This window comes from Lissotriton vulgaris, chromosome 5 (assembly GCF_964263255.1).
Source record: "Lissotriton vulgaris chromosome 5, aLisVul1.2, whole genome shotgun sequence".
In the NCBI taxonomy this organism is placed as follows: Eukaryota; Metazoa; Chordata; class Amphibia; order Caudata; family Salamandridae; genus Lissotriton; species Lissotriton vulgaris.
Genome location: NC_141693.1, coordinates 1,539,771,660 through 1,540,060,017, shown reverse-complemented (window position 1 = coordinate 1,540,060,017; position 288,358 = coordinate 1,539,771,660). Strand labels below are relative to the sequence as shown.

The window sequence follows — 288,358 nt, the reverse complement described above, 5'->3', positions numbered from 1 at the left end:
AATGCAGTCCAACAACTTATATTCTGACAAACACAACGCAAACAATGACTAGCATCACAGTTCAGCTTACGGCACAACTTACTTGTAGGGACACCCTTAGCTTCACCATCCGTACACCTGTCCACTTTTCAAACAGTTAGCACCTCACGAAAAATATCCAAGTATGTGAATGCACAAAGGTACATGGCCACATCTTGCTTGGGAAGCCCTGAGAGTAGTACCAACAGCATGTGTTGGAAACTGGCACACTACTGCCTCCTACCTAGCTACTGTACCTGCCACACCTTCTTGTGTTAGTCACACAGAGCACACATCAACCACACAATGACACAAAACTGTGTGTTGCTTGACAAGTATGTGCATGATCCAAGAAAAGTAGACAGTCAAATCTGTGCATTGTGAAGTCAGACATTCCTCACTGTGAGATGCTCAGCACTCTCACACATTGACATGTGTACCCATTGGAGAGTCCTTCCCTATACTGTTCTGTGTACATGCCCAGCAAAATCACAGGTGAAATGTGTGAGAGAAAATGGCAATGTTTCTAATCATATTCAACAACATGGCATGTGTAGTCAGCAGTGGGGTTAAGGTTACATAGGCATTGAGTGTACAATTGTGTGCCATGATTCATGTGTCCAATGTGCACTGTTGAGACCTGGCCATTGGCCATTCACACTGCATAAAGTGTCCATAGGTGCTGTCAAGGTGATCTGACACCCAAATCACGGTCACTGGCTGAAATGCATGGCAGTCATCCAATTGCGGTAGTGATAGTGATGTGAGTATGGTTAAATGGTGGTTGGCATGCACCGCCACCCATTTCACGGTCATTCATAGCAATGTATGGCACACCAATCGTGGTAGCGACTGCCTAGCCACTGCAGTGTGTCACAGCCAATGCCCAATACACAATGGCGGTAGTGATAGGCATAAACACTTGGTCAAATGGTGGTAGCCTTGCACCGAAACCCAAATCACGGTCATTCATAGCAATGTATGGCACACAAATCAAAGTAGTGACTGCCTGGCCCCTGCGGTGTGTCACCGCCATAGACCATGCCCTTTCAGCCAATGGGAACTGCAATCGTGGTAGACTAATGCAATTTTGAAAATTGCGGTAGGCCTGCTCTGCCACTGCGGAGCAGGTCATTAGATGCATTTGAAAAAAAGGCTGACCTTGAACACCAATTGCAGCAGCTTAGAACCACGGAAAATGCTCCATGGGGCTATACATGTGTGGGCGAGAGCCCCACATTTTCACAGCTTCCAGAGCCTGCTTCCTGAAACCCCTCACCACCACCTGCTGCTGCTGCTCCTGTCTTCAGAGCCTGCTGCCCGCCACCCCTCACCACCACCTGCTGCTGCTCCTGTCTCCAGAGTCTGCTGCCTGCCAACTCTCACCACCACCTACTGCTGCTGCTGCTCCTGTCTCCAGAGCCTGCTGCCTGCCACCCCTCACCACCAACTGCTGCTACTGCTTCTGTCTCCTGGTAATAGTAATGGTGAGGACTGAGAAGATCTTGGCCAGTCCCTTCACCACCAAGTATCTGGAGGCCTTGGTGGACGAGGTACTCACACAGTATTCAAGGCTATATGGAGCTCCAAATGTCATGGTAAGTGTTTCAGAGTAGAAGTGAGAGTACAGGGGAGAACACATGATGTCCATCTGCTGCAGTATGTGCATGAGGGTGTGGGGTTGTGTTATGCACTGCCTAGAATGCTTTCTCCAGTGGAAAGGGGTGTGTATTCTACTTCACACGTTTCCCTGCCTGCACATCAAGATTGGAGAGACAGGTATTGTCTTGCCAGCCATGCAGTGATGCAGCAAATTGGTAATGCTGGAGTCAGGACACTAATTGCTTGTGTGTATGGATGTGGGGGACCCTGATATCATTCAGCGGCTCATCTGTGGCCTTAGCAAGGGTTTACGTCTAGAGGGTAGTGATGGAATTGTGTCTGACTCACAATTTGCATTGGCCATGGCTCAGAACTATGCGCAGGACTTTAATACCAGAGGTTGACACTACTGGGGGTCATTCACCTATGACACAGCAGATTGTCGTACTTTGTGCACAGCCCCTTCTATTTCCACCAGCATGTGTACAGACTGGCATGCGTAGACACTGTTCCCGCTCTTATATTGTCTCTTCATGTGACATCTCTGATGCCCCACGTTGGGCCTCAGTGTGATCTCACATGGCCTGCACAGTCACTGCCCAATCTGACTAGGACACATCACTAAATGTACAGAGTGTAACATGTGTGTGGTTTGCTGCACTCTCCATCAAAGAGCCATCCCAGCCCTGTAGAGTGCACACAACACGCCTTGTAAGAAGGGTGTGGGATTGTAAGATCATGTCCGTCGATGTGACCTCCATGACACAGTGACCCATTAACAGGGATAGGACATTGTTGGTTGTTCAGTGTTGGACACAGTGAGTTAGCCCTTAAACGTATATTGATATGTGATGTATGTCTTGCTCACCCTCAGACTGTATAGTAGATGTGGGCAGCCTACACATGGCTTCAATGCTGGCATCCTAAATGTGTCGGAGATGGCCAGGTACTGTATCCACCCTCATGCCTGCATGCATTTTCGTATGATTCCCCCATGCAAATGTGCCATATGAGATGCAGTATTGTCTCAGCTTGACATGACGGTGAAGTTGGGCTGACTTAGTATCATGCACCTGTACTGAGAAATAGTGGTACAGAGCACTGTCACTGATTTGTTCCCCTCTTTTCTCCCATGCCTGCAGGTCAAACTCCACTAGCGTAAGGCTGTGTGGAGGGCCATTGCTCGCAAGGTGCGGGCTCTGGGTGTCTCCAACCGACGGCACACACCCAGTCACATGAAATGGGATGACATCTGCCGGCAGATCAAGAACGCCACAAAGATGACGCTGGGGCTGCTCCCTCAGACTGGGAGGTTGGCAGGCAGGAGCATGACACCACTAATGGCCTGCATCTTAGCTGTGACACAGCCTGAGCTGGATGCACATTTCAAGGAGCATCAGCAGCAAGATTGGGGTGAGTAGTCTGGGAATGGTGACTCTGGTTTTGAGTGGCTGCATGTGTTCCGAACCTGGACTTCAGACTTAGAACTCGGACTTAGAACTCGCGGTTGTTCCCCGTTTTCAGCGTTGCAGAGCAGGCGGCCGCTCTTTTCAAGTACGTGCCGCTACGTTGTGGAACTCTCTTCCCCCTGCCATACGCGCTCTTCGGGATTTGCTTTCCTTTCGTCGTGCCTTAAAAACCTATTTGTTTCCTTGAATTTCCTTTGCTTTGTTTTGGCCAGTTGTGTTGTGTTGCTACTTGTCGGGCGCCAGGATGCTCCTTCGCTGGAGCATCTGCGCGCCTAATAAATGAACTTAACATAACATAACATAACATAACATAACATAACATAACATAACATAACAGCACTGGTCTCTGTGTTGTAATATAATGTAGCCTCTATTTGTAAAGTGCACTTTAACCCAGCAGGTATCCAGGTGCTGAGAGATGTTAAGAGACGTAGGACCTGTAGCCACAGATCTAGAAGGAGACCATGATGTACTAAGAGCAGGAGAAAGACTGATGTTATGCTCTAGGATAGAGCCAGACCTTAATTTTCTTTCTGAACGGCCCTAGGTCCTCCATCTGTCACAACTCCATGGGGAGGCTATTCCAGAGCTGTGTTGTTGGTAGTGTGCTGTAGTGGCTTGTAGGTGGTCTCTGTGTTGTGTGCAGCTGTCATGCATGTGCTCTACCTGTACCTTCACATGTCATTAGAGTAATGACCCTTGACATTTCATTATGAGTTGTAGCTTTCTAGCATTGTCTGCATTGGGCTAGTCAGGGACATCCCATGGAAGGGAACAGCAGTGTGCATCATCTGAGTGTGTGGTCCTCAATGTGTGGATTGCCTTACATCAGATTTGTGAGGACTAGAAGTCTGACACCAATGTGCAACTGTAGTTGTGCCACAAAGAATGACTTGGTGGATGGCATGAGCTATGAGCTCATGGCCATTGTGTACTGTTATGTTGGATTCTATATCTGTGTTGTCCACTTCTGCTCCCTCCAGATGTGACAGTGGCAGCATGTTTGGCTGTAATTCTTTACCCTGAGTGTGTGTGTGATATTTGTGTATGCCCCAAGGTAGTGTGATTGTTTGTCAGTGAATTGAGTGGACATTATTGGCACCCTTCTATTTTGTTTGACACTGGTGTTGTGTGCTGCAGGTGTGAGGTTGGGGGGGGATATGTTTGAAGGATTGCTTGACAGTCATGGAGTGTGTCCATGGGCCCAGTGTGTTGTGCTGCTGACATACATCTGTCAAGTAGTTGGATGCAGATGTGTGGCTGCTCACTGTTTGACTTCAGAGACTTCCTTTCATCCCTGTGCCTATACATGGTTTGCCTTGCTGTCTCCCTTGTTGCACAGAGGTGACTGTGGTTAAATGTAACTCTCTGTGCTGGCCATGCATGATTTGATGTGCTAAGGGTGTTCAGTTGCATGTGATGTACACATCCTTAATGGTTGTCCCCTTGGCCTTCCATTTGTGTGAACCTCACTATAGCTTTCCTATTTGTCATCCTCCATTGCTGCTGACATCTGGTCTGAGTATGTTGTGTATGTATGTGTGGTGTATTTGTGTGTGACTTGACAGGCTTTGTGTCCAGTTGGATGGCTGTTCATATTTTCTTTGGATGTTCTTTTTGTGCTTGGACTCTGATTTCTGGCCATGTGTCTAGTGTGGGTGTGGTGTGTGGGTTGCCCTGGCCCTGAGCTTCTGTGCTGTGTGTTCCTCTCCAGCTCCTTCTGTTGAGACTATCTCCCTGGTTGTTTGGTGTGTAGTGCAGGGTGTGGGTTCAACTGGCTTGTTCTTGTGCATGGGGGTGCACAGGGGGGGCAAATAGCATGCCCCTTAATGGTTGGGTGGATAGCCTGGTGTGTGGAGGTTGGAAGTGTGGCCCGTTGTTCTTGGGCACTGGTTGTGCCTGGCGCTGGCCCTGCCTTCTGCATTGTGAGCATGTTTTCCCTGGTCTTCACCTCTGCAGTGACGACTGGGACATTGCATCAATATCGCGGTTGGTGGGTGACCTGGATGCGGAGGGGTGATTTGTAGGCAGGTAGGACATATGTCTGTACACTTGTGGATGTGTTCCTGTTCTCACCAGGGTGTCTTGTGTGGACTGGAACCCTATATATGCCCAGGTATTGTGTGTCGTTGTTGTGTGCGGAGATGTGCTATTGAGTACAAGCAGCAGCATCCTCAACAGTGCATGAGTTGCTGGTAGTGTATCAGGTACAGCACCCGGAAGATGTGTAGAGCTGGATCCATTGTGGTCGGGATGGGTTGTTGTGGACCAGGACTCTGGTTATGCGCTTCGCTGTCGTGCTTCCGCCGTCTCTGTTTGGGCAGTTTCTCCGCTGCAGTGCGACTGGCTATTTGGGGCTTCCTGAGTGATTTGTATGGCAGACAGGACGTAATTCTGCACGGCAGTGGGTCTCCATTGGCTCCCTCTGCCACAGTGGCAGGTGCTTTATGATGGTGGTTCACGTTGCATCCCTGCGGACGGGAAATAGGCTATGTTTAGCCATTCTAATATGGCAGGCGTGAGGACTGCTGCTCGCGTGCGGAAAATGGAATTCTTTGTCACTGCCAGCGCCACTGTGGTGCCTCCACCCGCCATCATAATGGGCCCCTATGTCTCTTCTACAGATAATTCTCAAAGCATTCGAACAATTACAGAGTAGCTTCTAAAATCATCTTTCAAATAAAGTAAGTATTCAGCAAAAAGCATTTTCAAAATTGCCTAAAACACCCATCCAAACCCCAACTTCATCCTAAACCCCCACCCAACACTATATACAATTGAAAAAAATAACTAAAAATATGTTTTATTCTACCACTAGAAACATCAGCAACAAAACTGAATTCAACTAACAAGGAAAGAACATCTACATTGAAAACAAGCTTAAAATTGACATCATGAGTATATTAAAAACAATGCGTATGTATTAATTTAAAAACCTGTACATTATTCATTTCATTCATTTTATATACATTTTTCATAGCATTAGAAACATCACAATGACAGAGGCGCCCAATTTATCAGTTCACAGAAAGGAAAGATTTTGCTATGTTACATCGTGTATGTCTATACCCAGGAAAAGCAAATTGGACTGAAAGTAAATTGGAAATCCAGCTAGTACTATTCAAATAAATGTTAAGGGAAGGCAACAACTGGAGAAACAACTCTTTTGTATACAAGGGAGCATAACCACTCCTAAATGTTACTGAAATAGAGGCTAGGAGTGCCCTAGGCAACATTAGAAAAGCTAGCACTAGCTCACAGAAACCTACCACTCAAATACTTAAAGAATTGTTGCCCAATGTACCCCAATATGCTAATGGCCGAATGCCCTCTATTTCTTCATTAAAAAGAACTATAGCTCGAACAAAGAAAGCCACAACCACCACCACAACTGCTGCTAAATCATTTGAAGAGATAGAAATTCCCCCAGAACTGTCTATAAATCATAACAAAGAACCCTTTGTTCTTTATGACAACAAATTTAAAGAGAAAACAATATTTATGTTTGTATCCGCAGTCAGTCAGAAACATGGATGATGGATGGGACTTTTAAAATTTGTCCCAAACCATTCTTTCAATTGTATACGATCATGCACTATATCAAAACACTAACATCTACGCCTTACTAGCTAATAAAGAAAATTCCACATATATGTGGAAATACTAAGTAAAATTAAACAAGAAACAAATAGCTATTTAGACCTGGCCATATTCAAATAAGGGGGTCATTAGGATAGCGGGCGCATCACCACCGCTCGTATGGTGGCGGTGATCTGCCCACTAAAAACCACCAACTGCATGGAAATTTCCCCCTGCCACATTACCATGGAGGGGGACCCCGGCGGACGGAAAGACCGTCTGACGTTTTCCACCCGGTCGAAGAGTTGACCGGGCAGAAAAGATGTTAACATGGCGGCAGTGTCTGGGAGACACCGCCACCCATATTAGCATATCTGCGAGGACATGCCTTTCCCGCCATGGAAAGGTAGGCTTTTCTCGCAATTGGGGGCCCGTAACAGGATTCTGGGGTGTGGTGGTGTGCACCAGCTGTTCCATGCACAAAATGGCAGGCATCGCATGGTGCCTGCCACTTTGTGAATGGAACTGCACGACACGCCTTTTTGGCATTGTGGCGGGCAGTGCTGAGAGCACCACCAGCCGCAATGTCAAGAATGCAGGATGCACCCGCCAGTGTGGCGGGCGCATCCTAATATCACCAACAGGACCCCCGCATAAATGGCGGGCGGTTCCATTCCACGAAAAGATGGCGGGCGGACAAAGTCTGCCCACCATCCTAATGATGCCCTAAGTCTTGACCCTGTGCCTCATGGGAACAGCACAGCTGGGTGTATTTTGCTTTCTTGCCCTAAGTGAAGGGGGTATGCCCATACATGGGTCCCGGGATCACTGTGCCCCTGGATTCAAGCTATCCTAGCTGATGAGCGGTGATATCCCGAAACCACTTCTAGGATGCTTGTTCCCACTCTAGTTAGCATTAAATCAGGGTAGGTGCTGGACTTTAAACTTAATTAATGTACTATTCTCACTCCAGGTAACATTGAATCAGGGTAAGTGCTTGACACTAACCTTAATTAGTTTACTATTCCCAATCCAGTTAGTATTAAATCAGGGTAGGCGGTAGACAATAAAGTTAATTTACTATTCCCACTCCAGTTAGTATTAATTCAGGGTAGGTGTTGGACACTAAACACTAATTAATGTACTATTCCCACTCCAGTTACATTAATTCAGGGTAGGTGCTGGACACTGAACTTGATTAATATACTATTCCCACTCCAGTTACCATTAAGTCAGGGTAGGTGCTGGACACTAAATTTAATCAATTTACTATTACCACTCCAGTTACTATTAAGTGAGGTGAGGTGCTAGACACTAAACGTAACTAAATTAATATTTCCACTCCAGTTAGCATTTAATCAGGGTAGGTGCTGGACACTAAACTTAATAAATGTACAATTTCCACTCCAGTTAAAATTAATTTATGGTAGGTGCTGGACACCAAACTTAATAAATGTACTATTTCCACTCCAGTTTCCATTAATTATTTGTAGGTGCTGGGCACTAAACTTAATTAATTTAGTATTCCCACTCCAATTAGTATTAATTCAGGGTAGGTACTCAACAGGAAACTTAATTGATTTACTATTCCCACTACAGTTAGCATTAATTCAGGGTAGGTGCTGGACACAAAACATATTTAATTTACTATTCCCACTCCAGTTAGCATTAATTCAGGGTAGGTGCTGGAAACTAAACTTAATTAATTTAGAATTCTCACTTCAGTTACCATGAATTCTTGGTAGGTGCTGGACACTAAACTTAATTAATTTACTATTCCCACTCCAGTTAGTATTATTTCAGGGTAGGTGCTGGACACTAAACTTATTTAATGTACTAATCCCACTCCAGTTAGCATTATTTCAAGGTAGGTGCTGGACACTAAACATAGTTAATTTACTTTACCTACTCAAATTACTATAAAGTCAAATATTTTGACAGACACTAAACATATCTACTTTTTTTCCCGAATACAAATAATATAATATCCCTAACTATACCCTACATTAAAATGTAATTATTTAATAAGTCTTATACTAATTAAGTACACTAGATATTATAATTATTTTGAATATTTCAATGTTATAAAATTAATATATTTATTTTAAATATGTTTTTAAAATAATAATATATTTCTCTAAATATTATAATTTACATATAAGTAATATGGTATCTGTATACTATACCGAATACTTAATATTAAAATACTATATTTTTTAAATATTTAATACATTTATGTGTTGTATTAAATATTACAAAACAATACATATTTATATATATATTTCTATCATGTTTTCATTAAACAATGTAACACTAAGGGGTCCATTAGGATGGCGGGCGGGCTTTGGCCGCCCGCCACCCTAATGGAGAAGTGGACTGCCCGCTAAGAGTGCGGGGGTCCCGACATAGGTATTAGGATGCGCCCGCCATGCAGGCGGGCGCATCCTGTATGTTTACCATTGCAGCGGGCGGAGCAGAATTCTCCGCCCGCCGCAATGGTAAAAGTGCATGTTGTGATTTTCAAAGGGCAACATGACAGGCACCGCGCGGTGCTTGCCATGTTGCACTTTGAAATGCGGGGGGGTACCATAGGTACCCCCTATGTGCACCCCCCCAAGCCACGGACTCCCAGGGGGCCCGCAACGGGCCCCTGCAGGGAGTCTTTGCATGCCTTTCTGTGGCGGCATTGCCGCCACGGAAAGGCATTGACCACAGCCCATTGTAATATGGAGGGTGGTGTCTAACAGACACCGCCTCCATGTTACTGGTTTTCCGCCCCAGACGCAAGGCGGACGGGGCAGAAAACATGCGGGCGGTGTTTGTCACCGCTGCGGTCCCTCCCGCCATACTAATATGGCGGGGGGGAATTGGGCTGATGATGTCGGGCGGATTTCCTCCGCCAGGGTGGCGGTGGCCACCGCTACCCTGGCGGAGGCAATCCGCCCGACATCCTAATGGGCCCCTTAGTATTGTACATTATTAATATTAAGTTATTCAACGTATTAATATTGAATTAATAATAATAATCGACTTTTCAATATTATTTATTTAAAAATATAGACTTCAAACATATATTAATTGGTAAATATATATTTTTTTGTAATTATAATTAAAAACAATATTTAAATACATTTTGTAAAATACTCCCTAAACGTATTCCCTATAAACACAACTTTGATTCCTAAAACAGTAATTTTAAAATTCACAAAAAAAAATTCTAAATTGAAATACAAATTTTGATTGTATGAAATATTTAAATAAAATATTTTAAAACACTCCCCACCTTATCCCCTATAAACCCAACATCTCGCTCCTAAAACAATATTTTTTCATTTCAAAAATATATTTTTTAAATTATCATTTTATATTTTGAATTTATAAAAAATTATATTCAATTATTTTAAAACACTCCCTACCCGTATCCCCTATAAAACCAACATCCCTCTCCTAAAATCATATTTTCTAAATACAAAATATATTTTCAAAATTATAATTTTAAATTTCGTATTTATTAAAAATGTAATACAATTGTTATAAAACAATCCCCACCCTTATCCCCTATAAACCCAACATCCTGTTCCTAAATAATACTATACAAATTTTATTTTTTATAACATTAACTAATTACTATTATACACTAAAACAAACTTTAAATAGATTAAAATATAGTATAATAATGATATTTTAACATAACAATATTTTTACAGTCGACATTACAAACTTCTATATGTTTAACATCGATATACATAACATTGATATTTAATACTATTGATATGCTAAACTCGATATTTATGTATATTGATATTAACACAGAGATATTATTTATACTTACCATCATGTTACTCTAGACAAAGCCCTACCTATGCCAATCACTACCGCCCTACCTCGTCAAGGGAACGGTACATCCTAAGCTTCTAAGTGAGCCTCCCTACAGAACTGACCACAAGGGAATTACCATGTGGCCTTCAGTACCAGCTACGAATCATTAGTTTCCACAAAAGTGACTACTGCACCACTAGTACCTGAGGAAATCCCTGTGGATATCATAATTGCCCTTTGAATTGCCTTCATATGAGTGATAAAAACTTCAATGAAAGCAAAGGGGTACTGCTTTAGTGTGTTACATGCCAGGAGGGTGTGGGAACTCTAATACAGCCTTAAATCTGGGAAGGGTATACAGATCTACCTCCACATTGCCATCCTCCCATGTTACTTCATCATGTCAGGATTTGAGTAGCAGCCTAGTCTGCGTCCAGAAGTCAGATGATCTGCTGTCATAAGCAAAAGTAGGAATCCTATCATTTGATTGGCAGTATCCCAGTATCTTTCCAATCATTTTACTGGTAACCAGGAGTGGAATGAAGGACTTGGCAAATGATTGCTACTTAGTTCACACACAATCTCGAAATAGTGCCCAAAGTGCAGCATTCTCTAGAAGCTGGAGAGCACCAATAATTACCTTTTTTTGCAAATGCTTCCATAAGCATAAACAGTTCTTATGTTTATGTGATCCAATATATGCCTTCATTACCATGTTCTTGAATTTTATAAATTTTCCTTTCCATCATTAATGTGTTCCTTATATTTTACTGCACACTTAATTGCTTTGTGTCTGAAGGTGTCCTGCCTTTCATATCACATGCCCTCAGATCACAACCTTCTATTCTAGCTATCCCTTTCTTAACTTTGCGCATCTTTACAAGTGTAGATTCCAAGTCTGTGTTTTTCTTCTCTAATGTCCAGTATGTTGTATCAGATTACTGTGAATTACATCAATAGTTACCTAATCCAGGGTGAATAGGAACTCCCTTTGCTGGGTCCTAAACGCTCAGCCTGTGCCCTTGTTTCTCCTCTGTCTTGCCCTTAAAGAACCGAGGAATGATTCCATATAGTGCGGTCTATTTTCATAATTTTCAGTCAATATACATTGGTCACTCATTTTGAAATAATGATGAATAAATCTCTGCTTTGCAACATGGTGTTTCTCTCGTCTGAACTCCTGGAAATGTGTTCTATTTTTGGTGGCAGTGTACGGGGGGTTAAGTAAACATTAATATACATCTTTGTAAGTATGTATTGGTATTTATATAACACAAACTTATCTAAAAAGCAACAAAGCGCTATACAGTACATGGCGGTTTGGGAGATGATCCAATAAAATGTGTACATCATTGGGAATACACAAACACATGCCACACATTACATTTCATATTGTTTATACACAGGAACCTTGATTGATTTGCCCGGAATTCCTCATTGTTACAAGTGTGAAATACACAATTAGAACCTGGGCAGCAAGGTTTCAAAGTCAGCAGCTTTATCCACTAGGCCCCAACTACTCTCTATGTATACTTTAATAGAATTCACAGTTTCTTTTTTGTTCATTTTTCTGCAGTAATACATATTTCCTAATTGACTAGAAACTAGTGTGTCTAGATCACATTGCTAGTCTTCAGGTTGATTTGTGATCCACGTGTGCTCTTTTTAGTTTTCCTTCTATAACCAATAGTTAAAACCTCATACTGTTGTGGCCTGTGCCCTAATTCTTGTTTTAGCTAGACAGTGTCCATTTTTGCTCAGGTGCAATGCTTTCTGTGTATTTCTTTTAATTACAGTTGAAAAGGTGCTTCTGACTCAGATTTTTCGCTTTTTTGATCACCTGATTTTTGACCTTTTACTGCGGGAAAACCTCTTAACCTGGGACTCACCCACAGTAAAATGGACTGCTTGGGCCCGATTCCGATCCTAGATTTTTTTTTCCATGCAAATAGGATTTGTATTTTTTCCATACAAATTGTACAAGTCTCATCCAACCTGTGTAGTACGATTCGTACGGGAAAAATACATACAGATCGGCCCGATCCTTACAAATCGGATCGGGAAAAGATGTACGACACGGACTTGTAAAAAAGACCATACAAATTGTAAAAAGGCTGTCCAGCCCATCAAGTACGATTCGTACCGGGTTGTCAGCATACGATTTGTATGGAAAATGGCCTGTATACGGGGAATGAATTGTACCAGGCAACGAAGCGAACCCCTATACGCCTCGTACCCTGGTATGACTCGTTCTGGGGGTACGACTCATACAGGGGTACGGGTCCTATAGGGGTATGAGGCGTACAGGGGTCCCCCCACATGCGAGGTGTGTGTATGGTGCGTACCCCAAAATCGCGTATGTACGCACCGTACCCCAAAATCGCCTGTGTACGCACCGTACCCCAGAATCGCGTATGTACGCACCGTACCCTAAAATCGCCCGTGTACGCACCGTACCCCGAAATTGCCCGTGTACGCACCGTACCCCGAAATCGCCTGTGTACGCACCGTTCCTCAACATCGCGCATTTACGCATCATACATACGCGATTTTGGGGTACGATGCGTACACAGGCGATTTTGAGGTACGATGCGTACACAGGCAATTTTGGGGTACGGTGCTTGTATGGTGCGTACATGACCAGTACCCCTTCATCGCGTATGTACGCACCGTACCCCACTTTCCGTGTCATCCGTACGCACTGTACATACGCACTGTACCCCTGTATTCATGGGATGTACGACGGGTACATGGGGGGGTCTGTCTCGTACTGTTTTTGGGGCGTACAAGACTTTTCCAGCACTTTTTGGCTCTTGTAAAAAAAGAGCCGTACCGAGTGCCATTTGTACAAATCGTACTTGCCAGGTTGTAAACTGCTGCCGGGAATACATGGGAACGTCGCGTACAGAGCAATACGAATCGGAATCGCTTGTATATACGAGTTGTATGGTCTTTTTTACAATTTGTATGGAGTGCGTCTATTTGTACGGATCGTACTTCCTAGGTTGTAGGGGCCTCCTTACAAGTACGAGTTGTATGGAGAAAACGCTCCATACCACGGTTAGTACAGCGTTTTTCCAGGATCGGAATCGGCCCCCTTGTGTTTTCCACCATTGAAAGGTTGAGCCCCCTAACTCTTTTCAGGACCTTTGCATCTGATTGCCTCCAGGACTGGTGGATGAAGAGCTTTGCTTCCACGCAAGGAGAAGAGAGGCTGAGAAGGAGAGCAAGGTGAAAGTCTGGCGCAGGGAGCCAGTGAAATCAACTCCCAGACGAACTCGCCCTCTTGGAGGCCATGAAGGCAGAGGAAAATGCTCCAGATGACTAGGGCTGGCCACCAGGAGCAAAAAGAGAGGAAGGGCATTGAGATTGGCACACTGGGACCTCAGATACGGCCCCCATATCTGGGGCCTCAAGAAGAAGAGGAAGTCGGGAAGCACCTTTGTGTTCCACGTGAAACTGTCCAGCATGAGAGGGGAGGAGGGGGAGCAGTGCTGTGCTTTTCCAGGTGGCCGCTGGCCCAGCTGCCCAGTGCGCATCTTTCAGCAGGAGTGGGCCTACCAGAAGAGAACAGGCTAGCTCCTGAAGCAGCACACAAGTGTGCTGGCCACCCGGGAAGCTGGCGAGAGCAGCTGGAGTGGGCTCCCCGACCTGCTTTTCATAATCCTACTTGTTTGTGGGGTGCCGTGTACATGGGGCACCCAGACAAAAGGTGAAACACGATGCAAGGCTACCCAGAATTCCAGTGTAACTTTCTCCAGAGCAGCAGGCGAGCTGCTTCTCAAGTACACACACTCCAGATGGAGCGCCCCAAAAAGTCTTGCAGGGCCTGGCCTATACTATGAAAACACTGCTTGTTTGTGCCGTGTGATGACCGAGGAGGATGGGGTCACCAATAAAGTGAAGCAATGGTGTGGGGGGAGCTACAGGAGCAGTGCATACTCTTTCCAAAGAGATGGAAATGCCTCAGCCCAAGTAATGTAATGTAATGATGTCTTGTAAAGCGCATGTATCACCCCACCATGGGGTATCTCAGCGCTGTAGACCGCATGGGAACCCGTCCTGGCTTTTCCTGTGAGATGGTCCCTGCTGGGTATCTCCAAGGTGAAACCAGGCATCCCCGGCGTATGTGGGGGGCCGTTGTGGAGATAAGGCAAGCTAATGCCCAGAGTTGCCGAGTGTGATCCCTGGTTAGAGTAGGCACCGAGGCAAGAATTATCGAGTCCGCTGACCCTGGTCCACGACCCTGCCGCGTCAGGAATTGAACCCTGGTCCCGGGCCGTCCTCTGCTTCCGGGTCTGCCGCCTCTAACCAGTGAGCCACACCACTCCACTCCACACCAAGGGGCCGATCAGGATCGCGGACGGACTTGCGTCCGTCCGCGACCCCAGAGCAGGAGGGAACCTCCGCATGGCATGCGGAGTTCCCTCCTGTGCAATTAGGATGTGACCGCCACCCTGGCGGTCACATCCTCTATTTTTAACATTGCGGCGGGTGCAGCTTCAAGCTGCACCCGCGGCAATGTTAAAAATGCACGCATTGCTTTTGCATGCAGAAAGAGGCAGGCACCGTGCGGTGCCTGCCGCTTTCTGCATGCAAATGCAGGGGGGTACCATAGGTACCCCCCATGTGCACCCCCCACCCCCCCCTTCACCTAGGGGGCCCGCAACGGGCCCCCGCAGTGAAGTTCCGTATGCTTTTCCACGGCGGGAAACGCGCCGCGGAAAAGCATAATTCACTGCCCATCCTAATATGGTGGACGGTGTCTGAGAGACACCGTCACCATATTAGAGCTTTTCCGCCGCGGTTGTAAGCCAACCGCGGCGGAAAAGCTGCGGACGGAAACCAGGACCCACCAGCCATCCTAATGTGGCGGTGGGTCCTTGGTCAGTCCGCTGCGGTTTTTCCGCATCCTCGGGGCCGGCGGTGGCTTCCGCCGGCCCCGAGGATGCGGAAAAACCGCAATCCTGATCGGCCCCCAAGTCTCTGGTGACTTTGAGAACATAAACCTGTTAGAATAAAAAGTGTTTGTACTTCTACATTGCCCTATGTAAGTTAGCATTTCCTGCACTATTTTCTTTGCAGGTGCCATTTTAAGCTGTTTGAAACTGATCTTGTTTAATTCTGAGAAATGCTCCCCTTAGAGTTTCATTTCTCATACTTCTGCCTCAGTAATAAATACACTGTCTTATTAACACATACCTTTCTCACTAGACAGTGGCCCTCTCCCTCTGGTCTGGTGGCAGGCTCCTGATGGAGCGACCTTGGACTCATGTTTCTTTTTGTAATGAGTACTGAAACCTTTTTTCTGTTTTTTACTGTTTAGTTGCAGCTGCCTGGAAAATCCACTGTGGGTGTGTTCTTGCCCGGCAATGAAACGTACATAATGTCTTCATGCTTCTTGACTTCCGTCCTCTCTATAGCACTCCTAGCGACTGTGCAGATGGGGCTCCACTCTGAGTGCACATAATAAACAGTTATTGGTTTGTATGAAAAACTTTATTAGAAGGGTCTTAGGACATGATTAAAAACTCAGGCAGGATATGGTGAAGGTAAAATGTGTACTTCAACATCCCTGGAATATAGGTCAACTAGTTTCAGCCTTCTATGGGGATTGTGAGTCTTTCTTTAGGACTGACATGAAATGGCTACAAAAGTAAAAGTAGCCACAGAAGAGAAACATTTGCACATGTATTAAAGTGTGCTGTGAGTGTGGTGAGTGTACTGTACTTACGGACCCATTATAGGTAGATATTTTAACACTTAGTTATGCAGACATACTGACCCTGCCAGGGGAACCGGTGAGATCCTGACCAAGCACAATGCAGGTTTGATAGGAGGGAACTAATCCTTGACAAATGTGTGACTATAGGACGTTACCCTGGCAGGATCGGTATGTCCACATCTTCTAATAAAGTTTATTAAAGTGTTTCATAAGGGCACTTCATAGAGACATTTTCATCATTTTTCCACATCACATAAAGCACTCACTTCAAATCAAAAAAAATTGGAGGTGGGCGGAATTTGCGTAGTCGCGCTATGCAAAGCTCAGCAAAATGGTAAAAAATATCTGCGAGCACGCTAAAGTTCAGCGAACAAGCGGAATTGCTTGTTTCGCCCGTTCTGGATGCTTTTCTCCTGTTTGCAAATGCTGTTTGCATAATTGGGGAGAAATATCTTGCGAACACACATTTTGAAAGCACAAACAAGCAAAATATTCAGCCAATCCGCGGATCGCTAAATTTTTGGCAAGTCTGCATTATTCACAGAATGTGAAATAATCTAAATTTGGCAGATTCTGCAAGCGGAACGGAATTTACCACCCAGGCCTACACAAATCCCGCTCCACTGTAATCAGACGTTGTAGCACAGATGGGTTGCATTTGCAAGCCCAGCTGGGACGCCAATGATAAAGCATACCACCAACTAGGTTGGTGGGTGAGGGGTCTTTTTATACATCCACTAGATGTCTGTGCTCCTGTACAAGTTAATGAGTCACCTGAAGTGACCATATTTCTTTGTGGGCTTGTCCATGTTGTTTATTCTAATTAATTTGGGGAAGAGGACATAGCCTAACTTGTTTTTTTCCTCAGTCTCTTGTTGTTTATGATATAAGAAACAAAGTAGGAAGTCAATGCTTGGTTCTCTCCAAACTTGTCAGAAGGAAGCTAGTCAGAGGCGGCTCAAGATGGAGAGAGATACACGGAAAAGGAGAATGCAATCATTGACACAGAAAGCTGTAGCATATGATAAAGAAAAACAGGAGACAGGAATAGAATGTAAAACTAGAACGTTTCAGTTGCAAATTGATAAGTCTTATTTGGCCAAAGAGGAAAATGACTCATTTGTTGCGGAGTTGTTAGCTAGTTGACCCTCGCCTCCCTATGCCCCGCAGAGGATATACCACAATGTTCCTTTGCAGTCACAGCAGCCTTTTTCGTCTGCTTCAATTGTTCCCATAACTACGGCTGTTGTTTCTACAGCTTTGGCTATGGCACCTCCCGCTCCTGCTTTGTCTTCACCATCTTTGATGACTGTGACTTCTAGTACTTCTACTGTTCCAACCCCTGTGTCTTCTGCTCTTTCTCCTCCGGTACACAGAAGTTAACTACTGTTATACCTCCTATCTCTGCAGCTTCTCCTTCTATGGTTCTCAAGCCTCCAACACTTTTGGATGCTGACACATCAGTAAGAGGGTTTGAGGACAGGGATTGGGCAAAAATTAGAGAACTAATGGGTCCATTGGTGCATTCTGGAATACATGAGGATGAGAAAGATGTATTAGCGAGACAGGCTATGAAGTGGGCCAGTAATCTGGTTTATGGTACTGAGGATATTTGGCAAGCCGTGGGTGACTTTGAGCCCTTTTTACAGAAGCATGTTCTTCAACACATGTCCACTAAATTGATTGGTCTTTGGCACACACACATTAAGATGGAGGCCCCAAAAGTGTTGTTTGATATTAAGGGTTGTGTTTCTGTAGCTGATTTAGATCCAGGTCAGGTGCCTGCAAATATTGCTACTATTGTTTCTTGCTGAGGTTGATTGTATGATGAGAGTCCCACTACAATCACTCAGTTCCCTTTGCGTGAAGTCCCCCATTTATCATCCAGAGATACCTGAGTAAACGGATCAGCTCGGTAATGTCACTAGAGCAGGCGTAGCTGCTCCTTTCCAAAGAGCAATTTATCTATACTCCGTGGAAAAGGAGTGATGTTTTACCCTTTAAGACTACTCTGCCCGACCATAGGAGAAATCCTACAGCTTATTATGAGGAATTAAAAGAGGCTGCTTCTTCTACTGGTATGACTCTTGCTGATATTGAAATATTCTTAGGTCTTCTTGTTTCTGTTAATATTTGGAGACAGGTGCATACTCAAAATCATGTTGCAAAGTTGTGCGGTACATGGGATGTTATTAAAGGATGGGATCAGGAAAGGAAGCCAGGTGATAACTCCTGTGCTGAGATACTTGCTTTGCCGGTCGTATTATTACATACATTCACACACTTATTCCACCTAAGAAGGTCAGTTGTGACTGATTGACGGCTTGTTGACCTAAGAAGGATGAGAGTTTGTCTGATTTCTTTACTCGATTAGAAGATACGTTTTTTGATTACAGTAGGCAGGATATGTCCATGGAGGGAGGAATCCATTTGATGGTTGATAGATTTGTTTCTAATCTTCTTCCTGGTGTAATGAATTATTTGCAGGTGTCTGAAAGTACATGGTCAATGTCTTTCCCCTCTGTTATTTTGAATATGACCGAATATTATGAGCATCTATATCAGGAGGAAAAGGATAAAACAGATAAGAAACATAGAGATCTAAAGACGAAGGTATTGTTGCAGCAGGCGTTAAGGGGAAACAATAGGGGGTGAGTAGGTCCTTCTAGGCAACTTCCACGTACTAGGCATCCTTCAACTACACCTTTGGGCCAAAATCAGTGTACGTATTGCAAGGAGGAAGGCTATTGGCATAGCCAGTGCCCTGTGCTTTTACAGAAGATTACATCCCCTAGAGGACGAGGTTCTGGTGGAAGAGGCCGGTGGATGGATAGAAATAAGACTGCTGCGGCTTCTCAGGGCCACTCTGATAATAATTATTTTGATGACCCGAGAGATAAACAGTATTATCATGATGCTAGAACAGCCAGGGACAGTGTGAGGGTGAGGGACCAGTTCTGATACCTGTAGATCAGCGTGGTCCTTATGTCACAGCGGATTTGCAGGGTTCGACTAATGAATTTTTGGCAGATATAGGTGTGACAAAGAGTTCTGTTTCTCAACATATGGTCCCCGGGGAGGCTCTGTCTGGCTACAATAATGTTTCGGTAGGTTTTTGAGGTATACCGGTAGTAAGCCCCATTTCTCGACCCCTTGCACTGACTATTTGTCCTTTTACTGTAGAATCCCCATTTTTGTTGACATCTAAGTGTGGTGAAAATTTGATGGGTTTGGATTTGTTGAAGAAATTGCATAGTACTATTTATTGATCCCCTGCATGTGTTTATATTACTATGGGTCCAGATGTCAGTATTCAACAGTGTTTGTCTCAGGATGCGCCCCTCCCCTCTAAATTTGCTGAGGTACCACCCACACTGTGGCCACAGGTGGTACAGATGTAGGTTTGGTGCATGTACCACCAGTTTCTTTTCAAGTTAAAGATAATGCTATTTTACCCCGCATTCCTCAGTACAAGATACTGCAGGCAGGAGAGCAGGCTTGCTGCAGGTTATTCAGGGTTTGATATGAAAGGAAATAGTTGAAGAAATGTCTGCAATATTTGTAGTTGTCCTATTCTTCTGGTTCTCAAAGGACACCCTCGGGTTCCTCTAAGACCCTCAACCATGTTTACAATTTTGTGATTGATTTGCGCAAGGTTAATAAAATTGTATTTCTGCAGTTTCCGGTGGTTCCTGATATCACTACACTTTTAAGAATGATTTCTCCTACTGCTAAGTTCTTTTCTGTCAATAATCTGAAAAGTGCATGTTTTAGTATTCCTATTAATCCAGAGAGTAGGTATTTGTTTGGGTTTACACTAGCCGGCAAAAGCTTTTAGCTCTGTTACACTCCTCTAGGCTATACTGAGAGTCCTAGTATTTATAGTCAAGCATTAAAGAGTCAGTTGGATTCATTATTGCTTCCTTTAGGTAATTTATTAGTGCAGTATTTTGATGGTCTGTTAATAGGTTCCAATACAGAACAAGGTTGAAAAGACAGTACAGTTAAATTGTTGTTGCACTTGACCCATCATGGACATAAGGTCTCTCTTCCTAAATTTCAGTATTGTCGACAGGAGGTCACCTATTTAGGTCACCTACTGTTGAAGGATGGTAAGTGATTTACTCTCAAGCGTATTAGACCTATTGGTAAAACTTCCATGCCACACCCTCAAAAAGATGCACTCGCTTTTATAGCTATTACTTCTTACTGTCACCAGTGGATCCCACACTACTCACTACTAATGAAACCTTTGCTCGCATTAACGACAAAAGCAGTGCATGAGACTTTGCCTTGGATGCCCGAATATCAGTAGTCTTTTGAACAAATAAAATCCGCAATTTGTTCAGCTCCGGTGCTTGGTAAGCCGAACTCTAACAAACCAGTTGTTCTCTATGTTCGTGAAATGGCTGCTTGCGCACTCTCTGTCCTAACACAGAAATTTGGGGATAAACTGAGGCCTTGTGCTTATTCTTCTGCTGTGCTTGACCTTGTCTCATGAGCTTTCACAAGCTATCTGAGAGGGGTCGCTGCTGTGGCCCCTTAAATCAGACAGTCAGCTTGACTCGTACTTGATACTGACCACAGAGTTATGGTACACCATGCTGTGGATACACTTTTGAATGAGACAAAGACACAACACCTCACCAATGCACATCTTTCTGGCTAAGAATTGACATTGTTTGCCAAACACATTACGATCAAGAGATGTGGCACTCTGAATACAGCCACATTACTACCCCTCCCTTCTGAGAATGATGCAGTTGACAAACATGATTGTATCTTCTGGACAGAAGAAGAGACGAAAGGACCGGTAGACATGAGTGATGTTCCCTTATCTGCCTCTCAAGGTGAACTATATATCGATTGCTCCTGTTTTAAATTATGAGATGGCACCACCACTGCAGCTTATGCCATCACTACATTGCATACCGTGGTAGAGACATCATTGGTCCCTTATCAGTCAGCTCAAGCTGATGAGCTTGCTGCCCCTGTTCTAGCTTGTGAATTGAGTGAAGAGTTGGTTGTCAATATTTATACTGACAGCCAGCACACATTTGGGGGTCACGCACAATTTTGGGCAACTTTGTGCTGAGTGAGGGTTTTATTCCTCCCATGGTAGCAAGATTCAGCATGGGCACCTTAGATTGCGGCTTCTGTCTTCCTTAAAGCTTCCCAAGAAGTTGGCAATAATTAGGTGTAGTGCACATGAAAAGGGTACTGATGATGTGGGTAGAGGAAATACCTTTGCAGATCAGTCAGCTAAGGAGATGACCCAAAGTAAGATAAAATGCATGTTTGTTGCAGGCCCCGCTAGGTGGGTTCCTGAGAATGTCATGTTTGATAATAACCTTGGGAGTGTAAAGGAGATACAAAGTGAAGCGACAATAGAGGAATTGGCAAAATGGCAGGAGAGCACAGCATGGTTGAATGAGGAAGGGTGTTGGATTGATAATTTTGGAGAGAAGAAATGGATGTTGCCGGATGCACATGTGCTTCCAGTGGTTACTATGGCACATGGTCCACCTCACATTAGAGTGAAAGGCATTTGCAAATTGTTAGCCCCTGCATGGCATAATGACAACATTTCTAAGACGCTGCACTTTTGGTGAAATACTGCATGGTCTACATGATACATCATTCAGGGAAGGGTACCCCTACACCACCTGGTAGTTTTGCACTACCTACTTTTCCTTTTGAAGACCTCCAAATGAACTATGTCGAGTTAGAAAAATGCAATCATCTCAAGTACGTTTTGGTGCTGCATGTGAATTCAGTTGAGGCTTACTTCACTAAATAAAATACAGCCGTTATGACTGGAAGGTACCCCTTAAGGAGTTCTTCCCTTGTTTTGGCTTGCCCCAAGTTATTTGGAGTGACAATGGAAGTTATTTTAATGAGAAAGTGATTACATTGATTTGTGAAGGTTTACATGTAAAGCAGAATGTCATGCTGCCAATTATCCACAATCAGGGGGTCTGGTTGAAAAGTGCAATGGTACTCTCAAACTGAAATTGGCAACAATTCAGGAAACAACAGGGTTGAAATGGCCAGATGTTTGCTCTTCTATCACCAAGAATTACAACTCATTCTAGGACAGGATTGTCACCCTCTAAGGTTGTGTTCGGACAGCCATCGAATGTCTGGGCTGTCCCCGTAGGTATTCTGGTATTTAATATTCTGTGTTGCTTGATTACCTTGGCTAGTTAACAGAAGTTTACGTTCTATTCACCAACTGGTGTGGGAGTCCCCCCTTCTACACCAGAAGGACCCAGCCACGACATTCACCCTTGTGACTATGGGGTCCATTATGATGTCAGGAAGATTGCTACCACCCGACTGGCAGTGGTGTTATGCCTGACATCATTCCCCACCCGCCCTCCAATTACCCCTGCCATATTACAATGGCGGGGTTACAGCGGCGGGCAGAAAGACCGTCCACTACATTTCCGCTCTCAGGCAATCATTCCGATTGCCTGCCGGGCAGACCTCCGGCCTTATATGGTGGCGGTGTCTGGAATACACTGTCATCCATTACAGGCGGAGAAGGCCTTTACATGGCATTGATGCCGCCATGGCAGGCGCATCTAATGGGCACAGCGGGACCTACGCTATCTGGCGGTTGGTCACATTCTCTGTTATGAGCCCCTAACTGTTGCTCCGCAACTTTCAGAGGTACAAAAGTATGGAGCAGCGCTGGAAAGGTCCTGAGCAAGTTCTTTTGGTGACTGGACGGCTGTTAAGGTTGCTCGTCAGAAGAACTGGGTACATGCTACCCATTGTCAGAGGATTCCTTTGCCATATGATCAGTGAGTCAAAGAAGGTGTGAGCGACACAGAGTGTGAACAGGTGCCCAGGTTTGTTCATTTCAGTGATGCCTAGTTGACCTGGACGCAGACGGATAAAGAGAACAAGGATGTGTTAACTGAGGCTGTTCCCCCAGAAATACGAGCTATCCAATAACCTTTGTTTGTTGATCACACAGTGCCTGGGGCTACAGGGTACAATTTGCACCCTCAGCTGAGGGATACTGAGCCCAAGGAGAAGAAAGATTACGGACGGACTGCATAAGATAGCTAGTGCTGAGTTACAGTACCAATGGCATTAACCAAATTTAGTGAAGAATTTTGTGCTTACTTTGCTTTAGTTGTTTTGAATATTAGTTAGGGACAGTTAAAGTATACTTTGAAGGTATACCATCTGGATCAACGTGGGACATATTAAAAGAGCTTAGGACAGAGAAACTCCACAGGCGGTGCACAAGAGCGCCAACTTATTGATGGACAATAGCAGCCTTTACCAGTCAGGCTCAGACGGAAACTGGGAACTTGTATATTTCCTCTGGATTTTCACCTTTCTTCTATATTGCATTATGCATCCCTGTGGTAGAAAACCTGCTGACAAAGCGCAGCCACTGTTTCTTATTACACAGTATAATGTGATATGGTCACGAAAAAACAAAATCATGTGTGTTGCTCTTTTGAATCTGTTAATAATATTATGTGGGGTGTCATGGGTTTTGGACAAGGAGCAAGTAAGAAGTATAAGGTTGTCTCCCTGAAAAGAAGCAAATGAGCAGCTCAGATTAATGAATTTTTATAGGCGCTTGAGAGGTTCTTTGGAGAGGGGACTGCTTGTTATCCTACTGAATCCGTCACTAGTTTGTGGACTGCATACCCATTGTCACTGTCAATTATACTTACACTTGACCACCCCAGTTTACAGACGTGAGAGGAGTATTTGGTTTTGTTTATGCAGGACCATGTCTATATTATAGAAATTCTAAGGGAGTGGGTTATCCAGGTTGTGATAACAATACATATTGTGATAATTTCTATATGGAAAAACAAAATGTCACATTGGTGGGTAGGTATTACAATGAAGTGATAGTACACAAGAGGCTGGTTACTATCCTGCTTTTTGCCCCATTGTGAATAATATTGAACACTTCGCTGTATATAAATTGTTCAGGAATTGTGATATACAAAAATACGATTCCCTTAGTAAATGCTAGTGACCCAAGTACCTTCGGAATGAACTCCAGGTATGCAGCAGTTGAATAAGAGACCAATTTATGCACACCCAGGGTTTTTCTTTTTGTCTAATGGAACATATTCTAATGTTCCCAATGGTAGAGATGATGTAGCTCTTGAAATGGTATTGCCTTTGGGTGTGCCTTGTAAATATGAAAAACCTAGTATACAGTGGGTTAAACAGACACTGACTAAAGAATTCTGTGAGGGAGTAACCGATATATAGGTCAATAATTATAGCAATGGGATCACATAGGTTAATCCTTCTTTCATATTTACATTTGGTGGTGCTGTTATGGCCAAGGATGAGAAAGCCAGAGAATATTTTAGATGCAAGTTGCAAATGTTATCCAACACTACAGTGGCAGCTTTGCATGACATCACCACTCAATTGGAGAGCATGCAAACATTTTCGGAACACCCCAGATATGCAGTAGATTTTATTTTAGCTTAGAGTAGTGGAGTATGTGCGGTTGTAGGTGATCAGTGTGTAGTCAGGATCAAGAATATGGAAAAGAATATCACCAAACACATATTAGACATCCTTGAAAACATCAAGAGAATGGAAATTGGGAATTGGAGCTGGTCTCTATTTGGTAGCTGTGGCTGGATTCTCGAAAAAGCGATTTATCTTATTGTGGTATTGGTCCTTTGCTGTATTCTCATTCAGTGTCTTCCCTTTTGTTTTTCTTATCATACCACACTCCTCGTGCCCAAAAAGAACATATCAATCCATGATACCAATGCCGAAATATTGATACAAAAGGATATTCAGGATCTTATGAATATCGACGATGACATTTTTGAGAATTCCTTCCTCCTTACGGTTTCCCTTATGGTTCTTTGTTTTATTGTTGCTGTTAGAAAATGTTTTAGCTCATGATATATGGAGGGTCTGTTAGAATTAAAATGTTTGTACCTCTGCATTGCCCTATGTAAGTTAGCATTTACTGTGCCATTTTCTTTGCAGGCGTCATTTAAAGCTGTTTGACACTGATCTTGTTAATTCAGAGAAAGCTCCCCCTAGAGTTTTGTTTCTTTTACATCTGTTCTGCCTCAGTAATAATACACTTATCAGTACTGTTCTTATTAGCACATATCTTTCTCACTAGCTAGATGACCTCTTCCCTTGTCTGGTGGGAGGCTCCAGAAGGAGTGACCTTGGACTCATATTTCTTTTTGTGAGATATGAGTAGTGAAACAATTTTTCAGTTTTTTACTGTTTAGCTGCAGCTGCCTGAAAAATTCCACTGTGGGTGTGTAATTACCCGGCTATGAAACGTACATACTGTATCTTTATGCTTGTTGACTTTAGTCCTCTCTGTAGCACTCCTAGCGACTGTGCAGATGGGGCTCCACCCAGAGTGCACATAATAACCAGTTACTGGTTTTTATTCTCTACTGACCGACTCTTCATTTGGTACAGAATGGAATACTGGGAGGAGGTCATACCCTCAAGGGTTTTTAATTTTTTTGTATGCCTTCCTGACGCTGGAGCTTTTGTTTTACTACTAGGATGGACGAAGAGAATGGCTACCCCCAATTGTGCCCTAGAAACAATTAATATGAGTTTTTATATTGGAGACATCCTCTGAGGTGTTAAATGGTAATTGCACAGGTGTGCATTTACATTAATGTTGCCCCTTGGGGACTTGGTTTCACATGCAGTATGTTATGCTAAATGTGATTTTTGACTATATGTTGCTAGCATCCTTTATGAGTGCCTGATTATTTCCCTTCTGTCCCTCTCCCACAGAAAGACTGTGGTCCAGGCCATTATCACCTCCAGGCTGGACTATGCTAATGTCCTCTATCTGGGTCTCCCAGAATGCCTCCTCAGTAAACTCCAAGTCGTGCAGAACTTGGCCGCCAGAGCCATCCTTATGTTGGGCCCTAGAGTCCACATCTCGCCCCACCTCAAGAAGCTACACTGGCTTCCCATCCACCGTAGAATCCAGTTCAAAGCCCTGTCAATTGCCTTTAGGGCCTTACATGGTATTGGGGCCACCTATATTAGGAGACGAGTGTGCTACTACACACCTGGTAGAGCCCTCAGATCATCTCACCAACATCGGATGAGTGTGCCTAAATTCGATCGCGCCCGCCTAGGAGGGCGCTCCTTTCAAGTCCGGGTTGCTCACCTTTGGAATGAACTCCCTATAGCTATCAGACAAGCCCCAGACATTCTGCACTTCAGGAAACTACTGAAGACATGGCTGTTTCAGCAGTAATTCTAGCTCCGCTCCGTGCGAACGCCTCCTTCTATCGCTCTGTTTCCGCTAGCGCCGGACATTCTTCTGAGTAGCTGTGCGCTCCACAAATATGGTAAATAAATAAATAAATAAAATTATTATTGCATAGTCATGTAATTGTAAATGTGATGCCGTATAGGTACTGTGATTGAATTGCATTATTCATGCTAACAGGTATGATAAGTACACATCACCTAAGTCATTTATTCTGGCTAATGCATAAGTTGAATAACGAGACTGTCAGCCACTGTGAATAGAGTTTCATACTTTATTTTAAGCCTTAGGTGCTCTTGGTCTGGGTTATATGGAAATATTGCATGTATTCCCATAGTGGAAGTTATGGTCAACCCTTGGCATTTAGGAACAATGAGAGTGGTGATACAAAACTACCCTCCTGTGTGTGTGGGGGGGGGGGGGTGTTTACACATTGTCATCAAGAAGTATTTCCATCAGCTTATGTATATTTGTAGACTTTTGCATAGTATTGAGTTGTGTGTGTGTAATAAATGTACTTTTCATTTTTTCTAAAGAAAAGTTCAGACTGGACAGTCATTTATAGAGTGTTATTATTGTTTATGTGTGAATGGTGACTGCTAGCTTACCAAACCTCCCTTGAGTAGTCTTTTGACTGCTCTGCAACACTACCCTATGAGAGTCAAGCACTACAATGGGCTGTTTGGTTCTCAGTGAAGGACAAATGCAGACCCATTACTTGTGCAGGCCAAACAACTAATGCCTCATTTTCCAAAATTACATTTGTATGTTGCTTCATTTTACCTGCAGGAAACATGACTGTCTTGAGTTTTAGTGCAGCATTTGAGGGAAAGTTGGGGAAGGTCCATTAACCATTACCATTTTCCATGCAGTAGATGCTTCTCAAGTCCTCTCATACTTTTTAATTTAAAGGTTTTGCTGTACTTGTTTTTTGACATAATCATGTCCTCTTTTTTTCCTGAGAGTGGTCTAAGCTGTTTTTCATTCGAGATGCCAGTGTAGTGCAGCGTATCAGTCTCCATGTCAGCGACTGACAGCCCCAGACCTCCAACCCTCACACTGGTGCTTCTTGTTCCTTGCTACTACCTTCAACTTTACTGTGGCTTGGGTCTTTGGGCATAGCAATGTACTGTGTCTGTGGAATTATGCATCTCTAGGCACCATAGGTTGCAATTCCCAGTCTCAGTCTGGGAAAGGAGTGTCTACTCTTCTCTACGTCCTCCACTTCCTCCATTCTGCCTTTCAGCGTTGATTATCCGCAAAGGGCTTGTACCCATTGTGCTTACTGTACCTGCCTACTAATGTTCCCATTGAAGAATAATAGTCGTGACACAGTAGTGAAGGCAGTTATCTTGGAAGTTGTTTATAAAACAGGCATTATCATTTGTTTTAACTTTGCAAATAACACAATGTAATTTTTTTAATGGATTATTGAAATCAAAGCTCAACATTGGTCCTGCTACACTAAGCATTTTGCACAGAACTACCAACACATTATTGAATTGTTATTATTAAGGTAAGATCATCTCATCACAATGTCCATTTGCGTAATGTTTCCAATGATGGGTATCAATAATGAAAATATAAATGACATTTTTGCTCCTTGATGATATCAATACACTCATTTCATTTTATCTTTAATATGTTTCTTATTAAGTAAATAACTTTTTGTATTGAGATCAGGCCTTAGGAGGATAATGCGAACTTTGGGAAAAAATATACAAGCCATTAAGCCCGAATTTGAAGCAAGGATCGCAAAGACCTCCACGGCTACCATGTATTTTCCATCTGTGCTGAGATACGCTGGGATAAAGGAGAGCCACACACTTACAAACACAAGCAGACTAAAAGTAATGTACTTGGCTTCATTGAAGCTGTCTGGTAATTTCCTGGCGAGGAAAGCCACTAGGAAGCTTACAGATGCCAGGAGACCCATGTATCCCAACATGCAGTAGAAAAGTGCTACTGATCCATCAAAACACTGTATGATTAGTTTCTTTGATGTTGCAGTGTTAATTCCAGAATAAGGAGTCCATGTGAATATCCATACTGCACATATGATTAGCTGAACAGTGAAACAACAGAGAACAATGTAGAAAGGTGTCCTGGGGCCAGCCCAGTTTCTCCACCAGCTGGTAGGGTTGGTGGCATTAAAAACAACAATAACTGTTATTGTTTTAGCTAAAATACAGGACACACTGAGTGAGAACAGAAGCCCAAATGCCATCTTCCGAAACATGCATGTCCATTTCATGGGTCGTCCGATAAACATGTAGGAACAGAGGAAACAGGACATGAGAGAAACAAGAAGAAGGTAACTTAGATCCCGGTTGTTGGCTTTTACAATAGGAGTGTCCTGATGTCTGAGAAAGATCCCTAGAATTAAAATGTTTAACAAAGACAACATCGTTGAAATAGAAGCAAGAGCTGCACCCAGGGGCTCACCAAAAGTCAAGAACTCAATAGATCTGGGAACACAGGAATTTCTTCTGTCGTTGGACCATTGATCTTCTTGACAATTTATACAAACTGTAGCATCTATGCATAAAGAGAGACATTTGGTTTAATATTTTTTTCATAAGTGCATGTATTTCACTTTTAAATATCCTCTGTATAATCTACATCCCTCAAAAAGGCAAACATTAAAATGGGATCTTTGTTCGACAGCTAGAAAGCACCAATCATGCCACTAGCGGTGAGACCTGCACAATCAGAGCAGGGTGTGTGGTATGAGGAAAAGTTACATAAAACATCTGAGTGCTGTTGAGTATGAAGCTCGGGATCTGTCAGGTTAAATGTAATGAGTCAGAGATAAAGTGTAAGCCACAGTACAAGATGCATTTAAGCACTATACATTAGTTGAAACGTGGGTTGAAGTCATGAATGGTTATGTACTCCATCCCTCCCCTCGCCCCTAAGTCCACCAGCAAAACAGCTACAGGTTGGGAAGTATCTGCTAAAAGTAAGTATGACTACAAAATCTTAGCTCTAGGTGTCCTAAATGGTTTTGCTTTGACAAAACTTTAGATTTTTTAGCCATAAAAGAATGAATGTACTGGCATATGCCTCTCCCTCCAAAGCCAAAAGCAAAACTGCTGAGATGCCCGTGCTTCAGGTAAGTATGGCTTCCAAAATTATTGGGCCAGATGCATTAAACATCTAAAATAGCTCCCAAAATCACAGGCTATCTGTCTGCTAGATCATTTTATAAATCAAGACAATTATGCAGCTAATGATAATGTGCAGAATTAATGTGTAAACTAAAATGGAAAACAAAATGGGTTTAAATACGAAAATTGTAGTATGTAACCATATTTACTCTGGCAAGGCCTAAATAGTTAAAAGCAACTTTACCTGACAAGCTGACATGAATAAAGAATGCTGAAGTCATATAGAAATGTTTATTTTCTGACCTTCCTATAGAAATGTTTCTCATAATGAATATTAGTTGCATACATGTTTCAATTTAATTCTGCAAGTTTCTATTTACACAATGTTCATTGATAATACATTAAATTCGCTTGTTATTGAGAAAGATCAATATGAAAAGTTCCTCATGGGAAAGCAGTTCTCAACAAGAGAAAGAATCGCAAAGTAGACTAGATGAAAACACTAGATGATAAGAAATAGTTACAGCATTAATAACCGTTTTGTGGAATTCTTGTGTTCCTGTGAGAAGACAAAGAGTGATCCTGTTCCCATGAGAGCATCGAAATATGATAAGTTGGTGGAAGAAGAAAAACTCAAACTGCAACATTGATAAAACAGATGTTTGCTCTTTGAGTTCTGGCAATGCCCGCACACAAAATCATTCTGTCTACAGAATTCAACTGTTATATATTAGAACATCCGATACTGGCAGTATTACGAGAATGAGAGTACTAGACATCAGAATACTACTAATAAATTAATTAGTAGCAGCTACTGTTAGCTTCGGATAAGTAACTCTGGATGATGATTAAGTCCATCTCTGACACCTCAAACAGACAACAGGATGATATTGGCTATGGGTCTCCTATTGTATCGTATCGTATCGTATCGTGGTATATTTGTAGAGCGCAGGCCTGTCACCCCAAGGGCATCCTGGCGCTTCGAACGATGAAACCAACAATTTCAGCGACTTAGCCTGTCCTGGGGAAAAGGTAGGTTTTTAACGCCTTCCTAAAGGCTGAGAGATCCTCAAGACTCCTTAGAGATATCGGCAGGGAGTTCCAGAGTTTGGCCGCCGCTACTCTGAGCGATCGGCCGCCCATCCTCACTCTCTGGAAACGCGGTACTACAAGTAACCTGGATAAAGAGGAGCGTAAGGCTCGGGTGGGAGGTACCAGGCGAACATTTTCTGCAAGGGGACCGGGCCCAGGCCATGGATATCCCTGAACACAATGCAAGCTGCTTTGTAGCAAACGCGTAGATGGATCGGCAGCCAGTGAAGTTCCTGTAGCGCTGCCGTGGATGAGCTGTGGTAGGGGCGGGAGAGGGCGAGTTCGGCAGCCATGTTTTGCACCCTTTGTAGCTTGCCCAGTAGTGTTATCGGGGCCTCCAGAAGTAGTGCGTTACAATAGTCTAGTCGACTTAAGATGGTACTCCGCACTACTTCGGGTCTGGTTTGCTCAGGGAGGAGGGGCAGAACTTTGCGCAGCATGCGGATTAGCATCATGCACGTTGAGGTGGTCTTATTTACGTGCAGATCTAGCTGCAAGTTGGGCCCGAAGATGACACCCAAGTTGCGCGCCGATTGTGCAGCTGACACCGTCTCTGAGAATGACGAAGGCCAGAAGTCGTCTGAGAGATCCCGGGGAACTCGGTCGTTGGAACAGTACAGGACCTCTGTCTTAGTCCCATTAAACTGCAGCGAGTTCAATCGGAGCCATTCCGCTGTAGCCTGCATGCATCGGTGGAAGGTTTCCAATGGGACTGCATTTTGTCCCTCCAGTGAAAAGACCAGCTGGGTGTCATCCGCATAATTAAATGTTATTTAACAGACCTAACAGACGTGAATCTTGTCGAATTTCTGTTTCTTCTCCTTCTCCAATGTCTTCCTCGTGGCCTTCTCACAGTAATGACATAGTTAGCTCTGGTGCTCTAACTACACTCAGAAGGAGGATCTGAAATGATTGGTTTCTTATATCTCCTTTAATTTGCATATTTCTTTAAATGAGGAGCAGTCTTCAACAAGTAGTGACTATTTCCAATTTAACAAACCATTTTTCCCATATTTCTTGTGAATTTGTAGAGGGAATGAAAGGATTTAGAAAATCATGCTGTCCCTAGATTCATTGGGAGACTTTACCATTAGGTTGTCTGAAGAGCATAAAGTAGGTTGGGTATTGTGATTAGACACATGATGTGCCCCAATCTGAAAATATACATTTACTCAGTTTAGGAGAATTGAGCTACCAAGGTTAAAAAACAGTTCAACAGTGAGGCTACACTTGGGCATGATATAAACAGTTGTAAAGAGAATATGATGGCCTGCATGGATATAATTTTCCCTGATGTAAAGGACGTGGAATGTGGAACCTTGGCTACGGTCATCCCACAATTACTCATATGTGCTCCTGTTATAGAATTCACATCTTTAGGTTTGTAATTAAGCTATGTCCATTTTAGGCTGGTGTGCTGTATGTTGCTTTGATGCGAGCAAGGCTTCTGAGAGATGCAATCTGATGAAATCATTAACATAGAAATAGATGACAGAATAACTCGTTTACTCCACTTGTATCTGGAGCAAAGAGAGAGACTCAATGTTGCAGCACTGTGATATGAGCATGTGCTGATGAAAAATGAAGCATCAAGGGGTTGTCCACCCACTCATACTATGAATGAATAGTAGAGGTGTGCAGTATTAAAGGTGGCAATGCTCTAGAGTTCATTGGAAGTACCTCTTCATCTGTGTTTGTAAAAGGATTGGTATTGCTCTATGGGCAGGTATTTTAAGTGAGACACAAGGAAGTATGCAGAAATTAAGTGGTTTCAGCTGTCACTTTACTTTTTATTCTACATGGTTTAGGAAAGGGTTAGTTTGTGTTTGCGCTATCAGAAGTATATACATTTGTGGGGGTGAATGGTGTATATCAATAACTGTGCCAAGACAGGCTTCTGACAACTCTTTCTAACTGCACAGTATATACAAAGCATATATTAAGAGAGGAATGATTGTACTTTCTTAAATACAAAAACTTATACCAGCTTACTTAAGGCAGCACATTTATTTTGGTGTATCAAATGCTCAAGGGAAGAATGAAAACATGTGTCACTGTAGTGGTTGAGGAAGAACTTCACTTTTAATATGTTAACATATTTGTAATAGTTTCTACTTTAATAGCAGGTTGCCATCTTGGTGTCTTCCAGATAGGTCTGACTATGTGTCTGAAAGTTTGCTGAGTGTAATGGCAGTGCTGTGTTGCACGAGATATTCATATTTGTTTTGATTATGTAGGGCTAAGCTGTGATATGTTGGTATAGTATGAAACTCAGTTGCTGCTTTGTGATAGTTGAGTGAAGCGAGTGGCGGGATGGGTCGTTTACTGCTTCAAGAGCCTATTTACACTGGAAGTATTGTTCTTTGATTTAATTTCTCTAACTTGAGTTGATATTTAAAAGTGGGGTGTCATCTACCTTTTATACATGCCGTTGTTGATTTATCCTAAATAAATGACCTTCTGTATTAGTCCATTCCTCCGTAATGGGTTCCTCATTAAATGTGTTTTTTACAAAAAGAGGGAAAGTAAATGAGTATTTCCATTCCTATTCATTTCCCAAACAAAAACAAAATACATTATTATCAATTAGAAAGAATTATCCTGGTTGGTATGATCATAAATGGTTTATTATGAAAATGATCAGCTTGGTTTGGGAACAATAAGTATTTCATTTATCATCATCAGGAAACTGTCAATTACCATCAACTAAGTTATTCAATAGACCTAATTTAGTGAAAATGTTGAGACCTTGACATCTGAAATGAAATAATCACACTACAGACAACAGAAGTCTAACAGAGTTGGCTAAAGAATAAAATACATTTAATGTATCACTCTTGGATAAAAGGATTAGGTTGCTAATTGAAACTGTTACAAATTTAATGGTGTTGAATGAGCCCTCTAGAAGAAACCAGTAACATAAATTCAGATTGAAAAATGCTTCTCAAACATAAGGCGATAAGCAAAAGACACCCATGAAAAAGTTCATGAAAAAGTCTAAATTAAAGCTCAATGAAAATACTGATTGTTGAAGATGCAATCAGTCAAATGTAGACTTCATTTGTAGGATTGTTACATACGTAAAGCTAGATAAAAGGGAAAAGGTGCTTATATAATACATATAGTCACATACCTAGAAACTACAACCAAGTATTGTCTAAAAGCATCACAGTTAAAGATAGTAGGGTAAAAGGCAATTTCGGATTTAAAAAATTTGATTTATGAAAGAACTACTATAATCTCTTCACAAAAGACAATACCTGGCACCAATGGTATGGAACCTGAATATGCCAGACATTAAATATTGGTTGTATCATGTATAGAGGATTTTAGTAATACATGTATAATGCTGAAGTAATCTTGTCCTCCTCTTCTTGTATCTAACTTATGTGTATTTCACATTTTTAGGTTGTAAAATTTAACTTCAAGATCAGGTGTATTGAGATGTTTACAATATAATGGAAGGGAATTTTCATTGCTAAATATTAAATGTTACAATTATGTTTCATTGGAACTCACTCATTACTTGTTTTTCTGTGACACATCTTTGAATTATTCCAAATCATATCTGCATTCTGCATCTGTGATTTAATTTAAGAATTTCATTTAAATAAAGGAAGCATGATCAGATAATGAAAAAGTTATGAATCTTAGCAGTCTGTGCGAAACTGTGTAGAAGTAAAACCATTTCTCACCAGTTTCATTTGTGATCTCACCATTAGCACATGGAACACATTCAAAACAACAGGCCGGTTGACCTTGAATGGCAGACTTTCGAAACCCAGGAGTACAGCTTGCACTACAGACTGACTGTGGAACCTAAAACATAATTGATAGATAACAATAAGTTCTAGAACTTGCCACATTTGGCACACAGGATTTCCCTTTGGGTGACAAGACAGCTATATTGCAAAATAGGAAAGAAACGTATATTAATGATGGCTTTACAGGCAGTAATTCACTATCAACAAACATCGAATACAGAATAACCCAAATTGTCTGTTTGATAAATGAAGTAATTTGAATTCTGTCATCACTAGTTGTAATTATTTTCAAACTGAAAACTATACTTAATGACTCTGGTCATAATCTGCATAGATATACAATTGTTAGTATAATTATATATGCAAACTTCCTATTAGTTCTCAGATACAGTCAGCTTTAGCTGTCTCATGACCAGAACTGCTGCTTCCAGTGCCTGTATTGAGTGTGGTTTGGGTCAGCCTTTTGATCATGAGTGGGTGGCTTTGCTGTCCGTCTCACATCTTTGTTCTGAATCTATGCCTTAAATCAAGGTGATTTGTTAAATTCCCTATTACATTTGCTCAAAAGCTGTGCTCAGAGAGGTAGTTTGGTAAAGATGATAAATAAAACCACAAGAAATCACTGAAAAAACACAAAGGTTAAAGTCTCATTATAGTTAGGTAAGGTGTCAAGATCTTACTTTATGGTTAAAAAGAAGGAAATTCACTGGAAAAAACAGAGGTTAAAGTGGTGGTACAGTTAGGTTTCATAATTATAATTTCCTTTACATTGAAACAACATCATAAGTTCAGAGGAAAAATCAAACTGTAAATTAATGTTATAGTTAGGCCTAGTAATGATATACAAACTGTGGATTTAAAACAAAAAAAAATAATTATCAGCTATAGTTTACTAAGTTACTATAACTTTACTATTGCCATGCACTGATTACGACATTACGTATTATATTAGTATTGACATTTTTTAAATGATATATTTGATGATATCACTGAGGATCCTTATCTGGACTTTAGTTCGACTCACATTCACTACCCGACAGCACTACTATTGCTGAGCATTACAGAATACACATCAGCACAGCTTTTTTCTCCAGAGACCTATTGTCTTTGCTAGTGCTTGTTCATGAGTGTAACACCACATATCCAATTAAAAATTAAGATTTGTTCTCCTAAAAAGATATACACACAATTTTTCATATGAGTAAATTTAACAGGAAGGAAATTAGTCAGTGATTTATTACTGGGGGAGACTAGAGCAAATTGGTTTCAAATATGAGAAGCGGAAGGGATCACCAGAAAATTGGTGGTGCAATAAAAAACAATTTCTCAGCAGGAAAAATTAAGTTCCTTAGAGTAAAAACACCCATTGAAGTCCAATTGTTCTATTGTAAGACAGGTTCAAAAGAACTAAACAGAAAATAAAGCTGTGCATGTAGAACTGTCGTGATTTATAATAACGTTTTTAGAGGTTTTCTTCTGGAAAAGGGCTATTATTTCAGCTTGCCGGGAATACTCTAAGTAATTGAGTGCATTTCAGATAATCTGAAAATTAAACCAAACCTAAAAAAAAATCTCAGAATTTTCAGTACTTATGTTTGAAATAGGGCTTATTATTGGGAACCAGTGTTCATTAGGCTACATACAAAATGCAAAATGGACAACACTACATGAACTGGCTGTTTGTTTTCAAACCAATATTGTGTGGATGACCAAATCATACCTGTGCCAGCCTTGATTTAAAATTTAGAACTTGTGATTCTAGAGTCACAAATGAAGAGTGAGTTACAGTTGGTGGATGACGAAGACATAATACTTTAATTGATTCAAACAACAAGCAAAAGATGCTTTCAGTTTATTGAGAATAGGCAGATGATTAGGGATTAAACAAATTTGCAATTTCAGTAATATTCACTAAACTAGTCATCTTTTCTCCACTTACAAAGGAAGAGTAAATTGCAGGCTGGCCGAGGTCAAGCGCAGGACAACTTTAGGTAGCAAGGGAGAACTGATTGCCTCTAAGTACATCAATTAGTAAACGGTATTGTGAAGAAAAGTGTAGCACAATTTCACTATGCTTTAGACTTGATTGTCTACAAATAACATGGAAGCAATTGAGAAGGAAAATTAAAGTCACCTTATTCAAATAGAAAAACACATTGTCAAATTATTTCAGAATGCCTACATTTCATATTGGTCTATTCCTTAAGCCTGGAACTAAGAACCAAAGGGGATGAAGGATGGAGCATTTGAGCAAATCAAACACTTACCCCGAGACAACTGATCTGGGTTTAATCCATCTTCATTCTTTAGCTAACTCCACCACCCCAGTTCAGACATGGCCACATGCAAATCAGTCTGACCCTGTGCCTCATGGGAACAGTCCAGTCCGAACTGCCAAGCCATGTCTTCCCTGGACTGGAAACAAGCATTGTGGGAGCGGTTTCGGATTGATAATCCTCATCAGCCAGCTATCATGAATACAATGGCAGAGTGAGCAAGGGACCCACGTCTGGGAATACCCTGCCAACTTAGGGCGAACAAAGCAATACCAAAGGGGATGATGGACGGAGCATTTGAGCAAATCAAACACTCCCCCCCAGTCAACTGATCTGGGTTTAATCCATCATCATTCTTTAGCTCACTCCACTTCCCCAGTTCAGAAATGGCCATATGCAAATCAGTCTAACCCTGTGCCTCATGGGAAAAGTCCAGCCCGAATGCAAAGCCATGTCTTCCCTGGACCGGAAACAAGCATCCTGGGACCGGTTTTGGGTTTATAACCCTCATCAGCCAGGCTATCTTGAATCCAGTGGCAGAATGAGCAAGGGACCCACGTCTGGGCATACCCTGCCAACTTAGGGCGAACAAAGCGATACCAAAGGGGATGATGGACGGAGCGTTTGAGCAAATCAAAAACTCACCCCCAGTCAACTGATCTGGGTTTAATCCATAACCATTCTTTAGCTCACTCCACCACCCCAATTCAGACATTGCCATATGCAAATCAGTCTGACTCTGTGCCTCATGGGAGCAGTCCAGCAGAACTGCCAAGCCATGTCTTCACTGGACCGGAAACAAACATCCTGTTTAATAGCATTTAATAACAGTAAAGTGAAATTGCATGGGTAAAATGTATAGAAAGGTAAATAAAATGCTGCAACAATTTTCATGTGTTTTCTCTCTTGTTACACAATTTAGGGGCCGATTCTGATCTCGGTCGGAAAGCTCTCCAACGGAGCCGGATCCAGGGTGTTTTTTAACTGATCCTGACTCCTGCAATCCGACGGAGCGAGTACTATGCGGCCATATGCTGTCGGACTCGCTTCGGTCGGACTCCCATAGAAGTCAATGGGAACCGGTCATACGACGCGTATATGGGCTCCCATTAACTGAATGGGTGCGTCTCGTGCAAGGGCACCCCTACAGTGGGTATGCCTTGGTGCCATCCGCACCATACATGCCTGAGTTGGGGAGACCCATGGGTCTCCCCCTGTGTCCCAGTCCTAATGGCTGGGAGTGATGGGGGGGTCTGACGCCGACCCCCGAAGTCTAACTCTGGGAGCTATTCTGAGCCGGACGCTCCGAATCGAGCATCGTACTAGCTCGGTCGTGAAACGTCTCCATTGCATGCCATCGTTTGCTTGTGACCGAGTCGTAAGGAGCGGTTTGTACCTGGAAACGATTTGGACAGAGATTTCACGCTTGTTCGCATCGTACTTCGTCGTCCAAACCCTTGTACGACTCGGACAGAAATTCAGCCTCCGAATCGGATCCGCTAATGCCGCACCCGATTCGGTGCCCTTCCAACCTAGATCGGAATTGGCCCCTTAATGTGAGGACAATTTATGACAATACCTTTGCAGGTCAATAAAAAAAACTGAATTTTTGTCTTCCTTGGAGAGAAAGGAATATTTATGACTACTAAAGAGCTTTGCTGTTTTACTGTCATAGCAGCAGACTCAGAACACACTGGCTGATAAGAAATGCCAACTGACCTTGCTAGCTGGTATGGGCGGTCTGCCCTTAGAATTTGGGTATTGAACAAATTCTAGGTATCGTCTCATGTCAGAAGACCTTTTACTCTAATCATTATAAGCTAGGATGTTTTAATAAGGCATGTCATATAACAGTGAGACATTGGTTTTGCTCAAATTTAGCCTGTGTTCCTTCAGAATTTCCACATTTCACACCACACCACACATATAATGAGTGCCTTTCTCAGTTAAGGACCACCTGGGAAATTGTAATCATACATCCATCCCCAAACTAAAAGAGCCCCCTTGAATATCAAGGTTGAGCCTGCCTGGATAGAGATAGTATCTATGTGAGGACTCAATGATAAAGTATGCCCTTAGAAAGAATAGTGGGTGAGAGTCCTTTTACCAAGTAGAAGGGACGTCCCAGTGGGTTGGGTGAAAGCTAAAATATTTGTATTGCATGTGTTCTCTCTGTGGAGAGAACCTAGGAACATCTGTGCACTCCATCTTCATTACTACATTAGTTTTCATTTCTAACAACATTGGCAAACACTGTTCATCTTGCTGCTGAATAAACACAATTATCCCCAGAAATGTAATTAGTTACACATTCATTCTTTCCCCCATAATTTGAAGCGCTTGATGGACTATCTCCATATGCTTTGTGTATCCACTGGGTTACATTGTCATGGAAAAATAATATGATATTATCACATATTTTTTAAAAATAAACTTCACTTTTCAGGCACTAAATGGACCGTAGGGATATGTTGTCACTTAGTCGGTTTCCAGAAGATATCTGCACTGAGGTCTAATACTTACAGTTTGAAAGTGGCTAAAGTGTGAGCTATATTCCCGGTCAGGCCAAAAACATTATTTTAATATATAAAGGGATGTATAATGCTTAAATAATCTGTACAGTTTAAATTGTCAACAATTCTTATCTAATGTTCAATCCATGAGGTATGTTAATTAATTTGGAAACAATCAATTAATTTTGCATGGGTCCATAATGGATTGCTTTTTTAAGATAACACCAAAATGTGAAATTAGGCAATAATACATGAATGAGAGAGTCAGATTCTGTTTTTTAGCTTCATGTGAAGGAGGAATGTAATTTCACGTGTGGTACCGAGTCTGACTCGTGCATACCTATTTGAAAAGAAGGAATTACAACTACTTACTCCTGAATCCACTGAATACCAAAGCAATGCCTCTGGATTTATAGAAATGTGTTGACCTGGCTCCCGTTGATAATCAAAACTTCCAACTGTCAAAAATGTGTCCACTCCATCTGGAAACATCTGCCAGTTCACAATATCATATAGAGCTGCAGGATCTCCATTCTCATCGAATAATATTTCCTCTCCAGAACTAGTGAAAAAATGTACCTTTCTAAGGTAGTGAAGTACCTACAGATTTAGAATTTTAGGAAACATAAAATACCGTTAGAGATCAGTCAAATGCCATCTTTCATATTGACCTGTGTGGTATGTAAACACATGTTTATCTGAAATGTGACTTACTTTCTAAGGCACTGTCAGTCAGTCATTAAAACTTTATTTGAGTTATTACAACCATAAAAGTATACACTATATATTTATAAACTTTATAAAAACACGAGTTAAAATTTAAAAAATTGCAATTCAGTCATTTCCCGGAGGATAACCCTGGCAACATTATTTCTAACAGTATCCTCCTGAGATGTTAAAAACACATGAGGAAACATATTTGACTAGACCTTCCAAACATAATACATACATGAGAGTACAGTCTCGATAACATATGCTTATAACTCTGTACTGGAGGAGCTCCCTAACTCGAATCATGTATTTCCCCAAGGCGCAGGCTATATCCAGGTTTCCTATCCCCACCAGGAGCTCTGCAGCTTGCTTCCTATTCGTAATCCTGTAATTTTTGAATAACGGGCCTAAAATCTCCTTACGTATATCAAGGGTCCTCCTACAGTCTAATAAAACATGAGTAATGTCACAGGTGGAGCCCAACGTACATGTGCAATTGCCATTACTATTAATCATGAGGTTTTTAACCCTGGTATTTACATAACAGGGGTTTACACCCATTCTCAGTTTTAAAACCTCTCTTCTTAATTTCTGATTCGGCAACCTATCTAAGTACGGGTAGGGATGATCTTCTGAATTCCATACTTGGATCATATGGGACACTGATATTTTTTGCCGAAGGTACTCGTGATCACATGTACGGGACACATCCGCTCCCAATGACCGTAGTTCTTTTTTGCCTATATTGGTGTGTCCTAACTGGGCATCTAGTTCTATTCCTAACTTCCCATAAGCTTCCTTTAATGAGAGTCTGACTTCTTTAGCCCATGATAGCTCACTGGAGGTAATTTCCTCTCTACACCACTGTGATATTTTTCTGGGCACCTCCCCTATCTCTAGACACTGCCAAAACCGTATTAGTGCCATCCTGGTTGTAATTGCCCAGGAAGTGACTCCCATCTCCAATCTTGCTGCCTGTACCATAGCTGATTTAGGTAACGAGAATAAGCTTTTCAGGATCATACCCTCCTCTTTATCCCAACCTTTTTTCCCACTGAGGAGGAGAACCTCTGATCCATATAGGAATTGCGCGGGGACCATTGCCAGATAGGCCATAATAACCGGCCCATCTGACAAATCTCCGTAAAAGCTATTAAACCTTTTTAAGCCCTTTATAGAAGCTGCTGCCCTAATTTTTAAAGCTTCCAGATGGGTGGTCCAATTCAGGTTACTCGTGAACCATACACCCAAATATCTATATTCCGATACTCTCTCAAGAAGTTCCGTACCCAAATGCCAAGGGAACCGGGTCTTACTTTTGCCGAAACATAGGATTTTAGTATTTTCCATATTTACTACCAATTTTTTATTTAGGCAGTATTTATGGAACATATCTAGTTTCCTCTGAAAACCTATCTCCGTCTGGTCCATGATCACCAGATCGTCTGCATAAAGCAGACAGGATATATGGTTACCCCCTAACTTTGGACTCGCCCCTCTAACCTCTTTTAGGATCTGGGGTAGGTCCGCTATAAACAAAGAAAAGAGCAATGGGGCTAATACGCACCCCTGCCTAAGGCCATTTCCAATCTGGATCCTACCAGATAATCCACCCTCCACATCCAGGACTACCTGGGCCCAGTTGTCTGTATGCAAGGCCTGGATAAGGGCTAACAGGTCTGCATATAATGTATAGCCTTTCAAGGTAGACCATAGTTGCTCCCTGCTTACAAGATCAAATGCTGCGCGGAAGTCCACAAAGCAGCAAAACAGGCACTGGAACTTCATGGGGCACTTATTCACCAGAAGTACTTTTAATTTGTGTAAGACAGTTCACGCCTGATCCATGCCTTTTGCAAATAACTAAGGGGCATATTACCAAGCAATAGCGATAATTATCGCTATTGCTTGGTTAGAGACAAAAATGTACCGCTGAGCTGCGGCGATTTTTACCGCAAATAAACCTTGGTATTACCAAGGTTTATCGCAAATGCGATAAAAATCGCCGCAATGCATGAATATCGCTGAAAAGTCAGCGATATTCAGACATTACCGAGCTAATGCTCTTAGCCATGTTATCCACCTCCCATTGGATAACATGGCTAAGAACTGCTCAGGGCAGCTGTTAGATTTTGGAGATATTCGCGCTTAGCGCGAATATCTCCAAAAGTTGGTAATAGGAGATAGCGATGTTAGCGACTGTTTTCAGTCGCTAACATCTTGGCACGCTCACTTTGCATATCATTAGTGATAAATATCACTGACACGCAAAGTGGGGCCCAGGATGGTCGCTATCTCCTGCTAGCTGTCGCTAACTGATTTTAGCGACAGCTAGGTAATAGGGAGATAATTTTATCTCCGCTTTCTTGGCTTTTAAAGCCAAAAAAGCGGAGATAAACCCCCTTGATAATATGCCCCTTACACTTTTTCATTTTTGTACAAGTCATATCAGTAATTCAGAGGAAACATAACAAGAAACAGACTTGAGCTTCAGGATTAAAAATGGCAACACTGAGGAAAAGCATAGTCTTAAATTTTTTTTACAACAACGAAAAAACAATGTGATATTTAAAGAACACAGGGCAAGCTGTACACATTTCTAGACATAAAATCTCTTGACCCATATTTGAATACCAACCTCGTGTTAGCCACCATAATACCAACAGATATCTGGCCATTATTTACTCATGATCTAGGCCCACCTCAAGTAATATTAACATTCTTTGCAGGGTGTACCCTCAAATTCACTGAATGTACCTGAGCTCAGCCCTTTGGTTGCTATGGCATAGAGCACTGAGGCTTAGAGCAATTTATAGTATTTATGCCGAACCAAAACAGTAATAAAGTCAAAACAATGAATAAAAAAAAAATCAAATTAGTAAACCAGACTAAGATTTCATTAACATAAATATGTCAAAACAGCACAACTCTGATAGAGGAAATTGGAGATTTGATTTTTTTAAATTTTAAATAGAAATATTGCCAGAAAGCACAAAATGCAATGATAGTCTATGGGAGCGGTAGACCAGGATCGAAATAGCGATTTGAGGCTGACAGCAATGGAGCCCTGGTTGCATACAATAAGTAGATTGGTCCAGGTGAAAAGAATGTAATCAAAAAGGTCAACTTCGTCACTTTTTTAACAATGTTTAAGTCCCAAAAAGTCATTTAAGACCTTTTTTGAGAGGGGAAATACTCCCTGATCAGGACACCTCTGAAATTGTAGCTGGTGCAGTGGAACCGAAAGCCAAGATACTGGAAGCAGGTTGGTCCTGCTGGAGCTCAGGAATGTTGGAGCATGGGAGATTTCTCTCTAATAATTTTTAACACAATCTCAATGCAGTATGGTACTATGGGGCATATTTACATGCAAATCAGCAGAGATGCGCCAGAACAGATGCGCAATGCAATCCTCTCCTTCCGCCATCACAGATGCGCCGCATTTACAATGAAGCGCACCATGGTGCTAGGAAGGGAAGATGCGTGACGAATCTTGTGGCGTATGGGTGACGCGTTGCTGGAGTCGCGTCGCAAGCTTGATGCAACTCCCTCAATGCACAGGGGCAACCCATACTCAACATGGTGCGTCACTCCTTACACCTGCTTCAGGCAGGCGTAAGGATTTGACGCAGCAGCGTCGTAAAACTGACTCCGTGAAATCCTGTAGAGTCAGTTTTACGGGGCTTTCCTGCGAGGGAACACCCACCCTGCGACAGAACGCCCACATGAAACCTGACACAGGTTTCATGTGGCGCAGGGCTTTACAACATGACGCATCTGCCTAGATGCGTCAGGTTGTTAATAAGTCACAACGTGGCGCATTGTTTACGCTACTGCTGCGTCACAAAAGTGACGCAACAGCGGCGTAAAAGTGTCACAAGGGGCTTGTAAATCTGCCCCTTAGTTGTTATAGGAAGCTGAAATACAATTAGACACATTGGAACAGCCAGTCAGTAACTTTTTCTGGCAGTTCCAACAGTGATTTTAGAGCTCTGAAGGAAAAGTTTTCAAAAGTTGTAAAACTTCCTTCTGGTCCCCACAGATCCACAGGAGTACCTTTCTAAGGCACCTGGACCACATGGGTGGGAGAAACTTAGAGACTCTTAGGGTGCCAGACTGAGGTCAACAGCAAAGTCCAGTCTAGGTCCAGTTGCCACTAGTCTGTGGATAATTCTGGACAAAGGCTTCTTGCACATTGTTGTGTCACGGAATAGTTGTGTGTCTGGTAGACTTCAGCCATGGGCAGGGTGTTGTGCTGTGTGGCCTTAACATGGATCAGTCATGACAGATAATCAGGGTTACATGCACTGTTGGGGTCTATGTAGCGAGTTGCCGCAATGTGATGGCAGTGTGGTGCGCAACAGGTAGTTTTGGACCTCTTTTGTTCTGCATTGATTGCATTGCTTTGTCCTGTTGCTGCCACTAACCTGACGCTGCATATCTCTCTCATGCAGATTCACCATTCGTCATGGAGGGACAGCAGCCGGACACCAGTGGGGGTGAGACTAGCACTACAGCTGCACAGGAGCCCAGTGACGCAGATACTGTCCAGGCTTTGTCCAGGCTTTGTCATCCACAGTGATGTCTTTAACAGGCACATACTCCCATTCCTGCTCCAGTGCCTTTGTCCACACCCCAGTTAGTGGCCACGTCTGGTGATAGTGACCACGGTTCACATGTGTCACGATACAGCACACGAAGCACCCAGCAGAAACAACCCTAGCTGGCCCGCCCGCAGACACTTTAACCACAGGAGAGTAATGCCAGCCCAGAATGCAAAGTCAAAAGCCCATCAGGGAAAAGCAAGGCCCAAAAAGCTAAGACGCAGACCTCAGGCTCACATGCCTCAGAGGCATCCCCAGCCAAGAACTCTCCTGTCCCTAAAGCTTCGCGCAAAGCAAGGCATGCAGTTTCTGTGCCCACTGAGGAGTTGGTGCATGGCAAGGGTACATGTAGGAAGGGGCACTTTTCCCTACAACCTCTACTCCCATTCCAAGCCCAGTGAAGTAGGGGTAGGAGGTCACTGTAGGGGATACACTTGAAAAACAGGGGAAGGAGGGCACTGTAGGGGGTACACCTGGCAAACAGGGGAAAGAGGGCACTGTAGGGGGTACACCTGGCAAACAGGGGATGGAGGGCCAGAGGCAAAACCAGACAAAGCCTTCCACAGGATCCAGCACATCACAAGAGGGAGTGCCAGTGGTTGCACCTGATGCGGCTCTGTTGGTGTGTGTGCCTGTTGTGTCCATAAAAGTTTCCATTGACCGCAGTCCACCTGACAGCCAAGTGTGAGTGCTAGTCCCCCTCACAGACCTGTCTCTCTCACAGGTGGGCCTGTTCTGTCCATTGCTAACCCCCTGACTGTGTTGTTGCCCAAGGAAGGGTATAGTCGTACACACTCCCTTTGCAGATTATCATGTACTTGCTCTGCACTTTTCCATGCCCACTGGCCTTCATGTTCTGGCCTTGCCTGTGCAGATTCTCAAGTACTAGCTCTGCACTTTGCCAGGCCCACTGGCCTTCCTGTTCTGCCCTTGCCTGTGCAGATTCTCACGTACTCGCTCTGCACTTTGCCATGCCCACTGGCCTTCCTGTTGTGCCCTTGCCTGTGCAGATTCTCATGTACTCATTTTGCCATCCTGTTCTGCCCTTGTCTCCTCCATGGTGGTGGGCACACTTTGAAGGCTGTGTGCGTCGCTCTGCGGCGGACGGGAATTGGCCTATGGTTAGCGATACTAATATGGCAGACACGAGTTCCGCTGCTTGCGGGTAAGAAAAAGCATTTTTCCGCACCGCCTCCGCGGAGTTGCCACCACCCGACATCCTAATGGACCCCATAGTTTTTTAATATATATAAATCATTAATATTGTTTTCAAAAAACATAGATGTTTAAAATATTGCTTTTTTAATTAGTATTATTTATTTTAGTTAATATTTTAAATGCATTTGATTGTTTTCTGTATAAGTATTGTTTATCGTTTTTATTATATGTGTAAAATGTTTAATAGTTATGCATTTTATTTTAATAAAATTTTGCATGTTTTAGTTCTGTAGCGGGTTGTGGGTTTATAGGGGAATAGGGTGAAAAGTAATTTAATTATAATAAATTAACGAATATTTTTTATTTGTTTAATTTATATTTTATAGCGGGTTGTGGGGTAAAGGGTGGGAAGTAATTTATTTTTTTATCAATTAATTATTATTTGTTAATTTATATTAATTATTTAATTGAAAATTAATTATAGAAATTGTGTTATTAATTTTAGGTGGAGGTTGTGGGGTTTTTAGGGTTAAAGATGGGGAAGTAATCATGTTTAATTCGTTAATAACTAGTTGTTAATTTATATTAACTAATCAATTGATAATTAACTATGGTAATTTTGTGATTCATTTTAGGTGTGGGTTGTGCGGTTTATAAAGGTAAAGGGTGGGAAGTAATTTTTTTAATTAATTAAAAATTAGTTGATCATTAATAATATTGAATTTATATATATATATTATTAGGGTATTTGTTTATATTTTTTTGTGTGTATGTTTTATTGTTATAAGGTACAGTGTGGGGAGTAAGCACATTTGACTTACTTTATAATAAGGTGTTCGAAATATTATTAGTTATTTAAATGAAATAAGTTTTAACTGTGTACTTCTTTTTTTACAGTTTAATTTTAGCTGTGGGATGTGGGGATTATATGGGTACAGTGTGGGAAGGTAAATAATTTTTATGAGTTTTCGTTTGTTTTTTAATTAATAATATTTCTTTAATTGATAAACAATTGTTAGTTGAGGAATACATTTTTTATTTATTTATATGTGGGTTGTGAATGGTGTGGTGTTATAGGGTATGAAATAAAAAAGTACATGTATGTAATAATTTATGTTTTTGTTTCTAAATAATTTTTAACTAAAGATTTTTTTTGTTTGGAAATTGTTTTCTATTTTATTTAATATAATATGTGTAGGTATTTGTTATATGAATTTAACATTCTAATACATTTTTAAAATTGTAATATTAAATATATTTTTATTTGAATTGTTATCATATTTATGTATTTTTCAATTAATTGTGTTATTGAAATATTTTTATTGTTAACATTTTGTTTGTTTTTAATTTTTTAACTGACTGGAGTGATAATATTAATTGTTACTCCTCTGCAATCCAACACTTTCCCTACTGTTGCGCTCACTGGAGTGGGAATGGTAATTTTCACCTCTCGGTTATCCAACACTTGCCTAATTTTACAGTTATTGGAATGGGAATAGTAAATGTTATCCAGATGCTATTCAACACTTTCTCTACAGTTGCACTCACTAGAGTGGGACTAGTAATTTTTACCCCTCTGCTATTCTGTACACGCAGGAGGTCAGCCATCTGATACTTGGAGTTCGGTCTAGTTGTTCTCTACCGATATGCATCATGATTTCCATATATTTTGTTATTGTTATTGTTATTTTTGATTTGTAGCGCGCTCAATCACCTACAGGCCTCTAAGCGCTCGGGAATCGATGGTAAAAACAACAACTTTGACAGTCCAGAGGGCATCCACTAGCCTACGTGGCTCACAGGGCTCTCCTGAACAACAGCGTTTTCAGCCCCTTTCTGAAACGTAGGAGGTTTCCTTCCTTTCGTAGTGGCTCAGGTAGTGTGTTCCATAAATGCGGAACCAATACCGAAAAGGCTCTACCACCCTTGGTGGCAAGTTTGTACCGAGGGCACACTAATAGCTGAGAGTCTGAGGACCTAAGAGCTCTCTTTGGGCTATACATTGCCAGGCGATCTTTGATGTACGCAGGTGCCATGCCATAAATGGCTTTATGGGCGATGCACAGATTTTTAAATTCCACTCGCTCCTTAATGGGGAGCCAGTGGAGGCTTTGTAGCAGGGGGGATGCTTTAGTGTGTCTTGGCTGTCTGAAGATAAGACGAGCGGCATCATTCATCACCACCTGTAGCCTGTTTATCAAGGTTTTTGGTAGGCCAAGGTAGAGGGCATTTCCATAATCTATGCGTGAAATCACAGTAGCTGTGACGATGGAACGTAGCATAGATTGGGAAATGATAGGCACTAATTTCCGTAGCTGTCGGATAATATTAGTACAGCTGCCCACCACTGAAGAGATTTGGCTGACCATAGAGAGGTCACAGTCCAATTTAATCCCTAGGCTCTTCACGTTCAGACTGGGTTTTGGGGCTGGACCTAACTCTGCGGGCCAGTAGAGGTCACACCATGGTGAGGTGGTAGATGAAATAACCAGGACCTCAGTCTTATCTGGGTTGATTTTTAGGAGGTTACCTGTCATCCACTGGACCGTGTGTCTCAAGATATTCTGAGTGTGGAGTTGGGCGGTGTTTGTATTGTTAACACTCAGCAGCAGCTGCGTGTCGTCTGCGTAGTTATATACCGTGCAGCCCATACTCGCCAGGGAGGCAATCAGAGGCTGCAGATATAGGTTAAACAGCAGTGGGGATAGGGCCGAGCCCTGAGGTACCCCACATTCTATTTCTCCCACTGCGGAGATTTCTTCTCCAAGTTGTATTCTTTGTGTCCTTCCTGACAGAAAGGACTGCAACCACTCGAAAGCCCGGCCAGTGATGCCAAAGTCACTCAGCCTTTCCAGTAGCAGCGCATGACTGACGGTATCGAACGCCGCTGAAAGGTCTAATAAAATCAGGGCGCTCAGTTTTTTACCGTCAGCCAAGCCTCTCAATTCATCCAGCACCGAGAGCATCACCAACTCGGTGCTGTGGTGTGCTCGGAACCCTGCTTGTCGTTCGTGAAGCAGGGAATGGGTCTCCAAGTACATGGACAAAGATTTTAGTACATGTTGCTCCAGTACTTTAGAGAGGAATGGTAGCTGAGAGATCGGCCTATAATTTTTTTGTATTGCGGGGTCTACGCCAGGTTTTTTCAACAGCGGTCTTACACGCGCTTCCTTAAGTGCTGCTGGTAGTTGTCCTGATTCCAGGGATCTGTTTAGGAGATGGATGACTTGCTCCTCCAATAGTGGACGGGCTGCCTGAAAAACTTTAGGTGGACAAGGGTCCGCTGGGGATCCAGATTTGATTCTGGCCATCAACTGCTGCAGGCTCAGGATGTCAATCTCTGGGAACAGTGTGATGGCACAGTCAGTTTGATGTTGGGGGATTATAGGTGTAGCCATTCCATTAAGCGGCCCATTTTTTATGTCCTGGATGATGGTTCTTACTTTCTCCAAGAAATAATCCTGAAAGGAATTGCAGTTTATGGGAGACTGAACGCTGTCTGGTTTTTTGGTCAACTCCGACAGGATCTTAAAAGTCTCTTTCTGCACGTTGACTGCCTTACTTAGACGGGATTCGTAGTACTCGGCTTTGGCAAGGATGATGTGTTTTTTGTATGCGTTCAAGGAGGCACGGTAGAGGTTCCTGGCTGAGTCCTGTTTGGTTTTCCTCCAGCTTCTTTCTAGGGCTCTAAGTTTCTTTTTATGGTCCCTCAGTGCTGGCGTGAACCAAGGGGCATCCTTACCTGGGCCTTTTAGCGCCTTTATTTTTATTGGCGCTATCTGATCAATAGCAAGTGTCAGGGAACGCGTTAAATCCGCGTATTGCTGATCTAGGCTATGATCTAAGTTCGAGGGGCAGTCTCTGGGCAGGAATACCTCGGTCAGGGTCCTCAAATCGACCTCTGCCCATTTGCGGGTTTTCCTAGCCTCCAATGTTGGTTTGATTATTTGGCCCTTAATACGTAGCTCACAGGAAATTAGGTGGTGATCAGACCAGATACATGGGGCAACTTCTTTCAGCGTTAGTGAGGGGTCTGTAGTCCATACCAGGTCAAGGGTATGACCTTTGGTGTGCGTGGGGACATTCACGATTTGTTTAAAATTTAGCGCAGACATCAAAGTGTCCAAGTGGCGCATAGGAGCGTCCCAGTGGGGTTTATCCCAGTGCAAGTTGAAGTCTCCTGTGACTAAAATTTTCGAGTAGCGAGTTCAAAGGTCAGATATGATGGGGGCGAATAGGTCCTGGAAGGTTGGGGTTGCGTTGGGAGGGCGATAGACCGCTAGCACCACCCAGCATGAGCTGTTTACTGTGACTTTCACCCCAAGCAGATCAGCAAGGTCGACTGTCTCTGATAGTAGAATTTCTACTGACAGCATCTTTTTAAAAATCACAGCTACCCTTCCTCCCCATGTGTTTCCTGGGCGGTTTTGCCATAAAGCATCATAGCCGCTGGGGAGAGCGGCCAAGATGTCTGGCATTGAGCTCTCACTCATCCATGTCTCTGTTAAGGTCAGAATATCAGTGTCGTTATTTTGCAACAGGTTATAGACCTCGACGTGGTGGCAGTGGAGTGATCTGGTATTTAGACATGCTATTTTCAGGGTGGAGAATACATCTTGATGTATAATGTTTAATGGTTTGTAAATAGCATGTGTTCTTAGTATCTTCATGGTGTTGTTATCAAGGCAAGCCTTACCCTTATCCAGATTACGTAGGTCTTCCGAGGTGTAGGAGCGCATTTGTCCAGAGGACCCTGCCCCCGAGCCCGTCCGCGCGCGGACGGGCGCAGACGGGCTGGACTCTGGCGCGACTCCGGCGACGCTCCGGCGAGACCGCCGCGCGTGCCCGCTGCGCGTCAGCATGGCTGTCTTAAATACTGTTCTAGCGTCCTTCTGACGACTAGAGCAGCCAATCCTAGCCCTCACCAAAGATGTCTGCCGTCCAGGCAGTGTGGTGCCCTTCCCTGATCGAAATGCTCCGCTCTAAACGCGGTAATGTGGCGAAAACGGGTGCAGGTATGCGGTCACAATGATTTTTAAAAACAGGGTACAATGCCTAAATAATACAGCAAAAAAACTGACAAAACGGGGGTTTTTTAAATTGCAGTATTTCGCTCTCAATCAGTACACAAGTCATATACATTTAGCGGAAACACCTCTGATCTGTCCAAGAGGCTATTACCAAGTAGTTGGCCGCCTAATTTGCCTGTCTTAAATACTGTTCTAGCGTCCTTCTGACGATATTTTGTGGTTCTTGCTAGGGTATCAGTCAAAGTTTTGTGCTTAAAATACCACTGATGAAATAGGTCTAGAGAACTTGTGAAAACCATATATGTGATGGTGGGTCCTATTCTCATTCATATTATTTGTGTAGTTATTTTATACCCTTTTGGGCATACTTACTTCCTGGTTATTTTTGTATCCCTTGGATATTGGCCGTTTGCCTATTAAAAAGAGGACAAGTGGGGTTAACTCTCATCCTATTGATGCCAGTTGGAGACTTTATTGGTTGGAAGATAAGCAGAATCCCAAACAGAGACATTCCAGTGTGGGTGGGTTTATAGGAGGCATATGTATACCAACTAGTGGGTTTTCATTGTTTGCTTTATTATCAATAGCGTATGCCAGAAGGGATTCCTTCAACAACCCGGTTAGGGGTGTGACTATATCCTCGTCCAGTGTGGTCCTCCACTTATCTCCTCCATTCTTCCCAGGAATGGTTACTTCACATATGTTTTTGTTTCTTCAATATCATTGGTTGGGACCAGTTCCGGGGCAGATTGGCTGGGCCATCTCCACTCACTTTTGTGGATGCTCAGGTCAGTGGGTTCCTGACACACTCACTCTGCAAAATTCAAGATGGAAAATTCCTTTCTAGCTTGCGCAGAGCCTGGGTGCCCACCAGGTGTGTGGCCAGTGAAACAAGCAGCCCCCTCCTCAGTGTCTAATTTAAACCATTTCTGGGGATAGAATCCTTCCCAGTGGGTTTAATGCCAACGAGGCTAGGCGGACAGAGGCTGTTTATTCAGGTCTACCCTTCGATTTACTTGTGAAAGGGCAAAGCCCCTTAATGAAGTCCTGTGTACAACCTACCTAGTCTTCCTGCAAGAGAAAGTAAAACACCACCCCATACCCAGGACATTTTCTCTTCTCTGGTTGCAGTTTTCACCCCTCTTTGCACTTCATTCAGGACAATCACATGCTAGGCAGTGGCTGTAGAACTAGTGTAAATTAGCCTGCAGCAGCTTCAGGCAAGGTGAAGGTCTCTTTCTGAAAGTTACATTTCCCATATATTTAGTACAAATCTGACTCTACCATTTGTTATGTTATGCTATTGGGTTCTTTTATAGCGCATGACTCACCCAGGGGCATCTCAGCGCTTTACCAAAGGAAATCCAGGGATGGGAACAGAACGTGTTGTGCCATGGCCAAGTTAAAATAAGAATGTTTTTAATTGTTTCCTGAAGCTCATGTAGGTACTAGATTGTCGCATAACAATCGGTAAAGAGTTCCAATATTTGGGGGCGATGTATGAGAAGGCCCTGCCGCCTATTCGGGTTAGCCTGATACGCGGAGTCTTCAGGAGGGCTAGGTCATTAGATCTTAGGTTCATGTACCTGTTTAAAAAGTTTATTATAAAGATATGATGGCCCCTCACCTCTAAGTGCTTTGAAGGAGAGGCAGCATACCTTAAAAACAGCTCTCTTTTGAACAGGGAGCCAGTGTAACTGCCTGAGCAGAGGAAGCGAGGGGGATCCAGACGGCGCATTCAAAACCATTCTGGCAGCGGTGTTCTGTATAACTTGTAGTTTTGCCAGAGTGGTGTTGCCTATTTCCGCTAACAACACATTGCCGTAGTCTAGCCTGCTCCCTAACATAGCCTGTACCACAGTACGGCGATGTTCTAAAGGAAGATAGGGAATGATTCTACGTAAAAGGCGTAGATTATGGTAGCATGTCCTTGCTATGTTATTAACATTATCTTTCATGTTTAGCAAGGCATCCAGCTGGATTCCCAGGCTTTTCACTGAGGGGGAGGGTGTAGGCACTTCTGCCAACTGGGGGGGCCACCATTCTGATGTCCAAATTCGACTATCCTTCCCTAAGAGCATAAGCTCTGTCTTCCCAGGATTCAGTTGTAGGCACTGTTCTTTTATCCAATTAGCAATCGGCAGCATACCAACCGAGAAACAAAGTTTCTCGTCCCTTATGTTTTTATGTATGGGAAAAAGTAGCTGCGTGTCATCGGCATATGAGACTATCTCAAAGCCGAAGGATTGAACAATTTTTTCCAAAGGGGGCTACGTACATGTTAAAAAGAGTAGGGCTCAAGCAGGAGCCCTGTGGTACCCCCTTGTCTAGCAGGAATTTGTTTTTTGAAACAAATGGTCCAAGTAAGGTAGTCTGCCATCTGTCTTTTAGGAAGTTAGTCAGCCACTGAAAAGCTTTTGCCCGGATGCCACAGTCAGTCAGTCTCTCCGCTAGCCGTCAATGAGATATCGTATCAAACGCCGTGGAGAGATCTAAAAGAATCAGGATCGCAGATCCCCCGGCATCGAGGGTACACCTCAGAGAGTCAGTGGCCGCCAGAATCACTGTTTCTGTACTGAAACCAGTACAAAATCTCATTTGATGTGAGTAATTGGGTTGTTGATTGACTGGGCTGTTATCCTTTGTCAAACAACGGCCACAATCCCTGGCAAGGTGAACCACTAAAAGTCACTAAATTAAACTGTGCTTAACCCACAAAGAGCAGCAGGCTTAACTTAGATCTAATACGTAAAGTATTTATGCAGCACAAAAACTGTTATAAAGTGAAAACACTAAACATTGAAAAATCCCTCATCAATTTACAAAAATAGAGTACATTTAAATACATTATGTATGTTTAAAGGTAAAAGTACAAAAATATGGCTGAATGAGAAGGGGCAGGAGTTGGATACAAGAAGGGGTTTGGGCCCAATACGCGGTTATCTTCGGACTTCTGTAAAAATGTTCTGAGAAAATAAAATTCAGTTGGGCGTGGCTGCGGGCGATGTCCAAGGAGGGAGCGTCATCGTCAGGGAGCCACTGGACGAAGTTGCAGTGAAGATTTATACATTCACACTTCATCCTGTTTTTGGAAGTCTAAAATCACCGCCTTGATGAGGCAGGGGTATGTAGCCAGCGAGAGTTCCAGGAGGCTAGATACTCCTTCGGCAAAGGACAGCTGTACATGATCTGCAGCTGTGGAAAATAACGCAGTGGGTGGCACCAGTAGGTCACGCCAACCGGCAAAGCACCTCACGCAGATCAATGAGCAGGTTGATCCCAATTTTCCCTAGGTTGTAAGAGCAGTTTTAACCCCAAATTGTGAAAATCGCAAGTTTTGAATTTTGGCTATCTGGGCACATTTACCACTATCACCAAGGGTAGAGGACTGGGGAGGCACCACTGGGGTGGTTAGGATTCTCTCATGGTCGGTCCAAAATGTGGACTCAAAATAGTGAGCATCTGTTATGTCCATGTGGCTCTGAGCACGAGGCCAGCCAACGAGCCCTTAGAGTCACTCTGGTAATCTTGGGTTCTGGTGATAAAGCGGGGCCCAGAAGCAGGGCAGGCCTCTGAGGCTGTACGGAAGGCTCCAGGCAGCAAAACAGTCTTATGGTGTGCACAGCAAGTCACAGCAGCAGACAGTCTTCTGCAAGTCCTTCCTTAGGCCCATAAAGTGAACTAAAGGGTGGTTCTGAGAGCCCTAATATTAAACAGGGAGAATTCTTTGATGTGGTAAACGTTTCTAGAGATTTCTCTTTGAAGTGCTTGGAATTTACTGACTCCCCTGCCCTGGTTCCAAGCAGGCTGCAGAGATAATGCAGCGGTGACCGGCCCTTTGTGTGAAAGGAGAGCACATCCTATTCAGTTGCAAGCGGGGCTGTGCTGAGCTCCACCCGCCCATCCTACTACCAGATGGTCAATTCAGGCACACCTTATCCCTATATATTGTGACTGTCGGTAGAAATTCACAAAATCTAACTGCCAACTATCCCCAGTCATGTGACCCAGAGGAGGCTGCTGGAACCAAATGCCAAAGGGGAGGAAAATCCTACTTTCTAAAATTGGCATTTTCAAAATTGTAATTTCCCATTAAAGAGAATATTTAAATACAATTTCATAGATACTAAACAAGAAATGCTTCTGTCCCCAATTAAAGGTTAGTACGTTTTAAATGTAGTAAGGCAGCACAAAGTTATGCTATGGTAGCAGTGGGCCTCACAGTAGTATTCCTATTGTACTACCGGTGTCCTGGTAGGGGGAAATTAATATAGGAGTTTTTCACTACCAGTACATGTAAAACTTAAAAGTACATGTGCCACCTTTTAATTACAATGGACACTGCCCTGTGGGGCAGGAAATTTAAGACTTTGCATGGGAATTATGTTACCTAGGCAAATTGGCAGTTTGAAACTACATTCAGGTTGCAATGGCATGTGACATACAACATGTTTTATGAGTGTACTTAAGTCGGTGGCACATTATGTGTGACAGGCCCACTAGCAGCATTTAATTTACAAGCCTTGAGTATATGGTATACTACTCTACAAGGGATATTGAGTATTCCAATCAGTTGTAAGCCAATTTTACCTTGTTTAGGTGGAGAGCACCAGCACATTCGCACTGGTTAACAATGGTAAAGTGCAAAGAGTCCTAAGGCCAATAAAATGAATTTAGAATCAGATAGAAGGAAACTAAGGAAATTACCCTGCAGAGTGGGCTCGAGCCAACAAATGGATTTTATTCATAAATGTAGTTTCTAGCATCCTATATGTTGGACTTGGCCCTTTTGGCAGGTTCACCCCAACTTTTTGCATTTGCCTAGCATGTTTCTGTAACCTGGTGTTGGTCATTTTAGGCCTCTGTGCACTTTTTTACTGTGGTCCAGTGTAAAGTGCGTGCACTCTCTGTGTATATGTGGTGAGAGTGGCCTACCCTCCCATAGAAATGCATGGGGAATATGTGTGACCATGGTAGTTCCTGGTGTATGGGGAGTGCAGGGTCGAGTTTGGTATGTGCGAACTCGTGAGATTAAATGCTGTGCGATGATGTGCGCAGATTTATTGTGTCTAGTGTGGAAATGCCACATCTAGAAGTTGGCATATCTGTGCAGTAAATGTGAATTGACTGTCTGGCTTGTGATTGGCTGGAGCTGGCTGGTGTGCCTGGCTCCAGGAGCCAGGATGGGTCTGCCCCGGTGGTGAATGGAGAGATCTGCATGTTGATGGGAGGGAGAGTGCACTTGGGACCTGAATAGAGCTGGGCCTTCCCACCACAATGCTGGCTCCACCCCCTGTGGTGTGTCTGATGTCCCTTACCCATTCTGTGGATAGGCAAAGGGGCTGAGCAAAATAAAGTGCTCAGGAACCAGTTGCATCTGGTTCGCCCCTTGCCTGAACCTTTGGAAACAAAGGAAATGGTGTATAAAAGAGGGGCTGTGACCCCATGAAAATGTTTTTGCTCCTACTTGAATCTACAAGGGGCGTGCTGCTGCTAGGGCCAAAGGGAAGGCTTGCCTCCCTGGGCCCTGCCCAGCCCCTGGATGCCTGATGGTCTTTGTTGCTGGGACCCTTCTGCCCTCTTCACCTGTGAGGACTGTGCTGCTGTAACCCTTCTGGCTTCACCTGTGAGGAATGTATTGCTGGGACCCTTCTTGCTGTAGGGGACATTTCTGGGGCCTTTGGTGGTTGCTGTGCCCCCAGCGCCTCGTGAGCGCTTTATTTTTCAGTTAGGGGCAGAGCGCTGTTGTTTTCCCTCATGGGAACGTGCTCCTGCCCTTTTATTGCCCGCGCGTGTGTCCACCCCACTTATTTTTAATGTTTAATAGAGCAGGTGCCTACCCTGCATTATGCCCCGTGTGCAGGTGCCCACCTTGTGTCTTCGTTTTGGTATTAAAAATCACGGGTGCCCACCCCGTCTACTGGTGCCATTATTTTACTGCAGGTGCCCACCATGCAGTACTGCGGCCTTTCTAATTTATTAGTATCACGGGAGCCTACGCCGCATTTAATACTGGCGTAATCACTGCTGTCAACCCGGGCCGTAAGTCAGGCAGAGTCCTGCCTATCGTGGGGCGGGACTTCCACCTTCCACAGGAAGCCTGCGCCCACAGAGTTGCTGGGGAGAAGAAGCAGGCTGAGTTTTACGGGGCTCCCATGCGCTGGAGGGAGCCCCGGAAGGAGAGTTGGCCCGGAGCCACGAAGGCTCCACATCCTAAGTCCCGGTCCCGAGATGAGGGTCCGGGTGAAGACTGGCACGGAGAGAGGATGGGGCTCTCATGAGGTGAGAGAGCCCGCAAGCGCCGCCGCTTCTGAAGATAGCACCTCCCCCGACAGAGACGGTGAGTTGGGCCCAGGGGGGGGAGGCGACGGATGTGGTGCCAGTGAGGGCACCAAATCAAGAGCGGCCCTGGGTGCTCAGTGGGCCGCTCCAACAGTGGGAACTGTTTTCTTTAAGAGCCCTGTGTGGCTCAAACCCAGGCCATATTTTTTTAAGGAGCCTAGGTGGCTCCCCCGCCCCCCATTAGTTTCCCCAGCCCATGCATGGCTCCAACGGTGGGCACTTGTTGTTTCAGAGCTAGAGGGCTCCAACGATAGGCATGTCTTGTTTAAGAGCCTAGAGGGCTCCAACATGATGCACAGTTTGTTCCAGAGCCTAGAGGGCTCCAATGTACACCTTATGTGTTCTAGAGGGCTCCAGTGGGCGTTGTATTTGTTCTAGTTCCTAGAGGGCTCCACCCTGCGGCGCAGTCTGTCCTAAGGGCCAGTTAGAGCCCATGCCGCAGTTTTTCTTCTAGAGCTGCCCAGCAAGTAGTCGGCATCTCCACCGTTTAGGTGTTTCATTTTAGGGAAACATGTCTTTTAATCCAGGAGTGAGACACACTCCTGCACCCCTACACTGGCCTGCACATCTGTGCAGCACTTAGTGCCAGCTGCAGCATTTAGGCAATGTTCCTGTCCTCATCTGCCAAGCAAGTAGTTGGCAGCTGCAACGTTTAGGTTTGCACCGGTGGCGCAACCCTGACTGGCGCTGCATGGCAGCGCGCCCTGACATTCTGGACACAGGGCATTTGAGCCCCTTCTTGATGGCCAGTTGGACTGTTAGAGGTATAGGGCGCAAGGCCCTAATGTGATTGATATGTGCTTTAAATGTGGTGCTAGGAAATGTAATGCATCTAGTATATTTTACGCACCCTGTGTTGATACATCTAGAGATGGTTTTACCTATGGAGGTTTGTGTTAGTGAGATTGTACTTCACTGTGATTTACGCTCCTAAATGTGAGTTATACTTAGTAGGTAGGGTCTGATGTGTTTAGACTAGTGAGGAGATTGCCTACTGTATTTACACTGGTTAGGCCTAATGTGATTTATGTGTAATGTGTAATGCCTTTATGCCTGTGATACCTCTAAATGTGTTTTCATGCTTAGGAGGTTGTTTCGCCTAGTATAGTTTATACTAGTGAGTTTAGGTGTCCCGGCGTGATCTATGCCTATGGTGATTAGTATTGCGTAGTGTGTACCTACCTTATACCAGTGGTTACTGGTTGTGTTCTATAGTTGTTATTTGGTGCTACAGTTACTCTAAGTGCTATTTCTACTAAGTGCTATTTCTGACGGTGGCCCATGTGGCCCTGTCCTGTGTATATAATCCCCTGTAAATACTGCCCAGTGCCCGTTGGCACAGTGTAATTGTGTGATTATGATCTAATGTGTTCATGGTAATACAAAGGCTATAGTTATATATAATTTTGTGTGGAGTTCCTTTTTGTGGTGTACCTAGTGTGTTGCTGCTGTATGTGTGTGTTATGCAAATGCTTTACACATTGCCTTCGGGATAAGCCTGACTGCTCGTGGCAAGCTACCAAGGGGGTGAGCAGGGGTTTTCTTGGCGTGTAACTCCCTTGCCCTGACTAGAGTGGTGGTTTCTGCCTGGCTTTGGCGCAAGCCTTAGCCAACCAGAAATCCCATTTCTAACACTATAGATCCAAAGTTAATGCTTAAAATATATGAGCAATACTTTGACTTTTCCTATATACCAGTTACGGCTTGATGAGTGACAATGCCATTTTTGGACTAGTCATTGGGGGAACATATCATTTCTAAGCTGCCATGTGTTCCACTCTTGAATGTCATGCACTCCGGCTTGTGGGCAGCAAGATGCACTTAGGGGTGACTTATTTAATATTTAAAATCAGGTCGCCCTACATGTCAAAGGGGGATTTTTACAGGTCTGTGCAGCAAGGTTCAAGCTGCTGCTACCAGGCAACATTTGGTAGGCCTGAAGCCATGTTTACACTGCCACTGCAGTGGATAGCACAATAGGTGCTGCAATCCACAGGTGGCATTTAACTACCAGGCCCTGTGTACATGCTCAATACAATGAACTAGGCACTTAAAGGCAAGTTAAATCAATTAAACATAAGCCAATGTAACCATGTTTGAAAGAGGAGCAAAGGCACTCTACTTCTGTTAAGCAAGGGTAAAGTGTACAGAGTTCTAAAGCCGGAATAATGGGGTCCATAAAAAGGTGGCACATTTGAGGTGACCAAACAGAGCAGGTAGATTTCCTACAGTCCCCATCACAATGACTGCAAGCATCAATATAATAAATGTAACCTACATTCAGGGAAACAAAAAACATTTTTACAAATACAAGTTCCAGAAGTATCCATCACTAATTTAAGTTACTGTTTGTGAAGCAGAGGGGAACTAGAGCATCAAGTGAACCCTATTCTATTGCACAATATTTTATATTAGTCTGGTTATGTTTCAGTTCCAACATCATTTATACTTTTTGCACTAACAGCAGATGGAGCCAACCAGCCAAGCCAATATGTAAGCTTGGTGGAGGTGTGTTATTATGGACAACACATTAACAACCAAGTATTACATTAATTAATAAGAATGAACAATGTGGCTGAGTATTTTTCAAGGGATGCATGTTTCAAACTTAATTGCACAGATTATGGTGGTTGAATTAATTTTAATGAGAAAATGAACCAGATGTGTGACTGCATATGGTAGCAGATATGTAGCTACCAAGGTGTGCCCAATCAATTTCCCATCATTGTGAAATTCTAGTAGACATTTATAAATGAACCATTATGTTACCCTTCTCAAGAAGATCAATGGAAACATTTGGTAGGCATTACACTTGATGACCTATTGAAGGATAGAATAATGCTCAGAATAAAAATGAATGGGTGATTGATCGTAGAGCAATTGAGTAGAAGTATGAAGAATCAGACTGCTCAAGTGCATACAGAGATGAGCGTATTCAAGATCATTGATGCCTTAATACAGAACAGAGGCTTTTCTATCAAAATCATGAAAATGCTGGTAGGCTGTAGGTTACAAAGAAACTATTTACTTAGGTCAAGAAGCTATTAGGCCCTGTACTGAAAACCCAATCTTTGAAACACAGTCTTACTTGGAATACAATTAGCATGTGGATCTTCATTGCCAACGTTTTTAGCCCTGTGTGCAGGTGCCATAACAACAGAAGAGTCGTTTGAAGAACAACATATGTGAGCTTGTAATAATAAATGAAACAATGCAACAAGCTGTGATACATTAGACTATAGTGCTGAAGAGGAGTAGTCCTAGACATCGGAAGAATATTCAATTTCATGTTATTGATGCACCTTCATTTGAAGGACTCTTGTCAGATCTTTGGGGTATCATGCTTGGGACTGTTGTCTTTGAAGATAAAGTGCCTGGACTATTATATGTGAAGTAGTACCACATATGTGATATTTAGGTAGAACCAAAGCCATAAATCTTAATTGCAAATGAAGAGGTTCTCTTGGGCCGTATATTAGAGTGATACAATAATTGATACACATTTTATACTTTGCCACGCCATCATATTCACTTGAAGAACAAGTATTGCAGAAAAAGCACAACACTAATTACCTTTACTCAGTGGCATTTTGGACTCAGTACAGTGAGCTACAGAATATCATAACAATTGAGGTCATAAATCATTGTGTGTATTTAGATTAAAAAAACATTTAAAGCATAGCATTAAAGCCTGTACAATGTAGTGTTGAACATAGAATACCTCATCACATACAGACACAGATACGGGTAAGCATGTTTAATTGTCCTCCAACTGGTATGGAGTCTTCAGATATAAATCACTATAGCATATAAAAAGAAGTGATTTTTATCCAACCTTCCCCTCCAGATTCCTACAGCCCCCTCGCTGGCAGACTTCAGAAAGAGACTTGAGACCTGGATCTTCAACAGAGACACAGCACCTAGATACCACTAGTGGGTAACAGAGTATACTTTACAAATGCTGACTGATTGATTTTGAGCTTAAGGGGTATAGGGTTACCTACAATTCCCCAGAGTGCATAAGTATTGTAGATAGTTTGAAAGATACACGCTGCAGCTTTGAGCTTAAGGCACTGAATTTTGATATTGCAATGTAAGGAAAACCATGTCAAATTGGTTATTATTGCACCTTGTGAATAGCCTATGTGGATGAACTCACTTTTGGGAGATGGCTAGTTTGAGAGCAGTCTATTTGCCGCTCTAACTCTACTTGGCTAGATAATATATTAATGAACTGCCTGGCTACATGGTACTGTATTCTAAAAATGAATTTATGACTTCGGCTCAAACCTGTCACATCACTGCACTTTAAACATTCTGATATTTTCCTTACAAATACAGTTTGTTTGGTTTGAATATCGTTTTCTTGTTTTAATGATCATTAGAGATACAATGGTGAGGGTTATTGTACTGAAGGTTTAATTTTTGTTAACAAAATGTTGAAAAAAACTATTTTACTTATTTAAGATTAATGATTCCTTCTTGATCCGTACAGGGCTAGCTTGGGTCATGTGACTTTGAATGATTGAATGGTGGGGCATATTACCAACAACTAGCGATAATTATCGATATGTTGGCTTAGCGGCAATATTTTTTTCGCCGAGCTCCGGCAATTTTTATCGCTTAGGAACCTTGCTATTATCAAGGTTTATCTCCTAAGCGATAAAAATCAGCCGAAATTCATGAATATCACTGAAAAGACAACGATATTCATGTGTTACCGAGCTAATGCTCTTAGCCTTGTTATCCACCTACCATTGGATAACATGGCTAAGAACTGCTCAGGGGCAGGTGTTAGCTTTTGGAGATATCTGTTTATATATGTCTCTTTATAAAGTGCACAAAAAAGCGTAAAGTACAAAGTACTCTGAGAAGTTTTATTGTCGCATGGGCTGGCAATAAGGTTGTCCGTCGACTCAAATTGTTTGGGGAACGCTCCCAAACAGAGCATAGTGCTAAGGTGAAATCTTGTTAAAAGAAAATGCATCTGGCTATATGTTGTAAAGGATAGGTAAGATGGCTGTTTGGGCATGAACGGGCAATTAGGGCTGGGTGCCTCCGATTGCAAATGATCCAAATTTGCCCAGACCCTATACTCCTCTTTAATTATACCCTTTGCATTTGAGGGGATACTCAACAGATTGTCAAAGTACTCACCCAACCCATCTCAGATAACCTATCCCTCACAAATCGAAGCCAGGGGATCTTCACAGACTTGTCCAAATTTATACAGTCTTCGATGATCTCCCTGGAAAACGGCAACTCTTCTGAGTCCTAGATTTTGGCCCAAAAGAGAAAAGGGGCAGCAGCACTATTGTTATTGTTATTGTTATTTCCGGTTTATATAGCACCAACTCACCGGCAGGTCTCAAGGCGCTTATGACTGAAAGGCACAACAACTTATTTGTCAGGATGAGGAAAATACCAAAGTGTAGCTAGACTGAGCTCAAAGCCTCCCTGAATAGAATTGCTTTTAGGGTTTTCCTGAAACGAAAGAGGTTACCTTCTTTACGGAGGGGCTCAGGTAGTTTGTTCCAGATTTTAGGTATCAAAACAGAGAAAGATCTCCCACCTTTTGTGGGCAATCTGAACCGGGGGCAAACAAGCAACTGTGCATCTAAAGACCTAAGTCTTCGTTCAGGTTTGTACACCTCCAGCCGTAACTTAATATAGGCAGGTGCTTGCCCATAGATTGCCTTATGGGCTATACATAGGCTTTTAAAATCAGACATTTGCCTAGTGGGCAGCCAATGGAGGCTCTGTAGCATCGGAGAGGCATGGGATCTACTTGGGAGCCTGAAAATAAGTTGTGCAGCGTCATTTAGGACCACCTGCAATCTATTGGTCAAGGTTTTTGGTAGACCTAAACAGAGCGCATTCCCGTAGTCCAGCCTCAAAATTATTGTAGCAGAAACTACTATGCGAAGCATGGACCGGGAAAGAAGGGGGACTAATTTGCGCCGCTGTCTGATTAGACCAGTACAGGTCCCTACTACGGAGGAAATCTGACTGACCATTGACAGTTCGCAGTCAATCTTGATACCCAGGCTTTTCACCATATCAGCTGGTTTAGGGGTGGGACCTACTTCCTGGGGCCAGTACAAGTCGCTCCATGGAGAACATATGGACGAAACCACTAAAACCTCTGTTTTTTCAGGATTAATCTTCAGAAGATTCATGGTCATCCAACTGACTGTGTATCTAAGAACATCCTGCGCATGGTTCTGAGCCTGCACTGTGTTATCTATGCTCAATAACAGCTGGGTGTCGTCAGCATAGTTAAATACACGACAACCCATCTTTGCCAGGGAGTTAATCAATGGTTGCAGGTACAGGTTGAATAGGAGTGGGGATAGTGCGAAGCCTTGAGGGACCCCACACGTCAAATTTCCCACCTCTGATACCTTATCACCCAGCTGAATCCTCTGTGTCCTCCCTAACAAGAAGGATTTCAGCCACCGGTAGGCTGTGTCCCGAATCCCGAAATTGGCCAGTCTATCCAAGAGCAGGGTATGGCAGACAGTATTGAACGCCGCTGATAGGTCTAAAAGTATCAGGGCACTCAGCTTCTTACTGTCAGCCATCCCTCTAAGCTCATCCAGCACCAAGAGCATCACCAACTCGGTGCTGTGATGTGCACGAAACCCTGCCTGAAGCTCATGGAGAAGATGGTGTGACTCCAGGAACGAGGCCAGGGATTTCAGCACATGTTGTTCAAGGATTTTGGACAAGAACAGGAGTTGGGAGATGGGCCTGTAATTCTTCAAAGTCTTAGGATCGGTTCCTGATTTCTTTATTAAAGGCTTCACTCGAGCTTCTTTGAAGCTGGCTGGTAACCGCCCTGTTTCTAGTGAGTTGTTCAGGAGAGAGAGGATATGGTCTTCTAGAATAGGGCGTGCTAGGCGAAAAACACTAGGGGGGCAGTGGTCTGCTGGAGATCCTGATTTAATTTTGCTCAAGAGTTGCTCAAGACGTTCTATGTATTGCATCCCTACATCTTGATGAAAAAATGAGGTGGCAGAGCTGCTTGGAATCATCAACAAGAATTTTATAAACTTATTCTCCACTACTTCTAGTGGACGACTTTTATGATAGCCCTATACGCCCGCCCAATATGATGCATCTGACAAGGCTTTTGCATTGAATAGGGTAGCCAGCTCGGGCACTGGCTTGTGGCCTAGCTTACAGGCGAACGTAAAGAGCCCCTCAACTACTTTACTTGTCTGCTGTGCCCTAGCCATAATCAGGGAATCCCATTTCAAATCCTTGCTAAACATGTTCCCCAAGTATGCAAACTGATCCGTACTTTCAATGGACTTACCCCTGACATTGAAACTTCAGGTTTTAGCCTTTTTAGGGCTGCATACTATTATGTAAGTCTTTGAGAAATTAACCCTCAAACCTAGCGCCGCCATAAAATTAGTAAAGGCATCCAGGGAGGTTTGGAGGCTATTGGCAGTCATGGCCATGAGTACAGTATCGTCCGCATATGAGAGCAGCGGAACTGGCTGACCATTAATGGGGGAAATCAATTGTCTTGCATAGTAAAAATGCTGCCAGACTATTTGCGTAAATAAAAAACAGAAGAGGAACTACAATGCACCCCTGCCGAACTCCTTAGGTTGAGGCAATGGGCTTTGTCCTTTCCCCGTGTGATGCAAATCTTATGGAAACAGATGTATTAGTGTGTATCTTTTTTAGGAGCAGGATAAGTGCACTCTCAAACCCCATTTATGTCATTAGTATCCACAGTTTCCCCATGTTCACAGTATCAAGTATCATGAAGGCAAGGAGGATAGAACCACTCTTTTCCCTCATGTACTTGCCCATGACCCATGATCAAGGACAGATTTAGGCACGGCATTGTTGTTCCTAATTCCCTTTGGAAGCCATACTGTGTCTTAGAAATAATCCCCCTACTAGTTGCCCATGACTCTAGTCGGGCAAGGATTACCCTACCCAGTACTTTGGCGGTAGAGTCAATAAGGGAAATGGGCCTGTAGCAGGCAGGGTCATTTCTGTTACCTTTCTTAAACATGGGTACGACCATATCCCCTTTCCCGGATGCTGGTATTGAACCAATCACCACCAATTTAAAAACGTGTGTTACCAGGGGTGCCCAAAGATTTATATTTAACTTAAAAAAGATCTAACGGAACTCCATATGGGCCTGGAGCTTTAATTCAAATTCCCTTTGCAATTGCCTCCTCCACCTCTGACACTTTAAGTGAGGCACTAAGCTTAACTGCCTACGCCATATCGTCCGGGGGCTCCTCACTAGACATCAGCAGCTCCCTACCATTTTAGTTAAAGATAGGCGCAAAATGTATTTCCCAGGATAAGTGACTCAATTTTTCCCAGTTCCTCAGTTAATTGGGGTCGGTTGATGATGGCCCAGAAGCTTTTGCTATCTCTAAGAGCGCTAGCTCTCTCCAGGTCTTCCCAAGCTTTTCGCCTCAGCTCCTCTTTTCTTTCACTGATTGTGGGTTTAGATAGGCGTCTTTTGTATTGTATTTGTTTTCTGCTACGGGGTGAGTCTGGAGGGTGTTTTTTAATTCAAGATCTTATGGGCTCTGGAACATTCTGTATTAAAACAGTGGCCTAGCTGGGCATGTTAATCTATTTGCTTCGTTAGTGCAGAGCTGTTGAAAGTTCTGCACAATTGTAGATGAGAAGGAATCCTGCTCCAAACAATCCAAGATCAGGTCTAAATTAGCTCTAACTATTTCCTCCTCAAAAATTATTTAATTCATTTTTCCCAGTTTAGTCGAACACATTTATGGCGATTATAATCAGTCGAGTGACCATCCCCCCTGTAGTTCTAGCTATTACTGTAAGTGAAGCAATTAGTGGGTTGTGATCACACGCTGATTCCGGGTCCACATGAAAATCACACACCAGTGAGGAGCACAGCCTGGAAATAAACATAAAGTCGATAGAACTTTCCCTACCCCCACCAACAAAGGTAGAGGGCTTGGCTGAGAAACTGTTAGTCAGGCTGTCCAAGTTATTTTCAATAATTATAGTATTCAGTGCCTCTCCCTGCTGGGTATGAATAAAATGCACCAAAGGCTGATCATCTGTGTCCAGGAGATCACAAACTCCATTTTTACTGTATTCACAGGCTGTACAGTTAAAATCCTCTACCCATAAAACACATAAAGGTTGTCATTTCTCAGAGACGTTAGTGATTTCCTTTTGCAAGGCTTCTATAACATGGCAGTTCTTTGGATCAAAAATATTATAGTACTAGTTTACAAGAAGGACTCTCACCTGTAGCATGTTAACAATCATATTCAATTGAAACCATTCAGAGGATCCTACACAAAAAACTTTTATGGAACCAAATCTGACCCTGAATAAGGTTACCAACCCTCCCTTTGCCCTCCCCGACGACAATGCTATGGCAAGCACATCAAAGGCCTGATAGCCATCCATCTCTATATTTTCTTTGGCCCCCGTCTCGTGAAAACAGATTGCATCAAAACCCCTGATGTATTCCAGCCAAACCTCATCTGTTAGTTACAAGCGAATACCAGCTATATTCAAGGAGATTACCTTAACTGTGGTATAGGGTGAGCCAAATCAGTGTCCGGTGGTATAACTAGTAAGACCAGCGGACTGGGCATGGGTGTTTGAGGCAACCCATCCGCTAGACACCTATTTTCAATGTTTGTATTTGCATCCACCATAAAAGATATCAGGTTATTCATGCGCTCCTTTTCTGACGGACCAGCAGAAGTTATAACATGGTCTTTGTGAGGTTTTATGTTGTCATATACATCCCAGTGTAGGGGACCTTTTATGTCATTATCTGTATACCCGCCAGATTGTATATTTAGTCAATCAATCTCGGTTAGGTCTGTAGTGACTGAGCTATTTTTATGGATAAGTGACTCGAGTAGGACCATTGACCACTACCATCTCAGTATATTTTAGCCTAATATAGTGGTATTTAAGCCTGTTTGTGACTTCATCTTGCTTACTGGCAGGGCTTGCCTATTGGCTTTGGCATGATCTTATGCCTTCTTGCATACTAATTTTGGCTCTTTGCAGGAGTAGAGGCCTATGCTTGAGCAACTCCATATTCTAAACTGTAGCCATCTTCTGAGCCTCTTTAGGGGAGAGGTTATGTTTTAATTCCTAGTTGTTATTCGCTCTTGCTAAACTAGAGAGGACCGGTTCTTATCAGAGGAATGTGCTCACTCGATGCCGTAGTCATAGCAAAATGCTTGGCCAGCTGCTTGTTGTGCTCTCTTGGTACGAGGTGGTACAGGAATCCAGTGAGAACGGGAGGCGGAGTTTGCATTCTATATTAGAGAAAGGGGGTCCGAGAAAGGGTGAGAAGTTGGTCTGGTGGTTTGGCGGTCTGGTGATACATCACTGTGCAGACGTGCAGTCGTGACTGTGGAACAGAGAGTCCTGACCCAACCAGAGACGGACCCTCCTTCAGATGAAAAGATGCCTAAGATTATGGTGAGGTTTTCCTTGTATACCTAACTTTATCTAACTGTGCCTTTTATTATCAGGTTTTATGTATATGTATGTTTTGGTGATTGCCATAAATATTTACTGGGATATTTAGTTATTTTTTCTTCCTTGTCATCCTATTATCATGTAATAAAGAAACCCCGGAGCATATAATTTGTTTGTATTCCTTGTGAGGTAAGTTTGGGACCCTTTTTTACCAAGTACTTACAGAGGGATGGGCGATTCCCCTCTAATGGGTAATTGTTGATACAGGGATGTCTAAATTCTAACTATTCTATCCAATACATTGCTAGGAGGAGCATGCGCTGTGTACCCTCTCGGATGGGGAGATGTTGTGATTTGCTGTGTACCCTATTGGATGGGGAGGTGTTGTGATTTGCTGTGTACCCTCTCGGATGAGGAGGTGTTGTGACTTGTTGTTATTTGCGAGCTCCTCGGCAATGGTCTTATATGTTGTTAGTGTTTATTCCTTTCTTGGGTAAGTATTGTGAAATGTGGTGTCTTTCTGGATCCTGAGAAAGGATGTCATAAGTAATGGCCTGGTGACTGACAGAAGCACCAAATATACAAAAAAGCAGGTCATTACAAGGTCTGAGAGGGCTTCTAACCTATTAGGGGGAAGGGAAGAGGGGCGTGTAGGGGCATCAATAATGAGTCTCGACCGATTTGCGTATGCTTGGGGGTAAAAGCTGCCTGCGAGGGTAAAAGAAACCCAACGGTTGTGCCTTTATCTGTTCAGTGGGTGAGTCTTTCAACTGGTTTAGTACATCATAGACACACTTTGCGTCGCTAAAGTTAAGCATGACACAGTCCCCTCCAATGTTGCTTTTCTTAGTGCCACCAATCAAGCACACCCGCCTAGCCATAATAATATATATTCAAACCAATTAGAATGAAGTAGTGTTTTGTTTTAGCACCAATGAGCCGCTTTATTTATAAGACTCTGGCAGCTTTCTTTTTGATTGGGGAATAACCTCTGGACTCCCGTTAGAATCAATGTATAGGGGGTGCTTTCTGCGGGCAGTTGTAATAGGTCTACAATTCGAATTCAACCCCGGATACCAAGTAAGTAACTATGGGACTGTGTGTCTCTAGAGGGTGCTCTTCTACCATCCCTTAAATTAGAGGTATTTGGGGACGGAACACCCTGACCCAAATGTTGTCTCTGCGTGAGGGGTTTTTCATGGGGAACAGGATTCTCTGTTAACTTCACCAGTGTACTAGTGTTTGTGATTTCTTGTATGCGACCACTGCTTGGGGGGATAACACTAAGAATAAGTGGTGCTTTCCTAAGGGCCGTCCCATTAGATGTAGCCGCCGACCACCTGACTCAATTCCCTTTGGCTATACCCCTTGCTGTTAGGCCCCTTTCAGTTAAAATATGTGGCAAAGTTAATCCTACTGATACTGGTACTAGCGCATTACAAACAAGTTAGTTGCTCCTCAATTTTAGATAGTCTTGCCAAAGTTGGGGCCAGGACCTCCAGGATTAGGTTACTCAGTTTTCCGGTTAAGGTATCAAGTCTATACTGCCCACAACTATCTATCCCTCCATTTGATGACTTAATAACTATTTCTGCAGTATGAATTTGTTTGGGTCTTTTAGCTTTGTTCACCTTACCCACAGTTGCCGCCCTGTCTGTTTCCTTCCTCTTTCCTCCTTTCACTGGTAATTTAGCAGGCTCTGTCGATGTTATGCACGGGCTTTCTTCATCATCCCATAGTTCTCGTGTCTTGCCCAGTGATAGAACAATTACAATGGGAACAATAGGGACTTGAAGCCTATCGTCCAAAGTACTTTCTACTGTACCAATATGGGGGTCCTTGTTTGGAGAGAATGGCTGGTCAACAGGTGGTAGTTCAGGTGGTGGAGCCAGGGAAAGTCTGCATTCCGTGTGCTCTATCTCTTTTGCAGAAATCCATCAAGAGTGGTATCAGTGGATTTTTTGGCTAGAGTGGGCTTTCGCTTTTTGCATGTTATGTTAAACCAATGCCTCCAAGTAGCTGGCAATCAGGAGCTAGTGCAATAACGTTACCTCATATGGGCCTTTGGAATCTTCATGGCTGATAACATCACAAGTCCGCTGCACATAGCCTCTGTTGACTGTGTTGCAGCGCCAAGCGAGTAGGCGGAACCCAGCCCCAGACTGATGCAAACAGGCCCGCCCTTGGCCCGGGACTGGATTTAAAGCACCTCCTGGTGCAGCCTGATGATGCTGGCAGCCGCATAGAGCAAAGCAGGCTGGGCATTGTGGTCCCCCTGGACCAAGGATTCCTGGCAAGAAGTGAAGTGAGTCCCCAGACTCAAGGGGCCACCACCCTGCCCCTGCAGTGGGTCACAGGTTCCATTTAGAAAGTGTGCTGGCTCGGATTCACTGCACCTCAGTCGTCCCTTACCGTGATGTATGCACCAGTGGAAACAATCGGATTCAGCCAGGACTACTGTTTTACGTGCTGCTTAGCCATATCAGTTCACAACAAGGGTCTCAATCCCTGACTTGAGTTCAGTGTCCTTTGAGCGCCCGCATCTATGGGCACCCAAGGGAGTATTATCCCGTCCGGCGTCGTGACCGTCCAAAGGCTCACTCGTCCCAAGGCTCACCAGGAAACTGAGACTCTCTGCCTTCCAAAGCCCAGAGGATCAGGGCACACTGAAAATTAAGGGCTGCCAGACTTCCCTGGGAGCTGCTCGTCACCTGTGTCTCCAGGAGCTCTGCAACAATGGGGAAACAATATGTGCCACGGAGATACGAGTCACGCGTAGCAGCACAGCAGCGCGGCTAAGCCAGATGGAGGAACGCCGCAGCCGCCTGTGTCCTCTGCCTCGTCGCTGCTCACTATACCGTCTCTGCTTCCATTGTCCCTGCAAAGCACTCACCACCAGGGGGCATAGGACACATGATGGTCACGAACAAGGCAACGTCCGTCCACGCTCTACGGGGCATCCGTTGCATCCTCAAGGAGACCAAGCGCACCCCACTGCAACTCGCACAGATATGCCACAGTGGAGGTCCTGGCCACTCACAGATCTCAGCAAGTGGCCCAGTGGCGTTTTCAGGCAGTTTGCCATTCCTGGGTGTCTAGGAAGTCACGGATGAGGGAAAAAGGGCCAAACCATTGAGATTGGGAAGTAGGATCTTGCAGGATAGCAGAGTAGGCTAAGGGATGCGCTACTATGCACTATGCAAATTGCACCTAGCACAGTGCAAAAGTGAGTAGCTTAGCAGGAATTTTTGCTTGCTCGCAGTTCTCAACATCAAGTTACCAACCGTGAGTGAGCAACATCAATATCCTAGCGGGGCTTTTTCCTTGTTCGCGATCAGCAGCATCAAGTGCGAAGTCCCATTTTTCTTATACAGCACCCAAACTCCTCTTTCTTCCCCACAGCCCTAGGTTTGTGAACATTTTTAAAACCTTCCGGGGAAACAAGACCCAGTTCCACCAGGGAGTCTATATGTGTCCGGGTCTCTGTGAGAAATGCGACATCCAGATCCATATCCACTACCATGTTGGAAATCTCACTGGAGGCAAGCCCATCTGCGCCTGTCCACACACCGGCCGCGCCTAGTGCCAGCCATGCTGCTCGACCTAGTCCAGACCAAGGAAGGATAGAATATTCCAGGGAGAGGCTGCTCAGTATCGGTAAGAGGGAAGAGGGAGGAATTCTCAACTACCAGCTGCTACCAAGGCTGATAATAGCCTCCTAAATTGTGGGTTGATGAACTGCATATCACTGATAAAACACAGCAGTGAGATTTCCAGGATGGGGGGCAGAGCCTTTGGCGTGGCGGCCGCACGACTTTGGAATGACTTGCCCCAGACCATCAGACAGGCCAGTTTGCTTAGCTATTCCCAAGGGCGGATAACTAGACCTTTCACTGCCAATTTAGGCTTGCTTAAGTGCCATCTATTCTGAAGTCTAAGCACCAGGATACCCGTAGGGTGACAGTTTCGCGCTATATAAATATACTATACATTACAATACAATACAATCTAGTGCACCTAGTGGTGCTTGTATTTAAATAAATGAATACTCCTGAGTTTAGAAGCAGGCGTTACAGGGAAAACAAACATACATTTGCAATAATAGGAAGCAATATGTTTAGGAAGGAGAAAAAATACTTTTTTAATCATTACCGAACAAACACAAAATGTGCATAAGTAAATGTGTAAACCTTTGACAGATGGATTATTTTTGCTCATGTTGTATTTATATACAACACTTTAACAAACACATACATAGTCAAATCCAGTCATTGCCAAGCTAAAGAAATAGACACTAAGGGGCAGATTTACAAGGCCCTTGTGCCACTTTTGCGTCACTTTTCCCATGTTAAAAATGACGCAAAAGTGTCACAAGGGGCTTGTAAATCTGCCCCTAAATGCTTGATCGTTTGCTACCAGCATGCGTGGAAGAAAGCCATGCAAAGAGAGGCACCTCTGGGTGACTGCAAGCCCCGTCACCCTTGCAGTGACAGGAGCTGGAAACCGCGGGAACAACTTTAAATGGCTTTCTGCAGAGAGCAGTGGTTGCCATCAAGGAAATCATGTTAGCAGAGACAAAATTATCGCTATTTTTCCCTATCTACACACCTACTACCTTGGTAGCTCGAGATGATGTCCCATATGATGTCCCTGACAAAACCTGTTAGTGACACACCTGGTATAGTGGTGGAAAGCCAACCTAAAGGGACATCTGCTTTAGACCCAGTAATTGACAAAATCGGGAAATCTAAGCTAACTAGAGGAACGAGAGAAAGAGAAGAGGGAGATAAAAAAACCAAAAAGACAGAGCCTTTGTCCCCAAAAGTGACCTCAAAACCATGATGAGAGCGCCGATACCCAAGCGTGTTCAAATAAGTAAGTTAGAGTGCATCGCCTGACAGGGAAGATCAGTATTTGCGTGTCCGCATCTATTAGAGAGGCCCTTTCTGTTGCTTAAACTCCTATCATAACCCACTTAAGTAAAATCGAGGAAAAGTTGTCCAAATGATCTTCTGTTTTGCTGGGGGGGGGCAACGTAGTGGCCCTTCTATTTCTGACAAACTAGACTGATACCTAAAACCGTCACATTCACAGCAATGACATATATCTCCATTGGCTAGGAACCCCAGAAACGTTGCTAAGAAGGAAAGTAATCTGCCGATAAATTCTGCAGGTGACAGAGGGCACAGTGATATGAGAGTGAGCCCCGCTAGGTCTCCATATCACACAAAATTCATTGGTAAAACACAGAAGAGGCCCGATACGTGTGCCACCCTTGACAGGTTCCAATCTCAGATATCAACAGCATTCCCGGTTTTGCATCTTCCTCCACGAGCTATTCCATACGTAGTGATATTGGAAAGAGTCCTGCCATTAATGGAAAACAAGACAGAGGGCTATAATCAACTTTGAAACAAAGTGGTGCACTGGGAAAGCAGGAGATTGGAAGGTCCGGGCTGCTGCATGACCAAAGAAATCACATTCGGAGAGTCTCATGAGTAGGCCCATTTGGTGCCTGCCGCCTGTTTCCTGGGTCACATTACTAGGTGTAGTTTTCTTTTTTTTATTCATCCAATAGAGCCACAAAAAAGAGGGATTGGAAGTTGGCACGATGGGTCACCCAAGGCAGGATCACACAGCCCTATTTTCACTGCAAAGCAGGGCCGGACTGGGAACCAGAACCGGTCCTGGCAAAGTGCTCGGCCGGCCCCCTCCGGTAGGAGAGGGGAGGGGGGAGAGAGGGGAGAGGTGCGACCGTGCTATGTGACAGGGCCGGTTTTCGGCCGTTTTTGTTACAGGGCCGTTTTTGCAGCATAACGGCCCTGTAACAAAAACGGCCCCAGGGGCCCAAAACCGGCCCCCAACCATGCAGCCCACCGGGGGATTGCCCGGTGCCCTCAACAGCCAGTCCGGGCCTGCTGCAAAGACACTGCCTCAGCTAACACCCAAAGAACCTCATACTAGTCTATTGTAACTCCAGACAGACTGGGACCAGAGCAGGAAGGCAAGCAACTCCAGACACGTCTATGAAGGGAAAACTCCATAAGGTTCTTGTAAGGGGCCACCAGGTATAAATATAGGGCTGTCAGCCCTACTCTTAAGTTCACTTCTGAACATGGGGAAGGACTCTCATAGTATTTCCCTACTTCCTGTTGTCTGTTGTGTATTTAGGAGAAAAGCCCTGCAGCACCAAGAGGACCACTCTGCTGCTTAAAACATGCAATGTGTCCACAGAAGACTGCCCTGCTGATTGAGACTTGCTTTCCCAATTTGAACTCAGGACTTCCAATGTGACTCTATTGGCTAAATGTGTGGCTTCCTGATCAGAGCAACAGGGACAGAAAAGGCTGTACGAGAAACCAGCCTGAGTGAGTTTGGGATATCTAAGTGGTGTCCCATAGTCCTGCACCCTTGGAATCGGAGCTAAAGTGTTGTGTAATTCCTATATATCCTATTGAGGATCTGGGCATTTGGATAACATAAACTGAGTTTGGTGGCAGACTGGTTCCGAGCAACCCCACCGGATATGTTAGCCTGTTCGCATTAGCTAGCTCACAGTGGCACTAAAATCTCCTCTTATGAGGGAGAGAATAGTTTCTGGCAACAATATACTACTTTCTATTTGGCAGTAATTATGAATATATAGAAGTACATAACAAATATGATAATAAAGTGCATACTCCTATGTTGCCTCCTTAACTAGATGCACCTAAATGTACCTAGCATCGGTTGTAGGTGTTATGCGTTATGGCAAAAATCTCTCTACGGTCTAGTCCACCCCATTACCCGAAAAAGGAGAGAATATGGGACCCCGTCCTGGCCTTGAGTTTGACAGCCCGCGAGGGATGTTAAACCACTGCTAGCTGGAGCCTCTGCATGCAGGAACCTCAGTGTCTCTTGACAGTGCGTCAGCCAGAAAGTCACAGTCTCCTCTCTATTTCTAAGCAAGACATGATATATATATACCCACAGATCTCCCAAGGGGTCCTATCTTGCTGTGTTACTGTATTGGCCTAAAGGATGACGTTGGGCTTGAACTTTAACATAGATATTATACAGGAGATGCTCATCCTGCTGGGAGTCCTGTTGTGCTTCGAAGAAGCCTCATGTATAATGTATGAGCATCGAACCAGGGAAAACCCCACGTTCTGAATGCAGTGTCATATCTAGGTAAAAGGTCAGTCTGTATGAACTGTTATGTATGAAATGTAGGAAAGGATATAGGTGAAAAGTTGCAGTGTTACCTGAGCCTATATAGGGTACCTATATGGAATATACCAAAAGGTACCCAGATAGTGTAAAACCAAAATTGGAGTATTAGAACATTTATTGTCAAAAAGTATTCTGAGACCCAAGAGGAGACTGGGATGTACCTGCTTGCAAATCTGCAAATGGTGCATGACCAGTCTGCCTTACTTTGTGCCAACCCTGTATTGTTCTTCTCCTCAGTAGCAAATCCTGTTAAGCGGTTCCTCCCCACTGTCTGCTGCAGCGCATAGACCCATCCCACTGGAGATTTTCAACGTCCCAAAAAGTAACTAAGTACATAGAAAAATATCTTGACCTCAACTTTGCCAAGCGCCTCCCCGATGATGACTCTAACTTCTCGGACACTGCCTGCAGTCTTGGCTCATAGAACATTTTTCTTCAAATGTATATTGATTCAGATGTAAGTGCTTACCAGGCCCAATCCAGTTTTTGTATCTGACTCATGCTCAATGGCGGTCATCCATACTCTTCGATTTTGACCCATTCACGTGCGACTAGAAGTCCACTTTTTGGCTCTTTGATCTAGTTTTTACTTTCAACTTTGAAAATTGAGGAAACTCTCTTGCCCCCACTACTGGACATTATGAACAGGGCAATGCGGGATGGCATTTTTCCCTCTCAGTGGAAGAGGGCGGTGGTTAATACCCTTTTGAAAAAGCCTACCCTAGACCCGGATGTCCTTAAAAACCTTTGCCCCATTTTGCTGCTTCCAGCTCCTGCAAAGATGCTGGAAACCCATCTCAACCAGCATCTTGCAACATTTCTGGAAACCTCTGGTCTTTTGGATCACTCGCAGCATGGATTTCGGAGGGGTCATAGCACGGAGTCGGCCCTTACCATAGTGCTTGATAACATCCGGACCAGAGTTGACAAGGGCCATACTACCCTCCTCATCCTGTTAGATTTTACAGCTGCTTTCGATACCCTGTCTTCCTCGTTGTTAATATCTCGGCTGAGGAAGATAGGGGTGGAGGGGCCAGCTCTCAGTTTGCTGGCCTCCTTCCTTGACCAGAGGGAACAGAGAGTCAAGTTGGGAGAGTTCCTATCTCCATCCAATCCTGTGCAGTGTAGGGTCCCACAGGGGTCGGCATTAAGTCCGACCCTCTTCAACATCTATGTGACCCCACTTGCCAGGCTTATTTGATTGTTTGGGATGGAGGTAGTCTCCTACGCTGATGACACTCAGATCTTGGTGTCTCTCGCCCAGTCCGTCAGCTCCTCTGCCTCTAATTTTAGACACTGTATGGAGGCAGTTGCCCAATGGAGGATTGACAATTCATTGAGGCTGAATGGCGAGAAGACAGAGATCCTAGTGTTCAGTGGGAAGGAGGACATCTGGTACGGGGAATGGTGGCCTTCATCCCTGGGAGCTTGCCCTGTACCCACGGCCCTGGCTCGGAACCTAGGAGTCATGATTGATACGGCCCTTGCGATGGGTCAACAAGTGAATAGGACAATCTCCACTTGTTGGGGTATTATCAAGATCCTGCGGAAGATCAAACATTATCTGTCGCTGCAAGCTTACAAGCAAATTGTCGTCGCATTATTAACTTACCGGCTCGACTACGGTAATACCTTATACGCAGGAATAAACAAGGGCCTGTTATAGCGAATACAAATTGTGCAGAACACTGCGGCTAAGTTTGTGCTGGACGTGCCCAGGCGCTCGTCAGCCACTGCCGCTAGGAAATCCCTGCATTGGCTTCCGATCGAAGCCAGGATTGCCTTTAAGGTTTTCTGTTTGATTCATGGGGCCTTGACCAGGAATGGGATGGGAGGAATAAGAGACCTGCTGGTTCCGTATGCCCCCTCCAGAAAACGTCATTTCTCCAAAAAGTTCTTGTTATCAGTCCCCCGCGTTCGAAGAGCTAAGTGGGGAGGCAGGGCTTTTTCTAGCCTTGCTCCGAAATTGTGGAACACTGTGCCGTGTGAAATCAATTCCCTGCCATCAATGCAAGCCTTAAGAAGAGCTCTGAAGACATGGCTCTTTGCCAAAGCCTCCCCCTAGTTTTTGGGATCTGCCTTTTTTGTGATTTTTTCTTGATAGGCTCCCTGATGCCTCCGGGCTAAGTAGCGCTATATAAGTTTTCATTCATTTCATTTCATTTCAAAATTCATAACTATGGTTCTACTAATTGGTTTTTGTCATTCTGGTGTCATTATTACTGTTAGTACTGTTTGTGTACACATAAATACTTTACATTTCACCTCAAAGTAATTCTGACTGCTTTTGTGCCAATCTCTCTGAACATTAAGCACAAGTTAATTTAGAGACATTTGTGGTCCACCTTGGCAGGTATTGTGGCTGTTGCTTGAACAGGGGTCAACCCCATTCAACCAACAACCTAATTTCTCACAGGTACAGTACGATTTTCTTCAACTACATATAGCAATGTTTACATTCTTTTGAATACCGTCTGGATTTGATTCCCACCCTGGGCTGAGCTGATGCAAATTAAAGTGACTTTTTATGACTGTTCGTTGCTTTTCTGAATCACTAGTGCTGATTCCATAGTTTGGCAAACTCTTACATTTTTCTCTTTGATCCACAAACCATGAAAACATTTGAGTTGCCATTCTTTGTACACCCTAAAATGTTATTTGTGGATTCACAATTGATGTTCTAGCAGAATAATGAAATAGAAAATGTGTGTACATCTTGCCCAGTTTACACAAATGGGAGTCATCTCTGAATGAGGTTGAGAGGAAGGAAGTGTTATAGAGGTGGTAATGTCCTTAATACATGAAGCAGAGATGCTGACAGGAAAAGTATGGGACCAGCCAGTGAAAAAGAGTAATCTGTGAAAGAGTATGAACGGGAGAACGCAACAAAGGATTGGGTTGGGGATCAATTGATACATAAAGATATTATCACACCTTATGGAAAGGAGGATATGACATGCATTGGCGTTTCTAGAGATTGAGAGAAGGTAAGACATAGAAAAAAGTGGGTACTGGTATTTCCCGCTGACACAAACAAAGGCCTTGTTACTCATATGTATTAGGTCATTCCACAAAGGGAATTTAACATGAACTGAGAGACAATGAAAATATGAAAAATCTGCTTGGCCAACTCCTGAATCAGTCTGGCGATTTGCCAGGCATTTTTTTCTGTGTTTAAAATATTTAATTGAATTTAGATTCAAACAAAAAGACCATGCAAAAAATAACACTGAAGAAACAGGTACCTACAATTATACATCAACGTATTAGGTAAGCCAATAACAATATCCGTTCTAATCATATATAAAAGCCGAAGATAGAAAAAGGTACCCATGCAATCTCAAATAGGATAATATAATAATGCAAGTAAAGTAAAAATTAAACCAAAAAGAGAACACTATGAGATAACATTTGAATTATTACTTACTTAGAGTTACTTAATTGAATAATTCATTTCAAACATTAAACAAGTAAATATGATATCAGTAAAAATTTATAAAAATATTAATCCATATATTTATTAATAGGCTTCCAAAATAAATTAGATTTATAATTATTATGTGAGACACCTAATAATGTTTAACCCCTTTTCTGGTCAATATAATCCAGGACCACCATGCATGCACTGATAGCAATGAAGCATTTTTCCAGTTGATAATAATCGATTTTAAAGCTGTAAAAAATGAAAAAAGGTGGAGGTTTACTATCAATAACAGATAATCTTGTTTTAAGTAATGATGACTTACAAATAAATACAGCAAATTACAGTTTATCTGAGATATGAAATATTTTAGTAATGTCCTCTATACCTCAATACAAAATTGAAGAATAAAATTGCATTCATCAAGCATATGACTTAGCACGCCTGGATTTTTATGACAATGCCAACGGTTAGGAGAATGTAAAAGTGTAGCATTAAATCACTTTGAAGGAGACCAAAAGCAATTACAAATAATAGGTAATTAGTTTAATATAACAAGACAGGCAACCATCCAGAGATAGAATTCATCCTTTTATTCTTCCATTTGTCAAGAGATAATGATAAATTAATAATAATTAAGGTAAACATTAAATGCTTAATAATTCATAAATTCTTGAACTATTCTTTTATGAGATAAAAACTATTTGACCATTAGAATTATAAATTGCAATAATTTTTGTTTTATCTCTCTTAATACGAAGATAATTTGCTTAATATTTACCAGAACGATTAGTATTAAAACTAAATGTAGCTTTGCAATGAGATTTTTGTATGCCAGCTCTCTTGTGATATAGAAATGCTTATACATTGCAATGTATTTATCTAATTCTTTCATTTTGGAATTAAAAAATATATTGCTATGAGCCTTAATGGAAATATTTGTACCTCATATATATGCTTTAAATGCATCCCATTATTAAAAAGTGAATTAGAACCTTTAGAGTTAAATGAAGAATAATCATCCAAAGCAGACAAAAGCTTCAGCGTATGGTTTTCATTGAGGTCAATATGAGTATTCATGCGCCATCAGCCTTAAGATTTGTGGGAGGAGCAAGAATGTAAAAACATGAAATTAGTGTATGGTCAGAAATATCAATATTGTGAATAGTAAGATTAAAAACTGAAGAGAATAATTGACAAGTTAATAGTATATAATCTATACAAGAGTGTGAATTATGAAAATTAGAATAAAAAGAAAATGGCTTCTCTGTGGGATGATGTAGGCACCAACAATCAACTAAATTGGTAGTTCAAAAAAAGGTTCTTAGAGTGAAGAATGCCTTTGGAGGACGATATGTAGTTGAAGAAGTTCTATCCAATAATTGGTCACATATTAGATTTAAATAATCTCCAATAATAAGTGTTACGTATCCCAATTTCTGTTTTTCCGACATGAAAAAGGACCAAAATGTTGGAATGTACACATTAACTACGTTTAAAATGGTATTGTCCATTTTAATTTTAGCAATGATCTAACAACCTTCTGAGTCTGAACACAGGCTTAGAATTTGAAGATTTACTTTCTTTGCAAATAAAATCGTGATTCAATTTTTCTTGTTAAGCGCAGGAGAGGAAATATTATTACCAACCGATTTTGTGTACATATAAGAGCAAACTGAATCATCTATATGTGTCTCCTGAAGTAAACAAGTCTCAGCCTTATGTCTAGCTAAATAATCTACAACCTTTAATATTAAAAGAAACAATATTAAAACCTTTAATATTATCCATGGTAGTATAAGAACAAACTAAGAAAGAAACCAAGGAAATAAAAAGAGGAAACAGTAGCTCTGATATGACTGCAAGGGAAGAGAAGGAAAAAAGCAGACATACACTAACAAGATGACAAAATAAAAACATGACAACATAAAAACATAAACAATACCCATGAATTACACAATCACTTGTGTAAGATTGATACTAAGCAAAGCCCTCACTGAAGAACTAGAAAATGTAGGCAAGCTACCATTAAAGATTTACAACAAGAGAATCAAGTAGCAGTCTCATTTGTTTCCATTGAGAATTGAGAGTGGTAGTCGTTGATCCAAGAAGAGACAAGGATCCTCAAGGCATTGAATAGATTTGGAAAAAATATTCTATCATATTCTGATAATAGATGGATCAAAAAGTCAGTATTTGAAAAAACTGTTTCTTAATTGCTGTCTTCGGTCTGGGAACTCTGTATGTAAGTTAACATTTTCTTTAGCAATGTCTTGGGTAATAAAATATTTACTACCGTTGACCAATAAAAGATGGTATCTCTCTTGCTGCTTTTTCCATCATCACTAAATGATGATGACGTAAAACTTTGAAGATCATTTGACGATGTTTAGTATGGCTAGGAATACAATGGAAAGGATAGGATAACAATACTTTTATTTGATTTATAAAAAAATCATAAAAGGGTGGAACTTACCACCATGCAGTCAACATTTTCGTCTTTATAACAATAGAAAGTAAGCAACAAGTCAAAATTAGAAGTAGTAACGTAAAAGTACACAAACTTTGCAGAGTTGGTCTAAGGAAAAAAGTAAAACTTAAAAGAGCTGTGTAAGTTGGATCGCATTACACTTTTTAACTCAAGAGGGTACTTGTATTATACTAGTGAGTGGAGGAAAGAATATCCATTGAGCAAAATGAAGGAGGGTCCGTGACCAACTATAGCCAAGCCTATTATCCTAAGTCCTCCTTGGTTGGTGCCTTGTTTTCCAGCTCTTGGGCGGTGTAGTCCAGAAATTTTATAGTATTACAGGATAATTGGATTCAAGAGCCACTAAGGCATTTAATAACGGCCGCCCTGCAGGTTCTCACCTGAGCGTCTCTTAAAAGTGGTAGCAGGAGTGTTTTCCTTAGTTCCTGAAGTGCCGGACATATGCATATTAAATGCAGTAGTGACTATGCGCCGTTTCCACAAAGGCGACAGTCGTGTGTTGACCACGACCGCAGCCATTTGGGGGTAAGGTCTTTACTCGAAAAGCATCCCAGCCTTAGCAGGCTTAATTTCCCTGAAGCAGTCTTGCAAATATGGATGGGGTTTCAGATAGATGTATGATGGCAAGACAATCCAAGCGTGGCTTTTGCCAGACACTACAGCTTTGTCCATTAGTAGTGACGCTTGTTTAATTGCTTTGTTGGTTAACTGATTGAAAGCGGTGTAAGTCATAGGTAAAAGCCAGGATTCTTCCAATGATAACGCATGAAGCGCTTGCCTAAGGGACTTGTATGTAGAGTTGGAAAGCCCTGTCTGTTTTTCGACTTCTAGCCAGCACAGATGAGCCAGGGAATGATCTTCTGCATCTCTCATTCACCAGTAAAATTTGGCAAGGGCTCTTTGTCTTGCCGGAAACTGATTTGTGAGACCGTATTCCAAACGTATTTGGGCTTGGGAAATGTGACGCAGAATTGAAAAAAGGTTTTTGAACAGGCTAGATTGGGCGAGATTTAGGACTATGGAGTCCCGGGTTGCCATCAACTCACAGCTATATATGAGCGATGGCAGGAATTTGGCAGCTACAATCTTTAAAATGTGGCCAGTAGAATTTCCCTGTAAATGTTTTTGGATGGTTTTAAAGGCAAATTGGAGTTGTTTGACTTTTGATTTCCCTTGTTCCAAGTGCTGTTTATACTTTAACGTATGGTCCAGTAAAATGCCTAAATATTTGTATTGGTCTACCTGAGTTAGAGTGGTGGAGTTTATCTTCCAGACAAATTTTTGTCTTTTCTTGCGAGAGCCGGAGAAGCATAGATTATTTGTTTTTTTAAGATTTATTGCTAATTGTGCATTCAAGAGATACAACGCAAGTTTGGAAATCATGTGTTGTAGGCCGGGAGGGGTTTGTGACAGGAGCACAATGTCGTCTGCGTATTGGAGACTCATTATGGGTGCAACGGAAAGGAATTCTTTGCGCCTTATCAATGTCAAATTTTTCTGGGAAACTGATATGTAACGAGCCTGGAACAAATTTTATAAATATAGGGGTGATTACGATGACGGTAAAACCGCCACCAGCAGCCTGCCGGTGGTGGTTCTCACCGCCATCTTGAATCACTTCTCTGCCCGCCATATTACATTGGTGGGTGGTGTGCTGGCGGATGCAAACTCCTTCCGCTGCGGGCCCGTCACAGGCAATCATTACGATTGCCTGGCAGATCCAAAAAGCTTCTTTGAAATGGTGGAGGTGCCTAGCAGGCACCGTCCACCAAATTACGATGCTGTATCCACGCCACGATTTCCATGGCGGGGATTTAGGGTTCTGTTGTGGGCCCTCCTTGTGTTGGTGGAGGTGGATGTGCACAGGGTTTCCCTTCACCAGGTGGCAGGCACCATGCATTTTTAGCATTGCTGCAGGTGTTGTGGCCAGCAGCAGCCACTACGAAGTTAACCATGCGAAATGTGATTGCCCCACTGGCAGTCATATCGTAATCAGACATGCATTTTGTTGCATTGTGGCGGGTGCTGCAGCCAGCAGCACCCGCTGTGATGTTAACCATGCACAATACGACCACCAAAGTGCAGTCGTATTGTGATCGGACATTTGGGACCGCAGCCTTACAGGCGGGCGGTCCCAGTAACCGCATCGATGGCAGACAGACATAAGTCCATCCGCCACCGTAAACACCCCCATAGTCTGCAATTACTTCTTTCAACATCCTCTGGCAAATTAAAAATACGCTGGTTACACTGTCTATTTGGATTTTCTAAATCAATCAATAAACTACTCTTCTGCAATATTTTCGTTGTAATAGGTATCAAACAGTCTTTTTTAGATTTGTTGTCCAGAATTTTAATTGTGTTATCAGAAACCTTCATAGATAGACTTGCCATATATTTGCCTATAATTTTATTCCTTACGCAATATTGCCTGTATTGAAACAAACTGCTTGTAATTCCTCTAGTAAAATGGATAAAGAAGAGTCCTCAGACTCAACATTTTTTGATTTGACTGTAGGGGGAGAAATATTTTCTTTGCGTTTTGTTGCAACAACATGTACGTTTCCCTTCCATTTTAATAGAAAAATGCTGAAAAAATGACAAAAATTACAAAGGCAGCTCAAAAGAGAGAAATATAATTAAATAGATTACAAGCCCTGCAAAAAGAGACCATGCAGCACCTATAACCAACTGTGGTGTGATTTAAGCCTCAGGCGTGCCCCTTTCTTCAGTTAACTCCATCCACCTGACAGGAAGCCTCCGCAGCAATTCACCAGCCTGACTGGAGAGAGGCTGTGACAGGAAAACGTGATCCTTCACAATACTCAGCGATGTAAGAGCCCCCAGCGCCAGTCCCACTTTGCCTCCACGGCCTTATTTGGCAGGTAAAGATGCCCAATGTGCACTACAAATCTTCGTTCAAAAACAGGCTGTACCGGAGAATTACTGGGTAGCAGCCATCTTTTTTCGCACAGTCGAGCGATCCCCCTGCCAGGGCTCTTTTTTAAGATCCCATAAGCTTCATATAAGTAAGCTGAAAAGCCAAAACTTGCAACAATAATAAAGTCATATAGATTTAATATGAAAATTGGCTTACTGAAAAAAAGACATAAGATTGAAATAGGGTAAAGGTATTCATAAAAAAATTAAGTCAAATTTATTAATGGTGTCAATTAGATTTCTTCTAAAAGTAGCATAAAGGGAATGTTATATAAATACCCCCTAGTTGATCCTTATAAACATTGGGAGGATAGTAGAAAACCGAAAACTGTGAGATTAAGATGCAAAATGTCTATGCCTAGCCTATAATAAGAAACTGCATGAAAAAATATTCGGGTGTTTATACCTGCAGTGGTTGAATTGTGTTGAAGTCGTGGCTAGATGAATTGGTGACGTTACCATCCCAAAAGCTGTTTATGATCAGGTCATGCAAAGCATGTGCAAATGAATGTACAGCCAGGTATGCATTGTAGGTATACCTGAGATTATTCAAATCAAACAGCACAGGGTTGAGGGTGGCCACATCTTCGTTTCCAGTACAAAGTACTGAAATATTATTTGTCTCATCACCTTGTATTTGGCTGCTGTCTGTGCCTTGCCATTTGCAATTGAATGCCTTCTCCCAAAAGAGTCCAATAAAGATGTCATCTGGAGATGTAGCAGGGTTCAGGTGATGAACAAAATCTTTAAAACCAGGAATGTCTGCAACATGATGTGCAATTGCAATTGTACCATTTAGTGACTCCCAGGTCTCCTTAGTAAACAGATCTGAGGTGATAATTAAGCTGGTGGCACCCACCCAGATCTTTCCTCTGATCCTCAGCTGTGAAACCATCTCAAATATTGGTACCATAACTCCCACATGGGAATAGACCACAATGACATTAGCTGATGATTTTCCAATCAGTTCAGCAATGCTGTGCACTCTTTCTTTAGATGGATGATCAGAGACCCTTTCAATAAAGGCAACGCATCCACCGGTCTTGATGATCTCCTCTTTAAGCAGTTCACTCCCAACTACTCCATAATTATTTTCTGAGGCAAGAATTGCTACCCAAGTCCAGCCAAAATATTTCAGGACGCTGGCAATGGCACTCGCTTCGATCAAGTCGCTTGGAACTGTTCGGAAGAAAGATGGGAAAAGCTGTTTATTGCTCAATATGGGGGCTGTTGATCCATAACTTATCTAGAAAGAAAGAAGAAATACATTAGGAGTATTGTAGTGAGTTATGATAGTAGGGCCTGTGTCCGCATTGTATCAGCAAAGTACTGTATGCCCCATTGTGCCTCTGTCTGACCCCCAGGCTCGCCCAGTTTCGATTTATCCCACTTGCAGCCATTTTGTTGTTTGTTGTGCTTCCTAGCCCGTAGCTCCACCCCGCGCCCGCCTCCCAGCTGACCCTGCCTCCCACAGATAGTTTTTGCTCTGCCCCACCACCCCCTCGCCGTGACTCTCCTGACTAGCCCAGAAGAGGTCGCTCCCCCACACTCCCAAGGCTTTGGTGACTCCGTGACCTGAGAGCGCTTGAAAGCTGTCCTGCAATATCGTAGCGCCTCACAGCTAAGTCATCAGCGCGATCATTCCCCCGCATCCCTGCCGCTGCCTGCATTGCGCGTTTTCCATTTATAGTGCATTGTGCATTGTGCATTTACCATTCTGAGTGTTGCATAATTTAATCTGCGCATTGTTGTGTCCGCATTGTATCAGCAAAGTACTGTATGCCCCATTGTGCCTCTGTCTGTCCCCCAGGCTCGCCCAGTTTCGATTTATCCCACTTGCAGCCATTTTGTTGTTTGTTGTGCTTCCTAGCCCGTAGCTCCACCCCGCGCCCGCCTGCCAGCTGACCCTGCCTCCCACAGATAGTTGTTGCTCTGCCCCACCACCCCCTCGCCGTGACTCTCCTTACTAGCTCAGAAGAGGTCGCTCCCCCACACTCCCAAGACTTTGGTGACTCCGTGACCTGAGAGCGCTTGAAAGCTGTCCTGCAATATCGTAGCGCCTCACAGCTAAGTCATCAGCGCGATCATTCCCCCGCATCACTGCCGCTGCCTGCATTGCGCGTTTTCCATTTATAGTGCATTGTGCATTGTGCGTTTACCATTCTGAGTGTTGCATATTTTAATCAGTGCATTGTTGTGTCCGCATTGTATCAGCAAAGTACTGTATGCCCCATTGTGCCTCTGTCTGTCCCCCAGGCTCGCCCAGTTTCGATTTATCCCACTTGCAGCCATTTTGTTGTTTGTTGTGCTTCCTAGCCGTAGCTCCACCCCGCGCCCGCCTCCCAGCTGACCCTGCCTCGCCCCCCCTTCCACTATCCACATATGACAGATGCATTTGCACGCAGCGGTCGCACCCCATGCACGCTGAAGTTGCCCCAAAGTTAAGCCTGTCTACCCCCGTCTATGCCCGTCCGCGCCTGAACCGCGCCCAGCGCAAGACCTGTCCCCCGCAAACTGCAATCCTCTCACATATCACCCTCCTAGCCCTTAACCCCGGACGCACACCACACTGCTATGAAGCTGCCCCAGGACGTACCCACGGTCCCTTCACCTGCCATTCCTGCAAGTTCGCCTGCATCAAGACCCACACCAAATTCACGAGCCCCAAACACAACTCCGACTCTAACCACCTGAAGTGCATCCTGCTGAACACCCGCTCGGTCCACAGACACGCCACTGAACTCTGGGACCTACTCGACATTGCGTCACCAGACATCGCCTTCCTTACAGAAACATGGATGACCGCATCATCAGCACCCGACATTGCCATAGCCATCCCGGACACCTACAAGATCATCCGAAAAGACCGCACCAACCAAACTGGAGGAGGCATCGCCATCGTCCATAAGAACACCATCAGAATCACAACCAGCTTCGACGATAACCTTGCTTCCACCCAACACCTTCACTTCCAGATCCACACCGACCCCAGGACCACACTTAGAGGCACCCTCATCTACAGACCACCAGGAACCCGTAAACAATTCAACTAAGACATAACTGATTTCATCAGCCCACAAGCCCCCCCCTCCAAGAACTACATTCTACTGGGAGACTTCAACTTCCATCTAGAAAAGAAAAATGACAGCAACACCACCACCCTTCTGGACAACCTAGCTAATCTTGGACTCAAACAACTCGTTAACACCCCCACCCATGTAGCCGGACATACGCTCGAATCCATCTTCACCTCCTGCAAACACATCTCCTTCGATCACACCACAGCTCTCCATTGGACGGACCACAGCTGTGTTCACTTCAGCTACAAAACTACCACGATCCACAACCCCCCACAACCCATTCCCCGAAGAAACTGGAACAAAATCACCACCGACCAACTCATCACATCGCTCAACCAAAACCCCCCCACCCTCTCATCGGACCCAAACGAAGCTGCCACCAAACTCAAACAATGGATTACTCACAGCGCTGACGAATTAGCACCTCTGAGAAAACACCAAACCAAACAGGGTAGTAAAAAGGCCCCTTGGTTCAACGACGACCTTAAAAAATCCAAGAAACGTTGCCGTACTCTCGAGAAAACATGGAGAAAAAACCCAACCACTGACAACCTGGCCTCCTTCAAAGCATCCACCCGCAAACACCACCAATTGATCCGATCCACCAAGAAAGCAGCATTAAAGGATCGACTAGACAACAATGCCCTTAATAGCAAGGAACTTTTCAACATCGTAAAAGAATTTACCAACCCCACAGCAGCCTTAAACGACATTACTCCCTCCCAAGACCTCTGCGATTTGTTATCCTCTTTCTTCTACAACAAAATTGCCGACATACATAACAGCTTTGAGAACAATTCCAAAGAAAAGTCCACTCCACCCGCCTCCGAACCTAAATCGTCCTCTAGCAACCTGAGCACCTGGAACCCAATCACCACTGATGACACCATCCGCCTAATGACCTCCATCCATTCAGGCTCGCCAACAGACCCCTGTCCTCACCATATCTTCAACAAAGCAGATTCCATCATCGCACCCCATCTCCGTGATGTCATCAACTTCTCCTTTAACTCCGCTACCTTCCCAGATAGCTGGAAACACGCCAAACTCAGCGCTCTCCTGAAGAAACCAACAGCAGACCCCTCGGAACTCAAGAACTACCGCCCCATTTCCCTCCTCCCATTCCCTGCCAAAGTCATTGAGAAAGCCGTCCATAGCCAGCTCGCCGCCTTCCTTGAATCCAACAACTCTCTCCACCCATCACAATCCGGCTTCCGAGCCAAACACAGCACCGAAACCGCCCTCATTGCAGCGACAGACGACATCCGATCGCTACTGGACAACGGAGAAACGGTTGCCCTCATCTTACTAGACCTATCCGCCGCCTTCGACACAGTCTGTCATAGCACCCTCATACAACGCCTCAACGACGTCGGAATACAAGGAAAAGCCTTGGACTGGATCATCTCGTTCCTCGCCGGGAGAACCCAGAGAGTCCGACTCCCCCCATTCAAATCAGAGGCCACCGAAGTCATCTGCGGCGTACCACAAGGATCGTCACTCAGTCTTACCCTCTTCAACGTTTACATGAGTCCTCTCGCATCCATCGCGCAACAACACAGCCTCAACATCATCTCCTATGCTGACGACACCCAGCTGATCCTCTCCCTCACCAAAGACCCCAACACCGCCAAAACCAATCTTCATGAAGGCATGAAAGAAGTAGCCGAATGGATGAAAAACAGCCGCCTAAAACTTAACTCAGACAAAACGGAAGTCCTCATCCTAGGGTCATCCCCCTCTGCCTGGGACGACTCATGGTGGCCATCGGCCCTGGGCACAGCACCCATACCCACAGACCACGCACGTAATCTAGGCTTCATCCTAGACTCCTCCCTCTCGATGACCAGACAAGTCAACGCCGTCTCATCCTCCTGCTTCAACGTACTTCGTATGCTCAAGAAAATCTTCCGTTGGATCCCCACCGAAACAAGAAAGACGGTCACCCACGCACTGGTCACTAGCCGACTGGACTATGGAAACACCCTCTACGCCGGAGCCACAGCCAAATTACACAAAAAACTCCAACGCATACAAAATGCATCAACCAGACTCACATTACCGGCAACCTGAAAGACCTCCACTGGCTTCCCGTCAACAAGAGAATAACGTTCCGTCTCCTCACCCACGCACACAAAGCCCTCTACAAAATAGGACCCGAATGCCTCAACACGCGACTGTCCTTCTACACACCCACCCACCAACTAAGATCCTTCAATCAAGCTCTCACCGCAGTTCCGCGCATCCACAAATCCGCCATGGGAGGAAGATCCTTCTCCTACCTGGCGGCTAAGACCTGGAATTCACTCCCTACTAACCTCCGCCTCACACTGAACCACATTTCATTCAGAAAGGAACTTAAAACCTGGCTATTCGACAAATAATACACCCCCTCCCTCAAGCGCCTTGAGACCCTCTGGGTGAGTAGTGCGCTATACAAATTCCTGAACTTGAACTTGAACTATTTTCTGTATTGTGCTTATATTTTATTCCTGCATCAAGTTGCCTTGTTATTGTTATATTTCAACACATCACTGTTTTCTTTACATTCCTTCCTGTCCTCGAGTCTTCCACATTCAATCCATGTTCACATTTTGATGCTCTTGACAGTTGTGTCATGTTTGCGAACTCGTCAGTATGGTTTTGCTGCTGTTGGGGATTTTTAACCAATAAAGATTAATGGAAACGTTTCTTGGTTACAGCATGTCTCTCTTTATTTTGGGCATGAACTGTGAGTCCCCAGTCATGTGATGCACTGCAGCATTCAGCTATTTTAAGTTTATTCTCAAGCAGACACTCGGAGAGGAAAACACTTTCTACTTTCTTTTCTCTGCAGTTTTATTCATCCACTACCACTTTCGCCTTTTCAGATACTGCTAAGTGTCTCGGCCAGACACCGTGGCTCTCAGGGTTTGTGAAAGAGAGTGCTGTGGTCATTATAATCGCCAGTTATTGCTGTTGCTGACAATTTTCTTCAAGCTTTCCCTCCATGTTACCTGCAAGTATAAAAAAAAAAAAAAAAAACATACTGCCTAGCGTTACGTGACTGGCGCATCTAAGCTGCATTATTTTTCATATCTATCACTATATCTAACTCAGATTATTTTTGTCTTTCTTTACATTATACTGTTTCACTTAACTGTTGTGTACGACGTGCAGAAATGAGGGAATCCCCTACCCTCCTAGCTTAAAAATCTGGGGCATCAGTCAAAAAAAATGGAGTAAGTTGTTGAGTTTCTTTCGTAATTATATTGTGGTAATAGATGGAAGCCCGTTCTCTCCAAATGTTAAAACAAAGATGTTTTCTTAAACTCTTATGGCACGTAGGCACGGGAGATTTTTATCATCTTTCACCAGCTACAAGGTACCTCTTCGCAGCTGTATGATGAATTTAGTTAGACCTTGGCTAGGTTCCCACTGTATTTCACAGAGGAACCACCCAGTCATGGAACGGTTCAATTTTTAGGCAAGACATCAATTCGTGTCTGAACATATAGAGAGCTATGTAGCTTCGTTGCACATTTTAGACACCACTTATGATTTTGAATCTCTAATAGATCAGTACCTCTATGATGAGATAATCATGCCCTCCTATAACATGCAGATTCAAGAAAAAATACCTCCTCATAAGAATCCTTTCCTTGCAAAAGTTGTGCTGGTAGCAAAAGGGACTGAAAGATTTGCCAGGTACTTTAAGCTACCTAATGAATAAAAACAAATCTCATTGGAAGTGGCCACCATTAGAATGGGAGACTAATAAAAATGGAGAAAAAAAAACAACTAAATACACTATCAAGGCGAGATGCATTATATATGGTAGTAAACCACATTTCAATAGGAGCATGTGTCCTGCTCTGTTCAAAGAATGTTCCAAATGCAGAAAGCCAGGTCATTTCTCAAATGTTTGAAGATCATAACGCAGCATCAATTCAGTTCAAGAAATTCACCATAAAATGCAAGATCCATCCAATGACAAAAATAGTCTTGTGCTTCTAATTAAAAAGGGTAATTATCATGAGAACCCTATTGTATCAGTCCAAGAAGAATAAAACAGTGACTCTATTGTTTCACTCCAAGAGGATAAAGTCAATCAAACAGTACAAAGAAAGTAATAAATAGGCTTGGGCGTTTTCTGCACTCTGTCCTCCGTGGAGCTTGGAAAGTGCAGAAAACTCACAAAGCAGAGATTTTTCCCCTGCTCGTGCTCACCAACAGTTGCGAGAGCGCGAGCTGCCGTTCGGGAAGAATTTCTACCCAAGCGGCAAGAAGAGCAGCAAAAACGGTAGTTCGCACCACATTCTGCAGCTTCCAGAACTCTGGAGAGTTTTTTGTTACTTCACGGAACTCTGCGAACTCCACCCAGGCATGATAATAAATGACAGCTTTAAACTTAATTACTCAAATCCATGTAAATCACCTAGAATTAAATTGAGGGTATCAAAACAATGGTTTGGGTTGACTCAGGATCACCTTTCACAGTAAGGGCCCATTACAATGTCGGTTGGACCAACATCGAAGTGGTAAAGGGACTGCCCAGGAAGGAGTTGGTGGTCCCGCTTCCCAAATTACACTGCGACCACCTTCACAGCAGTCTGGAAGTATATCTTTCCTATTGCAGCTTTGCTGCAGGCTGCAGCTCAAGTCGCAATTGGAAATATACACATTTACACATTGCAACACTGTGTGGCAGACATGATTGGGGGAAACACAGGTGCCCCTCAAGCCTCCATACCGGAGGGTCATAGAGAAGGTGACCGTGCTATGGGCACGCAAAATCACTTTCACATGCTTTTTCATTGCGGTCGGACCACCATGAAAGGGCAGGTGGAAAGTGAACTTGTAATCCCACAGCTGGGCCGAGGCTGGCTCGGCTGCCATTTGGGGATAAACTTTCTGCCCGTCACCCCAGCAGGCTCCGTGAGCCTGAAGGGAAGAAGAGAAGAATTCCCCCATGAGTTTCCCTCCGAACCTCAGTATTGTAATATGGCGGTCAGACGGAAACCTTTGATGTCAGACAGGAGTCCTCCGAGGAGCTGTTGGATGGCTTTATGACCAGCATCATACTGGGGGATCATTTCTGAGTGACATTTTAAGAAAATGTTGAAGGAGAAATAATGGGAAAAAAATTACCTAACGGCATATGGTTATGGGAACTCAGCCATAATTTTAGATGGAAATTAAGTTTCGTTTATTCCTTCAAGTACTTTTAATTCTTATAGCATTCCAAGAAAAATGTACGTAGCCAAAAGCGGTCAAAATATTTTTCGGATGGAGACACCATGGAAACCTGGGGATTATTCCTAATCCCTCAGCTGAGTTTCTGATCTACTGCATGACTATACATCAAGGTATTGAGGAAGTTTTACTCATAGAATTGGATACAATTTAATAACATTCATGTTAAATATAAGCTCTGAGATGTCTCATCAAATGTCAGGAATTAGTTTAGTAGTTTACTTACTTCAAAACAATAAAGTACCCATCAGTCCATGCACATTTGAACGCACAGAACTAAAGTAACTTAGTGGGGTGTCCTAAAATAGAGGGGACAAAAAGGATTTCCATTTTATATGCAACCCTCATTGACTCCAGTAGTGACATTCTTCATCATTAGATTCAACCTGGCTGCTAAAAGCGAGGATAAGCTTGACCACATTCCATGGAGCTTTTTGTTTACATATTCTTTATTTGTACCCGGGGATTACTATTACTACTAAAAAGACTCTTTCACACCCATGTGTCCCTTTTTTCCCGGGGAAGGTGGGCATAATAAAAATAATTGTATTTATGATAATTATGGGAAGGGGTAAAAAAGGAATACTGTGACCCTCAGCTTGCAAAGTAGTTTACTTAAACAACTAAAAGATGAAGCAGTTATTGAAGCTGTTGATGCTTCTGAATGGGTGTCCCCCGTAGAATATTTTGGAAGAAATCAGGTCCAATGAGGTTTTTTGCACTTTTGAGATCCCTTAAAAAACAGATTGTTGGCAGCAGTCACCCACTTCCAAAAATCCAAGAGTTGTTAGCTCAATTAGAAAGAACCCGATATTTTACCACCTTGGATCTCAAATCTACATGCCATCAAATGGAACTAGAAGAGGACTGTGGGCATTAAATAACATTTACCAAACCTGATGGAGCATTTAGATATATCATGTTATTTTTATTTGGTTAACCTAAAGGAGTTGTTGCTTTTCAAGACAACATTCTCACATTGTCTTCTACCGTAGAAATGTATATTTTCAAATTGACAAAGGTGTTAATAATTTAAAAAGAGAAAGAGATTACTCTACAAATGAAAAGTATTTAGGATAGGCTATTTTTTAAGAATGAATGTTTTCCAAGACTAACTTTCTACACAATATAAAAGCTATGCGTGCTCCAGTTGATAAGGATCAACTGATATCATATTTGGGTCTATGTGAGTTATACCACAGGTTTCTGGATACATTTACTTACATTGCAGCACCCTTAAGAGATCTCTTAATTAGAGGTTTGAAATTCTTGGGGGAGATGAGTCATCATTTAGTTTATTGTAAGGCAAAACCTTCAAGTATGAATTTGTTCCTATTGTCTCCTTATGATCACAAAGCTGAATGCGTCATTTATGTGAATGCCAGTGGTGAGGGTTTAGGAACTGTTCTGACAAGAGTCTGGCAATAAGGAAACAGCTATGGCTTTGAGTCAAGGTCCATATCTGAAAATAAATATGCTGCCATTAAAGATGAGGCTCTTGCTTCTAAACAGAGTAGTGAACATTTAAGACTTGATTATGGGTGCCACAAAGTTTTATGTCCTTACTGAATAGGATAGCACAGGTAAGGCCTCTTCCATGCTAATCCGAATGATGTTGAAGCTTTATGAGTGCTATTAGTATCCCAGTTCTGTATAATATACTAGATTATTGTTCATCTAGACTTTCAAATGCTTCAATTGAATAAGATCCATTGTTAAGAGTGTGTTGTGACGTCTGTGTGAGAAAGGTTTTAACGAAAACAATTGGCAGGAACACAAAAGAGGCAAATATTTGCACAAAGTTATGGAATTTGTTTCAGAAGGTTGGCCATGTGAAAAATCACAATCTTCAGAATTACAAGATTTTTGGAAGGTTGAAGATAGTATTTCCATAAACAGAAATGTACTTTTAAAAGCAGATTGTGTTGTATTCAGAAGAGTCATAACAAAATTCTGGTGGCCATATATGGATGAACAAATTGTTAATTATTTTGAATGTTGAGACATTTGTAGTAACTCAGACAAGACATTCTCAACTTGAAATTTAAAAAGTATCCAGATTCATCTGCCTAGTACACCATGGGACAAATTTGCATTAGTTATGTGTAAATGTCAAACGGACAAGGTGAGGGGTCGAAAAGTGGATAACTTTGGAGCGCTCTATGATTTGAATGCAGGGGAGCCCTTATCTGCTAATTGTTTTCCAGCGCTAAGCCAGCACCTTATTGATAGCAAGTTGACTAACCCAAGGAAGCTTGCTGAGGAGGGGGATCGCTGGGTCACATCTGGGGCAGAACAAGTCCTTTGAAAGGCTTATCTCACACTTGTATTGGTCCAGCTGTGGAAGAGTTCAGATAATCATTGTAGAACTTGTCAAACTTGCCAGGCAAGTGGAAAAAGTGGAAGGAGGCACAAGGCCCCTTTCCAACCTTTCCCTGTAGTCAGTACCCCATTTAAGTGGGTGGGCATTGACATAGTGGGTCCACTGGACCCTATGACAGCCATGGGCAACAGGTTTATCCTGGTCTTGGTGTACCATGCTACCCGGTACCCGGAAGCCATCCCGCTCAGGACAGTGATGGCCCTCATGGTGGAATGTGCACTGATGGGGATTTTCTCTTATGTGGGGTTCCCCAGAGAGGTAGTGTCTGACCGAGGTACACAATTCATTTCTAGTTATATGAAGTCTCTGTGGAAGGAGTGTGGTGTAACCTATACGTTCACCACTCCTTACCACCCACAAGGTAATGGGCTGGTTGAAAGATTCAACCAGACCCCTAAAGGCATGATCTTGGGTCTTGAGGAACCGATGAGGCATAAGTGGGATGTCAACTTTACCATGCCTTCTGTTTGCTTACCGTGAGGTGCCACAAAAGGCCCTAGGGTTCAGTCCCTTTGAACTGTTGTATGGACACCCAGTAAGAGGACCTTTGAGTCTGGTCAAGGAAGGCTGGGAGCAATCTCCCAGGAAACCTCCCGAGATGTATACAGTTACATGCTGGCCTGCAGGAACCAGACTCGGCGATTCAGAGATCTCGCTCAGGTGAATCTGGTAGCCAACCAGGAAGAGATGAAGCAGTGGTACGATCCAAATGCCACTCCGATTGAGCTTCAGCCTGGACAGAAAGTTTGGGTCATGGCCCTAGTAGAGCCTTGTGTGCTCCAGAACAGGTGGACCGGTCCATGTGAGGTGGAGCGCAAGAGTGATGTCACCTACTTAGTGAACTTACGGTCTTCAAGGAACCCTTTGCTGGTCCTACATGTTAACCGCCTGAAGCCCCACTTAGAAAGGTCTGAAGTGGGCATGCTCCTAGCGACAGATGATGAAATGGAGGAAGAGACCGAGCCTTTTCCTGACCTACTGTCTGCAACAGAGCAATATGGATCAGTGGATGGTGTCAGCCTCTCTGCCACACTGACCCCTGATCAGCAGCAAGATTGTTGCCAACTGTCGGGACAATTCTCTGATTTGTTTTCCTTGGTTCCTGGTGCAACTAAGTGGTGCGTCCATGATGTGGACACTGGGGACAGTCCTCCTGTGAAGCAAAAGGCTTACAGAGTAACTAACAAGGTCAAGGCTTACATCAAGGTGGAAGTCTCCAAAATGTTTGCTTTAGGGGTGATTGAGTCCTCAAAGGTCACAAAGGCTGCAGCGCTTGGTGCCACACCTGAACTCTGGTTCTGTGTTGACTACGAGGACTCAATTTAGTCACCAGGACTGACGAGCACCACATCCCCAGAGCTGATGAGCTCATTGATCGGTTAGGGGCTGCACGGTACTTCAGCACGTTTGATTTGACGTCTGGGTACTGGCAGAACGCCTTGACTAATGGGGCAAAAGAGAGGTCAGCATTCTCCACACCAGATGGGCACTACCAATTCTGGGTTATGCCCTTTGGGATGAAGAATGCCACTGCCACCTTTCAGAGGTTGGTCAACCAGGAGTTGGCTGGACGAGAGGATTTCAGTGCTGCCTACCTGGATGATATTGCAGTGTTCAGCACCAGTTGGGAAGAACATCTGCACTACCTCTGGGAAGTGTTGATGGCACTGCGAAAGGCAGGCATCACGATCAAGGCAAGTAAGTGCCAGATCGGGGAGGGTTCCATGGTGTTCTTGGGTCACCAGGTAGGGAGAGGCCAGGTGGCACCCTGCAACCCAAGATTGATATCATCTTGGCATGGGAACCCCCAAAGGCTCAGAGACAGTTGAGAGCCTTTTTAGGATTCATGGGGTACTACAGGAGATTTGTCAAGGGGTATGGCAACATTGTTGCACCCTTGACAGAGCTGACTTCCAGGAAGCAGCCCAAGAAAGTGAACAGGACTGACACCTGTCAGAAGGCTTTTGACGCCCTGAAGACTGCCATGTGCACAGAACTCAACTTCTCAAAGGACTTAATTGTTCAGACAGATGTTTCAGAGCATGGTGTGGGGGCTGTTCTATCACAGATTAATGACGAGAGCATTGACCAATCTGTAGCCTTCATCAGTAGGAGGTTACTTCCACAGGAACAGAAGTGAAGTGCAATTAAGTGTGAGGCATTTGCTGTGGTCTGGCCACTGAAGAGGTTGAGACCATACTTGTTTGGGATTCACTTCCTGGTTCAGACCAACCACAGGCCTCTCAGATGGCTATTGCAGATGAGGGGTGAGAACCCAAAGTTGTTGAGGTGGTCTATTTCCCTACACGGTATGGACTTTATGGTGGAACACCGCCCTGGTACAGAACACGCCAACGCCTTTGGTCTGTCCAGATTTTTCTGCCTTAGTGAAGAGAACTCCCAAGGGAAAGGGTAGTTCTCCCCACATTTCAGCTGGAGGGGACACATGTTAGACCTGGCATCATTGGCGTGAGTCTTCCTTACATTTTTACTGATTGCTTCCTCTGTTTTTTATATATTTGTGCTAGTTATATGCTTTGAGCACTGTGCCATTGCTATTCAGTGCCACAGTGCAAGTGCTCCCTATGTTAAATTGATGTACTAATTTGGGATTCCATTATTGGGTTATTTGATTTACTTGTCAGACCCTCGTACAGTGCAGCATGTGTGCCCTGGGCTTGTAAATCAAATGCTGCTAGTGGGCTTGCAGCACTGGTTGTGCTGCCCCCAAAAGCAGCTTGTAAATTGTGTCTCAGGCCTGCCATTGCAAGGCCTGTGGGTAGTCTGTGACTGCCATGTCGACCTGGCCAGTGCACCCACTTACCAGTCCCTAAACCTTCCCTTTTCTTCATATCAGACACCCCTAAGGTAGGTCCAATGGTGGGTGCATTAGAAGTATAAGGTAGGACATGCCCTGGTGTGTTTAGCATGTCCTAATAGTTAATTACAGCCATTTTCATTTGTCACTATTGCAAGGCTACCTGTTCTCCATAGGCCAGAATGGCCAGTTAGATTAATACATCTTATAAACCTAACTGACTCAGGGATTATGGTAGAAATTCAAATTTAGTATGCCTGAACTCAGAATGATAAAATACATCTTTTAGTAAAGTAGGTTTTAACATTCTGTGTTTGAAAATACTACTTTTATAAAATAGTTATTTTCTTGTCTAACTATCCAAAGCCTGCCTCTGCTAGGTTGTGTATTCCTTGTCTGGAGTTTGAGTGACAGGGATGGGGGATTCCAAGAGACAGAATGAGTCAGCCCAGTGGTAAATAGGGAGATCTGCATCTAGATGGAGGGAGGAGTTGTACCTGGGACCTGAATAGGGCTGGACCTTCCCTCCAAAATGCTGGCTCCACCTCCTGGTGTGCGGCTGATGTCTCTGCCCTGCACTGTGAAAGAAGAGAAGGAATCATGTCAACAAAGTAATCCAGGGCTGTGCTTTCCCTCCACTATGCTGGCTCCACCTCCTATGGAGCGCCTGATGTTTCTGCCCTGCACTGTGTAAGGAAAGAAGGAGTCCTGTAAATAAAGTGCTCAAAAACTGGTTTGGACTAGGCAGAGGCCTCTCTGCCTTCAGAGAACAAAGAGAAAAGTAGAATAAACATTGGGACTCAGACCCAAGAACTTTAGATCACTTCTGGGAACAAGACAAACCTTTTGCCAAGGAGAAGAACCTTGGGAGCTGCAGGAGTTTGGACTGCCCCTCTGCCTGTGTGCTGTTTGTTGGGTTGGCCTACAGTGGTTTCTTCATTGCCAAGTAAAGGCGAAAGAACTTTTTAAGAACTTTCATTGTCTTGCAGAATATTACTCCAAGGGCTTGAATTTGTGCTTGCCTCCTGCTGAAGTGTCAGGGACAAAAGACTTCATCTCCAGCTCCCCTCTGAATTTCCTTGCTGGGAATTCTATCTGCAGAAGCCTATGTGTCGCTGGGAGCTGGAAACGAGACGCAATGAGAATTAGCGTGTTGTCGCTGCAGCTGTAAACGTCGAATTGCAGGAGAAGTGTGCCGCCGCGGCATCTCCCAGGAAGTGTGTCTTCATCAAAGCTGTCTGCTGTCGCATCACCGGAGGAGCATGATGCCATTGAGAGGGTCATGATCGCATCCCCGGAGAAGCATGTTGCAGGGCCTATCGCGGCTCCAAAGAACAGAGTCGTTGCAAAGATGTCTGGACGTCTACGTATCGCCATCGTATCGTCACATCAATGGCGCCATCTTCTTGCATCGCACCAGGATTGTTGCATCGTATTGAGGCACCAACTTGCACATCGCAACCGGGCCGTGGGCCGAGAACCTATGCATCACTCCTGCACCGGTAAGGATCATGACGCATCCCATACTCTGCACAAGCATTGAGGAGCGACACATCATCTCCCCTGGAGCATGGAACCGATGCATCTCCCTCTGTGAACCTTTTGTTTATTTTGCGTTATGCATCCAGGTACTTTGTTAAGAACTTTGTTGCATTTATCACCAACTTTAACTAAGCAACTTTTACCATCTTTTAAGTCAATCTTAAGTACATTATTATGGATTTTTGTCATTTGTGGTCTTGTGTTAAATCTATACAAAGAATACTTATTTTTATAAAACCTGTGTTGTGTCCTTCTGTAGTGTTTTCACTGTATTGCTGTGAATATTAACAAATGCTTAACACACTGCTTCTGAGCTACGCCTGTCTGCTCGTGCCAAGCTACCAAGGTGGTGAGCAGGGGTTATCTAGGAGTGTAATCCCCTTATCCTGACTTAGAAGCAAGAGTCCCTATTTGGACAAAGGTGTATACCATTGCCAACTAGAGATCCCCAGTTCTAACATGAAAAGAGAAAAGTATAAAAACGAGCAAAACATCAGCAAAAACATACGAAAAAGTGGTCACACAGCCAAAAGGAGAAAGGAATAAAAATGAAAGGTTTACAAACAGCAACATGAAATACTCAAACAACACAGCTACTGAAGAATTTAAGAAAAGAGACAAGAGAGGTGCTGAAATAGGTAAGAGAACTACAGAAAGAGGCAAGAGAGGTACAGAAATAGCCGGGAGAGATGCAGAAAGAGGGAACATGGAGTCAGAATGTGGCAAGAGGGGTACAGACAGAGGGAAGAATGGGACAGAAAGAAGCAAGAGAAGTGCACAAAGAAACAACAGAATTGGAGAAAGAGGCAAGAGAACTGCAGAAAGAGGCAAGAGAGTTGCAGAAACAGGCAACTGGGGTGCAAAAAGACAGATGGAAGATTTAGAAAGAGGCAAGAGAAGTATTGAAAGAGGGAGGAGGGGTGTAGAAAGAGCCAAGAGGAGTACAGAAAGAAACAGGTGAGGTGCAGAAAGAGGCAACAGAGGTGCAGAAAGAGCAAAAGAGGTGCAGAAACAAACTAGAGAAGTGCAGAAAGAGGCAAGAGAGATGCTGAAAAGTTAAGAGGGGTAGTATGTTTATAGGTATTTTGTCCTTAACTGTATGACTGCATGGCACTGCCTGAGTAAAAGGATGAATGTAAGAGTAATGGTAGGATCATTGGATGAGTGTATATGTAGTGCCTAACAAAATGGATCACTAAATGGCTACTGCTTAAGTCAATAGTTCAATGCTAGAGCAGTGCCTAGATAATTGAATGAGTGTAGCCATACCGCCTGGGTGATTGCATCAGTGCACGAAAAATACCTGAGAGAAACTATGAGTACAAGCCTAACGCATGGTTTATTGCATGAGTGTATGGGTAGAGCTTGAGATAATGCATGAGTGCACGCATACTGTCTGTATGATTCCTTCACTGCAGTGGTACTACCTGGATAAATGTATGAATGTATAGGGAATACCTCTGAGATAGTATCAGTATTACGGTATTGCTTGGACCATTGCATAAGTGTATCAGTAGAGTCTCAGTGAATACATAAGTGCATAGGTACTGGCTGAATAAATGTTTGAATGGAACAGTAGTGTCTAGGTGATAACATGAATATATGGTTAATGTCTAAGCGATTAAAACTGTGTATGAGTAGTGCCTCCTTGATTGCATAACTGAATAAGAATGCCTAGGTGAATTCATGAGTCAAAGACAGATATGAGCCTCTTTTCATCAGTGCACACCTAATGCATGAGTATATAGATTTATTTCTCACTATTTTCCTAAAAACTAGCATGCCTATGTATGTAAATTTACCTAGTGGCATCATATGTAAAAGAAACATAAAATACATATATGCTAGTGTTTCTAGCTCAACCATCTCCATAAAAATAACACATGTGAGAAAATATGTGCCAGCTGACACATACTTGAGTCATAAGACTACAAAGTCCCTTGACCTTGACAGACTGCACTTTCCGTTTTAAAGAGACACCTAAAATTAAGTGGCATATTTGAAGTGTACATCTCCATAGACCAATACAAGCTGACCTAATCAGTAATCCCTCTACCTACATATTTTAAACCTCACTTTATGGTCTGCACCTTCACTATTCAGCAACTACTCAGAGCCTTGGTCCTAGCCAAACACAAAGCACATAGTTATTCAATGTGTCTGTTAAAAGTCTCACCATATTGCATGCATTTGTCAGTAATTTTTAAAAGTGGCATCACATATCATAGAAAGACACAAATAGATGGGTAGCGGGTAGTGCCTGAGAGAATGGATGACTAGATGTATAGCACCTGAGTGAATAGTTCAGTGCAACATTACTGCCTGTGTGTTTGGATGAGAGCAGCAGTATGGAATGAGTGATTAGATCAGTGCAAGGGAAATACCTTAGACAAGCAATGAGTGCAAGGCTAATGCATGGTTGAAGACAAGAGTATATGAGTAGTGCTTGAAAGAACAAAAAAAGTACATGGGTACTGCCAGCGTGATTCTATGACTGCTGTGCTAGTAACTGGATGATTGTTTGACTGTATGAGAAGCCACTGAGAGTAAGTAAGAGTTTAAGGGTAATGCTTGGGCCATTCTATTAGTGCATCAGTAGTATCAGAGTGAGCAGTTAAGAGCATGGGTAGTGCCTGACTGAATCTTTGAGTGGGATTGTAGGGCCTGGGTGATTGCATGAATCTATGCTTAATGACTGAGGGATTACATGGCATGCATGTGTCTCTCCCTTTTCCTAGTGGCATCATATATAAAAGAAACAACCAGATACAGGTATACCAAAGTGTTATACCTCTTCCATCTGTTTAGACATAACATGTGAGACAATACATGTGCACACAGATACATACCTCACTCATAAAACTAAAATGTCTCTTAAACTTGACAGACTACACTTCTCATTTTAAAGAGACACCTAAAATTAAGTGGTATACTTGAAGTGTATATCTTCATTGACCAATACAAGCTAACCTAATCACTAAACCCTCTGCCAACATGTCTTAAACCTCACTTTTTCAGCTGCAGCTTCACTATTCAGCAACTGTTGTTTGGCATAAGCAGATACGATGCAGCAACTTTTTTAATGTCTCTGTTAAAAGACTCACAATATTCCAGAGAGCATGCATGCGTGTGTCTGTACCTTTTAAAACTATCATCATCATATATCGAAGAAACATACAATATGAAGGGTAGTGCCTGAGAGAATGGATGACTGGATGGCTACTTCCTGGGTGAATAGTTCAGTGCAAGAGTACTGCCTGGATAACTGCATGAGCGGAGCAGTACCAAATGGGTGATTAGAACAGTGCAGGGGAAGTACATTAGACAAGCCATGAGTGCAAGGCAAACTAATGGTTGAGGACAAAAGTGTATGAGTAGTGCTTGAAAGAAAAAAAAAGTGCATGGGTACTGCCTGAGTGATTCCATGACTGCAGTGGTAGTAATTGAATGATTATATGACTGTATGACAAGTACATGAGAGAAAATATGAGTGTAAATGTAATTCTTGGGACATTCTATCAGTCCATCAGAAGTACCCGAGAGAGTAGATGAGAGCATGGGTAGTGCCTGACTAAATCTTTGAATGAGATAGGAGTGACTGTATGATTGCACAAATCTATGGTTAATATCTGAGGGATTACATGGCATGCATGTGTATGTGCCTTTTCCTGGTGGCATTATATGTTAAAAAAACATACAAATACATGTGTACCAGAGTTTTACAACTCTACCATCTATTTAGTCATATCACATGAGAGAATACATAGGCACACATACAGATACCTCAGTCATAAGACAAAAAGTCCCTTAAACTTGAGAGACTGCACTTCCCATTTTAAAGAGAAACCTAATATTATGCAGCATACTTGAAGTGTACATCTTCATAGACACATACTAGCTACCCTAATCACTAATCCCTCTACCAACATGTCTTAAACCTCACTTTTAGGCTGCAGATTCACTATTCAACAGCTGCTCAGAGAGTTGGGCCTAAGCAAATAAAATGCAGCAACATTTTCAATCTATCTTTCAAAAGTCTCACAATATTCCAGAAAGCATTCATGTATGTGTCTGTAACTTTTAAAAGTGGCATAATTTATCAAAGAAACATACAAACAGATGGGTAGTGGGTAGGGCCTAAGAGAATGGATCACTGGATGGGATCACCTGAGTGAATACGTCAGTGCAAGAGTACTGCCTTCGTAATTCCATGGGAGGAGCACTAGTAAATGGGTGATTACATCAGTGCAGGGGAAATACCTTAGACAAACCCTGAGTGCAAGTTTAATGCCTGGTTAAATACAAGAATGCATGAGTAGTGCTTGAAAGAATAATAAAGTGTATGGCATCAAAGTGCATGCCTGAGTGATTCTATGACGGCAGTAATAGTAACTAGATGATTGTATGATGTATGGAAGCACCTGAAAAAAAATATAGTGTAAGGTTAATGCTTGAAACATTCTATGAGTGCATCAGTAGTACCAGAGTGAGTAGATAAGAGTATTTGTAGTGCCTGACTGAATCTTTGACTGGGATAATAGTGCCTGGTTGATTGCACAAATCTATGGTTAATGTATGAGGGATTATATGGCGTGCATATGGATCACTGAAATATTATCGACGGACACATTATCGACTTACCAAAATATCGTAGAAAAATTATCGACGACAAAAATATCGACTTACTATACTTATTACACAAACTACAAAAATATAGAGTAAAAAATATCGAGTACTAACTATATCGAATACATAAATATCGCTTAAATAAATATCGACTACAAATATATCGTTGGACATGAAATTAGCCCTAACACTACAAAAATATCGACTACAAAAATATAGACTACCAAAATATCGTAAGAAAAAAATATCGAGTTCATGTTTTTACACTTTTCTTTCTAAAATACCATCTTTATCATCAATAAAAGTCATTTCTCAATAAAAAATACATTTCACATATAATACCTGTTACTTACATAAAATTACTATTAATCCACATTTGCTATACATTCTATTACATGCATTTTATCATTTTCTACATATTCTTTGCATTTAACTAACATTTTCATTACTTATTTTCACATATAAATATATTTCATTTAAACACGAACCTGCTTTAATGCGGGAATAACCACATACCACCATTCTCACATCAACAAACACTCCAATTAACTAAAAAAAATTCAAACTAGCCTATACTATGCTTCCTTACATCCTACAACCAATCAAATCAAAGCACACATAACACATATACTATAAAAGGGATACATGCATTCTACCATTTGTTGCTGCTACCTCTCTGGAAAGTAGATGCCAACACTCTGAAGATTTTGTTGCAGAATAAACATCTTTAAAGATCCAGCTCACTAGCTAATTAATCAAGTAAGTAACACTGCATTTTTGTAGAAAACTAAATTAGAAGTGCACTATTTTCCTTACATCTCCTAAGTCTTACACTTATTTTATTTTCATCTCTTCCTACTTTTCTGATAGAAACTACTCCAACACAATTCCTATTACATGGTCATATTTCTTCACGTGCAAAATCAGATAGTAAGTATATAATAATTCTCTGTTACACACCAACTGCTGTTTTTAAACACTAATTTACAAGAGTATTTAATTTTTAAAAACATTATATTTACAGATATACTGAAATTGTGCTATTTCTACAGCAAACACGATAAAACTACACTAATTACACATGTAAGTATAGATGTGTTTGTTATAAAACTGCCAATTTCATTAATGCACATTTTGAAACAACATATCTTGCTTTTTACATCTTCCCTATAGATCATTTGAAAGATCCAACATCAACTATACCAAAACACAAGAATACCCTTCTGAAAAATGTAAGTATAATTGTAATTTGGCAAAAAGTGGGCACAAAAAACGCTAACTTTATTCTTAACACCATGTTATATATTTTGAATTGCCTCTACAGATATTCAGAAAACATCATACATCTATTCTACATATCATATGAAAACATCCTACACAAAATATACCAATATACAAGAATAGCCTTGTAAAAAATGTAAGTATACTTGTCATTTCTCTAAAACTGCCGGAAAAAAACACAGACTATGTTCTTAACAACATGTTATCTATTTTATATTTCCTATACAGATATTCTGAATACATCATACAGCTATTCTACCTACAACAAAGAAAACGACATATTTAGAAGTTAGTATACGTTTAAATCTGTTACATTTCCAAACGGTTCAGTATTAAAATTATAATATTTTGCTTTTATTTCTTCTATCTACTCTACAGATCATACCTGTACTAACTTGATGTACTCCAGCAATTACTACTATTCTACTATTTAAACAAGTAAGTATATGTAATGTTTACATCAAATGCACTAGTAAGCAAAAATGACAACTGCTTTTGAGTAGGAAATACGTTTGTAAACATTAACGTTGCTTTTCTATATTTTCATACCAACAGCAAATAAAGACATACATACAAGAACATCATTGAAAAGACATTTCTGCTTCTGTGACTACTACTTTGATTAACTGTAAGTATAAATGCATCAATAATGATGTTAGCACCACAAAAGTAAAAAAATGTGTTCTGATTTTGTTTCTTTCTACTCTTTCCTAGAACAAGTAAATCAAAATGACTGAAGGTGCAGAATTTGTCATGTCTCAGAAAAATAAATTACTATTATGCTACATGGGTTATGTGTATAATCAGGAGAGACAAAGTGGTAGAAAGGTTTTTTGGAAGTGTACCAAATATTACTCCAACAAATGTTATAGGAGGGCCACTACTGAGGAAACTAATGTGCTATTTACTAGAGAACATAATCATCCCCCAAATGTCACAGAAATTGAAATTAGAGATGCTTTAGAAAGTATTAAAAGTGCTAGCACACAAAGTGACAAACCCACCACACAAATCCTTAAAGAAGAACTGGTAAAAATCCCAGCCCATGCTTCAGGTCAACTACCCTCTATTGACTCCCTGAAACGCACAATTGCACGCACTAAACGACTCACTAGCACAACCCAACCCAACCCAACTTGTTTTGAGGAAATTATTATTTCACCCGAAATGGCCATCACACACAATAAAGAAAAATTTATTCTTTTTGATAATGAAAGCAGTACAAACAGAATAATTATGTTTGCAACTGCAAGTAATTTACGAAAAATCCAACAGTGTCCCCAATGGATGATGGATGGAACATTTAAACCCTGCCCAAAACCTTTTTACCAACTGTATTCCATCCACGGTTTATACCATCATTCTAACATACCTTTCATTTACTGTTTGCTACCCAACAAACAGCAAACAACTTACACCGAAATTTTAAATGTTCTCAAAACGGAAATCAATAATTATTTTCCCGAAAAAATAATTATTGATTTCGAATTAGCTATGATTAATAGCATTTTGAGAACATTTCCCCACACAGCAATCCAGGGTTGCTATTATCATTTTAATCAGAGTATATGGAGGCATCTCCAAAAATCTACTTTAAGTATACTATACTCTACAGATAGCACCTTTGCCTATCAAGTTAAAAAGTTAATAGCCCTGGCCTACGTCCCTGTTACAGATGTTGCTGAACATTACAATTTATTAATTGACAGCGCATATTACATGAGGAATGAGGATAAACTAACACCATTGCTAGACTATTTTGAAGACACTTGGGTGGGAAGGTTGCACAGATCAGGACATCGACGCCAGCCCAAATTCCAAATCCCTTGGTGGAATGTCTATCTCAGTACTTTAAACCAAGAGGCTAAAACCAACAACAGTGTAGAAGGGTGGCATAATACTTTCCAAGCAACTACAAACAGAGGCAAACCCACATTCCATAACCTTCTAGAAGCTTTGAAAAAAAAAACAAAGCTATCAGGAACTAAGAATGGAACAATCAGTGTCACAAATAGGTCCAAAACTCACTAAACAAACCAAACAAATGTTCCGACTACTTCAAAGTCAAGTCACATTATACCCTACAACTAGAGGATTAGAATACCTGGCAATAATAGCAAAAAGTCTACTATAAAAATGTAAAGTAAATATACGAATGTCTTCTTACAATAATAATAAAAATTACATGTCATAAACATATATAATGAATTATAAATAAAACATATTTGTTTGACAAACTTTTGAAATTTATGTACAAAAATTCGTAACAAATATGCAATGTTTATAATTTTTTAACACATACACATAACATTAAAAATCGACATTTCCCACCCAATCAAAATTGTAAAATAAATACTTACAATTTTTGGACTTGAGAGACGCAATCAAGGAAAAAGCAATCCATACAATCCAATCCAATATCTTACTATTCCAATATGGGAAACCCTCAAAAACCCGAAAATAAAATGTAAAACGTAAAAAAACGCTCCAGGAAATCCCGAAAACAGTAGTGTGGACACTTTAGGATTTAAATTTATATACACACAATTTAAATAAAACGGTCACGCATATCAATGTATCAATCCGAATCGAAACCCTCAAAAAAACCCGAAAAAGGTTTAAAAAGTGTAAAAACCGCTCCTGGCAAACATGAAAAATAGGAGATAAATGTCAAAATATAAGCATAATAACTTAAACATTTGTTTCTCCGTTAAAAAACACGCTTCCTTCCATGTAGTTTTCATGCGAGGAACCGAAACCTGTAAAATAACATAAATAACGAAAGCCACCCACAAATACCCCCTTCACATTTGTAAATATACTAACAATGAACATTATCCATGTAAGAAGACATTTCCGAACACTTAAAATTAGACTTGAAGGAAAAAAAGCACAACACATCTATAACGGAGACTTTTCACCCAAACGCTACTTAAACTATTAATACATACACCTAAAAACACTACAAAGTTCGATTATACCCTCAAACATGACCACTTACTTATAATTTGTAATTAAAAATAACCTTACCTCTCTCCACGCGAAGCAACTCCCAACCGCGAGCTTCTCCAGTCCTGAATGGAGCGCAATAACCTTACGCGGTAAAAAAGTAGTCCCCTTAACCCATTTGTGTAAAAGGATAATAGAATAAACAATGTCATATTTAAAATCTATAATACATACACATGTATAATGTAACAAATTAATACACTATACTCATGACAATTTTCCTTTATTATGAAAAATAAATATATTTAATATAAATTAATATATAATATTTATTATATATTAATAATATTAAATAATTATGTAAGACTTTGAATAAAAGATGTAAATATTTTGTTATTGTGTATATTTATATGAATAATTTTGTGTTTAATTTTAATAAAACATTATAAATGTTTATGGTAATAATTAATAATGATAAATAATATAACTTATTTAGTGTTATTAATATAACAATTAGAACCATTTACTATATAAAGAATGGCCTGAAAAAAAGTATCTATTTTATCTGTGAATGTATATATTTTTGTTAATAATAAAAGAATGTTTATGTTTATTAATTAATGATAATAATAATAATTAATAAAATAATTATTATTTTTATTAATTTTTACAAAAAGTTTTATAATTATTTCTAACTATAACAAAAGTATATAATTGCTTTACTAATATTTGGTCAATACCAGATATTATAATTAAACATATTGTTTCCCTATACAATTATAAACTTTACAACCAAATCGATTTATATGTTTAATGTAAAAACAACATTTTGTGAAATATACACCCAGAAATTTTTTTTTTGTATTTCAATTTATCCTAACAGATGTAATAATAGTCATGTTACTTGTTAAAATTAAAAATGTATTATATATATTTTATTATATTAATATTTAATATTAACAATATTAAATATTAATGTAAGAAATGTATAACAAATCATTGTTTTATGTATTTCTATATAAATACTTTAAATTGTAAGTGACTGATGGGAATATGTAAAATTTACTGAAAGAATGTAGTAAACAAATTTTTTTTTACATTGACAACATGTATATAAATGTAAAGATGTTATTCTGTGAATAATAAAAGTTAAAAAAATGTGATGTTATATTTGTTTGTGATTGTATTGTAGTACACAATAAAAAATTAAAAAATTGTTTAATAAAGTTATTTGAAAACATCCATGTTGCATTAATTTTTTATATTAAAATACAGTAATGAACAAATGTATACAAATGTGCTGCACACTGACCAATTTTATATGTATTATTACTACTCCAGTAAATCTAATATCATAGAAGCTGCAGGACACTAGCAAAAATATATTTACTATTCCTACTACACTCAAGGTAATACCATAAAATGTGGTGGAGACTGACCAATGTTTTTTCATTAATCCAACTCCAGTGTAGGTAATATTACTGATGGTGCTGGACACCAACCAATTAATAATTAGAATTCCAACTCCACTCTAGCTACTGTCTGGAAACATGCTAATACATATATTGTTTTGATCAAAATAAAGCGTACTAAAGTAAAGTTATAATATTTTCTATTTTCGTGTAATAGATTTAATGTATCAGTGTTAAGTTACACTATACATCAGCACTCTAAAATACCCAAAACTGTCCCAAAACACTAAAAAGACCCCTTCACCCTAAAGGCCAAAACTGACCCAGAACCCTACAAATACCCCTTTATCAACAAACTGAAAACTGACCCAGAACCCTACAAATACCCCTTACCCACAAACTGAAAACTGACCCTGAACCCTACAAATACCCCTTTACCCACAAACTGAAAACTGACCCTGAACCCTACAAATACCCCTTTACCCATAAACTAAAAACTGACCCTGAACCCTACAAATACTCCTTTACCCACAAACTGAAAACTGACCCTGAACCCTACAAATACCCCTTTACCCACAAACTGAAAACTGACCCTGAACCCTACAAATACCCCTTTACCCACAAACTGAAAACTGACCCTGAACCCTACAAATACCCCTTCACCCAAAAACTGAAAACTGACCCTGAACCCTACAAATACTCCTTTCCCCACAAACTGAAAACTGACCCTGAACCCTACAAATACCCCTTTACCCACAAACTGAAAACTGACCCTGAACCCTACAAATAGCCCTTTAAACAAGAACTGAAAACTGACCCTGAACCTCCTAAAAACTCCTTTACCCACAAACTGAAAACTGACCCTGAACCCTACAAATAGCCCTTTACACAAGAACTGAAAACTGACCCTGAACCTCAAAAAAACTCCTTTACCCACAAACTGAAAACTGACCCTGAACCCTACAAATACCCCTTTACCCACAAACTGAAAACTGACCCTGAACACTACAAATACCCCTTTACCCACAAACTGAAAACTGACCCTGAACCCTACAAATAGCCCTTTACACAAGAACTGAAAACTGACCCTGAACCTCCAAAAAACTCCTTTACCCACAAACAGAAAACTGACCCTGAACCCTACAAATACCCCTTTACCCACAAACTGAAAACTGACCCTGAACCCTACAAATACCCCTTTACCCACAAACTTAAAACTGACCCTCAACCAAAAAAACTCTTTACCCAACACCTAAAAAGTGACCTTAAACACTATAAATAGCCCTTTACCCACAAACTAAAAACTGACCAAGACCCCAAAAATACACCTTTACCCCTGAACTTAAAACTGACACTGATTATTAAAAAACACCCCTTAATGCACAAACTGAAAACTGACCCTTAACGCTTTCAAAACCCATTTACCCACAAACTTAAAAATTTCCCAAATCCCACTAAATACACCTTTACTCACGAACAGAAAAATGACCCTAAACCCTAAAAAATTAACCTATAACAAAAACTATTAAACTGAGCCTGAACACTATAAATACTAATGAACACAACATTAAACATTAATATATAATAAAAAAAAAATATATTTTACAAAAACAATAATAAAATATATTATCACATTAGCTATAATAATAATTTTGATTAATTAATATTGTTTAATTCCAATTAATTAATTAACATCAACATAAATTTACACATTACATTTAAATGTATCCAATTAATGTAATTAAGTCATTATTATACATTAATTACCAATTAATTTTTTTAAATGATATGCAATATATTAATTAGATCATTAACTAATTATAATTAATGTGTTAGCAATTTATAAATGTAAATAATATGCTAATTCTTAATAAAATAAATCACTAATTATTAATAATTAATAACCAATGTATCAATTAAAATAATATACACATCAATTTATAAAAAAAATAATTATTATTAATTAATTAATCAATTAATCAATTAAATTATATGCTAAATACTCAATTAAACAATTAACTAATTAATATTAATTAATTACCAATTAAAATCTAATTAAAACAATTACCAAACATATATTAAATAATTAATTATTATTAAATTACTTCCCACCCTATTCCCCTATAAACCCACAACCCGCTCCTAAACATTAAGTACTATTTATTTAAATATTATATATATATTATTTTATAAAATCATTATTTTCTAACATTTTCTCGATATTTTTTACTTTCACTATATTTCGATATTTTGTCTGGTCGATATTTTTGAGTCGATATTTTTGTATTCGATATTTTTGGGTCATTTTTACAGTCGATATTTTGTCCAACGATATTCCTATAGTCGATATTTAGTTAATGTCGATATTTTTCCGTCGATATTTTGTCCATTCGATATTATGTAGTCGATATTATGTCCAGTTACCGTGCATATGTATGTGCCTTTTCCTAGTAATATATAAAATAAAAATACAGATATATATAAATGCCAACGTGTTATACCTCCATCATCTGTTTAGACATAACATGTGCGAGAATACATGTGCATGCACACACATATGTCACTCATAAGACTAAAACGTCTAGATGAGTAGTGCCTCAGAGAAAAGTTCTGTACTAGAGTACTGCCTGGATAATTTCAGAAAGCCGACAAAATCCTTCCACCATGTTACTATCTACAAACTATTTCAAAACTCTTTTCATTACAATAATATGAAGTACAATAGAGACCTGTACATTTCATAACCTATTCAACGCTTCACATTTGTCTTACAGTTTCCACACTTGGATTTTTTTTTTGTTAAGTAAAAATATCACTAGACACAACAAAGGAGTGCTGAATAATATATACTACACCTTACTCATTTGAGGTAGTATTGCAGAATACCAAATATCATAAACTCTTAAATGATTTTCTTTTTCACACAAGAACTGTAATGCACCTCTCACAGAAAGGTGAAACCAGAAATGGCAAACTTTCCCTCTCTTTTTGCACTCAAATAAATGTAAGTATTAAATCGCATTGATTGCATCATTATTTCAAAATGCAAAACACATTTCTATTGGTTAGACATATTAACCCTTTCCAACTGTCTTTAAATGGTGTACAAACTGCTTCTGTAATTTTCTGAAGTCGCAACTCCCCCACTTGGAGCCGCGAATCCACATGGCAGTTTAAAAACCTATTTTTAATAATACTATTATAGTTTTTTAGCAGCACATTTCTTCTACACATACTACTGTCTCAGAAAACCTTAATTTACTAACTTTTCAGTTATATTTAAGTATCCATTTCACATTTTAAGTCCACAGTTAAGTTTCAACACTTCCCCCATTCTTCTTAATGGCAGTGTCTATATTAATCGTTTATGGAACATTCAACTGTACTGGCTGGTCACAAGTTCACCGTAGTTTCAAGTTCAGCACTCAAGCTTACTAATGCAATCAGCAAGTGTGGTTGACTTTTGCAAAATATTACCCTATGGTATCTACTATACCTTTAAAACATTTTCTTCTAACCAATCAAACTAACATGCACCCAATTTTTAAGTGCGCAATCTTGATGAACAGCCAATCACTTATCACCATTTTAGATACCTCTAATTCTACCAACTGACTACCTGAGTTACAGACATATTTTCATTCCTTCCAGACATCCCTTCAAGTTGCTCACAGTCTGGATTGTAGGGCACAACTATATTTTTTGGTGCAAAAGGTATGCTGAATAGAGAGATATTGACAAAAACCTAGGTTTACAAAATGTGGACATTAAATGGATTGCACAGAGAGGATTAAAGTGGCACCAATTGTTGACTTTGGTTAAAACCATTTTGCATCCCCAACGCCCCAACCACATGGTTATGCACTGTGTTGGCGTTGGCCTTGGCCTTAGCACTTTGACTGGGGTAGGGCAGGAAATGCTAATGAAGGATACCTTTGCACAACTGATGAGACTTTTACCTCAAACTGTCTTTGTATTCTCTAATATATGTCCAAAGACAGAAATGGAAGTGGTCAAATCAATTTTGTCCACAGTTTGAGAAAGCTGGAAAGAATGTCATCAAGGCTGTTTCTCTACACCTCAGAGATCATAGAATGGGGTCCATTTATAACAACAATCTACATTTTGATATGGACGACATCTACAGAAGTGATGGAGTCTTCCTCATCAACCTAAAGCTGTGCATCCACACTTACATGTAGCTACAACAAACTCATAATGGAAACAAGGGCCCTTTTTAGAGCCACCCCATAACACAACAGTCAATCTTACTTCTTAAAAAACATACCCACTCTCTTTCAATTTTGCCTGGAGTCACGAACTAATCGAGCTGAGAGTAACAATGGAGTCCTAACTCCTGACACTCAAGAAATTAAAAAAATTCCCTCCATTCTCATTACTCAAACTCTGCCTCCGGGACCCCATCCCCAGAGGCCCAGCCATTTTATACATAAAGGCAAAAATACATTTACCTCCTAAGGGCTTTTTTTGCCCTGGTGACCTCACCCCCTTGGCATGCCCTAACATTGGGGATGGCAGGGCCAGCCCCAATGCCCCAACAATCCCAGCCAGCTTCCTGGCTTCTGCAGGAGCTGGCATTGCTTTTGGACAAGGGGAGCTGCTGACATGCAGCTCCCCTTGTCCAAAAGCAATCTGCTTCTCTTCATGGAAGTGCGAGCAGGTTTCCTGCTCTCACTTCCATTAAGCGAAGCAGAGTTTGCAATGACAGGGCGGGAGCTGTGCACTCGCTCTGTCATTGCAAACTTCAATGTCAAAGCGCCAACACCCAGGACATTGCTGGAGACAGCCCTGGGGGTTGGCGGTCCCCTGGGCCATAGCGGGCTCCAGGAGAAGGCCACAGGATCCGCACCCAACATGTATACAGCCTGGGGAGGTGGTATCTCCCAAGCCAGGGTCCACAATATACCCAGCATTAGCCTAATTAGTGCCCTGGGGAGGGGGTTGTCCCCAGGGCAGTGTTGGGGCTCGAGTCCCCCCACACTTACTTATTAATAGTCCTGGTGAGGTGGCAGTCCCTTGGGTTGCCCCCTATATAAGTAAAATCCTAGGTGAGGTGGCAGGCCCTGGGCCTTGGGGGGCCCGCGGGGTCCCCGAATACTTAGGTAAAGCCCCAGAGAGGTGGTAGACCCTGGGGCTTAGGGGACGCACAAGACCTCCCACCCATAATTATGTAAAGTGCCAGGGAGGTGGAGGTCCTTGGGGCTGCAGTGGCCAGTGCGGCCGCCTTATATATGTTGCATATTGCCCCCATGAACTGGCCCAACCTGTTCATGAGGTCATTGATGTCATTTGAGATGTCATCAGTGATGTCATGAGTGATGTCACTGACCATGTCATGAGTGATGTAATATGTGACATCATCAGCAGTGCATTGCGGGTGCGCAAGTTATAGTTAGCTAAACTAACTATAACGGGGGAATTTCAATGGTTTTGTATGAGTGAAATGTCCAGCTAAGTATAACATGTGCGAAACCTATCGTTTTTTCTGTGAATTTCTAAGGTTTGTTTAATTGCTAATTCCAAACTATAACATGTGTGAAACCTATGGTTTTTTTAGTGAGTTTGCAAGGTTTTTAAAATGCGAATTCCTAACTATAACGTGCCTAACACCTGTTTTTTTTGTGAATTTCATAGGTTATGTAAATGCAAATTTTTAAATGTATTAATTGTTATATATGTTTTTGATACTAATTTACTACATTTTTTATCATAATTATTTTTAGCTATTTTAGTTTTTAAATTACATTACATATTTTTAATGTAAAATAATGAAAAAAGAAAATTCGAAAATGATTTTTTTTTCAATATATTAAAATTAATTTCTATATATTTTTTGCAATTTTTTGTGGTAAATGTATGGTACGCGTACGGTCCTCGCACCATCCTTTGCATCTGTAATTGTACTGTACTCATACCCACGCATACGTTAGAAATACGTTTTGACGTTACGCGTCGCATCGGCGCTTCCGCATGACGTCATGTATGTTTGTACAGCGCATGGTACGGGTACCCCGCAAAGGTTTTTTAATGTTTGAAAAGATATATCTATGTATTTAATGTAAATATAAGGCAAGACATTATCTGAGGTAATCATAATAATAGTACTTATTTACTTTAAATAAGCGTATATTACTTTTAAAAGCAATTACGCTAATCTCGGGGATACATCGTACATACGCGCATCATAAGCGCACCCTACGAGTACCCTATGTGACTTCAAAACAACAGATTCGATTGGTTCATAATACTTCCTATTCTAACTGTTGAAGGACCCCACCCATTTTAATCTTTCTTCTTTGACCTTCACTGAAGAAACACCTTGTTGTGAAGGAGCTCTTTCTTCAATACATCTTCATCATGGCTGCACAGCAAGGTGAAGATATATCAGAACACTCTTCTGAAGAAGAATTTGTGCAAGAAGACCCATCCCCAAAGAGGAAGGACGCATTAATTTAGAAAAATAAATCCTTTCCGGAAGTACAAAAGAAAGTTAATGCAGCAAAGGTGACCTGTAAGGTGTGTGGGACAGTGCTTTCAAGAGGTGATCCGCATAAAAAATATTCTTTTGGAACTGGCAACATGGTAAAGCATGTGAAGACACTTCATCTCCGCAATTATGCGAGAGCTGCATGTTCCAGGCTGCGAGAAGACCCTCTACAAGCTGTAGCCAGCACTTCCACAGCACCATCAAGTCTGCATCCGGATATCCGTCCGCATTTTGCAGATCTCATAATTTTATGTAAATTTTGCAAGGAAACCTTATATTATCGAGATCAGTTCATTGATTTAATTTGCAGACGGAAACAGGAGCACCGTTGCTCCCACCATTACTTTTTTTTGTTTATTTGTTCCATTTCAAGACTGTTTTGTTTGTGCAGTTTCTTTTTTTTCCTTTTAAAAAAACCAAAAAAAAACTCACAAAAATAAAAAAATACAAAACAACAAAAAAGACAAACAAAGAGTTTATTTAAGAACTAACTTCACTGGTCAAAAAAAGAGCTATATTTGTATGATAGTGTGTAAAAGTTTTTATGAATGAATGTGTAGTGCATAAATGAATTAAAGAATACGTTGGTAGTGTATGGTGAATGTGAAAGTGCAGAACTATAAGGAGGTGCTACAGCATAACTCTATAAGGTGTTTACTTGCAGTATACTGTAGTACTTCCAAAGCACTTGAATGTAACATATGCACATACATATGTTACAAGTCAATGCTTCCCTCTGCACTGCTGGTGAAACTGCCAGGGTGAATTTATTATTGTGTGTGTTTTAGCACAGTGAATGGATTAATACATATTGCTGAATGGATGACCACAACAGTTGAACAGCAGTAAGAGAGTGTTTGGTGGAAGTGCAAGGATACAGACTGGGGAATTGAAGGTGTGAAAGACAAGTGTGCAGGTAGATACAAGACTGCATGTATAGTGCATAGGGGTTTGAAGCAGTCCATGCCCTAAGACCTTCTTTGCTGCATGAGCACTTGAGTACTGACTGAATGATTACAGTACTACAAGAAGAGTGCCTGACTAAATTTATAAGTGCTTCAGTTTTAGCACAGTGAATGGATTAGTACATACTGCTGAATGGGTAACTACAACATGGAACAGCAGTGACAGAGTGTTTGGTGGAAGTGCAAGGATACAGACTGGGCAATTGAAGGTGTGAAAGACAACTGTGCAGGTATATACAACACTTCATATATAGTGGATAGGGGTTTGAAGCAGTCCATGCCCTAAGGCCTACTTTGCTGCATGAGGACTTGAGTACTGACTGAAAGATTACAGTTCTGCAAGGAGAATGCATGACTGAATTTATAAGTGCTTCAATTTTAGCACATTGAATGGATTAATAGATACTGCTGAATGGGTGACTACAACACTGGTACAGCAGTGACAGAGTGTTTGGTGGAAGTGCAAGGATACAGACTGGGAAATTAAAGGTTTGAAAGACAAGTGTATAGTGCATAGGGGTTTAAAGCAGTCCATGCCCTAAGGCCTACTTTGCTGCATGAGTACTTGAGTAATGACTGAAAGATTACAGTTCTGCAACGAGACTGCATGACTGAATTTATAAGTGCTTCACTTTTAGCACAGTGAATGGATTAGTACATACTACTGAATGGGTGACTACAACAGTGCAACAGCAGTGACAGAGAGCTTGGTGGAAGTGCAAGGATACAGACTGGGCAATTGAAGGTGTGAAAGACAACTGTGCAGGTATATACAACACTTCATATATAGTGGATAGGGGTTTGAAGCAGTCCATGCCCTAAGGCCTACTTTGCTGCATGAGTACTTGAGTACTGACTGAAAGATTACAGTTCTGCAAGGAGAATGCATGACTGAATTTATAAGTGCTTCAGTTTTAGCACAGTGAATGGATTAATAGATACTGCTGAATGGGTGACTACAACACTGGTACAGCAGTGACAGAGTGTTTGGTGGAAGTGCAAGGATACAGACTGGGAAATTAAAAGTGTGAAAGACAAGTGTATAGTGCATAGGGGTTTAAAGCAGTCCATGCCCTAAGGCCTACTTTGCTGCATGAGTACTTGAGTAATGACTGAAAGATTACAGTTCTGCAACAAGACTGCATGACTGAATTTATAAGTGCTTCACTTTTAGCACAGTGAATGGATTAGTACATACTACTGAATGGGTGACTACAACAGTGCAACAGCAGTGACAGAGAGCTTGGTGGAAGTGCAAGGATACATACTGGGTATTCAAGATATGAAAGACAAGTGTGCAGGTGGATAGAAGACGGCATGCATAGTGTATATGGGTTTCAAGCAGTCCATGTTCTAAGGCCTACTTTACTGCATGAGTACTTGGGTACTGACTGAATGATTACACCTCTGCAAGGACAGTGCCTAACTGAATTTATAAGTGCTTGAGTTTTAGCACAGTGAATGGATTAGTACATACTGCTGAATGGGTCACTACAACAGTGCAACAGCAGTGAGAGAGTGCTTGGTGTAAGTGGAAGAATACAGACTGGGGAATTGAAGGTATAAAAGACAGGTTTGCAGGTAGATACAAGACTGAATGAATACTACATGAGGGGTTGAAACAGTCCATGTCCTAAGGCCTACTTTTCTACATAAGTACTGGCTACTGACTGAATCAATACAATACTGTAAAGAGAGTGTCTGAGTGAATCTATAAGTGCTTAAGTTTTAGTACAGTGAAAGAATTAGTACATAGTGCTCAATACTTTTTTAATATTAAACAGTAAAATTATTCTTCAGACTCCTCATATTTTAGCACAGCTTCTATAAGGAGTTCATCTGGTACTTCTTCCATATCATACTGTTTGTTTGCCATTTCAGAGTTCATAGCTTCCAGTAGCTCCACGTCATCCAGTGCTTCCAAAAAATCAGCATCATTGCTTTCATTTCCAAATTCACAGGTGATATCTGCAGTACTGATGTCCTCTGAATCAGTCTCGCTGCCGGTTATAGATTGATTTTGTACTTCAATTAAACTGTTGCTCATTTTCAATGTGTCTTCTGTAATAGTCTCCTCTTTATCCATAACAAATCTGTTATGTTCTTGGTCCTAGCACAAAAATATAAACACTTCACTTCAACATTTTTCTAAGTACATAATACAAAATTAGGTTTATCAACTATGTTGGCCCCCAAAAAATATTATGTAAATACAGTTGTCTAATAGCATTCCAACAGTAGAGTTTTAGTAGTTTATAAGGTTATATAAATATAATTGCTTATAAAGATATCCTGTTCTTAAGTTTACGTACAATTCAAAACCAGTCACTGCTTATGACTATGGAATATGACTCAGGCTCCTATACTAAAATGCAGTACTAATAAATGTCAAATATGTCTATTCACCTCATCCAAAGTAGTAAATGTGTTTTAGTAAAATGCAAAGGACACTGTTGCTTGTCTAGAATAAAACTTTGAATCTGTCTGTATTTGGGTACCATTCTGACACTAGTTTTTGAATACTTCATGTGGTTTCACATAAAGACCAATCCAGTACTCAACTTTTAACATAATTAGAAACTAGTCATTGCTTATATATGTCCAAAATACTCACAGCAACAGCTATAGAACGCCCCTTCAACACAAAGTATTCTGTATGATGAGGACATATTTACATAGAGAAGAAAATCTACACACAGTAACTTATCCTGTACTTGTAAATATGAAAGAGTATTTGAAAGCACACTCAGTGATGTATTTTATTTTATGTTGAGCAATTTGGTCTCTTTTAATCCTGAAAGACCCTGGTCTCTACTAGCCAACCATGTATTTCTATTGAATACCATACAGGTGCGTTGCAGAGAGCTGTTCTGAAGCCATGCCCATTTTATACATCTCTGTAATAAAACTCTCCGGCACTTTTTGAATATATCTTCTAAGATAGTGGGACACTCAGTATGCATATTAACTTTATCATATATCTTTAAAAGATACAAACCAGCTTTGCACAGATATGCACTCCGTCCATCTCTTGTTTCTTCAGCTGTGTAGAAGCACATCCCATTGACCATTTTTTACAGTTACTTATACTTACCTTAAAAGTAATAAATAGTATTAAAACTACATATTATAAAATTAGCATCAGTTGAAGACAAGAAAAAATACAGTTACAATATATATTTTACAACACAGAATACATTGTAAAACATTTAATTTACCTTTTTTGCTGCTCTCAGAATATATTGAATTTCACTAGAAACAGTGATTTCAATTGTACTCCTCACATAACAGAGGGCAAAAAAAAAGACAATCAATAAGATTATCTTAAAAAAACATTCAACATACTCAATAACAATCTAAAAAATAGAAGTAAAACATATGCAATTTTTTTTGTTTCTAAGAGCGATTTCTTACCAAAATATTAAACAACTCAAACAATGATAAAATAACAAAACATTATTATTACATTTCATACACTGTAAATAATGTTTGTTTTGTCCTCATTTGCCTTGATCATCTTATAGGAAACACCGACCACCTTGCGTGTCTTAACTGGACGAGCACAGAGATCTAATTTGTATCTCACACCAGGACACGAGTTAACTTATTGGCGGAAGAAGCATCCAAAGATAGAGGGCTGACTGGTTTACTCCACTGAGGTATCTTTCAACCTGTTGGACCACATTATTTGCTTGGGGGACCTGTAACATTGATCCATGGAGCAGAGAAGGCATAATCATAGGACCGGGGGGGAGGGGGAAACCGGAAGTCCTATCTTCACTGTACCAATAAGTCCCAAAATGCTAGCTTTTTCCTGCTGCAGGATCTAGCCAAGTCCACTCTAGATGTTGCAGATTTATCTTCTTGCCAGAATGATTTCATAAAATAGAAAGGATCTTGCATGGCCGGAGATATTGTCATCAATGCCAAAAATAATTAGTGGAAGACTGATATTCAATGTTGTCTTGAGGATACATTCCAACGACGTCTTCACTTCCTCCCAAAAGAGACGGATAGGGGGGCAATCTTTAAACATGTGCACATCAGATGCTTCTAACAAGCTGCATTTATTACATGTTTTCCATGGCTGGAATTTTGATAGTTTTAAGGGAGAAAGATACGCACGATGGGCTGTGAAGAGGTGAATGCTCTTCAGCCATGCAGGTTTGACTAATTTGTGCAGAAGAGTGAATGAATCCGTTCACGCCTGCTCACTCTTAATGCCCAACTCACCTCCCCACAAATCATCGGCAAGTTTAGAATCCCCATATACCTCCTCCAAGATTGACCAATACCAAAATGAGACCTCTTTACCGCCCCCTGGCCTTGCCACCAGCCGATTTTCCAAGTTGCTGTCTTTCCCCAGGGGGACGCCCTTTCTGCGCTATGCCTGAGCCCAACTATTCAGCTGCATGTATTTGAACCTGGATAAGCCAGGGCCTACTCTCCCCCGTAGCTCTTCCCAAGACAGCTTTGAACCCCCTGCCACTTCAGAATACCAGAATCCTTCACGGGAATAGCCAGACTGTCCTGTAAACAAAATGGAGTACCTGGCGAATCCCACAGTGGTGCAAGATTTAAAAAATAGCAAAGCCCTATTTTCTTTCTAATTGTTGCCCAACTTTGAGCCAAAGATTGGAGAATTTTTAATTGGACTTTTTGGAAAAAATGTTGATCCCCAAACTTGAACAATCAGCCATCGGCTGGTAGATCAGCACCTTGTAACATGGCCCGAAATATTTCTCCTCCCAGTGTAGTAGAAGGTGTTTTTAAAAGCATTTTTGAATGCGAGAGCTGAAAGGTCCATGCGTAATATTGAAGGTCAGGTAATGCCAGCCCTCCTTTTTCCCGCCTCTGCCTTAGCTTCTTCCACATCAATATGGTGGCTCTATATTTCCAAACAAAATAATTAATCTCCCGTTGACATTTATGTAATTGTTTAATATGGAATGCCAAAGGGATGGAATTAAAAAGGAATATAAATTTGGGCAAGATGGACATCTTCACTAAATTTGTCCTCCCGAGTATGGATAAGGGGAGATAGGCCCAAGACTTTAACTATTTCTGACATTCTTTAAACACCCGATCTAGATTGTATTTGGCTATTTTCCCAACCTCCTGTATAAATCTGATCCCCAGATAGTGCATGGAGGAAGCCACATCAAGTTGTGTATTAATGATGTTCCAGGCCATGATTTTGGTTTTATTTGCATTTACTTCATAGCCGAAAAACTTACCGAACTCCTCCGCCCTCTTGATAACTGTGGGAAACGCGAGGTCGGGTCAGATGTCAAGATAAGAATATCGTCTGCATGTAGGGCTACCCGCTTTTCCCATCCTCCAAATTTAAAGGAGGGAATATTAGGATCCTCTCTAAGAACCTGAGCAAAGAGCTCGATATAGAGGTTAAAAAGGAGGGGGGAAAGCGGGCAGCCCTGCCTTGTGCCCCTTGTAATTTTAAAGGCCTCTGTCAGTGAGCTGTTGACAAGCAATCTAGCTGTTGGGGCCTTATATAGGAGTGCTATCACTCGACAGAATCTGTCTCCTAGATTGAATTTTTTCATAAGTGCAGCCAGATAAGCCCAATTCACCCTATCACAGGCCTTGGTTGCGTCCAAGGTGAGAGTGGTCAATAGTAGAGAAAAGGTGGAAGCAATGTCTATGGTCCCGACTAGATCGTACGTGAGTCAGCTTATTGACACCCTTTTACAAAGCCCTTTTCGTCTTGATGGATGATCGAATCTACTACACCCCAACCTTTTAGACATGATGGCAGCAAAAATTTTGTAGTCATTGTTGAGGAGTGAAATTGGGTGGTAAGACCCACACTGTGTCGGGTCTTTCCCTTGTTTAGGGATCAAGACTACTGTTGCCTCACTCCATGAATTCAGGGGATCCTCTCCCTTCAGGAGGATGCTGTTAAAGACTTTTGCCAAGATTAGAGTAATGGCCTCTTTGAGAGCACGATACAGCTCCCCTGGTAAGCCATCTGGGCCAGCCGCTTTCCCTCGCTTAGATTGAGTAATAACCTTACTCACTTCCTCCTCTGAAATCTCTACCTCCAAGCCACTTCTTTGGTTGTGTGAAAGTCTAGGCATGGAGACTCTATCGAGCCCGGTGTTTCTCTCTACATAGTCTTCACTAATATCTTCCTTGTAAATATTCTGGAAAAGTTCCTGAAATGCACTCCCAATATCAGAGTTCGAAAGACAGGGAGCTGACTCGCCCTCCACCCTGATCTCTGTAATGTAGTTCCGCACTTGGTCTGATTTTATTTTCCAAGCGAGCATCTTGCCTGCTGCCTCTCCGAATTCAAAATGAGAAATTTTACTCGCCTCCCATCTGCTAGCGACCCTTTCTTGAAGGATGGTTTCAAGTGGGTTTTTCAGAGAGACTAGCTTTTCTTGGTCTTCCCTTGATCCTATATGGGCGCCTAGCTTAAGCTCAATCAAATTCATTTCCACCTCAAGACCCTTGATGTTATCCCTAAATAGCCTTCTTCTGTGAGAGACTCTGCTAGTAATACAACCTCTCCAGAAGACTTTTCATAGCATCCCAAACAATGGAAATAATTGCTGAGTCTACATTTGCCTCAAGGAAGTATTTAGTCTCAGATTGGAAAAAAATAATTTCATTCTCCTCTAATAAGATAGTGCGACCAAAGGACCATGAACTATGTCTAAGTTGCTGGACAACAATTAGGCTAAAAAGGATAGCCGAGTGGTCGGAAAGATGGGATGGGAGATATACTATATCTTTCACCGAGTCTTTAAGACTGTAGCTGAACAGTGCATAGTCTATTCTTGACTTATGCTTGTATTTTAGGTTCTTAAACGAAACCCCCAGTTGATCCCCCGCCCTTTCCCTCCATATATCTGCCAACCATAACTGTGCCATTATTATCAAAAGCAATTGCCTGGATTTAGAAGAGACACAGGCTCTGGAGCTGGGTGATTTATCAAGTTTGGGATTTAACACAATATTAAAATCACCAACCCAGATTACAGGGGCCTGGAAGGCCGATAGGTGGCAGCGGATAGTGTCTAGATAAGATGGGTTGACCTGATTTGGACCATATTAGCCTACCAGAGAGCACAACAAACCTCCTAGAGAGACTCTTAGTAAAAGCCATCTCCCACTGTGATATTCCATATATTCCACTATTTGGGCCTCATCTTGTTTTTTAAAAATAAACAAAATCCCTCTTATATTTGCAGTTTGGTCCGTACACACGAATGTGTCTATCGATTTCTGATTTTTTAATAGATCTGTAGTCTCGGATTTGAGGAGATGAGTTTCTGGTATGGCAATGACCTGCGCAGGGGAGTCTTTCAGATATTGAAGAATTCTATCTCTTCTACCCCTCGTGCACAGGCCATTGACATTCCAGGATAAATACTGAAGCAACATCATGGGATCCCATCCTCTGCCATTTCCCAAAGCACCTTATCAAACAACCCTCGATACGTCCCTGGCCTGACCAAAAGAGACCTCTGAACTCCATAACTCAAACTCTGATGGCAGTCAGAACTTATATAGAACTGAAAGAGTACTAGCATATGAGGAATTTTTAAGCTTTCACACCCACCACCCCTGTGCCCCGATCCCCCACCCACCCCCTGGGAAACCCGTCCCTACTTACACCGGCCGGATGTATGACAAGTATTTGCGCCCTCTGGCTGGCACCCTCTACACTACCCACTGATACTATTTACCTGATGCTAGGAAGTAATAAACATTTTGAGCCACTTTTACCTCAATTTTTTAAACTTTTTTTAATCATCTTTGCAGACTTTATTAATTTACTACACCTGTATGTAATTATTTGTTTTTTGTAACCCAATTAACCCAAAGTATTACTATCTGGTTCCCCTGTCTTACCTATTCTTGCTCCCCCACTTTTTTTTTTATTTAGTCCACCTCTGAACACTTTTTGAGTTTTGGGCCACGTTGATTGAAAAGGAACTGAGATATTTAAGGTAATATGAAATACTCTCTCGCCCAGATTATATTCAAATCGAACTGCCTCCTCCCCCACGTGAGACATCCCTTAGGGATTCCAGCAGCTCGTCGGCCTCAAGGGGGGGATCTGATGTTGTACATTTTATTGTTAAACATAATCCACAGAAACACAGGACATTTCATTTGCACCGTGGCGCCCAGAAATCAAATTTCTCCATCCTTTGGCCAAATTCCCATTGCCGATCCAGGGTGGTCTTGGAAAGATCTGAGCGGACCTCAAATGGGAACTCTTGACCCTTTAATGCTTTAACTTTTAGCGCCAGATTCAAAATATTTTCTTTCAACATGTACGTAAGGAAATTAACTAATATTTTCCTAGGTTTGACCCTGCCGGGATTCAAACAGAAGGGGTCTCTATGCAGAGCAACCACAAAGGACTTGAGGTTGCCCCCTTTTTGTCCCTCCGGAACCTTCAGAAGCCGGAGATTATTCCTCCGTGAGTAGTTTTCTAAAGTTTCCACTCTTTCCCGCATGGCATCTCCCTCTCTTTGAATTTTTACTTTGGCCGACCCCAGGTTTACTTTGAGTGCCTATATAACAATACGAAGGAGTACCACCAAAGATAAGGCTGAACAGCCAATATTGGTGGGATGAGACACTAGTGTAAAAGAAGAAGTCCTCCTTTGTTTTTAAGGAACCCCTCACTCACCGACCTGGTCGGTGACATGCTTCATCATCGGGGCCACCTTGACAGCCGAGTGCCGCCAAGGTGTGCTGCAACACCTGAATACAGTGGAGCGGGTATGTGAGTGATGAATGTGAAAAATAGAAAAAAGTCAGTGAGTTAAAAATTGTCCTGGTATAACTTGACCAAATATAATTTATTCTAAAGCTACTGGACAATATTAAAAACAGTGATGATACAATAAAGGCTTTAATGAGACCTAGTGTATCTGTGATATGTGCTGGGTCTACATGTTTCAAACCATATGGGAGTTACCGGTTTTTCATCAGGACCAAAATGATGTAAAAGGAGTTGGGTGGTCAGGGTACACTAACACCCTGCCATACCTACAACCCTTTCAGACCCAAAAGTAGCGATTCGCTAAATGGGTAAAAATAATAGTAACCCAGATGTGGTTACATAAAAAGGAACAAACCTGTAAAAGAGAGAAAATTATCACTCATAAAGGTTATTTACGTGCCTGTAACGTAGTGAAGTGACGTAGTCCGTTCTGTCTGTGACTCATTCCACATTCAGTGATGCGAATAAACCATAGTGCGGTGTATCAGCATAATTTTCTATATTTAGAACCAAGTGTTCCTTGGTAGGACACACCTATCAATATGGGTGTGAGTGAGCACGCATGCGTAGTTCTATCTTTTAAGCCACTTTTATCACAAACTTGATTGTGCGTGCCTCAGTCATAATTCTAACTCTTTAGTGTCAGGGATTACCGACGTGCAAAATTGCCAACTTGATCCAGAACCACAAATAACATATAACAAAACACCACAACACACACATATTGTCAGGAAAAAACAACACTTACTCCTCAATGGAGGAAGGTTTGCCTCACGGGGATTTGAGGGGAAGTTACAGAGTTCGAAAACGTATTCTGTGTAAAAGAGATAAGGGAACATGGAGAGGGGTTCAAAGGAGAGTATCCAGTACCGTATATTTCCCTCCTATGCAGCTGAAAAGAGGTTCGGAATCCGAGGTATTCCTTTAAGGGCAGATTCTACTTACAGTTCCTCTGGTCGGAAATCAGCTGATAACCTACTTCACTCCCTCCGTGTACCCGCACTGGAGAAAGAACCGGCGCTTGTTGTTAAAGGCAGCCGCCATTGTGGGCGGGGAGGGCGTGGCCGGGCCAGTATCGCGCGATGACGTCACGTGCGTGCGTGAACGTCATACGCGCGTCCGGTTGTCAGGGCGATATGGGGAAAACAAAGTTCTCCGAGATTGGAGACAGGAAGAATAACAGAGAGCCTCCGAGATCGGAGACAGTATGTTTAAGCATAAACATCGTAATGTTTAAGGTCCGAACTCCGTGTGTGGAGTCTAATCAGGCCATGAGTGGTGATTTTGAGAAAAGGGCATACATATATTTTGCATACTCGGGCATGTTATTTGGGCGTTGAGCAAGTAACCATAGGGGATATTAAACATAACGCGCTATTTGCTCTCCGTATGCGGAGTTCAAACAGGCCATGAGTGGTGATTTAGAGAAAAGGGCATACATATATTTTGCATACTCGGGCATGTTATTTGGGCACTGAGCAAGTAACCATAGGGGATATTTAAACATAACGCGCTATTCGCTGGTAGTGGGGCTCAGTATGAAAACAGATATATGGAAGCGCGTTACCCCTGGCTTAAATTTATAATCAGAGCTCTGTGTCTGGGGTCTGAATAAGCCATTGCTGGGTATTAAAAAGAGGCATACATGTAACTGTCAGGAATTGGGCATTGAAGATGTAATCACGGGGAGTGTTGCCCATCGGTTTTTCAGCTTGGCAGATGGCACTGGGTTACAGCAAAGTGGGATGTTTGCTGTGAATGTTAAAAAACCAGGTGTCTATGAGAGGACAGAGGCCCAGGGGATATTATCATTAAGGCCATTTTTGTTTGTAGATAGCCTGTATACCCATCTTTGTTCTTTTTCGTACAAACGTTTTTGTATGTTTGGTCCTGGAGATATCTGCTCGATGACGGTCCAAAACATGTCATTCGTAGTATGGCCTTTCTCAAGAAAATGATCCGTCAGTCGGGTCGCATTTTTCTTGCAGCGTATGGTGCTGCGGTGTTCACAGATTCTCTGCTTGACCTTCCGGGTTGTCATCCCAATGTATCTTTTTTTGCAAGTACATTCGATGAGATAAACTACATTTTCACTGTTGCAGTTGGTATGTGCAACTTGCCTCCAGGTTTTTCCAGCCTCTAGGTCAAGGGATTTTGTGTTCTTGGTTAGGTGGCATACACTGCAATCTCCGCAGCGATAATGTCCAGTCACATCAGGAAGGCCCCATGCTCTGGTGATTGAAGGTGTGCTTGGAGCCAGCTTTGCTTTTGGTCTGGTGTTGACAAGGGTGTCTTTTAGGCTCTTAGACTTCTTGAAAGAAAAAAGTGGTTTTTCCCAGTGTAAATTGCCAGTGTTTATAATATTCCAATGCCTGTTTATGCTTTTAGTTACTTGGTTGGAAACCGAGTTGAATGTAGTCACACATGTCAGTGGTATTTCCGTGTCAATTCTGGTCTTTTCTTCAAGGAGTGCTTCTCTGGGCTGGTTCCTGGCCCTCTTCTCGCATTTGTTCACTATTTTCTTAGGATACCCCCGGTTGTCCAGTTTTTCAGAAAGATCTTTCGCTTGTTTTTTGTAGTCAGATAGTTTACTACAATTCCTGCGTAGTCTCAAGAATTGTCCGTAGGGTAGGTTTTCCCTGAGTGGTCGAGGGTGGAAACTTTCAAACCTTAAAAGATTGTTTTTTGCAGTTGGTTTGTAATGGGTTTTAGTTTCCAGGTGGTTGCCTTCTTTGTTAATTACTACATCAAGAAAAACGATTTCTCTTTTGTCATAGCTGCTCGTGAACTTGAGGTTCCTGTCACAGGTGTTGATCCAAGCGACGAATTGTTCTAGGAGTTCAGTTGGTCCTTGCCAAATGGCAAGGACGTCATCAATGTATCGCCTCCAAAAGGTCAGATGCTCGCGATATGGATTCACATCGTTCAGAATGAACTTGTTCTCAAAATCATACACATACATACCGGCTATGCTGGGGGCAAAAACACTGCCCATTGAGGTCCCCCCGGTTTGTAAGAAAAGTGTTCCTTCAAACTCGAAGTAATTGCGTTTGAGGGCCAGCGTGGCGCATTCCAGAATGAAAGCCTTAGGAGTGTGAAAAGGCCAGTCTGCATTTTCTAAGGTATTCCCCAGTACACGAATGGTATCGTCTTGGGGTATGCTTGTGTACAGGCTTTCGATATCAAAGCTCAATAACACAGTGTTCTCATCAACCTCAATGTTTCGTAGTAAGTTCAGTAGACTTTTTGTGTCCTGCAGGTAAGTAGTTGACTTCTGTACAATCGTTTTTAGAAAAAAATCACAGAATCTAGAGAGAGGCTCTAATAAGGAGCCGATGCCAGAAACTATTGCGCGTCCTGGAGGCGGTAGTCTGCCCTTATGCATCTTTGGTAAGATGTAGAAATAAGGGGTCTTCCCTTCAGTGGTGCACAAATAGTCCGCTTCCTGTTTTGATATTGCACCATTTGATTCAGCTATCTCAATCAATTGACATATTTCAGCCTTCAGATCACTTGTTGGATCAGTGCTCAAAACTTGATAGTGATTTCTGTCACTCAGAAGTCGAACACACTCTTCACGATAGGCGGTAGTGTCCATGATTACTAGCCCACCGCCTTTGTCGGCAGGTTTTATGATTGTTGTTTCACAAGCACGTAGTTCCTTCAATGCCGTTCTTTCTACGTTGCTGAGGTTCTGAAAATGGGTGGTTGTTTCCATCTTCTCAACATCATTGTAGACAGCTTGTTCAAAAGTCATTAGTTCCACTGGTGTTGTGTGTGGAGGTGGCATAAAGGTTGATTTTAATCTTAGTCCACTCTCATTTTCTACTTCACATTCTTTAGGTTGACCCTGTTTCTCAAAAAAGGCTTTGAGCCTTAATTTCCTGAAAAAGCTGGCCAGCTCACAATGTAACTGGAATTTGTCAAGTCGTGCCGTAGGGACATAACCAAGTCCTTTATTAAGAACATTTTCTTCAATGGTTGTTAGTGGTCTTGATGACAGATTCGTGACTAGGGTTTCGCACTGCTTGTGCCCGCCTTGCTCTTCGTTCGGTTGCTCACTGGGTCGTCTTCCTCCCAGTGTACCTGATTCGGTTGTCTGTTTTTTCCCCTTCCCCTTCTGCCCCTGTGAAAAAAAGGAGGGCGAAATTGGAAAGGGGGAGGCTGGAAATGTGGTTGAAAAGGAGGTTGCCAACCGTACATTTGGAAATTTGCCGTCTGGTTGAAAGGATCTTGAAACATGGGGGGCTGGAAGCCGGGCCAGAAGTTTCCTTGGCCTCTTTTCCCTCCTCTACCCCTTTGTCTGTTAGTGCTGGTGTTAGATCCGTTACTGCTGCCCGATGAGACACTTGATGTGTCAGAATCAGATGTGGGTTTATCAGCTGGTTTGAAATCGGGATCTGAATAGGGGTATGTCTTGACAAAGGAGAATCTTTTTAGATCCTTTTGAAATTTCGTGACTTTTTGCTGGGTCAGGTTGTCTTTATATTCAGTTATTTCCTTATTGATTTCGTCTAACCTTCTTTTGTATCCAGTTATAGTGGCCTTTATATGTGCCTCTGTCTTTTGGATGTCAATTTGAATGGATTCTGATAGTCTCAGGGCTGTTTTTAGTATTAGAACAATCCAATCATGCATGCAGTGCCAGGCTATTAGCGCCCAGTCTTTTCGAAACTGTGCATCATTTAGAAAAATCCGTGGTGCATTTGTAACCAGAAGACCCTTAGGTGCCATGTTGTTGGTGACATATTCTTTTAGGATGGTGCCATGTAATATTGTTCTTATGCGTTCCCTCTTCATTTCTGTTAGTTTTTCCCAATCGCCTGTTTGTGATATCGTCTGGGAAATGCTTGCATCCGCAAAACCAGAGATCTCCCCAAAGATTGCATCTATCTCCTCTGTGGAGTATGTGAGACCTTGGTTCTCTCCCATGGTTGAGAAAAAATGTGAAACAAAATGTATGTGTAGGTGAGATGTCAAAAGGACGGGTTAAGGATCAAAGAAGGACATATACTCTCGCAGCTGTGCGCTGCCAAGATATATATTTAACAAGGTAGGAGAGTTAAGGGATTTTATCCACTGCTGTGGATGGAAGGGTACTCCCAGTCCCCTAGACAGGTAGCTATATAACAATACGAAGGAGTACCACCAAAGATAAGGCTGAACAGCCAATATTGGTGGGATGAGACACTAGTGTAAAAGAAGAAGTCCTCCTTTGTTTTTAAGGAACCCCTCACTCACCGACCTGGTCGGTGACATGCTTCATCATCGGGGCCACCTTGACAGCCGAGTGCCGCCAAGGTGTGCTGCAACACCTGAATACAGTGGAGCGGGTATGTGAGTGATGAATGTGAAAAATAGAAAAAAGTCAGTGAGTTAAAAATTGTCCTGGTATAACTTGACCAAATATAATTTATTCTAAAGCTACTGGACAATATTAAAAACAGTGATGATACAATAAAGGCTTTAATGAGACCTAGTGTATCTGTGATATGTGCTGGGTCTACATGTTTCAAACCATATGGGAGTTACCGGTTTTTCATCAGGACCAAAATGATGTAAAAGGAGTTGGGTGGTCAGGGTACACTAACACCCTGCCATACCTACAACCCTTTCAGACCCAAAAGTAGCGATTCGCTAAATGGGTAAAAATAATAGTAACCCAGATGTGGTTATTTACGTGCCTGTAGCGTAGTGAAGTGACGTAGTCCGTTCTGTCTGTGACTCATTCCACATTCAGTGATGCGAATAAACCATAGTGCGGTGTATCAGCATAATTTTCTATATTTAGAACCAAGTGTTCCTTGGTAGGACACACCTATCAATATGGGTGTGAGTGAGCACGCATGCGTAGTTCTATCTTTTAAACCACTTTTATCACAAACTTGATTGTGCGTGCCTCAGTCATAATTCTAACTCTTTAGTGTCAGGGATTACCGACGTGCAAAATTGCCAACTTGATCCAGAACCACAAATAACATATAACAAAACACCACAACACACACATATTGTCAGGAAAAAACAACACTTACTCCTCAATGGAGGAAGGTTTGCCTCACGGGGATTTGAGGGGAAGTTACAGAGTTCGAAAACGTATTCTGTGTAAAAGAGATAAGGGAACATGGAGAGGGGTTCAAAGGAGAGTATCCAGTACCGTATATTTCCCTCCTATGCAGCTGAAAAGAGGTTCGGAATCCGAGGTATTCCTTTAAGGGCAGATTCTACTTACAGTTCCTCTGGTCGGAAATCAGCTGATAACCTACTTCACTCCCTCCGTGTACCCGCACTGGAGAAAGAACTGGCGCTTGTTGTTAAAGGCAGCCGCCATTGTGGGCGGGGAGGGCGTGGCCGGGCCAGTATCGCGCGATGACGTCACGTGCGTGCGTGAACGTCAATGTGGAATGAGTCACAGACAGAACGGACTACGTCACTTCACTACGCTACAGGCACGTAAATAACCTTTATGAGTGATAATTTTCTCTCTTTTACAGGTTTGTTCCTTTTTATGTAACCACATCTGGGTTACTATTATTTTTACCCATTTAGCGAATCGCTACTTTTGGGTCTGAAAGGGTTGTAGGTATGGCAGGGTGTTAGTGTACCCTGACCACCCAACTCCTTTTACATCATTTTGGTCCTGATGAAAAACCGGTAACTCCCATATGGTTTGAAACATGTAGACCCAGCACATATCACAGATACACTAGGTCTCATTAAAGCCTTTATTGTATCATCACTGTTTTTAATATTGTCCAGTAGCTTTAGAATAAATTATATTTGGTCAAGTTATACCAGGACAATTTTTAACTCACTGACTTTTTTCTATTTTTCACATTCATCACTCACATACCCGCTCCACTGTATTCAGGTGTTGCAGCACACCAGGTCGGTGAGTGAGGGGTTCCTTAAAAACAAAGGAGGACTTCTTCTTTTACACTAGTGTCTCATCCCACCAATATTGGCTGTTCAGCCTTATCTTTGGTGGTACTCCTTCGTATTGTTATATAGCTACCTGTCTAGGGGACTGGGAGTACCCTTCCATCCACAGCAGTGGATAAAATCCCTTAACTCTCCTACCTTGTTAAATATATTACTTTGAGTGCCTCCACTGAACCCTCCAAGGATTCAGTCCTTTTATTAAGTCGATCCACTTTTTTCTCAAGTACCTCGCAGGCCGCCCTTATCTCAGATTGATTCTCTGCTGAGACCAAAAAACATTTTTTATATCTGCCTTCATAGAGGTAAGAAGGGCCTCAATCAAGACTCCAACCGAGTTCTCCACCGCACCCAAGCCGCAAACCTTTGACCGAGACAACGCAAACAAGGCAGAGGACCCCCCGGTCCGCGAGACGACCTCCTCTGAGTGGCCAGGGTCGTCTATGATGGTCTGGTGACTAGCTGATCCAGTTTGCACCAAGGAAGGATCCATCTGTTCTGTTGACTCACCCAAAATTATTGGAGTGTCCAGAGGCACTGGGAGAACCTTAGACATTGAAGGGGTCCTGTTAGGGGAAGAAAAAAAGTTGCCCGGATCCGAGTCAGTAGGGTGGATATTCAAAACCTGGGGCAGTACCATAAAAAGTGAGCGCAAGGAAAGAGTAATGCGCACTGAGCTGTTTTTTTTGCTCCTTCTCTCTGTGTTTTTTTGAGGTCTTTAGCTCTGGCCTCCTTCACACCCCCGCTTTACTTGGGGCACCTGACTCAAGCTAACCCCATCTGCACCCACCGTTCTAGGAACAGCCCCTGCATCAGCCTCCTGTGGGACCCGTGAAACCTGTAAGGGCTGTGTGCCTTAGCTCGTCTAGGTTTTTTTCTAGCCGCTTTCTTGCCCGGAGGATAAATTACAGTGTTGGGGTTGATCTCATTTGCCTCCTCTAATGATACTTTGTGACCCGTGCTCTGTTCAGCGGCAACCGCACTCTTACCATCCACACTGCCCCCCCAGGGCCGTCCTGTGTGAATGAGGTAGATTCTACCGGTTCGACGAGCCTCCCCTCCACTTGTGGAAAAAAGACGCTGATTCCAGGTTTCCCGCTTGTTCTGACTCTGCCAGTGCTACCCTGGAGGAGACCGTGGGCCGCCGCTCTGCGGCCGTGCCTCAACTCCACGGCTGCTTGCAACCAGCGCAGCAGGAGAGAGGGGTGTGGAAACCACGCTGCGTCTCCGAGACACATCCACAGCACCACAGCAGCACCAAACCTCAAAAAAGGTAAGAAGTTTTGAGGTTGTCCAATAGTAATCCTGAAAGGCAAAATCTTGTTCCTAACACTTTGGCTTTAAGAATATTAGGTACGAATTTGGTAATTCTTTAGGCAAGCGTTGTTTAAAAACTAATTGCGCATCATTGTAATGTGTCCAACCTTTATCACATTTTAAATAAGCAGGATAATGTCCAGATGTTGTAGAAGGACCATCATGAAAAATAATTGCTACAGCTACAAAAGTTTTTCCTGATATTGATACTTGAGTAGCTACAAAAATTTTAATTAAAGTTTCCAATTTTCTTCGATCAGCTGTACAACTTTGCAACATTAAAATTACATACTGTCCATTTCTTTGTATAAATACTCTTAATGACATTTCTGATTTACATTGGCTACACTCCATGTTTTGAGTTGCTCCTCTAACTAGGTTGTTAAAAGACACTGATTCACAGTCTGGTAAAGTCAAATATATAAATCTATCAGTGTCTATGTTAGTGCTACATGTATACAAACACTTTTCACAGTCATGTTGCCATTTGTAAGAAAGGCCAAAAAGATTTTCAATATCTATACCTTCATGTTCCAATACAACAAGCATATGCATAAGAAATTCCTGACAATCTTGCTGAATATTCTGTGTAAATTGAGTACAACCAGAACATATGTCCAATGCATTTTGAATATCAGAAACACTTTGTATTTTACTTTTATCACTACTAAATTTCTCATAAACAGAATAAAACGAACAAAATCTTTTTTCACGATTCTCAACAATTTGCTGTTGCAAACTTTCAAGAAAAAAAAACATTGACAACTACACTAGCATAGCAGTTGACACCACAACTATTTTCAAACTGATAACCAACCATCTCTTCAACAGTGTCCTTTTTCTTTTTGCTTGCAATCACAACTTTATCTTGGTTTTTTTCTTTCTCAATACCTTCACTACAGATATTCTCGTATCTTCTTTTTCCACCTACCACAAGCTTTTCAAATACTGGATAGTGACCTAAATTGGGAGCATATTCTCTTCTTAACCTATTATACTCTTACACACAATTTGCATCTGCACTAATCTTTCTCTCATCAAAATCAATCAAGTGCAATCCAGATAATGTTCTGACCCGAGACAAAGCAACATATGCATACCCTCTTTAAACACGGTACTTCCAATATTCACCAAAGCACTATCTACTAATAAACCTTGAGATTTATGAATGGTCACCTCATACACCTAAGAAACAGGAAATCTTTTACAAGCAAAAACCGAGCAGAACAACGACTAAATTATTGTACTTCTTTAATTTGATCAAATTTGATTTTCAAAAATTCAATTACCATCTCTATTTAGATAATTAACGAAATCAACAACTTTACTCATTGCTCCATTTATTAAACCTTTTTCCACATTCAAATTACGTCGTAAAATTACCCGACAGTTTATACATGCATATAGATTCTTTTCTAAACCAGCAGTTTTAGATATTGATTTCTCTATAGAATCCAATTTTCTCTTCAACTTTTCTGTCAAAATAATAGGGATTCATTCATGCTCTATTTTATCAATAGCTTCCAATTTTATAATTTCAGCTTTTAAACTTCTTCATTGAATATAGAACATTCACGCAGTGTTGGCATTAAGTAGATTACAGATTTGTTTTCTGCAGTTCTCATATATATTTTCTGAGGAAAAATATTTTCATTTGGAAACTAATTGGAAAGTAATCGTCTCTGTAAAGCTTTTTTGCCATGTTCAGTAAGCGTGGGTGTAAAATCTGTTCCGCTCGCGGAATTTGCGGATTTTGGCAAATTCGCAATCCGTGAACTCTCGCGAATTTGCAGAAAATTCGCAAATTCACACACAGCGGATTTTATTGCTTGGTGATACAATATTGCGGCGCGCGGTGTTCACTTACCGTCATTCAGCGTTTGCAGAGTTGTTTTTCTCCATATTTTGCGTGTGCTACGCCATTTTGGATCTTGCTGCGGGATCCCGCGGGAGTTTGGCGACCGCAATGACATCATCGCGGCTTGCCACCTTGTACAGCACGCATCGCGAGAGCTCGCAATATCGAACACTTAGATACAGCGGGCAGCAACAATCTCGCACTCGGGAATTGCAAAATTTGCAATTCTGCACAAGAAATCCACCAGCAAGCAGCATAAACCTTCTGAAAATGAGGATTTTTATTATAATAACTCCTCAGGTTGACATTTGCCTGCACTTTTTTTTGCAAGGAGTCCATTTTGGGGGGGGTGGGAGGACAGAAGTGCCCCACAGTCTCCAACTTCCTGTTCCTGTCCAGCAGGCTCCTCCCAGTGCTTTCTTCATGTGCTGGTCACTTTCATTTGGATCTTGAACCTGGAAGGATTACTTTTTGTGGATGCTGATGGATATTTTGGATTTGAGGCCTTTTTGACTTTCTTTGGATCACTTTTGGATTAGAAATGTCACAAGTAAGTTTGTTTGGGGCATTACAGTTGCTGCAACTACAATTTTGGAATTTTCGATTTTTGGGCTGTTGTTGGGGCCTTTTGCCCAGGGGTAGTGAGTGGTGCATGGACTGAGTCTTTCTATGGGGTCTCTTTAATGTAAACATCATGGAGGGCATGGATGGCATTGCATTGTGGTGATTTTTTTGTGTTTTTTGATTTTTTGGGGTGTTGATAGGGACTGGCCATGTGGGTGGGGGCCATTTTGAGTGCTGGTACAGGCATGCCCTGGCCATGTGCTGGGGGGCAAGGGGCCATTTTGAATGCAGGCAGTGTTCTCAGACCTGCACCCATTTTGCCTAGCTTTCATCCATTATGCCCAGGGGTAGTGAGTGGTGCATGGGCCTAGTCTTTCTGTGGGGTGTCTTGAATTTAAACATCATGGAGGGCATGAATGGCATGGGATTGTGCTGATTTTTGTGTGTTTTTCGATTTTTTTGGCTGCTATTGGGGCCTTTTGCCCAGGGGTAGTGAGTGGTGCATGGGCCTAGTCTTTCTGTGGGGTGTCTTGAATTTAAACATCATTGAGGGCATGGATGGCATGGAATTGTGCTGATTTCTGTGTGCTTGTCGATTTTGTGGGGTGTTGATGGGGACTGGCCATGTGAGTGGGGGCCATTTTGAGTGCTGATACAGGCAGACCCTAGCCATTTGCTGGGGGGCAAGGGGCCATTTTGAATGGCCCCTTGCTCCCCCTTCTCAGGCCTTTAACCATTTTGCCTAGCTTTCATCCATTATGCCCAGGGGTAGTGAGTAGTGCATGGGCCTAGTCTTTCTGTGGGGTGTCTTGAATTTAAACATCATGGAGGGAATGGATGGCATGGGATTGTGCTGATTTTTGTGTGTTTGTCGATTTTTGGGGTGTTGATGGGGACTGGCCATGTGGGTGGGGGCCATTTTGAGTGCTGGTACAGGCAGACCCTAGCCATTTGCTGGGGGGCAAGGGGCCATTTTGAATACAGGCAGTGTTCTCAGGCCTGCAACCATTTTACCTAGCTTCCATCCATTATGCCCAGGGGTAGTGAGTGGTGCATGGGCCTAGTCTTTCTGTGGGGTGTCTTGAATTTAAACATCATGGAGGGCATGGATGGCATGGGATTGTGCTGATTTTTGTATGTTTTTTGATTGTTTTGGCTGCTATTGGGGCCTTTTGCCCAGGGGTAGTGAGTGGTGCATGGGCCTAGTCTTTCTGTGGGGTGTCTTGAATTTAAACATCATTGAGGGCATGGATGGCATGGGATTGTGCTAATTCTTGAGTGTTTTTTGATTTTTTGGGGTGTTGATGGGGACTGGACATGTGGGTGGGGGCCATTTTGTTTGCTGATACATTCATGCCCTGGCCATGTGCTGGGGGGCAAGGGGCCATTTTGAATGCAGGCAGTGTTCTCAGGCCTGCACCCATTTTGCCTAGCTGTCATCCATTATGCCCAGGGGTAGTGAGTGGTGCATGGGCCTAGTCTTTCTGTGGGGTGTCTTGAATTTAAACATCATGGAGGGAATGGATGGCATCGGATTGTGCTAATTTTTGTGTTTTTTTCATTTGTTTTTTGGCTGCATAACTGATGTTCCTCTGTCTTCCATTGATTTTAGGTGCACAAGAGAACCGCCAGTGCCAGGAAGAAGTCCTGCAGCGGTGTTTGCAGCATAACGTCACGCGACGTCACGTGTGGCCACAGACAAGACAACTCTGCAACTCGTGCAACTGCGGCCTCCTGTTCTGACATCTGAAGAAGATGGCCCCTAAAAAAAGTTCCCCGTAGCTCCTCTAGCAAGAAAGTTGCCAGTAAGGAGCAGAAGAAGCAAGTGGCGCCACTTACCAAGAAGACTGGTGTGCCGACCGCCAGATTTGGGAAAAAATAAGTACGCCTGCAGCAGCAGCGGTGTCTGCTGGGGACCAAGCTGCCGGGAGCAGCACCCCCGCTCCATTGGGCTCAGTGCCACCACCACCAGCCCAACTTAAGTCCTAGCCCTTTAGAGGCCGCCAGTATAGTTGTTCAATCACCATCGACCAGTGATGTTGGCTCATCGCAAGAAAGTAGCAGCAATGTCCCTCAATCAACACAGGTTGTTGTAACTTATCTGACGAGTGTTCAACAACCACAGCCGCAACAACAACCACATGTGCAAGTACAAGCCCAAGTACATGTGGAAGGAGAGGAAGCGCAAGCAGAGGTGCATGGAGCGGCACAAGTGCCCACAATAGTTGTTCCTCCCGAAGTAGGGGCACATCAGGAAATCGACATTCAAGACGAGGTATCATTTGAGGAAGCCACTCCTCCTGATCATTCATTGTCTTCCACATCCCTAACAAGGAAAAGATCAAGGATGGTGTCTACATCTTCTTCAAGCCCCCTTCCTTCTGATGATATGTATCTTACTTGGGATCCACCACAGCTGTCTGAGAGTGAGGCACACCATGATCTGTCAAAGGTAGCTAAGCGTAAAAGGAAGGTCCCCGGAAGTCTCGTACTTATGGAGTGTGATAATGACGCTGAACAAGAAGTGGTGTATACTCCTGCTGATGAAGACTCTCACGACGACGACGCAGTCATCATAAATGTCACTGCAGCCCCAGTGGGCATGCAGCAAACAGACATTTTGACCCTAGACCGAGAAGCTGCTGAGCGTGATGTTGACGACGAGTCAATGGGACCACCACAGTTAACTAGTACACCACTACCTACCGCTTCCATTTTTTCTCGCCAGAAGGGACCTCCATCCACCTCGACCTCCATTTCCTCAATTAGTGGTGCTGCAAGTGCACAACGTAGTAAAGTTCGGCAACACACATCCTCCACTTCATCTGGCATTACCATGACCAGTATCGCCTCCTCCACCCCCACAGACATTTGAAGTCCGCAGTTTGAGACTTCTTTAGTGTTAGCACAACAAGGGAAAACATAGCCATTTGTAAGCTTGGAGTTAGTCGTGGTAAGCTTGGTACCAACTATGGTACCGGTGGCCAGAGAGGTCATCTTGAGAGACAGCACACTGTCAAATGGCATGCGCACCTAAAGGAGATCAAGGAAGCCAGAATTGCAAGTCAACAAACTGCATCCATTGATCTTTCATCTGATGATGACGAGATGGAAGAAGCGTCACACACTTTACTTACACCCAGTACCCCTGTCAGCAGCACACCCCCTGTGAGCCACACTAAGAGTGTGGGAGAGAGTGAGACACCAATGCGAAAAAGTTCATCATCACCGAGCGTAACTGGGTCGAAGAAGTCATCATCATCATCATCCCATAAAATCATGGTCCAGCCCACCATTAGAAGCATGTTGTTTACAGATGCGCCATTTGAACGCAACCACCCAATGACGCGTCTGTATAACACTAAGCTGGCTAAAATGCTAGCTCTGGACCTTCTCCCTTTTTCTTTTGTGGAAAGGGTTGGTTTTCTTGAATTAGTGGCAATGCCCTGCCCTAAATGGAAGGTTCCTAGCCGGTTCTATTTTGCCAGAGTTGCAGTTCCAGCACTACATGAAGAAGGTGATTGGGGCAGCATTGCAGAAGAGTGCTGTTCAAACTATACATCTGACAACAGGCATGTGGACCAGTGGCGCAGGCACTGATTACATGTGCATCACTGCACACTGGGTCTCTTTTTCAGGAGTTACAGCAAAGCTAAGGGCAGGTGTTGACCCGGACAACGTTTTTAAAGCTGCTCGGAAACATGCGACACTAGCCATGTTTGGCATGGAGACAAGTCATACAGGAGAAAACATTTTGAAGGAGTTTAACACAAAGGTCTTTCAATAGCTGTCCCCAATAAAATGCAAGATTGGTTATGTTTCCACGGATAATGGCGCCAATGTAGTTAAGGCCATGGATCTGGGTAACTATTTCAGAGTGCCGTGTTTGGCGCAATGTATCAACCTGGTTGTTAAAATATTCTTGAGTGAAGAAAGTCCATTGTGCGAGCTACTGACCACCTGCCGAAGAATGTGCACACATTTCAGCCATTCTTTTAAGACCCGGAAGCATCTGAGGGGCCTGCTACATCAAGGTCGACTGCCAGTGAAAGCACTCATCCAGGAGATGGCAACACGTTGGAACTCAACCTTCTACATGCTTGACCGTCTGTATGAGCAGTGTGCGGTAGTCGATCAGTATTTCTTTACACAGGGTACAGCTCTGAAGGACCTGAGGATGCATGCGGAGCAATGGAAGCTAGTTAAAAGCCTGACAGACATGCTTCGTCCTTTTGAGGTCTTCATGCATGCAGTCAGCAGGGAGGACTGTAATTTGGGAAAAGCTATCCCATTGTTGCGCATGCTAGAGCACCAACTGAAGGCGGTGTCTTCTACGTTTCAAAAAGATGAAGAAAAGCAAGAAGCTTTTGATTTGGCGGAGAAATTATTACAGCGCCTACTTTGCGATGAACGTCTTCAAAAGATCCACACAGAACAGCATTACATTTTGCTACTATTCTGGATTCACGCTACAAAAAGGCACTGGCAGGCAGAGCATTCTTTCCTTTTGGTGACGGCGTGACGCAGAAGTTTCAAAGTACAAACGTTGGCTAGCTATGTCAGCCATGAGGTTTAAAAGAGAACGGCAGGAAATTGAAGGAAAAGGCAGTACATCAGCATCAGCAGGCCATCCAGAGTCAAAAGAATCCACTTCTGCACCTCTGGCTGTGCCTGTGGCAGAAGTGAGTGATTTTCCCTCTCAGCCGTTAAAGACTCCAGCAGCCGGATCATCTGCACCAGACACAACAGTAACATTGTGTGAAGAAGAGGATTGGATAACTCAGCTTGGGTTTGCTTCTCAAAAGGTCTCAGCAAAAAGTAAGCAAAGTGGAGGAACCGTTGAGAACCTTGAGTCGATGGTGCTGGACTATCTGAATGACTCAACAGAGGTCTTTGTTCATGATGACCCAATGGCGTATTGGCATGGGAAAAAAGAATTGTGGCCAGAGATCTCCAACCTGGCTATAAATTACTTGTCTTGCCCACTCGCAAGCGTGTCTTCTGAACGTGTTTTCAGTGCTGCTGGTGGCATTGTAACTTGCAAAAGAACCTGCCTCTCGCCAAAAAATGTGGAGAGGTTAACAATGATCAAGATGAATCAGCACCTCATACCACCAGATTACAAAGTACGAGAATACACGCCGGAAGAAGACGAGGAGGACAGCAACTTAGATGAGGGAATTTCTTCTCTGTTAGGTGACCTACTCATTCACAGAGTATGAGGAGGAACTCTTGTTCCCTGACACCGATCCCTGAAAATGAGCCAATGAATCAATAACTTTCTTTTTCGTCCTTATTCACTTTTATTCCTGTGTGTCTGTCTTTCTTTGTTTTGCAAAGTCAATATAAATAAAAACTTTAATCACCTAATCACAAAAACAAGCCCATCAGCAGAACTGTCTTCACTTATTTGCTTATTGATTTGAAGGTGCCGCAGTCTGCATTCCTCAGGTTCACAAGTTCACAAGAACATGCTCCTCTATCCTCCTCCTCCAGACTCCTATTTCCCTCAAAGCAGATGGCTGGATTACGCCCAATGAAGAAAGACTCTGCACTTGTGGGGGTGTTCTACTTCTTTGCGGGTGAGTTGACAGCTCTGGGGCCATTGCTGGGAAGGTCTAATACCAGATGAAAGTGGTTTGGAGAAAATCAGAGTTGAAAAAGTTTTTGCCTTTTTGCTCACTATCATGTTTTCTGGGGTCTTTTTGGTGGGTTCCTGGTGTTTGGGGTGGGTTTTGAGGTCTTAGAGCACTGCTGGCACAGTCTAATTTTGATTGCATTTGTTTTTCAGGAAATCCATGGTGGAAAAGGGGAGTTATGGCCTAGCTGGACAGCGCGTTTGGACAGAAGGCCGAAAAATATTGTAAGTATGAGATCTTCCAGTTTTGCCTTTTGCCTGTTTGGGGGTGTTGTGCTTTTTTGCGGGTAGGTTGGCGGGTCTGGGGCCATTGCTGGGAAGGTCTAATACCGGATAAAAGTGGTTTGGACAAAATCCATGAGGAAAAAGTTTTTGCATTTTCTGACATTTGGCTCAATTTAGCATTTTCGGGGGCCTGTTTGGGGGGCTTCCTGGTTTTTGTGGGTGGGTTTCGGGGTCTGGGAGAGCTGCTGGGTGTGGATACTTTTGATTGCAAGAGGTTTGAAGCAAATCCATGGTGGCAAAGGGGAGTTAGGCTCTAGCTGTAGAGCGCATACGGAGTGATTCTGGAAATTTGCCTGAAAATTTCTAAGTGCCCATTTTTGAAGTTTTTTCTTTTTGGCTGTTTGGGGGTCTTCTACTTGTTTTCACCTGGGTTGACGGCTCTGGGGCCATTGCTGGGAAGGTCTAATACCGGATAAAAGTGGTTTGGACAAAATCGGAGGCAAATTTCTTTTTGCGTTTTTGCTGACTTGCTTGTCTTTGAGGTGCTGTTTGGGGGGTTCCGGGTGTTTGTGGGTGGGTTTAGGGGTCTGAGAGCACTGCTGGCACAGTCTAATTTTGATTTCATTTGTTTTTCAGGAAATCCATGGTAGAAAAGGGGAGTTATGGCCTAGCTGCACAGCGCGTTTGGACAGAAGGCCGAAAAATATTGTAAGTATGAGATTTTCCATTTTTGCTTTTTGCCTGTTTGGGGGTGTTGTGCTTTTTTGCGGGTGGGTTGGCGGGTCTTGTGGCATTGCTGGGAAGGTCTAATACCGGATAAAAGTGGTTTGGAGAAAACTATGCTGAAAAGCCTTTTGTCACTTTTTGTAACTTAGGGTTCTTAGGGTTAGCACTAGCAGCAGGATTGCATGTATTTCGGGGTGTTCTAGATTTTTGCAACTGAGTTCTGGGGTCTTAGAGCACTCGTGGAAATGTGTAATTTTGGTTGCAAGTGATTTGAAGAAAATCCATGGTGGGAAAGGGGGGATTTGGCCTAGTTAAAGAAAGCGTTTGCCACTATTCTTAACTTAGAGCTCGTTAGGGTTAGCGGTATTTTATTGCATGTGTTTGGGCGGGAGCTGTTTGTGGGGCGTTTTGCGAGTCTTGGAGCGATGCTGGGTATGGATAATTTTGCTTGCTTGCAAGTGGTTGAATACAATCCACAGTGGGTAAGGGGGGATTTTGGCCTACTTTACTTTCAAAGTAAGTTTTGTCACCATTTTTCTACTAGGCCTCGTTTTTTGAGATCTGATTAGGGGTCTTCTACATTTTTGCGACTGGGTTTAGTAAGAGTCTGGGGGCACTGCTGGGAAGGTCTAATTTTGTGCTAAAACACAGTTTACAGTACATCTAGCTTGATGGGAAAGATCCGCTAAATTAATTCGGCCATACTTATTTATCATTCAAAAGGAGACTCAGACAGAGTACGCACTTTCAAAAATATTGTACTGTCTATTAGGAAACTCAAAGTGTGACTTTTTGCACTACACAGCGTACATACCTTATATTTATTTGTCAGTGGTGTTCTAATATCACTTCCTGTTTTTCCATCAATAATTACAGGCCGGGATTCAGTCTGTGCAATGGGAAAAAAAGGATGAAGTCAGGCTTCACATTAGCGAGCCGCAATTCAGCATCCGCCAGGCAGGCAGTGGACAGGGTGTCTTCTGGTCACCAACATTGATGGACGGAGCGTCAGCTGGAATGGAGGAGTCCCGCTAATAAGAGGAATGGTTTGATGCATGTAACTTACCAAATTCAACAGGACAACTACAACAACATACAGATACAGTATCCGTTCTTTTCTAATTATCTTTTAAGTAATGTTATTGCTGTGAACTTCTATATGAGTGTGACTTTGCATTTCTTTGATCTCTGCTTCTAAATTCATCCCTACAGCCATTCTATAGGTTTTACTTCTGCTATTTTTTAAACCTAATTTAATGTAAGAAGTGTTTCTCTGAGTGCAGAGATAGGCAAGTGAAAACGCTGCAGCCCTGTACTGTCGCATTCCTTCATTCACGGTTGTCAAAACTTTTCAGTAACCATGCATGCAGTAGTGCATGCACTTCCTTTATGTCACTTAAAAGATTTGTGGTTAGCTTTGTACCCAAAGATTTCTTTATCTTCAATTATTGTTTGTCCATGCTGTGCTTTTTTTTCCTTCTCTCAACAAAACTTTCCCAAGATGCCCCATTCCCATCCATTTTCCAAAGCCTAACCCTCTTCCCCCGGGCTGTGTGGTTTTGATTGATGTGTGACTAAATGACAGCAATAATTCCACACACTGGCTGGGGAGGATAAGGTCATAGCAACAGGCTGGTGAAGGAATCCGAGGATATATTCTATTCTTACTCAGCTTGACACTCAGTCACTATTGGCAAATGAAAGCAGATTTTCATGTGAGAAATCAACTTTTATGGTCATCAAGAACATCCTCCTCCTAGACGTGGCAAATTATTACGCTGTTGTGTCCTTCACCTTCGGTACTATTTCTTGTAGTGGTAGCCAATGTCAAAGAAATTCAACGCAAGTACTAGTTATACTTTTAATACTTTACCATTTGTTAGGCTACATTGTGGCACAGTTCTAGTGTACTGTCACCTGCTATATTCTCTATCGTACCGTTCTAATGCTACGGTAAGGACAAACAAGGTTTCCTTTTCTTTTTTTTCAGATGCTGCTACTGCACTGTGTAACACCACAAGTACCACCACAATGATCACATTTCATCCACCCAGGATTGCCAACCTTAATCGCCATTTCGCGTGCAGCCAGCCCTGTGCCTAGCCCTATTTCCAAACACAAATTACAGGTAAGATAAGCGTTTGGGGGAGGTACTATAATGGAGTATTAGGAGAGACGAGAGACTGACGGTCCTAGGACTATTGAATTCACTTCCTCTGTGAGAGGCACTTAGTTTTGAAAACATTTGGACCATTAGTACTTACACAACTTGAATCAAGATGCCACTTAAATTTCTGGACTGTTAAACCCCCACCCACCAGGCTCAAAAGCAGTAAAAAACACGTATGCTAAGATAAAGTTTAAAGTATATTTATATATCCCTAACATAAATATTCTCCCGCAAGACCCAACCCATCCCCTCTCTTGAACCCCAACGAACGTCCCTGAAAACCAAGTCCAAAAAAATAAAAAACCCAACTCCCAATTCCCACCCCCCAGAAGTCTTTAAAAAAGGGGCAAGGGACAGTCTCCTCCTACTGCTGGCTGCTGTTGACTTTTTGGGCCAGGTCGGCATGCTCCTTGCGGAGGGTCTTGAGCAGGGATATGGTGTTGAGGAGCTCCTGCTCGAGGTAGGAAACCATCAGGGAAAGGCGGTGCATCCTTTTTTTGGTACTGCTGTGGGGGGCAGCTGATTTCTTTGCTGCTCGGCGGTGGCGGGTGGCTACGGTACCCCGGCTCCATACCGCTGGAGACCTACTGCGCTGACTGGCTGACCCAGGGAGTGCGGAGGAGGATGCAGGTGTCGCCGTTGATATTGTTGACGTACTAGTCTGCGTGCCCTCCTCCTCCTGGGCCACCAGCCGCCGATATTTGGTGACAGTAGCCTCCAGCATCCGTTGCCAGGCCCTTTTAGCCAGCTCCTTCCGTGTTGGTTTGGAAGGAGCATCTATATGAAGAAAGAAAGACATAGTCTGTAACCAATGCTCTTTAAGATTAAGACAAAATGGTTCAGCAGAAAGCTGTGTCACAAGAGAACTAGCAACTTGTAAGCGCAGTACATAACTATTGTGGCCAGTATCTATCTAACCTCCCACTTCTTCATCCTTGCTCTAACATTAGTGGGAGTTTAAGGAATCAATTCTACAAGCACTATGGGTTCACTCCATTAGAGTTGACTATGACAGTACACCAGTCTTATTCTTCTTCTTCTCTCTTGTTTATCAAAATTGGTACGTTAACTTCTGCAAGCTGTCATAATGTCAGCGCAGCCAACTTGCACCTGAGAAAAACAGACACCCGCCATGATGAGTGCGACTGACTTGCGTTACCGTACCAGTCCAGTACATGCAGGTGGTGATGCTCTTACTTTTCTATTATGGGTGGCACTGAGAATACACTGTTACAAGGGCTACTGCTTAATTAATTTAACTTTCACCCTACAGTGCCAATGAATACTAGAAAAGGAAAATGAAGAAGATAAATAAACTGATTATCTATCACTGCACATGGTATGTATTTTCTTACATATGGGATGACTTTAGGTGCTTTGCTTTTTATTGAGTGAACAGTGATACATCCACACATGAATGACCGAGTTCTACTAAACCCTTTAACAGAGGTAGTGAGTGGCCATCGTAATAGCCGGATAGATGCTGTGCTTGCAATACAAACTACTGCTACTATTCATGGAAGTATTCGGACAAAATTAGTATTACAACTTCTTTTCCTTGCCTTTCCGACACTGGGACGGACATGCGGGTGCGGTGTTACATGCTCTTCAAAGTAACACTTAGTTCAACCACTGACCGTCTACTCTCTCTAGATACACATATAAGCTATCTAAGAGTCAGATAGTACCATGATCCAGGCATCCATCCATTCAAACTATATGTCAATCATTCTTCTTCATGTCTCTCATCTGGACAAACCTTACGTTTTCTCACAGGAAAACAACCTTTTCATTTTATTTGGGAAACCGCAAGCAATACATCCGTGCTTGACTTGCATTTGAATTTCAACCAAAGGATATATTGTGCACACATACAGTTTCTGTTTCACCCACCCAGGCTGTTCTCCTTCCACCCATCCTTGCTTCATCCTTCACCCAGCCATGCATCTATTCCTTCCCAGCCACCTCAGGCACCAATTAAACACGTATCATTCTTTTTTGTCAGTCATCATTACTTTTAACTTGCTCGTCCTTGCACACTTACCTACACCATTCTTTTGCTTTTCGTTCATCCCATCCATCAAGTTCATCTCAGATCTGATTTGGATTCTCGAAAAAAAATTCACAGCTGAGTTGAAGTAAATTTAGAGGAGGCTACTACCTGGTTGATAAAAACTTTGTTCTAAATTTGAAAGTCTGCTTAACAGTATGGTAACTTAACTGTTGAACATATATAGTACACCTGTGCAGAGAGCACACTCTGCAGTCTGCAATCTCAATAAGTAAGGAATATAAGAGCTTACCACTGCCCGCCACTACTGTGGCAACCCACACAGCAGTTTCCTCCGGCACTTGCACTGCCTCCTCCCCAGAACTGTCCTCCTCCACCTCCACGATGGGCCCGGCACCAGATGTTCCACCTACAAAGTACATTTAAGAATGTTAGATGTCATAGAAATACACCACTCACTAGTATTTTGTCTAGGAATTAAGACATGTGAATACAGAAACCAATCTAATAATTTGTGACTGTCTACTCTAAAGTAAAAATGTCCCTTTTTCCTGGGAAGGGTGTTGTCTTGCTGCACTTTTTGACACAACTGATGAATGCTTGCTTTTTAACACGCACCATTTTTCTCATAACATACAGAATCTTCACTTCTAAGAAGAATTCATCATCATCACCACTAGGACAGAGGGACCAACGATTTAGCACCAAAAGAAGTTCAAACCAGGTGAGGGCTCGGCTCGCCCACAATAAATGTGTGAAATAAATCACTATAAGCACTTTTCCATTTTTAATCAACCGTACTTCATGTTTCATGACAAGCTTGATTTTAATAAATATTTTTACTTTTAATAAAGCTTTACAACTTAAATAGACTCTGTGGTTTTTAGTCAAGAGTGAATGAGCAAAAGGTTTTGCAATTTGCAAGCATGAGTCCGTGTCTCTGACACTTCTGGACTCTGACTCCGTACTCTTGTCCTGCGTTGGATAATCATCATTGGGGATCAATCATCGATGAATTCGGGAGCTAAATGACTCTGCCACACTATCTAGTCAGTAAGGAGATTGGGGGTTCTTCAATGACTGATATCACTGATGTATGTGGAAAGTCTACCTGTGCCTATTATAATTGATAAACAATGCACTATTTAGTGTCCATAGTTCTGTTTGTGCAGATTTTCCCTGCAACAGTAGTAGTATGGATTGTCCTCCTATCCAAACCAAAAGTAAAGTACTAGTATCTTATTCTTTCTTGGTGGTCATTCACCTTTTTATTGTTAGTAATTGTCAAAGAAGCATAAACATTTAGAAGACTTGAAAAGACATTATGGACAATCCCAGAGGACTGCACTCAGTGCATAGAGCTATTGCTGACTAGAATGGGAGTTTTGTTTTACACCTTTTGCCAAATGTGCAATATTAGTTAGCTACACTGACAGACTAATAAGAATAATCTAATAATACCACAGGGAGTCATAGTCGAGGAAGGATAAGATTTTAGATACAGTCTACAAGAAGATCAAAGACGATTTAGAGAAAATCGAATGAGGAACGCTAGGAAACAATAGGTACTCTATATTAAAAATAAAACTTACCGGGGCCAGCAAAGGAGCCCTAGCCTGACCTATCCTGGCCTTGTTCAGCAGCAGCTGCAGCCTCCTCCAATAACCTTTTGCCCGTGGGGGGAGCTGATGTACAACATGAAAAAAAGAAAGACCAGAAAACATGGATGATATTTGTCAACCAAATCAAACATTTCAAAAGAACAATAACAAAATATTTTGGCGAAATAGCAAATAGACAACTATTCCACGGGATATATTGACCTATCTCATGTGGTCTACTATGATTTTAGTATTGCTTGATTTGCGGACCGTCGACTTGGAAAGTTATGTAACTCACTAAACAAACTACTAAAAAGGTTCGCCTAGGACTGGCAGGCAGCAGTCCGCAGCACGCGAAGTGACAGACAAAGTCCATCGTGATTGCAGATCAGCGACAACACTAAAAAGTTTCCTACTACATTAACCAGTCATTAAAATACTTAAACTATCAATCCCCCACTACTATTTCTTCTTATTGCCAGGTGTACAAAGGAAGGACTGGAGTGGAGTCTGTAGGGGCAGATTTAGAAGCCCCTTGCGGCTCTTTTGCTCCATTGTTGTGTGACTTTTGTGACGCAGCGGCAGAACAAAAGAGGCGCCATGGTGCGGCGTATATTAACAACGTGACGCATATGGGAGATGCATCATGTTGTAAAGCCCTGCGACATCAGGGGGCATTCCGGCACAAGGGAGGGCGTTCCTGCGCAGGAACGCATACTAAAAGTGGCTGAGGGAAATCTACAAGATTTCAATCAGTCACTTTTTAGGACAATGATGCGTGACCCAAACCCTGCGCCTGCTTGAAGCAGACGTATGGCTTGACGCAACATTGGGGAGATAGGGCACCCCAGAGCATTGCTGGAGCTGCGCCATCGTTGCGACGCAACTCCAGCAATGCGCCGCCTTTATGGCACAGATGCGTAACGCTTCAGTGACGTTTTGGGCCCATGGTGCGCCACATTGTAAATACCGCGCTACTTTGCTAAATCTGACCCTTAGTGTCTAGCATTACTACACTCATGCATAATTTCTCAGGCCAATGAAATGAACACAAAATTGAAAACAAATAAGCATAGTAGCAACGCAACTGAGAAGGAGAGCAATGCACCTGAAATGCACAGATTTTGAAATATAATTTACCTACAATGTAATCAGCAGCAGTATTGCTCTTGGTAGAAAACAAACATTTGCAATTTAATAACACACAGAGCAGGAGAAAACAGAGTAGTGCAGAAATAGCTACTACTACTCACCAAGCCTGGGGATCTCGAGGCCGAGCAGGTCGATCAAGTCGCGTTCCCGGTCCAGGAGATCCGTCCAACGGTGGGTGGCCTGGTTGTAGGTGCGCCGGACCCGAGAGTGTTGGTACATGGCCCGGCACACCTTCTACCACCGCTTCCGGCACTCCCGGATCCCGTACCCGCTAGCGATCTTGTCGCCTGCCATGATGGTCCTGGGGAGGCGGCGCTGAACAGAACCATAGCAATGAATGAGAAACAAGATGGCCGCGCCTGTTCACGACCGCGTGGGTAAGTTCGTGCGAGATTTTCCTCGCGATCACACGCGAACTTGTACTAGCAAGGCCGCACACTTTGCGAGATTACACATAGCGCCCGGAAATGGAAATACGTCATGCAAACAAGAAGGCCGAGCCCGTGAATGACCATGAGGTTAACTTCGCGCCGTTGCGCTACAAGCGGCTCGCTAAAACGCACAAAACCTTGCGAACTAACATGCCGCAAAAAAACAAATCGCATATTCGCACGAATTCGCTGCTTCTGAATTTGATCTTGCGCAAATTTGCGCCCCGCGAATCCCGCAAAATTGCAGAAAAATTTGTTTCGCAAAACTGAAAGCACTCAGCAGGTGCAAAAGTTCAAACTCATCATTAGTAACCATTCCCTGTAGTGCTTCCTGAGGGGCCCCTCCAGAGTTCAGTTGCCTACTTGCAACTATTCTATGACCCTGCTCTGTCCCTCACAGCAGGCTCATATAATAGCTACACGTGGGCCACAAAGGTCCTGTGAAAAAAAATTGCACTGCAACAGAAAGCAAATTACAGATAAGGAAGCAGGTGCCAGACTGGAAGTTTAAATTCAGTGACACATTAATCAACCCCAAATTAATCCATGTCAGTTGAATCAGGGCAGGTGTGCTTGCTTTTCCCCCCATAATCTACAGTGATGAACCAGAGGGTGGCAGTGATGTACCAGAGGGTGGCATGGGTGAACCAGAGGGTGGCAGTGGTGAAACAGAGGGTGCTGTGAACCTGTGATGATGAACCAGACATAGAAACAACATAGTCGCGACCGCTGCGAGCCGACAAGTAAGTTCGCAACCGTGAACTGGTACAAAACCCTTGCAAACTGGCATAAACCCTTGCGAACACAAAAAAAAGAAAAAATCTGCAAATTTGCAAGAGTTCGCTGATTTTGCGGATTGCAAATTCGTGAATACGCAAATTCGCGAACCGCAAATTCACAAAATTCGCTCATGCTTAATGTTCAGTCACTTTTCTAATTCTTATATCTTGAAGAATAGTTCCATAATCAGCATCATTTGCCTGTTGCATATATGTAACAAGTTCCTTATATTCAAAATATGACCAAATGTTAACATTTCCAAAGCTATCCAAAACCTTTCTGGTATCTTCATGCACAAGTGTTTTAAATACTGGTTGTCCTTACATTGGAGTAAGTTGTAGTAGATCTCCAAAAACGATGACGTGTTTTCCTCTAAACAACACTCTGTTGTTTTTTTCTGCAGATCTCCTGCCTCTTTCTGCAACTCACTTGCATCTTTCAGTACCTCAATTTTTTTTTCTCTTTCTGCACCTCTATTGCCTCTTTATTTACATATGTTCACTTATTCTGCACCTTTCCTGCACCTCACTTGCCGATTTAGGCACTTCTGTTGCTTTTTTCAGCCTCTCTCTTTTGTCGTTCTACACCTCTGTTGTTTCCTTATGCTCTTAAGTTGTTTCTTTCTGCACCTCTTTTGGCTATTTCTGCACCTCTGTTAATTCCTTCTGCATCTCTCCTGTCTCTTTCTGTATCCCTCTTCCCTATTTAATCAACTTTCTTTCCTATTTCTACACCTCTCTTGCCTCTTCCGGCACTACTCTCATGACTCTTTCAGCATTTCTGTTGCTTCTTTCTGCACTCTTCTTTCTTCTTTCTGCACCTCTCCTGCCTTCTTCTGCACCTCTGTTGCCTCTTGCAGTACCTCTGTTGGTTCTTTCTGCACTGCTCTTGCTTCTTTCTGCACCTCAATTGACTCTTTCTGCACTTCACTTGCTTTTTTCTGTACCTCTTTTGCCTCTTATGGCACCTCTTTTGCTTCTTTCTGAACCCCTCCTGCCTCTTTCTGCACCCCTCTTCCCTATTTGTGCAATTGTCTTGCCTCTTTCTACACCTTTCTTTTCTCTTTCTGCAGCACTCATGCTTCCTTTTGCACTGCATTTATTATGATGCATCGGGGAAAACTGAGTGCTGGAGTGTGAGGCAGTGAGCGCCTACCCGCCTCCTGTTTGAAAAGGCTCCCTTGAGCTAACGAGCTGATGAGCTCTGGTTGATGCACCTGCGCCCAGCGAGTGGTACTGAGACCTGAGAAGACTTTGGGCAGCATCTCCAGCACCCCCAAAAAAGTGTTGCTCTCTACTGAAGATGGTCAATTATCCTGAAACACATGTCTAGGGATACACAGCACTGGCTGCACCAACAAGGGTGAAAAACTAAAGCCCGACACCGAAGAAAGTGTTATCATGCACTGCATTTATTATGATGCATTGGGGGCAAACTGAGTGCTGGAGTGTGAGGAGGTTTGCACCACCCCGTCCTCCTTTTGCACCTCTGTTTGTTCTTTCTGCACTTCTCTTGGTTCTTTCTGCACTGCAATTGTTTCTTTTTGCACCCTTCGTGCCTCTTACAGCACCTCTGTTGCTTCTTTCTGTACTTCTTTACCTTTTTTCTGCACCCCTTGTGCCTCTTTTTGCACCTCTGTTGCTTCTTTCTGCACTTCTCTTGGTTCTTTCTGCATTGCTCTTGCCTCTTTCTGCATCTCTCTTGCCTCTTTGAGCACCTCTCTTGCTTCTTTCTGCCACTCCCTTTCCTCTTTCAGCACCTTTGTTCCTTTTGTCTGCAGATCTCTTGCCTCTTTCTGCAACACACTTGCTTCTTTCAGCACCTCTGTTGTTTTTTCTGCAGATCTCGTGACCCTTTCTGCACCCTTCTTTACTCTTTCTGTACCTCTCTTTCAGCACCTTTGTTCCCTGTTTCTGTACCTTTCCTGCCTGTTTCTGCACCTCATTTGCTTCTTTCAGCACTTCTTTTGTTTTTTCTGCAGATCGCTTGCCTCTATCTCCACCTCACTTGCCTCTTTCACCACATCTGTTAATTCTTCCTGCAGCCCTCCTGACACTTTCTGGACCCCTCTCCCTTATTTAAACAACTCTCTTGCTTCTTTCTATACCTCTCTTCGCTCTTTCTGCACCACTCTTACTGTACCTCTGTTGCTCCTTTATGCAGATCTAATTCCTCTTTCTGCACATCACTTGTGTCTTTCAGCACATCTGTTGCTTTTTTCTGCAGATCTCTTGCTCCTTTCTGCACCCTTTTTTCTCTTTCTGCACCTCTTTTGCCTCTTTCTTCACCTGTGTTCTCTGTTTCTGTACCTTTCCTGCCTGTTTCTGCATCTCACTTGCCTCTTTAGGCACTTCTGTTGCTTTCTTCTGCACCTCTCTTGCATCATTCTGCACCTCTGTTGCCTCCTTATGCTCTTAAATTGCTTCTTTCTGCACCTCTGTTGCCTATTTCTGTACCTCTGTTAATTTTTTCTGCATCTTTCCTGACTCTTTCTGTATCACTCTTCCCTATTTAATCAACTCTCTTTCTTATTTCTACACATCTCTTCCCTCTTCCTGCACCACTTTTGCCTCTTTCAACACCTCTGCTGCTTCTTTCTGCGCTTATTTATTTTCTTTCTGCCCCTTTTCTCATCTTTCTTCATATGTTCTATCTCTGTAGGGATAGTTACAAATTAGCATTTAAAAATCCTTTAAAATTCACTGAAAAATCATAGGTTTGAGGCACATTACAGCTAGGAATTAGCATTTAAAAAACCTTAGAAATTCACTGAAAAAACATAGGTTTCAGGGGCGTTATAGTTAGCTGGACATTTCACTTGTACCCAACCATTGAAATTCCCTAGTTATAGTTAGTTCAGCTAACTATAACTTGCACCCCGCAATGCACTGCTGATGACGTCACATATTACATCACTCATGACATGGTCAGTGACATCACTCATGACATCACTGATGACGTCTCAAATTATATCACTGATGACATCATCCTTATGATAGAGTGGAAGACCTCCTCTCACCCTAATATACCTTTTGATACACACACTCAAAAATAGAAACTAACATTTTCAAAACAATGGACATACCAATATCACTCACAACACAACTTGTAATTTCAAGATCTACACACACATCCAGTCATTCACCAACAGTCCTACACAGTCACTCATACATGTACCCACTCATCATACATACTCATACACCTATACATCCTGTTACACACTGACACTCATCCATAGAGTTACTCACAACCATATTCACTGATGCTAATAAAGAATCAAACATCAATTTACTTGCATATACAGTTATACACACACCACCACTTACTTCTACAGAAGCTTACTTGTACTTACTCTTTAGAACAATCACTTATAGAAAAACACATACTTATTCAGACAGGAACTCTTCTAATCTCTCACTCTCAGACATACTCACTTATATTCACCAATACTCACATATACTATTTTAAAATATATGTAGTTACATATAATGACACTATTGAGACAGTCATTCACTCTTAACACACCCATACACACACTTATCCACCTATAAAGTCCTGCACACACACTGTCTTCAACACATACAAATGAATGATGTAATATGTGACGTCATCAGTAGTGCATTGCGGGGGCACGAGTTATAGTTAGCTCAACTAACTATAACATCCGAATTTCTCTGGTTTTGTGTGAGTACAATATCCAGCTACCTATAGATTCCATGAAACCTGTGTTTTTTCAGTATATATATAAATATATATATATATATATATATATATATATATATATATATATATATATATATATATATATATATATATATACATACATATATATATATATTGCACCACAGCGCTTACCCACTTAGGAAGAATTATCACGGACACCTCGCATGGATTTGCAGGTAATTTATTCGTATATCAGACTGCACAGAAACGCGTTTCGACTTTCGTCTTGATCACGCTAAAGAAGCATTACAGTTTGCACATTCAAATACACTTCAGTGAATAAACACAAACAAAGGACTTAAACCACCGTGATAAAGTAAAACAGTGATGTATGGTGGTGCCGCCATTTTAACCTAGTCAATATCGTCATTAAATTCAATTGGGGAAATACCACATATGCCCGATAGTATATCTCTAATTGTCAGCTTAGAGTATATTCGACAATTCATTGCATATACGGTGTTATTGCATCATTTGTACTCCAATATGCATACATCTCGCCCAAGTGGGCAAACACATGATCAATAAGTCCAAGGTATACCGCCCAAGTGGGCTACCGTGTCAATGATCAATACAAACAAATATAACACCTTATTCCGTCATCATAACGTTCCCATAGTACGCTGATAGTCTGGGTCAAAAAGAGAAGGGGAAAGTCTCGCCCCAGTGGGCATGTATTGTCAGCGGTACTTCACGATATGAATTTACAAATAGTCTTGTATCAGGTAAGGTCCAAAGGCGAAAACTACCTTCACCATATAATGGGCCACAACCTAAAAATAAAACAAAATAATACAATCAACTAATTGTATCAAGATACACTAGGAAATTTAAAATTCGAATGGCAGCAGATAAAAACACAGCATATATATACACAGGTGCATTACAGGCACATCCCAGGAATCTGTATACATTACATAATTATAGTGTTATGACTACATCAAAACATCGCTGTTTTCATAACAAGGAACAATGTTTAGTGCAGGTGAATAGCTAACTCTTCACTGGAGTTAAGTCCTTGCGGGATCTGGTTCCCAGGTCAATGATACATTTGGACTCTAGTTTCCGCAGAGCAAGCTTGCGATTGCCCCCACGTATGTTAGTAGGAACATCATCGATGACCACCATTCTCAATAGATTTTCAATTTGAAAATGTTGTTCATAGAAATGTCTGGCAACTGGATACTGTCTGTTATTGTGCCGAATTGCCCTAATATGTTCAAGGACATGTTTTTTGGCACAATGAATCGTACTGCCGATGTATGCCTTATTGCATTGACATAGCAGGGCATACACGCAATACATAGTATTGCAGTTCAGTTTCTTTTTGATGGTCATCTCTCTTTTAGTGCCTGCAATAGATACAATTCTACAGTCCACACTGTTACTGCAAGCTTTACATTTCCTGCACCTAGTAAATCCACCTAGCACAGTTTTGTTGGTCTTTCCCTTAGCAGTGATTAAGCTGGGACTTAACTCATCTCTGAGCGAGTTGCATTTTTTAAATGTAATCTGGGGTTTGACATTCAGATGTTTCTCAAGATTGGTGTCAGTTAGTAACACATGCCAATATTTCTGTAATATCTTACGTAGTTGTGACGCCTGCCCTGAAAACCTGGTTTTAAATCGTAGGGTATTCTTCTCTGGGACCTCAACATCAGGGTAGAGTAATTTAGTTTGGGTCACCGCATCTACCTTAACACAGGCTTCAGTAATGGTCTTACTGCTGTATCCCCTTTCCTGAAACCAACCAATCATGGTTTGCTTCTCTAGTTGGTAGCTTTCATCAGAGCTACAGTTGCGTCTGGCTCGTAATAGCTCTCCATAAGGGACACTATATACTAACTGTCTCGGATGGGAGTTAGCGGCATTAAGAATACTGTTGCCTGACATACTCTTGCGAAATAGTTTTGTCTGCATAGTATTATCTACAATCTCCACTAGGACATCCAGAAATTCAATTTTTGTTTGACTCATATGTTCCGTGAAACGTAAATTGTATTCATTCTCATTAAGATGTTTCACAAAGTTTTGAGCAGATTCTATGTCTCCATCCCAAATCAAAAAAATGTTGTCTATGTACCGCAACCACAGGACACAGAGATCGTAATGTTCCACATGGGCGGCCACCCGCTCCTCCCACCAGCCCATCACCAGATTGGCATAGCTGGGGGCGAAGCAGGTGCCCATTGCTGTGCCCTGTGATTGGTGGTAGACAACGTCTTCAAAAAGAAAAAAATGATTTTCCAAACAAAATTTCATCATACTCAAAATCATATTGGAATGGGACAAAAAAGCAATAGAACGTCTCTTGAGAAAGTGTTCCACAGCTTTCAAACCTAAATCATGTCTTACAGACGTATACAAACTGCATACGTCCAAGGTAATCATGATGTAATTGGGTTCCCAGTGGATACCTTCGATAATGGTAAGGAAATGAGTGGTATCTTTGAGATAGGCAGGCAAGCTGACAACATAAGGTCTCAAATAGTGGTCAATAAATCTAGATGTCATTTCAAGTAAAGACCCAATAGATGACACAATGGGTCTACCTGGTGGGTTAGTGGGGTCCTTGTGTACTTTCGGTAACAAATAAAGGACTGGAGTGCGGGGATGTAGACATTTTAGATAATTAAGCTCCTCCCACTCAAGGAGTCCCTGTTCCTGCCATTCACTTAACATTTCACCATAAATCCTATTAGATTGCATAATACATGATCTATCAGATTTGACATAGCATGTAACATCCGATAGTTGCCTGAGCCCCTCGTTCAAATAGGCATCTTTATCGAGGACCACTATGTTCCCTCCCTTATCAGAAGGGCATATCACAATGGATGTGTCTGATTTTAAATTCTCCAAAGCCTCCCTTTGTCCTGGCGTGAGATTGTTATCACCTCTGGGTATTCAGCAATACCTCATCTTTTTTAAATCCTTCAGTACTCCTCTTTCAAAAACATCAATCGCATCACATTCCACCAAAGGTAAAAGTACCGATTTAGGTTTAAATCCACTACGTGGATTCCTATTTCCACTCAGATTATACTGCATCAAGTCAACATCATCCACGTTATTTAGATCATCTTGCGATGTCAATATGTTTAACAGTTCAACATCATTTCTTTTCAAGTTACTGTGTATCTCAGTCTCTTTAACCTCATTCGAGTGATGCTTCGTGTCAAACCATTTTTTTAGTTTCAATTTGCGTGAAAAATAAAACAGGTCAATACGAGTTTGAGGAAAATTAAAATTAGAGGTAGGGCAAAAAGACAAACCTAGTCCCAGTAGTCCAATCTCTTCCGCCGATAGCTCACGCTTTGAGAGATTCATCACAGTCATACTTGGGCTTTCTTGCCCCTTGTTACCATTCCCACTGGGGTTGTCGCCTCTTTTCTTTCGTCGTATTTTGGCTTGTTTGTTCCTCTGTTTCTGCCTCTGCCTCCTCGTCCGCCCCCTCTCTGGGAGTTCTGACCTTGTTGTTGGGAATGTTGTTCTGTCCTTCCCTGATATATCATTTGAAACTGATCTAAAAAATTTGGCATCTTCTTTTGTTTCTGAATTGTAGGCGTTGATTTAATAGAACTGTCAGAGGCATTGCCATCTGATATATCACTTTCAGAGACAATGATGCTACCATCCTTAGAAAATGGTTTCTTCAACCCCCCCATTTTTGTCAAACAGGTGATCATATTTTTTTGTGGAATGTCAATGTGTGTCCCGACTCATAGTCCTTGTAATCCCTCATAAGTTTTCTTTACTTTTTCGCTGTGATTTCTGCCTCAAGAATTTCCAAACGTTTGGATAAAGTTGCCATGAAGCCTTCAATCGCCTCCTTGGTTGTTGCTTTCTCCAATTCGTTTATTACTTCGTCGATTGTTGACAATAGTTTCTTTCTGTCTTTTAAGGCATATTTCACCAGTATTTTCATCATTGTTATCGAGCACGCATTAGAGTTTTTGGACCAGTCATCCAGCATTTCGGGATCAGGGTCCTTTTACGTCGGGAAAGTAAAGATTCTCAGCCCACGCGGCACTCGTGATGCCTCAATGTAACGTTGAAGGGATTCAGCAAGCTCTTTACAATGAAGCTTTTCCAATTTCATAAACAGTTCCTGTATTTTAATCTCCTCCGAGATATTCTTATTGGTACCTTCTGCAGTGGTATTTTTAACAGTTGTACCTCCTTGTGCAAAAAACTGTTTATCCGCTGCCGTTTTCCTCTTAGCTTCCAAAGCTGCAGCCATTATTAGGTATAATCCCCACAATTACCATGCGATGCCACCTACCGGACTGCGTTGTCCAGAATGCACCAGTGGCTCCCTTCGCGTAAGTGCCAAGCCAGTGCTGCGAACCAGTGTACCCGGACCCGGGAATAACAATGGGACGCCGCATTCCTCCGCCTCCCCAAGGACAGTCGTCACCCCCGCAATGATCCCAAGTACTCACACGGGTCACACCACCGCTTCCGCACCTCGGCAAACAGTTTCAGCGTCTAATCGGCAATTCCGCTAGCTTGCTAGTTTACATCCAGCGGTCCCATCAAGGAGTTACGAACACTTCCTACTCCTTCGGATACCGATGACAAGGGCAAGGGCACAGCTTCAATTTCAATTCAAATGAACAACAAAGGCTCCGGTCGTGAAAGAAGCCGTCTCGCAAGGCGGTCCGTGATCAGGGCACCGGCAGCCCTGTACAATATTGCACCACAGCGCTTCCCCACTTAGGAAGAATTATCACGGACACCTTGCATGGATTTGCAGGTAATTTATTTGTATATCAGACTGCACAGAAACGCGTTTCAACTTTCATCTTGATCACGCTAAAGAAGCATTACAGTTTGCACATTCAAATACACTTCAGTGAATAAACATAAACAAAGGACTCAAACCACCGTGATAAAGTAAAACAGTGATGTATGGTGGTGCCGCCATTTTAACCTAGTCAATATCGTCTTTAAATTCAATTGGGGAAATACCACATATGCCCGATAGTATATCTCTAATTGTCAGCTTGTAAATGTAAAATGTAAATGTATTGGCATTGATATAGCGCACTACTTACCCGTAGGGTCCCAAGGCGCTTCGACCGCTGCGAAACCCTTCCTGGCTTCCCTGAGAGATGGTCCCTTAATGGGTATCTCCAGGGTGAGACCAGGCATCCCCGGCGGTCTGGTGGGGCCGTTAGTGAAGATGAGGCAAGCTAATGCCCAGAGTTGCCGAGTGTGATCGCTGATCAGAGTGGGCACCGAGGCGAGAGAATTATCGAGTCTGCTGACCCTGGTCCAGAAACCTGCCGCGCCGGGAATCGAACCCTGGTCCCGGGCCGTCCTCTGCTCTCGGGTCTGCCACCTCTAACCAGTGAGCCACACTACTTCACTTAAAGTATATTCGACAATTCATTGCATATACGGTGTTATTGCATCATTTGTACTCCAATATGCATACATCTCGCCCAAGTGGGCAAACACATAATCAATAAGTCCAAGGTATACCGCCCAAGTGGGCTACCGTGTCAATTATCAATACAAACAAAGATAACACCTTATTCCGTCATCATAACGGTCCCATAGTACGCTGATAGTCTGGGTATGTTGGAATTACCTAATAAGTTGTTGTAATTGGTATTGCTTTCTCCTTTTTTAAGAAAATTTTAGTTTCTTTTTTTTAATGTGTGTGTTAAAGGTTATTTTATGCTGATAGGAGGTCTGCCACTTTGTCACAAGGATGTTGTCATCAGTGATGTCATTTGAGATGTCATCAGTGATGTCATGAGTGATGTCACTGACCATGTCATGAGTGATGTAATATGTGACGTCATCAGCAGTGCATTGCACGCGCAAGTTATAGTGAGTCCAACTAACTAACTATAACGTGGGAATTTCAATGGTTTTATGCGAGTAAAATTTCCACCTAACTATAACTGGTGTGAAACCTATGGTTTTTTCAGTGAATTTAATGGGTTTTTTAAATGCTAATTCCTAACTATAACTGGTGTGAAACCTATGGTATTTTCAGTAAATATATATATATATATGTATATATATAAATATATATATATATATATTACCTACTGGCGGTCGCCAGTAGGTAGTTATAGTTAGGACCTAGTTTCCATAGGAAATCCTCAACATTCTATTTGGAATAAATTTGGCCCTTAGCGAATTTCTCAAAGAAGATGGCTCGGTCCGCTGCGCTCCTTCCCTAAAAGTTTGGGGGGGATTGGTCAAGTGGGGGCTGAGATAAAAGGGGGGTCCCAAAACGTGTTTTCTCCATGTTATTTTCCATAGGACCTTTAGACTCGGCTACAGGTCGAATGGGTGAATGGATTTATAAGAAATTTGGCAAAACTGTACAGTCCGGCTCGCAGATTACGCTTTTTTTGGAATGGTGTAAATCCATTCAGTAGTTGCTGAGGAAATTAAAGTTAAAGTCAATTATATATCTATACGCGCGCATATGTGCGCGCACCCAAACGGATGCGCGCGCGAGCGGAATTTTGTTGCGTGACGTCTGTTAACGTTCGATTCGAAGGAAATCAGGAAGTGTTGACCGCCATTTTGTCATTGCGAGTAAATATATTGTTGATTTCAAAGCGTTGGAATATGGAAAGGGGAGAAGGTAGAGATTGTTTTGCTGCGTAGGTTTTCTCAGGGTGTGCAGTAAGGCCCTTAAAGGCGAAAATATATATATATATTTTTTTTTTAAAGTTGCGTGGTGCGCGCACTCGGTCGCGCACACCTTTTTACAAGAGTGTGAAAATGGAGATAAATCAGAAGTTTGAGTGCTTAGATATAAGGTGGCTCTGAAAAGAGCCATTGTGTTAATTGAGTGTTTTCTGCATTTATAAGTAAGTACCGATGCAGAGCCTGATGTTGCAGAGGAAGATTCTGTTTCCCTCATTCGTGAAATGAACACCGTCTCTCCTATAGACGTCTTGCATGTGGTATCGCAAGTTGTTGTGGTAAATAGAACCCATGCTATAATCTCTGAGGAACGCAGAAACAGATTTATTTACATGTCTCCTTGCTTTCTCAAATTGTGCACAATGGTGATTGGACCAATTCCATTTCTGTCTTTGGCATATATTGGAATATACCAAGGCAGATCGAGGAAAAAGTGTCATCAATTGTCGAAAGGTGTCTTTTAGAAGCATTTCCAGACCTACCCCAGTGATTGTGCCTAGATCGTTTCCACCACAGTGCACAATTATAAGTTCTGATTCTGGGAGATGCATAAAAGTTTTCACCAATGGAATCAATTGGTGACATTTCAATCCTCTTTTGGAAATCCATGTTATGTGTACATTTGGTAAGCTGAGGTTGCAAATTCGTCTTCTTACTGCATATTTTTCACTCCAGTGAATATAACTGTGTCCTATTAGCCAGACCTTCATTTTCAAGGGATTTGTAGTCGTCCTCCGATCGGTTCTGGAAGTGGAATGGTAGTTAGAAGTTGAAATTCTAAATAAAGAAAAAGGAAGAGGCTGGGTGTGGTTTAAAAAATAAAAATGATTGGTTGATTGTAAGAAGTGGAGATTGAACAGTACGTTGCATGTTAATGTTTATGTTAAACGAAAAGTACTATTGGGTGTGAAAAAAAAAGACATGTAACAGAGCTGTGGATTGGCAGGTGTTTCTGGAGGGAAAACAGTGCTGTTACTTTGCTGTAGAACGTTGAGATATGAACTTTTGACCTGTGCCTTCAGCCAGGTGCAGAATGAGGTGTTACCATGGAAACAGCCAGAGATGGCAGTGGGTGATGGGTGACTTTTATGTGACATTGAAAATATTGTGAGGGAGAACCAACTGAAATGTAATTGCTTACGTTACGCGCTCCGCATTGCTTCCGGGAAGGTGCGCTTCGCGCCTCGCGCACCGGAGCACTTCCGGGTGCGCTAACGCGGCGCGTCATATGACGGATTACGCAAGAACGCGATACGTCGTTGGGGCTCCACCGGAACTGATCGAATTGGTAGTCTACAGTGCTTCTGGATGTTTCAGACTGAAGCTGGCGTCAGCATGAGAGCACCCCGTGGCTACGTCGTGGCCATTCCGCGAGCAATCATGGCAGTCGCTCCCCACCGGAAGTCTGCAGGAGTCGGGGGCCTCGGTGACTCTTGTAGAATCTTCAAGGCTGACGGGACGCTTTTGGGAATGGGGCTCATGCCCTAGCAGTCAAGCGTCCGAGTTCCAGGGTTGCCCAGAGCCATCCTTGCAGGCCAGGCCCAAGTCTGTGGAGCCGACCGCCATTTCCTGAGCTCCGTGGCAGCCGCCTGTCGCTGTATCGGAAGAGTGGGTGCAATTCAGCCGGATGGCGGGTGAGACGGTGTAAATGTGATGGTTGGACCAGGGCACCGCAGGACGTGTCTTCAGGTCAAACGGATTGTGGGACAAGGTCCAGAATGGAAGAGGCATCAAAAGGCAAGAAGTTCCGCCTGACCCCGGGAGCCGGCCGCCTATGTCGTGGGCGATCTCAGGCCATACCAGGGGAACAAGACTTGGGGAGGGGGCAGGAGCCAAGCGCCCCCTCCGAGTCCGCGTTTCTTGGACCCTGAAGTATGGCACTCAACATTCAGAACTTATGACATTTGTGCAAGGCAGGGACATCGAAGCCTCTCAGGGACCAAGTATATCCAGAGTCCTTCCAATTTTGGAAAAGGTGATGGACAGAGTTTCTGAATGATGCAGAATACTCCTACCCAGTCAAGAGATCAGGGCTTGATCCATCACCGTTTTTTAGCTCACTGCACCATCCCAGCTTCAGAACCTGGCTATATGCAAATTAGTCTGTTCCTGTCCCAGTGCATGATGGGAACAGGGCAAACCAAACTACCAAGCCAATTCTTATACTGGGAAGGAGACAAGCTACCGGGGACCGGTTTCTGGCATTTCAGCCTCGTCGGCCCGGCTTGCTTGAATCCTGATGGTGCAATGAGCTAGGGACTCACGTCTGAGTATACCCTCCCACACATAGTGTGGATAAAATCAATTTTGGAAAAGGTGATGGACAGAGTTTCTGAATGATGCAGAATACTCCTACCCAGTCAAGAGATCAGGGCTTGATCCATCACCGTTTTTTAGCTCACTGCACCATCCCAGCTTCAGAACCTGGCTATGTGCAAATTAGTCTGTTCCTGTCCCAGTGCATGATGGGAACAGGGCAAACCAAACTACCAAGCCAATTCTTATACTGGGAAGGAGACAAGCTACCGGGGACCGGTTTCTGGCATTTCAGCCTCGTCGGCCCGGCTTGCTTGAATCCTGATGGTGCAATGAGCTAGGGACTCACGTCTGAGTATACCCTCCCACACATAGTGTGGATAAAATCAATTTTGGAAAAGGTGATGGACAGAGTTTCTGAATGATGCAGAATACTCCTACCCAGTCAAGAGATCAGGGCTTGATCCATCACCGTTTTTTAGCTCACTGCACCATCCCAGCTTCAGAACCTGGCTATATGCAAATTAGTCTGTTCCTGTCCCAGTGCATGATGGGAACAGGGCAAACCAAACTACCAAGCCAATTCTTATACTGGGAAGGAGACAAGCTACCGGGGACCGGTTTCTGGCATTTCAGCCTCGTCGGCCCGGCTTGCTTGAATCCTGATGGTGCAATGAGCTAGGGACTCACGTCTGAGTATACCCTCCCACACATAGTGTGGATAAAATCAATTTTGGAAAAGGTGATGGACAGAGTTTCTGAATGATGCAGAATACTCCTACCCAGTCAAGAGATCAGGGCTTGATCCATCACCGTTTTTTAGCTCACTGCACCATCCCAGCTTCAGAACCTGGCTATATGCAAATTAGTCTGTTCCTGTCCCAGTGCATGATGGGAACAGGGCAAACCAAACTACCAAGCCAATTCTTATACTGGGAAGGAGACAAGCTACCGGGGACCGGTTTCTGGCATTTCAGCCTCGTCGGCCCGGCTTGCTTGAATCCTGATGGTGCAATGAGCTAGGGACTCACGTCTGAGTATACCCTCCCACACATAGTGTGGATAAAATCAATTTTGGAAAAGGTGATGGACAGAGTTTCTGAATGATGCAGAATACTCCTACCCAGTCAAGAGATCAGGGCTTGATCCATCACCGTTTTTTAGCTCACTGCACCATCCCAGCTTCAGAACCTGGCTATATGCAAATTAGTCTGTTCCTGTCCCAGTGCATGATGGGAACAGGGCAAACCAAACTACCAAGCCAATTCTTATACTGGGAAGGAGACAAGCTACCGGGGACCGGTTTCTGGCATTTCAGCCTCGTCGGCCCGGCTTGCTTGAATCCTGATGGTGCAATGAGCTAGGGACTCACGTCTGAGTATACCCTCCCACACATAGTGTGGATAAAATCAATTTTGGAAAAGGTGATGGACAGAGTTTCTGAATGATGCAGAATACTCCTACCCAGTCAAGAGATCAGGGCTTGATCCATCACCGTTTTTTAGCTCACTGCACCATCCCAGCTTCAGAACCTGGCTATATGCAAATTAGTCTGTTCCTGTCCCAGTGCATGATGGGAACAGGGCAAACCAAACTACCAAGCCAATTCTTATACTGGGAAGGAGACAAGCTACCGGGGACCGGTTTCTGGCATTTCAGCCTCGTCGGCCCGGCTTGCTTGAATCCTGATGGTGCAATGAGCTAGGGACTCACGTCTGAGTATACCCTCCCACACATAGTGTGGATAAAATCAATTTTGGAAAAGGTGATGGACAGAGTTTCTGAATGATGCAGAATACTCCTACCCAGTCAAGAGATCAGGGCTTGATCCATCACCGTTTTTTAGCTCACTGCACCATCCCAGCTTCAGAACCTGGCTATATGCAAATTAGTCTGTTCCTGTCCCAGTGCATGATGGGAACAGGGCAAACCAAACTACCAAGCCAATTCTTATACTGGGAAGGAGACAAGCTACCGGGGACCGGTTTCTGGCATTTCAGCCTCGTCGGCCCGGCTTGCTTGAATCCTGATGGTGCAATGAGCTAGGGACTCACGTCTGAGTATACCCTCCCACACATAGTGTGGATAAAATCAATTTTGGAAAAGGTGATGGACAGAGTTTCTGAATGATGCAGAATACTCCTACCCAGTCAAGAGATCAGGGCTTGATCCATCACCGTTTTTTAGCTCACTGCACCATCCCAGCTTCAGAACCTGGCTATATGCAAATTAGACTGTTCCTGTCCCAGTGCATGATGGGAACAGGGCAAACCAAACTACCAAGCCAATTCTTATACTGGGAAGGAGACAAGCTACCGGGGACCGGTTTCTGGCATTTCAGCCTCGTCGGCCCGGCTTGCTTGAATCCTGATGGTGCAATGAGCTAGGGACTCACGTCTGAGTATACCCTCCCACACATAGTGTGGATAAAATCAATTTTGGAAAAGGTGATGGACAGAGTTTCTGAATGATGCAGAATACTCCTACCCAGTCAAGAGATCAGGGCTTGATCCATCACCGTTTTTTAGCTCACTGCACCATCCCAGCTTCAGAACCTGGCTATATGCAAATTAGTCTGTTCCTGTCCCAGTGCATGATGGGAACAGGGCAAACCAAACTACCAAGCCAATTCTTATACTGGGAAGGAGACAAGCTACCGGGGACCGGTTTCTGGCATTTCAGCCTCGTCGGCCCGGCTTGCTTGAATCCTGATGGTGCAATGAGCTAGGGACTCACGTCTGAGTATACCCTCCCACACATAGTGTGGATAAAATCAATTTTGGAAAAGGTGATGGACAGAGTTTCTGAATGATGCAGAATACTCCTACCCAGTCAAGAGATCAGGGCTTGATCCATCACCGTTTTTTAGCTCACTGCACCATCCCAGCTTCAGAACCTGGCTATATGCAAATTAGTCTGTTCCTGTCCCAGTGCATGATGGGAACAGGGCAAACCAAACTACCAAGCCAATTCTTATACTGGGAAGGAGACAAGCTACCGGGGACCGGTTTCTGGCATTTCAGCCTCGTCGGCCCGGCTTGCTTGAATCCTGATGGTGCAATGAGCTAGGGACTCACGTCTGAGTATACCCTCCCACACATAGTGTGGATAAAATCAATTTTGGAAAAGGTGATGGACAGAGTTTCTGAATGATGCAGAATACTCCTACCCAGTCAAGAGATCAGGGCTTGATCCATCACCGTTTTTTAGCTCACTGCACCATCCCAGCTTCAGAACCTGGCTATATGCAAATTAGTCTGTTCCTGTCCCAGTGCATGATGGGAACAGGGCAAACCAAACTACCAAGCCAATTCTTATACTGGGAAGGAGACAAGCTACCGGGGACCGGTTTCTGGCATTTCAGCCTCGTCGGCCCGGCTTGCTTGAATCCTGATGGTGCAATGAGCTAGGGACTCACGTCTGAGTATACCCTCCCACACATAGTGTGGATAAAATCAATTTTGGAAAAGGTGATGGACAGAGTTTCTGAATGATGCAGAATACTCCTACCCAGTCAAGAGATCAGGGCTTGATCCATCACCGTTTTTTAGCTCACTGCACCATCCCAGCTTCAGAACCTGGCTATATGCAAATTAGTCTGTTCCTGTCCCAGTGCATGATGGGAACAGGGCAAACCAAACTACCAAGCCAATTCTTATACTGGGAAGGAGACAAGCTACCGGGGACCGGTTTCTGGCATTTCAGCCTCGTCGGCCCGGCTTGCTTGAATCCTGATGGTGCAATGAGCTAGGGACTCACGTCTGAGTATACCCTCCCACACATAGTGTGGATAAAATCAATTTTGGAAAAGGTGATGGACAGAGTTTCTGAATGATGCAGAATACTCCTACCCAGTCAAGAGATCAGGGCTTGATCCATCACCGTTTTTTAGCTCACTGCACCATCCCAGCTTCAGAACCTGGCTATATGCAAATTAGTCTGTTCCTGTCCCAGTGCATGATGGGAACAGGGCAAACCAAACTACCAAGCCAATTCTTATACTGGGAAGGAGACAAGCTACCGGGGACCGGTTTCTGGCATTTCAGCCTCGTCGGCCCGGCTTGCTTGAATCCTGATGGTGCAATGAGCTAGGGACTCACGTCTGAGTATACCCTCCCACACATAGTGTGGATAAAATCAATTTTGGAAAAGGTGATGGACAGAGTTTCTGAATGATGCAGAATACTCCTACCCAGTCAAGAGATCAGGGCTTGATCCATCACCGTTTTTTAGCTCACTGCACCATCCCAGCTTCAGAACCTGGCTATATGCAAATTAGTCTGTTCCTGTCCCAGTGCATGATGGGAACAGGGCAAACCAAACTACCAAGCCAATTCTTATACTGGGAAGGAGACAAGCTACCGGGGACCGGTTTCTGGCATTTCAGCCTCGTCGGCCCGGCTTGCTTGAATCCTGATGGTGCAATGAGCTAGGGACTCACGTCTGAGTATACCCTCCCACACATAGTGTGGATAAAATCAATTTTGGAAAAGGTGATGGACAGAGTTTCTGAATGATGCAGAATACTCCTACCCAGTCAAGAGATCAGGGCTTGATCCATCACCGTTTTTTAGCTCACTGCACCATCCCAGCTTCAGAACCTGGCTATATGCAAATTAGTCTGTTCCTGTCCCAGTGCATGATGGGAACAGGGCAAACCAAACTACCAAGCCAATTCTTATACTGGGAAGGAGACAAGCTACCGGGGACCGGTTTCTGGCATTTCAGCCTCGTCGGCCCGGCTTGCTTGAATCCTGATGGTGCAATGAGCTAGGGACTCACGTCTGAGTATACCCTCCCACACATAGTGTGGATAAAATCAATTTTGGAAAAGGTGATGGACAGAGTTTCTGAATGATGCAGAATACTCCTACCCAGTCAAGAGATCAGGGCTTGATCCATCACCGTTTTTTAGCTCACTGCACCATCCCAGCTTCAGAACCTGGCTATATGCAAATTAGTCTGTTCCTGTCCCAGTGCATGATGGGAACAGGGCAAACCAAACTACCAAGCCAATTCTTATACTGGGAAGGAGACAAGCTACCGGGGACCGGTTTCTGGCATTTCAGCCTCGTCGGCCCGGCTTGCTTGAATCCTGATGGTGCAATGAGCTAGGGACTCACGTCTGAGTATACCCTCCCACACATAGTGTGGATAAAATCAATTTTGGAAAAGGTGATGGACAGAGTTTCTGAATGATGCAGAATACTCCTACCCAGTCAAGAGATCAGGGCTTGATCCATCACCGTTTTTTAGCTCACTGCACCATCCCAGCTTCAGAACCTGGCTATATGCAAATTAGTCTGTTCCTGTCCCAGTGCATGATGGGAACAGGGCAAACCAAACTACCAAGCCAATTCTTATACTGGGAAGGAGACAAGCTACCGGGGACCGGTTTCTGGCATTTCAGCCTCGTCGGCCCGGCTTGCTTGAATCCTGATGGTGCAATGAGCTAGGGACTCACGTCTGAGTATACCCTCCCACACATAGTGTGGATAAAATCAATTTTGGAAAAGGTGATGGACAGAGTTTCTGAATGATGCAGAATACTCCTACCCAGTCAAGAGATCAGGGCTTGATCCATCACCGTTTTTTAGCTCACTGCACCATCCCAGCTTCAGAACCTGGCTATATGCAAATTAGTCTGTTCCTGTCCCAGTGCATGATGGGAACAGGGCAAACCAAACTACCAAGCCAATTCTTATACTGGGAAGGAGACAAGCTACCGGGGACCGGTTTCTGGCATTTCAGCCTCGTCGGCCCGGCTTGCTTGAATCCTGATGGTGCAATGAGCTAGGGACTCACGTCTGAGTATACCCTCCCACACATAGTGTGGATAAAATCAATTTTGGAAAAGGTGATGGACAGAGTTTCTGAATGATGCAGAATACTCCTACCCAGTCAAGAGATCAGGGCTTGATCCATCACCGTTTTTTAGCTCACTGCACCATCCCAGCTTCAGAACCTGGCTATATGCAAATTAGTCTGTTCCTGTCCCAGTGCATGATGGGAACAGGGCAAACCAAACTACCAAGCCAATTCTTATACTGGGAAGGAGACAAGCTACCGGGGACCGGTTTCTGGCATTTCAGCCTCGTCGGCCCGGCTTGCTTGAATCCTGATGGTGCAATGAGCTAGGGACTCACATCTGAGTATACCCTCCCACACATAGTGTGGATAAAATCAATTTTGGAAAAGGTGATGGACAGAGTTTCTGAATGATGCAGAATACTCCTACCCAGTCAAGAGATCAGGGCTTGATCCATCACCGTTTTTTAGCTCACTGCACCATCCCAGCTTCAGAACCTGGCTATATGCAAATTAGTCTGTTCCTGTCCCAGTGCATGATGGGAACAGGGCAAACCAAACTACCAAGCCAATTCTTATACTGGGAAGGAGACAAGCTACCGGGGACCGGTTTCTGGCATTTCAGCCTCGTCGGCCCGGCTTGCTAGAATCCTGATGGTGCAATGAGCTAGGGACTCACGTCTGAGTATACCCTCCCACACATAGTGTGGATAAAATCAATTTTGGAAAAGGTGATGGACATCCCTTTTCACCTTTTCCAAAATTGATTTTATCCACACTAAGTGTGGGAGGGTATACTCAGACGTGAGTCCCTAGCTCATTGCTCCATCAGGATTCAAGCAAGCCGGGCCGATGACGGCTGAAATGCCAGAAACCGGTCCCCGGTAGCTTGTCTCCTTTCTGGTGAAGAATTGGCTTGGTAGTTTGGTCTGCCCTGTTCCCATCATGCACTGGGACAGGAACAGACTAATTTGCATGTAGCCAGGTTCTGAGCTGGGATGGTGCAGTGAGCTAAAAAACGGTGATGGATCAAGCCCTGATCTCTTGACTGGGTAGGAGTATTCTGCATCATTCAGAAACTCTGTCCATCACCTTTTCCAAAATTGATTTTATCCACACTAAGTGTGGGAGGGTATACTCAGACGTGAGTCCCTAGCTCATTGCACCATCAGGATTCAAGCAAGCCGGGCCGATGACGGCTGAAATGCCAGAAACCGGTCCCCGGTAGCTTGTCTCCTTTCTGGTGAAGAATTAGCTTGGTAGTTTGGTCTGCCCTGTTCCCATCATGCACTGGGACAGGAACAGACTAATTTGCATGTAGCCAGGTTCTGAGCTGGGATGGTGCAGTGAGCTAAAAAACGGTGATGGATCAAGCCCTGATCTCTTGACTGGGTAGGAGTATTCTGCATCATTCAGAAACTCTGTCCATCACCTTTTCCAAAATTGATTTTATCCACACTAAGTGTGGGAGGGTATACTCAGACGTGAGTCCCTAGCTCATTGCACCATCAGGATTCAAGCAAGCCGGGCCGATGACGGCTGAAATGACAGAAACCGGTCCCCGGTAGCTTGTCTCCTTTCTGGTGAAGAATTGGCTTGGTAGTTTGGTCTGCCCTGTTCCCATCATGCACTGGGACAGGAACAGACTAATTTGCATGTAGCCAGGTTCTGAGCTGGGATGGTGCAGTGAGCTAAAAAACGGTGATGGATCAAGCCCTGATCTCTTGACTGGGTAGGAGTATTCTGCATCATTCAGAAACTCTGTCCATCACCTTTTCCAAAATTGATTTTATCCACACTAAGTGTGGGAGGGTATACTCAGACGTGAGTCCCTAGCTCATTGCACCATCAGGATTCAAGCAAGCCGGGCCGATGACGGCTGAAATGCCAGAAACCGGTCCCCGGTAGCTTGTCTCCTTTCTGGTGAAGAATTGGCTTGGTAGTTTGGTCTGCCCTGTTCCCATCATGCACTGGGACAGGAACAGACTAATTTGCATGTAGCCAGGTTCTGAGCTGGGATGGTGCAGTGAGCTAAAAAACGGTGATGGATCAAGCCCTGATCTCTTGACTGGGTAGGAGTATTCTGCATCATTCAGAAACTCTGTCCATCACCTTTTCCAAAATTGATTTTATCCACACTAAGTGTGGGAGGGTATACTCAGACGTGAGTCCCTAGCTCATTGCACCATCAGGATTCAAGCAAGCCGGGCCGATGACGGCTGAAATGCCAGAAACCGGTCCCCGGTAGCTTGTCTCCTTTCTGGTGAAGAATTGGCTTGGTAGTTTGGTCTGCCCTGTTCCCATCATGCACTGGGACAGGAACAGACTAATTTGCATGTAGCCAGGTTCTGAGCTGGGATGGTGCAGTGAGCTAAAAAACGGTGATGGATCAAGCCCTGATCTCTTGACTGGGTAGGAGTATTCTGCATCATTCAGAAACTCTGTCCATCACCTTTTCCAAAATTGATTTTATCCACACTAAGTGTGGGAGGGTATACTCAGACGTGAGTCCCTAGCTCATTGCACCATCAGGATTCAAGCAAGCCGGGCCGATGACGGCTGAAATGCCAGAAACCGGTCCCCGGTAGCTTGTCTCCTTTCTGGTGAAGAATTGGCTTGGTAGTTTGGTCTGCCCTGTTCCCATCATGCACTGGGACAGGAACAGACTAATTTGCATGTAGCCAGGTTCTGAGCTGGGATGGTGCAGTGAGCTAAAAAACGGTGATGGATCAAGCCCTGATCTCTTGACTGGGTAGGAGTATTCTGCATCATTCAGAAACTCTGTCCATCACCTTTTCCAAAATTGATTTTATCCACACTAAGTGTGGGAGGGTATACTCAGACGTGAGTCCCTAGCTCATTGCACCATCAGGATTCAAGCAAGCCGGGCCGATGACGGCTGAAATGCCAGAAACCGGTCCCCGGTAGCTTGTCTCCTTTCTGGTGAAGAATTGGCTTGGTAGTTTGGTCTGCCCTGTTCCCATCATGCACTGGGACAGGAACAGACTAATTTGCATGTAGCCAGGTTCTGAGCTGGGATGGTGCAGTGAGCTAAAAAACGGTGATGGATCAAGCCCTGATCTCTTGACTGGGTAGGAGTATTCTGCATCATTCAGAAACTCTGTCCATCACCTTTTCCAAAATTTATCCAGAGTCCTTCCTACAGAAGGTGGTGGGGGTGGTGGCATTAGCAAGGCATCCCCCCACACAACTTGTCGGACCCTGAAGTATGGCTCTCAACATCCAGAACTTATGACATTTGTGCAAGGCAGGGACATCGAAGCCTCTCAGGGACCAAGGATATCCAGAGTCCTTCCTACAGAAGGTGGTGGGGGTGGCGGCATTAGCAAGGCATCCCCCCACACAACTTGTCGGACATGACCTCTGGATGTACTGGGTGTTCAATTTCAGAATTGAAACTACTAAGAAGCAATTAGAAGTGTTGTTTTCATGTTGCAGTAGGTTGCATGTAAATAGTTATTTAATAAAACGTTTTATCCTGTTACTTTGCTGGTGTGTTGTATATATTTATAATATTTGCATAGTGTTTGTCGTTATTTTGGGCGGGGTGGGTGGCGGAGCCGAGCTGTCTTGCAGCCATCATGGCGGCGAGCTCGGTTCCTCTCTCTAGTTTCATGTTTTTTCTAACGATTTATATGTTATAGTTTGCTAGCACGATACAGCGGATAGTCCGCATTTTATATATATGTCCTTTTTATTTGGGGGGTCCTCCGGTGGAGTCGGACGATCTACCTCTAATAAACGGTCCGGGTTGAACCAACTACCAACAAACGGGGCAGAGATAGGCATGACGGGTTACAAAGGGGACAAAAGTGTGCACTACCTATCCTTCACTATCTGCAAAAACTAAATAGAGTATTGCGACTTTATGCTTATTTGTGAACAGAGAATGACCCAAAGAGAACCAATTTTGAACAATCATAGGCTATTGGCAGTGGGCAGAGAGGCCATGACACAGAAAATGGCTGTTACTTACGTGCATGATGGGGCCTAAAAGGGACTAGATGGCGTGGCCACTGTTTCGCGACTTTCACTTTACTTTTAACAATGGCTGTGGTGAACATAAATGAACGCCGCTTATGTATACCTAATTGTAATCATTTTCCACAAAAAAGCTTTTGATATTTGCTATTAAAAAACCAAAGGAAAACACTGAAAAAACCATAGGTTATAGACCATATATAGTTAAATATCTGAAGTCCATCTCTGCACTGCATGGAGATACAGGTCGTCGATCAGAAGATGTGCTGGCCACCTCTAATGGTAATAGCGTGGCCAGGGCTCTTGTCGTTGCCTCTGCAAATTGCAGAGGGTGCACTTGTTTGACATGCCGCACCATGGTATGTATGGAAAAGAGGTTGCGCCCTAAACGGTCGTACAAGATCGGATAGAATGGGCAACCCAACATTCTTCAATGGCAGGCATAGTAGTCGCATCGATTATATCCTAGTCGATACAACCTTGTGGCCCTTGGTAACGGATATGTCAATCAGTCCACGGCCTGAAAGTGATCACGAACCACTCATCGCAGAACTGAAGGACTTTAGTTTAGCCGATTGTGCGTCATTCTAATCTCGTTCAAAAGGCCGTGGTATTAACTAACAATATGAGGAGGGTTCGATGGCCAAAGGTTGCTGTAGACGTGAATGCACGTAGGGAAATAAGATCTCTGGTTTCTGGTTCCCTAAGGGAACTAGAGAAGTGTGACGACCTGAACCGGATAAACCCCAATATTTCAGACATTCATGCCAGCCTGTTTGCATCCCTAAAGACACTATTTGTTAAAATTGTAGCCAAAAAGGGCTTAGGAAAGGCGAGGAAACCTGCAAACTGGTTTAATGAAGAGTGTGGCAAATCCCATTCAAACTTGTTTAAAGCATTAAAATCTAGGAACCCAGCCCTAATCAAAACTAGCAGGAAGGCTTACAATGAAGCTAAATGGCGGGCCAAAGCCGCATGGGATGATGAGCGCTGGGCCCTCCTTGTTGAGGCCTGCGGCTCTGGGAACCTCACGCAATTTTGGCATCTCCTTAAATGGGGACAGTCACAGGATGATCGACCCAGCCCTGCTTCTGTTGATCAACTAAAATGGGTGACCCACTTTGAGGAACAGTTTAGGTGTCTTAGGGAGGGGGAAGCTCCCATTAGTTGGCCACTGACCTTTGATACCCTTGTGTTTTCAGCCAAAGAGGTTGTAAACGTTTTGAATGCCATCCCCAGGGGTAAAGCGCCCGGTCCGGACTGTATCCCAGCAGATACTTTTCAGCAGGATCAAGACTTATGGGTTCCTTATCTACTGCATTTGGCAAATACGTTGGCTAGGGGCGCCAAGGTACCTGACTCATGGGCTGGTGCCGAGATCTTGCCCATCTTTAAAAAGGGTGATCGGTCGGTTCCATCCAACTACCGGCCGATCAGTCTTATTGATGCGGTACAAAAGATAGTATCTCGTCTTGTCCTTTCTAGGGTCCAGGCATGGATTGAGGATCATAACGTACTCACTCCTCTCCAAGCAGGGTTTAGACCCCACGTAAGCACCCTGGATCAGGCTTTCCGCTTTATGCTTCTACACTGGAAGACGGTCACCCTTGGTAAAGGAAACCTATTTGCGGCATTCGTAGACCTTCGGTCTGCGTTTGACCTTGTCCCGAGGGCTGGGCTCTGGAATTGCCTTCTAGAAATGGGTATGCCTCCCACTCTGGTCCGTATTATAGTCAACCTCCACGCAGAGACTTATGCCTTTGTAAGATGGGGCAAACCTGGTGAGGTGACTAAGAACTTTCCTGTGTCGAAAGGTGTCAGACAGGGATGTGTTTTGGCACCAACCTTGTTTCCCCTATATATAAATAGAGTTATTAAGTACTTCGACGGATTTCCCACTGATGCCCCAAGTTTGGCTGGCATGAAAATCCCCCTGCTCATGTTCGCTGACGACACTCTCCTGATTTCACGAACCAGACAGGGCCTCCAGCTTGCACTGTTGAGGTTTGAGAGTTTCTGCAGCGAACATGAGCTGGAGGTGAACGTAGCCAAAACCAAATTTATGGTGATGAGGGGGCACAAACCGGTCAAGGCTAGGATTACAATGGGGGATACCCCTCTGGAGCAGACCAAGCACTTCACCTATCTGGGCGTTACATTCAGTGACACCCTAAGCTGGACTCAAGAGATAGAGCTCATGACCGTGAAACACCAACAGTTGGGCGGAGCCCTGATTAAGGAACACAAAGGGTCATTCACGAAGCCTATGTCACCGCTGATGAAGATCTATGGTGGAAAGGTTTTATCAGCGGTGTTATATGGCGCTGAGCTATGGGGTGGTAGTAATCTGGAATCTTTGAAACATGCCCAAAACAAATTTCTAAGGATGGTAACAGGTCTGCCTCAGTCAACTCCTCTAATCCCTCTTTTATTTGATCTGGATTGCCACTCGGTGGTCGACTATGCAAAGTTTCGTCCATTATCATTTTGGCGACGCCTGTGGACAACGCCGGAGTTACACCACTACGCAGAAGCTTGTCTGGAGGTAAAAAATAGTCCTGGAGCCACTAAAATCGGTTGGTTAAAAGATCTTAGGGCCACCTTAATATCTTTGGGCCTCATTGAGTTGTGGTCTACGCCCGAGACAGTCAAATTTCCATCAAAAAATGAGCTCAAAAAATGCTACTGGGAATGGGTGACGCACAACACTTTCTCAAAAACGAGCTCGAGCAGTCTTGCTGGTCTATTTATGGTACATAAAGAATCACCCAGGTTAGAAAGGTTCTGGGAAACAATTACCAAACCTCTGGACCGTAAACTCTTTTTTCAATTTAGATGTGGTTCACTTCCCCTAGGGGACTTCACCATAAAGTGGGGAACGGATGGTATGGGGTTTTGTGCTAACTGTCAGGGTACTGGGGAAAGTCTTTCTCACTTTTTGTACGTGTGCACACTTTACTCAGCCCCCAGAACCAAGTGGCTCAAACCAGTGTGTAGACATCTAGGTACCAGATCGGCAGCCGAAGCCTTGAGACTGTTAAAAACCAATCTGGATCCACTTATTGTTGTGGGGGTTGCTAAGTTTCTTGGGTGGGCTTGGGTGATCAGATGTAGGTTTATTAAACGCAATATAGCGGAGCATGCCTAAACTTTTTGTATATACAGTGGTAGTTTGGTCATGCATGACACCTTTTAAATTTTTGTATAGTTCTGTATGAAGTCAGCTCGATGTCGATGATTTAATACTGGTTTTATATGTTATTGTGTACTTGTATTTATGTCTTTTATGATGAATTAATCGAATAAAGACTTCTTGAACTGAACTGAACCAAGTCACATATCGTGCAGGTTACTTTTGGTGCATTCACTTTCTTTTGATCTTCAGGATAAGTGTAAAATTGCCAGATGAAAGATTTATTTTTTCTTATTAAAGGTAGTCGATCATTTTGGTCAGATTCGGAAGATGAATGAGATACGGTAGCCATTTCACCAAAGTCTTCCGAAAGATGTAGGACGTTGTTGTCTCTTGAGAGTAGAAAAGATAGTGACGGAAGTGGGTGGAGTGCTGCTTGTAAATTCCAGAATTGAAACTATTAAGAACCAATTGAAAGTGTTGTTTTCATGTTGCAGTAGGCTGCCATGTAAATAGTTATTTAATAAAACGTTTTACCCTGTTACTTTGCTGGTGTGTTGTGTATCTTTATGATATTTGTCGTTATTTTGGGTGGGGTGGGCGGCGGAGCCGAGCTGTCTTGCAGCCATCATGGCGTCGAGCTCGGTTTCTCTCACTAGTTTCATATTTCTCATGAGGGGTTGTTCCTAATTTTTCTATTTTAGTGAGGTCAAAAAAAGATCTCATCAGTGGCCTACTGATTTTGCTCGATTCCTTTTGTTTTTTCTAACGATTTATATGTTATAGTTTGCTAGCACGATACAGCGGCTAGTCCGCATTTTATATATATGTCCTTTTTATTAGGGGTGTCTTCCGGTGGAGTCGGACGATCTACCTCTAATAAACGGTCCGGGTTGAACCAACTACCATCATGATTTTGTATATCTTCTGAGCTGGATTTAAGCGCACAATTGTTAAAGTATGAAACGTTTTATATTTCTAAAAAAAATGCCAAGGTGTGTATATCCTGTAACGCACAAAAGTTTAAAAAGACATTCGGCTCCATTTACTGAAAAGTTTCATAAGAATAAAAAAGAAGTCTAGGTACAGTCTCTTTGTCATACTATAAGTTCTTTGAGGGGTGTATGAAGAAATTCAATAAGTTCAAATCGCAAGGTTTTTACGAAATATATAGGCCTGTGCGCGCACTCGGTCGCGCACGAAAGCCTGGAAATGCGATATCCATTTTATTGACAACTGTTGCCGAGAGTGCGCACACCGGGTCGCGCACGAAAGTTTAGTAAGGCTATTTTTATTTACAGACAAATTTTAATGTGTTTAAAAAAAGGCAAGGTACAGACTTTCGATTTCTGTATTGCTTTATAAGGAGTCTCTATGCAACTTGAACAGTGAAGAAAACGGTTTGTTTTCGAAAAAAATATTGCCAGAACTTTATTGCCAAAAGTATAGGTTGCATACACGACATTTTTCTGAATTAGCATTTTAAAAACCAATGAAATTCACAGAAAAAACCATAGGTTTTACACACGTTATACTTAGGAAGTAGCATTTAAAAAACCTATGAAATTCACTGAAAAAACCATAGGTTTGACACATGTTATAGTTAGCTGGAAATTTTACTGACATAAAACCAATGAAATTCCACGTTATAGTTAGTTGGACTCACTATAACTTGCGCGTGCAATGCACTGCTGATGACGTCACATATTACATCACTCATGACATGGTCAGTGACATCACTGATGACACCATCCTTGTGACATAGTGACAGACCTCCTTTCACTGTAATGTAATCCTTGAAACACATATTCAAAAATAGAAACTGAAATTTAAAAAAAAATGCAGATACCCATATCAGTTACAACAAGTAATTCAGTAATTCCACCATCTATATACACATCCACTCATACATATACTCACTCATCATATGAAATGATACACCTATACATCCTGTTACACACCGACAATTATCGAAAAGTTACTCACAGACATACTCACACGTGCAAATAAACTATTGAACATCCATTTATTTGAATATAGAGTTATACAAACACTTCCACCTTACTTCTATTGAAAATTACACATATTTATTCTCTTAAACAATCACTTATAGAAACACATACTTATTTAAACAGGAACTCTTTCAATCTCTTACTCTCACATATACTCATTTATATACATCAACATTCACATATACTAGATTAAAACATATGTCGTTACTGATAAAGACACTAGTGAGACAGTCATTCACTCACTAACAAACACATATACACACTCATCCACCCATACAGTCCTGCACATATGCTGTCTTCAAAACACATACAAACAGAGAGTCAGTCACTCATGCATCTATGTGCTAAGTAATACCCCCACCAAACCATATAGACACTCATACTGATACTAAGAGAAACATCTAATAACCCATATACATACGCATGTAGCTACTTAGCAACACATGTAGCCACTTATACACAAAGTGAAACACTAATATATATATTTAAATATTTAAACATTACTCACTAATATTTAATTTTCAGAAAGACACATATTCACTGGATGGTGTCATCAGTGATGTCATGAGTGATGTCACTGACCATGTCATGAGTGATGTAATATGTGACGTCATCAGCAGTGCATTGCACGCGCAAGTTATAGTGAGTCCAACTCACTATAACGTGGAATTTCATTGGTTTTATGTCAGTAAAATTTACAGCTAACTATAACATGTGTCAAACCTATGGTTTTTTCAGTGAATATATATATATATATATATATATATATATATATATATATATATATATATATATATATATATATCATTGTGCTGCTAAACTGCAAATAAAAACGAAGATTGTACCTACCTGCATGTGGGCTTTTCCAAATGAGGTAACTGTTGTGTTTTGGATAAATTTCGCCAGCCTCGTTCGAGGAGAAGACCCCCCACCACCTGGAAGTGGGTTAACTGCAGTCATGGAACTGAACAGTGGCAGATGGTTCGTGTTTGCAGATGGAAAGTAAAGCACAGAGACTAAGGAATAATTTCCAAACCCACTTGGAGTTTTTACTTTTTTTAATTATTTCCACTGCTGTGAAGCAGCTCACTGGAGGTATTTAATCAGAACTACGAGCACCAGCAGGCTCAGGGAGAGCCAACGCCCACATGGCAGGTGTTCAGGTTTCAAATTTGTGTGCTTCACGCAGTGTGTTTTCAAAAGCCTCTGAGGAAATGCTTTTTGAGCATGAAACGCGTCAGGCTGTCATTTGAATTGGACTTTGTTTCTTTATCATTGTGCTGCTAAACTGCAAATAAAAACAAAGATTGTACCTACCTGCATGTGGGCTTTTCCAAATGAGGTAACCCTTGTGTTTTGGATATATATATATATATATATATATATATATATATATATATATATATATATATATATATATATATATATATATATATATATATATATATATATATATATATATATATATATATATATATATATTCACAGAAAAAACCATAGGTTATAGTGGATATATAGTTAGGAATTTGCATTTACAAAACCTTGAAAATTCAATGAAAAAACCATTGGTTTTAGGCCATATATAGTTAGGGATTTGCATTTACAAAACCTTATTTTACTCGCATAAAACCATTGAAATTCCATATATAGTTATAAGCGCTAACTATATATCGCGCACCCGCAATCCACTGCTGATGATGTCACATATTACATCATTCATGACATGGTTAGTGACATCACTGATGACATCACTGATGACATCTCAAATGACATCACTGATGACATCACTGAGGATATCATCCAGTGACTGTGTGTTTCTGTAAAGTTTAAATATGTTTTACATATTGAAGAATGAGTAGATGTAGAAGTGTCTGGATGAAGGATTTAGTAGGGGCGTGACTGACTGTATGAGTGAGTGATCAAATGTGTCTCACTGAGTGCATGGGTTAGTGACTAAACTGTTTTAATTTGTGCATCATTATGTCTGTTGTTCTGTAAACTGCTGCATGTGTTGATCAGTAGCTATATGAGTAACTGTATGGGTTATTCATTGGTTGTCCAAGTATTTGTATGGGAAACTGAGTGTGTGTGTATGGGTGGCTGGGAGGTGTGTGACTGTACATAGATGTGTGAGTAGTTGATTCACTATATGTATGGATTCAAAAGTGTATGTGGAAACAGCGGTATGGGCGGTTGACTGTGCATGAGTGTATTAGTGAGTGAATGGATATCTCAGTGCTACATGTCAAATTAAGTACATATGTAAAACACAGTACATGTGAGAGTTGACATCTATAAATAACTGTGCATAAGAGCCAGTGAATGTGTGAGTGGCTGTATGGATCATTGTGAACATGTATCAGAGATTGTATAAGAGAGTAAAGTAAATATGTGTTAGTATATGTTTGAATAAGTAAGGTGTGTATAACTGTATAGTTGAGAAAATGGAGGTGTGATTGATTTTTGGCATAACTGACTAGGTGTGTGAGTAACTCCATGGATGAGTGACAGTCTGTGACTGTCTGTTTACACTGATTGTATCTAAGGTTATATTAGAGTCTGAAGAGGTTCATGGTATTATCACATGAATGATATCATCAGTGATGTTATCAGTCATGTCAAATGAGATGTTTTCAGTGATGTCATCAGTGATGTCATTTGAGATGTCATCAGTGATGTCATCAGTGATGTCACTAACCATGTCATGAATGATGTAATATGTGACATCATCAGCAGTGGATTGCGGGTGCGCGATATATAGTTAGCGCTTATAACTATATATGGAATTTCAATGGTTTTATGCGAGTAAAATAAGGTTTTGTAAATGCAAATCCCTAACTATATATGGCCTAAAACCAATGGTTTTTTCATTGAATTTTCAAGGTTTTGTAAATGCAAATTCCTAACTATATATCCACTATAACCTATGGTTTTTTCTGTGAATTTCATTGGTTTTTTAATAGCAAATATGAAAAGCTTTAAAATGTCAAGTACGTGATAGATAAAAACATTTTCGTATTTATGCACGCTGATGTGCTTTGAACGCTGCACCCCCCCCCCCCTCCCCTCTTTTGTCTTAGTAGTACTCTCTCTTTGCAGATAGTGAACTGTAGTTAACGCAAGCCTTTGCCCCCGTTGTAATCCGTCGTGCCTGCTTGTCTCTCCATTTGATTGATTGTTGTCCAAGCATTTACTGTTTTAGAATTGGTTCTCTTTGGATCATTCTCTATTTACAAACAAGCACAAAGTCGCAATACTCTGTTTAGTCTTTGCAGATAGTGAAAAATCGTGTAAAAAAAATAAAAGTAATCGAGCAAAATCAGTAGACCACTAATTGGATCTCTTTTTGACCTCGCTAAAATAGAAATATTAGGAACAACCCTTCATGAGAAATACGAAAATAGTGAGATGAACTGAGCTCCACACCATGAGGGCTGCAAGACAGCTCGGCTCCATCACCCATCCCGCACAAAATAACGACAAACCCTATGCAAATATTAAAAATATAGACAACACACCAGCAAAGAAACAGGGTAAAACATTTTATTAAAAAACTATTTACATAACGTTGGTTTATAAGATGATGTCAGTAGTGGACCGATGTGTGAATAGGTCGAAAGCAGCACAAGGCTCCAAGATCCGGATGGCAAGCTCCTGGATGTTGGGTGCCATAGTTTAGAGTTCTGAATTTGAGCCTTTTTCAATGCCTGTGCTTTGTTTAATCAAAATGGCGGCTTGACACAAAGCTGACTCAAGCGTTGCTACTGATGCTATGCAGACCAAAACTGGTTTTCAGTTTGTACATTTTTCTAGATTTTTCAATCCAAGTTTGGTTGACTTTGTAGAACGATGGCTTCAAATTTTCAACATACGGTGTGGTGGCGCTGACTGGGAGGGGGCGCTTCGCTCCTGCCCTTCGCTCCTGCCCCCTCCCCAAGTAAGATTTTCATACGTGAAAGTACGTTAATGGTTTTGGTCCCTGAGATACTTCGATGTCACTGCCATTCTCAAATAGCATAAGTTCTGGATGTTGGGTGCCATAGTTAAGAGTTCTGAGCAGTGCTTGTAACACTGTCTGAAGCTTATTTCCACCTACTGCAGCTTCACTATTCTCAAAGTAAGTGAGTGTCGTTTGTGGACCTGACTGCATTAGAAAACAATGTGATATGTTAGCATCCTAAACAGCTTGACGGAGGCCCCTGAGGGGCGGTGTGATGGCCATGGACTCGGAGAAGACGCTTGGCTCCGACACCCTCCCCAAGTCTTATAGCACTGGTGTAGCCTGAGATCGCCCCCGACATAGGCGGCCGGCTCCCGGGGTCCGGCGGAACTTTTTGCCTTTTGATGACTCTTCAATTCTGGACCTTGTCCCACAATCCGTTTGACCTGAAGACAAGCTGTAGTGGGGCGCCCCTTTACCGTTTTAGTTGCCATTCCGCCCGCTTTTGCTACACTGTGCCTCTTCCGCCATTCAGCTGTTTACCGCCCGCTCTTGCGACTACAGCGTCTCGCTCATCATGTAGTTGAGTTGCTCCCGCTCTTGCGGTGCAGCGATAGGCGGCTGCCACAGGACTCTCAAAATGGCGGCCGGCTCTTCGGTTTTGGGCCTGGTCCACTAAAATGGCCCTGGGACACCTTGGAACTCGGACGCTTCCCTGATAGGGCTTGGGTCCCATTCTCGAAAAGCGTCCCCTCAGCCGTGAAGATTCTACAAAAGTCTTGGGGGCCTCCGACTCCCGCAGGCTTCTGGTGGGGAGCGGCTGCCATGATTGCTCGTGGAATGCCCACGACGGAGCTACGAGATGGTAGTGGTCTCATGCTGACGCCAGCTTTAGTCTGAAACATCCAGAAACACTGTAGACTACCAATTCGATCAGTTCCGGTAGCGCTCCAACATGACCCGGAAGAGAAGAACTTGCCCTCCCCTCTTTGACTGATGGTTCTTGTTGCCTGTCCCCTCTGTTGTCATTTAACAGAACTTTTTGGACTGCTGAAAGGGGTTGTGTTCTGAACGCTGGTTGGTGGAGACATTTTGACTATATTCTTGACCTACGTTGTCGCGTAATGCGTTATATGACACGCCGCGTTAGCGCACCCGGAAGTGATCCGAGGCGCGGCGCGCAGCGCGTAACGTAAGCATAACAGGTCATGTGACTTGTTAATAAAACTTTTCATTGGTTCATTTTACTTTTGTTAATTTAATGATGAAAAGCTTGGTCATATGACCTAAAAATTACGCTTTTTATTGTTTTCGAACAATATTTTTTTTTCAAACATATGTTATAATATTCCAGGCTAATGTACTTTCCCGGAAAATTTACAGCTGTCTTGCAAGTAAAATATATTCCTTTTTCGAGAAAAAGGGCGTTTCTTCCTTCCATGACGGAGCCGTTGAGTAAAAGAGATTCGGCCTGCTGTCTTAGTCGCCGATACGCCTGATTATTAGATTCTTATCAATCACTTTATGTTGCAGACATGAAAAACACAACTGCCCTTGACCATTTATCTTTACTGCGTTCCTACATATTATACCTTTTATCGGTCATGTAATTGGACTACTTTATTTCACTTGCCTTTTACTGATTCGAAAACAGTGACTAAAAGTAAAAACTTTACCAATGTAAATACTACTACCGTGTTTTGTTTTAAAAACCTTTATTGTGAAAATGTCAGTATACAAATACGGGCCTATAACCACGTGGGCCGGCCACGGAGCAAACTGAAATCGTATATGATGAGGAGACATTTACACTGTAGAGGAACGTAACGAGCGGGCCATTAGGTTGCAAGAACTAAGGTGTCTAACAGTTGCGGAATCGGTGGACATACATTTTGTAATTAAAATACGACAGGGCCACTTACAATAACATTTTCTAGATATACATTTGCGGGCAAGGAGTTACGAGTCCCATTTATACTGGCGCCATTTTGGGCGAGGCCGGGCAGGTCCAAGATATAGTCAAAATGTCTCCACCAACCATCGGCCAGACCAGAACCCCTTTCGGCCCTTTATGCTACAAGATGGTGTCTTCCATTCAGAAAATATTGTTGGCAGCATTTTGAAAGGAAACAGAAACAGCCGTTCTCCTAGTGAGTTTCACATTGTTACATTTAGGAAGAATGTTGAAGAGTAGTATGTGGAAAATCTGAAGCCATTTTTCTACAAACTCTCAATCAGACTTGGATGGAAAAAAAAAACCTGAAGAATGTACAAACTGAAAATCAATTTTTGTCTGTATAGCATCAACAGTAACGCTTGAGTCAGCTTTGTGTCAAGCCGCCATTTTCATTCAATCAATAGCGTCCCCCTGCACACATTCAGGGACCTGGTCGTGTCTTCAGATGAAACGGATTGTAGGAAAAGAAGCAGAAAGGAAAAGGAAAAAAGTTCCGCCGGACCTCGGGAGCCGGCCGCCTATGTCATGTGCCACCTTTGGCCACACCAGGGCAATAGTGAAGCTGCAGCAGGTGCAAATAAGCTTCAGACAGTCTTACAAGCACTGCTCAGAACTCTCAACTGAGGCACTCAACATCCAGGACTTGCCATTCGGATCTTGGCGCCTTGTGCTGGCTCCGACCTATTCACACATCGGTCCACTACTGACATCACCTCATAAGCCAACGGGGCACCCCACGCCGACTTTCGGCGCAGCATTGTAGGATGGCCACACCAGTGCGGCAACTTGCTGGACACAACATCGGGGCCATCCAGATCTCAGCGCGTTCGACTCACTGTACCGCAACAGTGACCGCAACTCAGCTGGACACGCCGTCTTTCGGCGCAGCATTGTAGGATGGCCACACCAGTGCGGCAATTTGCTGGACACCACCTCGGTGCCATCCGGATCTCGGCGCATTCGAGTCACTGTACCGCAACAGTGACCGCAACTCAGCTGGACACGCCGTCTTTCGGCGCAGCATTGTAGGATGGCCACACCAGTGCGGCAATTTGCTGGACACCACCTCGGTGCCATCCAGATCTCGGCGCGTTCGAGTCACTGTACCGCAACAGTGACCGCAACTCAGCTGGACACGCCGTCTTTCGGCGCAGCATTGTAGGATGGCCACACCAGTGCGGCAATTTGCTGAACACCACCTCGGTACCATCGGGATCTCGGCCCGTTGTGCTGCCTTCGGCCTATTCGCACATCGGTCCGCTACTGACGCCGCCTCACGTGCCAACGGATTTTCTACGCTTTTTGTAGCCCTATGCCGCATAATAGGTCATGTGACTTGTTTATAAAACTTTTCATTGGTTCATTTTACTTTTGGTTTCCTAAAGATGGAAGGCTTGGTCATATGACCTAAAACTAACACTTTTCATTGGTTTAGAACATTTTTTTTTCCCAAACGATGAAAGCCCCACCTTGTTTCTGGATCATTCAGACTGAAGCTGGCGTCAGCATGAGAGCACCACCATCTCGTGGCTCCGTCGTGGTCATTCCGCGAGCAATCATGGCAGCCGCTCCCCACCGGAAGCCTACGGGAGTCGGGGGCCCCCAAGTCTTTTGTAGAATCTTCACGGCTGAAGGGACGCTTTTCGAGAATGGAGCCCAAGCCCTAGCAGGCAAGCGTCCGAGTTCCAAGGTGTCCCAGGGCCATTTCAGTGGACCAGGCCCAAAACCGAGGAGCCGTCCGCCATTTTGACAGCCATGTGGCAGCCGCCTATCGCTGCACTGCAAGAGTGGGAGCAACTCAACAACATGGTGAGCGAGACGCTGTAGCCGCAAGAGCGGGCGCAACTCAGCTAGATGGCCGCCACCTGGGGAGGCCCGTTCACGCCGCCTCCCCCACCCCCGGGCCGCCGCACGCCAATTTTCGGAGCAGCATTGTAGGATACCAAAACCAGTGCGGCAGTTTACTGGACATCACCTGGGTGCCTGTCGTACATGTTGTGTCAGCCATGTGACACTGGACACAGTCCCATCAACATCTCAGCGCGTTCTGCTGCCTTGGGACTATTCGCACAACAGACCGCTACTGACGAGGCCTCCCCCCGCACCACCCGGGACGCCCCACGCTGTTTTTCTGTGCTGCATTGCAGGATCCCTAAACCAGTGCGGCACCCAGGCGACATCACCTGGGTGCCGTCCAGAACTCTGCACGTTGTGCTGCCTTGGGACTATTCGCACAAAAGACAGCTTCTAACCATTGTTGCTTTTTGTGTTGAAAAATGTTTAAATGTTTTTAGTTTTTGTTCCGTTCGTTAAAGTTAATAGTTAATAAAGTTTTATAATCTTACTTTGTTGGAGTGTTATCTATTTTTTTAAAAACGGGTGAATGGGGCCTTGAATCGGGTTATTGTCATGTGTGGGCTTTGGAAGTGTGCTGCTGCAGGATCGGACATTTCAAACTCAAATGCACGTTCTTTTTCTTACCTTTCCGAAGCATGGAGCGCAATAGCAGGCAGAGAAAGGGTGATGCACGTGTTGAACACTACCTGACCTGGCAAGTTGCTGGCAGTGCCCCCCCGCCCGCTCCTGAAAGAGGGCACACACACACCGCCGCCCCGAGTACTTCACAAATCTTTAAAAGACCATGCGCTTGTTCATGAGGCTTAAATGGTTTATCACCTCTTCTAGAACCCCTGCATCGACCCTCTGACGTTTCCTGGAAAAATTACCATGTAACACAATACCAAGCCCTGTCAGCTGAAACCCCCAAGGAATCGTGGGGCATATTATCAAGGGGGTTTATCTCCGCTTTTTTGGCTTTAAAAGCCATGAAAGCGGAGATAAAATTATCTCCCTATTACCAAGCTGTCGCTAACACCAGTTAGTGACAGCTAAAAGGAGATAGCGACCATCTTGGGCCCCGCTTTGCATGTCAGTGATACTTATCACTAATGACATGCAAAGTGGCGTGCCAAGATGTTAGCGACTGGAAACAGTCCCTAACATCGCTATCTTCTATTACCAACTTTTGGAGATATTCGCGCTAAGCGCGAATATCTCCAAAATCTAACACCTGTCCTGAGCAGTTCTTAGCCATGTTATCCAATGGGAGGTGGATAACATGGCTAAGAGCATTTGCTCGATAATACATGAATATCGCTGACTTTTCTGCGATAATAGCAAGGTTTATCTGCGATAAAAATCGCCGATGTGCGGCGATAATTTTTGTCTCTAAACAAGTTAGAGACAAAAATTATCGCTAGTTGTTCGTAATATGCCCCCGGGTTTTTGCTTGCAGAAATCGGGAGGCGGGAGACTAGCACTGAAATCAGTAGTCACACGCCTGAATCGGGAGGGTTGGCATGTCTGAATTCTCTACAGCTGGGGCCATAAACTACATCCGCAGGGGTAGGTGATAGCCTGGGAGCAGCCCGGCATCTAAAATGGCTGCCGTGCACGACAAAATTGTGGCATTGGAAAAAAGGCAAGATGGCACATCCGCTGGAAGAGATGTATCAACATATATCAGCCTCCTCAGCCACCCTCAGGAAACATAGGGGATTAGGATACGTCTCCCGCACCCCCTTATACCTAGTAATTTAATTAACGAAGCACAAAATGGCGAATTCCCGTTTCGCTACCAGTTTGCGGCCCAGTTCGCGGCCCGTGAAGCGCTTCTACCGTGAAAAATCATTTTTTTTTTCTTTTCCCCACGGAACCCTTTAATAACCCCAACAACATTCCTAGGGGGTCAAGAGGGGGATACCTTGCCCCCTTTCATTAAATTCCCCCTTAGTTTTTCACCTCTTCTTCTCTCTCGATCCTACGGAGAGACAAGATGGCGGCCGCTCCGGACTGTCACGCAGCAAAAAAAAAAAAAGCTCACGCACAGCCGCTGGAAGAGATGTATCAACATATATCAGCCTCCTCAGCCACCCTCAGGAAACATAGGGGATTAGGATACGTCTCCCGCACCCCCTTATACCTAGTAATTTAATTAACGAAGCACAAAATGGCGAATTCCCGTTTCGCTACCAGTTTGCGGCCCAGTTTGCGGCCCGTGAAGCGCTTCTACCGTGAAAAATCATTTTTTTTTTCTTTTCCCCACGGGACCCTTTAATAACCCCAACAACATTCCTAGGGGGTCAAGAGGGGGATACCTTGCCCCCTTTCATTAAATTCCCCTTTCGTTTTTCACCTCTTCTTCTCTCTCGATCCTACCGACAGACAAGATGGCGGCCGCTCCGGACTGTTTAGAATGTTGACAGACACCGGAGAGCCAATCAGCTTTCTGCGCGCAAAGTTCCGAAACGCGAAAAGTAAGCGGACCGGATCGCTGCCCGGAGCGCTGTTACAGATATATATCTTGATTTAAACGTTAATTTCTCAAAATCCACTGAAGCACATATATTGAGACCTAGCAAAGGCACATCGGGCTAACAGTCCCTACAATTTTGCCAAGTTTCGTGCAAATCCATTCAGCCGTTCGAGCTAAAAGTGAGTCCAACCGCCCTATGGAAAACTCAATGCAAAAAACGCGTTTTGGGACCCCCCTTTTTTCTCAGCCCCCCTTGACGAAACCCCACCAAATTTTCAGGGGCTGCTCAGAAACAAAATGTGCCATTTTCCTGAAAATTTCAGCCGATTCCGTCCACAAACGCCAAAGTTATTAGACATAGAATTTTCAGAAATCCCATAGGGAATTAATCCTAACTATATATACCTACTGGCGATAGCCAGTAGGTAATATATATATATATATATATATATATATATATATATATATATATATATATATATATATATATATGTATATATATATATATATATTACCTACTGGCGGTCGCCAGTAGGTATATATAGTTAGGATTTTTTCTCTATGGGACTTTTGAAAATTCTATGCCTAATAACTTTGGCGTTTGTGGACGGAATTGGCTGAAATTTTCAGGAAAATGGCACATTTTGTTTCTGAGCAGCTCCTGGAAATTGGGGGGGGGTTCGTCAAGGGGGGGCCGAGAAAAAAGGGGGGTCCCAAAACGCGTTTTTCCCATGTTAATTTCCATAGGGCGGTTGGACTCACTTTTAGCCCGAACGGCTGAATGGATTTCCACGAAACTTGGCAAAATTGTAGGGACTGTTAGCCCGATGTGCCTTTGCTAGGTCTCAATATATGTGCTTCAGTGGATTTTGAGAAATTAACGTTTAAATCAAGATATATATCTGTAACAGCGCTCCGGGCAGCGATCCGGTTAGCGAACCTTTCGCGTATCGGAACTTTGCGATGCGAAGCTGATTGGCCCTCCGGTGTCTGTCAACATTCTAAACAGTCCGGAGCGGCCGCCATCTTGTCTCTCGGTAGGATCGAGAGACAAGAGGAGGCCAAAACAAAGGGGGAAATTACCATAAGGGGGCATAGTAGATCCTCGTTGACCCCCTAGGTTTTATGTGGAGGTTTTAAAAGGGCCCAGGAGGGTCAAAAAAATTTTTTTTTTTTTTTTGCGTGGTAAGCGCCAAGTTCGCGAACCGGAAAGCGTTCTGGGCAGCGTACTATAAGGATAAAAGAATGATAGACTTTGCTAGTACTGTATGTTAATTATTTGTTGTTTTTGTTGTTTTTTTTTGTTTTCTTTATTTTAAATTTTTATTTTTTATTTTGATTGTGTGTCATAATTCATTAAACTTTTAACATTCAATAAACATATAAAAATAAATAATGTGTGAAACAATTTTTGAATTAAGAAATTAAAATTTATTTTTCATTTTGTTTTTCAAAATTTAAAAGAAAATCTAAAAAATCGTGATCATTTTTTTCTTCATTTTTTAGTAGAAAATCTACTGCATCTATGCATTGGACAAGTTCATTATTTATTGTGTCGTCGTAGAAATCCATGTCATCTTGTGTCTCAATTTTTTCTTCTGTTTCAGTTTTCATGTTGTTTTGTTGTTCTTCCATTTTCAATTCTGAAAAATGAATTTTTAAAAAATATATCAGTACAGAAAGGGCATTGTTGGGTTTCAGTACAGATTGGCAGTTTGGTTATTTATATAGTGTTTTTTTCACAAAGAAAGGTGTTGCCTGCAATTAAGGTCTATTGCAGGGGGCCCCCTCCTTGGGCCTCCCATGGATGGTGTCAGGAGGTATAGGGGAGGGAGAAGGAGACGCTCCCTCAATTGCAAGGAGACCATTCACAGGCACTGAGGGGGCCCATTGTCCAGCATTTTTGCGCCCCCACAGTTTTAACTTTTAGACCACAATCAATTCTCACACCTATGAAGGTGTGAGATATGTGTGTGGATTTAAAGTTAAAACTGTGGGGGCGTCAAAATGCTGGACAATGGGGCCCCCTCAGTGCTTGTGAATGGTCTCCTTGCAAGATGCCACTTATGTAAATTGGAGGGGGCTTTGCGCACGTTCCTTTTTAGACTATGGTCTTGTAAATTCTTGGAATGGCTCTGCCATAACTAAAACAGAGTAGTCTATTTTTTTCTATAAGTATTACAGAGTGATAGAATATAATTCTCAGAAAATGTTTTTCTAATTAGGTTTCAGTACAGAACATACTTAAGTTTTATAAATAATATCTTACCTTTTAAATATAAGTTGAAGTTATCAGTTGATTTTTTGTTGTGCACTTCACGAAGTAGCAGTCAAAATGGCTGTGTTTCCTTCTCTTCCTTTATATATATTCAGGTATATAACCAATCAAATGTCAGGTAACAAAAGTAGAAAATGAAAGTAACATTTTTATTGGTTGTCAATTCCAACACTTCAGATGTGTTTTGTGAAGTAATTTACCTCACGGTACTTAGAGAGGTCTACAGGCTAAATGGCTAAATGAAATTTCAATCAAGTTTGTGAAAATGAAAGGGATTTTTATGTAGTATGAGCTAATCTATATTTGGTGAGAGTGTCTCTAGTCGTTTTTCTGTAAATTACTTTCCCACCTTTTTTTAGGACCGCTTCCCGGAGGGCGGCTCGGTTAGCGAACCTTAAGCGTCACGGGAGTCCACCATTTTGTGTTTCGGTCGCATTAAGATACAAGATGGAGGGCAAATAATGTTTAGAATGGGTAGAAGGGGTCATGGTAGACTTATCTTGACCCCCTAGGTTTTCTGAGCGTGGCTGAGGAGGCTTATATGTGCGGAAAAAAAAATTCCGCGAGGTTAGCTTTCGGTTAGCGAACCGGGTAGCGCTCCGGGGAGCGAATTTTGTGGAAAATTAGTGAAAAAAGTTAGAGGAAAATAATAATTGTGAGTGATCAGATGTAGGGTAGCTCTGAGAAGAGCTTTTGGGTTTATGGTACATTTAGGTACTTATAAGTAGGTACCAATGCACAGTCTTAAATTCAGAATGAAAATTCTGTTGCCCTCATCTGAGAAGTGAACTCCATCTCCTCTGTAGATATCTTGCATGTAGTAACGCAAGTTATTGTTGTACAGAGAGCCCATTCCATGGTCTCTCATGTAAGCTGAAACAGATTTGTTTACATGCTTCCTCGCTTTCTCAATTTGTGGACAAAATTGGTTGGACCACCTCCATTTCTGTCTTTGGCATATATTGGAATATACCAAGGCAGTTTGAGGAAAAAGTGCCATTAATTGCTCAAAGGTGTCCTTTAAAAGCATTTCCAGACCTACCCCTGTCAAAGTGCCCAAATCATTACCTCCACAGTGCACTATTAACAGGTCAGGTTTTGGCAAATGCATAAAGGTTTTCACCAATGGTATCAATTGGTGACATTTTAATCCTCTTTGGCCCAACCACTTAATTTCCACATCTTGTAAATTGAGGTTAGGTAAATTTCTGCTCTCAGCATACCTTTGAGCCCAGTGGATGTAACTATGTCCAACAATCCAGACGTTAAACATGGTGGGTGAAGGTTGTTCTGCAGTCAGATGAAGTGTGGTAATGAAAGGGCAGTTGAAACAGTAGGAGTTTCTAAAGAAAAAAAACTGTGGATTTACAATGCTAATGATTCATTAGCAGTGATTGGTGCATTTCCATTTCTGAAAACAGAAAGTTAGGGTGCATGGATGTGTTCTTTGAAAGATGTAATTTGAATGGTCAAGGAAGAAACATTTAATGAAAGATTGCACTGGATACGCAGGTGCACTGAGAGTTCAGAGTTTAATTGAAACATTGTTGTGTGAATTTGCAAACATGAGAGGTCTTCCAGGAGGTGGTTGCTATGGAAACAAGGCAGACAGGGCAGAGGGGGGAAGGGTTTTGATTTGAAAAAAGTGAGGGAAGAGGTATGATTGGCTAATATGAGAGATATGTGAAAAGAATATCTGTATTTCTGTGCTTTCAATAGCTGCAGCCTTTGGAGTGCATCCTTTTTCTTCTGCTGAAGACAATTTGGTGTATTTCTCAGACTGTTTTCAAAACTCAAAAAATATTTGCTAAGGTGAGAAAAGATTTATTTAATTTAGATAGAGAATAGTATGATTTAAGGAGAAAATGATGAAGAAAGCTGTGTTTTTAAAATGTGGTTTTGTCTCTAGTGATATACTAATAGAATTAGTTTCATAGAGAAATTGTAATTGCATATTTGGTGTAACATTCTGGCATGCAGTAACACAAGTTATTGTGGTACATGGAGCCCATTTTATGGTCTGTTATGTAAGCTGAAACAGAGATGTTGCTTTTAAAAACGATTTAAGAAATCAATTTCATTTCTGGATATGTACTGCTAGAGCTTCATAGGTTGTTTTGAGCCATATTTATAAGGTATTTGAGTGTCTAAGATGTTTTGTTTTCCTTTTAAAATGTAAAGTGTTCCTCATGGGGCAAGTGTCTTGTAAATACGCTCCCACTTGTGCTTGGCAAATTTAGATTTTGATTATGGGAGTTACCTAGCCATGTTAATAGTGTCCCAAAAATGGTGCTAGTGAATTGCAGAAAACACTTTCATGTGTCTCAAGGACATTTTTAGTCATTTCTTCATGAATGCAGGTATACAATTGATTTATATGCTGTGTTTAAAAACGAATTTTGAAATCAATTACATTTCAGGATATGTTCTGTTAGAGCTTCATAGGTTGTTTGGGGTCATATTTAGAAGGCATTTTAGTGTCTTTGATGTTATTTTTCCCTTTTTAAATGGAAAGCGTTCCTCATGGGGCCCTGAGCAGTTCTTAGCCATGTTATTTAATAGGAAGTGGATAACATGGCTAAGAGCATTTGCTGGAAAGTGCATGAATATTGCTGACTTTTCTGCGATGTTATTTTTCCCTTTTTAAATGGAAAGTGTTCCTCTTGGGGCAAGTGTCTTGTAAATACGCTCCCACTTGCGCTTGGCAAATTTAGATTTTGATTATGGGAGTTACGTAGCCATGTTAATAGTGTCCCAAAAATGGTGCTAGGGCATTCCAGAAAACACTTTCATGTGTCTCAAGGACATTTTTAGTCATTTCTCCATGAATGCAGGTATACAATTGATTTATATGCTGTGTTTAAAAACGAATTTTGAAATCAATTACATTTCAGGATATGTACTGTTAGAGCTTCTTAGGTTGTTTGGGGTCATATTTAGAAGGCATTTTAGTGTCTTTGATGTTATTTTTCCCTTTTTAAATGGAAAGCGTTCCTCATGGGGCCCTGAGCAGTTCTTAGCCATGTTATTTAATAGGAAGTGGATAACATGGCTAAGAGCATGTGCTGGAAATTGCATGAATATCGCTGACTTTTCTGCGATATTCATGCATTGCGGCCGTTTTTTTTCACATTTGCAAGCACTTCTTAGCCATGTTATGCAATGGGAGGTGGATAACATGGCTAAGAGCATTTGCTTCAAAGGTTGTTTGGGGTTATACACCATTTTTGGGAAATTAGTAACATGCCTATCTAACTCCCATAATCAAAATCTAAATTTGCCAACCGCAGGTGGGAGCATATTTACAATAAATTTGCACCAGGAAGAACGTAAAATAGCATACTAGATACTCAAATGCCTTATAAATATGACCCAAAACATCTTATGAAGCACTAGTAGTGCATATTTCCAGAAATGTATTGGTTTTCATTTAATGATTTACTTCATTGGTAGGCCTTCACATGTTTTTTTATTTTGATATTTTTCAGTGAAAATCTTATCTGCAACCATGTGTTGGCCTCACCTCAAATAAACAAAACAGGTGATGGACTGAATGTGGATCAATGACACACATTTACCCCAGTCTAAAGATCAGGGCCTAAACAAATCTTTAGATAGGCTACATCTTATCGTCATCCTGAATTAATGATTTAAAATATTAGGGAGTGATTTATGAGTGTTGTATGCCTTTTTTGTACCATTGAGTGTCATTTTTGTGATGCAGTGCTGGTGGAAAACATTTGCTATGTTAAATAATTAGTACGGCATTAAGTTTTAGATGACTGTTATTTATTTACTGTTTGGTAATAGTGGTTAATAACATTTTATATTATATTTTTCCACAGATTCAACTGCAGATTCTTTCATAGTTTGGAAAATGCCTTCCAAAAGTCGAATACGAAAGGCTAGAAAACGTCAAAGACAGCAGGATGATGTTTTATTGCAGCAGTCCTCTTCCCCAAATACTTGTCAAAACACCAAGAAAGGTCCGGGTAAGAGCACGAAATCATTCTTAAGAAATATTTGTAGTAAAAAAAGTTTTGCTCAAAAAAATGTTTCAGTCCACAAAAAGAAAAGCAATTTAAATGGAAAGGAGAGACCCATCACAAATGTTACTGGTAGAGGAAGAGATAACTCTGTGCATGATAGTAGAAGGAAACAACAGTTTAGGGACATTCGAAATCGAATGTTCCGTAATAGGATATTAGTTAATTTATTGAAAAGTATTAAAAAGAAAGGCCAACAGAAAGCGGCATTTTATAAGAAGAAGAAAAATGTAGAGAAAATTATTGATCATGCTTTTGAAATTAAGCGAAAGTTGTTTATTTTGGTAATCAATAGAATTAGGAAACTAAGCAAGGTAATTTCTGATTTCAAAACAAAAAGTAGATGGAAGAGAGTAGTAAATCGTACTAACTTTTGTGAAGTTTTTTTCGGAGAATGGATGCATAGTTCAAGTTCTGAGGCATTTTTTAATGAGGAGACTTATTTTCAGGATAATGATTTGGTGCATGCAGTTGACATCAGTGGTCGAGCTTATGAAGTGAAGGATGGTTGTCCAGTTGAAAAAGAACAACTTGTGACAACAGAGACAGAAGAGGCGCTAAGTGATGAGGTTTTAGGAAGACGTCCTAAGGGTCCTGTGTACATTTGGAAGTGTAGTTCTATTTGCAGTGTGCGACAGGTTTCCATCAATTTGCTTTGTGATTTTATACGGACATTTAATAAGAAAAGTTTGAAGCAGAAAATGAAGTTGTTGCAAGATTTAGATCCTTGCAGAGTGAGAGAAATGACAGGTTTGCGTGGTCATTCACTGGCTTGTCTTTCCAGGAGAGTATGCCAGAGTGTTTTTCATCATTTCAGGATGCTAGCAGTGCATCATAATAAAGTGAGAAAATTAGTGAGAATGTTGTATTATGCTAAGAGTCCAGCAATTATGCTTAAACAATTATGTGCTGCTCTTTTGCATGGTTCTGAAATAGATGTGAAGAATATTTGTGAAGAAATTGAGTTTTGTTACTTTGGTAGTAAAGATGAGAATGTTCAAATTGACCCTGAAGTAGAGGGTAATGTGGAAGATAATGTACAGGTTTCCAGTACAGATAATTTTCAGAAGGAAATTGCCACGTTTCAGATGAAATCAAGTGAGAGGCCTAATTTCACTTGTGTATGTTGTCGACGCACTTATTATAAGAATCAGACTAAGGTAGTGGATTTATATGCAAAAAGTGGAAGGGAAAATAATAGTGAATGGAAGGATTTTGCCACATACTTGATGGTAGAAAATTATTTTGATTTGGGATCGGATCAACGTGTGTGTACTTATTGTTGTAATAAATTAAACCAAAACCAGATGCCTGCTAGGGCAGTTCATAATAATCTGGAATTGGTTGAGATTCCTTCTGAATTGAAGGATTTAAATACTTATGAATCTATTTTGATTCAAAGTATCCATCCCTTTCAGGCTATTGTAAGAATGGAGCCAAAGACAGGGAAGTTGCCTCCAGCAGATTTACAGAGAGGATTAAAGGGAAGAGTTGTTTATTTGCCTCTAGATTTGAAGAAAAACATTAACACAATTGGAATAGAAAAAGTGGAAGAGGAACCTCTGGTTATCTTGGTTAATGGGGTTCCGACAAAGAATAAGAAAATATGGCAAGATTTAGTGGATGTTAGGAAAGTCAAAAAGGCAACAGTGTATTTGAAGAAAAATAATAAGTACTATAAGAATGTATATGTTGCAGAAGAGGAAGTAAGTGATGAAGAGGATAGCGATTTGTGTGCTGGCCAAATTGAGAAAGTAGAGGCCTCTAAAAGTGAAGAAATATATGAACATTATAGTGTTCATCCTTTGCATTCCAAGGAAGTCATGGGGAATGCTATTGAGTTGTTTCAAATGAAACAAGCCAAAGGGAGTCCCATTAGTGTTTGGGAGGAAAGTTTGGAAGCTCGGTGTTTCCCACAGCTATTTCCCACAGGTCAAGGAGGAAGATATGATGAGCGACCTCATCAAATTCCTGCGTCTGAATACCGGACTTTACGATTGTATGCAGCAGATCCTAGGTTTCGGCAATGCATTCCCTATTTGTTTCATCTCCTGTTTGAAAGCGATCTGTCTGGACTGTCATATGCAGTGAACCACATCTTAAAAAGTGGTATACAGATGCGAAACATCCCGGCAAGTGACTTTATGCATAAAGTCAATGTCCAAGACAGTATTTTGGATTCTCACTTAATTAATCTCATGGCGTGTCAGCGTGGTACTAATGAGTACTGGTACCGTCGTCATGGTGATTTAAAATGTATGCTGAGGAACTTAGGAACTCCAACATGGTTCCTCACTCTGAGCTGTGCCGAGTATGGCTGGGAAGACTTACTTGAATTTCTACGAGAGGCAAATGGAAATATTGAAAACATTGAATTCAAGACACCTGGAGAACTGTGTTCTCTGGATCCAGTGAATGTATGCAGGTACTTCAATCATAGATTTGAAGCTATGATGTCTTTCATCACAAATAAAAAGAATCCACCTCTTGGAGAGGTGTTGGATTTCTTCTGGAGAAAGGAGTACCAAGCAAGAGGTGCCCCTCATATACATATGTTGTTGTGGATCAAGGATGCACCTAAATTTGGAACAGATCCGGATGACTTAGTGATGAATTTCATCGAACAGTATTCTACGTGTGCTGTTCCAAACGCAACGGAGAAGAAAAGTCTAAGAGAACAAGTTCTACGTTTCCAAAGCCATCGTTGTGGAAAGTACTGTCGTCGTAAATTCAGAAACAAGGACAAGTTCTACACCAAATGTCGTTTCAACTTTCCACGACCGGTGATTTCTAAAGGAAGAGTGAACAGTTTGATGTCTTCGCTGCGACATAATGTGACGAGGAAATCACCCAAGAATACATACAATTTGAAAAGGAACGAAGAGTCCAAGTACATCAATGACTACAACCCAGTGATTTTGTCCATGTGGAATGCTAACATGGATATACAGTTTGTAGCTGACAACTGTATGGCTGTGGCTCGGTATGTGACATCTTACATCACCAAAAAAGAAAAGACCGAACTGAAGGATATGTGGGAGGACATTTCTCATGAAAAGAGCCTCAGCAAGAAGTTGTACAGTTTCAGTCTGAAGATGTTGTCGCATCGAGAAATCGGAGCTTACGAATGTTCTGACCGGTTGTCTTCAGCAAGTCTCTATGCCAAATCCAGGAGTCTCGTTTGGGCGAGTCTTGGTCTTGCTGCAACGCGAAATCGAGTTCTAAAACCTGTCCGGGAAATTGAGTATTTGGCAGAAAAGGAACCAAACAGTACCGACATTTTGAAGACCAACATGTTGGATACATATTATCCAAATCGAAGCAGTCACCTTGAGAATGTTTGTCTATATGAGGTTCTCCAAAATTATATATTCAAGAGGAACATCAAAGAAGATATTGAGAAAGGAGTGTATGCTGTAATTGGAAGTGAGGGATGCCTGGTCAAGCAAAGAAAATGCCAATTAGTAAACCATCGAAAATTGAGTGGTGAATCTCCAGAAAAAAAGGAGTTTTTTTATTTAGCACTTTTGCAACTTTTCAAGCCTTGGCGTGCAGAAGAGGAACTGCTTGGAGATTTCCTCTGTTACGAACACTCTTTCAATGCAGCCAAGGAGTCCATAGAATGTCCTGCTTTTTCTAAATATCAAGAAATGCTAACTTTGGAAATTGAGCAGGAAGCAACGATTGCAGCCGAGATTGCCAGAGACAGTTCTCAGGACAGTCAGAGTTCTGTTTCATTGAGTCAAGATCCACTTGGAGGACCTATTATCGAAAATGAAGCTGCCACTGCTATGAATGAAGTGGAAAGAGCCATGGCACATGCTCAGGAGGATTCAGTTAACTTAGAAGACTTGGAAAAACAACTCAACGTTGAGCAGAGGAAAATATATGATGAAGTTACCACGGAAATTGAGCACGGATTAAGTCATGAGAAGAAAGAGTGCTCATGTACGTCGTTGAAGCCTGTCCGACTGTACGTGAGTGGAGAAGCGGGAACTGGAAAAAGTTTTCTCATTAAAGCAATCTCTTGTTATTTGAAGGAAAGGACTGAGTCATCGCTGTCTTGTGTTGTCACCGCTCCTACTGGACTGGCAGCACATAACATTAAAGGTATTACTTTGCATCGTCTACTGATGCTGCCGGTGGAGCATGACAACAAATTACAATACAACAAGTTATCTGGAGATGCTTGCTGTGAAGTTTCAAGAGTCTTGAGGAAAATGAAACTACTTATCATTGACGAAGTAAGCATGGTTTCCAATGTCATGCTTGCCTTTGTGCATTTGAGAATGCAAGAAGTACTTAAAACTGAATATGATGTGTTATTTGGTGGGAAACACATCATTGTTTTCGGAGATCTTCTGCAGCTGACACCAGTAAAAGGTCAACCTGTGTTCAAAATACTCACGCATGAAGATACCAGGAAGTGCCTAGGGAGCATTGGCAACGTCAATATATGGTTAAACTTCAATTATGCAGAACTGCATCAAAATATGCGTCAGGCAAAGGATGAAGATTACAAGAATATTCTACAAGATATTAGAATTGGAAAAGTGACCGAGCATGGGAAAGAAGCTTTAAATGCACGATTACTGTCAAATTTATATCCCAAACAAGAGATTGTGCCTGAGAATATTTTTCAGAAAATTACTGAGAAGAAATCCGGGATATGTCTCATGCCAACTCTTGCAGAATGTGCCATCTTCAACAGCAAAATGTTGAATTTAGAAAAGCAAGAGATTGTGAAACTTGAAGCTATCGACAAATTAGAGCATATGGGATCAACAATTATTTTGTCAGACAATTTGAAATCAAAATTGGATTCAATAGAGAAGACTATATCTAAAACAGCGGGTTTTGAAAAGACTTTGAATGTGTGTTTAAATTGCCGAATTATTTTGAGAAGGAATTTACATGTAGAAAGAGGTCTGGTGAATGGATCAATGGGTAATGTTGTTGATTTTGAGAAATACAGAAATAGAGATGGAATAGAATTTTTAAGAATTAAATTTGATGGCATTGAGGAAGTACAGCAAATTGGTCGTTGTTCTGCTAGGTTTTTGCTTGTTAAAGATTTATATGTTCGCCGTAAACAGTTTCCTGTTTGCTTGGCATATGCGGTGACAATCCATAAATCGCAAGGTTTAAGTGTAGACTGTGCATTGGTGAATATTGGCAGTTCTGTGTTCAAGGAGGGTATGGCATATGTGGCATTGTCACGAGTTAGAACTTTATCGGGATTGTACTTGATTGACTGTGATGTCACAAACATTTGTGCGGATCTAGATTGTGTTAAGGAATACAATAGGTTAAGAAGAGAGTATGCGCCACATTTGCCTCAATATCCTTTGTTTGAGAAACGTGTGGTAGGCCGCAAACGTAGAAATAGCAGTAATAGTAGGGAGGTTGTTGCAAAAAGACTAAAAGTCAATGAACCGAAAATTGTTAGCAGAAAGAAAGTGGATTCTGTTGAAGATGTTGTCGGTTTTCAATTTGAAAACAGTTCTGGTGTCAACTGCTATGCAAATGTAGTGGTTAATGTTCTCTTTTCACTAGAGAGTTTAAAAGAACAGATTCTGTTGAATTCTGAACAAATTTTATGCTGTTTGTTGAATTCTGTTTTCGAGAAATGTAGCACTGATCGAACAAAAGTAGAAAGTGTGTCTGAAGTTCGTTATCTGTTAGATGAATGTTCAGGTCAAACAGACTTCTCTGAAAATAATCAGCAAGATTGTCAGGAGTTTTTAATGTATATGCTTGATATATTGCAAGTTGAGGGTGTAGATGTAGATCACCTGTTTGGGCTTTCTTATCAATGGCAGCATGACTGCGAGAATTGTAGGCTATCAAGTACTACTAGTGTAGACTCAGAAAGATTTATATATTTAACTTTGCCAGACAGTAAATCAGTCTCCTTTAATAAGCTAGTAAATGCAGCAGATCACAACATGGAGTGTAGCCAATGTAAATGTGATATGATGTCAACATTATTTATACGTAGATATGGCCAGTATGTCATTTTAATGATCCAACGTTGTAGGCCTGATGGATCAAAATTGTCAACTTTAATAAAAAATGTTGTGGCTTCTCAGCTGTCAATATCAGGGAGGACTTTTGTTACTGTAGCAATTATCTATCACGATGGTCCATCAACAACATCAGGACATTATACAGCTTACTTAAAGTCTGGAAACGGCTGGTCATTCTGTAATGATTCCGTTGTAACGTTCAAAAAAAAATTGCCGTTTGACCTTAAAAATTCTTACCTGGTGTTTTTAAAACCAAAATTTTAAGTAGAGGGAATGTAAGTCTGCAATGCTGTCTAGATTAAAAATCCAACTATATAAACTTGCTGCAAGTAAGTCTGCTTCATAGTAAGCAGTATCAGTGTCATAGGAAAAGGAGAACATGAGTGACAAAGAAGAGTAAGTTATTAGTAGTCCAGGATTGTGAAAATAATCTCAAATATTTTATTTTTGAAAGTTGCGAAAATAGAAAATGTCGGGATTTGATTGGAAGAATAACAAGACTTGCGAATCGCGGCAACATGATTTGGCCTAGTGGAAACATGTGATATAATGAGAGAAGTCTTTTTTTCTATGTAACATATTTTACGTATCGATGGAGGTTTTCTTTCAGAAAGTGGCGGGCTGAAAATATTTGTAGCACAAGAGTGGATGCTGTTCATAGGAGATCGTTCGACGTCATTGAAAGTAAGTTAATTTTAAGGAGTTTTGAAATCAGATTTCGAAGGTTGTATGGGTTTTTTAAACACAGTCATTTTGATTGTGTTTTTTTTTCCCCGCTGTTACATGATGAATACCTTCAAGTCACTGATTTAAGTGAAATTTGATACATTCTGAGAACAGCAAAAAGAAACCATTTAACATGTATAATTAATGTTATGCTTTTTGTCCTTATGATATACATTTAGAAATGTGAGGTACATATGGGTAAGCTGAGTTCTGTAAATATCAATTTTAATGCTTTCAGTGCTGTACTTCTGGGTAGTGTTTTTTAAAAAAAAAGAAAAGAGGCCTCACCTCAAAGAAAGCTCTTGAAAGCACACATCTTATTTGCATCCTAAATCAAGCATTTACAATGTTAGACACAATTTTATGATGGCTTTACATCTTTTTTGCGCTGCTATTGCATCACTATTGTGAGACATTAGCAGTGCAAGAAAAACATCATGTTCCAAAATAGGCCTCAGTTCATCAACATCAAGATACAGTTTCTTTAGAATATATATCTTTAGGATTGTGTAGGGGACGTAGAGAAGCAGAGACTTCTGTAAATGTCAAAGTTGTTGAAAAACTGTTTGTTTTTGAACCTTTTCCCTTGTCTTTTCTAATTTTTAAATACATGTTTTAATATTTTTGGAAATGTTTGTTCTTTTTTTTACAGATTGAAAGTATGAAAAAATATTTAAAAAAAGGTAACAAGAATTATAAGGTAAATGTTTTCTACTCTTTTTACCCGCAATGCACTGCTGATGATGTCATTGACAGTATCTCTCATTTACTCTCTATAGCTGTCTTTCTTTTTACATTATTCTCTGTTTACTTCCCTTATACTAACTCTTCTTTTTTTTAAAAAAATATTTTTTTAGTTCGCTTAAAGTTCGCGAACCGGTCAGCGAACTTGAAGCGAACCAAAAGAAATAGAGCTTGCCAGAGTGATAAACATTCTAGCAATTTTGTTTGAAAGGGGAGGTAGTTCTGAAAAGAACTGTTTTTTTTTGTTTTTGTTGTTTTATTTATTTATTTATTTTTTTTAACATTTTTTGATTTTTTTTGTATTTTTAGAACTGTTTTATGTTTTTTTTGTGTTTTTTATGGAGGGGAGACAACAAAAAACAGGCATTGAAAACGGCTCAACTGGAGCAAAAAAAAAAATTACTTCTTGGGTGCATTAGGGCATTTATGATTTTCGAACGCCATGTTCATCAGGTTGACGCTCATGTTGCCATATGACAGCATAGCACCACAGTATATACAACTTAACTTCATATGCTGGAAGTTGGGTTGAATGTTTGGCACAGTTTCTTGTGCCTCTCTTCCCGTCAATGACATTGTGGAGGTCGATCTGGCCACAGGAGTTGTCGTGGGATTGTCTTGAAGATCCCTTAACTCAGCCCGGCTGTAGTTTAAGGGATGCCACCTGCTCATGTGTCGGTGCATCGTATAGTTGCCCATACTGTATTTCTTATCTGTGCCTCTCGACAATCTGTAATCACAGATGAGGCAGGTGGTATATTTAGCATTCACCTTCTTTGATCCAGGAGGGATGGAGAAAAACTGCCAGATGAAGCTTGTTTTTCGCTTTGAAACCCGGGGCAACTCTTCGACAAATTGTTGTTCCTCTCTGTCCTCTTCTTCTTCTTCCTCCTCTTCCTCCTCTCTGTTAGGGATAAATTGAGTAGGTGGTCCTCTCTTCTTATGAGGAGGTGGAGGTGGTGGTGGGGTTCCACCAGCTGCAGCAAGTACAGAAGCCATTGTTCAATTCTAGCTAAATGGTCTTTCTCTCACCAAGATGAAAGTCAGAGTGAGGAAATAAGGAGGGGTTCACATGATTTGGGGAAAGCAAAAGTTCTGAACCAATGAAAAGTGTTATTTTTAGGTCACATGACCTAGTCATACATCATTTGGAAACCAAAAGTGAAATGAACCAATGAAAAGTTTGATAAACAAGTCACATGACCTGTTCCGCTTACGTTACGCGGCGTGCGCCGCGTCCCACATCGCTTCCGGTTCGCGGTCCCGAGCACTTCTGGGAGCGCTAACGCGGCGCGTCATTAGACGCATTACGCGATAACGTGATACGTCGCGCTTCCGCGACGCGTCACAGTTCCGCTAACGTAACGTTGACCGGTTCGCGGACTAGATCGCGGCATCAAGATGAGCTAACGGAAAGCTTCCTGGTTCGTGAACTAGAAGCGAAGAAAAAAAAAATTTAAAAAAAAATTATCAATAAACATCTAAATATATTTTGGGATTTAAAGAAGAATACATTTTACAGCTACAGATGTTAGCTTTTAAAAAACCAATGAAATTCACAGAAAAAACCATAGGTTATAGACCATATATAGTTAGAAATTTGCATTTAAAAAACCATTGAAATTCAATGAAAAAACGATAGGTTATAGACCATATATAGTTAGGGATTTGCATTTACAAAACCTTATTTTACTCGCATAAAACCATTGAAATTCCATATATAGTTAGTTGCGCTAACTATATATCGCGCACCCGCAATCCACTGCTGATGATGTCACATATTACATCATTCATGACATGGTCAGTGACATCACTGATGACATCACTGATGACAACATCCAGTGACTGTATGTTTCTGTAAAGTGTAAATATGTCTTACATATTGAAGAATGAGTGGATGTATAAGTGTTTGGATGAAGGATTTAGTAGGTGCATGACTGACTGTATGAGTGAGTGATTAAATATGTCTCACTGAGTGCATGGGTTAGTGACTAAACTGTCTTAATTTGTGCATCATTATGTCTGTTGTTCTGTAAACTGCTGCATGTGTTGATAAGTAGCTATATGAGTAACTATATGGGTTATTGATTGGTAGCCCAGGTATTTGTATGGGAGACTGAGTGTGTGTGTGGGTGGCTGGGAGGTGTATGACTCTGTGCATAGATGTGTGAGCAGTTGATTCACTAGATGTATGGGTTCAAAAGTGCATGTGGAAACAGCTGTATGGGCGGTTGACTGTGTGCATGAGTGTACTGGTGAGTGAATGGATATCTCAGTGCTACATGTCAAAGTGAATGTGTGAGTGGCTGTATGGATCATTGTGAACTTGTATCAGGGATTGTATAAGAGAGTAAATATGTGTTAGTATATGTTTGAATAAGCAACGTTTGTATAACTGTATAGTTGAGGAAATGGAGGTGTGATTGATTCTTTGCATGACTGACTAGGTGTGTGAGTAACTCCATGGATGAGTGACAGTCTGTGAGTGTCTGTTTACACTGATTGTATCTAAGGTTATATTAGAGTCTGAAGAGGTTCATCGTATTATCACATGAATGATATCATCAGTGATGTGATCAGTAATGTCAAATGAGATGTCATCAGTGATGTCATTTGAGATGTCATCAGTGATGTCATCAGTGATGTCACTGACCATGTCATGAATGATGTAATATGTGACATCATCAGCAGTGGATTGCGGGTGCGCGATATATAGTTAGCGCAACTAACTATATATGGAATTTCAATGGTTTTATGCGAGTAAAATAAGGTTTTGTAAATGCAAATCCCTAACTATATATGGTCTATAACCTATGGTTTTTTCATTGATATATATATATATATATATATATAGAGTAACTATATGGGTTATTGATTGGTTGTCCAAGTATTTGTATGGGAGAGTGAGTGTGTGTGTGTGTGGGGGTGGCTGGGAGGTGTGTGACTCTGTGCATACATGTGTAAGCAGTTGATTCACTAGATCTATGGGTTCAAAAGTGCATGTGAAAACAGCTTTATGGGCGGTTGACTGTGTGCATGAGTGTATTGGTGAGTGAATGGATATCTCAGTGCTACATGTCAAAGTAAGTACATATGTAAAACATAGTACATGTGAGAGTTGACATATATAAATTACTGTGCATAAGAGCCAGTGAATGTGTGAGTGGCTGCATGGATCATTGAAAACTTGTATCAGTGATTGTATAAGAGAGTAAATATGTGTTAGAATATGTTTGAAAAAGTAAGGTGTGTATAACTGTATAGTTGAGCAAATGGAGGTGTGATTGATTCTTTGCATGACTGACTAGGTGTGTGAGTAATTCCATGGATGAGTGACAGTCTGTGAGTGTCTGTTTACTCTGAGTGTATCTAAGGTTATAATAGAGTCTGAAGAGGTTAATCGTATTATCACATGAATGATGTCATCATTGATGTGATCAGTAATGTCAAATGAGATGTCATCAGTGATGTTATCAGTGATATCATTTGAGATGTCATCAGTGATATCATCAGTGATGTCATTTGAGATGTCATCAGTGATGTCATCAGTGATGTCATTAGAGATGTCATCAGTGATGTCACTGACCATGTCATGAATGATGTAATATGTGACATCATCAGCAGTGGATTGCGGGTGCGCGATATATAGTTAGCGCAACTAACTATATATGCGAATTTCAATGGTTTTATGAGAGTAAAATAAGGTTTTGTAAATGCTAATCCGTAACTATATATGGTCTATAACCTATGGTTTTTTCAGTGAATTTTCAAGGTTTTGTAAATGCTAATTCCTAACTATATATGGTCTATAACCTATGGTTTTTTCAGTGAATTTCAATGGTTTTTTAATAGCAAATATCAAATGCTGTCAAATGTCAAGTACATGATAGGTAAAAACATTTTCGTGTTTATGCACGCTGATGTGCTTTGAACGCTGCCCCCCCCTTACCCCCCTCTTTTCTCTTAGCAGTACTCTCTCTTTGCAGATAGTGAAGGGTAGTTAACGCAGGCCTTTGCCCCCGTTGTAATCCGTCGTGCCTGCTTCTCTCTCTATTTGATTGATTGCTATCCAAGCATTTACTGTTTTAGAATTTGTTCTCTTTGGTTCATTCTGTATTTACAAACAAGCACAGAGTTGCAATGCTCTGTTTAGTCTTTGCAGATAGTGAAAAATAGTTTAAAAAAACAAAAGGAATCAAGCAAAATCAGTAGGCCACTAATGGGATCTGTTTTTGACCTTGCTAAAATAGAAACATTAAGAACAACCCCTCATGAGAAATACGAAACTAGTAAGATGAACTTAGCTCCACACCATGATGGCTGCAAGACAGCTCGACTCTGCCGCCCACCCCACCCCACCCAAAATAACGACAAACCCTATGCAAATATTATAAATATATACAACACACCAGCAAAGTAAAAGGGTAAAACATTTTATTAAATAACTATTTCCATAACTATTTTATACTTTTTGTTGCCCGATCCGGCTAGCTCAATCGATCGAGCATGAAACTCATGCACTCTGATAGCAAGCGTTGCTGCTGATGCTATGCAGACCAAAACTGGTTTTCAGTTTGTACATTCTTCTAGATTTTTCCATCCAAGGCTGGTTGAGTTTGTAGAACGATGGCTTCAGATTTTCAACATACGGTGTGGTGGCGCGGACTGGGAGGGGGCGCTTGGCTCCTGCCCCCTCCCCAAGTAAGATTTTCATACGTGAGTGTACGTTCATGGTTTTGGTCCCTGAGTTGCTTCGATGTCACTGCCATGCTCAAATGGCATAAGTCCTGGATGTTGGGTGCCATAGTTCAGAGTTCTGAGCAGCGCTTGTAACACTGTCTGAAGCTTATTTGCACCTACTGCAGCTTCACTATTCTCAAAGTAAGTGAGGGCCGTTTGTGGACCTGACTGCATTGTTAAACAATGTGATGTGGTGCCTCCCTGAACCGCTTGACGGAGGCCCCCGAGGGGCGGTGAGATGGCACTTAGCTCCTGCCCCCTCCCCAAGTCGTGTTGCCCTGGTGTGGCCTGAGATCGCCCCCGACATAGGCGGCCGGCTCCCGGGGTCCGGCTGAACTTTTTGCCTTTTGATGACTCTTCCATTCTGGACCTTGTCCCACAATCCGTTTGACCTGAAGACACGCTGTAGTGGGGCGCCCCTTTACCGTTTCAGTTGCCATTCCGCCCGCTTTTGCTACACTGTGCCTCTTCCACCATTCAGCTGTTTACCGCCCGCTCTTGCGACTACAGCGTCTCGCTCACCATGTAGTTGAGTTGCTCCCGCTCTTGCAATGCAACGATAGGCGGCTGCCACAGGACTCTCAAAATGGCGGCCGGCTCTTCAGATTTGGGCGTGGTCCACTAAAATGGCCCTGGGACACCTTGGAACTCGGACGCTTGCCTGATAGCGCTTGGGTCCCATTCTCGAAAGCGTCCCCTCAGCCTTGAAGATTCTACAAAAGTCTTGGGGGCCCCCGACTCCCGCAGGCTTCTGGTGGGGAGCGGCTGCCATGATTGCTCGTGGAATTGCCACGACTGAGCTACGAGATGGTGGTGCTCTCATGCTGACGCCAGCTTCAGTCTGAAACATCCAGAAACACTGTAGACTACCAATTCGATCAGTTCCGGTAGCGCCCCAACATGACCCGGTAGAGAAGAACTTGCCCTCCCCTCTTTGACTGATGGTTCTTGTTGATTGTCCCTTCTGTTGTCATTTAACAGAACTTTTTAGACTGCTGAAAGGGGTTGTGTTCCGAACGCTGGTTGGCGTTATATGACACGCCGCGTTAGCGCACCCGGAAGTGCTCCGGTGCGCGAAGCGCAGCTTCCCGGAAGCGATCCGGGGCGCGGCGCGCAGCGCGTAACGTAAGCATAACAGGTCATGTGACTTGTTAATAAAACTTTTCATTGGTTCATTTTACTTTTGTTATTTTAATGATGAAAGGCTTGGTCATATGACCTAAAAATTAAGCTTTTTATTGGTTTCGAACATTATTTTTTCTTAATCATATATGTTATAATGTTCCAGGCTAATGTACTTTCCCGGAAAATTTACAACTGTCCTGCAAGTAAAATATATTCCTTTTTCGAGAAAAAGGGCGTTTCTTCGTCCCATGACGGAGCCGTTGAGTAAAAGAGGCTCGGCCTGCTGTCTTAGTCGCCGATACGCCTGATTATCAGATTCTTATCGATAACTTTATGTTGCAGGAGTGGAAAACACAACTGCCCTTGACCATTTATCTTTACTGCGTTCCTGCGTATTATACCTTTTATCCGTCATGTAATTGGACTGCTTTATTTCACTTGCCTTTTACTGATTCAAAAACAGTGACTAAAATTAAAAACTTTACCAATGTAAATACTACTACCATGTTTTGTTTTAAAAACCTTTATTGTGAAAATGTCAGTATACAAATACGGGCCTATAACCACGTGGGCCGGCCACGGAGCAAACTGAAATCGTATATGATGAGGAGACATTTACATTGTAGAGGAACGTAACGAGCGGGCCATTAGGTTGCAAGAACTAAGGTGTCTAACAGTTGCGGAATCGGTGGACGTACATTTTGTAATTAAAATACGACAGGGCCACTTTCAATAAAATTATCTAGATATACATTTGCGGGCAAGTACCATGGGTGACGTTAATTCGAACTTTCAATAGTACAGTAATCAATAACACATCAGAACTTAATATCAATAGGGATGTCGAAATATTCAATTAATTCTCGTCCCCGCCCGCCATGTGCATCAAAACTGCATTCATATCTCGTGATATCAAGGTTGTTCAACCAGTACACAACAAGGAGTTACGAGTCCCATTTATACCGGCGCCATTTTGGGCGATGCCGGGCAGGTCCAGGATATAGTCAAAATGTCTCCACCAACCATCTGCCAGACCAGAACCCCTTTCGGCCCTTTATGCTACAAGATGGTGTCTTCCATTCAGAAAATATTGTTGGCAGCATTTTGAAAGGAAAGATAAACAGCCGTTCTCCTAGTGAGTCTCACATTGTTACATTTAGGAAGAATGTTGAAGAGTAGTATGTTGAAAATCTGAAGCCATTGTTCTACAAACTCTCAACCAGCCTTGGATGGAAAAAAAATCCTGAAGAATGTACAAACTGAAAACCAATTTTTGTCTGTATAGCATCAACAGCAACGCTTGACTCAGCTTTGTGTGAAGCCGCCATTTTGATTCAATCAATAACGTCACCCTGCACACATTCAGGGACCTGGTCGTGTCTTCAGGTCAAACGGATTGTGGGACAAGATGCAGAAAGGAAAAGGAAAAAAGTTCCGCCGGACCCCGGGAGCCGGCCGCCTATGTCATGGGCGATCTTTGGCCACACTAGGGCGATAGTGAAGCTGCAGCAGGTGCAAATAAGCTTCAGACAGTGTTACAAGCACTGCTCAGAACTCTCAACTATGACACCACCTCGGTGCCATCCGGATCTTGGCGCCTTGTGCTGGTTCCGGCCTATTCACACATCGGTCCGCTACTGACACCACCTCACAGGCCAACGGGGCACCAGTGCGGCAACTTGCTAAACACCACCTCGGTGCCATCCAGATCTCGGCGCGTTGTGCTGCCTTCGGCCTACTGTAGCCGCAAGTGCGAACGCAACTCAACTGGATAGCGAGTGAAACACCAAGGGGCGCCCCACTGCAGCCGAGGAGCCTCCATCTTGGGGGCGACGCACAGCATCACGTTGCTTTCCAATGCAATCAGATCCTCAAACAGCCCCCACTGACTGACGCAACCTCACAGGCCAACGGGGCGCCCCACGCCGACTTTCGGCGCAGCATTGTAGGATAGCCATACCAGTGCAGCAACTTGCTGGACACCACCTCGGTGCCATCCGGATCTCGGCGCGTTGTGCTGCCTTCGGCCTATTCGCACATCGGTCCGCTACTGACGCCGCCTCACGTGCCAACGGATTTTCTACGCTTTTTATAGCCCTATGCCGCATAACAGGTCATGTGACTTGTTTATAAAACTTTTCATTGGTTCATTTTACTTTTGGTTTCCTAATGATGGAAGGCTTGGTCATATGACCTAAAAATAACACTTTTCATTGGTTTAGAACATTTTTTTTTCCCAAACGATGAAAGCCCCACCTTGTTTCTGGATGTTTCAGACTGAAGCTGGCATCAGCATGAAAGCACCACCATCTCGTGGCTCCGTCGTGGTCATCCCGCGAGCAATCATGGCAGCCGCTCCCCACCGGAAGCCTGCAGGAGTCGAGGGCCCCCAAGACTTTTGTAGAATCTTCACGGCTGAGGGGACGCTTTCGAGAATGGGGTCCAAGACCTAGCAGACAAGCGTCCGAGTTCCAAGGTGTCCCAGGGCCATTTTAGCGGACCAGGCCCAAAAAGGAAAGAGCCTGCCGCCATTTTGAGAGTCCTGTGGCAGCCGCCTATCACTGAACCGCAAGAGTAGGCGCAACTCAGCTGAATGGGACTATTCGCACAAAACACAGCTACTGACCATTGTTGCTTCTTTTTTCAAAAAAATGTTTAAATGTATTTACTGTTTTTGTTGCGTTCTATATATTTATAAGTTATTAAAGTGTTATAATCCTACTACTTTGTTGGAGTATATTTTTAATGTGACACATAATTGTAAAAACTTTGATGTACAAAGAGGCATCCCTGGAATCTTCTGCTTCAGGCTCGGTCCCACACACCCTCACAGTGAGAATCCCCTCCCCAAGCACAATACAGGATGGTTATCAGATAGTAGGAACCCGTATGGTGTGACGGATCTCATGGGGTGGGGGCCTTCATCTACTGTAACTCCTTTGAAGAGGGATGATTCTCATACATGCCAACATTTCAGAAGAGCAAAGTGGGAGATTTTTTTTTTAAAAATCGGGAGAATGGGGCCTTGAATCGGGTTATTGTCATGTGTGGGCTTTGGAAGTGTGCTGCTGCAGGATCGGACATTTCAAACTCAAATGCACGTTCTTTTTCTTACCTTTCCGAAGCATGGAGCGCAATAGCAGGCAGAGAAAGGGTGATGCAAGTGTTGAACACTGCTTGGCCTGGCAAGTTGCTGGCAGTGCCCCGCCCGCTCCTGAAACAGGGCACACACACCGCCGCCCCGAGTACTTCACAGATCTTTAAAAGACCATGCGCTTGTTAATGAGGCTTAAATGGTTTATCACCCCTTCTAGAGCCCCTGCATCGGCCCTCTGACGTTTCCTGGAAGAATTAGCACGTAACACAATACCAAGCCCTGTCAGCTGAAACCCCCGAGGAATCGGGTTTTTGCTTGCAGGAATCAGGAGGCGGGAGACTAGCACTGAAATCGGTAGTCTCACGCCTGAATCGGGAGGGTTGGCATGTCTGGATTCTCTACAGCTGGGAATGTCATTAGTAGTTATTCACGCGAAACTAGTGCAAAATGTTATAGATTGTTGTTGCGTTATTGATTATAAGTTAACAGCCCTGGATATTTGTTTCTAACAGTTCATTATCAACTATTGCTGGTATCATATGTCATATATTCACCATATGCTACAAAATTGCTGTTTATAGGGAAGCTCATCAATTGTTTTCTCTATATAGAAACTTATAAGAGTGAGTACTTCACGACTGTCTTGTCTAGATATATATCTATCACAGGATAAACCAGACACAAGATATAATGGTTGGACCTTTTATTTCTATGGTTATGGGCTCTATTTTTGAATGTACATATTACAGTGGTCTGTTATTGTAATAAAAATTATGAATGTGTTTTGTTAGTACATTTTTGAATTACCAAAGCTGTGGTTGCAATAACCCCTTCCTGTTTTATATGTAATTACAGATTGTTACTTGCAGCTCCTGAAGAAGGCGTTCTCGCCGAAACGCGCGTCGAGTAAAATTGTTGTATTTTTTATTGTAGACACTGTTTACTTTTGCAGGTGTCTTTTTATCTCATAAAAAGTGTATATTGTGTTATTTTATGTAAACTGTATGTCATATAACTTGAACATTCTGTTCTTAATATGATTTTTAATATGTTTATTAAAATCATGATTCATTTTTATTAACGTTTTCTTTTGTATGGTTTGCCTATTCTTAGTCTTACTTGGTCCGAACTATCTGTGGTCTGGCTTACAGATTGCCTAGGAAGTTTTTGTACACACAACTTCTCTACAGCTGGGGCCATAAACTACATCCGCAGGGCTAGGTGATAGCCTGGGACCGGCCTGGACAATCGGACACAGAGGAAGAGGAGCGTCAGAGGGTGCGGTAGTGAATAGGGTGAAAGGGAGGTGTCGGGCGGGCACGGGTGTGATTCTCAGGGAAGAGCAGCGCAGATGGGGGGAGGTTTATGGCCCATGCATGAGAGAGAGAGCGGGGGAGACCAGTACGTGGGGGAGATGCTTGCAAGGGTGGGGAGCCGTGCTGAGAATCGACGGCGTGCAGAGAGTGGGTCTGGTCAAGGCATCTAAAATGGCTGCCGTGCACAACAAAATTGTGGCATTGGAAAAAAGGCAAGATGGCGCAGACAATGTTTATCAATAAGTATTAATTTATAATAAAATATTTTATCGCAGTGACAAAATGGCGGTCAACACTTCCTGATTTCCATCGAATCGAACGTTAACAGACGTCACGCAGCAAAAAAAATAAAACGCTCACGCACAGCCGCTGGAAGACATGTATCAACATATATGAGCCTCCTCAGCCACCCTCAGAAAACATAAGGGATCAGGATACGTCTCCCGTACCCCCTTATACCTAGTAATTTAATTAAATCGAAACACAAAATGGCGAATTCCCGTTTCGCTACCAGTTTGCGGCCCGGTTCGCGATCCGGGAAGCGCCTCTACCGTGAAAAATCAATTTTTTTTTATTTTACCGAGAGACAAGATGGCGGCTGCACCGGACTGTTTAGAATGTTGACAGACACCGGAGAGCCAATCAGCATCGCTTGGCAAAGCTCCGTGACGCGAAAAGTACGCGATCTGGAGCGCTATCTGGGACGCTGTCACAGATATATAAATTTTTTAAAACGTTAATTTCTCAAAATCCACTGGAGCACATATATTGAGACCCAGCAAAGGCACATCGGGCTACCAGTCCCTACAATTTTGCCAAGTTTCGTGCAAATCCATTCAGCCGTTCGAGCTAAAAGTGAGGCCAAACGCCCTATGGAAATTAACATGGGAAAAACGCTCTTTGGGACCCCCCTTTTTTCTCGGTCGCCCCTTAACGAAAACCCCCAAATTTTCAGGGGCTGCTCAGACACAAATTGTGCCATTTTCCTGAAAATTTCATCCGATTCCGTCCACAAACGCCAAAGTTATTAGACATAGAATTTTCAAAAGTCCCATAGAGAAAAAATCCTAACTATATATACCTACTGGCGATCGCCAGTAGGTAATATATATATATATATATATATATATATATATATATATATATATATATATATATATATATATATATATATTACCTACTGGCGTTCGCCAGTAGGTATATATAGTTAGGATTTTTTTCCTATGGGATTTCTGAAAATTCTATGTGGAATAACTTTGGCGTTTGTGGACGGAATTGGCTAAAATTTTCAGGAAAATGGCACATTTTGTTTCTGAGCGTTCTCCCAAAGTTTGGGGGGGTTTCGTGAAGTGGGGGCCGAGAAAAAAGGCGAGTCCCAAAACGTGTTTTTAACATTGAGTTTTCCATAGGGCGGTTGGACTCACTTTTAGCTCGAACGGCTGAATGGATTAACACAAAATTTGGCAAAATTGTAGATATGGTTTGCCCGACGTGCCTTTGCTATTTCTCAATATATGTGCTCCAGTGGATTTTGAGAAATTAACGTTTTAAAAAACAGATATATCTGTGACAGCGCTCCGGTTAGCGCCCCGGTTCGCGTACCTGACGCGTAACGGAACTTCTCGAAGTGAAGCTGATTGGCTCTCCGGTGTCTGTCAACATTCTAAACAGTCCGGACCGGCCGCCATCTTGTCTCTCGGTAGGATCGAGAGACAAGAGGAGGAGAAAAACGAAGGGGAAAATGAAGGAAAGGGGGCAAGGTAGACCCCTCCTGACCCCCTAGGATTGATGAGGGGGATATTAAAGTGCCCCGCGGGGCAAAAAATACAAAAAAAAATTGCGATTTTTCGCCGTAGCGGCGCGTCCCGGTACGTGAACCGGGCAGCTCACCGGGCAGCTAACCGGGCAGCTAACCGGCAGCGTAACGGGAGTCTGAGGAGAAGCTGATTGGCTGTCAACATTGTAAACAGTCCGGAGCGGCCACCATCTTGTCTCTTGGTAGGTTTGAGAGACAAGATGTGGTGAAAAACGAAGGGGGAAATGAAAGAAAGGGGGCAAGGTAAACCCCTCCTGACCCCCTAGGATTGATGAGGGGGATATTAAAGTCCCCCGCGGGGCAAAAAATACAAAAAAAAATTGCGATTTTTCGCGGTAGAGGCGCTTCCCGGTACGCGAACTGGGCAGCTAACTGGCAGCGTAACGGTAGTCCGCCATCTTGTGTTTTTGGAGCGTCCAGTTCGCGTACCGGGTAGCGTCCCGGTAAGCGTAACAAGGGGAAAACCAAGAGAAACAGAAAAAATTAAGGGAATAGATTTCCAGCAAACTTGGCAAAATTGTAAGGATTGTTTTATTTGATGTGCCTTTGCAAGGCCTCAAGATATGTGCACGTGTGGATTTTGTCTAATTAAGGTTAAAAAAAATATATATATCTGTAAGCGTGCTCCGGCGCGCTTACGTTACAGGTTTTGTTTGTGCTGCAGAGCCGATACGTCACGGTTATTCGACACGTCATGAGGCGTCTAACGTGGCTACGTGATACGTCACGTAATAAACCATATATTTTACAGCTATAGATATTAGCTTTTAAAAAACCAATGAAATTCACTGAAAAAACCATAGGTTATAGACCATATATAGTTAGGAATTTGCATTTACAAAACCTTGAAAATTCACTGACCATGTCATGAATGATGTAATATGTGACATCATCAGCAGTGGATGGCGGGTGCGCGATATATAGTTAGTGCAACTAACTATATATGGAATTTCATTGGTTTTATATCAATAAAATGTCCAGCTAACTATATATGGTCTCTAACCTATGTTTTTTTCAGTGAATATATATATATATATTGGTCCAATCCCTGCTTGACTTCCAAAAGAACAGGCACCCACTCCGTGGATGAAAATCAAAGGTTTTTATTTACCAATGCACACGATCAGACGCGTTTCGGTGGACAAGTCCACCTTGTTCACTACATCTGCTTGCACCATGTTAGTGAGCCTTATTTATACTAGTGCTTAATTGGTGTGTGGAAGAACCACCATGTGACATACAAAACCATGTGATATCAAACATAGAAGAGTTGGTAGTGCTCAAAATTGCAAGTCATTCTGGCAAATTAGGCAAAAAATCATGTTTAAACTGTGTAATTACATCATTACAATATATAAATAATAGTTGTGTATACACATTTTATGCATTGGAGAATTGTAGTTGTTTTGTTCATAAGAAAAATATTTGTGTAACACTGAAAGCCGTTGCCTGGCTGCCTGCTGGTTTGGACATAGAAGAGTTCCTACATGTGTGGATATAAGCTCCCAGAGGTTCTCTGATCTGTAACCTCATCACGCCCAAGCTAGACCCTTCGTAGGTCCATCGCATCCCATGCTGTTTGTGCTTGTAGGTGAGTGCTGGGCGGGTTAAAATTAGAGGCGAGCGCATTTAGATGTGTTAGTAACAGCACGCATTTGTGAGAGACTTAGTGTGAGTGAGACTTAGTTTGAGTTCGACAATTGCACTATAATTGCTAATTATTTCTTTTTAGGCAGCTGCCTTTTCTGAGTGTTCACGCGTTTTAGTCAGGAAAGTTACAGCGCATTTAGCTACAAAGCCTTGTTTCTCCCAGATGAAAAACGCTGATTAGTGCTTAACTTTATGTTTGGAAAAATGTCAAGCCTGCATGATCTGACAATTTATCACGAGGTATGAAAACATTTTGCTCAAGTGAGTTACGAGGTTTGAAGCTTGCTGTCACGGTTGCTGCCTTTTATTTAAATGGGTTGTGGAGATATAACGCAAGTGCGTGATGAAAGAACTGGGTTGCCAGAGGGTGACAATGGGTCCAGCCCAAGTGGGCATTAGATTTGTATCTCATGAGAGAAGTCTCAAGTTGCCTAAGTTCCAGGTTTCCCTGTGCGTGTTGTTAGCGCAGATAGTCTGGTGAGGGAGCAGATATAATGAAGGAGCCTTAATTGTGGGGTTGCATGCAGCATCATTAGGAGCGCATGGTGGTACTGGTGAAGTATTGGGTTTATATGTGAAAAATTGGGGGAAGAGAAAGAATAATGATGAATTAAAATAAAAGTGCACTAGGTGATTTAAAAAGGATCAAGTCCTAGATGGTGAAACTAGATGTTATTCAGTAGAAAGGGTGTGTTTCCTGAGGCATGATGAGGAAAGCCTATACAGAATATCAGAAGCCGTATCATAGGTGTACACTAAGTGCCTCATCAGCATTAAGACCAAATGGGATTTTACTATTGAGTTCTATGATGTATTTAGACTCAAGACGCCTTAGTTTTTGTAGTCATTTCCCTCCCCTGGGATTTGGTGCTACACTGTCCAATACATAGTATCTGAGTTCCTCACTTTTGCTGTTGTGGTGGGCATCAATATGGCGAGCCACAGGATATGCTGGATCATCTTTGCTGATGGCTCTGAGGTGTTGGAGGATCCTCACATGGACTTGGTGTATGGTGCTCCCTACGTAGGTTAAATCACAGGAGCATTTGAGAACATACACAGCAAAGTCTGTTTTGCAAGTGTAATGTTGTCTAATTTTGAAGGGGGATTTTCTGAAGGGGAACTTGACTGTTTTCGTGTTGACCCCATGTTGGCAGGCTTTGCACTTGGTGCACTTATAGAAACCCGGTTGGGAATGTAACCAGATCTTCTTGGCTGGAGCAGAGGGAGCGTAGTTGACCAATTCTTGGCTCATTGAGGTTGCTCTCCTAAATGTTAGCTGGGGTAATTTGGCACAATTTTGGCCAATGACTGTGTAATTTTTAATCAGTGGCCAGTGCCTGTACAGGATTTTTCTAATGTTCCTGTGATATATATTGTATCCTGTGATTACTCTGGGTGTTTTGCTGGTGTTATTGGAGTCACTTGCTGCTTTGGGCTTTTTTTGTAGCAAAACCGACCTATCCAGGCGGTCGCTTTTTTGTCTTGCTAAGTTCAAGGTTTTTGGGCTGTAGCCTCTCTCCTTGAGTCTGGTACAGAGACTATCTTTGCTTAAGGTGAGGTCTTTCTGTAGACTGCAATTTCTCTTCATTCTTATGCACTCTGCATAAGGAATGCTTTCCTTAAGACTTGTGGGGTGAAAGCTTGATGAGTGCAAAATGGTGTTCCCTGCAGTTTCTTTTCTATGTGTGCGTGTCTGTATTTTGCCTCCCTCATGGAACACCTCAAGGTCTAGAAAAGTGATTTTTTTCTCTACTAGCTGTACAAGTGAACTTTAGATTCAGGATGTTGTTATTTATGTCCCTGGAGAATTGGAGGGCACTTTCTTCCGTGCCCCGCCAAAGGATGAAAATGTCATCTATGTATCTCCTGTACAAAACTACATTGTTGGTGAAAACGTGATGGTATTGGGACATGAGTACTTGCTCCTCGCACCAGCCCATATGCAGATTAGCATAGCTGGGGGCAAAGCAAGTACCCATGGCTGTCCCTTGTATTTGTTTGTACAGGAGTTTGTTGTATACAAAGGTGTTGTTCTCCAGGCACCATTCTGCCATGTGTAACAGCATCAGGGTGTGTTGGAAAAGGGTTATGTTTCTGTTGCCAAGAAAGTGCTGCATTGCTTTCAAGCCGTCTCTGTGTCTAATGCTGGTATATATGCTCTGGACATCTAAGGTGACAAAGCTGTAATTATCATCCCAAGCATAATCATATATACAATTCAAAAAGTCCCCTGTGTCTTGAAAATAGGCTAGCAAAGTTTGCACTATCGGTTGGAGGAAATGGTCTATATATTTACTCGTGTTCTCAAAGAGACTTCCTATTGCAGAGATTATGGGCCTTCCTGGGGGACACATTGGATTTTTATGAATTTTAGGAATTAGGTACATTTGTGGGGTGATTGGATAGTCATTTTTGAGAAATTCCAGTTCCTGTTTTGAGATTAGGCCTTTTCCCCTCCAGTCGTAGAGACAGGTGTGGTATCTCTCCTTGATGTTGAGGATGTTTGTGCTACTTGTTCTGATATAACATTCTTTGTCTTGCAATTGGAGCATGCCTCTTTGTCGTACATTTCAAAAGGCCACAGCACAATGTTGCCTCCCTTGTCAGCATTGCGGACTACTATGTCAGGTCTTTGTTTCAGTTTCTCCATTAGTTTGTCATATTTGTTCCGTTGGTGGTTGATATTTTTGTTGTAATCATTGCTGCTTGAGAGAGCCAATTCTTTGAGATCATTGATTACTTTATCCGCAAACATGTCAATGTTATCTCTGGACATAGGAGGGTAAAATGTGGATTTTGGTTTGAAAGGGCTTTTCTCCGTACCATAAATTTGAATGTTTGATAGTGCCCCTGTTTGGGTGTTGGTTAGGCTCCCATCTTCCAAGTTCATCTCCAGTTCAGTGATATCCTTTAATGTCTCAAAGTCCGCAACATTCATGGAGTGTGTGATTACATTTGGTTCTGTTGAGGATATGTTGTCTTGGGTTTTATCTTTTTGTGAAGAAAAATATTTTTGTAATTTGAGTTTCCGTGTGAACTGGTAAAGATCAATTCTTGTTTCAGCATAGTTAAAGTTAGTCTCTTTGCAAAAGGAAAGGCCCAGTGTTAGAGTTTTTACTTCCTCATTTGTTAGCTCCATATTTGAAAGATTTATAACTGTGTTGGTGGTTGGAGTGTCTATGTTCATCGTCTCCTGTTGCGTCTGTTAGTGGTTTTTGTTCTTTGTGCCATGTCTGCCCCAGTGTCTGTTTTTCCTCCTTCTGCTGGATGATTGGTTTGGATGTTTGTGGTTACGCGCTAAGGTCTCCCTCTCCCGCTGGTATTAATATAAAGCGTTTACTGGCTACTGCACTCACTTCCTTGCGCTACCCCGTGCGTCCCCGGCTCCCTGTCAGCCCTCCAGCAGTCACTGGATCAGGGTTACTCACAGTTGCGTTGCGGAAGCAGTGTCTGCCAGATCAGAAGTTTCACCGTGGGGGGCTCCCAGTATTCCTCAAGCTGAAGAAGAAATGTCCAAAGTTCATTTTCTGGTTGTACTGGGTGCTCCTGAACGAGGAGGGTCGGTGTAAAAGGCTCCAGATAGCCTTCAAGTATTGGTCCAATCCTGGCATGACTTCCAAAAGAACAGGCACCGACTATATAAAATTTCTATGGCAAAATGAAACCCCTTATTTTGTTCCTTTTCAAATTAAATGTATTAAGTGTTACCACTTTTTTCCAATCAAGATGACTTCAGGTGTGCCATACTTTTGTCATAAGTAAGACTGTTAGCGTTCTAGTTGTTCTTTAGAACACTCTGGGACATTCAGTCATTGGGCTATAGTTGGGCTACATCTGGCTGATATTTGGGCTACATTTGGGCTCTTTTGTCTCTGGTGGCCATCTTGGGAGACTGCATATAAGAATTTTTTGAATGAAATATAAGAGGATTTGAGAAGTCACTCAAAATGTGCCCTAATTTTTCTTTCTTCAGCACTAATCATAATTTCTATGGCAAAATGAACCCCCTCATTTTGTTCCTTTGCAAATTAAATGTTTTAAGTATTAACACTTTATTCCAATCAAGATGAATTCAGGTGTGCCATACTTTTGTCATAAGTAAGACTGTTAGCGCTCTAGTTGTTCTTTAGAACACTCTGGGACATTCTGTCATTGGGCTATAGTTGGGCTACATCTGGCTGATATTTGGGCTACATTTGTTTTTTTTGTCTCTGGTGGCCATCTTTGGGATACATTGGGCTACATTGGGCTACATTTGGGCTCTAACATGTATATAGCCCAACGTAGCCCAATATATATTTTTTCAAAGTTAATTTTCGTAAAAACCACTGGAGCACATATCTTGAGACATAGCAAAGGCACATTGGGCTACCAGTCCCTACAATTTTGCCAAGTTTGGGAGAAATCCATTCAGCCGTTAGGGCTAAAAGTGAGGTTGACCGCCCTATGGAAATTACCATGGGGAAAACACGTTTTGGGACCCCCCTTTTATCTCGGCCCCCGCTTACCGAATCCCCCCGAAACTTTCAGGGAAGGACCGGAGCTCCGCGAGGCAAATTTGAGGAAATTGGCAGGCAGATTCGTCAACCAGTGCTAAAGTTATTCACAATAGAATTTTGAGATTTTGCATTGAAAAAAATCCTAACTATAACTACCTACTGGCGACCGCCAGTTGGTTATATATATATATATATATATATATATATATATATATATATATATATATATATATATATATATATATATATCTTTTCCTCTGTAGTTCCCAAAGAAAACAAGCACTCGCGGGAGGAGGGTCAAACAGAGTTTTTATTTCTGACCCTCTGAGCACCAAACGCGTCTGGTGCTCAGAGGGTCAGAAATAAAAACTCTGTTTGACCCTCCTCCCGCGAGTGCTTGTTTTCTTTGGGAACTACAGAGGAAAAGGAGCAAAAATACGAGCGAGGTTCGTCCCTCGCAACAATGCACCCGTGCTAGAGTGCGCGACCTGGCGAAAAGAGGCAGCAAAAAAAAAAATATATATATATATATATATATATATATATATATATATATATATATATATATATTAATACCACACCAAACTTCACCATCCAAGAAGGCGCTGACTCCGTGTATCTTAGTTCAAGGGTGTTTATTTTACATCAACTTCTGCTCAGACGCGTTTCGGCGGCAACCTCCGCCTTGCTCACTAACATCTGGCTAAACAAAATAACGCTTTTTATACATGTTCAAACATTCACATGAGTCATAATTGTCATCCCTGATTGGCATTGGTTTGTTGCCATGGTGACTGCAAATTACACCCAAACAATTACGTGCTTGTTTCAGTTCCTTCTGTGCTTTGGCATTATATAAAACATTTTACTACATTCTATTTCGTAGCATGTAATAGACACACATTCTTAACATGGTTTAAATCATAATTAGTACGTTATCTATATCACATCATTCGCACATATTGTTGATTGATGTGTTCATACTTTGGCGGGAGAAACCTCCGTGTTACGTGACACCCTGCATGTCATTTGCGTCATGACTTTTTGGGCGTATCAGAAAGGAGGTGTGTTTGCCAACTGTCCGCGATTGGTTATGTGAACTTAGCTTACTCACAAATAGGCTCTGTTGTATTGGACATTGGTTTGCCAGCCTAGTGGCAGAGGCAGAACAAGTTTGCAGTTGTCTATAACTTCCTCGTGCAGTCGGTGAGTGACTCTTTGTTTGTTAGAGCGAGCCCATTGTTTGTCGAACCGTAAGGAGAGGTATGATTTTGCGCTAGTGCGCATAATTCTCCTATTTGCGGATGATGTCTCCTATGTGTAGAGACCAATGTGTGTCTAAACAGCTTTCGGGGTGTTTAACATGTAATCAGGGTTCTGTATGACAGAAAAAAAGTGATTGGTTACTAATTATTGCGTATACTGTTGTGCCATGTTACAGGGTACTAGGGATAGAGAGTTAGGCTGCTCTAGATGTGCACACTAAGGGCTTCATCGGCATTAAGCCCTATGGGAATTTTCGAATTCAGTAAAATTATATATCTGGATTCCAGGCGACGCAATGCAAATTTGCGATTGCCTCCCCTAACGCTTTTTGGGACATTGTCCAGTACGCAGTAGGTTAAGCCTTTGGCGTCTCCACCATGTGCTTCGTGGATGTGCCTCGCTACAGGGTAAGCTGGGTCCTTGTTTGTTATTGCCCTTAGGTGTTGCAACACTCTGACATGTACTGGGTGAATGGTCGACCCTACATATATTTTGCCACACACACATGTCAACATGTATACAGCATGGTCTGTTTTACATGTGTAGTGATCCCTCAGATGGTAGGGTTGTTTTCGGAAGGGTACTGTGATACTGGTAGTGTTTTTGCCATGGATGCAGGCTTTGCATTTAGTACATTTTCTAAAGCCTTTTTGAGATTGGAACCAGACTTTTTGTTTAGGGATTGTTGGTGCATTGCAAACTAGTTGTTGCCGCATGGATTTGGCTTTCCTGAAGGATACTAGCGGTCTTTCACCCACTATACTCCCTATGGTTGTATCATTTTTAATCAATGGCCAGTGCCTTCTGAGTATTTTGCGAAGGTTGGCTTGGTGACGATTAAAACCTGTTATTAACCTAGGTGGTTGCCTCTCTGGTGCGGTGGCCCCAGATTCTGGTTCCTTTGTGAATAATAATTCCTGGCGGGTTTTAGAATTACATTTTGCCTCTGCAGCCTTGCATGTCTTATCAGAGTACCCTCTTTTTTTCAACCTCGAAAAGAGATTTGTCTTGGCATTTGATAACCCCTCCTTCGTGCTGCAATTGCGGGTCATCCTAAGGCATTCTGCGTATGGGATGGATTGTTTAAGTGGTGTGGGGTGGAAGCTGTTTGCGTGGAGGATTGTGTTGCCCGCAGTGGGCTTTCGGTACGTGCGTGTTTGTATTTTACCATTCTCTACAAATAGCTCCACATCCAGAAACTGAATACTTTCCTTGCTAGCATTACACGTAAATTTTAAATTTAGTGAATTTTCATTCAACTGGTTTGTGAAGCTGTTAGCACTTTCCACACTACCCTCCCACAAAATAAAAATATCATCAATAAACCGCTTATAAACAATTACATTCTGTTCCATTGTATCCTGGTGTTGGTTCATCAGTACCCGCTCCTCCCACCAGCCCATATGCAAATTCGCATAGCTGGGGGAGAAGCAAGTGCCCATAGCTGAACCCTGAATTTGTTTATAAAAGAGTTTATCAAAAATAAAGGTGTTATTTGTGAGGCACCACTCAGTCATCTCCAGAATCATTTTGGTATGTTCATATTGGTCAATTGGTCTTTTTCCCAAAAAGTGTTTTATGGCATTAAGTCCATCCTTATGCCTAATGCTGGTATACAGCCCTTGGACATCCAATGTCAAGAATATATAATTTTCTTTCCACCTGACATCATATGTCTTTTTCAGGAAATCTCCCGTGTCCTTTATGTATGCCGGTAGTTTCTTGACTTCGGGTTGTAGAAAATGGTCAATGAATACACTCGTATTTTCGAAGAGGCTTCCTATTGCTGAGATTATCGGTCTTCCCGGTGGCACTTTTTCGTTCTTATGTACCTTTGGGATTAGGTACAGTTGTGCTGTTACCGGATAATCTGTTTTAAGGAATTCAAATTCCTTTTTGCTTAGTAAGCCTTTCCCTCTCCATTTGTACAGTTCGTTGTGATACCTTTCTTGGATACCTATCAAGTGGGTTGGGTTTATCCTTGTGTAGCACTCTCTGTCTTGTAATTGCCCAAGTGCCTCTGTGTTGTACATCTCCAATGGCCAGAGCACGATGTTTCCATCTTTGTCGGACCATCTCACTACGATGTCAGGCCTAGCTTTGATTTTTTCCATTAGTGCCTTGTATTTCCTGTTATGATCTTCATTCTTTTTATATCTCTGCTTGGTGCTCAGAATGGAGAGTTCTTTCAAATCTTTTGTTACACATTCTGCAAAGAGATCTAGACCGTCCTTAGGCATTACTGGCATAAATATTGATTTTGGTTTGAAGCCTGTTTTCACTGTTTGCCAGATGTTTATATCTGATCTCAAGGCTACTCCACTTGGTGTGATTTCCTCCTCTGTACTTTCATTCTCCATTTCCAAGTCGATTAGGTTTTGTAGTGTTTCCATATGTTCAACATTAAGTATTTCAGATGTTTCATTGCTCAATATTGCGTTTGTGGTGCTCGCTTTCGCATTATAGAAATATTTTTGCAGTTTAAGTTTTCTTACATAAAGAAAGAGATCAATCCTTGTTTGCGTGTAGTCAAAGTTCGTATCACTGTAGTAGGTCAGGCCTAGAGATAAAATTTCCAATTCTTCTTTGGTTAGCTCCATGTTGGTTAGATTTATGACTGTGTTGTCTTGTTCTGGGTTGTTCATCGCCGCCTGTTCTGTCTGTATTTTTGTTTTTGTTTTTGTTTTTCTTCCTTTTGTACTTGTTGTCCCCCATCTCCTGTCTTTTCTTCTCCTGCTTTTTGTTTTTGCTTTTGTGTCTTGCTGTTCGTGCCTCGCCCTGCTCCCTGGTTTGTTGTGTTTCTTGGGCGCAGTGTTCTGAGGCGTTGTAAGCGTAAAAAAGCTAGTTCTTCTGCTGGAGTAGGTGTTGGACCTTCCGTACCTTGATTATTTTCACTGTCTGTTTCATACTCGGAAATAAATTCGTTCTCACTTTGTTCTGCGCCCCCTGTTTGGTCATTTTGGGTTTTCTGTAGGGGTTGTTTTCTGATCTGATCGAACTTTTTCGCAAAGGTATATATTCTACCATTCAGGTAGTCATTCCTGTCCCTCTGGAATTTAATAGCTTTCCTTTCTTTGATCTCCTCCTCATGTTTGATTACTCTTGTTTGAATTTCTTTCATCTTTTCTGCAATTTCATCTTTATTTTCTTTAGTATCTAGTTCCTTCAATATTTCCTCAATCCGCGTGATCATTTTAGCCCTGTCACTTGCCGCAAATTTTATCAGTATTTTCAACATATTCTCCGATGATTTAGCGCTATTTTCTGCCCACATTTGCAGCATCTCAGGGTCGGGGTCTTCATAAGTTGGTGCTACTAATATTCTCAAGCCCCTGGGTATTCTACTCACATCTAGATACCTGGATAGCGATTTGACTTCCCACCACTTCGCTACTTCTTTTTTACGAAGTTTTTCCAACTCATTTAACAGTATTTTGGTTTCATCCTTTTCTTTGGGTTGGGGTTGAGCATTTTGTTTGGTTCTATTGCCTTTCCCTGTGTCTGTATCAGTGAATATGTCCAGTGCAGCCTCCTCTCTTTCCTTTTCCCACTCAGCAGCCATGTTGATCGATTAGTAAAAAATGCACTTGTACAGATACACTGCCCGTGTGGTTACACCACACTTAGGCTCACTCTCCCAGTGGATCACTCCCTTCTGCCCGCACCCGTTAATCGCATCGAGTCACGGCTTACCCGAAATAGCCGACTGCCCTCCAGCGACCGCCAATCTCAGGGATGCCAGTCTCAGATGTTTTCACAGGTTTCCTCGGGACTCTCCGTTTGTTCCGATCCAGGGGGGCACTGTGTGTCTCTTTTCTCCAAAAGTTCACCACAGGTTTGTCCTTACGACACAGTGCAGCCAGAACGAGGAGGGTCAGCGTAGGGCTTCAGGACTCCAGCCCTTAGTATTAATACCACACCAAACTTCACCATCCAAGAAGGCGCTGACTCCGTGTATCTTAGTTCAAGGGTGTTTATTTTACATCAACTTCTGCTCAGACGCGTTTCGGCGGCAACCTCCGCCTTGCTCACTAACATCTGGCTAAACAAAATAACGCTTTTTATACATGTTCAAACATTCACATGAGTCATAATTGTCATCCCTGATTGGCATTGGTTTGTTGCCATGGTGACTGCAAATTACACCCAAACAATTACGTGCTTGTTTCAGTTCCTTCTGTGCTTTGGCATTATATAAAAGTCCTGAATGGGGAGAACAGCGTGGAGTGCACTCTCGAGCGTGAGGGCTTTGGATTGATATACATATATATATATATATATATATATATATATATATATATATATATATATATATATATATATATATATATATATACATACATATATATGTATATATATATATATATATTTATATATATATGTATGTGTGTGTGTGTGTGTGTGTTTCTTTAAGAAATAAACCTTGTAAACTCACCCCCTGTGAGTGCCTCTTCATTCAGGACCATCATCCTGAGATTGGAATAAACCTTGTAAACTCACCCCCTGTGAGTGCCTCTTCATTCAGGACCATTATACTCAGATTGGAGCCAAGAAAAAATAGACATTTGTATATCCCCGTGATTGAGGCACACGTCTGCTAGTACGCCAGAGTAAAGGTTATATTAGATGAAAGATCACAAAAAAACAGATAGCCAGGGAAGAACTCTGGATCCCAAGTTATACAATGAGTCTGAAAGAAATAAAATATCCAAGAAAGAAGAGACTCAAACAGATGTACTCACCAAGGAACAAAATTACATTTCCACTACTATTTATCAGCTTTTGCCTTCATCAGGTAGTACAAGATGGCTTGCTCAGTGACTGCACAGATGACACGAGTCATGTCATGAGTGATGTAATATGTGAGGTCATAAGCAGTGCATTGCATGATCGTAAGTTATAGTTGGCTAATGTAACTATATCCGCTGAATTTCTATGGTTTTGGACAAGTGAAATGTGAACTATAATGTCTCTGTAATGATCTATTTCCTAATTGTAATGTCCCATTAACCCTTAATTTTTCCTGTGAAATTGTAAGGTTTCTTAATGTCATTTTCTAACTGTAACCGTTTATCTGTAAGTGGGTGTGAGTGCCTGACTGGTACTATGAGTAGGTGCAAGAGTGTCTGATCAGGTCAGTGAGTGGGTGTGTGAGTCTTGGAGTGGATCTGTGAGTATGTATAAGAGTCTTTCAGTGGGTCTATGAGTGAATGTATGAGTCTCTCAGTGGGTCTATGAGTGGGTGTGTGAGTGTATGATTGGGTCTGCGAGTGCATGTGTGTGTGTCTGGTTTGGTCAGTGAGTGTGTGTGTGAGTCTCTGATTGGGTCTGTGAGTACGTACTATGAGTAATGTGCTAGTGTCCCACTAGGTCTGTGAGTGGAAGAGTATGTTTCTGAGTTTTCCAGTGACTAGGTGTGTGAGTCTCTGAGTGGCTCTGTGAGTAGGTGCTTGATTGTCTCAGTAGAACGGTGAGTGTCTAAGTGAGTATCTAAGTAGATTGGTAAGTGAGTATGTGAGTCTGTGAGTGGGTACATGATTATCTGAGTGAGTTCATGTGTAAGTGCATAAGTCTTTGAGTGGATCTGTGAGTGGGTGCTTGTGTTTTTTAGAGGGTCTGCGAGTGGATGCATCAGTCTATGAGTGTGTCCTTGAGTGAATTTAGGAGTCTGTGAGTGGGTCTGTAAGTCCCTGAGTTAATCTATGATTAGGTATATGAGTGTCTGAATAGATATGAGAGTGGCTGCATTAGTATTTTAGTGGGTTGGTGAATTGGTGCATGAGTCTCTCAGTGGTTATGTAAGTGGGCATAAGAGTGTCTGACTGGGACTGAGAGAGTGGATGAGTTTCTGAGAGGGTCTATGACTGCAGGCATTAGTCTCTCAGTGGGTGTTTGAGTGGGTGTGTGAGTGAGTTTGTGAGGGGTTACATAAATGGCTGTGTTGGTCCTGAGTGTATGTGTTAGCCTCTGAATCTGTGAGTGGGTACTTTGGTGTTTGAGTGGGTCTGTGAGTGGGTGCAAGAGTCTCTCAGTGGGTCTGCAAGTAGGTGTAAGAGTATCTCACTGTGACTGTGAATCGGTGCATGAGTATTTGAGTGGGTCAGTGAGTGTGTGCATGAGTCCTGGATTGTGAATGTGAGTGCATGCAGGAGTCCCTCAGTGGGTCCACGAGTGGATGCATAAGTGTCTGAGTATACCAGTGAGTGGGTGCATATGTGGGTGAGTGAGTGTCTGATTGGGTCTATGAGTTGGTGTAGTGGGTCTCTGAGAGGGTACAGGAGTATATTTAGAGAGATCTGAGTGGTTGCATGAGTGTCTGAGTAGGTCTACCAGTGGGTGGATGAGTGTTTCAGTGGCTCTGTGAGCGAGTGCATTAGTGTGTGTGCTTTGGAGTGTACAAATGTTTTTCTTTTTTGCCGATATTCCCAAATTCATTATGTCACAGAAAAACAGTTTCTTCTATATTTTTCACCTATATGCTGTCTCAGAAACACCCCTATATCCCACCCATGATGTCAGGGTACATCCAACCTGACCCCTTATGCCAATTTCTGCTATTCCAATTGAGCCCCTAAGTCTTTTCAACAAACTAAAATGGTAGCTGCAGCTTTCTGCTCAGGTTGCGGCCAGCCAACCATGGCATTTATTTTAGCGCACACATTTACGATTTGTCATGAAATCGTTGCGTATTAGTCGCGGTAGGTATACAAAGTTAGATTTCTTTAAGCTTCTCAACAACTACAGAACAGATATACACCAAATAACTAAAAGCATGATCTTCAGAAATAAATGTAACTTTCTGCCAATTTCAGTGTAATTTCATAGTTTGAGCTGTAGTCGTGTTCAAATCCGCTATAGAAATTAACATGATGAAAACACTTTTTTGACCCTCCCCTTTTTCTTGGCCCCCGCTTGACAGATCGTCCCAAAACTTTCCATGTACAACAAGAACCATGGGGGCACACTTTTCTGGATAATTTTGCGACGATTCTTCAATTGATGCAAAAGTTATAGGCAGTGTGAAAAGAACACATTTCCTATGGAAACATGGTCCTAACTATATTTACCTATTGGGAACTGCCAGCAGGTGGTGTGTGTGTGTGTGTGTGTGTGTGTGTGTGTGTATACACACATATATACACTGCCACACATATATACTCTTAATTAAATTCTAGGATAAACCTATAGCTTTGTGAGGATTTGTTGAATAAAAGTCTTAAGTAGCAAATCAAGTGTTCCATGATCATTTGCTATTTATTTAAATATTTTAAGAGTAGACTTTAATGCAGCAACAAAGATTGTACACTTAAAATTTACAACACATTTTTCTTGTTTTAGAAGGTAGAATTTGTGAATGGTTCTGGCGCTAAACAACTGAACAAAAATGTAAATGCCTTTTTAAAAGGCTTGAAATATTATTCCAATGGCTGAAGAATGCAGCCACATAATCTGGAGCTTCAAGGGCCGGAAATCCCTATGAATCAACTCATTCAGGGGCCCTGAGAGCCACTGCAGCCACCGTCCATAAGGGAAGATGGTGCCTGCTGTTGCAGTGGTTCTGATGACGTGAGGAGGAGTATATATTTTGAGCTTAAACTACCAACGCATTACCCATCCAGGCCCCCCTGAGGGGTTGGGGCTACTGGACTGGCTGCATCATGGGGCTGGTGACACATACTGGCAATTGGACCAGTGGCACGACAGGCTGGGTGCTGCTGTAGCTTGGAGCTAGCGAAGGGTAAAGCACCTGGAGGTGGACTACTGCTTGGCACACATAGTAACAGCGACTGAGGTCCTAGCCTGTCGGTGAACGTCGCTCCATGCATTTTCAGGGAGGGTTGTCCCTGTTGCTCAGTGTTGAGGGGAGGACTGGTGAAGTAGACCGTGACATGGACTGAGGTGGACAAAATGAGGGGCTCGAATATGGATGAGGTCCCCTCTGTACTCCCCTGAGAGGAAATGGCCTCCCAAGTGAGGATGAAGGTGGTACAGCCTGCAATGCTGTGCTGGAGTTGAAAGCTTTCTGCGTTATATTGGAGGCATAGGAGAAGGCATTTTTTTGCGGTGGTGAGGATGCCTGGCAATTCCAGAGTGGTGCAGAGGACTGATTTCATCACACACTTAGAGGTACATAAGACCTGTGAGACAACAACTGTTGGGCCGTGGGAGGGTGGCATGGAGCCAGAGCTCCTAGCCCAGAATTATGGCATGCTGTGAGAGCACTGCCAAGTGGAGAATAGCCATCTAGCTTCACCTCATTCCAACTTGGAAGCTTCACTATTCCTTGACTTCATGCTCAAAACAGCCTCTATAAATGGTTGTGCTACCCTAATATGCTGGCATAGGAGAGGAGGGCGATCATTCGATCATTCTTATGGACACATGCTAAGCTTTAAACATGCCCCTCTGGCTCTGCACCCTTGACTGTGAGTTACCCCTACCCACTGGTTTTGGTGCTAGTGCTGTCAATAGAGCCATTTAACTGAGGACCCGCTCTTGTCACCCTACCATCATTACATCCTGATGCCTGAGAGGTTGCACTCCCTCCCGTCACAGGCAGAGTGGGCTCAATAGAATTCCATGTGAAGTCCGCTGCACAATCACCCTCAATTTCACTATTTGGCTAGATGGAGCAATTCTCTAACATTGACTTTTGTGGATGTGTCCTGCTGGACACCAGTGCTGCTGCCTCTTTCCAGAGTGCCTCTGCCTCTGGGTGTTTACTCCTATGGTCTTCTGCGGCCAACCCTGAGCTTTTCTAGTGCTAGAATGTGCAGCATCAAGACTAGCCGTCTCCGAGGGTGGCTCATCTATGTAGCTGTTCTGAATGGACATTTGCTCTAGATCCTAGTACAGTGGAGTTCAGCCACATCATGGGGCCTCACCAGAGATTAATACACATACTCCCACTAATGTTTCATCAATACACGACAAGGTCAATGTCATCCTGAGGGAAATATGTGAATTCAGGTAAGCCATAGAACAATGCCTCGGAGTACTAACCACTGGTCTCATCCTTTTTAAAGATGACCACAGGAAATCGGTGGTAAAGGTTAAGACTATTGCAATCACACTTGCTGTCTTATCATCCTGGAAAGCAGAACAACGTCAACGTGTGAGTAAAATATCCAGCTACCTATAGATTCCATGATACCTGTGTTTTTTTCAGTATATATATATATATATATATATATATATATATATATATATATATATATATATATATATATATATATATATATATATATATATATATATATATATATATATATATATATATATATATATATTCACTGAAAAAAACATAGGTTATAGACCATATAAAGTTAGGGATTCGCATTTACAAAGCCTTAATTTACTCGCACAAAACCATAGAAATTCCCATATATAGTTAGTTGCAATAACTATATATCGCGCACCCGCAATCCACTGCTGATGATGTCACATATTACATCATTCATGACATGGTCAATGACAACACTGATGACATCACTGATGACATCATCCAGTGATTGTATGTTTCTGTAAAGTTAAAATATGTCTTACATATTGAAGAATGAGTGGATGTATAAGTGTCTGGATGAAGGATTTAGTAGGTGCATGACTGACTGTATGAGAGAGTGATTAAATGTGTCTCACTGAGTGCATGGGTTAGTGACTAAACTGTCTTAATTTGTGCATCATTATGTCTGTTGTTCTGTAAACTGCTGCATGTGTTAATCAGTAGCTATATGAGTAACTATATGGGTTATTGATTGGTTGCCCAAGTATTTGTATGGGAGACTGAGTATGTGTGTGGGTGGCTGGGAGGTGTATGACTCTGTGCATAGATGTGTGAGCAGTTGATTCACTAGATGTATGGGTTCAAACGTGCATGTGGAAACAGCTGTATGGGCAGTTGACTGTGTGCATGAGTGTATTGGTGAGTGAATGGATATCTCAGTGCTACATGTCAAAGTAAGTACATATGTAAAACACAGTACATGTGAGAGTTGACATATATAAATAAATGTGCATAAGAGCCAGTGAATGTGAGAGTGGCTGTATGAATCATTGTGAACTTGTATCAGGGATTGTATAAGAGAGTAAATATGTGTTAGAATATGTTTGAATTAGTAAGGTATGTATAACTGTATAGTTGAGGAAATGGAGGAGTGATTGATTCTTTTCATGACTGACTAGATGTATGAGTAACTCCATGGATGAGTGACAATCTGTGAGTGTCTGTTTACACTGATTGTATCTAAGGTTATATTAGAGTCTGAAGAGGTTCATCGTATTATCACATGAATGATATTATCAGTGATGTGATCAGTAATGTCAAATGAGATGTCATCAGTGATGTCATCAGTGATGTCATTTGAGATGTCATCAGTGATGTCACTGACCATGTCAGGTGGAGAAGTGTGGCTCACTGGTTAGAGCAGGCAGACCCTGAAGCAGAGGTCAGACCCGGGACCAGGGTTCGATTCCCGACGCGGCAGGGTGTTGAGCTCAAATGTCCACGGACTCGATAATTCTCGCTTCGGTGCCTGACCTGATCATGGGTTCACACTCTGCAACTCTGGGCATTAAGCTTGCTTAATCTCCACAACGGCCCCCCGCGGCGGGATGCCTGGCTTTCACCTTGGGGATGCCCTGTAGGGGCTATCTCACAGGGAAAAACCAGGACGGGTTCCCAAGGCAAGCGCGGAGATACCCCTTCGGGGGTCGATTCTGGCGCTATATAAGAAATGCAATAATAATAATAATAATAATGTCATGAATGATGTAATATGTGACATCATCAGCAGTGGATTGCGGGTGCGCGATACATAGTTATTGCAACTAACTATATATGCGAATTTCTATGGTTTTGTGCGAGTAAATTAAGGTTTTGTAAATGCGAATCCCTAACTATATATGGTCTATAACCTATGGTTTTTTCAGTGAATTTCAATGGTTTTTTAAAAGCAAATATCAAAAGCTGTAAAATGTCAAGTACGTGGTAGGTAAAAACATTTTCGTATTTATGCACGCTGATGTGCTTTGAACGCTGCCCCCCGCCTCTCCTCTTTTCTTTTAGGAGTATTCTCTCTTTGCAGATAGTGAAGGGTAGGTAACGTAAGCCTTTGCCCCCGTTGTAACCCGTCGTGCCTGCTTCCCTCTACATTTGATTGATTGTTATCCAAGCATTTACTGTTTTAGAATTGGGTGCTCTCATGCTGACGCCAGCTTCAATCTGAAACATCCAGAAACACTGTAGACTACCAATTCGATCAGTTCCGGTGGAGCCCCAACGTGACCCGGTAGAGAAGAACTTGCCCCCCCCTCTTTGACTGATTGTTATTGTTGCCTGTCCCTTCTCTTGTCATTTAACAGAACTTTTTGGACTGCTGAAAGGGGTTGTATTCCGACTGCTGGTTGGTGGAGACATTTTGACTATATTCTGGACCTGCGTTGTCGCGTAATGCGTCATATGACGCGCCGCGTTAGCGCACCCGGAAGTGCTCCGGTGCGCAAGGCGCAGCTTCCCGGAAACGATCCAGAGCGCGGCGCGCAGCGCGTAACGTAAGCATAACAGGTCATGTGACTTGTTAATAAAACTTTTCATTGGTTAATTTTACTTTTGTTATTCTAATGATGAAAGGCTTGGTCATATGACCTAAAAATAACGCTTTTCATTGCTTTCAAAAAATTTTTTTTTCCCAAATGATGAAAGCCCCACCTTTTTTTTCTCACTCTGACTTGTAAAGCAAAGGACCCGGAAGCATTTACAGTTTATCACTCACAATGTTCCAGGCTAATGTATTTTCCCGGGAAATTTACAACTGTCCTGCAAGTAAAATATTCCTTTTTCGAGAAAAAGGGCGTTTCTTCGTCCCATGAGGGAGCCGTTGAGCAAAAGAGGCTCGGCCTGCTGTCTTAGTCGCTGATAGGCATGAATATCAGATTCTTATCAATCACTTAATGTTGCAGGAGTAGAAAACACAACAGCCCTTGACCATTTTTCATTTCTGCGTTCCTGCGTATTATACCTTTTAACAGTCATGTAATTGACTGCTTTATTTCACTTGCCTTTTACTGATTCGAAAACAGTGGCTATTATTCAAAACTTTACCAATGTAGGTACTACTTCCATGTTTTTTTTAGAAAACCTTTATTGTGAAAATGTCAGTATACAAATACGGGCCTATAACCACGTGGGCCGGCCACGGAGCAAACTGGAATCGTATATGATGAGGGCACATTTACACTGTAGAAGAACGTAACGGGCGACCCATTAGATTGCAAGAACTAAGGTGTCTAAAATTTACGGAATCGGTGGACGTACATTTTTTAATTAAAGTACGACAGGGCCAGTTACAATAAAATTATCTAGATATACATTTGCGGGCAAGTACCATGGGTGTTGTTAATTCGAACTTTCAATAGTACAGTAATCAATAACACATCAGAACTTAATATCAATAGGGATGTCAAAATGTTCAATCAATTCTCGTCCCTGCTCGCCATGTGCTTCAAAACTGCATACGTATCTCGTGATATCAAGGTTGGGCAACCAGTACACAACAAGGAGTTACGAGTCCCATTTATACCGGCGCCATTTTGGGCGCGGCCGGACGGGTCCAGGATATAGTCAAAATGTCTCCACCAACCAGCGGTCGGACCAGAACCATTTTCGGCAGTCCAAAAATGTTCCGTTAAATGACAACAGAAGAAATAGGCAACAAGAACAATCAGTCAAAAGAGGGGACGCTTTCGTGAATGGGGCCCATGCCCTAGCAGGCAAGCGTTCGAGTTCCAAGGTGTCCCAAAGTCATTTTAGTGGACCAGGCCCAAATCCAAAGAGCTGGCCGCCATTTTGAGAGTCTTGTTGCAGCCAGCTATCGCTGCACCACAAGAATGGCCGCAATTCAGCTAGATGGCGGGTGAGTCACTGTACCGCAAAAGCGGGCGGAACTCAGCTGAAAGGCGAGTGAAACGCTAAGAGGCACCACACTGCAGATGAGGTGCCTCCAACTGGGGAAGAGGGAGAGGCCCGTTTGCGCTGCCTCCCCCCCCCCCCCCCGGGCACCCCACGCCGTCTTTCGGCGCAGCATTGTAGGATGGCCACCCCAGTGAAACTTGCTGGACACCACCTCGGTGCCATCCGGATCTCAGCGCGTTCGAGTCACTGTACCGCAAGAGCGGGCAAACTCAGCTGGACACGCCGTCTTTCGGCGCAGCATTGTAGGATGGCCACACCAGTGCGGCAACTTGCTGGACACCACCTCGGTGCCATCCGGATCTCGTCGCGTTGTGCTGCCTTCGGCGTACTGTAGCAGCAAGAGTCACCGCAACTCAGCTGGACACGCCGTCTTTCGGCGCAGCATTGTAGGATGGCCATACCAGTGCGGCAACTTGCTGGACACTACCTCGGTGCCATCCGGATGTCGGCGCGTTCGAGTCACTGTACCGCAAGAGCGGGAGAAACTCAGCTGGACACGCCGTCTTTCGGCGCAGCATTGTAGGATGGCCACACCAGTGTGGCAACTTGCTGGACACCACCTCGGTGCCATCCGGATCTCGGCGCGTTGTGCTGCCTTCGGCCTACTGTAGCAGCAAGTGCGGGCGCAACTCGGCTGGACGGCGTGTGAAACGCTAAGGGGCGCCGCACTGCAGATGAGGTGCCTCCACCTGGGGAGGCGGAAGAAGGCCGTTCGCGCCGCCTCCCCCCGGGCACCCCATGCCGTCTTTCGGCGCAGCATTGTAGGATGGCCACACCAGTGCAACTTGCTGGACACCACCTCGGTGCCATCCGGATCTCGGCGCGCTACTGACGCCGCATCATGGGCCAACGGGTTTTGTAAGCTTTTTATAACCCAAAGCCGCATAACAGGTCATGTGACTTGTTTATAAAACTTTTCATTGGTTCATTTTACTTTTGGTTTCCTAATGATGGAAGGCTTGATCATATGACCTAAAAATAACACTTTTCATTGGATTAAAAAAAAAAAATTCCCAAACGATGAAAGAAGCACCTTTTTTTTCTCACTCGGCAATCAAAAAAGGGTCCGTTAGGGGACAGGCAACAAGAACAATCACTCAAAAAAGGGGAGGGCAAGTTCTTCCCTACCGGGTCACGTTGGGGCTCCACCGGAACTCATCGAATTGATAGTCTACAGTGTTTCTGGATGTTTCAGACTGAAGCTGGCGTCAGGATGAGAGCACCACCATCTCGTAGCTCCGTCGTGGCCATTCCGCAAGCAATCATGGCAGCCTCTCCCCACCGGAAGCCTGCAGGAGCCGGGGGCCCCCAAGACTTTTGTAGAATCTTCAAGGCTGAGGGGACGCTTTCGAGAATGGAGCCCAAGCCCTAGCAGACAAGCGTCCGAGTTCCAAGGTGTCCCAGGGCCATTTTAGTGGACCAGGCCCAAATCCGAAGAGCCGGCCGCCATTTTAAGAGTCCTGTGGCAGCCGCCTATCGCTGCACCGCAAGTGTGGGCGCAACTCAACTACATGGTGAGCGAGACGCTGTAGCCGCAAGAGCGGGCGGTAAACAGCTGAATGGAGGATGAGGCACAGTGTAGCAAAAGCGGGCAGAATGGCAACTGAAACGGTAAAGGGGCGCCCCACTACAGCAGACGAGCCTCCACCTGGGGAGGCCCGTTCACGCCGCCTCCCCCCCCCCCCCGGGGCGCCCCACGCCGTTTTTCGGAGCAGCATTGTAGGATACCAAAACCAGTGCGGCAACTTACTGGACATCACCTGGGTGCCGTCCAGATCTCAGCGCGTTCTGCTGCCTTGGGACTATTCGCACAACAGACCGCTACTGACGAGGCACAGTGCAGTAAAAGCGGGCGGAAAACCGCTGAATGGCAAGTGAAACGCTACCCCCCACCCCCCCTGGGGCACCCCACGCCGTTTTTCGGAGCAGCATTGTAGGATCCCAAAACCAGTGCGGCACCCAGGTGACATCACCTGGGTGCCGTCCAGAACTCAGCACGTTGTGCTGCCTTGGGACTATTCGCACAACAGACCGCTACTGACCATTGTTGCTTCTGTTTTAATAAAAAAAAATTAACGTGTTTACTGTTTTTGTTGCGATGTATATATTTATAAGTTATTAAAGTGTTATAATCCTACTACTTTGTTGGAGTGCTATATATTTTTAATGTGACACATAATTGTGAAGACTTTGATGTACAAAAAGGTATCCCTGGAATCTTCCGCTTCAGGCTCGGTCCCACACACCCTCACAGTGAGAATCCCCTCCCCAATCACAATACTGGATGGTTATCAGATAGTAGGAACGCGTGTGGTGTGGCGGATCTCATCGGGTGGGGGCCTTGATCTACTGTAACTCCTTTGAAGAGGGGTGATTCTTTACAGTTGAGGCCATAAACTACATCCGCAGGGCTACGTGATAGCCTGGGACGGGCCTGGACAATCAGACAGAAAGGAAGAGGAATGTCAGAGGGTGCGGTAGTGAATAGGGTGAAAGGGTGGTGTCGGGCGGGCACAGGGTGTGATTCTCAGAGAAGAGCTGCGCAGATGGGGGCAGGTTTATGGCCCATGCATAAGACAGAGAGCGGGGGTGACCAGTGCGTGGGGGAGATGCTTGCGAGGGTGGGGAGCCATGCTGAGGATCGGCGGCGTGCAGAGAGTGGGTCTGGTCAAGGCATCTAAAATGGCTGCCATGCACGACAAAAGTGTGGCATTGGAAAAAAAGCAAGATGGCGCAGACAATCTTTATCAATACGAATTAATTTATAACAATTATTTTTAACAATATATATACTCGCAGTGTCAAAATGGCGGTCAACACTTCCTGATTTCCTTCGAATCGAACGTTAACAGACGTCACGCAGCAAAAAAAAAAAAAACGTTCACGCGCAGCCGCTGGAAGACAAGTATCAACATATATGAGCCTCCTCAGCCACCCTCAGAAAACATAGGGGGTCAGGATACGTCTCCCGTACCCCCTTATACCCATTTCTCACATTGTTTTTCCTCCATCTTGTAATTTAATTAAGTCGAAACACAAAATGGCGAATTCCCGTTTCGCGTCCCAGTTCACTACCCGGTTCGCGAACCGGAAAGCGCTTCTACCTCAAAAAATCTATATTTTTTTATTTGCCCCACGGGACCCTTTAATAACCCCAACATCATTCCTAGGGGATCAAGAAGGGTCTACCTTGCCCCCTTTCATTAAATTCCCCCTTCGTTTTTCTCCTCCTCTTGTCTCTCGATCCTACCGAGAGACAAGATGGTGGCCGCTCCGGACTGTTTAGAATGTTGACAGACACCGGAGAGCCAATCACCTTCGCTTCGCAAAACTCCGTTACGCGAAAAGTACGCGAACTGGTGCGCTATCCGGGACGCTGTCACAGATATATCTGTTTTTTTTAACGTTAATTTCTCAAAATCCACTGGAGCACATATATTGAGACCCAGCAAAGGCACATCGGGCTAACAGTCCCTACAATTTTGCCAAGTTTCGTGCAAATCCATTCAGCCGTTCGAGCTTAAAGTGAGGTCAAACGCCCTATGGAAAACTCAATGTTAAAAACGCGTTTTGGGACCCCCCTTTTTTCTCGGCCCCCCTTGACGGAACCCTCCCAAATTTTCAGGGGCTGCTCAGAAACAAAATGTGCCATTTTCCTGAAAATTTCAGCTGATTCCGTTCACAAACGCCAAAGTTATTAGACATAGAATTTTCAAAAGTTCCATAGAGAAAAAAACCTAACTATATATACCTACTGGCGAACGCCAGTAGGTAATATATATATATATTTCAATCCAAAGCCCTCACGCTTGAGAGTGCACTCCACGCTGTTTTCCCCATTCAGGACTTGTTACCTCATTGCCGCCTGTCACCTTTCTGTCCACAATTATCTGTATGCTCGACGCGTTTCCAGGCACCACGCCTCTTAGTCATGAGCTTGCATGCAGTAACACGAAGGCGCTTTACTTGTGTTTTCACTTATTTATTTTCTAAGTTGAACCGCCCTCAGTGGGCTTGGCACACCACGAGTGCGTGATATGCAATGAGGTAACAAGTCCTGAATAGGGAGAACAGCGTGGAGTGCACTCTCGAGCGTGAAGGCTTTGGATTGAAATATATATATGTATATGCTTCTTCCTTTCCAGACAGAATTTACCTTCATATATTTCCTGCGTTTGCCAGCAGCGCAGTTCAGGACACCGCTGCCACGTTTTGGGTTCAGACTTCTACTGGCACGCCTCACAGCTTTTCTACTTGTCCGGATACGGAGTTGCCTGGCACCCGCATCAGCTGAAGGAGGAAGCAAGCAGTTGAGGTTATTCACCTCTCGTGGACAATTTGCATTGAGCATTCTAGTCCCTGCCTTATTGACTCTTGACACGGATATATATCAGGTCAGCTTCTCCCTCCTTCCGGACAAAAGAAAGCAAAGGACACTGCAGATTTTCAGAGGCTGCCTTTAATTCGGGTTAACAACACGACCGGTTTCGGCGTTTGCCTTCCTAAAATGTTTGTTGCCCACAGCGTACTCCTCGTTGAAGGTTGTTTTAAGGGCTCCTCCTCCTGGTGGTTTCAGAAGCCCCTCCTTCCACTGATTCGATTCACCTGCGCCGATTCCGGGGACTACTGGTCCCACAATGCTGCATTTTGAAAAGTTCAGTGCTGTGTGGAGTCGCCCATTGTTACAGCAATTCCCACCTCTGACTCCATTCTCTCGTTGCCACAAACACCTGCTCCGTACACATTTGGGAGACACCGTTTGTAGACCAGCATCTCACCCAACTGTCTGGGTCTGGCGCACTGCAGCAGCTTGAGCGCACCAGGTAGGGTATTGTGGCGGGTCACGGTAATTGTCCAATACCTTGGTTACTTTCAAGAATTGCCTATTTTCACCGTGTCCACTTGTAGCGAGATGGTCCTTTGTGCGCTCCAACAGGCTAGAGTGGTAAATACCAGGTCAGCTTCTCCCTCCCTCCAGACAAAAGAAAGCAAAGGACACTGCGGATTTTCAGAGGCTGCCTTTAATTCGGGTTAACAACACGACCGGTTTCGGCGTTTGCCTTCTTCAAGTGTTTGTTGCCCACAGCGTATTCCTCGTTGAAGGTTGTTTTAAGGGCTCCTCCTCCTGGTGGTTTCAGAAGCCCCTCCTTCCACTGATTTGATTCACCTGCGCCAATTCCGGGTGCTACTAGTCCCACAATGCTGCATTTTGAAAAGTTCAGTGCTGTGTGGAGTCGCCCGTTGTTACAGCAATTCCCACCTCTGACTCCATACTCTCGTTGCCACAAACACCAGCATCCTTTTTAAAGATGACCACAGGAAATCGGTGGTAAAGGTTAAGACTATTGCAATCACCCTTGCTGTCTTAGCATCCTGGCAAGCAGAACAACGTCTACATTTGCTCACCTTTAGTGACAAGTAGAGCCACTACAAGAATGGGCAGAAGATACTGTGGGCAGAACTTGCCATAGCATTGTATGGATCATTGGAATGGGGTAGTCAGTGCCGACCAGTATGCCTGTTTTTTCTACAATCAGCAGTAACCCTGGGCGTAGTTTGCATAGTCGCGCTAAGCGTAGGTTCCCGAAGTGCACTTTGCACTACGTAAGCTACTCGTAGCTAAGCGAACTGCGTTGTGTGGTAGGGAAAATGCTGTCCGCACTGATTACACAGTGCCGGATGCTTGTCCACACTGTTCAATCATTGCAAACACCATCTTGCACAGTGCAAGCGGTCATTTTCTGCAGATCGAGTAGATTTGTACTCGAGCGGCAGCTTTCTCAACGTGGACTGGTAGTTTCTTATTGCGAGCGGTCACGAGCATACGCGACCGCTCGCAATGAGAAACCTGACCTCCCCATGTCGCCGGTAGGTTTATTTTCAGTGCTCGCGATCGGCAAATTGATGTTGCTGTTCACGAAATAGGAAAAAGTCTCGCGAGATGTTGATTTTGTTTGCTCGCTGTCGCCAAATTGATGTTGAGGACCGCGAACAAAGCAAAAATCCCCGCTACGCTATGAATTTTTGCACTGTGCTACGTGCAATTCGCGTAGTGTGTAGTAGCGCAAACTACGCATGCTCCGTGAGCGTAGCGTAATCCTACGCCCAGGGTTAATCCAGTATGTGTACCTTTATATGTTTTTTATAAAAAAAATACAATTGCCATTTTCCGTAATAACAGAGCATGCGTAATCAGAAGAAGTGAATCAACATACCAACCTGTATCTCCGTGGTGTGGAGATAAAATTTTCACACATCATCAACGTCTATTCTCAAATTTTCCTCTGAGACCTTCACAGCATAAATATTGTTTATACAATTTTTTTTCCAACTGTTTAGAACAATAACGTCAACGGTATCCCCTCTCCCTCCCTCCCAAGTCAGTGTTTGTGTCAGATCATCCTTGGGAAGAAGACATCTAATTTTATGTGTCTCCTCTTTCAATGCCTTTATAGATTGCTGGAGAGGTTCCAGGCTCTGCTACTGCAACTATCTCTTCCTGTCCTGACTGTGTCAAATCTGTTTCCCTGTCAGGGGGACTTATTTCTTAAGTACTTCTGTTGTCATGAGGTACCAGGTCCTCGAGTCTTTGTCTATTTTGTCATCCCTTCTGCCTTTATTTGAATTTAAAAATATTTGTACAGCGCTCGTTTACCCCGCGGTTTCATGGCGCTAGTGTTGAAACAGTGGACGGCAGCAGCTAAAGGGATTTAAGTCGAGTAGGCTTGCATAAAAAGGAAGGTTTTAAGGTCCTTCCGAAACTGGAGGTAAGAAGGTGAGGTGCGCAGGGTAGCCGGGAGGGAGTTCCAAAAGGCTGGAGCCAGGACAGCGAATCTCGCTCCACCCGCCTTCTGTTTTTTGAAACGGGGGATGGTTAGGAGGGCCAAATGAGTGGAGCGAAGTTCTCTGCCTGGGAGGTAGGGCTTAATGGCAGAGCAGAATATTCATTCGGATTAGCTCTGCTGTGGCCCATTTGTGTACGTACGTAGCCCATCTCTCGATTGTGGGGGTATCTGATCTCAGCCACCTAATTGCTACCTTCCTTTTTGCTAGTGCTTACCCTAATTGAACATATTTTCTACTAAGTTCCTTATTTTTTTGCATGGGTAGAAGCCCCAGCACCACTACCTTTATAGTACGTGGTATTTTCTAAGTATGGATGAATTTGTGTGAATTTGCGGATTTTTAAATTTTTGCGTGTTCGCGGGGTGCTTTGCGTGTTCGCGGGGTTTTTTTCAGCGTGCTGACTGCGAAGTTACCTATGTGGTCGTACATGGACGAGGCCATCTCGTTTACAGTGTTTGCGTTGCGTATTTCCGTTTCCTGGTGCTAGTTGCATGCTCGCGTTGGGCATTTCCCACGTGGGGGCGCAATTACGTGATCGCGTCTGTTTTTGTGTGCTCGCAGGGAAAATATCGCGCAAACTTACCCACGTGGTAAGCTTCTGTGATGGCAGTTGCTCGCCTGAAATGGGCGCGGCAATCTTGTTTTTCATTCATTGCTATGGTCTGGGCATGCTTTTGCAATCCTTCTTTAATCCTTGCAATCCATTGTTTCTTTGAACTTTGTTGTAGTTTTGTTTACTCATTATCTATCTCTTTATTTTTCTACATCTATATTTTGTGTTTTTTCTACTTATGGTTACTTAAAACTACTTTTTTTAACTCTTTTCTTTTATTTACGTTTTCCCTATTCTTTCATTCCTATTTTGTTTTACTTTCCTGTCCAGGACCATGGCAAAGGGAGTCGGGAAGAACACGAAGGGGAAGGGTCCCGCATCCCGTACCCGACTCCCTTGCGGGCGCTTAAGGGGGAGGCAGTAGTAGCCCAGAAGATCTTCAGCGGGGTGGTGGTGGCTGCACTGATTTTCTACGTCCAGCGCTACCTCCCCAATACCGTTGCAGGCCCGGTGCCGGGTCCGGGCTCCAAGAGCATCGCCAGCTATGGGGGAAGGTTTGCCGGGCCACGTATCGGGAGTCTGGGGTCCAGCGCACCTACAACCAGGTGACGAACCAGTGGTCTGACATCCTGGACCGGGAGCAAGACCTGCTCGACCTGCTTGGAGTCAAGATTCTGGGCCTTGGTGAGTAGTAGTAGCTAGTATTTCATTACTACTTTCTTTTCTCCTGCTCTGTGTTATGATATTGCAATTTGTTTTTTCTGAAGAGCAAGAATGCTGCCGATTAAATTGCAGGTAAATGATGCTTCAAAAGCTTCTGTGATTGCAGGTGCTTGCTTGCTCACTGGCAGTGCTACTATGCCTACTTGTTTTCAATGTTGTGCTCATTTGGCCTGGGTAATTATGTATGAGTGTACTTTACAGAACTGCGTAATGCTAGACATTAGAGATTACACTGCAGGTAAATTATGTTTCAAAAGCTTCAGTGATTGCAGGTGCTCGCCTGCTCACTGGCGGTGCTACTATGCTTACTTGTTTTCAATTTTGTGCTCATTTGGCCTGAGTGATTATGTATGAGTGAGTACTTTACAGAACTGCGTAATGCTAGTGAGACTAGAGACTCAAGTCTAGTCCTTCCTTTTTACTCCTGCTGCCACTAAGAAGAGATAGTGGTGGATTGATAGGTTGAGTATATTATGACTTGTTATTTAGTAGTAGGACATTTTTTAGTGGTCTGCAATCATGATGACGACTTGTGTCTGTCACGTCGCGTGCTGCTGAGTGCTGGCAGTCGTAGTAAACCTTTTTGTTGTTGGTTTAGTTAGTGATTTACAACATAACTTTCTAAGTAGACGGTCTGCGAATCCAGCAGTACTGTACTATCCTCCTAGTTGACCAGATCAGATAGGTCAATACATGAAGTGCAATTGTTGGTAATTTGTTTCCCCGAGGTAATTTTAGATTGTGGTCAAAGAAATCAAACATTTAAAAAAAACAATCATCCATGTTTGCGTGTATTTCATGATCATCAGCAGCACCTCCCAGGGCCAAGATGACAACAGAGACACCAGCGGAACAAGGTGGGAAGGATCCCTCCTCAGAGGTCTCTTCTGCTGGCCCCAGTAAGTTGTTCTGTTGTTAATATTAATAATTATACTTCCCTAACTTTTACATCACCTATTCATTCCAAAGTGTTTCCTAATTCTATTTTTTACAAAATAGTCTTTGATCTTCTTGTAGACTGTTTCTACATTATCCTGCCTCTACTATCACTCTCTGTGCTACTACTATTTACTATTGTTATGAGTTGGCCTGTGTATGTAGCTAAGCTTGCCCAGTCGGCAAACGGTGTTAAACAAAACTCTGATCCAGCAATAGTTCTAGGCACTGAGTGCAGTCCTCTGGGTTGCCCTTGCTGTCTATTCCAGTCTTCTTAATGTTGGTGCTTTGACAATTAACAACAACAAAATGTCAATGTCCACCAAGAATAAGCTAGTTGTTGGCTTTTTGAGAAAGAGAAATAGGACATTGTTGATGATAGGTGCAGTTCGACTTTCCACATAACTCAGTCAGAACAGAAGTTGAACCCCCAATCCCCTGACCGACTATCTAGTATGTCTGACCAATGATTACACGACTCAGAAGAACAGAAGAAGACTACCGAGTCCTGACCTATCAGTGTCACGGAAGCATGCTTGCAAAGTGCAGTAGTACAACTGCAAACCATTCCACTCACTCACTTGTGAACAAAAACCCCACCGTGTTTTTTATTTTTAAAGTTTTATTTTCAAATAAAAAAACAATGTATTTATTTTTAATAGCACAGTATTCCCAGCGAGCAGTGGTGATAGATGACGTTAAAGTTTAAACACCCTTCCCTAGAATAAAGTTCAACTTAACACATCTAATTATTATAATAACTGTGCCGGAGCCCTCACCTTGTTTGAACTTCAAGTACTGGTGGTGATGAGGAGTAGGTGGTGAAAATTGAAAAGCTCTTGTTGGCAGAAGGGCAATGGAATCTTCTGTCTGTAATTAGAAAAATGGTGCACGTTAAAAAGCAAGCATTCATCAGTTGAGCCAAAAGTGTTGCATGTTATGGCTAAGGATATAAAAAGTAAACACCCTTCCCAAAATCGTCACTTTTTCAGTCCCAATAATTAAAAATAGTTTATGTATTGACATTTTCTTCCATTACGAGACGAAATAGGGGGTGGTGTATGGCATCTAAAAATATGACATATTTTTTCTAGGCGTCACAACATCAAATGCGGCACTTACTACCACCAGTGCCTGGGGCCAGCAGCATGGAGGCGTCCACTCCAGGGACTGATGCGGCAGCGCCACAAGTGCCACCAGGAGGAGCTGCTGTGGGGGATGGCTCAGCAGCGGCGGATGGTGGTAAGTTATTATACTCCTTACTTATTGACATTTTAGAGTAGGCTCACAAAGGGAAATATGATGTACTGTACAGTAGACAGTACACTAGTACAAGTACACTGTACTGTTAAGAACAGTTACTAATTTAGAACTACATTTTTGCCAATCACGGAGAAGACAGTCACCCTTGACTTAGCAATAGCATTAGCAGTGGTAGTTCTCGAGTAAGCAATGTCCCCCTCTATTTGACTTCAACTCAGCTGTGAAACTTTTATCGTGAAGCCAAGTCAGATCAGATGAACTTGAGGGATGTGATGAACTAAAAGGGAAAGAAGGGTGTGAGGAAGGATGAGCGAGTCGTAACATTTATGACTGTTAAGAATGATACGTGTTTTTGAATGCATGCAGAGGTGGCTGATAGAAAGGAATCCGATGCATGGCTGCTTGAAGCAAGGATGGTTGGAGGAGAAAGAAAAGATGACTGCCTATGTGGGTGAATTAGAAAATGCATGTATTTTTTTTATTTTTTAAATGACAGTGCATGAGTACAAAACGATATTTCACATCAACAGGTTGCAAGGCGAAGGAAATTAAAAAGGGCAAAATTCAGCCATACCATACTTTATACAGACTTCAGAACCAGAATGTCTTGGATCTTAACAAAGCATTAAACAAAATACATATAGATACAAAAAGAATCAGGGTTATTCAGCCATCCACTTCCATATAGGAACTAATCAGCCCCCAAATGTACTTCCCCGGTATCCTTTTCCGCCTCCCTTTCAGGGCATATAAACTATGTTCGATATTAAACATAAAGAGGAACCTCGCCCACCAAGCTTCAAATGAGGGTGCATCTTTTTGCAACCAACACGAGGCTATGCATAATCTAAGCACAGCTGTGGCTACAAAAACCAAATAAATGATAGTACAAGGCGCAGGAACTACGCCAGTGCCCGTTTCTACCCCCAGTAGAATCTGCATGAGTGAAAGCTGGACAGGGGTTCCCACTATCTCAGATAGGTACTTGCTCACATGCCCGAACAGACTCCTCAGTTCCGCACAGGTACCGAAGATGTGCATCACATCAGCCGCCAAAGCGCCACATCTGAAACACTTTCCATCCGGATTGCCACCCCATTTTGAGATTTTATCTGGTGTATGATACAGATAAAATAAAGTTTTATAGTGTTGAGCGGCCAATTTTGCAGACATGAGTAATCGTCCAGCTAAATCAATTGAGGTCTCGAGTGAGATCCCTTGACATCCTAGTCTATTCTCCCACTTTCTGACATGTGCTTCTAAATCATTGGGCATGGCTTCTAGCATTAAGTTATATAGTACACCTATCTGAGCGGCTTTCTTATTTGCTTCAATGAGAGGGTTGGGTTGGATGCAGAGACAGGCTTTCAGCAAATAATCATAAATTTGTAAATATTTAAAAAAATGTGAAGTTGGAATTTGAAATTGTTCCTTGAGCTGTTCAATTGATTTTAACCCGCCCTCTGAGTATAAATCAACCACACAGTTTAAGCCTTTAAGCCACCAGTTAATCACAACTCGGTCCCAAAAAACACTAGGAAAGCAAATCGGAGGGCTTAGTGGGGTATACCAGGAAACCTTTTCTATCTTGTATAATTTTTTAACAACATTCCAAACTTTATATGCAGCCATTAATACCTTAAGAAAATGCATGTGTGATGTGCATTGCAATATATCATTTGGGTGAAACTCAAATGCAAGTTAAGACGGTGGTTAACCAAATAAAATAAAAAAGGTGTTAGTTGGTTGTTGAGAAAAAGTAAAGTTGGTCCAGTTGAGACATTAAGAAGAATGATAGATGTTTACTTTGGAAGCCTGGATGGTATCTTCTTCCTCATAGATAGCAGAGGTGTATGGAGCAGACGCTCAGTGGATGGAGAGTGTTATTTTGAACAGCATGTCCGTGCCAGAGTAGCAAAGCAGAGGAAATCCAAATACTAGAAGTTGTGATTGTTCAGAAATACTCCCTTGACTAACAGTAGAGTAGTTTACTTTGCAAGCACAGCATATATTCTGTATGTATTGTATAGTTCACATTATATCAAGTCAAGTCCCTTCCTCCGGCAATTATGGGTACCATACTCACTCCCTATGTTAATAATATTCTTTCAGCTGTGTCAATCATGGGTGGCCTATCGCTGTTGTTCACTCAATCTATCAAAACAAAGCACCTAAAGTCATCCATCATATAAGCAAAGATCATGTGATCGGCTGGATATATGATCAGAAATGAATAATCTTAATTTTCCTTTTGTAGTAGTCAAGGCCCGGCGGGGGCAGTGTGAAATATAAATTACATTGAGCAGTAGCCCTTGATGTAACCGAGTATGGCCAGTGCCTCCCCTATAGAAAAGTAAGAGCTTCCCTATCCCCACCTGCATGTACTGCTTAAAGTAATGAGAGTCTGCGACTCTGCATCATCATGGCTTGTGTCTGTTTTTCTTGGGTGCAAGCATGACTGAGCTGGCATTATGCCAGCTACCACAAGTTCACGTACAAGTAATTTGTTTCACAAAACAAGAGAAAAAAAGAAGACTGGTGTACTCTCTGACTCTCTGACTATCTAGTGAGTCCATAGTGCTGCTAGTAGAATTCCTGAAACTCCCACTAATGTTACAGGCCTACAAAGATGGCGGAAAGATACATGCCAAAATGGTATACTGTGCTTGCAAGTTGCTAGTGTTACTGTGAGACAACTTTCTGTTGAATTATTTTGTGTTAATGTTAAAGAGTATTGGTTACAGTATTTTTCTTTCTTTCTTCATATAGATGCTCCACAAAAACTCACCCGCAAGGAGATGGCTGTCCGGGCCAGGGCCCGGAAGCTGGAGGCCATTTGTGCCGAATATCGGCGGCTGGTGGCTCGGGAGCAGGAGGAGGAGGCGGCAACAGCTGCATCCTCTTCCAGTGCCCCTGGGTCCACCAGCCAGCAGCCCCCAGTGGTACGGCGTTGTGGTCCAACAGCCTCCCGCCTACGCCGTGGAGCAGAAAACACAGCAGCTTCCTCCCCAGAGCCTGGATGGCTCGTCAGTGCTGTCTCCCCCAGAGAGTGGACTACCTGGAGCGCGCAGTTGAGAAGCTGAAGTGCCAGCTCCAGGACCTCTGCAAAGAGATGCGGGACCACCTGTCCACAGGACACCGCCAGATATGACTGTTCCTTGCCCCTTTTTTAAATACTGTTGGGGCGGGTGGGAATTTTGTGTTAGGGATTCAGAGGGACTTTTTGAGGGACATTCTTATGGACATTGGGGTTAGGAAGGGGAGGTTGGTTGGGTTGGGTCTTTTGAATAGTTTATTTTTGTTAGGGGAAATATAAATATTTATTTTACATACTTCAACATAGTGTATGCGTTCTTATTATTTTGTGGGGTGGTGGGCGGGGGTTACTGTACGTTTGGTTTCCTCAAACTTACCAGCATGAATTATCTAAAACGTCCAAAAATGTACAAAAGTGCCACTAACAGAGTTAGTGTATTCAATTGCCCTACTAGTACTTTACTAGTACTACTGTCAGTCTCTCCTCCCCTCCGAGTCCTAGCCCATTATTCTACCTCCCCAAAATGCTTATCTTACCTGTAATTCGTGCTTGAGAATAGAGCTATATATATAAAGAAAGTGGTCCTAGACACAATTTTTAAACACTGCTAGTGATGTGAGTATTCCTTCTTCGCAGTCAACAAATAGTCAGACTTAATCTGAACACACAGACACATGGAGATGTATTATTAGCTAATTCAGCTATAAATGCAAAAAAATGCAAAAAACCCAACACAACAGTATCACGACAAATTCTACTGCAGTTTATTTACAATTTCATAAAATTTCAGCAAGAAGAAAAAAGAGAAAGGTTGGTGCTCAGGTGAAGAAAGGTGTAAGTAAAGGTTTAGAGTGATTCAGTGCAACAAAGAAAATATTTTTACATTGCACATGTAAAGCCTACCCATATACAGTATATATACAATATTATACAGGGGGACAGGGAGGGACTGGTGTAGGCTTTAAACAATACAAAATGGGGGGATCGTCGACGTTTCGACCCTGGCGCAATAAGGGAAAGTCACGACCTCTGCTGCGGGTCTTCTTCAGGACGGTTGGGGGGGACTGGGGACGGGGAAGCACCTGTAATGGTAAGTATAAGTATATTTTACAATTTGTTATGTAGGGTTCCAGTATAAAAGAAGTTAAAAGGAGTGTTGGGTACATTACCAAAAGAAATTGAGAAGGTGTAGCAATTCCAGATCAGTTGGGCGATACACCTATGAGGGGTAGAAACAAACCGGGAGACTGTTAGCCCATCTCATAGGTGTATCGCCCAACTGATCTGGAATTGCTACACCTTCTCAATTTCTTTTGGTAATGTACCTAACACTCCTTTTAACTTCTTTTATACTGGAACCCTACATAACAAATTGTAAAATATACTTATACTTACCATTACAGGTGCTTCCCGTCCCCAGTCCCCCCCAACCGTCCTGAAGAAGACCCGCAGCAGAGGTCGTGACTTTCCCTTATTGCGCCAGGGTCGAAACGTCGACGATCCCCCCATTTTGTATTGTTTAAAGCCTACACCAGTCCCTCCCTGTCCCCCTGTATAATATTGTATATATACTGTGTATGGGTAGGCTTTACATGTGCAATGTAAAAATATTTTCTTTGTTGCACTGAATCACTCTAAACCTTTACTTACACCTTTCTTCACCTGAGCACCAACCTTTCTCTTTTTTCTTCTTGCTGAAATTTTATGAAATTGTAAATAAACTGCAGTAGAATTTGTCGTGATACTGTTGTGTTGGGTTTTTTGCATTTTTTTGCATTTATAGCTGAATTAGCTAATAATACATCTCCATGTGTCTGTGTGTTCAGATTAAGTCTGACTATTTGTTGACTGCGAAGAAGTAATACTCACATCACTAGCAGTGTTTAAAAATTGTGTCTAGGACCACTTTCTTTATATATATACATTTACCCAGGTCCTATTGATTTATTGGGTTCACCCCATTGTTTTCAATGAGAATAGAGCTAGGCACAGCGCTGGATGCATGGCAAATGGCGATTACGGTTGCCCATGAAATCCATCCAGGACAGAATTTCCATTTTTGTGGTGGTAGTAGGAGTGGTACCACACTAGCAGTAGCAGAAAATGAAACAAAAGGAAATGAGACATTGAGTAGCATGAGAGGAGTACTAGAAGGAACAGTATATATTTGTAGCCTAAGCAAAGCTGAAGATAAGCATGGGAAAAAAATATTTGCATGGATGATTATGGCTACAACACGAACAGTGACACAGCAGCGAATCCTTTCTTCACGTGTAGGTGGATGCTGTTGACGATGGATCCAATCGATGGTGGGCATGAAATTCAGAATTGATTTGAAAAACTCATTGGTGTTTTTTTAAGCAGAATTACAATATCCTAGGATTCATCCAGCTGCCTTAAAAATGATTTGAGGAGGTTGCTTGCACCTTATCCTCCCCAGCAAGTGTGTGGAATTATTGTAGTCATTTAGTCACACCTCAATGAAAACCACACAGCCCGGGGGAAGAGGTTTAGGGGCAGATGTATCAAGATTTCGTTTTGCGAATTCTAAATAGCGATTTTTTGCGAATCGCTATTTAGAATTCGCAAAATGGAATGTATGTACAAAATCGCTATTTTTTAGAGATTCCTTATTATTCTTTATTTGCGAATTCGCATTTTGCGAATTCGCAAATAAAGAATCATTTCCAATGCATTCCTATGGGCCAGGAGGCCGATAGGAGCAATAATTCTCAAATTGCGAATTCGCAATTAGCTAATCACAATTTGAGAATTCTTTCAAGGGCGCAGGGGTGTCTCAAAGACACCCTGCTGCACCCCTGAAATGTACATGTGTGTGCATCTGGCGCACATACATGCCCTATGGGCATGTATGTGCCTCACATGCCACCCTTACAAATGCCAAATAGGGCATTTGTAAAAGAAATCGCAAATTACCACCAACTACAAGTTGGTGGTAATTTGTGATTTCTTAACACAAAATTGCAATTTCAAAATGTTACATACATATCATTTAAGGAATCGCAAAATTTGTGATTCCTTAAATGCTATGGCAAAATAAGAAATCGCAAATTATTGCGATTCCTTAAATTGCGATTTTTTCATACATATGAAATAATGCTAAAAGGCCGTTAGCGAGTCGCAAAACTCTTTATACCTCTGGCCCTTAATGTTTGAAAATTGGATGGGAATGGGGGTTTTTGGGAAAGTTTTGTGGAGAGAGGAAAACATAACACAGCATGGACAAACAACAAATAAAGAAAACAAATCTTTGGATATGAAGATATCCATAAATCTTTTAAGGGACATAAAGGAAGTGCATGCACTACTGCATGCATGAAATTGTTTGCTTAATGAATGGTTAGGTTACTGAAAAGTAGTACTTACTACAACTTACTAACTATGAAGAAACAATGTGACAGTACAGGGCTGCAGTAATTACGCAATTTCACTTACGTATCTGCCCTCTGAGAGAATAAACACTTATTAGTACATTAAATTAGTTTTAAAAATAGCAAAGAAACGTATCAAATAGCTGGAGGGATGAATTTGAAGCAGAGATCAAACAAACGCACAGAGTCACACTCATAGAAGTTCACAACAATAATATTATTTCAAAGATAAGGAGAAGTGAAAAGGATACTGTAACTGTATGTTGTAGTTGTCCTGTTCAATTTGGGAAGTTGCATGCATCCAGCCCTTCATCTTATTTGCGGTACTCCATTCCATCTGACGCTCCGTCGATCAATCTTGGTGACAAAACACACTGTCCACTGCCTGCCAAGCGGATGCGGAATTGCGGACCGCTAATGGTAAGCTTGAGTTAATCGTTTTTCCCATTGCACAGGGAAAAAGCCAGCCTGTAATTGTTGATGGAAAAACAGGAAGTGATATTAAAACACCACGAAGAAAAAAGTATAAAGTACGGTGTGTAGTGCAAAAATAACACTTTCCGTTTCAGAGGAGACAGTATTACATACAAGCATCATTTCTAAAGTGCATACTCTGAGTCTCCTTTTCAAGGATAGTAATTAGCACACATCAGGTCAGGGCCATGCAGACAGTCAAGGCAGGCACCACTGAGTGAATGAAGCAACCTGATGTAGCATACCTCTTTGACACAGACAGACAAAGCATATCTAATTGTATGCAGCAAGCCACATAGCCGCAATTTTACATGAACTGCTGTCTGGACTCTGGCATAACAACACTACACTGGCTCTACTACTCCATACCACGACTAGACAGACATGTAGTTCTGCTGTAGTTGTTGTTGTCTGGTTTACCTGTTTGCCACTCACGAAATGGCCTTAGTTCTTCTGTAAACCGACGATGATGATCCATCCATCCCAGTGAGTGACTGTAAAGATAAAATATATTATGTAACTTTGATCATCAAGACTCATCATCATCATCATCATGGTATATTGGCAAACTCAATCTTGTTCATGCAGTCGCATTCTACACACACAGTCCAAGGACATTTTGCATATTAAAAAATGCAACGTAGTGGCCCCTGCAGTAGAAGTAGAATTTGAATTAAACAAGGTAAAAAAACAGAGAAGACTTGAGTTACATTTAGTATGTAAAAGATTAAATAATAACAGAAGACATATGATGATTCATTTCATGCACAACAAACAAACAGCAATTGCTTTTATCAGAGCCAGACAGCTAGTGCTGTCCACTGCATGCCATCTCATTATTCATTACCTGTTCCACATTTTGTCTGCATCTTGTTCTTAAAGTGGAGGCCCACAGGGCAGCCTCTCATGTCAATTTCAGAAGTAACTGTCAGCAATTAGCATATAGTCCATAATTCCAGTCCCACTTCTTTTAAAGGGACTCATCTACGAAGCGACAGTTTCTTCATTCTGCCTAATCCAGCCATCTGCCTTGAGGGAAATGGATAGGGGGAGTCTGGAGGAGGAGGATAGAGCATGACTGAGTTGTGAACTTAAGTTGTGAACTTCAGGATTGCAGAAAGTGGCACCTCCAATAAGGAAATAAGACGAAGTCAGTGCTGCTGATGGATTTGTTGTGATTAGAGTTTTGTTGTGGTAAAAGTTGCAAAACAAAGAAAGACACACAGGAGTAAAAAATAGTGAATAAGGAGTCAGGACGGAAAAAAAAGGAAGTCAGTTTCAGGCCTAGGTGTCAGGGAAGTAGAGCTTGTCCTCAATTTCTGAGAATTGAGATGGGAGTAGGTGAGCTAACAGAGAAGATCTTCCTTCACCTAAGTCGGTGTCCTCTTCTTCCTGTGTGGATTCACGTATTTTGTAATCTGGTGGTATGAAGTGCTGATTCATCTTGATCATTGTTAACCTCTCCACATTTTTGGGCGAGAGGAGGGTCCTTTTTGAACTTACAATGGCACCAGCAGCACTGAAAACACGTTCAGAAGATACACTTGCGAGTGGGCAAGACAAATAATTTAGAGCCAGCTTTTGTGATCAGTTGCCATTGACCCCTTTTCCCATACCAACACCACAATAGGTTGTGATCAATCAAGACCTTTGCTGGGTCATCCAGATAGGCCTGCACCAGCCACTTAAGGTCCTCCAGGGTTTGTCCACTTTGCGTAACATCTGCTGTAGGCTTTGCATCAACAATTCAACAATGGAACAAGAAGAAAACCCTTGATGAGTTATCCAATCCGCTTCCGAAAATATTATGGCTGGGCCTGGTGCAGATGATGATGATGATATGATTGCTGGTGTCAGTAACGGCTCTGAGGGAAAATGACTGCCTTCGGCCACAGAAATGGACCTTGACACCGGATGGCCTGCTGATTCAGAAGTTCTTGTGCCGGTTCCTTCAATTTCCTGATGCTCTTTTTCGAACCAAGTGGCTGACAGAGCTAGCCAATGTCTGTACTTTTAAACATCTGCTTCAGTAAAAAGAATGAACACTTTGGTGGCCGGTGCCTTTTTGTACCGTGGATCCAGAATAGTGGCACAAATGTAATGTTGTTCTGTATGTATTTTTTTAAGCCTTTCATTGCCAACTTGGCGGGTTAATAAGCTCTCCGCCAACTGATATGCGTCTTGCTTGTCAGTATCATCTTTGAATGTTGAAGACACCGCCTTCAGTTGGTGCTCTAGCATGCACAACAATGGGATAGCTTTGCCCAAAGTACAGTCCTCCCTGCTGACTTCACGCGTGAAGACCTCAAAAGGACGAAGCATGTCTGTCAGACTTTTAACAAGGTCCCATTCCTCCAAATCTAGCCTCTTGGCTTTCATAGTAGAACCCCGTTGAAAGACATACTCATTGATTACCATGCACTGCTCAGACAGACGCTCAAGCATGTAGAAGGTTGAGTTCCAGCGTGTTACCACCTCCTGGATCTGTCCTCTGACTGGCACTCTACGTTCACCTTGAATGTTTCTCAGGTGCTTCCGGGCCTTAAAAGAATTGCTGAAATGTGTGCAGATTATTTGGCAGGTGGTCAGTAACTTGCTGACTGTGTTATCTTTTTTCAAAAAATTTTGAACAACAATGTTAATACTGTGCGCCAAGCATGGCACTCTGAAAAAGCCACCATCATTCATGGCCCTAACTATATTACTGCCATTATCCATGGAAAAATAACTAATCATGCACTTTCTTGGATGCATCCATTAAAAGACCTTACTATTAAACTCATCCAAAAGGTTTACTACAGTATGAGATTTCTCCACGGCAAACATGGCTACTGTTGCATGTTTCCGAGTAGCTTGAAAAACTGTGTCCGTGTTAACACCTGCATATAACTTGTCTCTAACCCCTGCAAAAGAGACCCAGTGTGCAGTGATGCACATGTAATCAAGGGCTTGGCAACTGGTCCGCATGTCTGTTGTCAGGTGGATATAGTGAACAGCACTCTTCTGCAAAGCTGCCCCAATCACCTCCAGCACATCTTGATATAGTGCTGGAAACACAACTCTGGCAAAATAGGACCAGCTAGGAACCTTCCATTAAGGGCAGCCTGTTGCCACAAATTCTAGAAAACCCATCCCTTCCATGAAAGAAAAAGGGAGAGGGTCCAGAGCTAACATTTTAGCCAGCATTGCATTAAAAAGACCGTTGGGTCTTTGCGTTCAAATGGTGCACCCGATCAAAACATGCTTTTAATGGTGGTCTGGACCGTTTTCATACGTGATGATGATGATGATGCAGACTTCTTCAACCCAGTTAGGCTCATTGATGTACTTTTTCGCATTGGTGTCTCTCCCAGACTCTTAGTGTGCCTCATACATGTTGCTGGGGTAGAGGGTGTGGGTGCTACCACTGTAGTGCTGCTGCCAGGGGTACTGGGTGTACCAGAAAAAATGTCTGTCGCTTCTTCACCTCCCCCTTGCACGATCAGCCCCTCGTCATCATCAGATGCCATGTCAACGGATACATTTGGATTTGTTGTACTTTTGGCTTCCTGGATCTTCCTTAGGTGCACCTCCCAAGGGATAGTGTGGTGTTTTTGGAGATGACCTCTCTGGCCTCCGGTACCATAGTTGGTACCAAGCTTACCCCGACTAATTCCAGTTTTAAAAATCGAACAGACGACTAGGTTTTCCGCCTTTTTGCTAATACTAAAGAAGTCCCAAACTGGGGACTGGAGATTTCTGCTGGTGGTGGAGGTGCTACTTTAAATGCCAGATGAAGTGGAGGATGGGCGTGGCTGAATTTGACTCTGTTGTGCACATACAGCACCACTACTTGAGGTAATGAAGGTTGAGCTGGATGGAGGTCCCTGCCAACCCTTCTGACGAGAAAATATAGAAACTGTAGGTTATGTTTGTGTAGTAGTTACCTGCGTTGGTGGTGGTACCAGTGTCACGCCGCCCACATCCCGCTCAGCAGCAATTTAGGATAGGGTCAAAATATCTGTCTGCTGCATGCCCGCTTGGGCTGGAGTGATGACTGTGATGACTGGGTCGTCATCGTCAGACTGTTCATCAGCAGCAGAATACACCACTTCTACTTCTTGTTCGTCGTCATCACCCATAAGTGAAAGCCTTGCGGGAACCTTCCTTTTAGGCTTAGCTACCTTTGTCGGCTCATGGCGTGCCTCCCTCTCAGACTGCATTGGTGGGTTCCAATCAATATCTAAATCATCAGAAGGAAGGGGGCTTGAAGAAGAACTTGAACTAGCCCTCCTTGACCTTTTTCTTGCTGGGGATCTGGAAGACAATGGATCATCAGGAGGAGTGGCTTGCTCGGATGATACATCCGCTTGAATCTCGGTTTCCTGATGTGCCCCTACTTCTGGAGGAACAAGTATTGTGGGCAGTTGTGCCTCTATATGCGCTTCTCCACGCGCCTCTACTTGCACCTCTCCATGTGCCTCTACTTGCACCTCTACTTCCGCCACTCATTGCACCACTCCTTGCGCCAATCCTTGCGCCAATCCTTGTGCCTCTACTTGCGCCTCCCCTTTGCACCTCTCCTTGCACCTCTCCTTGCGCCTCTCCTTGCGCCTCTCCTTGCGCCTCTCCTTGCGCCTCTCCTTGTTGCACCTGTGGTTGTCGTTGCGGCTGTGGTTGAACACTCATCAGATGAGTTCCACCCTGCGTTGATTGGATGCTACTTTCTTGCGATGAGTCAACACCAACATCACTGGTCGATGATGATTGAGCAATTAAAGTGGCTGCCTCTGCGGTACTCATGGCCTTGGGCCTAACTTGCCGTGGTGGCACTGAGACCAATGAAGCTGAGGTGCTGCTCCCAGCTTGGTCCCCGGCGGACACCACTGCTGCAGGCGTAGTTTTTTTTCTCCAAATAAAGTGTCTGTCGGCACACCAGTCTCCTTGGTAAGTGGCGCCACTTGCTTCTTCTGCTCCTTCTTACTGGCAGTGGCACTTCAACTTTCTTGGTAGAGGAGCTACGGCCACCGTTCTTTGGGCCCAACTTCTTCAGATGTCAGAACAGCAGGCGGCAGTTGCACGAGTTGCAGAGTTGTCTGTGGCCACACGTGCACACACCGCAGCAGGACTTCTTCCTGGCACTGATGATGAACTATGAGGATGATTGATTCGTGGTTCTCTTTGTGCACCTAAAAGCAGAGGAACATCAGTTAAATAAATGTTGCATATGTCGTGCTTCAAATAATATTTGCAACTAGGCATTTCATTTATTATTATTACAACACACCCAAAAATGGAAAGACCAAAAATAAAAATTGCAATTATTTCTAATCAAAAATGGATGTTTACATTGGTAGAGGAGAGACCACACAGAGAGTTGTTTCATGCACCACTGAGTACCCCTTGGCAGAATGGATGAAAGCAGTGCAGACTGGGTGCAGGCCTATGGCACACAGCACACTGCCTGGCTTCAAAATTGCCCCTTGACCCCCACCCACATGGCCAGGCCCTGCCTAGACCAGGCCTCAAAATGGCCCCCACCCACATGGCCAGGCCCCAACACCACCCCAAAAAATCGAAAAACACACAAAAATCCCCACAATCCACTGCCATCCATACCCTAAATGATGTTTACATTCCGGAGACCCCACAGAAAGCCTTGGTCCATGCACCACTAACCCTGGGCCAACTGGATACAGTGCCTACCAACAATATATATTTTTTAAAGTTGATAAAAAAGTTTAAAAATTGTAGTTGCAGCAACTGCAATGCCCCAAACAAACAATACCAACTTACTTGTAAATCTCAAATCCAAAAGTACTCCAAAAGGGATCCAAACAAAAAGTCCTCAAATACAAATATCCAGCAGCAGCCACAAAAAGTAATCCTTCCAGCTCCAGATCCAAATGAAAAGGGACCAGGACATGGACAAAGCAGTGGGAGGAACCTGCTGGACAGGAACAGGAAGTTGGAGACTCTGGGGCACTTTCTTTCTCCCACCCCCCCCCCAAAAAAAGGACTCCTTGCACAAAAAAGTGCAGCCAAATGTCAATCTGAGAAGTTATTCTGAGCCAAATCATCATTTTCAGAAGGTTTATGCAGCCTGCGGTAGATTTCTTGTGCAGAATTGCAATTTTTGCAAGTTCAGGAAAGCGAGCTGTTCAAATCTCCCGCCGGAATTCAGCTGCCCGTCTCATATACGTGTTCGCAATTGTTTACTCACGCGATGCGTGATCGCGGGCCCTTATGACCTAGTCGCATTCTCAAACTCTCGCAGTGCAAGATGGCGTTCCGCTATAACGTACTCGCAGTCGAAAAGTCTTGCGCAATCATGCAGCAAGATCCAAAATGGCGCAGCGCACTCAAACCGGTAGGAAAAACAACTCGGAGAACTCAGAATCACGGTAAGTCAACGCCGCGCACGCGATATTGTATTTTTGAAGCGCGACCAAGCAAAAAAATCCGCCAGCTTGCGAATTGCCGCTTTTTGGGGAAATTTGCGCGATTAGCGGACCACAAAATTGCCAAAAATCTGCAAATTCCGCAAAAGGAACAGATTTTCAGACCATACTTAGTATTTTCCCTCCTGTGGCAATTTGCAGAATGTGTGTTATTTCTCACCAATAGTGTGTTAGTTCTGGGCAGTCCCACACCATGTGTATAAAATGAGCATACCCATGCCTGCACCTAGGATACTGATTTGCTCGCTTCAGGTGTATTTTATGTAGTATTCACGAGGTTAGGGGTTCATTCATTGCAGGATCCCATTTTGTCTGAATTGGTAGGTCACTGTTGGGCAAATCTTCTCTAAGCGCTTTGAATACATGAGAGACCAGTCTACGTCCTCCCGTCAGATTGGATATTGTCTGTAGTAACAGGTGGCTCTTGCAGAAATGAGGGCCATAATTCCCTGGCCACAGCAGAAATGTTCACGTATTGTAGAAATAGCCTTCTACCGAGCTCGAACATGTACTCTGCCTCTTCTCACATTGAAGGGCTGCATGATCCATAGCGGAGCATCCGGGGCATATGCCGCTCGTTTAACTACCTTCTGTACAGCAGTTTCCCAGCTCGCAGAAATGTGCCTGATAACATATGGGAAGGATTCAGGTACTCAAGACCCCATCATGTGAAGCTCCAGCAAGGGGGCTCCCTTGTGGGTACCTGCTAACAGCTGTTTATCCCAGTTGTCCCACTCATCTAACCAGTGCACTGCATGTGGGAGTTATGTGGCCATATAATATTGTTCTAATCTATGTACTTCCAGTCCCCCTGTTCCCACCTCCTCTGTAAGGTTTCCAGTTTTATCAGATTTAGTTTGGATCCCCACTGAAGTTCCACCATCAGGCGTTATAGTTGTTTAAAGTATCTGTGTGGGATTCTATATAGAGAATTCTGTAGAGCGTATAAGCATTGCGGTAAGATGACCATTTTTGTTAACGCGACTCTGCCCATCAGCAATAGTGCGAGTTCTTTCCAAAAGGCAACCAACCTTTTTATGCCCTCCACATTCATTCTTATATTACTGTGCAAGTACACCATGTGTGTGTGCCAGTCTGATCCCCAAATATCTCACCTCCCCGCACACCCAGTCAATCGCCACCCTTGGTAATTTAGCCTCACTTTTTCCCACCAAATCACGCATTGGGAACACTTTAGATTTCCCTGGATTAAGACATAGACTGGACACCTCCCCCAATCTCTCCAGCACTGTGATGAGTGCCGGACGTGGTTTTTATGGGTGGTATAAGAACACCAATGTGTCATCAGCATACATAGATACCACATGATTTGTGATCCCTAATCAGATTCTCAAGCCATCCATTTTGTTTCTCAGGGTGGTCGCCAATGGCTTTATCGCAATGGCGAACAGGAGTGGAGACAAAGGGCACCTCTGTTGTGTACCCCTCCATAATGTGAAGCTTTCCGACACCTGGTTTCGGAGGCGTATTCTCGCTGCCGGATTTGTATATAGAATTTCGATCCATTTTATATACTTACTTCCCAATCCCATCTTCTCAAGACCTGCCCACATATAATTCCATTCTATGGAATCAAAGGTCTGCTGTATATCCTGCAGACCCAGAACCCACCTCTTTGTTTGTAAGCTTGTCGCGTGCCACACATGCGCCAGCCTAAATAGATTGTGAGTGGTATTTCATCTAGGAATAAACCCGGTCTGGTCCGGGTGGATCAGCTGGGGCATGTTGGGCAACAATCCGGCTGCCAGGATTCTACTTAATAGTTTTGCATCTATATTTAGTGGGGAGATCAGTCTATAAGTCTGACCTTCACCCAGTCTACAGGGGAGTTCCTCAAGGATCGGAGCTCTCCCCTCAACTATTCAACATCTACATGGAACCCATCACCAACTTACTCAAGAAAGCATACCCTTCCACCTGTATGCTGACGATAAGCAGATCTACTTGGAAATCTCTTCTGTTAATGACATTCAAAGACTCAACGGCCTACTGAAGGAAGTGCAACTCTGGTTGTCAAGCAATCACTTAAAACTGAATCCTGGCAAAACTGAATTACTCCTCATATCGAACAAAGTAGAGAACCCCCAAATGGTGGATTGGCTAAAAGCTATCGATGCGCTCAATGGAAACATCCCCCTGGCTGACTCTGTTAAATCACTAGGCATCACGCTAGACCCAAAACTTGACACGACCAAACACATTAATAACTCAGCTAAGAGCACCTTCCTCAACATGAAGTTATTGAACAAAATAAAACCTTTCATCCCGCCCAAAGATCTCAAACAATCCACTCAATCATTGGTGCTCTCAAGATTAGATTACGGAAATGCAGTCTTCACAGGAATTCCAAAATCACATCTTGCTCCCCTGAAAACTACTCTCAACACGGCTGCCAGAATGGTCACCGGAATCAGGAAATATGAGCACATCTCACCGGCACGAAGAGAACTCAAATGGCTCCCACTAGAAATGCGCGCTAACTGCAGAACAGAATGCCTCACATGCAAAGCCCTACACACTGGCAAACCCGAAAACCTGGCAGACAAACTCAAAAAAGCAGGCCAGCACAGGAACCTCAGAAGCTCAAACACCCTACTACTCATCCCATTGAAAGCTCGAAAACAAAAAACCATGGCCAGGTCCTTTGATGGAATCGTGCCCAAAATCTGGAACTCTATTCCTCCCCACATCATGCTTGATGAAATCCGGATTTGATCTAGAAACATGTGAAGCCCTCTATTTTAAACTAATCAATCATCTACTTGCTCATTTGGAGGCTTGCTGATATTCAGATCCCCAGGATTCAGACCCCCTTTTTTAAAAGAGATAACATTCCTAATCAAACCTTTTTTTAGCTAACAAATGTTTGACCATCCTGGGTTATTTTAATTTCTATCTTGAGAAGACTAACCACCAAGACTCTCTATCACTTATGAAAGTCTTTTTGAGTATGGGAATGATGCAAATAGTATCTGTTCATGCTCAAAAGGCAGGTCACACTTTGGACAGTATTTTCACTAACAATATCAGGCTGTCTTACCAATCAGTCACTTCCCTTAGCTGGTCCGATCATAGCCTAGTAGGTTTTTCTATTACATCTTCATCTTCAGTCAGCTGTAGACAATCCCTGTGAGCTACAACCAGGTCTAGAAGTTGGAAGGGGTCACATACCAAAACCATAGCTAGCATACCCATCGAAATCTCAGAGGACATAGATAGAGATGCAGGGGCATTCACAAAATTGATGGAGAGGGCAGCTAGTAAGATAGACCATTTAAGGTAGCCTCAGAAAAAAGACTCTCACCATCAGTACCTTGGCAAATGACAGAGTCAGGACGCTAACGCAGGCATGTCGCCAATAGGAGCGCATATGAAGGAAAAACCAGGATGAGCAAGAGAAAATCACCCATAGAAATTATATTAAGGAATATAAACTAGCCCTAATTGAGGAAAAATGCAAATACAGCATACAAAAAATGTAAAAAGCCACGTCTGCCAGTGAAAGCTTAGTGCACTACATCTCCACCCCGCTGGTCACTGGAAAACCTGAGGGCTCATAACTGTTCTGTAAACTGCTAGCAAATTTGCATGCTGTAGATATCCATAAAGGATTTAAAGTAGCCTCTAGCTCCACCATGCAGCCAATACCAACCAGATGGCCTCATTTGGGATCTCAGAAGATTTCCGTTCAAACAGACAAAGAGACCAAATCATTGTCCTTTTTTCCACCTCTTTCACCTAAGATGGTGGAACAACACCTTCTTAACACAAAATCAGGATCTCTCTTTGAAGCCTACCCACATTTGGCTTTCCACCTGTTAGCTAGTACCACAACCCAACCTCTTTCCAATTTAATTAACCATTTCATCTTCTCCAGATCTTATCCCCGGAGATCAAAGGAGGCAATCATGAGGCCCCTCTTAAAGAAAACTAACCTGGATAGTATGAACTTTAAAAACTATCATCCTATCTCACTTCTTCCCTACCCAGAAAAAGATTTTAGAGAAACATCTCAATATCCACCTGATGGAATTTGCAGAACAGGAGGGCTGGCTGGATAATTCTCAGTTCGGGCTCAGGAAACATCATGGAACAGAAACCGCATTGATTTTAGCCACAGACTGCATTAGGCGTCTAGTGGATGAAGGACAAAGGGTGTCACTGATACTCCTGAATTTATCAGCAGTGTTTGATACCATTTTGCCTCTTCTGCTGATGGAATGTCTTTAAGACCTTGGTATCAACCATCAAGCTTTGGCCCTTCTGTTATCCTTCCTTATGGTTCATACACAGAGGGATAAAGTACAGCACTTCTACTCGGATGTTTTCAGTCTGCCATGTGGAGTGCCGCAGGCTTCTTAATTAAGCTCATAATTTTTCAATATTTATGTTGGCCCCCTTGCAGCCATAATGCAGGCATTTGGGATGAAGGTATTCTCTTATGCCAACGATACACATATTATTTTCTGAATACCCAAAATCTCACGCGCAACAGCAGATAATTTCTCCCTTTGCATCTCGGCAGTGGCAGACTAGATGGGTTGAAACTTTTTAAAACTTAATTGGAAAAAACGGAGGTGCTGCTCCTTGGCACAGGAGCATCCAGCTGGAACAGCAGCTGGTGGCCAGTTACACCAGGTACCCGCCCTGTCCTAGTCCTGGGGAGAAAGCCAAAAGTCTGGGAGTCAGTGGCGTCACTAGGGGGGTGCGGGGGGTGCGGACCGCACCGGGTGACACCATAACATGGGGTGACACCATCGTGCTACTACCAAAATACAAAACAGAACACCATTGACGCCTGCGTGACCTACAGTGCGTGGGCCACGAGCTAGTGAAGATTGCAGTCCTGCGTGTGCCTCTGAGCGACGGAGCTGCCTGGGCTCCAACACCGCCCCCCCCCCCCCCGCCTTTGCTCGCCAGTATTTTCTTTTACATTCTCTCATTCTCTCCTCTTCTGCCGCGCTTTCTTCCCTCTGATTTACTCCCCCCACCCGTTTCTTCATCTCCTTCCTTTACGGTAGCTCTCCTCTTTCAATGTCTTTCATACTCCTCCCTCCCTGTACCTCCATGTTCACCTCCACTTCCCCATCTCGAAATGCCGCTTTTCTGTGACACACCTTTCATTGTAGTCTCGTTTTACCTTCCTCTGCATGTCCTTTCCCACAATAAAATATCCTCCAATCTCCCGGGAGGGAGAGGCGCTGCAGGGAGCACGCAGTGAGAAGAACTGACATGTGTCCAGCGCGGAGAGAGAGAGATAAGACGGGTGAGCACCACACAGTTCCTTCTAAACTGCGTGCCTGAGAGGGGCGAGGGTACACCTAGGTTTCCCTCTGCACTGAGAACTACAATCAGCGCGCACATCCATTACATGCTTCATTGGAGCCTCTGACGGGCCTCTGATGGTATTGAATGAAGCTGCACTTTTAAAAATTGGTGTTTGTCTTCAGAAATGCTAATAGAGGGCTGTCCTGAAGAGGAAGTCACCAAACCTTTCTCTGCAGCCTGAGTCCTGTCTTCCTGGTCCCTCTGCGCCCCCCATACGAAGCAACAAGGCGAAATGTGGTGGTTTCCTCACTCGGTCAGATTTTTTTTTTGTAGTGCCTGGGCCGACTTTGCTTTCCTTTGGGAGTGGTGGAATGGAGTGTGTGTAAGGTGCGAGCTCAGTGTGCACTGTGCACCAAGTTTGGGGCGATACATTGTTATCAACATATTTATCACTTCCTAAAAGGTTGCATACTTTTACACTTGTGTGAAAATAATATGTGACTAGCCCCAAACATTGTGGCTTGAGTGCAGGAAGGCACTTGGTTTATGCCATCTTGTTAATCATGGCAGTATCCATGCCCAGATTCCTATTGCATGTTTTTTGCCAGTGGTGTCTGCATGTGACAGCTTCTTGCTAACTGTGCCGGAATCCTGGGTCATTAAAAGAGGGGGTGGTTAGTTGTTTATCAGGGTTTATCAGGGTGTGGTGAATTTCTTTAAAAACAGGATTATAGTTTAAAACAAGAAAAATGTCTTCTTCATTCTGTAGTACTCCTGCCACTGCATTGGTGGCATGCGATTCATGCTCTATGCATGCCCTTCTTGACTCTGTGGCGGTGAGGAGGAGGCCTGAACTATTGAATTGTTGTGAAATAACTAGCACATTTTTTGCGTGAAACTTGTGACGTCCTTAAGAACTAGTACCCTATTTCTGTAGTACTGATATATCGCAATTAACCACGATATGTACATTACGTTGGGACTTCTGGTTTACTTTGAAACAGGTTGTGCAGTTAATGTATGTACTTGCATTTTAATGTTAAAGGATGACATTTATATCGGGTGTGCTATGAAAACAAGATTATAATAGAGTTGACCGCGGGGGACTCCACACAGAGATCGGCAGCAGAGGGATCAGAGCAGCTGCCTGAGAGGGAGCGGTAGGATGAGGCCTAGAGAGTCGCACAGGACCTAGGCACGCAGCAAGTGAGGTGGAGCAGGGCGCAGAAGCGGCACGAAATACAGCAATGCTTGGCCATCGGCCAGAAAAGGGCTAAGCTCCCGGGACCCCATACCTAGCCACATAGCTCTCGTTGATGAAGCTGCCACAAGCAGACATCAGGCTCGGCCGAACCGGCCCGGAAAAGGTAAAAACCCTGGCATGATGACGTGGCTGAGGCGAAGCTGAGCAGAGGGGAGGTGCGCTGAACCGCGCCTCAGTGGCATTGGCCAGTAAGTCGACTGGCGCCGAAGGTCTCATGCAGAGCGGATCCACAGGTCCATGGGGTAAGTCATGAGGGGGTGACACCATGAGCTACCGCACTGGGTGACACCAACCCTAGTGACGCCACTGCTGGGAGTTCTTTTAGATATGGAACTCAATCTTAATATCCAGGCTAATTGCACAGCGGCAACCTGCATCTCGAACATTAGGATGCTGAGGAAAATCTTCCCGCTTATTCAGCAGACAGCACGTAAGAAAGTTGCCCTTGCCCTATTCATGGCCAGACTAGATTATTGCAACTTTCCATACTTAGACTCTAACATGAGCACCCAGCACAAACTCCAAGTGGTGCAAAATACACATGCCAGATTAATCCTTGATACTCCTAGGTGCCAGTCAGCCGCCACAGGACTAGAGGCCTCACATTGGCTCCCATCAGAAAGCGCATTATGTTTAAATCACGTTGCATAGTGCATAAGGCCCTGTCCTCCCCAGCTCATCAAGAATTAAGAATATGTTTGCTGGTATTATCCAGGAAGAATCGTGTGTTTAGAGAATCAAAATCAGCTCATGGTTCCTAGAACCAAAAGGAAGAAATGGGGGGACAGAGCATTCTCAACTGCGGCAAGCAGGCTGTGGAACTCCATACAGCAAAACTTGAGGATTATCCCGCAGACGTTGCCCTTCAGGAAAGCCCTCTAGACTTGGTTGTATATGTTATAGATAGTTCTTCCGGCATTCCTATAGGCTAAGAATGGTTATCTGGTTGGTCTCTCTACAGCGCCTTGATTCCTTTGGGTAATTGTCACACTTTATAATTGCAAAATCAAATCAAATGCCGGAGGACACAGAGGGCCACATTGTCATGAAACACACAGAAGACTGGCTCCACGCCACAGTGGCACCTACCGGCCTATTTGACTGGTTCACAGTGGAGAGAGCACACTGCACCCCTGCTAGGAGGCCTCTGGTAGGAGCGCCACCACACCCCATTGTGGCTTGTATTTTGAACAATAAGGATCACAAAGCTCTTCTCTATCAAGTGAGGGAAACTGCACCTATCCTGATGGTCAATGCCCGAATATCAGTATTTCAGGACTATGCGACTGCCGTCCAGCGTCAGAGGGCATCCTTCCTGGTGGTGAAAAGTCTGCTGTATACATTATATCTTATTTATGCCCTACGGTTCCCTGCTGGGCTGAAAGTCATACATGAACAGACAAATCTTTTCTTGACACCCGGAAACAGCATGGGACTGGATGGAACAGAAATTTCCTGAATCTCAGAGGCCTTTTAAGTCACAGTCCTTACCATTCAAGGAACAACGCCCACCACATAAGAAGAGGATTGACTGCTTGGACACAGACCAGTGCAGCCCCTTACCAGCAGCAGTCTCAGAAGAGTCGGAGGGCTGTGATTCTCTCACCGACTTCTCTCCGAGTAGTCCGACCGCCCTTCAGCACCAGTTGCTCATTGAACTGTGCATCGATTTCGGACTCTGAGGAAAGCACAGCACTGTTTCCTTCGATCACTATGCAGACAGCCAATGACCTTCTGGGATAGCGTCTGTGTAAATACCATTGCCATTCAGGGGGATGCTCACCCATATAAGATTGTCAGACGAAGTTTTCTAATTCAATAACGGGTCAGAGAGACAGCTGTGTGAGCTTATGCACGGCAGATGAGTCCCTTATGTGTCATGGCTGGTTTAATTGATGCTACTGACAACAACCTGAGCAATGCCCATAAGAACACAGACACTGGAGCTTCAGACACTGGCCACTGCTTCTCAAATGCCTCACCCCACTGAGAACCATGTATACCTTTTCTTTGAAGGATGCCTGGTCCGTGGCCTGGGCTAACACTGACTCCTACCGTGGCCTGCCATTCCACCCCAGCAATGTTCACCACCTTTATGCCACACGCCCCAAAGGCAGCTGCACCAATTTCTATGTTGATCACCTGTTTTCTTTTGTTTGGCCGAATGAGTTTCAATTGCTGGACCTTGAATTGGGAGTTAATGTTGCTAATATTAATATGATATCAACCCAGACAGATGATTATTATCTTATTAATCATTGTATTTGCATGCACGGTGAATTGCGTCATCATATCTTATATCCAAATACCAGCTCAACGATATTATAATTTTATCACCTGGAATGTCAGAGGTATGGGTTCCATATGTAAATGTCACAGGACAGTGGTATAATTACACCGCCAACAGGCACATATTTTCAACTTACTGGAGACTCAATTCACTTACTCTGAAGCACTCATATTACGCAAACATTTGAATGAGGCAATAATTTTGCACCACATATTCTGCTTTGGTGAGGGTAGCCGTGGTGTGAATTAGTGCAGGGTTACCATTTACAGTCCTACACACTAGGGTTGATTTACATGGCCATTATATTTTACTTCAGAGCACACTAGATGAGGAAAATACCAGCTTGCCTAATTTCCTGGTCAGTATGAGAGTGACTTGTGACACAGACAAGTTTGTCTTCTATTTTGAGAACCGTGTGTAGTTTTATGGTCTTATTGTACTTTGTATGTTTCTTTATGTGAATAAATTGTATACAAATGAATATATGATTGTATGTAATTAAGTCACCCAAAAATTAAGTGAAGAAAAAATGTCACACTTTATCTCAAGGGAAAAAATATTTATTATGAGCAACTTGTGATTGTCTTTGGGCTGCATTGTGATGTTTTTTACATTTGTATTGATCATTAAATATATTCTTTAGATTTTGTTACTTGGCAGGGCTCTTATTTGTTTTTCTTTGACTGGTATGTTTTCCCTGAAACTGCTGTTATATCCGATTACAGGGGCCCTCTTGATTGACACTAGATGGGGAGCCATTGGTACTGAAAAGTGTACACGCCTCAAATCAGACCAATACATATTCCTCACCCATCCATGTTGTTTTTGGACTGGGCCTATTATCCCAGGGTACTGGGCGGGGATTTTAATGCAGTACTTGACATATATCTGGACCGTCCCCATACTTCACTGCTGGGCATGAACTCGGTCAAATAGGCTAAGGCATTTTATCATTGGGTGTGGGGCTGGTACCCATCAGATGCCTGGTGGATCCGCAATGAGGGAATGGATGAATACTCAATTTACTCACACCCATACATACTTCATGCATGACTAGACTGAATCCTCTTTAGCACCTTATTCCAAGCAAATGTCACTCCTACAACTTATCTCAGGAAGACGCTTTCAGGCCATAATCCTTTGGAGGAGACGTTGTTGTGGGGCCAAATACCAGCACCTTAACCCACCTGGCGCTTACAGCCCAGGCACTTAGAGGATGGGGTGAACTGCAGCACCATGGCAAACTTGATAGACATGTATTTAACTGAAAACTCCAACACAGCTTCTTCTGCATTGGTAAAGTGGGAGGCATTTAAAGTTGTTGGGTCGAGGGATATCCTTGAGCTATGTGGTTGGATCCCGTAGGTCAGTTCTTAATAAACTTACTCAGGTGGAGATTAGCTTGGTCCTCTTAGAGAAAGACACCATAGGAGACGACTTGCACGTCCCAGTCCTACAGGCTTTCAGGATCGAATATGCCGATTAACTTGAGAGCCTACTTGTCACAGACTATAGAGCATATGGGTAAAAACACCATGCTGAGGTAGATACCCCCACTCATCCCTATTATCTCCATAGTTCCTTAACAACAGGTCTAGGTTACTACGCAATATGGGATAAATAAAGCATTCCACAACTTCTACAGGGAACTATACTCAGCTCCCTCCCCAACCGATCCCCTGGAGATCTGGTCTTTCTAGAAAACAATGGAATTGCTGGGGATCCCGGTCTCTGATCTGGAATACTTGGGAGCGTCACTGATGGCCACTAACATTTGTGGGCAATTTTGTAGGTGGCCCATATAAAAACTTCGGGAACAGATGGTCTTCCCTTAGAGTTTTATGCCACCTACTCTTGTCATCTAATCCCGCAGCTGGAACAAATGTACAAGACCTTGTTGGAAGAAGGTTTGCTGCCCCTGCCACTAAATATGCATCAGTGACCTCTTTACTAAAGCCTGACATCCCACCCTCCGAAATGGCCTCGTATTGACCATTATAACTCATCAACACTGAATATAAATTCTCAGCAATGTCATTGCACAGTGACTTCTTCCTCTACTCCCAAGGCTCATACGCATGGATCAATGCAGATTTGGGCCCAACCACAATACCTCCCTCATTATATACCGGCCGTATCATGTCACGGACGCCATGTAAGGCCAATACCATTGGGCCGGGTGCCTCTCCTTGGTCCTCACGGGATGCATTTGATATGTTAGATTGAAACTTTATGTTTGCCACTCTCCAACGCTTTAAGATCTACCCAACTTATATCGGCCGGGTAAGATTATTATATGCCTCTCCAACTGAAAGAGCTCAAACCGGTTCTTACATCGCTGACCCCTACCCACTCTACTATGGTACTAGGCAGGCATGCCTGTTGTGACAATTGCTATTTGTGTTGGCTGTGAAGCCTTTGGCACAACTGACCAGATAATGGGCCATGGGATGGTGGATACCCATAGGGCTTATGATCTCTGCCATATGACTATATGCGGATGAAATGGGTTTGTATTCTAAGGACCTCTAGCTGAACGATACCGTTATGGCTAAGATGTTCTCTGACTTTGAGACGCTTTCTGGTTTTTCCATTAATATTAATAAATCATATGCTTCCTCCTCTGCAGGGACATTTTCGGAGACAGCTCTGCTCTTCAGAGATGCAAGAGTCCTGGTAGCACCTCATACATTTAGATATCTGGGGATCCAAGTCTACTGTGAATACATGGACCTCATTGAGGAAAATACCCAGAAAACAATTGCGTCTTTGGTTACTTTTTGGATTACACTGCCATTCCCAATGGCTGGTCGCTGGCCCTGGCCAAAATGGTCATGCTTCCGCATATAATTTATTGTTTTGTTAATCTGTTTATATTGATTCTAGCCCACTATTTTAAATCTTTGAACATCCTACTGTCAGATCTAGTGTGGAGCAATGGCAGACAAAGAGTTGGTCTGTCCAAACAACAGCTACCTAGTGATAGAAGTGGGATGGGTACCCCCGACTTTAAATCATGTTGTCTGGCAGGCCAACTGCAGTGGCTCTCCTGGGTGGCTGGACAGAATCCCTGGGAAATTGATTATAACACAGCTATGATTACCCAAATTAAACTGACATTGTGATACACCAGATGGTGATCCCATATTCACCCAACATACCCTTTCTAAGACTCCCTGCGACAGCTGGAGTGATTATGGAGAACAGACTTTGCCCCTGGATAGAGAGTGAAGCCATGATTGTCGGTACATTATTCTAGGATAGCACGGTCCTGAACCACCCAGACTTCACATATGCACTGGGCCTGCTGGACAAACTATTAATAAGTATCACACACTATATACTACAACCTTGGATGCCAGATTGTACAGAATCCCCTTACGCACAAATTCATTCAAGCAATGCATTTGACAGGTCATGGCTGGCATCTGGTTCATTAGCTCTATTGGGACTGCGAGCACATCTTCTGATATCTCTTGTGCCTTTATAGACTAAATGGGAGGAAGACCTGAGTCGTGATCTCAGTGATAGGGAATGGACTTCATTTCTAGAGTACCTCTAAGAGGGTCTCCCGAAATTCTGAATTTAAGTTCATCCAATTTACAAAATTACACAGGGTCTATCTCACACCACATAGTTTACTTGAGATGTGACCAGCCATGTCCAAGGCCAGTTTTAAGGGAGTGCAACTGGTGCAGCCGCACTGGGTGCTGAATTTAGGAGGGGAGGCAGAACTCAGGGGGGCACTGTGCTCAGCAAAAACATACAATTTAAAAACATCTTCTGCAAAGTTCCTTGGAGCGCCAAAACTGATTTCCGCACCAGGTACCAACAGCACTAAAGCCTACCCTGGCCATGTCCCCTGCATGCCCCCAATGTCGTACCCATGATGCCAGACTGGAACATATGTTGTGGGACTGCCCTACGATCTCCTCTAACTGGACACAGATCCTTCATTTTCATAGTTAGCTGAAAGAGACACTTAGCACTTGCTAGAACACTGTGGGTCCAAATCACAGAACTAATCTGAGATAAAATCCTAAAGGTACTACTTTTGGTATTCCATGATGGCATTTAGTAGTAGTAAAGTTAGGACTCCTAACTTTACGACTACTAAACTGAGACAAAATCCTAACTTTATGAATTTCGGTATTCACAAAAGGCATTTAGTAGTAGTAAAGTTAGGAATCCTAACTTTACTACTATTAAATGCGTTTTGTGAATGCCAAAAGTAGTACGTTTAGGATTTTATCTCAGATTAGTTCTGTGAATCGGCCCCTGTATCTTGGGCCTCTACCGGTGATCCTTGGTCACCAAAGAGATAGGATGATTTGCAGACCTAGCACTGGTAATAGCCAAGCGTCTCTGAAGACGGCATTGGAAATCCTCCACAGTGCCTCAGATATCACACTGGAGGGAAGAGGTGGAGGGTAGACCTTGGCGGAGCGTAGTTCTACGCTGAGTAGAGTTAAGAAGTTTACAGAAAAATACCATCGCCATGGAATGAGATGCACTCTTACAATCTTTTAGATCCCAAGACGCCAATGGCCCCTGACTGTATATTTCATACACCCACTGAATACCATATACGTGTTCCCCTTTAGAAATGCTATTGCCCCAAAAACAATATAACACCCCACTATGGGTGTCCCCTAATGCAGGAGATTGACCACAACACAATACAAATTAAAACTCTTACTTGTACACTCTCAGAATGCTTAGCATCTATCATGTAGAAATACGACATACTTCTATAGGATGTACACAGTCGGCGACGATGTCTAGTTGTTGGGGGGTAGGGGAGGTGATGTTATGAGTTTACAACTGCAATAGTACATATTGTACAGACATCATGTGTAATATTGTGCTTGATCATATAACCCATCAATACCTTTCAATAGATATACACTCTGCACTGTTGATAATGCAATTATGGACACAATGTCTTTATGCTTTTGTATGTTTCTTCTACCTTGGGACAGATGTATGTATGTGTTTGTCTCACTACTAAAAATGCAATGACGTTTGTTAAAAAAAAGAATCCTTTACTAGGCAGGGGTGTAAAGTGAATACCTTTATATTGCGGTTATTTGCTCTATAATGTGTGTGGTGCTAGGATTATTTCTCTCCTATGATTACATTTTAATCAAAATTCCCAACGAACTATCACATTGTTAACTCGTATTTTGCTTATTCTTTCATTTAAACAGATTCTCTTGATTACTTATATTTGCATGTCAAACGAGTTGCTCAATGTACACAGAGCGCACCATTCTCAAAACACTTCATGCATTCCCCGATAAAACATTTTTGCACAGTTTAAACAAATGTGTTCTCTTCATTTCACACATTACGCTCATATTTCGTGTATTACATTTATTTTGTCAGCAGTTGCCTTCTAATTGTACTTCACTTTCCATATTGATAAGACATACCTGCCCAATTGACCCGTTCATCTGCTACCCAACCATGGGACCAAAACGAAACCTTACTTGTTCCTTTAGAATTCATCAGCTTTTCCTTCCATTATCACTCACCTGTAATTGTGCTGAGGGTAAAAGAAACAACAGTTTTTCATGCTAAATTATCACCTGCCTAACTGTTACCTGAGGGACATTGTACACTCCCAGGATGGTTGCCATAGCGACTGTGATGGCTCCAAATGCTTCTCCTACAGCGCCTGGTAGAAGGGCTTTTGCACTGCAGTGGAAGTTTGGCACCAGCGCCTCTCTTCCTGATAACAGTGAGAAGGTGTTTGCCACAGCCAAAGCTTCTGACACGCAGGAGTCATGGACCCTGAAGCCCAGGGTGATGTTGGGCAATATCTTAGGATCGAGATTTATTTCATGGACAGCAAATGCCGCTACAAGCACCTCCCTGTAGGACCTCACCTGGAAGCTAAAACACAGGGAAGCAGTGTCAAAAGTAATTGTATTCTCTTTTCGGGGGTTCAGCAAAAAATATAAATCAACCACCACACTGGAGTCACTTATATCGAACAGTCTCATGTCATTTCAAAAAGGTTTACAGTTTAGAGTACATTCAACATAAAAACAGTCAACACCACAAAATAGTTAAACATTACTGTACATTGAGTCATCAGAATCGACTGTGTTAAAATTCCATGTTAGATTCTGGCCTGTTCCTCCATCCCAAAGTGTGTTGTGTATTTCCTACTAATCTGTGGGATATGCGCATTGCTTGGACAACATAGACTAGGGGCTTGGTGTCGAGACTGATTCTGAGCACCACAAAGGATATGTTGGCCTGTAGACCAAGTAGCTCACAGTGCCACCATTCGCGCCCCTAACCTAAAAGGGAGCAAATGGTTTATGACAACCACTAAACACAACAACCATGTCCCCCCAGGGAATGGGGAAACATCACAGAACCTTTTGCCCACTCACTTGTGCTTATTTGTTCTCAAAGAAATATACAGAGAATGCACAGTGGGCCATATTCAATATATTTATTGAAAAAATGTCATTGTTGCATAAAATACGTGTGCTGCAATGATTAGGATACAGAAGCAGATAAACGTTATTACAAGCACCAAAAGCGTAAATTGTAGATTGAATCTACCATGGTGCTGAAACAATGTATATATGAAGGCATATAAAACAAGGCAGTAATCTGACAATGCGGACCCTACTCTAAGTGTATCTAGTGTGTATAGGTGTAAAGCCAAGAATCCCCCAAAGGATGATCCAACCCTGTTACCTGATGGGAAAGAGTGAAGAACCTTGTCTTGCTCATGAAATGAACACCCCTCACAAGATGTCAGACCGCTGTGTGGTGATTTCGCAGCATGCAAGGACCCTCAGTGTTATTGGAAGTACCACCTCTACTAATCTATCGGGAGGCTCATCTTTTATAATAGAAAGTAGACTTGCGATGTACACTTTAGCTTAGTTATGTTCTAGACAACTTATAGATAGAATCAAGTACCTCTGTTCTGAATGCTTTGTGTTGCTGAACCACAGAGGTAACAGCTCACCCATTGCCGGAGGCCATGTTGTAGTCATTTCATAGTAACTGCATCCCTGCAATTGTCTGAAATATTTAGTCCAAATATCTGTTCTCCAATGTTCTCATCTTGTTCAGTCATTGTACAGCAGTAGTATTTAAATGATATTTTATAGAGATTGAGTTTGGACAACGCAGTATTTTTCTAATCCTCCAAGCTTGATTAACCGACAGCCGATACATAGGAAATATCTACTCAGCTGAGGAAGATTTGTTTCCCTTCCCACTAGGGACGTCTCCTGTTACAAATGTGAGTGGGAGTCTCTGAGAAAACATGACTAAACTACTCAGATTTGACCATTAAATAAGAGCCTGGCCAACGTTGGTGTGGCCATGTCTTGTAGTTCCTACTAACCCATAGGATAAGTGCATTGTTTGGACAACTAGGGGCTCAGTGTAGAGACTGATTCCGGACAGCCCCGCAGGATATGTTGGCCTTTAGACCAGCTAGCTCACAGTGCCACTGTAAGCCCCCCTAACCTAACAGGGAGAAAATGGTTTCTAGCAACCACTGAACTTGACAACCTTGTCTCCTCAGGGATCATGGAAACAGTACAGAACCTTTTGCTCAGTAACTCATGCTTACTTATTCTCAGAGAAATATACAGAGAATACACAGAGGGAAGTTTTGAATAATATTTACTGAACCTTTGTCATCCTTGCATAAAATACGTGTGCTGCAATGATTAAGAGACAAAAGCAGATAAACATCATTACAAGCATGTATAGTAGGTAGAGTTCTACCATGGCGCTGAAACAATGTATATATGCAGCCATGTAAAATAAGGCAGGTGTACTCCTATGATGCGGACACTACTTTAAGTGTACCTATTGTATGTAGGTGTAAAGCCAAGAATTCCCCAAGGGATTATCCAACCCCATTACCTGATGGGAAAGAGTGAAGAACCATGTCTTGCTTATGAACTGAACACACCTCACGAGATGTCAGACCACTATGTGGTTGATTTCTCAGCATGCAGGGGCCTTTGGTGTCGGCGGAAATGCCTCCTCTAACAATCTATCAGGATTATCATCTTTTATAATAGAAAACAGCCTTAAAATGTATGTCTATATTAGTGATGTTATGGATATGTAGATAGCCCTGTTGCCCCGTGGATGAAGATAGTGATGACATCTGTACATTGTGCTAAGCGACACCTTGTACACAATGTTCAGGGTGTTGTGATAATATTGTTTGATGCTAGATGTGTAAACAAGTTTAGTTTCAGGGAAACTAATACAACATTGTTGTGCATGAAAATATGTGGAAAAGGTCACAGCTTAATATTTTATTTGTGAGGACAATGTAAGAAATAAGCTGCTTTGCTATATGGGATTAACTCGGGAACATAACAGGGCATACACGCATCTTCGCACAGACATCTCAGGGTCTCAAAGATGGATAGGATATAGCTCACTTATTTCTCCATAATAAAATTAAAATATACTAAATCACTTATCCAGGTTTCGCGTTTCAGTAGCATCACGCTCATCCACTACATTGCCACCCACTGTTTAGCCAGCAGTAATGCAAAGGATCTAAATTACCTTGTATCACAAGGAATTACCTTGGTTTTATCCCATCAGAGTTACAAATGGTGAGTTATCTAAAGGACAATCGTCTTCTGTACATCACCGAGAATACATGGTACAATATGTCATTTCAGGAGAATATTGCCTAGCCAAATACATGAACGCTATGCTCCTCGTCCTGCATTTTCTGCATCCTAGAGAGCCATCAATTTGTGAATCAATGCATTGCGGTGTGATGTACAGTCTACGCAGACAATTAACATGTATAAATGTGTGCCTGTGAATGGGATATTCCACAGCTGGGAGCAGCAGAACTTCCAGCATTTTTCAGGAAGTGACTGTCCCAAATTGGCCCCTTGCTTTGAACTGTCCCTCACTGCAGAACCCGGTGATTTCAGCATACAGGAAAAAGACAGTTTTCAACATCTTTGTCAAGCAAAAGGTCTCTAGATGTTTACGATGCATGGATAGATTTAGACAAATTTTGTACATGTTCCTCCAATACAAACATGAGCTCACAACTGCAAACCCCCCTTCCTCTATAGGCATTGTGAGATCGTTCCATCTAACGCATGCTTGGACGCATACATATCAGTTTTAACAGCTGTTGTAATTTTTAAGCTAACAGAAAAATTCCATTGATAAAGACAACGGCAAATTAGTTAATATGTAAAAGAATCTGGAAAGGGCTTTCATTTTGATCGTTGAAACCTGTGCCCATCAGGGAGACGGGCAGTGAAATCCATTGCTAAATCTTTGTCTCCAGGCCTCTACTGCTGCCCCATACTTTGAGTGGATTTAGAAAATGACGCAGTGCCATGAATTCCCAAATATATCACTGAGTCTGCACAACAAGTAAAACCTATTAGAATGTATATTAGCAAACCTCTGATTTATCCCCTATCATTTTGCAAGCCAGGGTGAGTCACGAATGTCACAATTTATCCGATGATGGGATTCACATTTCTGAGAGTGAAATTCAACTAGTAAGCAAGTCAAAGGCCTTACATAACATGAGAAAAGGCCAGTTGATAGAGTCAAATGCTTTTTCAACATCTATGAGGATGGAAGCCGCAGGCAGACCATGAAGGCATGTGGGTTGAGTAAAATTGATCTCTTGGGAATGATGCACCTGTTAATCTAGAAGCATACGTACTGAATCAATGAAAGCAGTCTCTGACTGTCCACATTCAACTGGTACATGGGGCAATAAGAGTAACAATGTTGGTGGTCCGTTTCAAGCTTTAGACTTAATATGATCACAGCCTCAAGACATGTTGAGGGCAGGCATAATTTCTCTTTCTCTGCATTGTATGTTTTCAAAAGCTGTGGAATAAGCAGATCCGCATACTCTTTGTACAACTTCACTAGGAGTCCATCCTCACTGAGGATTTACCACTTGCCGTAACTCCAAGTTGTCACATAGAGTTCCTCCATCAACAAGAAGCTATTGAGCACCTCTCAGACCTCACCCTCAACCTATGTGAGTAATACTGAATAAAAATTTCAAAAAATTCCAGTGGATAGGATATGAATTCACTACCAGTGGTAGTGATACATTGTTGTCATCCCTTTTACTTCAGAGTTCCCAATCCAGCATTCTACCAATCCTCTCCAAGCCTACTTGTCCTTCTGTGCTTCTCTAAACATAATAGTTCTTTGTTTGACGTTTCCCCAAACTCCTTCAGCTTGATGTGAATTCCAGTCACCAATATTTGCTCCTCCGTAGGCTCGTATTCACGTACCAAGCTCATCCTCATTTCCTCCTCTAGTTTGTTTATTTGTTCCAATAAAGTGCTGTAAATCTCAGTCTTTCTGGGGAATGCAAAAGTCGTGGATATAGGGTTTAAAGGCTTCCAAATGACATCTACCTCAGTCACTGAGCCATAAATTGTAAATTAGTTGGCAATGCAATTTCTGATCCCAGATGTAAATACTAGGTGAACCAACTCTGAGCCCTCTAGCCTCAAACATCTACAGGCCAGTGGGTGATGGGGAATATACAGGGTTCGCTGTACCGGAAAGTGGTCTGATACAATTCTAGGAAAAACCCCAGAGGTCAATATCTTAGACATCGCTGCACAGCAGCCACAGGTCAAATTTTGAGGCGGAACTATCAATCAATCACCAAATCAATCAATCAATCATGGGGTTTTTAAAGTGTGCTACTCTCCCTTGAGGGTCTTCAGGCACAAGGGGGGGACATAGCTCCGGTTCAGTCAAAGAGCCAGGTCTTGAGGCTCTTTCTGAAGGTGTGGAAGGTGGGGAGCATCTGATGTTCACTGGGTGCTCGTTCCAGGCTCCGGCTGCGACGTAGGAGAAAGCTCTTCCTCCTGCTCTGGTTCTGCTGATCCGGGGGTCTCTGTGAGGGCAAGGTCTGCAGAGCGATGGTCTCTCTTGGGTACCTAGAAGGAAACTCTCTCGATGAGGTGTTTGGGTCTGATGTTGTAGAGGGATTTGTAGTAAGTATGGGCGGAAAATCTGTTTCGCTCGTGGATTTTCGGTAAATTCGCAATCCGCGAGATTCGCGAATCTCCAGCAAAATCCGCAAATCCGCAAGCAGCGGATTTTATGGCTTGCTCGCACTGTTCGCGTGAGTTCGCGGCTTCCCAGTACAACTTCGCGCCCCGCGAATAAGCGCTAAATTGCAGAAATACGATCTTAGCAAAACTGAAACTACTTACCAGGTTCAAAATTTCAGGCTCATCATTAGTAGCCATTTCCTGTAGTGCTTCCTGAGGGGCCCCTCCAGAGTTCAGTTGCCTACTTGCAACTATTATGTGACCCTGCTCTGAACCTCAGAATAGTTACACATATGCCACAAAGGTCCTGAATTACAGCTAAGGGAGACAAGCAGGAGCCAGGCTGGAAGTTCAAATCCATTAATCAGCCCCTTATTCATTATTGTCAGTTGGGGCAGGGCAGGTGTTGTAACTAATTTTGCAACAATGAAAGCACTTAGCAAGTGCAAAAGATCACTAATCAGGAAGCACTAAGGAAGCAGGTGCCAGCTAAAAAAATATTCTGTGACACATTAATCAGCCCCAAATTAATTCAGGTCACTTGAGGCAGGGAAGGTGTGCTTTGCTTTGCCACAATAATGTACACTCACTGGACAACCAGAGGGTGCTGTGATGAAACAGAGGGTGGCATGGGTGGGCCAGAGGGTGGCATGAGTAGTCAGAGAGTGGCAGTGGTGACAGAGAGTGGCAGTGATGAAGAAGAGTGTCCCAAACAGGCTGGACATGTAGAAACAACAAGTTCGCAAAACTTGCGACCCGACAGGTAAGTTCGCGTTTGCGAAATTGTACAAAACCCTCGCGAACTGGCAGAAACCCACGCGAACACAAAAAAAAAATCCGCAAATTCGCGAGAATTCGCGGATTTTGCGAATTGCGAGTTCGCAAATCCGCAAAATTCGCGAACGCGAGATTCGCAAAATTCGCCCATGCTTAATTTGTAGGCATGGGTGAGCAGTTTGAAGGTCACTCTCTTTTCCAGTGGAGGTTGCTTAGGTGTTGGGTCATGTGTTTGTGCCGTGGGGTTCCCAGGACAAGTGTGGCTGCGGCATTCTGGATGGTCTGTAGCCTCTATAGGAGGATACTGTTGATTCCGGCGTAGAGGGCATTTCCGTAGTCCAATCTGCTGGTTATGAGTGCATGGGTAGTGTTTTTCTGCATTCTGGGGTATCTATTTGAAAGTCTTGTGGAGGATATCGAGGAAGTTGAAGCTGGTGGAGGCGATGGAGTTGATCTGGCTAATAATTGTGAGGGAGGAGTCAAAGATGATGCTGAGGCTCTGTGTGTGGTATGTAGGGGTGGACAGAATCCCAAGGGTGGAGGGCCATCAGGTGTCATCCCAGGCAGAGGGTCTGAGGATAAGGACCTCAGTCTTCTCCGAGTTAAGCTTCAGGCAGCTGCTTTTCATCCAGGTGGCTATGTCGCTCATTCCTTCTTGGAAACAGAGTCTGGTGTCTTTGGGTTCGTCGTGAGGGAGAGGATGATTTGGGTGTCATTGACGTAAGATACTATGCTGAGTCCATGTTGTCTGATGATTGCGGCGTTGGGGGCCATGTAGATGATGAAGAGTGTTGGGCTGAGCAATGATCCTTGGAGAATTCTGCAATTGAGTTGGGTGGGTTTGGAGAGGAATGGAGGGAGACTGATCTTCTGTGTTCTTCCAGAGAGATCGGATCCAGGAGAGGGCAGTTCCTCATATCCCTGCGTCGTGTAGTCTGGCTGTGAGGGTGTGATGTGAGACGGTATCGAAGGCTGCGGAGAGGTCAAGTAGGATGAGGGCTGTGGTGTGCCCCTGGTCTAGTAGCATGCAGATGTCATTGGTAGCAGCGAGGAGAGCCTTCTCAGTGCTGTGGTTGCTGCAGAACCCAGACTGAGAGGCGTCTAGGATGACCTATTTTCCAATGAAGGCAGTCAGCTGGGTGTTTATGAGTCTCTCAGTGACTTTGGCAGCGAGGGGGAGGAGAGAGATAAGCTAGTAGCTTTTCAGGTCTGTCAGGTCAGCTGTGGGCTTCTTGAAGAGAGGTTTGACCTACGCCCGCTTCCAGTCAGTCGGGAAAGATGCCAGATTTGAAAGAGGCATTGATGGTGAATCCTAGTTCAGGTGCGATAACGGCGGCACCCCTGTGGTTGATATGCCGTGGGCTGGGGTCAGTTTGGGCTCCTGAGTGAGTGTTCTTCGTGGTCACGGTGGTGTGCTCGACGGTGGCAGGATTCCAGGTGGTGATGATCGGCTCTTTGTCAGGGGTGGTGGAGCATGGGGTGGTATCCTGCATCTGTTCACTGAAGTTGTCATAGTGTGCCTTGATTTTCAGATGGAAGTAGCAGCTGAGTTTGTTGCAGAGTTCTTGGGATGGTGTGATGTTGGTGGCTTCACTGGTGTGTTTGGTGAATTGCTGTATGACGTTGAAGAGTTCCTTAGCATTGGTTGAGTTGGTGTTGGTTTTTGTTCCTGATGAAAGTCTGCTTGGATTCTCTTAAACGCTGGTGGTATTCCTTCAGGGTGTTCCGGTAGCTGTTCAGGTGTTCTGTGGTTTTCCGGTTTCGCCAGGTTTTCTTGAGGCGTCTGCAGGAGCGACTGGCTGCTTGGAGATCGCTGGTGAACCAAGCTGCTTACAGTGGGTGTTGTTTACCTGTGTGGCGGAGGGGTACAAGCTTGTCCTTGCAGCTGGAGATCCAGCAGTGAAGTTCTTTGGCTTCAGAATTGGCGTCGGTCGTGGCTGTGGGTGGGTCTAGGAGGAGGGTGGCTTTGAGGCAGGTGCGGGGGTTTTGGGTCCGGTGGATGTGTTGAAGGTGAAGTGTACGCAATGGTGGTCTGTCCAGGGGGCTGCGAGGTGTGGTGGAAATGGTTGTTGGTCCCTTCTGTGAAGATGGGGTCAAGGGTGTGTCCGGCTCTCTGAGTGGGGGTGATGACAAGCTGCTTCAGTCTGAGGTTGTAGAGGTTGTTGAGGACGGTGATGGAGTGGGGCTCGCTGCGGTTGTCGAGGTGGAAAATGAGGTCTCCCAGTAGAACGTAGTCCGTGGAAGCGATGGCATGGGGTGCAACGAGGTTGGCGATGTAGGTTGCAGACTTGGTGAATGGTCCGGGGCATCTATAGGCAAGGGTGCCCCGTAGCATAGTCCTATGGTTGGTCTGGATTTGGAAGTGGAGGTGTTCGGTGTTGGAGTGGGGGTCACTCGTGTTGGAGGTAGAGAGTCAAAGGGAGGTCTTATGGGCGATGGCGAGTGCTCCTCCTGGGCAGTGGGGACATTCTCTTCTCTGGATCCTGTATCGCCGGGGATGCAATGGTGATGTTGGGGCTGAAGGTGGTGTTGGTCCAGTTTTCGGTGAGGAAGGCGACATCAGGCAAGATTGTGTTGAGCAGGACCCTGATCTCTGTGGCGTATCTCTGTAGGGAGCGCACATTGAAGAGGGTGCAAGTCAGGTCTCTGGTGGTGCGGGCATCTGGCGGGTTTACGGCAGTCTTGGGGGCACAATTGATGAAGAAGGATCGTCGGCAGCATCTGCAGGAAAACTGTCCTTGGGTGGGGTTGGGTGTGGCTCTGTGGCAGCCGTTGAGTCCTCTAGGGTTGAGTGCGTAGAGGGCAGCGGAAATTTATCAGCAGTGTTCCGAAGATCCAGGGTTCCTGGCGCTGGCCGCGGTCGGGTCGCGAACGTGCTTGCCTTAGGCTCACATTCGAGGTGGGGGCTGTGTAGGGGGAGGGGCTGCAGGGGAAGCAGCGGCGGGAAGGCGGGAGAACGAAGAACAAATAAAGTGACCAGAAATGCAAATAAAATAAATAAAATTCCCCAAAACAGGATGGGGACAGTGAGAAAACCGGAACCAGAGCGCAGGAGATGAGGGGGACACCAGGCGGAGCTGGAGCCTGGTTCATCTGTGTGTCTGCGGTGGGCTGCCAGCGTGAACCCAGATGAAGGGAGGGTGCTGACAAAGCAGCAACATGCGGTGCTGCTGGGGCAAGTGCTGAACCTGGACTGGGGTCAAGGTTAACAAGCGATCCCCGGCAGCGGCTGCCATTAAGTTGGGGTGGGGCGGGACTCGAGGTGGGGAGGCGGGAGCTGGGACTGTGTAGTGAGGAGGGCCGCAGGGACAGCAGCGACGGGAGGGCAGGAGAACACAGAAGAAATAAAGCCATCAGGAATGCAAATAAAATTCCCCAAATTAAATTACATTCCCCAAAACAGGACGGGACAGTGAGAAAACTGGAGCCAAAGAGCAGGGGCCTAGGGGGACACCAGGAAGAGCTGGAGCCTGGGTCGCCAGAGCGTGTGCGGCGAGCTCCCGGCTTGAACCTAGGTGAAGGAAGGGTTCTGACTAAGCAGCAACGTACGGAGCTGCTGGGGCGAGTGCTGAACATTGACCGTGGTCAGACTATCACACAAGAAGTAATATGTGAATTTAGTGTCTGCGGGGTGCAAAGTTCTCCAAGCATCTGTCAAGTTTCACATATGTATGATCTAGTGCAAGGCCAGAGATGCCTAAGAGTATACCCTGACCAATCTGGATCAGCGGTTAGTGTGATGTTGAAGTGCTCCGTCACATACTATGTGCATAGACGAAAGGGAAGTATATTTATTAATAACCTCATAAAAAATCAGATGAACCTGCAAGGGAGTCCTAGGCATTAGAGGTGAACTTCTCTGGATAGAGGTCATCCGATGCAATCACAAATCTACCCTGTGCATCGCATGCTCAGCTTTCAAGGGTAAAGCTAAACGTTTTGAGGGTGAAGGTGAAAACGCCCTTAGCATAAGAAGAGTAGGAAGAGAAGAATCTACATTTTCCACAGGATACTAAAAATGGAAGGAAGTCTTTCAGCTGTCGACATGTCTCTCATAACTGACCTCTCTCTAGATCATATCTGTCCAAGTAGGTGAACGCCCTGCAAGCTTTTCTCATATTATTTAAACTCAAAATATTCAAAGTGAGTGGCATTACTGGCCATATTGTGCCCATTTAATGCTTGTCCTGTTGACTATAATAACCATTGACGTGGGTAGGGCCTTTTTGCCACGAATGAGGAATGTGGGATGAGTACTCATTTCATATGCTGTTGAGAAACGCAATATTGAACTAACTTTTAACTGTGTTGAATCCCCCAAGCCACCCACGAATCGAACTCGAATACCAGCAAAATTACCACTCTCAAGCTGAGGAATAATCCCTCCATTACCAATGCAAGTAGTATCCATATAACCTTTGCAAGACACGCAAAATGCATCTTTTTTTTTTAATTTCTTTATTAGCGTATTCAACAGTAATACAAGCATGCCTGCATGTGGGCTCCTTCGGCCCGCTTCTCATTCAGTCCGTATCACTATCATCATCTTTCTTTTTTGACTAAGTTTTTGATATTTCCAATAACAATGAACTCCGCTCACTGCGCCACTGTGTTGGGTGGTACATGTTCTTGTCTATGCTCAAACACTGACAAATTCTGAGTATAGAGGATAAATAATCCCAGCTCACTGAGGAAAAACATTTCAGTGTTAAACAATGATGTGGCAGTTGGTGAGCCCCCCCCAGTATATTCTGCAGGTGTATCGCTCCAGGTCATGTAATCCAGCCCTTGGTCAGCATTCTGAGCGAATCCCGGCTTTTCCTCGTCCTTTGCCTCCAGCTTTTGCAAATATGTGTCCCATGTTGTGAGTCCCTAATCGCCCCCACCTCTTTCCAGTGCAGCATGGTGTGAGGCCAAACCGATTTGTCATGTGCAGGTGGTGATTTCCATGCCATTGCAATCTGGCGTTTACACATTTAGAACGCCAGATCAAGAATCTGAGATAATCCCCGCCACCTGTGGAAGAATCCTGCGTCTGTATCCCCGCAGCACTGGTAATCAGAATCGGGTGTAGGGGGAACATGCGCGACATGTGGCAGCATGTGAGGTAGGTTTTCGTGTAGGAAATTAAATTGAGTGAAGTGAAAGTGTGAGTTCCGCGACACATCTTTGACCTGTCGCAGGGAATGGGATCATTGTTTGTCCTTTAATGGCAGGCAAAGGTCCACTGTCCCTGGCCCATGAGAACGGCATGCTGATGGCTTTAGGTGTGCCCTCATATGCCAACAAGGTCTGGAGCAGGAGCACTGTTGCAGGTCCCGTCCACTCTTGTCCCCAAGCTGAAGTTAGCATGTGATAGACTGCCCCGTAAATCCAGAATTCCCAGTGCGGTATGCAAAACGCCTCATATATTTGTGGGAAGGTGTGGATCATCCTGTCTGTTTAGAAGTGCTCTGTTCGTGTTGCCCCGGCCTTTTTCCAGCATGTCCTGATGTTAGGTGAAGTCCAGGGGCCTCATTTATGAAAAGTGACGCATCGTGCGTGAAAACAGCGATGCGTCACTTTTCACTGCGCACTCCTTGCGACATTCCTGATGCATCATATTTAATGTATGACGCATCATGTCGCAAGGAGTTACAGATACGTCAGTATTTCTGATGTATCTGTAAGCGCAAAAGTGACGCATTGCTGGAGTGTGTCACAAAAGTGACGCAACTCCAGCAATGCGTCCTTTCACATGGGGAAAGCCCCAGGTGAAAGGGCTTGCGTCAGTCTTACGCATGCTGTGAGGCAGGCGCAAGATTTTGATGCAACAGCGTACTAAAAGTGACGCAGTGAAATCTCATAGATTTTACTGCGTCACTATTACGAGGCTTTTTGCGGGGGAACGCCCCCTCTGCATACATTATACCTGACGCAGGTATAATGTGGCACAGGGGTTTAAAAAGTGACGCATCTACCTAGATGCGTCACTTTTTAAATATGGCGCAACAAGGGGCATTTTTTACACCGCTGGTGCGTCACAAAAAGTGACGCACCGGCGGCGCAAAACTGACGCAAGGCCTTCATAAATAAGGCCCCTGGAGCGCTGGCATCTGCCACGTTGGTAGGAAGAATATGGGGTATCACCATGGCTCGGACATATTTCTACCAACTTCGTCTGGCCACTGTCATCTGTGGTGTCTCTCCGAGTGTTCCGTACTGGGAGTTGAGAGCCATGCATACATGGAAGGCCCCGACAAAAGGCATGTGATTTTGAATCACTCACCCCAAGGAGCCGGTCCAAGCCACTTTAAAGGCCACTGTAGTTTGGCGGCGGCAAAGTATAATTTGAAATCACCAAGCCCACCATCCTGCTTGGGGATGGCTAGTTTGGCTAGAGCTACTCCGGGCCATTTATTGCAACAAATCAGTTCTACCAGTAAAATTATGAGCTCAGTGAAAAGGTGCACGGTGATACGAGTGGGATCACCAAAAAGTAGTATAATAGCAGTGCCAGTACCAGCATCTTGAGACGGCCACCCGACCCATTGGTGATAAGGGAGAGACCTCTAGAATGACAGTGATCCACGTACTGAGCCAAGGGCTTTACACAGATAGATATCCTTCCAGCAGGTCGGCATCAGAGTGGTATATCCTTATGCCTAGATATTCAAAAGTGTTGCATTGCCAGGAGGGCATGGCCAACTACCAGAGAAAATGGCCGCACACTACCTCCGGCCTCTAACACGACTTCTCCGTAATATCCTGCATTTTTCTGGCTGCATGAGATGTGCATACGGTGGTGGTGAAGCTGGGAGCCTGGGAATTCAGCTCCATAAACCTAAGGGTGGCCTACAGGCCGGATGGCAGGGCACGGAAGCAGCGGTCAAGCATGCATTGGCCCGACGGCAAGGCTGTGGTCTTGGCTACGTGCACAGGCATGCCTTTAGTACCAACAGTGAAAAGAGGCCTTCCTCCCGCAAAAGTGCTCAGCAACACGATGCAGACCCTGATCAGAAAGCGGAGGAGCGTCATTGAAAGAGGGGCATGCCTGGAGAATACCATCCGGTAAGCACAAATCCCCCTTGTTATGCTGATGTGACCGGCTGAGGACCTGGACCGAGGTGAGGTGCAGCACCGGTGCAACCGAGGCTGGGCCGTTCTGGACCCCCTGCCGCTGCTATTTCTGGGCGAGGAGGAGATACTGACCCCCAGTGGAGTTCGAGGTGAGGCCTGGCTCAGGTAGAATAGCGTCTGGACTACTGGTGTGTGAGGGCCCACCGGGATGGAGTTGGGGTGTACCTGGTTGGCCTATAAACATTGGACATTGAGGGGCCATAGAGGGCTTGTGCTACAGACCCCGGCAGGACCAGACCCCTCTGATACAGAGACTTAGAACTGTTGCAATACTCATGCTGCATGAATCCACTGCCTACACATACTGCTACTACAGCGAATGCTCCAGGGGCATTGTGGTCCCCCAAAGGAGGAAAACTGACACATGGAGGCGGTGAGTACCCTAATGCACCAAGCGACTGGTGAGGAGTCTGCTGCTCCGGATGTGACAATGGTGACCAACAGGGGAGGGGACGTGGCTCGCATCAGCCCAAGATAGTCACATTTTCATGACATTAATCATAAGAGGGAGGAATTTCAGGCCCTGGCTCAGACCAGGAGGCACAGCAAAAGCCGGCAGAGCAGGAATTCCCCACGCTACTTGATGTAGGGCGGCGATCACCAGTGTGCACACCCCCTTAGAGGGGCACCAAGACTCTGTTTCCAAAGACATATCCCTGCTCCGGACAGACTTCAGAAAATGGATTTCAGGGTCAAAGAGGTGGAGGAGGACGCCCGTGACCTAGTCACAGACACGATTACTCTCAAGAAACAAGACTCTCATCTGCAAACGCGTACCAAAAACTTAACAGCGCAGCTGCATGACTATGAGAGCAGGTCAAGACAAAATAACGTCTACATTTTGGGAGTGCCAGAGAGAGCTGAGGGACCAGCAGCAGATCTTTTTGTGGAGGACCTGGTAATGAAGCAGCTGCATCCAAAGAACCTCTCCAACTACTTCTCCATATATCAAGCACATCACGTGCCGGGGACAGGCCTAAGCCAGGTGCACCCCCCTGACCCATCCTGGCTTGGGTGTTTAACTTTAGAGACTGGGACACTAGTCTTCAAACTGCACGTAGTGCTCCACCTCTTAAATATGAAAACACAATAACATTCTTTCCGCACTTTAAAAAGTACAGAGGAAAATGTGTTCCTTCCTGGAGGTCACAAAAATCCTTAGGGAGAGGGAACTTACATATGCCATGCTGTTTCCAGCAAAATTGAGAGTTAAGGCAGTAGGCAAAAGTTGGTTTTTCGCTTAGCTAGGAGATGTCTGTGATTGGCTGCAACAAGGGCGGCAAGTGGTCGATCGAGGAACTCTGGTCTGGCAGGAGCACCGAGCAGGGAAACTACAGAAGAAACAGGATCTCACCCAGGGAGACAGTGACCAGCATACTGCAAGTGGCTTGTGATTTGAGCATCAGGAGTCAAGTTAGCGATTGGAAGGGAGTCAGTCCTTGAGAAATGGGAGAATTATACAGTTCATTTAGGTGCTTAGCAAATGGACCTGACAAGCTACTTTGTAGGCCTTCCAGGGCCTAGCGACCTTGAATGAGAGCTCATTGCTGTACATTTGGGGGGAAGGTGGAAACAACGGCCACCAGTTTTTTCGGCACAAGGAGCGGCTGAGTATAATAATAACTGTACACAAGCATCTTCTGAGGCAAACTGTTTGATAGGACACAGAGGGAGGTGGTGAAGAAGGTTTGGCACACAACTCCTCCAACACAGGAATGGGAGGGTGATGGGCCCTCTGCACAGATGGGAAGGTGGGCATATAGACACCGTCATGTAGAGAGGCAGGGAGGGGGAAAGTGGTGGTTGTGTGGGGGCAGTTGTAAAATCATGTGTAATATTGTTAGCACGCAGAAAAGTAGCACATCTCTGTCGACACTCCCAAGGTCGGGTTCATGGCAGCACACCTTAGAGACAGCAGGAAAAATGGGTGCATGAGTAGAGCGTGCCCAGGCCATGAGTGGAACCACTCTGTCATCACCCGGTGGTGACAGTACGAATAGCGGGTGAGACAGAAAATGGAGTAGGCGCATCTGGGAGTGAGGTGGCAGCTTCTCCTGGAACCTTAATGGTCTTGGGTACAAACTCAAGAGAGCGATAGTGCTTCAATATTTTAAAAGACGCGCTCCAGACGTGGTG

The 288,358-nt window shown here is 43.0% G+C and overlaps 1 protein-coding gene across 1 annotated transcript; it reads right to left on the bottom strand.

Moving 5' to 3' along the window:
* Positions 1 to 84,031: 84,031 nt before the first annotated feature.
* LOC147712971 (extracellular calcium-sensing receptor-like) lies at positions 84,032 to 281,438 on the bottom strand. The gene is made up of 4 exons (XM_086919754.1): positions 281,125 to 281,438; positions 277,410 to 277,619; positions 272,852 to 273,143; positions 84,032 to 84,877 (listed from the first exon to the last, which is right to left on the bottom strand). The coding sequence occupies exons 1-4, from the start codon at positions 281,436 to 281,438 to the stop codon at positions 84,032 to 84,034; spliced, it is 1,662 nt and encodes a 553-aa protein (XP_086775880.1).
* Between the last annotated feature and the right edge of the window lie 6,920 nt (positions 281,439 to 288,358).

Bases quoted from the DNA above. Each gene is read 5' to 3' on its own strand.
- LOC147712971 (XM_086919754.1), bottom strand. From the start codon at position 281,438: ATGCTACGGGGCACCCTTGCCTATAGATGCCCCGGACCATTCACCAAG. The intron at 273,144-277,409 runs GTAGAATGCTGG...CCTGTGTTTTAG, and splicing joins AGTAGGCTTGGAGAGGATTG to CTTCCAGGTGAGGTCCTACA. The intron at 84,878-272,851 runs GTAACAGTTAGG...CTTTCTTTCTAG, and splicing joins GAGTGTACAATGTCCCTCAG to ATAAGTTATGGATCAACAGC.